The sequence below is a fragment of the Aquarana catesbeiana genome, linkage group LG08, assembly GCF_042186555.1.
Source record: "Aquarana catesbeiana isolate 2022-GZ linkage group LG08, ASM4218655v1, whole genome shotgun sequence".
In the NCBI taxonomy this organism is placed as follows: domain Eukaryota; kingdom Metazoa; phylum Chordata; class Amphibia; order Anura; family Ranidae; genus Aquarana; species Aquarana catesbeiana.
Genome location: NC_133331.1, coordinates 149,907,174 through 150,168,217, shown reverse-complemented (window position 1 = coordinate 150,168,217; position 261,044 = coordinate 149,907,174). Strand labels below are relative to the sequence as shown.

Here is a 261,044-nt window from a genome sequence, read left to right as displayed (position 1 = left end):
CCCCACCCCCCTCCCTGCCAGCCCCCCCCCCCCCAAAACAGTGAGTGGCATTCTTTCCAAAAACCACTCAGCAAGACGCCAAGCATTGGAGGTAACGTGTGCAAGAGGCTTACTGCACATATTCTTGCTGACCCATAACAACTAGGGTCGTCCGGATGATAAATGAGATGGGGGTACAAAACTTAGTGTAGGTATTTGAGTATTTCTGAGGCATTCATGGGCTTCTGGCTTAAAATGATGTTCCCCATAGAATGCCAAGTACAAACTGTGGAACATATACTTGCTTTATCCCTCTCGAATCGTGTCAAGCCAGGAGGATGCCTCTTCTGGGGACATGAAGAATCTCACCCGTTCTCCATCTTGGACCCGGAGTCTGGCGGGGAACAGCATGCTGTATTTCAGATTTTTGGCGCGAAGAACGCACTTGATCAAACGATTTCCATTGACGCTGTGTCTCAATGGAATAGTCCGGAAATATTAGTAATTTAGCATTTTCATACTTCAGGTCTCCTATTCCTCTGGCCTCTTTCAGGACAAGATCTTGGTCTCGAAAGTTCAGCAATTTGAAAATAAAAGTGCGTGGGGGGGGGGCCCCTGGCGGACCCCTGACTGTGGGGATCATGTGGGCCCGCTCCACCACAAAATGGGGAGAAAAGGAGGCACGGGGTAGGAGAGACCTCACAACTGCTCCGGGTGGTGTCATTGCCCTCTGCTCCCTCAGGCAGCCCTATGACCCCCAGATTATTGCGCCTGCTGCAATTCTCAGCGTCATCAGCACGCGTCTCGAGGTGTTTAACTCTGACTTTTAATGAGTGAAGATCAGCCGTGTGCTCTCTCTGTACATCCTCAGCTGCAGACACACGCTGTTCCACCACTGTCACCCTGCCCCTGAAAGCATCAATGTCTCTCCTAATAAGGCCCAGCTCTATATATAAACTGTCCATTTTCTCAGTCAAAGCCGTTTTACAGCCATTAATTGCCTTCAGGAGTGCTATGTGCTCTGGAGGGGCTTGTGGAGCTTCAGCCTCGTGACTCACCTCCTTCTGCTGGGATGCCATGATGTGAGGGATAGCTGAGGCCTTCCCTCCAGCATGGTGTGCAGTCCTGGCTGGTTTGTGGGACTGTCGGCACACTGCTCCCCCCCCCCCCCGTTTGTAGCCCGGCATGGGCAGAGGGGTTCAGGGGTGAAGGCTGAGGTGGTTTGTGCGGCGAATGGATGTCCGGCACCGCAGGAATGGCAGATAAATGTTCCGGATGGCGGAGCGGAGCTAAAACACGTCCGCTCCCGTCGCCATCTTGGACACGCCCCCCCCATGGTTACCAATTGAGCCTGGAGCTAAATAGCTACCTGCAGGCCTTAGACAAGCAATCAGTTGTAGTTCTTGCATAGGTTTGCACCAAAAAACCTCAATTAAAGGATCTAGTAAACGATTTATGGTAAATCGCCTTTAGATCTGCCACTGAGTGGACTGTAGCCCAAACCAATAAAGAGGTTTTTCTTTCCTCCTGCACTATAATATAACCACAGTGTAAAGGTGGAGTGGGAGGTTGGAGCTTATGAAAAGCTACACATAGCAAGCAACCCCCAAAAGGAGTATCTGTCACAAGTGAACCCCTACTGTGCTACACAGAAACTTGGTCCCTGCCCATCGTTGAAAGTTAGGTCAGCTTTTAAGCATCCTGGAGCAACTTCAGATTCCTAGCAGCTGGGCTAATAGGGCCGGATAACCTAGTGCACCTGCTGACCAGGGGAGCTTACTCCTGAATCCTTCAACCATTGCACAATTAATTACTTGTTCAGTGGTATACATGCTCTTTGTATTTACCAGGTCACCCCTTCGCTATATTTACCCTTACTAATGTAATACAACCGGGCATGTAGGGAGAGGCTGGCAACCTACTGTTGCGATAAGCACAGTGTCTCTGCTGTAAGAGGGAGCTGTGGCTGGTGGTTTTAGCAGTAACTTCTGGGCTATTTGTATCCAGACCCCAGGTCCTGCACCAGTCAGTATACACACGAGGAAGGCGGAGAAATGCCTTACCTAACTCTTCCCATCTGAGGTGGTTTCGGCACTCTTGTTCCTCTGCCCACTTGTCCACCATACAGCGTTTATGATGTAAGAGGGAGCTGCGCTGGTGTTTTTAGCAGAAGCTTCTGGGCTATTTGAATCCAGACCCCAGGGGAGATTATCTTAAATGCCCAGAAACCATCTGGCTGGAATTAGGGATTTTGCAGCTAAATTACCAAGGCAAAGGAAAGTACTCACCGTTGTCGTCTTCCCCCTTTTGCCACAGCCACAGGGCTTGCTTTTCCATCTTTATGGTCCACACACAAGGAGGGTACCCGCCAAAGTACGCCCCCCCCCCCCAACTGCTGTCCCCATAGGGAGTTGCAAGGTTAGGCTGTGTCCTGCAGTGTACCAGTCAGTATATACACATGGGGGGGGCAATGCCTTATGTTCCTCATTCCCATCTGAGGTGGTTTAGGCAGACATCCACCGTAGTGAACTGGTGCCTCCTCGCCTACCGAAAGGAGGATGTGGACGCCTGCTCCTGCTGACTCTCAGCTTTCCCTACTGGGTAAGAACGCTGCCATTTTCCCAAAGTCTGAAAATGACTCAGGTGCTTGTCCACCCTCCCCAGCAGCCCATGCGAGCTACCAGGGGCCCAGGAGTCAGGGGATACGATCCTCCTGGAAAGAACCGACAGCCAGCACCCCCGTCTGAACGGACGCCCGGACAGGTAAGTGGGGAGACAGGATAAAGGCCCCTGAAGTTCTGGGTACACCACTGTACCCAGGGGCCTTCAGCTCTCAGAGGGGCTCTTCCAGTTTCTGCTGCCCCCCAAGGAAAGGATAGGGGAACCCCCCAGGAAGGATAAAATATCCGGCTGGACCCAGAGGCTTCCCAGGCATTTGGTCCGGCTCCCAGGGGGAGACCACCAGCCCCAGGCTTTCGGGTCATTTGGAAAAAACAAACAGTTTTTCTGTGTAGGGAGAAACACAATCAAAAACTGAGGATCAAGGGGAAGGATGGGGACTTAAAACAGTTGTTGATTGATTGTGTTTCCTGTGGGGAGGAGCCTCTCATCTCTCAGGTGTGCCATCCTGGTGTGCCGTCCTGGAAGATGACTAGAGAAAAAGAGGATTTTAACAGACCTTCCAACTTCTTATCTGTTGGATCTTTAAGCATATGCACATTGTCCACTGGACAAGTTAAACTTTTATTCACATTGGAAATCGCAGCATCAACTGCTGGAACTTTCCATCTTTTTGCAAATTTTTCCTCCAAAGGATAGAGAATTGAGAATCTCTTCGGAGGGGATAAATGCTTATCCGGATGATCCCATTCGGTATAAATAAGCTTTTCTAGTAATGCCTGAATGGGAAACGCATGCAAAAGCTGTAAAGGTTTCAGGGAACCCAGGGAGGAGACCAGACCTTCAGCTAACTCTGTTAGGGGTAGCATGAAAGCAGAGCGAACCATTTCAGTAAGGTTCTGTACTTCAGCTTGTGAAGCTGAAACATCAGGTATTGTTTCCTCTGTAGAGGAATAAATGGCTTGTCTTTCCTCTAGATTGTCTGAGGGTAATACCTCATCTTCTTCCCACAATTCCCTTGGACCCTCCACTGTTTGTAAAGAGTTTAAGGTGGGGGAGGGGGACCTAGGATGCTTCCTATCCACCTGATGGAGGATGCGATTAAAGCCGCTAATCTTCCTTCTAGGCCCTGCAGGGCTGAGGAAAATGCATCTTCAGTCACGTATACAGGGGCTGAAGTGTGTGAAGCAGTTGCACCACCGCTAGCTTCCAATGACTCACCCTGGCTTGCCATGTCTGGTATCTCCGGAGAGGATGACAGTATGGCGGCATGACTGGGTTTCCCAGCACCTGGGGGTGGCACCTTAGATACATTTACAGTAGCTCTGGAAGTCATAGTGCAAAGCACAAAAGCAGAAGTAACGAAATATATAAATATCTTTTTTGCTTTGACACCATTTTTCAAGAAAACAATGTCACCATAGGATCAGTTTTAAAATGCTGATAACAATAGTATACAGTAAATGGACATGACCTGACACACACTATATGAAACACATGGAGGCCTCCATCCCTGATTTAGTGGATAAAAAGGAGGAATTTGGTGGGACTTTAAATGAGGGTACGCCATGTTGAGAGAAAGTGACAACATAAAAATGAAAGTACAGTACATGATTTATTTATTACAATCTAGAATACATATCAGATATTTTGTATCAAATAGATAGGTAGTCGCCAGACTTACACTAAATATGCTGCTCATAGCATGCAATACAAATGAAAAGTAGACATGGCAAATATACATGGTATAATAAATCGATTGAAAGACAAATGTAATAAAAACAAGTAACTGTTGGCATCTAGTGGCACTCTACGCATTTCCTGGTGTTACAGCCATTCATCAGGAGTGTTATGAAGTAATATACAAGGAAGGAAAAGACAGGAATTAATGCCAGTACCCTTAGAATAAGGGGGGCAGGGGAATTATGTCCCAACAAGGTGGAGATAGATTGGGATACTTACTAACAACCTCAAGGCCAAGTCCGATATCAGCCAAGGAAGACGGGGACACGAGGCATGATGTCTCCCCCGGGGTTGAAACGGGGGAACCCTCCAAGGATGGAGAACAGCACCCGGAGCCCAGCATAGTGATCACAGCATGATCCAATAGCATGATCCAAGAGACCACCATGTGTTTCATATAGTGTGTGTCAGGTCACGTTCATTTACTGTATACCAAATATTTGGGCGGAAGACACCCGTTTACAGTGACCTGCCACACCTTATACTTCATCAACTTCTGTTTATCGCCCTATTACTGGGCCATACCAGTGTTCAGCTATTTTTTATTAGATTTTTTATTAGACTCATTCCCTATTTCTATAAGATTCTGATGTTATCTTTTCCCTATGTATTATCTTCAACCCATTATCCTCTCCAGACCATTTCCCAACCCCTTGTCTGGTTCAGCCTTGTTTTGGGGGGGGTTTGGGTGTTTTCTCTGTCTCCTGGGTTGCGATGTGCAGCAGCCCATTCCCCCCCCACCCCCTAGGTGGGGTTTGGCCTCCTGCTCATCGGCGTCATGCTTCGACGCCACAACCAGCAGTGTCATTGACATTGATTTAACGTCTTTTTATTCCATCCTTAGCCACACACGAGAGGGGTGGAGACCCACTGCTGATAGCTCCTCCACATGCAGCTGGGAATCCCCTCCCCACCTCTCTTGTGCGGACTGGCCAATCAGGCATGATGCTAACGGGGCCCCTCCCTGGGAGTGAGAGTATATTAGTAGCTTTGGAGCAGCTGGTGGTTCATTTGCTTGATTCAATCACAAGGAAGCACATCCTGATCCTACACACAGGTTATTCTCTTTACTGGGAGATCAGCCATCCCCTTTTGGTATGTTTTTTTGTTATGTTTTTCTCCCCTTACTTGGTTATATTTCACATACACTACCTCATGTAGTCCCTTTGGGGGAACACAGACATTTTTGCCCCATTACTTTGACACCTTTACACATTTAACCACTTGCCGAGCGCCGCATGTACAAATACGTATGTAAGGAAGATAGGGGGCGCTAGATACCATATTATTCAAGTGCTCTAAATAAATAAATCTCCTGCATTACCAAAAAAATGGAAATGTAAGAAAGCTAGGGGGCGCTAGATACCATACTATTCAAGTGCTTTAAATAAATAAATATCCTGCATTACCAAAAAAATGAAAAACATAATAATGACAAATCATAATTAGATTACACATTGAAGTGCCAACAATAGTGAAAAAAATATATAGTGATTGATTGTCCACATAAAAAAGTGATTTGAAGTGGTTGAAGTGATATCTTTCAATAATCTCCCAATCTTGTTGCTGTAAACAAAAGGTTTTCCATCACCAAAGGAAAATAAGAAAAGGAAAACACCTCGAAGTAGTAGATATCTGCTTACCAGATACCAATGACTCCTTTAGTTAAAAAGAGAGTCACTAGCGCTTGTGCAGGGTTGTGCCTGCTCACATGGATGGCCGGACTGTGGTTGGTATTATAGGCATGGATCGTTCCCGTCAAGCTCATTCAAGATAGGATAAGGATACATAGGAAACAAAAACAGTCTCCATAGCGTAAAACCATTTATTAAAAAAGTAAACAAATTAAAAAGCCAAATGGCCGCTTACATTGGTGGGTGCCTACCCGGCACTGGGGCTGCTTGCATGTCAGGGTGACTTCGCAGTCAGAAAAAGCCATGAAAGGCTTTTTCTGACTGCGAAGTCACCCTGACATGCAAGCAGCCCCAGTGCCGGGTAGGCACCCACCAATGTAAGCGGCCATTTGGCTTTTTAATTTGTTTACTTTTTTAATAAATGGTTTTACGCTATGGAGACTGTTTTTGTTTCCTATGTATCCTTATCCTATCTTGAATGAGCTTGACGGGAACGATCCATGCCTATAATACCAACCACAGTCCGGCCATCCATGTGAGCAGGCACAACCCTGCACAAGCGCTAGTGACTCTCTTTTTAACTAAAGGAGTCATTGGTATCTGGTAAGCAGATATCTACTACTTCGAGGTGTTTTCCTTTTCTTATTTTCCTTTGGTGATGGAAAACCTTTTGTTTACAGCAACAAGATTGGGAGATTATTGAAAGATATCACTTCAACCACTTCAAATCACTTTTTTATGTGGACAATCAATCACTATATATTTTTTTCACTATTGTTGGCACTTCAATGTGTAATCTAATTATGATTTGTCATTATTATGTTTTTCATTTTTTTGGTAATGCAGGATATTTATTTATTTAAAGCACTTGAATAGTATGGTATCTAGCGCCCCCTAGCTTTCTTACATTTCCATTTTTTTGGTAATGCAGGAGATTTATTTATTTAGAGCACTTGAATAATATGGTATCTAGCGCCCCCTATCTTCCTTACATTCCTTTTTTTGATTATCTATTTTTTTGATTATTCAAAAATTGGGGAGCAGCTTACACTGATTGTTTATATATTTCCACAAATTTTCTTTATTGTTGGGAATGTTTTCTTACTAGATGTATCACCAGTATATGTAATTCATATATATTATCTGCTATCGACACCACTGGCGCAAAGGTTTTTACTATTTTCTACAAATACGTATGTACATATAGAGGCGACCGCGTCTATCCCCCCATCTGTGCATAGAGATGAGTGAGGGGATAGCGCCCACTCGTCTCCATGACACTGCAGGGCGGAAGCGACGTCAAAACGTCACTTCCGCCCATACTTCTTAAAGGCACATTTTTTTTCAATGTCATTTTTTTAAATGACTTTTTTTTATTGCATTTTAGCGTAAATATGACATCTGGGGTCTTCTTTTTTACCCCAGATCTCATATTTAAGAGGTCCTGTCATGATTTTTTCTATTACAAGGGATGTTTACATTCCTTGTAATAGGAATAAAAGTGACACGATTTTTTATTTTTTTTTTAAACAGTGTAAAAATAAATAAAGTCATGTAAAATAAATAATAAAAATAAAAAAAAAAGTTTTAAAACGCCCCGTCCCGACGAGCTTGCGCGCAGAAGCAAACGCATACGTGAGTAGCGCCCGCATATGAAAACGGTGGTCAAACCACACATGTGAGGCATCGCCGCGATCGTTAGAGCGAGAGCAATAATTCTAGCCCTAGACCTCCTCTGTAATGCAAAACATGCAACCTGTAGAATTTTTTAAACGTCGCCTATGGAGTTTTGAGGGTAAAAGTTTGACGCTATTCCACGAGCGGGTGCAATTTTGAAGCATGACATGTTGGGTATCAGTTTACTTGGCGTAACATTATCTTTCACAATATAAAAAAAATTGCGCTAACTTTACTGTTTTTTTATTCAAAAAAGTGAATTTTTTCCAAAAAAAAGTGCGCTTGTAAGACCGCTGCGCAAATACGGTGTGAAAAAAAGTATTGCAATGACCGCCATTTTATTCTCTAGGGTGTTAGAAAAAAAAACAATATATAATGTTTGTAATTTTCTATGGGAAAAAAAAAACTGTTTTAAACATGTAAACACCTAAATTCCAAAACGAGGCTGGTCCTTAAGTGGTTAACTAATCCCTTTTTTGACACATTTTTCTAGGAACACCAGTGCCGGGACAAGGTCCTCTAGAGCCCAGGACGAACATGCCAAATTTCAACCCCCCCCCAAGATACATGATTATGTGTGAGCAAAAATCCCCCCCCCCCCCAAAAAAAAATTTTAATTGAGCATGCTCCCCCTAAGCATAAAACCCTCCTTCCTCCCAGCACAAATCCACGCCCTTGCTGAAATCTCCTCTCCAGGCACAAATCTTTCCCCCAACCCCCCCAGCTCTCTCTCTCCACATACCCTGTTTCCCCGAAAATAAGACCTAGCGTGATTGTCAGTGATGGCTGCAAAATAAGCCCTACCCCCCCCAAATAAGCGCTCTCCTGTTTCCCCAAAAATAAGCCCTACCCTGAAAATAAGACCTACAAGGACTTTAACTAGGGCTTATTTGGGGGGTAGGGCTTATATTGCAGCCATCACCGACAATTACGCTAGGTCTTATTTTCGGGGAAACAGGGTATGCCCTCAGCACAAATCCCCCCCCCCCCCCCAAAAAAAAAACTTCTCCCTTTTAGCACAAATCCTCCACCCCTCAAATTTCCCCCCTGAGCACAAAATCTCTCCCCCTCATTCCAATTCTCCTCCCCTTGGCACAAATACCCCCAATCATCCCTACTAGCATAAATCCCTCCCCCATAAAAAAAAATTCCGATCTTGGCAAAAATCCCCCCTCCCTACCATATTACATTTTCTAGCACAAACCCCTCCAAATCCCCCCTCCTAGCACAAATCCTCTTCACTCATCCCCCCTTCCAACACAAATCCCCCCCCCCCAAATCGCCGCTCCTAGCATACCTACCTAAATTTCCCCTCCTAGAACAATTCTCACCCTCTACCATCCTCCCCCAAATTCTCCCTTCCAACACAAATTTCCTCCCCCAATCTGTTCGTAGTGCCCCCCTACCCCACATGATACCACAGTGCCCAGGGCAGCCACCCCTCCTGCCCACCCCTTGTCCTGGCCCTGAGGAACACATGCACTTTTGGTGTACACATAGCCTATTGGATCATGCTGTGACCACTATGCTGGGCTCCGGGTGCTATTCTCTGTCCTTGGAGGGTTCCCTCGTTTCAACCCCGGGGGAGACATCATGCCTCGTGCCCCCGTCTTCCTTGGCTGATATCGGACTTGGCTTTGAGGTTCTTAGTAAGTATCCCAATCTATCTCCATCTTGTTGGGACATAATTCCCCTGCCCCTTTATTCTAAGGGTACTGGCATTAATCCCTGTCATTTCTTTCCTAGTATATTACTTCATAACACTCCTGATGAATGGCTGTAAAGCCAGGAAACACGTAGAGTGCCACTAGATACCCAAAGTTACTTGTTTTTATTACATTTGTCTTTCAATCGATTTATTATACCATGTACATTTGCCATGTCTACTTTTCATTTGTATTGCATGCTATGAGCAGCATATTTAGTGTAAGTCTGGTGACTACCTATTTGATAAAAAATATCTGATATCTATTCTAGATTGTAATAAATAAATCATGCACTGTACTTTCATTTTTACGTTGTCACTTTCCCTCAACATGGCGTACCCTCATTTAAAGTCCCACCAAATTCCTGCTTTTTATCCACTGATAACAATAGTGTTTCCTGTACTGGAAATGCCTGCTTTACACCCCTCACGTGCCCAGCGCTGCTGTGTCTCCCTAGTGTGATGTGGCCGAAGGCTGTAACAGACTCCTTTTTCAGTTTAGCTTTGCATACCGAGAGCGTTTTGTGTTACAAGCATCATGTGAAAACCTGATTGGCGTCCTCAGCGTCTTCCGCCCTTAGCGCCCTTGTGCTTCCAGACTGTTAAGCTGTGTGGACGTTTTTACGTCCTACACATGGTGCCGCCTGACTGTAGGAACACGCCCCTTAGCAAACCCGCCCCCTCCTACTCAGCATAACATAGTCTGTGCGCGCGCTGTTTCTTATCTAAAACACAGACACGAGAGGAGGAGGCGGTGTTGCCGACGAGCCAGAAATGCCGCTGTACCTTTTCCTCACTGTCTGTAACAGGCTGGGAAATCTTAAATAAAAGACCAGCAAAGCTAAGTATATGAGAGCAAGTATTTATATATAAAAAACTGGAAATGGCCACCGCACCTCCCGGTAGGGGGAGGGGAATTTTATCAGCAGATATATAGCCTTTATAATAGTAGCTATCTATATATACACATAATATGTTTTATATGAAGCAGAACTCAATAGTGTAGTGGCTTGTGGAAAAAATCCCATGCCTGTCAGGAAATCTCCTAAGGCTGCATAGCTGCCAGAGTACTTTAACCTGTGCAATGCTGCTTCTGTAACTGCTGTATCCCCTAGATTCCTCTAGAGGAGGCCGTTTGTTCACTGAGAACCCCCCTCTGGCTGCTGGGACCACACATGGGCTGTTTATAGCTAGACACAGAGCTGCTGAAGCATCGCATTAAGGTATGTGCAACTTACTCCTTCTAGAGGAGACATTTTGAAGGCAGTTTTTAAATGTATGGAAGGAAAGCATAGGCACCTTTTTTCAGTTCCTAGCCTCTTCCCTAACCTTTTCCTCGCTTCAGGATACTGCTGATTTACAGACAGATCCAAATTTCACCCATCACGGCGGGCAGCGTAGTTAAACCTTCAAAGACCGAGTCCCTTTTAATAAGGGTTTCTCTCCTTTGGACCTGTATAGCACCCCTCAGGAACAGCTTTAGGTAATGTAGCAAGACCAAAAAGAGTCCTGGTTGCTAGGATCCAGCTCTCAGAGAGAAGTGTTACAGGCAAAACCTTGTTCTTGAATCGAGGTCCAGGTACTATCCTATGGCCTCAGTGGCGAGGATGGATCTGGTTGTGTAGGTTTTTAAATCCAGCATGGATCCCTCCCTGGAGCTCCTCAGAGCACATCTTCACTCGTGACCAACACCTTTAGACACTGGCGAAAAAACTGAGGTACTCCTGGAAGGAGGAGGGGTTATATAGGGGAGTCAACTTCCTGTATTGGTTATACCAGTGTCAACACCTGAAGGTAGGCCCATAACCCACTAAGTAAATACTTGAGGCTCTGTATCCTATGATGTACGATAAAGAAAGTTTTGTTTTTTTACCAAAATTTTCAGGCTTTATTCCTTTGTTTAGCAAAAAATAAAAGTCCCAGTGGTGACTAAATACCACCAAAAGAAAGCTCTATTTGTGTGGAAAAAATGATAAAAATTTCATATGGGTACAATGTTGTATGACCGCAAAACTGTCATTCGAAGTGTGACAGCGCTGAAAATTGGCCTGGGCAGGAAGGGGGGGAAAGTGTTGAAGTGGTTAAAGTAACGCAGTGCCGTATTATAAAAAATGGCCTGGCCAAAAAGGGGGGGGGGGGATAAATCTTCTGGAGGTCAAGTGACTAAGCTCTGGTTGATATTGAATGGTACTTTGAATTTGTTGTTCTTCAATTAAAATGACACAATTTCAATGTGGCAGGTCAGTGCAATTTAAGGTGCTAGTTGGTTGACATCTTGGCCACTTCATGCACAGAGGTCTATACAAGTCGCACCTGAAATCGCCAAAAATTGCAGGAACCTTTTTTTCAAATCGGTGTGGCACTGTAAAGTCAGAGTCGCACCGATTTGAACAGTTCCATTGCCACAATAGTCATGCGATTTGGACCAGTCAAATTGCATATCAAGTCACATAGGTGTGAACGGGGGCTAAACCACAAGTTCTCAGAACCTCTTCTCCCCACTATGCACCTCCATAGACAGATAAAACAGTTGCACAGATTACTAATATTCAGGGCCGTCTTTAAGGCAGGGCAAAAGGGGCAGCTGCCCTGGGCCCCATCATTGTTGTGGGGCCAAAAGCAGCTGCCTCATACTTGACAACTATCCCAGTTTAAATTCCCTTGTCCCTTGAAGTTTTTGTCCTGTGCTGTGTCCTGATATCTAAGTGTGAAGTTCTGTTACTTATGCTGCCCTGCTCTGCCCTATTTCTGTGTACAGATGACTCATCTGAAGACCCTGTGTTTACATGTAAATAACCTGCATGGATATGTAAATAGTGGTTGCAATTATATGTGAACAGCCGCGGTTCGGCAGCACTGATATGTAAATAAAGGTGGCATTCATTGGTATATCATGTCCCCCTGAGGTCATATCCACCATCACCTCTGCTGAATGCTGCCAACTGGGGAGGTAAAGGGTCAAGCTTGAAAGTCCTGCTTACACCTGTGGTCATTAAGCCTAACATCAGCCTGTTCTGCAAACGTGAGCAAACTGGAGGTGGAACCCTTTTTCAAAATAACATGGTGCCACAACACTGTGAATTTTGGTGCATGTGAATACAAACATCTCAGCAGATGCGTGAGGGTGTCATTAACAATTAATGGCATAGCTGTGTATCTGCTAAAGAGCAGCACGTTTCTGTGGTGTCAGGAAAGCGATTTTGCATGCGTTCCCAACACACACAAATGTAAACGCAGTCTAAATGTCTCAGTTACATTGGTGGTCAGTGTAAATCTTCTGATTATATTAGGGCTTGGTGCACAATCCTTTCATTCACACTAGTGGTCAGTGTGAAGGTCCCCCTTACATTGGTGGTGAGTGTAAATCCCTCTTTACATTGGTGGTTACTGTGAATGCTCCTATTACATTAATGGTCAGTGTAAATCCACATTACATTGGTGGCCAGTGTAGAAACTCCTCTTTATATTAGTAAACAAATCCAAACTTGCATTTGTGATCAGTATCGAATCCTCCCTTACATTGGTGGTCCATGTAGAAGCCCCCTTTAAATTGGTGGTTAGTGTAAATCCCCCCTTACATTGGTGGCCAGTGTAGAAATCCCCCTTTATTGGTTGTTTATGTAAAATCCCCCATTACAGTATAAATCCTTCATTACATCGGTGATCAGTGTACATTTCCCTTTTCATTGTTGGTAAGTACAGAACTGCCCTTACACTGGTGGTCAATGTAAATCCCCCTTTATGTTGGTGGTTAGTGTAAATCCCCCCTAACATTGGTGATCGGTGTAGAAGTGACACCTTACATTGGTGATCAGTACAAATCTCCTCAACAATAGTTGTCAGTGTAAATTCCTCCTTACACGGAGGTCATTGTATATTCCCCCTTAAAACACTGGTTGGTGTAAATGCTTCTATTACATTGGTGTCAGTGTAGAAATCCCTCTTTATAATGGTGGGTGGTGTAAAATCTCCCATTACATGGTGGTCAGTGTAAATCCCCCCTCACATTAGTGGTCATGGTAAATTCCCCATCACATTAGTGGTCAGTGTAGAATCCACCACTATATCAGTGCTGTATTTTGGCCTAGGCCAACAAGGCCTAGGGTGGCACTTTGCGGGGAGCCCCCTCCACACAAAAAAAGCACCCGCGTCCTCCTGCACACAAAGGCCACCATCAGGGGATTACGTCTAAATCCAGCGGCATTGCTATGGGGGGGGGGGCGGGGTAGGGGAACGCACCCAGGTGACACCAGGAAGCAGCTATAGTGAGTGCAGTCAGCCCCCGCCCCCCCATCGGCAAATCGGTGATCAGCTCAGCAGCGGCGCTGTGACAGGGAGAAAGCTGCACAGTGTCTGTGCATCTCCCCCGCTGGCCCCCCTCTTTTCTCCTATCAGCTGAACAAGAGAAGAGAGAGAGCAACTCTAATCGGGTTCTCCTAAGCGCCGCCCGGCTTCCTGACCGCTCTGATTCCCTTCCTATTGGCCACAGCAGAGGGCCAACCAGAACACACTGAGGGAGTAAGCATCATGGGAAACGTAGTCCCGGAAGCTTGGCGGTGTTTCTGAAGCCCCAGTGTATCCACAGACAGCAGGCAGGCTACAGTACCGCAGCATGCATGCACTCTGGGGGGGGGCCCTGGAACCCGGCAAAATGCAGAGAGCTACAGAAGAGAAAGAGGACTGTGCAGGGGGAGGCCAGAGAGGGAGCCATGTTGTACCCGCACCACCAGAGAGGGAGCCACGTTGTAACCGCACCACCAGAAAAAAGCCACGTTGTACCTGCACCACCAGAGAGGGAGAAAGACTGAGCCACTGCCAGGGTACAGACATGCTACACTACTGACTAGTCACCCCGGGCAACCCAAAGTGAGCAAACGTCCAGCCAGAGGGATCACTGTTGCGGTTTCGCTGGGTCTGGTAAGAGGGCCTGTTGGCCATTATCCATTACTGTTCCTAGGGACTGAGCCATTAGGAAGTGCCTAACCTGCTATCCTTTAGGCCTTATTGACCGCCACAATGTGCCCCTCTGTCCTTCTCCCCCGGCGTCCCTCTGTCCTTCTCCCCCGGCGTCCCTCTGTCCTTCTCCCACGCCGTCCCTCTGTCCTTCTCCCACGCCGTCCCTCTGTCCTTCTCCCACGCCGTCCCTCTGTCCTTCTCCCACGCCGTCCCTCTGTCCTTCTCCCACGCCGTCCCTCTGTCCTTCTCCCACGCCGTCCCTCTGTCCTTCTCCCACGCCGTCCCTCTGTCCTTCTCCCACGCCGTCCCTCTGTCCTTCTCCCACGCCGTCCCTCTGTCCTTCTCCCACGCCGTCCCTCTGTCCTTCTCCCACGCCGTCCCTCTGTCCTTCTCCCACGCCGTCCCTCTGTCCTTCTCCCACGCCGTCCCTCTGTCTTCTCCCCTCCCCCCCACCATTGCCACTGATCCCAGGAGTCCAAGGAGTTTTCTGTCTATTGATGGGCCTCCACACCTCCCCAGTCCATGGTGTGCAGGCAGTGAGGAGATGATGTGCTGTAACCTTTAGCAACCAATCAGTGAGCAGTAATAATGTGCAGTAACCTCTAACAACCAATTAGTGAGTGGTATAAACAGAGGCGTATCTAGTGAAAATGGCGCCTATGGCAAGCACTGAAACTGCACCCCTGCGTGATGAGGACAGAGGGATGAAGTGCAGAGAGAGACGCTGGGGACAGACAGAGGGACGCAGTGCGACGAGGACAGAGAGGGACACTGGGGAGAGACAGAGAGGGACGCAGTGTGATGAGGACAGAGGGACGCGGTGCGACAAGAACAGAGAGGGACGCTGGGGACAGAGGGACGCAGTGCGATGAGGACAGAGGGATGCCAGGGACAGGGAGGGACACTGGGGACAGACAGAGAGGGACACAGTGTGATGAGGACAGGGAGGGACGTAGTGCGACAAGAACAGAGAGGGACCCTGTGGACAGACAGAGGGACGCAGTGCGATGAGGACAGAGAGGATGCAGTGCGGACAGGGGACGCAGGGGGATGACAACGTGTGGGGGTGGGGACACTGGGGGGGGGACCAGGAGACTATCATGGGGCCTCCTGCGGTTCTGTTGGGGCCCAGGCCCCCCTACATCTGTACTGGCTGCCCCCCCTCCCCGGATGGTGGCAGCCCTGGTGTCGCTAGACTCCTGTAAAAAAATAAAAAGTACACAGCCCCCCCTGATGCCTGTAATAAGACCTCATACGGCACGCCGCTTCCTGACGGCCTCTCCTCTCTTCTGGTCCATCCGGTGATGTAATGTACAGTACAAGCACCTGGGGTGGATGGAAGGGAAGGAGGGGCCGGCGGGGAGCAGCGCGCCGTGAGAGGTCTTATTAAAGCCGCTGCCCGTGCTAAACTGTATGTGTTGCAGTCTTGCAGAGCCTGTTATGGGGCCCCCCTAATGGCCCCAGGCCCTCGGGCAGTGCCCGATGGGTCAGTCCGCCCCTGCTCATTAAGATATTCACATTCAGTGAAAGTTCATGTACTGCAAAGTTTGCAGTACATGAACTTTCACTTAATGTGGACAGTTTAATGAGCTTGTTGCACAAATCACTTTATTTATGATATCTATTTATTTAATCCATATTGAGCACTATATTTAATTGGCTGCTTCTGCTTGGGTCTGGCACACACGCACATGATGATGACTTTAAGTCGTCATCATCATGTGTGATTGTGCGTGTGTGCCAGACCCAAGCAGAAGCAGCCAATCAAATATAGTGCTCAATATTGATACATTAAATTTGCATAGCCATTAATATCATAAATAAAGTGTAATAAAGTGATTTGTGCAACAGGTACTATTTTTAAGTAGAAGTAGTACCTGCTGTTGCACAAATCACTTTATTTATGATATCAATGACTATGCATATTTATTTAATCAATATTCAGCACTATATTTGATTGGCTGCTTGCAGTGGGATGGAATCCAGGCACACAAGCACATGATGATGATCAAGATCAGTACCTGCTAGGCTGCAGTGCTAATCCTTGCTGCTGCCTGGGGGTTCCCCTTCATGCATTCTTTCTCTCTAGTCTCTCGTGACTCGTCTCTCCTCCTCCTCACGTGACGTCACAGACAACGCTCCAGAGAGAAGATGATGCCGACCACACAGAGGAGGGTAGGCGGAGCATTAGGCTCCGCCTTTACTAGTTACCCTACCCTCTACGTCAGTGGTCATCAACTCCTGTCCTCAGGGCCCACTAACACGCCAGGTTTGCAAGATAACTGAAATACATCACAGGTGATATCATTTGCTGCTCAGTGATTGCAGTATTATAGTCTGCATCTCACCAAGGTAATACATAGAACCTGGCCTGTTAGTGGGCCCTGAGGACAGGGTTGATGACCACTGCTCTACGTTGGCCTGGTCTGGCCAGTCATCGCCCGTCCATGGGAGCGTGCCTGTAGATCCCCTCCCCAGGCCAAGTAACCATTAGCAAGTGCCATGCTGGAGGCCCGGGGGGCTATATTGGTGCAGGAGGCGGCCGCGAGAGACAACCGCGGGAGGACGGGTGGGTTTTTTTTTATGCATGGCACATGCCACGGCTGCCATACCTTAGATACGCCACTGGGTATAAATGTCCAGTAACCTCTAGCAACCAATCAGTGAGCAGTTTTGATGTCCAGTAACCTCTAGCAACCAATCAGTGAGCAGTTTTGATGTACAGTAACTTCTAGCAACCAATTAACAAGCAGAAGTCATGTGCTGTAACCTCTAGAAAATAATCAGTGAGCCATAATGTGTGCTGTGTCCTCTAGCAGCCAGTCAGCGAGCGGTAATGATACACGGTAACCTCTGGCAACCAATCGCAATCACTGCCTGATCTGATTCAGTAAACTTCTATCTTTGTATGTCTCAGAGCATGTGGAGAACGAAATTGCATTGGGGGGGGGGGGGGGGCAATAAGATGTTTGCCCAGGTCCGATCAATATTAAAGACCGCCCTGCTAATATTAGCCAAAGCAATGTGGAAACACACCCTGTCTGTGTATAGAATACTGCTTGTCATGACATACACGAGGCTGGAGAACAGCTGGCTACATGTGGGCTCACTGAGCTGGGCACAGATCCCGGTATTCGCTCCTAATTACAGACATTAGAGCCGCGCTCCCCACACCGCACACATCGCCACTCTCTGTCCCTCCACGTGGCGCTTCCAATGTCCTCGGTGTTCTAATAGTGGGCGGGGCCAACACGCCGGGGAATGCCCCATGACGTCTCGTCTCATTCATTCATTGCGCAGCCTGACTCGAGTCCACTACAAAAAGCGAGCGTTCATTGGCTGGAAACGCGTTGGGCGTGTTCTATCAACAATCCTCTTTTGACAGCTGCGGGAGGAAGTCTCCGCCCAGGGTCGCGTTCAGCCAATCAGGCGCGACCCCAGGAAGGTGTGTGTGTGAATATTGGGAGCCCTGCGGCTCCCGGCCTGTTCTCAGTATCTCTGCCTTCCAGTGAGAATACACTGCTTCCTACCAACAGCATGGCATACAGCATCGAGCAGAGGGCCAATGCCAACAGCCTGGAGTACCGACTGTTCTTCAGTGAGTGGGCAGGGGAAGGTTCAGGGTGGTCCGGTCTATGGGGGGGCTGCAATGAATAGGCACAATGGCCTAAAACATCAGAATAATGACACAGCTCAGGCTCTCCAGATAAGGCAGGATACCATTTGATGAGGTTAGATTAAATGGGGGGAATTTACTAAAAGTGCAGCAGCTGTTCATGGCAGCCAATCAGCTTTTAGCTTTCATTTTCAACACTTACCTGAACAAGCTGAAGCTAGAAGCTGATTGGTTGCACTAGATTGTGTCTGCTGCAGTTTTGGTGTTTTCTCAATATTGATGGATATTATCTAAGTGTCTCCTGATGTGTAATATTCTGTTCTTTGTACCCTTCTAAAGTCATTGTCACTAGAAAAATGGAGAGAACTGTCGTTGTGGCCTGCTTCTGAAAATGCTGGTGGCCTGGCTGTCATCTGAATTTCTGGCTTCAGTTCTTTGACTCAGAACACATATACTGATCATGAAAGGTAGAATAAAATCCAAAGTTCTTGTTTTGGACCAATGGCTTGGAGTGTATCTAAACCAAAAATGTCATATGGCTGCATTAGTTGTCCTATTCATGCTTTCTTCCCTTTATTTTCACCTGGTAATATGATTGAGTATCACACTTCCTGTCACTGTGGGGTTGATTAAGCCCTGGTTCACATTGATGCTACATTGAAATCGCGCTACTTCAAAGTAGCAAGGTCAACGTGATTTCAGGTGCGACTTGATAGACATCTGTGTGGCTTCATGCCCAGATGTCTATTGAAGTCGCACCTGAAATCAGCAAAAGCAGTACAGAAACTATTTTTGCAAATTGGTGTGGAGCTGCAAAATCGGTGTCGCACTGATCGGAACAGTGTCATAATCATTGCCTCCAATAGGCTGTGACTTGTCATGCGATTTGATCTCTCAAATCGCATGACAAATTGCTCCAATGTGAACCCAGGCTTACTAAGACTGGAGCATGCAGAATCAGGTGCAGTTGTGTATGGTAGCCAATCAGCTTCTGACTTCAGCTTGTTCAAATAAGCTTTGACAAAAAAAAACAAAACCTGCAAGCTGATTGGTTTCTATGCACAGCCGCACTAGATTTTACACTCTCCAGTTTGGGAAAATCAGCCCCTTTGTGACTACGCCCTCTTCTGGAGTCAGCCATGGTTGTCGCATAGATTGGCCTTTAGTCACGTCTGCCATTTCACCTCTGTTATATTGTTGTTGGGGTGCTAATGGCTTACAAAAGGAAGATTTCACTTCTTGTGGGATGAAAAAAAAGCACAAACAATGTTAAGGACACAACATTTTTGGTAAGATCTACAAGTATTTTCTGTTTGCTGAAAATGTTCTTAGTCTGAAAAAAGAAAACGAATGCAGCCACCACTTCTAAGAACCAGTAAGCTCCAGTAGATTACCTTTTGGGGTTTAGAGACCCTTTACATTAAGCTGAACTGAAGGCAGAAAAAAGAGCCACGTATTAACTACTTGACCTCCGGAAGATTTACCCCCCCCCCCTTAATGACCAGGCCATCTTTTGCGATATGGCACTGTGTTACTCTAACTGATAATTGCGTGGAAATGTGACACTGTACTCAAACAAATTGTATGTCTTTGATGTATTTGATCACCTCTGCATTTTTTTTTCTTTTTTTTTTTTTTTTTTCTTTTTTTCTTTTTTGCACTATAAACAAACCCGATTTAAAAAAAAAAAATAAATAACTTTCTGCTATAAAACCTACCTGATTAAAAAATCAAATATCTTGATAAATTTAGACCAATATGTAATCTGCTACTTTATTTTATTTTTTTTTAGTAACGGTGGCGATCAGCAACTAGTAATAGCGGGACTGTGATATTATGATGGACATGTGGACACTAACTGACACTTTGTGGGAACCAGTGACACTAATGCAGTAATCAGTGTTAAAAATATGCACTGTCACTGTACTATTGACACTGGCTGGGAAGGGGTTAAACATCTAGAGCAATCAAAGGGTTAAATGTGTGCCTAGCCAGTGTTTTGGTGTACTGTGTGAGGTGCTTTTTACTAGGGGAAGTAATGGATTTTATTCCGTGCCTTACGGGAAAGATAAGCCATTACTTCCCCGCTGACAGGACAGGTCTCTGCCTTGTTTACATAGGCAGGGCTCTGTCCTGTGTAAATTCATGACGATCGCCGAGTGGCGGCGGTATTCCTTTGGCCAGCACCCGGTGATGGACATCTGTTGTGTTTAGTCCCAGCATGGCCGGGCTGCCGGTGGCGTGTGAGCCCCCTACTCAGAAATGTCAGATCATGTACTAGGGATGTGATCTGGCAAAGCTGAGCCACCTCGCCGCCATATATCTGTTATACGGTCAGCAAGCAGTTAATGCAGCTTTATAATAGTTGGAGCTAAACTGCGGGCAAACTAAAAACCCTCTTTTGCTCCAGGTTGCTCCCACACTGCAAGGGGTAACTGCTCATTTCTATCTAGGCCAGGGGTTTCCAAACTTTCTAAACAAAGGGCCAGTATATCCACTTGCTTTTTAGATCTTTTTCTGACACTTGTTTACAAATTAAAATCGGTATTATATGCTAGAAAATTACTTAGGACCCCCAAGCATTACATTTTTTTTCTTAAATTTTTTCTTTAAGCAGAGATCTTAGAGAATAAAACGGTAGTTGTTGCAATTTTTTTTTAATGTCACACGGTTTTTCAAATGCAATTTTTTTGGGGAAAAAAATACACTTTTTAATGAATTAAAAAAAATATATACCCCAACTTTTTTGTATAATATTTAAGATGAGGTTACACCGAGTAAATAGATACCAAACATGTCATGCTTTAAAATTGCACATGCTCATGGAGTGCTGCCAAACTACAGTACTTAACAATCTCCATAGGTGACACAAATTTCTACAGGTTACCAGTTTAGAGGTAGAGCAGGTCTAGTGCTAGAATTGTTAGACGTTTGTGGCGATACCGTAATCTCTAGAGCTACACGATTCTGGCTAAAATGAGAAGCACATTTTTTTTTTTTTTCTTAGATCACGATTCTCGCGGCGTAACATCATCTTTCACATTAAAACAAAAACAATTGGGCTGACTTTACTGTTTTGTGTTTTTTTTTTTTTTTTATTCATTGAAGTGTATTTTTTCCCTAAAAATTGCGTTTGAAAGACCGCTGGGCAAATACAGTGTGACATATAATATTGCAGCAATTGCCATTTTATTCCCTAGGGCAGGGATATGCAATTAGCGGACCTCCAGCTGTTGCAGAACTACAAGTCCCATGAGGCATAGCAAGACTGACAGCCACAAGCATGACACGACTTGTAGTTTTGCAACAGCTGGAGGTCCGCTAATTGCATATCGCTGCCCTAATATATATATATATATATATATATATATTATTGTTTTGGGGTTCCAAGTAATTTTCTAGCAAAAAATATTGAATTTAACAAGTGTCAGAAAAGGATTTGGACTTTAAGTGGTAAAACTTGGCAAACTGGCTGGATGTTTTTTCTTTTGACAGCTGAGTGAGCAGATAAGTCTCTCCACTTGTTATATGAAAGAATCGACAAACTCTGCAGTAGAGATTGTCACGGGGGTTGAATCGAGATCACGATTTTTTTAACGATTAATTGTGCCATTCTAGTAACCTCACGTATGTGGTGCGAACACCGTTTACATATGTTGGCATGACCTATGTATGCGTTCACCACTGCATGCGAGGACGGGGGCACTTTAAAAAAAAAAAAAAAAATTAAATACTTTTTTTTTTTTTCCCCTTTTTTGTAAACCTCCCTTGCAATAACTATACAGCATAACAGGTCTTCTTAATGGAGAGATCTGGGATCTAAAAGACCCCAAATCACTTTTCTGCCCTTAAGGCCCCTTTCACACTACCATGACTTCAAAGTCGCTCAATTTTGCAGTGATGTTACGATTTTGACGCAATTTTCCCATGGTTTCAGGGAATGCCTGTGTAAACTTGAGGTCTATGGACCTCAGCTCGCATGAAAGTCAGACCAAAGTAGTGCAGGGACTACTTTGAAGTCGCACAGATATGAATGGTTATCATTGGAAATCATGGGGAATGACTTGTCATGCGACTTTGCAGTCCCAAATCGCACAAATGTGAAAGGGGCCTAAAGCGGAGTTCCAGTCACTTATGTATTAATAAAGAAATGTAGCTGCTGACTTTTGATACACACTCACCTGTCCCATGATCCAGCGGTGTACTCACCCCAGCAGTTTTCTCCCTCTCTTCCTTCGGCGGCACCGGCATCTTCACTATGGGCACCTGGCTGTAACAGCTTGCGGCTTCACAGCCGGGTGCCTACTGTGAATGCGTGAGCGGCACTGCACTCTGTTACTGGGATCTTTCGTGTCCCAGAAGACTTCGGGGGTGGTGGAGATAACTTCCGTTCTAGTCTCCTTAGGCGATCGGAAGTGGCAGCGGGTACCTGTCAAAACCCCCTCCTCCAAAAAAGCTCAGTTTCACAAACAGGAGCTAGGGAGGAGGCCTTAAAGCGGAAGTTCCACTTTTGAGTGGAACTCCACTTTAAAAGCAAAAAGATCAAGATTTTTTTATTTATTTATCTTTTACTTAAAAAACAAAAACAAAAAGACGGCCTTGTTTACATGTAGCCAGAACCAGAAGTGATGTCAAAACGTTGCTCGGGTCCTCCTAGGGCATAGAGATGAGCAGAGGCTATCTTTCCTTCGCTCATCTCTATGCTTAGCCAGCTTGGGATGGGTTCCTGGAGCTACCAATTGGCTAGGTAAGGCCGGAAAATAGTGTGGGGGCGCGGGGGCGACCCGATCTACTGGAAAGTGGCAGGAGGTGGTTCTCCTCCTGTTGATGCCAGTGGAATTCTATTCCATTGTTGGTGTCAGCGGGCAGAAGAGTGTCTTGTATCAGTGGGATGAATAGTACCCCAAGGGCCCGATAAAGGGTCACATCTGGCCCCCAGGCCACAGTTTGGAGACTGCTGGTCTAGGAGATCATGAAAAGCAGTTTTATCTACCCGATCTTCTGTGAGCTGTTCAATGCAGACTTTTCTTTCTGCACCTTGATGGTGTATGGTCCTCTGACATTAAAGTGCTTTCCCTTCCTACACAGAAGTTATCCTTTGTAGTGCTGGCAGTCCCCACTGCATGGAAGGGCTTTTAGTTTTTCCAGAGATGGGCTTTAATACACAACTGGATGTAATTTGTAAATGCAAGCCGTGTAAGCATTTGAATTTGACCTGGTATCAGCCATTTGCAGTTCCTGTACAGCAGAGCTGAGACTGGAGGAGGGTGAAGCAACACAATCTACCAGGTAGTGGTACTGCAGTGCTCTTGTTCTATCTGCATTCTGATGGTAGAAGAGAGCAGAGTGACAGAGAAAGTACCTCATCCTTCTGTTTCTTCTTTTACAGTCCAATCACCGCATAGGGGAGGTACAAAAGACCTATAGATTTGACTTCACTACAGTGGAAAAAAATCGGGTCCCCTGTCCTGTCAGACAAGGCTGCACTGTGTGACAGAGCTGTGTAACTTTCAGGACAGGAATACAAATTTCTTTGGCAAGTGAAAGATTTCCCATTTGTGTATTTCGTCTATATGTACTGTATAGCTGTTTGTTTGGAGTTCAGCTTTAGGCTGGGTTCACACTTGTGCAATGTTAAACATGCGATGCCTGTGTGATGCGAATTCACACCAAAATGGTGCAGGACCTTTTTTTTGGTCTGCTCTGGAATCAGATCACATGGGTGTTCACACCTACACTATGCAATCTGATTCCTGCACTATTTGGCAGTTTGCACTGCGATTTTAAAACTGAACTGGGGGTATCATTAACTTTGCATTGACACTCCCAGCAGTTTGCAGATGTCAGTGTGAACCGCCATCAGGTGACATGCGATGCAGGAACCTGCGCTGGTTCCAGAATTGCATATATACAAACCGACACTTGGGCTTCGTTTCACACTTGTGCAATTTTGACGCGACTTGAAGCAATGCCTGTGTAATCTTGAGGTCTATGGACCTCAAGCTGCATCAAAGTCCAACCAAAGTAGTGCAGGGACTACTTTGAAGTCGCACCGATTTGAATGGTACTCATTGAAAATTATGGGGTACAACTTGTCATGTGACTTTGCAGTTGCAGGACACGTTAAACAAGTGTGAAAGGGGCCTTGGGCTATATTCACAGGGATTTTGTGAAAGGCCGAAAAGAATTGGTACATTCTTGGCAGCAGTTGTATATACTGTTGCAAATACCTGCCGCTGTCAGATTTGTACTTTGTATCAATAGCAGCTGCTGTTCACCTGTATCTGCTCATTGGAGAAGTTCCAAGTGAATACAGCCCCCAAATGCAGCCAGTGTGTGTCCAGAGATCAGACTTCTGCAGAGTTTTAACAATATGGACCTAAAGTCCCGGTTCACACCAGTGCGCTGTGCAGATCACATGTGATGTCTGTGGGATGTGATTTCAGCCATACAGATAGTATGGCTGAATTTTCATCGCATTACGACCAAACTCACACAGGACACTCCTTCTTTTTTTTTTTTTTTTTTTTGGTCTGCACCAGAATTGGATCGCATGGGTGTTCACTCCCATGTGATTCGATTCATGTCCAAACTGACAGTTCGCACTGCGAGATGCAAACTGATTTGTGGGCATCATTAACTTTCTATTGACACTCCCAGCAGTTTTGCATATGGCAGTGTGAACTGCCTTGCGAGTCAGGTGCAATGCGGGAACCCGCAGTGGATTCGCAGGGTTCCCGCATCGCACTAGTGTGAACCAAGCATGACTGTCTCTTTAGCAAATTATAAAGTGCAAACAGACAAATATGTAATTTGAACAATCTGCAAAATCAGCAGTGAGTGGAATTGAAATAATCCTGTAAGACAATTCCAAACAATAAATTATGGGTCAAAAAAGCAGGAGAAAGTTGTCCATATGTGAAAAGTGCTCGATGTGCAGCCAAAGTGCTGAAGTGCTCAAAGGTGCTTCTTTAAAAAAGAAGGCCTCTTACCACACGGTGTGGATCCCAGATTACAGGGATCAGACAAGCATATTGTCCATCCAGCAATGGGCCACACCCATATCAGATTAGGATCCTGACAAAGGGAGAACGAGCAAACAACAAGGAGATGGGACTTTAGATTAAGCACATGCTTGCAAAACAGTAAATTGGTGGATTAATAAAATGTTTTAATAAATCCTACACAATGAATAACATACAATTCACTAATGTCAATATTCAAAATGATCGGAAATGGTAATAACACTGGTAACATATAAGATTACTAGATAAATACAGGTCCATCAATAACATATACAAGTACACATATATTGCAAGGTAGTGCCTGCATGATCTCTGGCCTCAATGTTCCTGTCGTGGAGGGTAAATCAGCATTAGCATCCTGGAAGTTTTACTGCATATACAATCGATATGCATAGAATCAGCTTATGCTCTTCCTTGGATTGCTCATCACGCAATCGCATATAAAGCAAACAGGGAGAAGCTCATAGCGCAATACAGCATAGAAAGTCTATTTAACCACTTCCCATCCAGGCCAATTCTGGCACTTCGCTCCTACATTTAAAAATCATCGCTTTTTTTTTTTTTTTTTCTTTCTAGAAAATTACTCAGAACCCCCAAACATTATATATGTTCTTTTTAGCAGCAACCCTAGGGAATGAAATGGCGGTCGTTGCAACTTATGTCACACGGTATTTGCGCAGCAATTTTTTTTTTCAAACATGTTGTTTTTTTTTGGAAAAACAAAGTTTCGTGAATTTAAAAAAAAAAAAAAAAACAGTAAAGTTAGCCCAATTTTTTTTGTATAGTATGAAAGCTGATGCGACGCAGAGTAAATAAATACTTTTTTTTTTTTTTTTACAAGTTACCAGTTTAGAGTTACACAGGAGGTTTTGGGCTAAAATAGTTGCACTAATGAATGCGGCAATACTTCACATGTGTGATTTGAATGTCGTTTACATATGAGAGCGACTTGCGTATGCATTCCCTTCTGTGCACGAGCACGCGGTGACGGGGTGGCGCTTTTAATTTTTAATTTTTTTTTTTAATTACACTTTCTCTTTTCAAAAAAAAAAACATTTTGATCATCTTTATTCCTATTACAAGGAATGTAATGGGAATAGGGCGTGACAGGTCCTGGTTTATGGAGAGATCTGGGGTCCATAAGACCCCAGATCTCTCCTTCAGGCTGGAAAGGCCAAGATAAAAATTAAACTGTCTCTGCCTTTCCAGCCGCGTCCCCGGCATTGTTTACTGGGGACCATGTGGTGACCAGAAATCTCTAAGCTCAACTTCCGGTGGCGACTGATTCGTACTCCGGCTCGCCGATCACACGGTCGAGGCGGTAGAAGCGCCGGAGGGGGGATGTCCCCTCCCGCTGCCTGTAAGAACAATTAGGCGGTTGAACTGATGTTATAATTGTTCCTACGGTGCAGGGAATCGCCTGCCAAAAAAGATGATATCTGAATGATGCCTGTAGCTGCAGGCATCATTCAGATATCCCCACTCAGTCCATGATGTCATATGACGTACCTTGGGCGGGAAGTGGTTAAACTGTTCTATCCACTTACATTGAAGTAATGAATGACAGGCTTCACATTAAAAACATGCCGGCAGCGGTGTCTCACAATTCGTCAGCACGCTATGACGTCACCCACACTCTCCTACCACACTCTCCTGGCGTCATCTGGGATCCACACCGTGTGGTAAGAGGCCATTTTTTTTTTTTTTTTAAGGAGCACCTTTTGAGCACTTCAGCACTTTGAGATTCTTCTACACATCGAGCACTTTTCACATATGGACTAATTTTTGCTGTTTGTTTTTTTTTTTTTTTTGTTTTTTTACCTATCATTTATTCTTTGGAATTGTCTTACAGGATTATTTCAATTCCAGTCACTGCTGATTTTGCACACCGTTTAAAGAGAAGTTCCGCCTGGGTAAAAAAAAAAAAAAGTCAGAAGCTCAAAGTACTGTAGCTGCTGACTTTTTTTTTTTTTAATATTGGGACACTTGCCTGTCCTGGGACAGGTAATTTGCTCTAGAGAGCATTCAAGGTCCATATTGTTTGCACTTTATTTGTATTTTGTTTTTTCAAAATGTATACATAGACGACTACGCAAATTTATAATTTAAAGGAACAGCACACTTTTTTTTTTTTTTTTTTTTATTTGCCCATTGTAGGTAGTATATAGTTTGTGGCAACTCCATTGAGTCTATTCAATTAGATCTTGATTTTGCGTGTACAAAGTGCAAGAACTTCTTTATATTATTTCTGCAGAGTTTTGGCTGCAGTTTGTATGCAGCCATAGCACATGGTGTTGCTGTACATAGGCATTGATTAGCCACCTCCTGAATGCAGAAACTATACCTAATACATGACTGTAGATTTAGGGCTCGCCCAACAGCGAGGCTGATTGCACGGCTGCTGGATGACATGGTGTCGATTTCCCCCCCCCCCCTCTTTTTTTTTTTTTTTTCCCAACTTAACTAATTGAACAGTACTTGCTGGCAAATTAAAGGTTTTGGATATTTTTTATATTCTTTTCCATCTTTTATAAAGTTCCATTACCTTGTTATGCAGGTCTTTTGACCGTTCTATTGCTTTCCATGGCTCGGTATCTAGCCCATTCAGTGTCAAACATTCTGGGATATGTAAACTTATAATAAGGGCCATTTGGGTGATTTTTGTTATGATTTAAAAAGGAGCCAGAGAACTATGTGATTAATAAATGGCTTCATATGATCACTATCCCTAAAATAGAGCTTTTGCTCTGCTTGTCTGCCACCTCTCTCCCCCCCCCCCCCCCCCCTCTGCTGTCACATTCGGCACCTTTTTTTGAGGGGGAGGAGCGGGTACCTGGTTTTGACAGGCACCTGCTCCCACTTCCGAACCACTTTGGTAGTCATCATTCCCCCCCCCCGCCCTAGGCGCAGCGCGATTCGCAGATGCACAGTAGGATATGGCTGTGAATCCGCAAGGCTTCACTGCTGGCTTCCCTTAGCCAAGATGGAGGTGCCAGCAATCGGCTCAAACTCCTCCCAAATAAGAGTTTTTTGGCATGATCAGTCATATTTTCAATATTCATGCCAAAATGTCGCGCTTTCTGCCAGGTTTTTCAAACTTCTGAACATAACCTGTATCCATTACCTTACTGAACAATATCCTTTTGACAGTACCTTTTCTTCTTAGAAGGAAGGCACTATATTCATTCAGGCATCATCCAGGGTCAGTATCTACATCTTACACTGAGATGCTGGCTCAGAGATGATACATGTACATCTTGGTACCTTTGCAAGTGTTTACAGTGTTCTGTGTGTGTTTTTGTTTTTTTTTTTTTGTTTTTTTTATTATACTGTTCTGTATTAAGACTTGTAAAATTACTAAAAGGACACATAATCACACACATAGGTTGGACTTGATGGACTTGTGTCTTTTTTCAACCTCACCTACTATGTAACTATGACAACTTTTAAAGCGGACTGTGCGTTACAGACCAGGCCTGCTTCTTAACTGTGCCCTGCTCCCCCTCCCATGCCAAAATGCTGCAATGAAAAATGGCTAATAAATATACTCGCATTTCCCCCAGCTTCCATACAGCAAGGTCTAACTTCTTTATTCTTCTGATGAGATCTTGGGGAATGCTGAGTAGCCCAAGCTAATGTTCAAACATGGTGCAGAAGCATGTTCTCTCTGGATTTGGGCTACTGGGCATTCCTTGGAATCTCGCTGGAAGGAGCATAACATCACCCTATCCTAGGTGGCACAGAGGTTGGGGGGGGGGGGAGAAATGAGGTAAGTACATTTAATATTTTTTTTTCCTACAGATTTTTTTTTTGCTTAAACTTCAGAGTGCTACCAACTGTTGTCTCCTTATCCAATGATCGTGCCCAGTTTGTTGCGGCAAGAAGCTGCAGATTCTAGCTACTGGAATAACTGGGTTATGCGATGAGCCCATTTAAACTGTTGCTGATTGTGTGTAGCTGCACACAGAGAAATTCATTGTGGTTTGAGACAGATGTTTGAGCCTGGACCTAGTCGGCTGTGTCCAGAGTTTGACATTGTCCCAAACCACAGCTAATCGCACTCGAGTGCGGCTACATGCGATCAGCCGCTGTCGGCCTGCTATTCGTTTCAGTGTGCTGAGTGGCTGCTGCTGATGGCATAACCCGGTCATTCCAGTAGTAAGAATCCGACAGCTGCAACAAACCAGCCCTGTGAATGGGGATCTTACTGCCAACATGGACAGTCCCACTGGTTGTGAAATGGCAGTTGACCGAGGTTATCAATGAATACAGGAAAAAAAACAGGCCCCAGTAATAAAACCAAATGCTACAGAGGCACAGAAGAGAAGTGTTGATTAGAAAAAAAATAATAGCAGAACATCTATCTCAACAGCAACATGGGCCAGGTGCGTGTGCATGCACATGTCCTTTTTAAAGGCACGTCAAGAAGCACCACCTAGCGTGGAGTACATGTGACCGTCGGGGTAAACCGGCTTTGGGCATTCGATCGTAGTCAGTGTGAAAGGTAGGGTCACAGTGCAATAGAGCAATGAGTGAACATCAAGTTATGCTACAAATTGGGGGAAACTATGACAGAGACGCATGAAATGTTGGTGCAAGTGTATTGGATGGAAGCTGTGAGCAGAAAATGTGTTTACAACTGGTTCAAGCGGTTTTGTGATGGGCAGAAAACGACTGAGGATGAGCCACGCTCGGATCAACAAAAGGAACCCCAGACACGATCGAGTAAGTGCAACAAATGCTTGCACGAGATCGGCGACTGACTCAATGATTGATGGCGAAAGAATTGGGCATTGGCAAGCACAAGGTGCGCACCATCGTCCGCAAAGATTTGGGTAAGCCGGGATCTGTTCTTGGTATGTTCCACACAAGCTGAGCGATGAAGAGATGGAAACCTCTGGAGATTTCATTATTGGTGTACCTGTTCTCGATCATCAACTGTACTCTCCTGATCTGGCGCCTGTGGACTTTTCTGTTTCCTGGCTGGAAGAGCGTCATGAAAGGCGCATGTTTTGCGGACATGGTGGCAATCCAACGATGTGTGACTGCGGTTCTGCAATGGATTCTTAGAGACCTTTTTGACAGTTTCCAGAAGCCTTCTGAAGGTTGGCGATCATTTTGAAGGCCAATAAAGGTAATTTGTATCTTCTGTTTTGTCTTCTGATACCATTCAGCAATCTTTTAGACACACCTCGTATAACACAGGTTCAATTTATTATGATGACTCACGATGACTTGTCAAAGAAAAAAAAAAATGTAAAGCAGTATGTGATTTTACTCATGTTATTTCCTGGAACAGAGATATTTTACCTATGTAGGTGTGACACGCAGGACAGTAAGGGACAATAAAACCTGAAGTACTGTAGGCTAAAAACAAATGGTGCTCTCTACTTTGTATAGGATACCAATAAGGCATGCAGTCATCAGATTTAACCCTTTTTGCAGGAAAAAAAATCTATTTTCTGTGTGTTTGTGTACAGATTCTGCTCAGGCAGTGTTTCCTTGTGACTGTTCTGTGTCCTTCTTCCTTTTTTTTTTTTTTTTTTTTTTTTTTTTTTAGTTGACCTTTTTCTGCACAGTTTCCACAATATTCATTTTGTGAATTGGTGCCTTGAACTGCGCTGGATGTTCAAGATGAGGCCATACTAGGCAATTCATAAGGGCAAACTCTTGAGCCTTCTCTATCAGGTTGTTCCATTCTTCTTTTAATACAAAGAAAAAAAAGAGATTGTTTTGCTAGCTGTACACATGTCAGACTGTCCTTGGGTTCCTTTTATGAAGTTTATGACCCACAAGAATCTTCAGTATTTCACTTGGTTTTACAGTTGCCTCATTAGTGAAAAGTTGCGGGAAGAGGTGGCAAACTTTTTTTTTTTTTTTTTTTTTTTTTTTTCTTCTAAACACAGTAGGCAATTTGTGAAAAGCCAATTTTACCTCCTTGTGACTGAAGAACTTTTTTTTTTTTTTTTTTTTTTTTTTTTTTTTCACAAGTGATTATGATTGTATTTTTTAAAACTGCCCTGCTTATCATATTGCTTTCTGGGCATTTTAGTGCAGCCTACAGTCTAGGAGTCTATGAAAAATGCAGGCAACATAAAAATCTAAATAAACAAAAATACAATGGTTATCATTGTTTAGCAATACAGCTTAAAGGAGTTGTAAAGGCAGGAGGGGTGTGTGTGTCTTTTTTTTTTTTTTTTAATATGCATTAAGATAAAAAAAGCCTTCTGTGTGCAGCAGCCCCCCTAATACTTACCTGTCCAGCGATGTCCACGAGTGTCCGATATCCTTCCTGATTAGCTGAGACACAGCAGCGGTGCTATTGGCTCCCGCTGCTGTCAATCCACATCAGCTAGCCAATCGGGGCAGAGAGGGGTCAGGATCTGTGTCTGAATGGATACATGGAGCTGTGGCTCATGTTGAGTACCCTCATTGCAAGCTGCTTGCTGTGGGGGCACTGAACAGGAGGGAGGGGCCAGGACCACAGAAGAGGGACCCGAGAAGAGGAGGATCTGGTTGCTCTGTGCAGATCCACTGCACAGATCAAGTATAACATGCTTGTTATTTTTATATACCACTAGCTGCCTGCCCACTGTCATATGACTGCGGGATCGCCCTCCCGAGCCACTAGGGGACGCGCGCGCCTGCTGCGTTACTGGGGACCCGATGCGTGTGCCCAGCAACCGAGCAGGACCGTGGATCTGTGTGTGTAAACACATAGATCCACGTCCTGTCAGAGGAGACCGATGGTGTGCCCCTTGTACATAGGGACACCGATCGGTCACCTCCCCCAGTCAGTCCCCTCCCCCCACAGTTAAAATCACCTCCCTAGGACACACATTAACCCCTCAATCACCTCCTAGTGTTAACCCCTTCCCTGCCAGTCACATTTATACAGTAATCAATGCTTTTTCATAGCACGGATCGCTGTATAAATGTGAATGGTCCCAAAAATGTGTCAAGTGTTCGATATGTCTGCCGCAATATCGCAGTCACGATAAAAATCGCAGATTGCCACCATGACTAGTAAAAAAAAAATAAAAATGCTATAAATCTATCCCCTATTTTGTAAACGCTATAACTTTTGCGCAAACCAATTTAATATACGCTTATTGTGACTTTTTTTTTTTTTTCAAAAATATGTAGAAGAATACATATCGGCCTAAACTGAGGGAAAAATTTGTTTAAAAAAAAAAATGGATATTTATTATAGTAAAAAATTGTGTTTTTTCAACCTTGACCCTCCTTTTTTTTGTTGTTAGCGCAATAAATAAAAACTGCAAATGTGATCAAAGACCACCAAAAGAAAGCTCTATTTGTGTGGAAAAAAATGTAAAAATTTCATTAGGGTGCAGTGTAGCATGACCACGCAATTTTCATTCAAAGTGCGACAGCGCTGAAAGCTGAAAAATGGCCAGGGCGGGAAGGGGGTGAAAGTGCCCTGTATTGAAGTGGTTAAATAAGGACATGTGCATTCCAGTGTTTTTTTTTTTTTCTGGCACTGCAAGCAGTGGTGTGAACTATGCCATTAAAATGGATATAACCTACTTTCCATGCGTTTTTGATGCAGAAAAACGCACTGGACTGCATGTGGTGTGAACTGGCCCTGATATTTAATAAAATGTATTCATAGCCCAGGTTATGAGAATAATTCTTCTAGGATAGGTTCTAAAGCCTGTTGGGAGACAAATCGTAGATGCATTTCCAATATGTGTAGGGGAAACAAAACATTAAATCACCTAGGGGCAATGTTATAAAGTTGTGAATGCGACTTTCAACAAACATTTACTGGTGGTGAATCAATCCTGTCATTTAGGGCCAGTTCACACCATAGAAGCGCAGTCCAGATGTGTTCCAGATGCTTGTCTGCATGTGCATTTTTGATGCAGTCCAGTGAATTTTTTTTTTTTTTTCTCTGGAACTGCAAGCGCTGGTATGAACTATGCCATATAACCTACTTTCCATGCGATTTTGATGCAGAAAAAAACGCACTGGCCTGCATGTGGTGTGAACTGGCCCTTAAAGCACACACCAGCAAATTTACCTGCAGTGAATGGTTTATAGCCCACGTTCACATTGGGCCGACTTTAGCATGTGTTTTGACATGTCTCTGCTTTTTTAAATCTTCCCCGAAGGCTCGGTTCACACTGCCGCCAGTTGGGATCCAATTTGAGACCTCACGTCACGTGACGTGAAACTCCATGTTGGTCAATGAGAGCTGTCTTAATTAGCATTACTGAAGTCGCTCCGACTTTAGAAAAAGGTTCCTGTATTACTTCAAGGTGACTTCTATCCGACTATCCCATAGACTTTAATGGAAGTTGCCTCCAAGTTCGGATCCTTATCTATATTGATGTGATTTGGATCTGACATTACAGGAAGATTACAGAGGCATTCCCTGAATGTTGCACTCGAGTTGCAACGTAAGTCGTGCGACTTTCAGGTCACAGTAGTGTGAACCGAGACTTAAAGGGTAAGTTCACCTTTACAGAAAAAGCTGTAAGGTGAACTTACACTGGAGCCCCTCCCCAGTTCCCCTGTTCACATTAGGTGTTGGGCAATTCTATTGCGTCCTGTATGAACAGGCCCTTAAAGTGGAGCTAAACTCTCCAGTATACTCGCCACCACTTTCCCTTCCAGCGATGCAGTGATTAAATCCTATGCCAGCCACTGTCATCTTTTCCCCGAGTGACGTTTTTTTGGCCTCTTGATTGGATGGCCTCATCCCGCACAGGTCTACGGAGGTCGGTCCTTCTCATTGTACATTCAGTAGATAACTGAACAGGCAGGTACGTTTTTGTATTTTTTGCAGAAGGGACACAGCATACCTCCTCTGCAATAAAACACTAGGTGCTCACAGTTTACAACACTTTTTTTTTTTTTTTTTTTTTTAGTTTTTTTTGGTTTAGTTTTAATTCGTTAATAATTCCTATTTTGTTTATACTGATTCCAGTAATTACATTTTAGCAGTAAAAGCAGTTTGTACTTAATTGGCAGTATACCGATATTAGTCTTTATTTCTGGATGACCTTTACCATTGTTACCATGGCTAAGGATACTTTCACACTGGGACGCCTGGCTGTTAGTGCTAAAGTGCCGCTCGTTTTAACTGCGCTTTTTGGCCACTAGCGGGGCCTTTTTTACCAAAATAAATGGTAAGTCCAGTTTTGCTCCACTGTCAAAACTCTTTTCAGGCTCTCTGAAAGCACTGCCCATTCATCGCAATGAGCAGGGTGTTTAGGGACTGCTAAATACAGCGCTCCCAACCCACCCCAAAGATGCTGATTGCAGGACTTTTCGTAATGTCCCGCAAGTGCACCGCCCAGGTGTGAAAAGTCATATTGCAATGAATGGGAGGCGGTTTTCAGACGCATAGCAGGGGCTATTGCTAGCGCTAAAACGCCTGAAAACTGCCTCAATGTCAAAGTAGTCTAAGTTTTGCCTGAGAAGCGTCAATTGGAGAAATAGCCTCTGAAAAGCACCTGAAAACTGCCTCCCATTCATTGCAATGTGTGCTTTCACACACGGGCGGTGTGCTTGCGGGACGTTGGAAAAAGTCCTGCAAGCAGCATCTTTGGGGCGGTTTGGGAGCGTTCCCAAATCGCCCCTGCCCATTGAAATGGAAAGCGCCACAAATTTTTTTTTTTTTTTTAAGATCACATAACCTTTAAAAAAAATAAATAAAAAACTAAAGCGCAGCTAAAGCACCGCAAAAACGACTGGGGCTTTAGTGACGCTTCAGTATAAAAGGGGTCTAATGGCCTGTACACACGATCCGACTATCGTACGACTTTTTTCGCTTAATAGTCAAAAGTAGAAATTGAATAGGTTACTAAAGTCACAAACTCTTGGACCACCGAAAAAATAATCGGAAGTGATGTTGTGTTGTAAACACCCCTAGTGGCCATAGGGCAAAGCGATGTTACATAATGTCGCTTTGCCGTTCCATTCCGCCACAGTACAACTGCGGCGCCTGGTCGGCAAGTGGTTAATTGAGCAAGCTGAAGTTAGAAGTTGATTGGTTACTCTGCACAGCTGCACCAGATTCTGGGGTTGATTTACTAAAACTGGAGAGTACAAAATCTGGTGCAGCTGTGCATAGAAACCAATCAGTTTCCAGGTTTTGTAGTCAAAGCTTAATTGAACAAGCTGAAGTTAGAAGCTGATTGGTTCCTTTGCACAGCTGCACCAGATTTTGTACTCTCCAGTTTTAGTAAATCTCCCCCTCTGTTTTTAGATCTCCGCCATTGCAAATAAGTATATTAACTATTATATAATTTTACTGATCAAAATATTTATACTATAGCACAGACCATTTGTTTTGGATGACGCTTTAGTTATTTAGTATTTCATGATACTAAAAAAACTTGGCTATGGGAAATCTTTGTTACAAGTATTCCCCTAGCTGTACCTCCCTGTGTAATAAAGCATAGGTGAGGCTGATGCAATATTCTGGAGCGTGAGGAGGCTCTGCACTGCCAAAACTAAGTTCATTACCTTAAACTCAGATCGGGTTAACTGAGAGAGGTGAACCTAGCTCTAACACACAAACAAAATGCTCATAGAACGTGTCATTTTATTCTTGAAGTAGCGCTGCCCTTATGCCGCGTACACACGACCGTCAAGAACGCGGTGACGTACAACACTACGACGAGCCGAGAAAATGACGTTCAGTGCTTCCGAGCATGCGTCGAATTGTTTCCGAGCATGCGTAGGGATTTTGCGCGTTGGAATTGCCACAGACGATCGCATTTTCGGATAGGAACTTTTCCCCGACCGAAAAATTGAGAGCATGCTCTCAATCTTTTGCTGGCTGGAATTCCGCCAGCAAAAGACTGATGGAGCATACACACGGTCGCATTTTCCGACGAAAAAATCTCATCGGTCTTTTGCAGCCCGAAATTCCGACCGTGTGTACGCGGTATTAGACTAGGATTTAGGTAGGCGGTATCCTTCCTACTACAAGGATATAACAGTCTGTTATATCATTGGTATAGCTCATTTCCCTTTTAGGGTATAAGGTTTCCTGCACTAGCTTATATCTGCCAATTAGAGTTCAGTTTACTAAAGGCATATCAGTGAAAATGATGGGTTGCTAATTTTGAATGCTTTGTGAAATAAGCCTTCTAGAATTTCACTGTTGATTACCTCAACACATAAGCTTGCAATCAGAGCGGTATGGGCCAGTATCCCTATGGAAAAAACACAGGGGGGGGGGAGGCACCTCTGGTGTAGTATAAAAAGCCATTTTTTATTTTAAAAACAACGTGCAAACAACTCACATTTCAGTAGTGTAAAAGCAAGCATCTGAGAAGCCAGAGGAATAATCCATCATGGGGCAGTTCATCCGGTGGGTCACAGAGGTGCTGGCAGGTCTGCATGTAGCTCCTGGTATACCGCTAATGCCGGCCGCGGTAGTGGTGTACATCCAGATGAGGCTTGGAACGCAGATGGAGGGCAAGCGCACAGCTGTGATGTCACAGGGCCGCGACGCGTTTCCTGAGCGTACGGGCTACGGTATTCTGGTAGCCGCGCTCCTTCGTCAAGCTATAGACAGATAGTGTAACTGGCTTATATGGACAAGGAGGGAGGGGAGGGGAGAGAGGAGGGGGGAAGAAGGGCCAGAGTAAGCATATTGAGGAACAAATGCGGTTTCTTATAAAACAGTGGACAATTGATCAGAGCCAAGCTGTTATTTTTACGGGATTATTTTTTTAAAATATTATAAATAAAGGAAACTGTTGTTTAAAGGTGTATATGTGTGTGTGTATGTATAGATGGAAAACAAAAATGAAAAATAATAATTAAAAATGAACAATTATTAGTTATTAAAATAAACAACTATTGGGTTAGAACAATTGTTTAGAGGCACTCTCAAAATTGCAGTGCAATATGGCAATATACTGGAAAATAAGTTTATAATATCGTGGCGATCTCAATGCTCTCGTTTATACCCCCAGGCGAAAGTACATCTAAGGTGTAAATCCAATAGGTCTCGCAGGCGCAAAGTTTCTTAAATCTTTCCGCAGCCTCCCCCCCTTGTGTTTTTTTTTCTATAGATTCTGGAGCTTGGTTTCAGTTCCTTGGAAGGCAGTCCTGCTTGTGGACTATATACCTATACCTTTCCTTACAGACTTGTCACATGGACCCCTAGTGGACCATTTATGCTGATTCCCTTCCTCCTATATATTGTACATATGTTTTAAAATTGTATGCTGGTCATTGTGATGTTGCTAGATATTCTCCAGTCTTTTGCGCCTTTCCTTGTACACAGTATCCCTATGGGGTTGTCTTTCATATCAGGTCACCTGTGCAGAATAAATGGGGCAGTTCAGAGTATTAAAGGTTCACAAGCATTGGTTCCCCTTGCACTGCAAAAGGTAAATACTCTGTCTAGTGGGCCATGAAAAGCAGTTTTACTTACTTAATCCTCCTCCCTTTATGCAGCAGCAGCAGACTGTTTCTTGGTGTCCGATGTACGCTGCATGGTACTTGATGACATCAGAGGAAATGCCTGGGTAATCTTCCTTTTTAATGTGGGATCCAAATCACATCAATTAAGATGAGGATCCAACTTGGAGGCGACTTCCTGGTGGCTTGATTACTACTTTGATATGACTTGGTGCGACTTTGAAGGGAGGGGCTACACCGCAGAGAATGCCTGGAATGTCGGATCCAAGTCACGTACGAGAATCCGACTTGGAGATGACTTCCATTAAAGTCTATGGGCACAAGTCGGATAGAAGTCACCTTGAGTTTATACAGGAACCTTTTCTAAAGTCTGAGCGACTTCAGTAGTGCTAATTAAGACAGCTCTCATTGACTAACATGGGATTTCACATGTTGCATGCCTTGGTCTCACACGTCAGATCCCAAGTCACGGCAGTGTGAACCGAGCCCTAAAGACCATGCATCCCACTGTTGGTAAGTGCCTAATGTGTCAGAAGACCTTAGACCGCAGGGGAGAAAAGGCTGCAGGGACTGATGCAGAGGACCTTGCAGGTGTGGAGGATTGGTAAGTAAAACTGCTTTTCATGTTTCACCTTGACATTAATGAGCAGTTAAAGCTTGCAAGACCACTGATTATGGAAAAAAAAAAAACTAAGCTGAAAATGTGGGGACCCATAGCAACATTTAAAATTCATATTTTTTTAACTATGTCCCAGTAAAGGAAATTGGGTTGCTATAATTAAAGGATAAGTTCACCTTTTGTAACTTGTAATCGGGGTGTAACCTGTAACACGTTACTGTTGTGACAGCAGGTTGGGAATCCCCTCCCTGCACCTGCTGTCTCAATAAATAACAAAAAAAAAAAGTAGCTGTGCGGGGCTTAACCAACCCGGTTGTGTCATTCATTCAGAGTTCTGTGAATGGGATCACTACAAGTACCTAAAGCCTTTGTGGCTGATGGCTTGTAGTTCTCATAGAACTACCAGGGCACTGTTGAGCGCTCTAGGTAGTTCATTGATGCTTCCTGTCACTGTGTAACTGCATGCTCTTACGAGGTACAGGAAGACAGCTTACACTCAGTCTGCAAAAGCCTGAGATTGCACCCGCAATCTGCTGATCACCGGTGCAATGCTTTGCAGGCTCCTAGTAAAATAAATACACTTTTTTCATACATCATGGGACACAGAGCCTTAAGTAATTACTTAATGGGTTATGGGCCACCTTCAGGTGTTGACACTGGTCTACCCAATCAAGGAAGTTCACTCCCTGTATAACCCCTCCTCCTTCCAGGAGCACATAGTTTTTTTTTTGCCAGTGTCTAAGGTGTTGGTGGCGAGTGAAGATGTGCTCTGAGGAGCTCCAGGAGGGATCCATGCTGGATTTAAAAAACCTCCACCCTCATCCATCCATGCCACTGAGGCCACAGGATGGTACCCGGGCCTTGCATAGAAGAATGAGGTTTCACCTGTAACGCTTCTCTTTGGGGGCTGGACCCTAGGAACCAGGACTTTTTGGTCATGCTACATCACCTAAAGATTTCCTAAGGGGTGCCGTACAGGTCCAAAGGAGTGGAACCCCTATAAAAAGGGACCCGGTCTTTGAGCGTTTACTAAACGCTGCCCGCCGTGATGGGTGAAGTTTGGATCTGTCTGTTTCAGCAGTATCCTGCAGTGAGGAAAAGGTAAGGGAAGAAGCTTAGGAACTCCACTTATGCCTCCCTTTTTTCCATATATAAACCTTGTAAATGCCTTTAAAATCTCCTAGAGGGAGTAAAAATACCTTGTGCTTCTCAGCAGCTATGTGTCCAGCTACAAACAGCAGTGTGTGCCCCAGTAGCAGGTGGGGGTTTGTAATTGAACTAAATGTCCCCTCCCTCAATTGGGGAAACTAAGGGGCTGGGGGTACAGTGTTTTAGTGGATAGCACTTTCGCCTAGCAGTAAGAAGGGTCGCTGGTTCGAATCCCAACCATGACACTACCTGCCTGGAGTTTCCTCCCACTCTCCAAAGACATGCTGGTAGGTTAATTGGATCCTGTCTAAATTGTCCCTAGTATGTATGAATGAGTTAGGAACCTTAGATTGTAAGCTCCTTGAGGGTAGGGACTGATGTGAATGTACAATGTATATGTAAAGGGCTGCGTAAATTGACGGCACTATATAAGTAACTGAAATAAATAAAATAAATGAGTATTACATCCTACATTGGGTAGTGTTGCATGTCTGAATAAATGCAAGGAAGCCAGCTTCACATTAAATTGGCAAAATGGCAGCGCTAAACTATATAAGCCTTAACTGCTAAATAAAATGATTCCCCCCGCCCCCCTCAGAGGAGTGCAGGGCAGCTTATTATACATCTTGTGGTTAGGGGGTTTAGCAGCCAACCAGAGCGTTGATGAGAATTTTAAAGGTCTTAAAACCTTTTTCTATGTTTTACCTGCCTTTAAAGTTGCGCCCATGCAAAAGCAAACCTGACAGGAACGCCAGATGGCGGCTGCAGCCTCCTCTCCTTCGGGTCTGCTGTGCGAGGAGGGCAGGTCACTGAAGGGGCGTGGCTAAGGCAGGCGGTGCTGTGTGCAGGACTCGGTGTCCTCGTGGAACACATGACACGCGTACTGGGGAATAATCAGGCTTACACCTGAAGCCTCTTCAATAAAGCCGGTGCTCTTAGGACAAACAGTCTCTATCAGAGCAGCTGAAGAGTAGAGGCTGTCACACAGGACACAAGAGCACTGAGTCAAGTAAGCGGTGTATCAGGCATTTCCAGTACAGGAAAATACAATTGTTCAGCATCAAAAGCTGATCTGTATGGCATCAGTTAAAGATCCAACAGATAAAAAGTTGGAATTTCTGTTAAAAACTTTTTTCCTTGGCAGTTGCCGTTTCTCAGCCTGCAGTCGCTGCAATAGGCGTCTATCAGTCGCTAAAGGACCAGTTCAAAGAGGCCCTTAAGGAGGTCCCTGCACAACAGGCCTGTGAGTTAGCCGAACTACCAAAGGCGCTATGTTTTGCCATAGACTCCATGAAAGACTCTATTCACCAAGCGTCCCGCCTTGCGCTTGTGCTAATACACACGCGTAGGACCCTGTGGTTTAAGATTGGTCAGCTGAAGCACCTTGCAAAAAGCTTCTGACTAGTTTCCCTTTTCATGGGGAGCGACTATTTGGGGAGAATTTGGCAAATGCATCCAAATGATGTCAGGAAAGGTAATCTTTTGCCCAAAAGAAGGTATAAACGTCCCTTTTATTTAAACTGACTCCTTCCCCTGCGCCAGGGGCATCTGCCTCTAGGCAGTAGTAACGGCATCCACCGTCAGACTCTAGAGGAAAGCCTCAGGGTCAGGCCCAGGCACCAAAAACATTTCGGCCCCTGTATAAATAATTGAAATGTATGTATGTTTTTCCTCCGCCCTGCACGGCCTAGAAGGAAAATTTAGCGACTTAATCGCATCCGCTATCCAAAAGGATAGGAAGCGTATTAGATCCCCTCCCCCACCTTGGACCCCTTATCAAGGGAACAGTGGGTAGAGGATGAAGGGTTACCTTCAGGTGATCAGGAAGAAAGGCAAACCGATTACCCCTTTGCGGAGGAAACCACTGGAGTTGAACCTTTTTCAGCCTTGCAATCTGAGAGATTGCTGGTACAAATCTCTTACAGAGATGGTTTATGCCTCTTTCAAGCTACCTCTAGTAGAGTCAGCTGATAGTTATGTTTCTTTCTAGGTTCCTTAAAACCTTCACAGCCTTTTCATGCATTTCTTGTACATATACAGATCCACGCAGAAATTCAACAGATCCATTCTAGATCTAAAAGAATCTAAATCGGTTCCTGAAGATCCGCTCCTTTCTATGGAGTCGATCGGGTCACTAGTGTCTATCCTATAAGGAGGAGAACTTCTGGCATCTATTGGCATCAGGGATGCATATCTGCATGTCCATATGTTTCCCACTCACCAAAGGTTTCTGCGGTTCGATGTAGAACAGCATTTCAATTTTTAGTCTTGCCCTTCGGGCCAGCTATAGCACCCTGAGTGTTCACAAAAGTGCTAGCCCTTCCTCTAGCCAGGTTAAGGGCACAGGGCATAAACAGTCTTGCCATACCTAAACTATCTATCGCTAACAGACCAATCGGTGTTCGGAGTAAAGTATTGCAACCAGTTACCTGGAAAAGTCTGGATTGCATTCTCAACCTAGAGAAACCTTTAAAAACAGCTAAAAAAGCTGGAGTATTTGGGTCTAATCATAGATACAGCCCAGAAAAAGGGTGTTCTTGCCCCAGGCAAAAAACAACTCCATAAGAGTGTTGGTGCGGAGGGTCAGGTCAAAGGAGATCCCTCCATTTGCCTTTACATGAGGTTGTTAGGAAAAATGGTGGCTTCATCAGAAGCAGTTACCTATGCCCAGATCCATTCGAGACTGTTGTAAAACAGTATTCTATCTGCTTAGAACAAAATGATCCAAGCTTGGGACTTGCCAATGCGGCTGTCCCCAAGGGTGTCCCAAAGCTTCAATTGGTAGTTACTAAAGAATCTGCTAAAAGAAAAATCCTTCAGACCAGTTATCTTGAAAGTGGTAAGGACAGATGCCAGCCTTTCAGGCTGGGGAGCAGAACTAAAGAAGACAACTGTCCAAGGACAGTGTTCAAGAACCGAAAGGGCCTTGCCCATCAACATCCTAGAGATTTGGGCAGTGCATCTGGCTCTGAAAGCCTGGAATTCCAGGTTAAGGATTTATCCTGTCAGGATCCAATCCGACAATGTCACAGCTGTGGCCTATATCAATCACCAAGGGGGCACCAAGAGTGTCTCAGCGCAAAGATAGGTGAACCATATTCTAACTTGGGCAGAAAGGCATGGAATATGTCCTATCGCCAGTCTTCATACTGGGAAGAATTGTCAGACGGACTACTTGTGCCTCCAGCAGATTATTCCTAGGGGAATGGTCTCTTCACCCTGACATATTTTCGGGCTGTTTGTCAAAGATGGGGGGACTCCGGACATAGATCTTCTAGCCTACAGTTCAACATAGTTAGTCAACTTTGTGTCCAGAACAAAGGATCCATTCACATGCAGAACAGATGCGTTGGTGATACCGTGGGATCAGTTCTCACTGATCTATGCATTTCCCCCTATTCAATTGCTGCCTTGACTTCTTTGCAGGATCAAGCTGGAAAGAAAACTGGTAATTCTGGCAGCACCAACATGGCCCCGAAGGTCATGGTATGCAGAAATTGTAAAGATGGCAGTGGAGGATCCATGGTCCCTTCCACTAAGACAAGACCTGCTCACACAGGGGCCGATATTCCATCCTACTTTACGAACGTTAAATTTAACGGCCTGGCTATTGAAACCCACATTCTGAAGAAACGTGGGCTTTCCGGGTCAGTTATCTCTACTTTGATTAATGCAAGGAAACCAGCTTCCAGAACTATATATTATAGAGTCTGGAAGGTTTATGTCTCCTGGCGTTAATCCAAGGGTTGGCACCCTCGGAGATATATCATAGGCAGAATTCTTGCCTTTCTACAATTGGGCATAGAGATTAAGTTGGCCTTGAGTACTATTAACCACTTCCCTACCGCGCATAGTGATATGACGGCGGCAGGAACCCTTTTCCCCTCCGGGCCGCCTTCATATGACGTCTTTTACTTTCAGAGCCTCTAGAGGGCGCGCCCGACACGTCACTAGGCACCTGATGCGAGTGCCCAGTGGCCGCGATGTCCGGATCTGTGTGTGCAAACACACAGATCCACGTCCTGTCAGAGGAGAGGAGACCGATGGTGTGTTCCCAGTACAGAGAAACACCGATCGATCTCCTCCCCTTGTGAGTCCCCTCCCCCTACAGTTGGAATCACTCCCTAGGATACACATTTAACCCCTTCCTCGCCCCCTAGTGTTAACCCCTTCCCTGACAGTCACATTTACACAGTAATCAGTGCATTTTTAGAGCTCTGATTGTTGTGTCCGAAGTGTCCGCCGCAATATCGCAGTCATGATAAAAACCGCAGATCGCCGCCATTACTAGTAAAAAAATATATATATATATATATATATATATAACAAATGGCATAAATTTATCCCCTATTTTTTTGTAGACGCTATATCTTTTGTGCAAACCAATCAATATACGCTTATTGCGACTTCTTTTTTTTTTTTTTTCTCAAAAAATAAAAACCGCAGAGGTGCTTAAATACCACCAAAAGAAAGCTCTATTTGTGGGGGGGGGGGGGGGGAGAGAATTATCAAAATGTCATATGGATACAGTGTTGCATGACCGTGCAATTGTCATTCAAAGTGTAACCGCTGAAAGCTGAAAATTTGGTCTGGGCAGGAAGGGGGTGAAAATGCCTTGTATTGAAGTAGTTAAGGGCCAAGTCTCAGCCATATCGATTTTATTTCAGACCGCTTGCTATGCATTCTTAGTCTGGGGTTTTATGCAAGGGGTGATGCGGATTAATCCACCAGTTAAATCATCTTTAAGCCCTTGGAACTTGAACTTGGTTTTATCAGTGTTACAAAAACAGCCATTTGAACCGGTACAGCATATTCCCTTAGTCCTTCTGACAAGGAAGTTGGTATTTTTGGTTGCTATATCCTCAGCAAGGAGGGTTTTGGAATTGGCTGCTCTTTCTTGTAAAGAGCCATATTTGATTATTCATGAGGATAGAGTGGTGGTACACCCTCGTCCAGGTTTTTTTTGCCAAAAGTAGTTTCAGGTTTTCACCTGAACCAAGATATGGTCCTGCCATTGTTTGTTTTTTTCCAAAACCATGTTCCAGGGAAGAGAAGTCACTACATTGTCTTGATGTGGTAAGAGATTTGTAAGACTGATGTCTCATTTATTCTCCCAAAGGGTCCTAAGAAAGGACAGAAAATAGGATTTTTATTATAGCTTACCTGTAAAATACTTTTCTTGGAGTAAATCATGGGACACAGAGGTCCCTCCCCTCTTTTTGGGATTTAAGTACCGTATATTGCTTTGCTACAAAAACTGATGTACTCCTGGGAGGAGGGGTTATATAGGGAGTGAACTTCCTTGATTGGGTATACCAGTGTCCATCACCTGAAGGTGGCCTATAACCCATTAAGTAATTACTTAAGGCTCTGTGTCCCATGATGTACTCCAAGAAAAGGATTTTTACAGGCAAGCTGTAATAAAAATCCTAAAATTATATATATATATATATATATATTCCACTTCTAGAAAACTATAACATAGAATATTGTGATTAGAGCAAGGTTCAGTGAGATCTGTTGTTTTAATCATTTGATAGGCTTTTCATCTATAAATAACCTTTAGCATCTTGACCTTTCACAAAAGATGCTGTGCTGTGTAATCCCAAAGCCGGCAAAGATTTTCTTCAATGTAGTTGCATAAGAGCAGATGGCAGAGTCACCGGCCAGACATAGTTTACTGCCGCCTTGCATTTTTCATCAGTTTTCTTTTTTATACTCCTGTCCCTGTAAAGCTGCCATTACTTCAGCTAATTATGGTCTGACAGTGCAGCCTTATCATTTGGGAGCTTTGTAAGAAAGCTGGCCATCTGTATGATCTGTTTTCTACACATTACCATATGCCGTGCATGAATGGAATACGTTCGCATTATTTCACTGCATGACCGTTCCACGGATGTTTTAGAAAACATTTCTTCAGTTGCTTGAAAATAAGGTTTCTATTTGTACCGCATAGAGTAGAAAGATTAAATGGCACTTTGCCTGACCATTGTATCCCAGAAATGAGGAGATGAAACTGTCCTAGCAAGAGTTTTTGTCCTTATTGCCAATTTGTGTGTCTGGAACCTTCAGATCTGCCAATTTTTATATTTCTGAGCTGATCTATCAGAATGACGCTGTTGGCATTCATTCACTTCTGGACACAGAGGGCATCCAGCTAAAGCACAGTGTCCTCGTACCCTTTGTCCTGTTAGCTTCACTCTTATGATAGGAAACTATAGCGTGACTTTGGGGGATTATTTTAGTTTCTAGAAAGTTATTTTCTTCAAGACCTTCATATTTTAAAATGTACTTTCAGCCCAAACTGTTTTCTTCATTTTTGGATTGAGTGGGGAAAACTCAAGCAATCCATACATGGGTCAAATTCAGAAAATTTTTTTTTTTTTTTTTTTTTTTTTTTTTTTTTTCTTTCTAAAATCAAAAATTTTGTGATCCAATGGTACCACCATTGCTTTTGAAATTTGACCAACCAAGCCTTCAATTTCACCCCATATTGCTACAGAAAATGTTCATGGCTGGGAATCTTTTTTTTCTTTCCAGGTCACTGTTCATGCACATTTCTTTTTTGATTTATATTTCTCGCATAATTCTCCCACCATTGATTGGAAATTCATTGGTTATTTCCAAAAATTTCCAATATGCTGATCAAAAAATTGGCTGTTGCTGCAGCCTACTAAGGCCCCTTTCACACAGGCTGTCCGATCAGGTCCTCTGTTTTTCAGGCGGACCTGATCGGACCCTCCATTCACCTCCTATGAAGCGGCGAATGTCAGCGGTGACAACCGCTGCTATCCGATTTTGATCTTCTCGGCTAAAACCAGACGGATGGTGGTCCTATTTTCCATCTGTCTGGTGGATCGGATGAAAACAGACAAGCGGTTCATTGTCATCTGATCTCCCTATAGAGGAGAGCAGGACTGTGTCCATCTGCTCGGTAAGCGGAGACGGATTTGTCACCCCCCCCCCCCCCCCCCCTGCTGAGCAAGCTGATCCCACAGAACAGAGGCGCACCTGTGAAAGGGGCCTAATGGTGTGAAATTCGAAAGAGAATTCTTAGTTACGTTTTTCGTAAGAAAATTCTTTGGGAAATTGACCCATATATGGCCTCTTTAAAAAAAAAAAAAAAAAAACCTCATCAGTAGTGATCCACTGAAACGTTTGTGTTTTCAGCGTCGTGCCGAAAGCAAAAAAGATGCAGATAATGGCTGCTGAGAACTCCTGCGATTTTTACCTCCCCTTTTTTTTTTTTTTTTTTTTTTTTTTTTTTACTGTGCTTATAGTGTGGTGTGTACTTTATTTTTTTCTTTCATGGGTCATGTGACTCTCAAAATGCATAAAAAAACACAACACTGGTGCGTTTTTGATACATTCTTGCTGCGTTTTCAATGTATTTCAAAGGGGAGATGCTGACCAAATATGCACCAAAAAGTCAGCAAGCAGGATTTTTACACCGCTTCAAGAGGTGCTGATAATGGCCAACAAATTCGTATTCTTTTAAATTCATGATATTAATTAAAAAGTATAATATAATTATTTTTCTATAAATATGTGTGTGTGTGTGTGTGTGTGTGTGTGTGTATATATATATATATATATATATATATATATATATATATATATATATATATATATATATATATATATATATATATATATATATATATATATATATATATATATATATATATAAAATTTAATATGTACTGTATGTGTGTTAAAAAAAAAAAAAATTCTCGTTCAGTTTTTAGGCCAAGTGCATCCTGAATTTTCGGTTTTGGCACTGGAATTTTCATTTCGGTGCACCACTAATCAGGTTTTTTTTTTTAGTGTTGTCCACCAGGGGCTCCAAAATATTTCCCTCACTTCCTGCCACGCTGACAATGTTTTGTTAGCGGTAACAAACAATACAGGGATTCTACTCCTTCACTCAATCCAAAGATAAAAATTGGGCTGGCATACACTTTTTTTTTAAATTGGACCTTTTTACCTAAACATGTTATATTTTACTAACAACTGCCTCTCGCAGTTAGCGAGCAGATCTGCAAGAGACCTACATGGCACCAGTCATCTGCTGATCGCTGGTGCAATGCTTTACAAGCTCCAAAAAAAGTGCTTTTTTTTTTTTTTTACATGCAAAAAAAGTGAATTTATTTCTTTCTAAAAAGTGAACTTCTCCTTTAATGGGGAGATTTCCCTTCACGTCCTGTCCCATGGCAAAAACAGAAAGTGAGAGAAAATCCCTGCAAATTAAGGGAATCTCTTGCGAATCCCCAAGTCCACAGAACTAGTGTCCCCATTGGAAGATTTCCCCTCCTATTACTTCTCTGGGGACAACCCAAATTTTGGGCTTTTATTTTACTTTCAATGATCATGGTAAACATGACAGAGAGGGTGAATCTCCCTAATGGGACACAGACCTCCATAAAAACTGACCTGGGTTCTAATCCCTCTCCACCAAAACTAAGAAAAAAAAAAAAAAAATTGTTTGCCTTTTACTTACACTTTAAAAAAAATATGCGCTGAAAATCCCCAAAACCTAAAGTGCAAAGCCTAGAAGGATAGCTTCACCACTTTATACACCCGTGTATAGGTGAGGGATCCTCACCCGCACCCGCTTTCACAATTTAAAAATATTGAGGCTCTGCCCACACAGCTGCATCATTCATTCACACATCTCTGTAAATGAATGAGCTACAAGTACCATCTTCCAGTGAAGCAGACAGCTTGTAGTTCTCAATGAACTGTGAGGGCACTGATAAGCACTCTTGTAGTTCGATTTTTCCTGAACATCTGTAACTGTCTGCCCCTATGGGAGGTATGGGCAGACAGTTGACTGAGAGTCTGCAGGAGCTTGGCACGATCCACTGATCAAGGGTGCAATGCTTTATAGGCTGCAGTGTAAAAAAAATAATAAAATGCACTTTTCTTTTACCTGTCAAATCATGTGCATTTTGGTGTGTGGTTTTGTTGTTTTGTTTATGAACTTTTATTCTTTTTGAAGTGAAAAGAAAATCCATACAAATCTCCCTAAGGCCCCTTTCACAGTTGTACGACTTGTCCCGCGACTTGGGACTGCAAAATCGCATTACAAGTCGTTCCCCATAATTTCCAATGACAACCATTCATATTAGTATGTCTTCAAAGTAGTCCCTGCACTACTTTGGTCCACCTTTGATGCGAGTTACACAGGTATTCCCTGCAAAATCGCGTGTCTTTAAAGTCGCGGTAGTGTGAAAGGGGTCTAAGGAGAACAATCCAATTCAAAGTGCAGATCCTGTGGAAGAATAGTAATGGGTTGTTCAAATGAGTTCATAACATTTCCCAAAAAAACATAGTGCATAGATATTGGGTAGGAGAAAAGTCCTTATAAAATTCTCATACAACAATTCAATTCCAAGTGCAGATCCAGAGCAGCAGTAGCTGTAAGAAGCTCGGATTGGCTCATAAAGTGTCCATGCGTTTCAAATGGACAGGGACTCGCTTGTCCAAAATTACCTCTAAGGCTCCATTCACACTTGTACGACTCCAAAGTTGTGCCAACTTTGGAGTGCAACTTGGATACGACTTTGGCTTTGACCAGTGATGATGGACAACTTTTGCGTTGTATAACATTCAGGTTCGACTTTCATGCAACTTTTGAGGGTTAACATTGAAGTCTATGGCCCTCAAGTAGCATGAAAGTCGGACCAACCTAGTGCATGAACTACTTTGAAGTTGCTGCAACTTTAAGTCGCACATACAGTATCTTACAAAAGTGAGTACACCCCTCATATTTTTGTAAATATGTTATTCTATCTTTTCACGTGACAACACTGAAGAAATGACCTTTTGCTACAATTTAAAGTAGTGAGTCTACAGCTTGTATAACAGTGTAAATTTGCTGTCCCCTCAAAATAATTAAACACACAGCCATTAATGTCTAAACCTCTGGCAACAAAAGTGAGTACACCCCTAAGTCAAAATGTCCAGATTGGGCCCAAAGTGCCAATATTTTGTGTGGCCACCATTATTTTCCAGCAAAGCCTTAACCCTCTTTGGCATGGAGTTCACCAGAGCTTCACAGGTTGCCACTGGAGTCCTTTTCCACTCCTCCATGACGACATCATGGAGCTGGTGGTTGTTGGAGACCTTGAGCTCCTCCACCTTCCCTTTTGAGGATGCTCAATAGGGTTTAGGTCTGGAGACATGCTTGGCCATCATCTTTACCCTCAGTTTCTTTAGCAAGGCAGTGGTCATCTTGGAGGTGTGTTTGGAGTCATTCTCATATTGGAATACTGCCATGCGGCCCAGTCTCCGAAGGGAGGGGCTCATGCTCTGCTTCAGTGTGTCACAGTACATGCTGGCATTCATGGTTTGCTCAATGAACTGTAGCTCCCCAGTGCCAACAGAACTCATGCAGCCCCAGACCATGACACTCCCACCAACAGGCTTGACTGTAGGCAAGACACACACTTGTATATGTACTCCTCACCTGGTTGCTGCGACACATGCTTGACACCATCTGAACCAAATAAGTTTATCTTTATCTTAGTCTCATCAGACCACAGGACATGGTTCCAGTAATCCATGTCTTTAGTCTGCTTGTCTTCAGCAAACTGTTTGCGGGCATTTTTGTGCATCATCTTTGGCAGAGGCTTCCTTCTGGGACGACAGCCATGCAGACCAATTTGATGCAGTGTGCGGCGTATGGTCTGAGCACTGACAGGCTGTCTATTTATGGCTTGAATTGCAGTTTTTTTTGTTTTTGTTTTTTTTGCATGTACACACACACACACACACACACACACACACACACACACACACACACACACACACACACACACGTGAGTACACTCCTCACATTTTTGTAAATATTTTATTATCTTTTTCATGTGACAACACTGAAGAAATGACACTTTGCTACAATGTAAAGTAGTGAGTGTACAGCTTGTATAACAGTGTAAATTTGCTGTCCTCTCAAAATAACTCAACACACAGCCATTAATGTCTAAACCGCTGGCAAAAGTGAGTACACCCCTAAGTGAAAATGTCAAAAAATTGGGCCCAAAGTGTCAATATTTTGTGTGGCCACCATTATTTTCCAGCAGTGCCTTAACCCTCTTGGGCATGGAGTTCACCAGAGCTTCACAGATTGCCACTGGAGGCCTCTTCCACGATGACATCATGCAGCTGGTGGATGTTAGAGACCTTGTGCTCCTCCACCTTCCGTTTGAGGATGCCCCACAGATGCTCAATAGGGTTTTGGTCTGGAGACATGTTTGGCCAGTCCATCACCTTTACCCTCAGCTTCTTTAGCAAGGCAGTGGTCATCTTGGAGGTGTGTTTGGGGTCGTTATGTTGAAATACTGCCCTGCGGCCCAGTATCCAAAGGGAGGGGATCATGCTCGGCTCCAGTATGTCACAGTACATGTTGGCATTCATGGTTCCCTCAATGAACTGTAGCTCCGCATGCCGGCAGCACTAATGCAGCCCCAGACCATGACGCTCCCACCACCATGCTTGACTGTAGGCAAGACACACTTTGTTGTTGTACTTCTCACCTGGTTGCCGCCACACGCTTGACACCATCTGTACCAAATAAGTTTCTCTTGGTCTCATCAGACCACAGGACATGGTTTCAGTAATCCATATCCTTAGTCTGCTTGTCTTCAGCAAGCTGTTTGCGGGCTTTCTTGTGCATCATGTTTAGAAGACGCTTCCTTCTGGGACGACAGCCATGCAGACCAATTTGATGCAGTGCACAGCATATGGTCTGAGCACTGACAGGCTGACCCCCCCCACCCCTTCAGCCTCTGCAGGAGTGCTGCCAGCACTCCTATGTCTATTTCCCAAAGACAACCTCTGGATATGAGACTGAGCATGTGCACTCAACCTCTTTGGTCAACCATGGCAAGGCCTGTTCTGAGTGGAACCTGTCCTGTTAAACCACTGTATGGTCTTGGCCACCGTGCTACAGCTCAGTTTCAGGGTCTTGGCAATCTTCCTTTAGGCCATCTTTCTGTACAGCAACAATTCTTTTTTTCAGATCCTCAGAGTTCTTTGTCATGAGGTGCCATGTTGAACTTCCAGTGACCAGTATGAGAGAGAGCGATGACACCAAATTTAACACACCTGCTCCCCATTCACACCTGAGTCCTTGTAACACTAACGAGTCACATGACACCGGGGAGGGAAAATGGCTAATTGGGCCCAATTTGGACATTTTCACTTAGGGGTGTACTCACTTTTGTTGCCAGTGGTTTAGACATTAATGGCTGTGCGTGTAAATTTGCTGTCCCCTCAAAATAACTCAGTTATACAACCTGTACACTCACTACTTTACATTGTAGCAAAGTCCCATTTCTTCAGTGTTGTCACAATTAAAGATCTATAATAAAATATTTACAAAATTGTGAGGGGTGTAGTCACTTTTGTGAGATACTGTACATGTGTTTTTTGGAAGCGTATTTCAAGCATTTTACGTATGTATTTAAGCTTTTGAGTGTTTTTTATTTTGCCATTGAAAAGCAAAAGTGGGGAGACCAGTTTTCACAGGCTAAAAAATGTGTGCATTTTCAGGTCTGTAGGGCTAAAAACGCCCCATTCTGCCTCAGAAGTGGCTCATGAAGCTTTTGGAGCATCACAACGAGCTACAGAAACCTGAGCACTTATATGTGAACAGCCACTATTGAAACACATGTTCACCTGTTTTGTTGGCCAGGAACATTGATGGGTGTACGATGGCAAATTCACTTTTGCTGTATACCCAAGGCTTACCACCGAGGGATCAACTGATAGTAGACAGTGGTTGTACTCAAGTTTATTGGTTGATCAGCTTGGTTCATTCAGCCTGCCCATTAACGGTTTGAATCTCGGCCGATTCCTGCTAAACTGGCTGGGATTCGAACTGTGTATGGCCTGCCTAAGAAATCGGATAAACCTTTATTTTACGACTGTGCTTTAACAAGGCTGCCATTGTTAGAGGTGCCCTGCTCTTCTTCTTCTCCCCCCCCCCCCCCCTTTTTTTTTTTTTTTTTTTTTTTTTTTTTTCTTTTACATGAAATACAAGTTAAATGTATAAGACTTGTAGAAACCCCAACACCAGGGACCAAAAAATACCTGTTGGCCTCAGCTATTCTTTATTGTATAGACTGCTTTCCATCTTCTGCAAGGAATTGTCTCTGAATATTTAACAAAACTATTGGAACTGTGGCCTTTATTTTTACCAGGAAGCTTGCAGAGCTTGATATACTAAAAAACGCTAGTTACCTGACATATTTACTGACCCCTTTCACCACCCCCCTCCTGAAACATCCCCCTGTGCACCTGCAGCAGCCTGTGGGAGAGGAAGGAAGCCAACAGCGCTGTGGGTGGGGAGAGGGGGGGGGAGGCGGCAGGGGATGAGGGTCGCCTACAGGGAGGGTAATCGGTGCTGCTTTGGGCAATTCCAGGAACCGATCCCCTGTATGACTGTGTATCTCTGCAGTAGCTGAAAGCTGGTGGGAGGGGAGGAGGAACTGGCTTTAGAGAGAGCCATACAGGGGATCGGTTCCTGTAATTATCCCCCCTGCTGCACCGATCCCTACCCACATCAAATTTACCCCTGATGCCCAGTCCCCCCCTGCTGACTCGAGCCCTATACAGGAGGACCGGTGGTACTCCCTTAGCAGTATCCCTGAGCATTGATACTAATTATTTTAATATCAAACATCTTAGCACTGTTTGTTGCTCTGGTAACCTTTTTGCTTATCATCCACTAGGAAATTCTTTTTGCTCGTTATTATTTTTCCTTTGCTGTAACTTATGCCCAGGAGATTCAGCCTTTTGTTTCCCTTGCTTTCCAATTTCTAAAGGGCATTGCTAATACCAGGATGCGGACAGGCTCATTATCTTCCAAACCCCTAGACCTCTCAAGAATGCCTTTTAGTTAAAATTCAGCCTGCATTCTTAGTGTAAGTACAAAATACACAATACTTGGTATAGGCTCCATTTTATTTTTTTGAGTTTTATTATTTAGTAACAAACCTAACATTTGTTATGTCTTTGTGTTAACCGCAGTCTTTTCACAATTCTCATGTAATTAACTTTTTTTTTTCAGAGTGCATGGGCTATCAATCTGCATAACAACTGTTATACCTTTCAGCTTTATTTCTCCTTGTTCCTCTTGATTTTAAAAATGTAAACCAAAGGAAAAGATTTTAGTACATTGCAACTTATAAGTCTTTAGATATTAATAATATTATTATACAGGATTTATAGAGTGCCTACAGTTTGCGCAGCGCTTTACAACATGAGGGCAGACAGTACACTTACAATACAAATCAATACAGGAGGAATCAGAGGGCCCTGCTCGTTGGAGCTTACAATCTAGAGGAAGTATAATTAGTTTAAATTTAAAGGCTAGGTACATTTTCTGCAAGAATAATATATGTTGATCCTGTTGGAAATCTGAGAAATTCAAAGAGCGTTGTTAGAATTCTGCCATGTTTCCGCACAACAAATGTGGGGCAAGTACAGCATGCAGGGGTGTACTGAGGCTGGGTGTGTATACGTGCTCTCCATCCTCAGTTCAGCTGAGCTCCCTCTGCACAGACAGCGCCATGGTCGAGAAGTTTTGTAGCTTGGTGGGTGGCATCTGCTGGGGATTCAGAGACACTAGTTGTCCATCAGGTCCACAACCCTTGTAATTGACAGCAGGCAGTGGGCAGATCCATAGCAGTCTTTTGATGGCTACAGAATCACTTGCAGTTAATCACAAGAACCGGAGTCTCTTGGCTTCCGCCATCAGGCTTTGTCCACTGTTGGTGTCACTGGTTGCTTAGAGCCTGTCAATTGTGAAGCCAACAGCGTCCTTGTTAACCAGTGACAGGTGGGGTGAGGAGGGGTTATTGGTGGCAAACCTGCCAATCCACTACACAGCAGTAGATCGAGACAGGCACCCTGCCTGTCGCTATACACCAAGTTAGATTTGGTCCTGGTTACCTCCCAGCTCTTATCTACAAGAAGGTGGTAATTTTTATTTCATTATTTAGTGTAACCATAGCACAACTTTGTAAAAGATCAGAAAAGTATTGAGTGCTTTATTGAACTCCTTGATGTGTACTGATTGTACTACTGTTTGTAATCCAAATCACATCAGCAGCCTGGGGTGATGGTGCTGCTTTCCCATAGATCAGGCATGTCCAAAGTCTGGCCCATGGTCCAATTGCGGCCCGCGTTCTGGTTTAATGTGGCCCCCCTGGTAATTTGGATATACATATCTATCTTTATTGTACATCATGGGACACAGAGCCTTAAGTAATTATGTAATGGGTTATGGGCCACCTTCAGGTGTTGACACTGGTCTACCCAATCAAGGAAGTTCACTCCCTGTATAACCCCTCCTCCTTGCAGGAGCACATCAGTTTTTTTTCGCCAGTGTCTAAGGTGTTGGTCACAAGTGAAGATGTGCTCTGAGGAGCTCCAGGAGGGATCCATGCTGGATTTAAAAAGCCTCCACAATCGGATCCATCCACGCCACTGCGGCCACAGGATGGTAGCTGGGCCTCGTGTAGAAGAACGAGGTTTTGCCTGTAATGCTCTTCTTTGAGAGCTGAACCCTAGGAACCAGGACTCTTATTGGTCTTGCTACATTACCTAAAGTTGTCCTGAGGGGTGCTATACAGGTCCAAAGGAGAGGAACCCGGTCTTTGATGGTTTAACTACGCTGCCGCCGTGATGGGTGAAATTTGGATCTGTCTGTTTACAGCAGTATCCTGCAGTGAGGAAAAAATAGGAGAAAAGCTTAGGAACTGAAAAGTCCACCTATGACTTTTCTTTTAACATATATGTTGTAATGCCTTAAGACTCCTCTAGAGGGAGTAAGAATGTGTGTACTCTGTTGACTCTGTGCTACAAACAAGTGTGTGTTCTTGCAGCTGGATATTGGGGAAACTGAGTGGCTGGGGGTACAGGTAATATGTACATTCATTTATAACCGTATTATACCTGCTTATAAAAAGGTGTGATAAACACTAAAAAGCTAAACTGCTGAGTACCCATACCCTCCCACCGCCGGCCCGACACCCCCCCCGGGGTGGTGTTTTAGCTAAAAACATTTACTTGCAATAAAGTGTAAAGCGAAGGGGTGATCAGGAGACGCACTGCATGTCGACTGCAGCCTCCTCGCCTCCTTCTGGCTGTGCCGTACAAATCTTAGAGATGATTCGTGCCTCCCTTTCAAGCTACCTCTAGTACAGTCAGCTGATTCTGTTCTGTTTTTCTTTGGTTCCTTAAAATCTTCACTGCCTTTTTCATGCGTTTCCTGTACATGTACAGATCCATTCTAGATCTAAACGAATCTAAATCAGTTCTGAAGATCCGCTCCTTTCTAGGGAGTCGATCAGGTCAGTAGTTTCTATCCTACAAGGAGGAAAACTTCTGGCGCCTATCGGCATCAGGGATGCATATCTGCATGTCTATATATTTCCCCTAACCAAAGGTTTTTGCGGTTCGAAGCAGCAGCATTTCAGTTTATAGCCTTGCCCTTCGGGCCAGCTACAGCACCCCGAGTGTTCACAAAAGTGCTAGCCCCACCTCTAGCCAGGTCTAGGGCACAGGGCTTAAACAGTCTTGGCATACCTAGACAATCTATTGCTAATAGACCAGTCAGTGTTCAGAGTAAGGTGTACGCATTACAACCAGTTACCTGGAAAAGTCTGGGTTGCATTCTCAACCTAGTGAAGTCTCCCTTAAAACCGCTGAAAAAGCTGGAGTATTTGGGTCTGATCATAGATACAGCCCAGAAAAAGGGGTGTTCTTGCCCAGGCAAAAGACAACTCCATAAGAGAGTTGGTGCGGATGGTCAGGTCAAAAGGAGATCCCTCCATTCACCTTTGCATGAGGTTGTTAGAAAGGATGGTGGCTTCATTCGAAGCAGTTCGCTATGCCCAGTTCCATTCAAGACTGCTGTAAAACAGTATTCTATCTGCTAACAAGATGATCTAAGCTTTTGGACTTGCCAGTACAGCTGTCCCCAAGGGTGTCCCAAAGTCTCAATTGGTGGTTAAAAACCAGAATCTGCTGAAAGGAAAATCCTTCAGGCCTATTATCTGGAAAGTGGTAACGACAGATGCCAGCCTTTCAGGCTGGGGAGCAGTACTAAAGTAGACAACTGTCCAAGGACAGTGGTCAAGGACCGAAAGAGCCTTGCCCATCAACCTCCTAGAGATTCGGGCAGTGCGTCTGGCTCTAAAGACCTGGACTTCCAGGTTAAGGGTTTGTCCTGTCAGGATCCAATCCGTCGATGCCATGGCTGTGGCCTATATCAATCACCAAGGGGGCACCAAGAGTCTCTCAGCACAGAGAGAGGTAAACCATATTCTAACTTGGGCAGAAAGAAATATTCTGTGCTTATCGACAGTCTTCATTCCAGGAATAGAAGATTGGCATGCAGACTACTTAAGTCGCCAGCAGATTATTCCCAGGGGAATGGTTTCTTCACCCCGACATGTTTGGGAATGCAGAACAGATGCGTTGGTGATACCGTGGGATCAGTTCTCTCTGATCTTTGCATTTCCCCCTATTCATTTGCTGCCTCGACTTCTTTTCAGGTTCAAGCTGGAAAGAAAACTGGTAATTCTGGCAGCACCCGCATGGCCCGGAAGGTCATGGTATGCAGAAATCTTCAAGATGGTAGTGGAGGATCTATGGTCCCTTCCATTAAGGCCAGACCTACTCTCACAGGGGCCGATATTCCATCCTACTTTACGAACGCTAAATTTACTGGCCTGACTATTGAAACCCACATTCTAAGGAAACGTGGGCTTTCCGAGTCAGTTATCTCTACTTTGATCAATGCAAGGAAACCAGCTTCCAGAACTATATATTTAGTCTGGAGGGCTTATGTTTCCTGGGGTGAATCCAAGGGTTGACACCCACGGAGATCTATCATAGGCAAAATTCTTACCTTTCTACGAATAGGCGTAGAGATGAAATTGGTCCTGAGTACTATTAAGGGCCAAGTCTCAGCCTTATCGATCTTATTTCAAAGACCGCTTACTAGGGGTGCTGAAATTAATCGTTGCATCGATGCATCGCGATTCGGGTGTCCCTGATGCGGCATCGATGCATAAAACCCCGAAAATCGATGTTTGGTGACGTCATTAGTAGCCCCGCCCCTCCCGGGAAAGCGCTCGAGAAAATTTTTAAACCGTCTTTATTTTAATAAATATATTACAAAGGATGGTGTGCCCCCGCTGTATGTGCTTTTTTAAAAAACAATGTCACTTCATACCGAACTTCGCCGGTATACGATCATGTGACGCCCGCCCCGCCCCTCTCCGCTCTTTTCTTCGCTCTCCGCTTCCGTCTCCTGAGTCCTGACGTCAGCGGGGATTTCTCAGTCCCGCCCGCCTCTCTTCTGATAAGATAACTATAGTCAGCGGGCGGGACTGAGAATTCCCCGCTGACGTCAGGACTCAGGAGACACGAGAGCGGAGAGGGAAGAGGAGAGCGGAGAGGGGCGGGACGGCCGGGAGTCACATGATCGTATACCGGCAAAATTTGGTATGAAGTGACATCGTTTTTTAAAAGCACATACAGCGGGGGCACACCATCCTTTGTAATATATTTATTAAAAGAAAGTAATTGGGGGGGGGGGGGGGGGGTCAGTGATGGCTGCGTTTGGCGGGCACAGGTGGCTGCGTTTGGCGGGCACAGGTGGCTGCGTTTGGCGGGCACAGGTGGCTGCGTTTGGCGGGCACAGGTGGCTGCGTTTTGGCACAGGTGGCTGAGTTTGGCGGGCACAAGTGGCTGCGTTTTGGCACAGGTGGCTGCGTTTTGGCACAGGTGGCTGCGTTTTGGCACAGGTGGCTGCGTTTTGGCACAGGTGGCTGCGTTTTGGCACAGGTGGCTGCGTTTTGGCACAGGTGGCTGCGTTTTGGCACAGGTGGCTGCGTTTGGTGGGCACAGGTGGCTGCGTTTGGTGGGCACAGGTGGCTGCGTTTGGTGGGCACAGGTGGCTGCGTTTGGTGGGCACAGGTGGCTGCGTTTGGTGGGCACAGGTGGCTGAGTTTGGCTGGTACAAGTGGCTGAGTTTGGGCACAAGTGGCTGCATTTTGGCACAGGTGGCTGCGTTTGACGGGCACAGGTGGCTGCGTTTGACGGGCACAGGTGGCTGCGTTTGACGGGCACAGGTGGCTGCGTTTGACGGGCACAGGTGGCTGCGTTTGACGGGGGAGGTTCAGTATTTTTCAGTTTGTTTGCGCCCCCCAAAAAAATTTTGAGCACCAGCCGCCACTGGTCAGCACAGAGACAGTACAGGGAACTTCACAGGGCTGTTTGTCATCTGTGGATTCTATCCCTTTTGACCTCCCAGCAGCAGTGTGTGTGAATCTCTGTACCCTGTAGTGCACCGGATTACTGCACTTTTTAGGGAGTGAGGTTATTTTTAATTCAAAGCGGAGTTCCAGTCAATTTTTTGTTTATTAGAAGTCAGCAGCTACAAAAAAAGTGCATGTTCTGACTTTTAATAAAAAGACACTCACCTGTCCCACAATCCAGCGACGTGGCCACCCAAACCCTCCCTTCTCTCCCCCGCCTGTCCACAGCGCTGGCAATACTACTGTGGGCATCCGGCTGTGACAGCTTGCAGCTTCACAGCCGGGTGCGCATGTCTCACTGCGCTGTCCTGCATAGCCGGGCAATCTTTTGGGAACTGTGATGTGTCCCAGAAGATTGCAGGGTGGAAGGGCCACCTAGGCGGCCCAAGCGGAAGTGGGAGCTCGTCGGTAATCGTGATGCATCGCGGAATTGAATCGAATCGTTGACCAGATAATCGTAATCGAATCGTGAGACCAGTGAAGATGCGCAGCCCTACCGCTTACTACGCATTCTTTAGTCCGGGTTATTTATGCAAGGGGTGATGCGGATTAATCCGCCAGTTAAATCGCCTTAAACCCTTGGGACTTGAATTTTTGTTTTGTCAGTGTTACAAAAACAGCCATTTGAACCGATACAGCATATTTCCTTAGTCCGTCTGACAAGGAAGCTGGTATTTTTTGGTTGCTATATCCTCAGCAAGGAGGGTTTCAGAATTGGCTGCTCTTTCTTGAAAAGAGCCATATTTGATTATTCGTGAGAATAGAGTGGTGTTACGCCCTCGTCTAGGCTTTTTGCCAAAAGTATTTTCAGGTTTTCACCTGAACCAAGATATTGTCCTGCCATCATTTTTTTTTTTTTTTTTTTTTTTTTTTTTTTCAAAACCATGTTCCAGGGAAGAAAATTCACTACATTGTCTTGATGTGGTGAGAGCAGTGAAAATCTATTTAAAGGCAACTGCTCAGATTCTTAAGACTGATGTCTTATTTATTCTGCCAGAGGGTCCTAAGAGGACAGGCAGCGTTGAAATACACTGTTGCTAAGTAGATTTGGCAAGTTATAATCCAAACTTGTGATTTAAGGGGTAAGATTCCCCCTTTTCAAGTTAAGGCGCATTCTACCAGAGCGATTTAGTGCTTCTTGGGCAGTGTGTCACCAGGCCTCCATGGCTCAGATCTGTAAGGCCGCAACTTGGTCTTCAGTGCATACATTCACAAAAAATTTTTTTATCAGGTGAATGTAAGGAGGTATGAGTATATTGCCTTTGGGCACAGTGTACTGCAGGCAGCAGTATAAGTCCTCAAGTCTGGGAGTACTCTGCGGGTTGTCTCTCCCTCCCCTCAGGTAGCATTGCTATGGGACGTCCCATTAAGTAATTAAGGCTCTGTGTCCCATGATGTACGATAAAGAAAATAGGATTTTTATTACAGCTTACCTGTAAAATCCTTTTCTTGGGAGTACATCATGGGACACAGAAGTCCCGTCCCTCTTTTATGGGGTTTAAGTATATTGCTGTGCTACAAAAACTGATGTGCTCCTGGAAGGAGGAGGGGTTATATAGGCAGTGAACTTCCTTGATTGGGTATAAAAGTGTCAACACCTGAAGGTGGCCTATAACCCATTAAGTAATTACTTAAGGCTCTGTGTCCCATGATGTACTCCTCCCAAGAAAAGGATTTTACAGATGACCTGTAATAAAAAAAAAAACGTAACAATGAAAAGAAAATCGGACGTTGTGGTCACAGCAGACAAAAAAATTTTGGATCCTGCACATCCAGTTTTTTTGGCTGCTGAAAATTCGTAATCGGCTGTCAAAAGCGGCATACTAACGATCAGAAAATCAGCAGATCGTTCATCGGACGAAATTTAACTTCAGATTTTCTGACCATGTGTATGGGCCTTTAGACCGAATTTTAATAGTTCAAAAAACGTCAGGCAAAATGGTTGGCCCTCACACATGTTCACTTCATCAAATCTAGCCCTCTTTGAAAAAAGTTTGGACACCCCTGCCACGGTGAGTGAGCACCGAAAGTGTTTATTGGCAAAATAACTAGGTCGTAAAAGGAGAGAAATTTTAGTCCCCACATTCAATGACTGTCAAGCAATATGTTACTTTTTTTTTTTTTTTTTAATTTGGGCTTTAGATGTGCTTATAGTACAGTTTCTTCTCTTTGCAATTGACAAATCATTGCTAACATACCTGTCAGAGTCCGCTTTTCATCAGGATTCAGATTTCTTATGAATTGCTGCTGGAGCCCATAGAGACTGACATTTTCTGTCTTTGATTAGAAAGCCCTAGATCATGCTGTTATTGGCAGGTGTTACTAGGCTGAGCATAATCTGAACTCAGTGGTGGCTCTTGGACTCTAGAGAGAGCACGCTTATTTGTAGTAGCTGCATATATTATGGATTTTCTGTAAATGTTAAAGGGATTGCAAAACTTTGCTTTGGTTATTTTATTAAAAAAAGTCGTACCTGCTCTGTGCAATAGTTTTTGCATAGAGCAGCTCTGGTCCTCCTCTTGAGTCCCCCAGAGTTTAGCAAGTGGCCTGGGTCCATCTGGAGGGACGCCGACTATGCTGTGAAAGCATAGTGGCTGACAGACAAGATCGGCCGTGGCAGCCTACATTGACAAGCCAAGCAAATGCACGCCTGGAGGGTTGCCAGGGGCTGCCGTGTTTGCAGTAGAGAATACACTTCATTAGGCTACGTTTCTAATCGCATTTAGGACCAGTGCGAATTGTAGCGGCAGTTCCTCCTGCTCTCAGTGGGTAGATTCCTCCTGTGGCTCAGCAGGTAGGTGCAGCTGTTGGCCCCGTTCACTATAAGTACTGTTTTCTGGCAGCCGCACCTATTCACGGCTCTTGACACAACAAGCAATCACCGCAGGTAACTGTTGGCTGTGCAGAGTCGCAAATAGGTGCAGCCGCCGGCAACCTGTCGTCATTATAGTGAACGGGCCCCAGCGGCCTCCCCTACCTGCATAGCCACAGGAGGAACTGCTCACCAGCTCTCCTTATTTATGTATTTTATATGTGGCCCAAGACCATTCCTCTTCTTCCAAAGTAGCCCAGGAAGGTCAGAAGGTTGGACACACTTGACCTAGATAGAGTGGGGAAGATGAGAACCTCAGGGACAGTGATGGACAATCCATTAGTGCAGACTGTGCAGCTGTACAAGGGCCCATTTACAGTAGATGTGGACATAATGGGGGCTGGGACACCTCCCATTGTCATGTACCCCTGGACATCACTCACTTCTATCTAGCTGTTAATTGATGCACTGTGAATTGGGAAGGGGGGGTGGTGTTCAAGGGTCTTTTTTGTGACTTTTCTACCCACAACTAGTCTGGAAAGTTTTTCCTTGCTTTACCTGTTTGTTGTTTGGACAAGAAAATGGGCTGGGGTTTTGGGTTTCCTTGTCTTCATTGTGGAGATTTCCCATAAATGTCTGTCCTGGTGACACAACAGGAAGTGAGGGGAAATCTCCCCAGTGGAGATGCTGATAGCAAAACAAATCTAGAACAGGTTCTAGTCCTTCTTTGGTATATGCTGAAATTGATATACATTCTTCAAATACTAACTTTTTTTTTTTTTTTTTTTTTTTTTTTTTTTTTCTTTTGTAGAAGACTGCAAGGGAAAGTATATCTCTCCGTTCCATGATATTCCTCTGTACGCCGATGAAGCCAAAGTAAGCATGTTCATGATGTTTTTCAGCACTTCTCTTGGCACATTTACATGGTGATAAGGATTTATTCTGTATGTGTGAGTTGGTTGTAGTAGCTCAAATTATTTACTAATTGGACAAGATTCCTTTTAATCTATTTAGTCAACTGTAATAAACAAAGAAGCCTTTGTAGATTTTTCTGTTGCTTCAAATGGCTCATTAGCAAGACATGTTCCTGTGCATATACGTATGTTATAATTGCTCTTAATTTTTTTCTGATGGATAAATATGAAATAGGTTTAAGAAATCAAAACAATATCATGCAGAACATTTTTAAAGGGAAACTATTTTTTTTTTAGAAAGTACTGTACACATTTTGAGATACTCCTTCTTCCTTTTTTTTTTTTTTTTTTTTTTTTTTTTTTTATATGATTTTTCCTTTTTAATGATTGTTGTGCTATGTCTGCGGGTTCTTGCACCAATGAACTTTTGTACACGTAGTATAATTGACATTTTTGCTGAACAGTTCCTGAGATAAGCGATTCCAAGATAACAAACTGCAAAGCTCAGCACGTGCTGTTGTGTCAATAAAAGAAAATACTTTTATATTTATATAAAAAATGTTCTGTAATATTATATAAACCATATACTGTTACATGTACATATATTAATAAAAATATACTGGTGAAAAATATGTCCATTCAGCGATTAGTGCCTCACCATAAGATTGTATTCTTCCAATGACAAATAGATTATATCCAGAATAGATACATAACTGGAAATAAATCTGACCCTCCCAATCATATTGCTGGTAGGACTGGATTTCTGCTTGGCCGCCACATACTATTGCCTAGGGTATTAGGGCTGCCAGGACTGGCACACAAGCACTTGTACATTTATGTTGCTGTCTACTAATACAATTCCTGTGTGTATTCCATCTGGGTCCTCATTGTTTCTGACCCAAGTTTCCTTCTTCGTGGCTGTATTACGTGTACTTTCCTGATTTAGTACGAAGTCCTCGGTGTACTGACAGTCAGCATCTGGTCTTGTTAGCAATCTACCAAGGCTATCCAGTTGACTGGAGTAGGAGGATGGTGGCACAAGAGAGTTGGTAGGAATATACATCTTTGATTGCTTGCAGTGACAATGTTCATAATAAAACTGCAGTGTGTTTGTTTGTTTTTTTGTTTGTTTTGTTTTTTTAGAAGTAGTGGCATTACAAGATGGGTAATTGGCCAAATCAGACTGAGAGTAATTGTAACTTGCAATTTATTAAACCGATACAACGTTAGAAGTACTAATGCAAAACAGAGTCAAAATGGCAAAGCGGATGCATATACTGCTGAATACCATAAAACAGATTTTGAAAGCTGCACATGGACTCTTTGCACCAATGCCTCTGTGTCTCAATCAGGGTAACCTGGTTGCATAGCATAATCTTTATAAGACCATAAAAGCAAAGTGTCTATTTGAAAATCACCAATTCAGTAAAACGGCACAGAAAACCGCTACTTGTGATTATCCTCATAGACCACGTCCCTCACAGTGAAGTCCATGGTATCTCTGGTAGCACAGGTAAACCGCAGGATGGATCCCAGGACAAAGTGCCATCCAACTGGAAATGTAGTACTTTAGTAGAAATTCTCAAGGTGCTCTACATTGTAGTTGCATCTTCCAAAGATAATGCTTGCCATTAGGCTCATGCCCGGCTGGCCACACGCTGCTTCTGACAGTTGAAGGCCTCTCACCTGGCAGCAGATCACTTGCCCAGCTACCTCTGCCCCATTCAGTGTGGCTTCTCTGAACTGCTGAGGGAAGAAAGAAGAGAACCTTTATCTTATTATCTGGGGGTGTCCAGAAACCCAGGGATTGCTAAAGTGTTAAAGGAGTCCGTGTCTGCATCTTTACATGACGAGTAAACGGGCACTCCCCTCTACATTACTGTGGACAGTACAGACTAATGTTGTGTTTTGAAAAGAGGGTAACTACGCTGATCCAAACATTTACTGGTGTAATGTTACCACTAATACGGTGTATAAACCCTATAAAACAACCTCACGGTGTATGTGCCCTGTAAACCAACCTTACTGTAAAGTGCCAAATATTAAAAGAAAAGTGCAAGCCATCACTACTTGGGACATAAATATAATATTCCCAAAATCCACTGTAAAGTGCAACGTGACAATAAGGTGCCAAATGTCAAAAAATGCAAACTATTACAACTTAAAACATAGGTATATAATGTTCCCAAAGTCCATTTCCATTTGTCATATATATTCTCCAATTTTCATGCGTGCTTTATACTGGAACTTTTCACCAATTCATGTGCCACCACCACCTTCGTTCCAGACTCAGTGCTGGTCTCTAGGCACTACAAAGTGTGAGTTTACATTTTATACATTGAGAATACTTTCTTTGTGAATACTTTAAAAAAAAAAAAAGTATTCTCAATGTATAAAATGTAAACTCACACTTTGTATTGCCTAGAGACCGGCACTGAGTCTGGACCGAAGGTGGTGGTGGCACATGAATTGGTGAAAAGTTCCAGTATAAAGCATGAAAATTGGAGAATATATATGACAAATGGAAATGGACTTTGGGAACATTATATACCTACGTTTTAAGTTGTAATAGTTTGCATTTTTTTTATAGTTTGCACCTTATTGTCACGTTGCACTTTACAGTAAGGTTTGTTTACAGGGCATATACACCATGAGGTTGTTTTATAGGGTTTATACACCGTATTAGTGGTAACATTACACCAGTAAATGTTTGGATCAGCGCCTTTTTTCAAACACAACTTTTCCTAAACCTATGGTATAGAACAATTTAACCGCAGCAGATCAAATTTATAAAAAATTGTATTAATATATATCTTTTTTTTTTTTTTTTTTTTTTTTTTTTTTTCCCCCTTTGTGCTGGTGACACAAAAACTTAAGTACCAACTAATGGCCTAATACAAGGTTTCTGAATTGGGGTTCCACAGAACCCTAGGGTTCCTTGAGAGGTATCAATCAGGTCTGCCAACGTTGCAAGAAATTTATACCTGCTCAAGAGTGGCTTCACGTTTCTCCCTGTAGCTGCTGCTTTGTGGTTGGTCATCAGGGCTGACCACCTGCCAGTGAATGGCTTGCCCTGAACATCAGTGCAAAACTATTTGTTACCCTGCGCACCAATGCAAATATACAAAGTTTGCACTAAACACCAATGCAGAGTGAGTTTTGCATTGAGCAAAAGTTGGTGTTACAACCAAACAAATTCGGTGATCTTTCTGGCTCTGTCATTGGGGTTGATTTACTAAAGACAAATATACTGTGCACTGCAAGTGCAGTTGCTCTAGATTTTAGTAAAGGAGGGGAAGCTCTGATCCAATCATCATCCAACCATGTGCAAGCAAAAATGCTGTGGGTGTGTTGTGTTTTTTGTTTTTTTTTTCCTTGCATGTGGTTGGGTATTCTTTTCAAAGTGAAGTGGAGCTCTAGAGCAGGGGTATCAAACTGGTGGCTCTCAAACTGTTGCGAAACTACAAGTCCCATGAGGCATTGCAAGGCTGACAGTTACAAGCCTCCCTCAGGCAGAGGCATGATGGGACTTGTAGTTCCACAACAGCTGGAGGGCCACCAGTATAAGACCCCTGCTCTAGAGCAACTGCGCTTGCAGTGCACAGTATATTTGCCTTTAGTAAATCAACCCCACTGAGTTAGGTATACACTTTAATTAGTGTTATACCTACGTATTTAATACTATATCTATACCTCGCTAAGTGCAGTAATGCACCATTAGTTGTACATGAGAAAAATGGTTTCAGGGGTTCCCTGAGATCTTAAAATATGAGTAATATATGGTTTATATATTAATGTGGCAGCACATAAATACGTGTTTTGTATGACTAAAATTATTTTACTGTACATTCATTGAATCTGATTAGAGAAATGTGTGAATCTTGTTTCAAAACATTTTAATAGCCACTTAAAAACAACTATGCAGCATGCTTTCTAGAATTTTACTGAGTAAAAGTTTTTTTTTTTTTTTTTTTTTCTGCATGTTGTGTAAGGCCCCTTTCACACTGGGGCGGTGGGGGCGTCGGCGGTAAAACAGCGCTATTTTTAGCGCTGTTTTACCATCGTTTTTGCGGTGGTATTCGGCCGCTAGCGCTGGCAGGCGAAAAAGGGTTAAAACCGCTCGCATAGCGCGGCTATAGCCGCGGTATAGCCGCGCTGCCCCAATTGATTTCAATGGGCAGGAGTGGTGAATACACCGCTCCAAAGATGCGGCTTGCATTTTTTTTTTTTTTTTTTTTTTTTTTTTTTCTTCTCCTGCCAGCGCACCGCTTTAGTGTGAAAGCCCTCGGGCTTTCACGAACAAACCGCAGCGGCTGTTTTGGGTCGGTTTGCAGGCGGTATTTTTAGCGCAATAACACCTGCAAACCGCCCCAGTGTGAAAGGGGTCTTAGGGTAATATGGTGTTGTATTTTACAAGCTATACACAGGATTATAGCATTATACCGATCACTTAGTTCTCTGCAGAAAATACTACAAAAGGTGCAGTAGGTTACTTTTTCAACATTTGAAATAAATTAAAATAATTTAGAATAATTTTTTTTTTTTATTATAAATAAATAAAAAAAAATAAATAATGGTTGGAAAACCATAACAAATTCTGGTATCATTGAAATGAATCAAATTTATTAAGTGTGTGAAAAAGAGAAAAAAAAAATCATGTCATCAAATCATTTCAATGATACCAAAATTTTGTTATGGTTTTCTAACCATGATTTTTTTTATTAAACTGTTGAAAAAGTAACCTACTGCACCTTTTGTAGTATTTTTTTCTGCAGATAACTAAGTGATTGGTATAATGCACTAATCCTGTGTATAGCTTGTAAATACAATAACACCATATTACCCTTACACAACATGCTTTCTGGCTTATCTGGAAAATGGATTTAAAATTATGCTTTGCGCTAAATCTCTATATCTCTATCTACTTTTTACAATGGCTTAGGAGGAGGAGGTAATTCCCCCTCCTCCCCAGAGGCCATTATATCCTCATCCTGTTTTGACTGGAGTTGAGTTTTGCATAATGATGGGTGCATGCCAGTGCCATATTGGGTGAAATCAACAACGGGCAGACATCCAACTAGCTGGGATTTCTTCTTGATCCATGGTCATATGCAAGCCCACCTTTCTGTAATAGGCCAAAGCTCATCATCTGTATTGGGGGTCTGGTTGAACTAGAGAAAGAAAAGTGTGAACTTGGTTTGAAGGTGTGAAACGGGTAACAAATGCCTGTGCATTCACATCAGCAGGTTATACAGTTTAGACCCAGTTATATAGCTGGTGTCCCATTCATGGGCTCTTTGACAAAGTGGTTGAGAGCTGTCGCTGAACAGCACAGCCCCAAAGTTTTTCTTTTTCTTACAGCTGTCTGATTTACATGATCATGAGCTTTCTGTTAACTTGAGCACAAAAAGGTAAGCCTGTTTGTGAAGTGTTTAAGCCTATTCCACACCAAGAGATTATCAGACGAATGTTTGTCTTTTTTTTTTTTTTTTTTTTTTTTTGCATGCTAGTCTCCATATCAAAAACAAAGCGATTTACTAAAGTAAAAAAATTCTCATACGACAGAATTAAAGTTTGGAAGTGATGTATTGTATTTTCAGACCAAAACTGTACTGATCAATTTAAAATCCATATGATCTGGTATCGTACGAGAAGAAGAAAAGTTTTCGTGTTTGCCCCTTCAGATAACTTCAGACAAAAGCTGTGTACTTATGATCAGATTGTCGTACGATCGTTTGAAAAATTTTTTTTTTTTTTTTGTACAATCTTCTGACCCTGTGTACAGGGTTTTACTTTGCACTTCATGTTGTTGACCTGTACCCTAACCAAGGGGCTACAGCATTAAATGGCTGTGTATGCACAGAGCTAAGTGAACAGTCAGTACTACAAATTGTGCAAAAAAAGACTGGATTCTCACCTTTCTGATTGCTGTATTGGACATATGCATATCAAATGTATACTGACTGAAATTGTAACCAATGTTCTCCCAGATTTTTTTTTTTTTATTATTATTTATTTAATTATTATTATTATTATTATTATTTTATGGCCAATAAAAGATAGGTGTGGATAATGCCTGAGAGTTGTTTATAAAAACTCATTAGACACTCTGCAAAATAGCAAAAAAAAACAAAAACCTATATGGTGTGTTGCTGAGAACCTGGGAACATACTGGTCAGGCTTTTTAACTTGAGACCATCAAAACCTGAAGATTCTGGCAGACACTAGAATTTATTGATCTGGCCAACCAGCAGTACAAACAGAAGGATACTCGGGTAAATGTGCCCCCTAAATATGAATAAAATGCATGTTGTTCATGCTTGGCTGGAGCATACACATTTTACGTCTATCTCTGTCTGATTTTTTTTTTTATCACTGAAATAGACCTGATGTTACTGAAAGTTTATCCACCTTTACAAAGCTATTCCACAGCTTCTTTCACTTTTGATGTTTGGCAGAATTTAAAACGAATACAAAAAAGTTTTTATTTTTTTAATGGTATAGATGAGCATTAGAAATATTTAAAATGTGTTTTCATCTCCATTTGGAAGACTTTCCCTCTAATATTATCCTAGTGACATCAGGAGCAAATCGTTAACTGTGGTCCCCCTGCTCATGACCTGATGAATAACCATTGCAGTTGTCCATGCACAGCTGCTTTAACAAAGTGCGATTTCAGTTTCTGCTGGAGTCAACTGTTTTCTTGTGGCACCAGGACAAGAAATGAGGGGGGAATAGGGTCACCCAGATGGAAAGCCCAATAGCAACAAAAACCCTGACAGAGGCTGAACCCATATTATCCTCATAACTTTAAAAGGATAGTTCACCTTTACAAAAAAAATGCCTATGCAGGTAAGGGATGTTTGTTGATTTAAAGCAAATTGTGCAGTCCTGACTAAAGATGAATTAATACCCTTGCTATAGGTGTAGGCCATTTACATATCTTCTGAAGCCTGACTGGAATACTCTCAGGACATTGCTAAGTACTCCCAGGATGTTTCTAAGTGAGGCCTAGTCATCACTGCTCACCATCACAGGAGTGAGCTCTTTCTCTGATTCAAACCCACTCTCATACTTTCTCGCTCCTGATGCAGTAGCTCTGAGCTCAGCATTTGAGAGCTCACTCCTGTGATGGTTGAGGTGAGCTGTGATGACTAGGCCTTACTTAGCAATGTCCTGGGAGTATTCAATTCAGGGTTCATAATGTATGTAACTGGCCTACACCTATAGCAAGGGTATTATTCAACTTTAGTCAGCTGCACAGTTGTTATCTGCACAGGCAGTTTTGTGGTAAAGGTGAACTATCCCTTTAAGCTGTTGCGCTGTAATGTTTTTTTTTTTTTTTTTAAAGCTTTTCTATAATTTTATTTTATACTATCTTTTATAGACTCCGGCAAGCAGCATTTAAACAAAACATGTTTACCAAAAAGCATGAGCTACAGCAGCTAAGTTATCCATATTTTAAAATCATTTTGGCTGGGTAAAGCTAAACTCTAAGGCCCCTTTCACACTGGGGCGGTTTGCAGGCGCTATTGTGCTAAAAATAGCGCCAGCAAACCGACCCGAAAGTGCCGCTGCTTTGTCTCCAGTGTGAAAGCCCCGAGGACTTTCACACTGGAGCGGTACACTGGCAGGATGGGAAAAAAAGTCCTGCCAGCAGCATCTTTGGAGCGGGGAAGGAGCGCAGTATACACCGCTCCTGCCCATTGAAATCAATGGGACATCGCGGTTATACCGCTGGCAAAGCGCCTCTGCAGAGGTGCTTTGCCGTGGTTTTTAACCCTTTCCTAACAATAGCAGCGATTTGCCCCTGCCCCAGTGTGAAAGGGGCCCTAAGCAAACATAAAAAATTATAATTTAAGTGAATACGCAGCTGACTTACCTGGCAAATTGCATCTCATAGATGTGCCTGAATTTGTCTTTATCTAGCACTGCCAGCATGCCTTTTAGGCCCCTTTTTAACACCATAGGGTTGTAGAGTGTTGTGCTCTAAATGGGCTGTAAATGCAACACTACGTAGGAAAAACCAAGACTTGAAGCAAATTTTTAACACAAAGCACTGCAACACAGGTCTGTTGGCCCTAAAGTATTTTGACATTGGGATAACATTTGGCATGTTAATAGAGTGCATTGCAAAATAAAACTGGCCTCGGGGCCGGTTCACACCAGAAAAATCACTACAGATGCTTTTCCAAAATGTCTTTCAGGACAGCACCCGAGAGATCATGGCTCCTCCTCCCACAGGAAACACCTCCTCAATTAAGTCTTTAATTGGAGTCCTCCACGTTGCATCGTCAGTTTTTTGTGTTTCCTCCAGCTGGAGGAACACCCCTGGTGTGAGCCATGATCTCTCAGGGCTTTCCTGGGGGACACAGGTTCTCACATGTTAGGTCTTTTTTTCCTAGGAGAGTGATCCTCCCACTTGCCTCCCAGATGGACAGTCCCCTGGGCTCCCTCTTCCGTGCTCGGGAAGAGCCTGTACGCCTGGGGGTGCTGCTTCCATTTTTTGCCAGACAGGCGGTTGTCCTCCGTTCCCTGCTGGCTGCATTTGCGGACAAGCGGTGGCCGCCACCATGTTTCTGGTGGCAGAGGAGCGCCTTGGCCACGCCCTGTATGGGAAGAAGCAGCACTTCCAGGTTGGCGCGTGCGTCATTTCCGGCCGCAAAGCGCAGAGGGAGAGGGCAGGGTAACCTGGTGCCTTAATTCCGGTTCCAGGTCAGCGCAGCGACGTTTTCGAATCTGGACCCGTTCACCACGCGTCTGCAAACAGCTATGGATAGCGATGCAGTGGATAAGGGGGCAATCCGAGGTGCCAGCAAGGATAAGGTAAGGGACTGTGTCCTCTATTACCCTGGGCCGTTTTCTCCTGTGGGGGGTTACTCACCCTTTCCCACCCCCCATCTCCCTGGGAATGTATGTTGCAGTGGCTAGTGTTAGCATATCTGCACAGTAACAGGGAATTTTTTTTTGGTGGTGGTCGCTTGCTGGGCACATGGAAGTAAGATGTTATCTTCCCTAGTGCACCTGGGTGTCTTATCTGTGCTGGGTAGCAGCCTTTAAGCGTGGTTCCTTGTCTCTTTTCTGTTTGTCCAGGCCAAAGGTTCTGCACAACCAGTCAAGAAAAGGTGCCCTGTCTGCAAAGAGAAATTAAGCGATGTTTGGACCAAAACGCTTTGTGCAGATTGCATTGCAAATCTAGTCAGGGAGGAGTCCATGTGTGACGATTTGCTTACAACCATAAAGGATGAGCTCTGGGCCACCTTTCAAGCTTTTAGGTCAAACCTAAGAGAGGAACCTGGTCCCTCAAGGGATCCTTCGGTTCCGCTGCCATCTTCAGAACCCCAAGGCGACTCTCAAATAATTTTACGGGCTCTGATATCGCAGGACACTTCCCAAGGGTCCGTTTCCCTCGCTCCAGACGAAACAGATTCTGAGGAGGAGGAAAATGAAACAGATGCTGCTTCTAAGTACAAAATGTCACTAGAAGAGGTTGGAGGACTCCTGAAAGTAATCCATGCCACTTTGGGGATAGAGGAGGAAAAGAAGGAACTCTCCCTGCATGACCGCATGTATGCTGGTTTAGGAGACTCAAAAGGCCATTCTTTTCCAGTCCATTCAGTTATCACTGATATGATTAAAAAAGAGTGGCTGGAACCTGAGAAAAAGCCATTCTATTCCCGGGCTCACAAGAAAAGATTTCCATTTGAGGAAAATCCTGATTCTATATGGAACAAGGTTCCAAAATTGAACTCTGCCTTTTCTCATGTCTCTAAGTCTACGGACCTCGCCTTTGAGGATATGGGAACTCTGAAGGAGCCCATAGATAAAAGGATGGACCTGCTTCTTAAAAGAACCTGGCAATCTGTGATGAAAACCGACAATGGCAACAACCTGTGTTGCAAGGAATTTAGAACACTGGGTTAACCAGCTGAAGGCCCATGTTACAGCGGATTCCTCAAAACAGGAGATTCTAGACTCCTTTACAACTCTGTCTGCAGCAATATCATATATTGCGGATGCATCTGCGGAATCTATCCGCATGTCAGCCAGGTCAGCAGCTTTAACTAATTCTGCCAGGAGGGCCTTATGGCTGAAGACTTGGCCAGGGGATGCTGCATCTAAAAATAGACTGTGTGGTATTCCATTTGCAGGTGATCTGTTATTTGGTTTGGAGCTAGAGTCCATTCTTGCCCGTACGGCAGATAAGAAGTCGTCGTTTCCGGTCAAGAAGAAACAAGTGCAAACCCGTAAGCGTTTTTTTTCGGCCCCAAAAAGGGCAGCAGGAAGGAAAAACGCAGGGCAAGAAGAAGCCATGGTCTTCTCACAGGCCCAAAGGTAGGAGTGGAGTGCTCTTCAATCCTCCTGCGACCTCCGGAAAATCGCAATGACTCCCTCAAGGTCGGGGGAAGACTCCAAGAGTTTCTTCCTCAGTGGAGAGCCATCACTTCAAACCAGTTTATTGTAAATATGCTCTCCCAGGGGTATGTGATAGAGTTCACAGAAGAACCTCCAAAAAGATTCTTTATGACAAACGTCCCAAGGGATCCGATCAAGGCTTTCGCCATGAAGTCCCTAATTCAGGAACTGAAAACCCAGAAAGTCATTGTTCTGGTCCCGACAGGGGAGTTCTTCCAGGGTTTCTACTCGCATGTATTCCTCGTTCAGAAACCTTCAGGAAAGTTCCGCCTCATCCTGAATCTCAAAATGCTGAACAAATCAGAGTACAGAAGGTTTCGGATGGATTCCATTTTTTCAGTAAGAAACCTCCTGTATCAAGGGTGCTACATGGCATCAATAGATTTACAAGATGCCTACCTCCACATTCCTATTGCCGCCAGGTCACAGAAATATCTGATTTTAGCACTGAAAGAAGGGAAGAAGGTGATACATCTGCAATTCAGAGCACTCCCGTTTGGTCTGTCATCCACAAATGTGTTCACGAAAATAATGGCCGAAGCATTGGCGCCTCTGTGTCTAGTAGGAATCTCAGTTATTCCTTATCTGGACGATCTGCTGTTTTTTGCACAAACCAGAGAAGGTCTTCAAGAAAACTTGCTCAGAGCCCGTGTTCACCTAGAGTCCACTGGGTGGATCTTAAACCTTCAAAAATCAAATCTAATTCCCTCACAGCTAGTGTTATTCCTGGGTTTCCGTATCAAAAAGTTGGTACAAGTGGTGTCACTGCTACAGTCCAATCAGATTCTGTCCATCAGGAAGGTCATGTCAGCACTAGGAACTCTGACCTCCTCCATACTGTCCGTCCAGTGGGCAAAGCTCCATTTCAGACCTCTGCAAAGTTTCCTGTTTAAAAACCTGGAATCACCAGCAGGATTCACTAGATACACTAGTGAAGACCCCTACATCAGTGAAAAGGAGTCTTTGGTGGTGGAAGAACCAGACAAGATATTCAGAGGGTCTGTTATGGTCCTTCCCAACCCAGGTAAGGTTAACAACCGATGCCAGTTCCTGGGTTCCTGGGGTTGGGGGGCTCATATGAACGGTCCCAGGGCTCGTGGTCCACAAAGGATGCACTGAGTTCCTCAAATTTGAGGGAACTAAAAGCTATAGAGATAGTCTTACTGACCTTTGCAAAAGAAGTCCAGGGACAGCATACTCAGATCCTGTCAGACAACGCCACGGTGGTGGCCTATATAAACAGACAGGGGGGAACCAGAAGCAGAGTTCTGCAAAACCTGGCAAGAAGCATTCTAAGTTGGGCAGAGCTCCATACTCTATCCTTGTCCGCGGTCCACTTAAAGGGGACCCTAAACAGGGTAGCGGGCTTCCTCAGCAGGAACCAGGTATTCAAAGCGGGGTGGCAATTGAATCCAGAGGTCTTCCATGAACAAGTGGGGGCGACCAAGAGTGGATTTCTTTGCGACCCAGGAAAACTCCCAAGTGTTTTGTTTCTTCTCCCTGAACAGAAACGAGGCATCACTGGGAGTGGATGCTCTGGCGCACAATTGAAAATTTCAAATCTTACGCATCCCCCCCCCCCCCATTTCAGCTTATCCCTCGGGTCATAGCAAAAATCAGGAAGGAGGATACAACAGTGATCCTCATCACTCCCTTCTGGCCCAAAAGGCCTTGGTTTTCAACCCTTCAGATGCAACTAAAACTTTATTGGCACCTTCTGTTATGGAAAGACCTTCTGTTACAAGGTCCTCTGCTTCACCAGGAAGTAGCAAAGCTAAAACTCACGGCCTGGCTACTGAGGAACAGCTCTTGAAGAGAAAAGGTTTCTCGGATAGATTGGTGGCTACCCTCCTATCCAGCAGAAAGAAGGTTACAAGAGCAATATATTTCAAAGTTTGGAAAGTCCAAAACTCCTGGTGCACAACATCTGACAGATCACCAAAACAAATTTTCCTCTGTTCTTGAATTTCTGCAAGAAGAAGCGGACAAGGGCCTAGCGGTCAGCACCCTCAAGGTTCAAGTTGCTGCGCTGGGGGTATTTCTGGAAAAATCCATTTCATCAGGACCCTTAGTAATTAGATTCTTCAAAGCTCTCACCCGGTCTAGACCAGTGGTGATCAAAAGCTGTCCAGCATGGGACTTATCAGTTCTACAGGCCCTGACCAGGGAACTTTTTGAACCCATTAATTTAGCCTCCCTGAAATTGGTTACTTTGAAAACCAATTTTTTAATGGCTGTTACAACAACTCGAAGAGTCAGTGAGCTGCAAGCCTTATCAATCAGGGAGCCATTCTTTTCCATTTTTTTTCAGACCGAATTGTTCTGAAGACGGATCCTAATTTTTTACCGAAGGTCGCTTCGGTCCAGAATTGAACTCAGGAGATAATACTGCCTACCTTTTTGTTCTAATCCATCGGGTAACAAGGAAGAAGAATTCCATACCCTGGATGTTAAAAGAGCAGTCTTGAGTTACTTGGAAAACACTACACTTACACACTTACAGGTCAAGAGAGTCCAGTGAATGTCCGGGCTCATTCTACAAGAGCTTCGGCGGTGAGTTGGGCAGAAAAAGCTGGCGCCACCCCCGAACAAATCTGTAAGGCAGCTACTTGGACAAGTCTGACAACCTTTTCCTGTCATTATAGGTTAGACCTCATGACGGCTGGGGACCAGGCTTTTGGAAGAAAAGTCTTACAGGCTGTTGTCCCACCCTAAATGGAATAAGTCTCGATTATCCTCTCGGGTGCTGTCCTGAAAGACGTTTTGGAAAAATGCAAGTTAGACTTACCGGTAACTTGTTCCAATTTTTCTGCATGCACGTTTTTTTATTAGTTTTCACTGCGATCCAGTCTGTTTTTTGGCCCTATTTTCTTTTTTCCAAGGTTTGCTGGATTATTTTTATTTTTTTTTCATGTGATACGTTCTGGTATGGTTTTTTTGATGCATTTAGATGCTTTCCAGTACAGTTCTGTGCAGAAAAAAAACAAAAATGCTGCACGTTCTACTTCCTTTTTTTTTTTTTTTTTTTTTTTTTCTGCACTGAAACACACTTACTGATTGCACTGGTGTAAGAGATGCAATTGGTACCTACAATATCTACTGTCCATGTGTGTAAGGGCCAGTTCGCACTGGACTGCAAACTGGCCCATAAACGTATTGTCCTACTTAACCCAAAAGCTACTTTCATTTAGGTGGCAATCCTTAACAGTCAGAGGCATATACAGTATGAGGTTGGGCTCCTCTGGAAGTTCTCTCTGCTGAAATTTCCTCCTTTTTTCATCATGCAAAAAAGTTTAACTTGGCTAAATGATAGTTACAAATGTAGTTGGTATCCTGGATATTTTTTTGTTTCTTCTGTTTGATGAAGTTAATTTTGAATAGCCTGGACATGTCCCTTACATGGCCCATTTTCTGCATATTTGTTTAAAAAAGATCTGATTTTGTCTGTAAATGAAGAACAGTTCTGTATTTTCTTTTTGATAATTGGCTTGTTTGAAAGAAGATATCTTGGAATATTGAGCTTGTTTGAGAAATATGAAAATCTTGGCATCACACCTGTGACACCGGTACACCTCCATTAAAACACTTAAGCCACATACATGGCTGATTCAACTTGAGCTAGAAATAAAAATTACTGTTGACAGCAGAAAGGGCATAAATCAAATCGTGCACCAGCCATGGGTTGTTTTCTGATAAGGAACAGAGACTTTGATATGTCAACTTGACGTATCAAAGACTTAAAGTCAAAGGATAGAAAAGATCCTCTGTGTGTAGGATAAAGCCTTTCCAATTCAGTACACCGCCACTGAATTTTCTTTATAATAGTTTTCTGTAAATTGGGCAGTTTAATACACTTTAAAGAATTAAGAAATGCTCATTTTTTGATGACTTGGCGTTTAGACGTACAAAGTACTTTTAGAAGTGATTGAATACAAAGTGATAATCATCTAATTTACAGAGAAGATGTTAAAATTTTCAGTGTCAAAATTTGCATTTAAAAAAACTTTTTAATTTCTCTAATTTTATAGCAGTGGAGGGAGGGGAATGGTGAGACACTACTGATGCTCTTGGAAAAACAGTATTTACATATTAGAAGGATTGCTTAGTGATATGGAGAGCACGTCTCAGCTATCCACTTACATTTCTGTCATGTTAAATCATGTTAAATCGGTAAGAAAAACCTTTTTATAAAAGACTTTTTTTTTTTTTTTTTTTTTTTTTTTTTTTGCTCTGCATGTAGAAGAAAAGGTAAATGGGAGTTGGTGGCCTATTTTTCAAGATCACTAAATTTCATTGCTAACATAAGACCTTTTTAAAACTGATTGGTGTTGCTGTGTCTGCCTACATATGTCTCCTGGAGTATGTGCATGGTAGTGCATACAGTTTCCTTTTATTACCTGGACTCCAGGCAGACAGCTAAAATACACATATGTGAACAAGCTTATTTATCATCATCCCTTTTTTTTTTTTTTTTTTTTTTTGATTTATATTCAGCTTCCAGAATGTACAGTCAGAAGGGGAACACCATTTTCTGTTAGAATTAAGGAATACAGTGGTGATCCGCATTGTGCTAATTGGGCAATGAAGGAGCAGCAATACCTTAATAAGCCATCAGCTATGCTTCTTCTCCTGTGAGCATGTTGCCTGTCAGCACATGTGCATGCAACCCGATTGGCTCCAAATCTTGCTCCTCCATCTTCCAGTTCTGGTGTCCCATAAGGTTTTGGATTGGTTCAGGACCTTGTATATTGAGTCAACAAAGCAGCTAATCCAGGTGTTCAAATATTTGTGTGAGAATGCACTATACTCGCAACCTTTTTGATGTCTTGCCGTAGCCAAATTTTGGTGGACATGCACAGGGTTCTCCAGCTGAAGTGCTGGTATGCCTCTAAGAAGGTGCTTTCACAGCTCCCCTTTTATCTCCCCTTTTATCTCGCCTTTTATCAGGGCAGACTGAGACTATTCTGGAAGAGATGACCAACTGGAAGTAAAGGTACTCACTTCCCCCATTCTCAGAAGGGCAGAAATGCTCTTTTTTTTTTTTTTTTTTTTTTTTTTTTTTTTTTTTTTTCCTTTTCTTCTACAAACAGGTTTTCCTTTTGTACCCAAGGGTTCTTCTCCTTGCATTCTTCAGCTGGGTTTAACCAGTTCCCACCCAGCTAACAATCTGCCATCATCAGACCGTCGTATCACGTCCAGTCAGGAAGCGCTGGCCGTGGGGCCATGCAGCAGTGCAATCTGTCATCGGGCGTGTCCGATTGGCGTGCTGTCTCGCTGCCATTACCATGTGACCGCCGTGATGAATCACAGCAGGTCACATGACTGTTATACCCATGGATGGCTTCCTTTCATGCCGTACCTTGTGTTGCTAGCTGTGATTGGTCAATTTGATCACATGGTGCAGACAGGGCCAATCACAGCCCATCTGTAGCGTGATTAGCTTTGACCAATCGCAACAAAACACACTGATTCAGTTTCATTCAATAAAATGCTTGCTTATAGCAATGTAATACACTGCTAACGTGTTTAAAAAAAATAAATACAATAAAAAAAAAATTATCACTTCCTCAGCGTAGTACAATGTTGCTATGGTAACATTATATTGCTCTGGTCACAGTGCATTAAATGTTTTCATATTGTTACCAGTCAGTGTCCCTGATCACTGCCACATGATGATATGACATTAAATGATGCCGTACTGCACTGGTGAAAAAAAAAAAATATATATATATCTATATAGATATAGATATATGATATAGATATATGATATAGATATATGATATAGATATAGATATATATATATATATATATATATATATATATATATATATATATATATATATATATATATATATATATATATATATCTCTTTGTTATATTGCAGCCATTTGCTAAAATCATTTTAAGTTCATTTGTTTTCCTCATTAATGTACACACAGCACCCTATATTGACAGGAAAGCATAGAAATCTTGACATTTTTGCAGATTTATTAGAAAAGAAAAACTGAAATATCACATGGTCCTAAGTATTCAGACCCTTTGCTTTGACACTCATATATTTAACTCGGGTGCTGTCCATTTCTTCTGATCATCCTTGAGATGGTTCTACATCTTCATTTGAGTCCAGCTGTGTTTGATTATACTGATTGGACTTGATTAGGAAAGCCACACACCTGTCTATATAAGACCCTACAGCTCACAGTGAATGTCAGAGCAAATGAGAATCATGAGGTCAAAGGAACTGCCTGAAGAGCTCAGAGACAGAATTGTGGCAAGGCACAAATCTGGCCAAGGTTACAAAAAAATTTCTGCTGCACTTAAGGTTCCTAAGAGCACAGTGGCCTCCATAATCCTTAAATGGAAGACATTTGGGATGACCAGAACCCTTTCTAGAGCTGTCCATCTGGCCAAACTGAGCTATTGGTAGAGAAGAGCCTTGGTGAGAGAGGTAAAGAAGAACCCAAAGATCACTGTGGCTGAGCTCCAGAGATGCAGTCGGGAGATGGGAGAAAGTGGCAGAGTGGCCCGACGGAAGCCTCTCCTCAGTGCAAGACACATGAAAGCCCGCATGGAGTTTGCTAAACACCTGAAGGACTCCAAGATGGTGAGAAATAAGATTTTTTGGTCTGATGAGACCAAGATAGAACTTTTTGGCCTTAATTCTAAGCAGTATGTGTGGAGAAAACCAGGCACTGTTAATCACCTGTCCAATACAGTCCCAACAGTGAAGCATGGTCGTGGCAGCATCATGCTGTGGGGGTGTTTTTCAGCTGTAGGGACAGGATGACTGGTTGCAATCAAGGGAAAGATGAATGCGGCCAAGTACAGGGATATTCTGGATGAAAACCTTCTCCAGAGTGCTCAGGACCTCAGACTGGGCTGAAGGTTTACCTTCCAACAAGACAATGACCCTAAGCACACAGCTAAAATAACGAAGGAGTGGCTTCACAACAACTCCGTGACTGTTCTTGAATGGCCCAGCTAGAGCCCTGACTTAAACCCAATTGAGCATCTCTGGAGAGACCTAAAAATTGCTGTCCACCAACGTTTACCATCCAACCAGACAGAACTGGAGAGGATCTGCAAGGAGGAATGGCAGAGGATCCTCAAATCCAGGTGTGAAAAACTTGTTGCATCTTTCCCAAAAAGACTCATGACTGTATTAGATCAAAAGGGTGCTTCTACTAAATACTGAGCAAAGGGTCTGAATACTTCAGACCATGTGATATTTCAATTCTTCTTTAATAAATCTGCAAAAATGTCAACAATTCTGTGTTTTTCTGTCAATATGGGGTGCTGTGTGCCTCTACCTGCAATACTGACCTTGGCTTGAACTTATGATTACGCCTCTGCCTCCTGATTCTGTACCCTGCTGCCCGTCTCTTGCCAACCTCTGCCTGTTTCTGACTACGGTTTTGCCTTCTGACTTGGTACCCCGCTGCCAGCCTGTTGCCGACTCCTGCCTATTCCAGATTCTGCAGTTGATCCTGATCTGGCTCCCGCTGAACAAGTTTGGTGATCAGTTTCCATAACTCCACAGCAGAGGTTCCTGTATCTCCAAGTTCCAGCCACCTGCCTGCAGGCACCTGCACCCTTTCGTTGGCCTCAGACTCCCTGTACTCACCACCAGGGGTGCTTGGACCGGAACCGTGCAAGAGGCCACCCTCATCATTTCGGGCTCCGCTGTAAGGTACGTGACAAGCACCCTTTTGATCTAATACAGCCATGAGTCTTTTTGGAAAAGATGCAACAAGTTTTTCACACCTGGATTTGGGGATCCTCTGCCATTCCTCCTTGCAGATCCTCTCCAGTTCTGTCAAGTTGGCTGGTAAACATTGGTGGACAGCCATTTTTAGGTCTCCAGAGATGCTCAATTGGGTTTAAGTCAGGGCTCTGGCTGGGCCATTCAAGAACAGTCACGGAGTTGTTGTGAAGCCACTCCTTCCTTAATTTAGCTGTGTGCTTAGGGTCATTATCTTGTTGGTAGGTAAACCTTCGGCTCAGTCTGAGGTCCTGAGCACTCTGGAAAAGTTTTTCGTCCAGGATATCCCTGTACTTGGCCGCACTCATCTTTCCCTCGATTGCAACCAGTCATCCTGTCCCTGCAGCTGAAAAACACAGCCACAGCATGATGCTGCCACCACCATGCTTCACTGTTGAGACTGTATTGGACAGGTGATGAGCAGTACCTGGTTTTCTCCACCAATACCGCTTAGAATTAAGGCCAAAAAGTTCTATCTTGGTCTCATCAGACCAGAGAATCTTATTTCACACCATCTTGGAGTCCTTCACTTGTTTTTTTAGCAAACGCCATGCGGGCATTAATGTGTCTTGCACTGAGGAGAGGCTTCTGCCGGGCCACTCTGCCATAAAGCCCCGACTGGTGGAGTGCTGCAGTGATGGTTGACTTTCTACAACTTTCTCCCGACTGCATCTCTGGAGCTCAGCCACAGTGATCTTTGGGTTCTTCTTTACCTCTCTCACCAAGGCTCTTCTCCCTCGATGGCTCAGTTTGGCCGGACGGCCAGCTCTAGAAAGGGTTCTGGTCATCCCAAACGTCTTCCATTTAAGGATTATGGAGGCCACTGTGCTCTTAGGAACCTTAAGTGCAGCAGAAATTTTTTTGTAACCTTGGCCAGATCTGTGCCTTGCCGCAATTCTGTCTCTGAGCTCTTCAGGCAGTTCCTTTTGACCTCATGATTCTCATTTGCTCTGACATGCACTGTGAGCCGTAAGGTCTTATATAGACAGGTGTGTGGCTTTCCTAATCAAGTCCAATCAGTATCAAACACAGCTGGACTCAAATGAAGGTGTAAAACCATCTCAAGGATGATCAGAAGAAATGGACAGCACCTGAGTTAAATATGAATGTCACAGCAAAGGGTCTGAGGCCGGGTTCACACTGGTGCGACACGACAGCCGTCCTACTTTGGATCCGACTTTGCCCTGCAACTAGAAGCCGACATGCGTCCAAGTTTCAATGAACGGGGATCCGACTTGGATCCCCACCAATGCCAGGCACTGTGTTTGGTATGAATCTTGAAGGGGAACTCCACGCCAAATTTTAAATAAAAAACCGGCATGGGTTGGTGTGGATTTCAAGGGGAACCCCGTATGCTGGAAAAAACGGGGGGGCCCCCCTCAATTACATACCAGACCCTTATCCGAGCACGCAGCCCGGTCAGTCAGGCAAGGGGGTGGGGACGAGCAAGCGCCCCCCTCCTGAACTGTACCAGGCCGCATGCCCTCAACATGGGGGGGTGGGTGCTTTGGGGCAGGGGGGCGCCCTGCGGCCCCTCCCACCCCAAAGCACCTTGTCCCCATGTTGATGAGGACAAGGGCCTCTTCCTGACATCCCTGGCCGTTGGTTGTCGGGGTCTGTGGGCGGGGGGCTTATCGGAATCCGGGAGCTCCCTTTTAATAGGGTGGGGGGCCGGGATCTGGGGGCCCCCTTATGTGAATGAGTATGGGGTGCATCGTACCCAATCACCTAGGGAAAAAAGCGTCAAACACAGTACACAGGTTTTTAAAGTAATTTATTAGGCAGCTCTGGGGGTCTTCTTCCGACTTCGGGGTCTTCTTCCGACTTCGGGGTCTTCTTCCGACTTCGGGGTCTTCTTCCGACTTCGGGGTCTTCTTCCGACTTCTCCCGGTGTTCGGCCTCTTCTCACGGTGTCCGGTTCTTCTGCCTAAATCCTGCTGCTCCTTTGTTAGCGGTGGCCCGGTCTTCTGCGTCCCTCTTCTCTTCTTCCGATGTTGACACGACGCTCTCTCCCGCTGTATTGCTGTGTGGACGGTGCATAATGACTTATATAGGCATGGGGCGGGGTCACTGGGTGATGTCATCCGATGACCCCACCCCCTTATGACGTCACAGTCCCGTCAGTCTCAAGATCATCTGAGCACAAGTCGCATGCCAAAGTCAGTTCATGTGAGACGGCGATCCGACTTTGATCCGACTTCAATGATAGTCAATGGGCTGAAGTAGGATCAAAGTCGGACCAAAGTAGTACAGGGAGCATTTTCAAAGTTGGACCGACTTGTGTCGGACCAGTTAGGATGGCTTCCATAAGGAATGAGCTCCCAATGTCAGAGCGTTTGTCGCACTAGTGTGAACCCAGCCTGAATACTTGGGACCATGTGATATTTCAGTTTTTCTTTTTTAATAAATCTGCTAAAAATGTCAATTCTGTGTTTTTTTTTTTTTTTTTTTTTTTTTTTTTTTTCTTCTGTCAATATGGGGTGCTGTGTGTACATTAAGTTAAGTTAATTTTTTTTTTCCTCAAATGATTTTAGCAAATGGCTGCAATATAACAGAGTGAAAAATTTAAGGGGGTCTGAATACTTTCCGTCCCCACTGTATTTATGTATGTTTTTTTTTTTATATATTTTTTTTTTTTTTTTTTTATTTAAAAAAAAAAAAAAAATGACAAATTACAACTTCAAAAAAACTCACCATACCTCTTGCTAAATAGCTTGGACTGTCTACTTTCTAAAAAGGGGTAATTTGGGGGATATTTCTACTGTCCTGGCATTTTGGGGCCTCAAGAAATGAGACAGGCGGTCAGTACATTAGGACTGATCAATTTTCAGATATATACCTTAGTTTGCTGGCTTTCCTACAGACTAAGGCCCCTTTCACACGGACAGATAGAATGGTGCTTTTAGCTGCGGATTTTCTACCGCAGCTAAAAGTACACAATGCTTTCCTATGGCCCTAGTCACACACTGCGTTTAGCTGCGAATTAGATACATGCGGTTCTGTGCAGATAGAAAAAATAGAATTTGACTGCGTCCAGGAGCGATTTATCGCAGCGATCCGCACATAACCGCAGGTAATTGCAGTGCACTGTGTCAGCTGCGGATAACAGCGCCGAGCTGCTCATCGGGCAAGGAAAAATGATTTTTCCTTTCTCAATGAGCGACAAGCACAGGGAGAGGGAGAACTCCACGCCAAATTTTAAATAAAAAAAAATGGCGTGGGTTTCCCCCCCAGGGGCATACCAGGCCCTTCGGTCTGGTATGGATTTTAAGAGGAGCCCCTACGCCGAAAAAACGGCGTGGGGTCTCCCCCAAAATCCATACCAGACCCTTATCCGAGCACGCAGCCCGGTCGGTCAGGAAAGGGGGTGGGGACAAGCGAGCGCCCCCTCCTGAGTTGTACCAGGCCGCATGCCCTCAACATGGGGGTGGGTGCTTTGGGGGAGGGGGGCGCCCTGCGCCCCCCCCACCCCAAAGCACCTTGTCCCCATGTTGATGAGGACAAGGGCCTCTTCCCGACAACCCTGGCCGTTGGTTGTCGGGGTCTGCGGACAGAGGGCTTATCGGAATCTGGGAGCCCCCTTTAATAAGGGGGCCCACAGATCCCGGCCCCCCACCCTATGTGAATGAGTATGGGGTACATGGTACCCCTACCCATTCACCTAGGGAAAAAGTGTCAATAAAAAAACACGACACAGATTTTTAAAGTAATTTATTAGACCGCTCCGGGGGTCTTCTTCCGACTTAGGGAGTCTCTCCGGTTCTTCTCCGGGTCTTCTGCCGGGCTCCTCCGCTATCTTCTGCTCTTTTGCCGCTCTTTTGCTAGCGGAGGAGCCCGGTCTGCTGCCTTCTGCCTTCTTCCCTCTTCTTTTCTTCTGATGTTGACACAGCGCTCTCTCCGGCTGGAATGCACTCTGGGCGCTCCGCTCTGACTTATATAGGCGGTGGCCCCGCCCCCTTATGCCGTCAGTCCCTGGGCATGCTGGGACTGTGATGTTTTAGGGGGCGTGGTCATCGGGTAATGACTACACCCCCTAAAACGTCAGTTCCAGCATGCCCAGGGACTGTGACGGCATAAGGGGGCGGGGTCACCGCCTATATAAGTCAGAGCGGAGTGCCCAGAGTGCATTCCAGCCTCAGAGCATCGTGTCAACATCAGAAGAAAAGAAGAGGGAAGAAGGCAGCAGACCGGGCTCCTCCGCTAGCAAAAGAGCGGCAAAAGAGCAGAAGATAGCGGAGGAGCCCGGCAGAAGACCCGAGGACCCCCGAAGCCGGAAGAGGACCCCCGGAGCTATCTAATAAATTACTTTAAAAATCTGTGTAGTGTTTTTTTTTTTTTTTTTGACACTTTTTCCCTAGGTGAATGGGTAGGGGTACCATGTACCCCATACTCATTCACATAGGGTGGGGGGCCGGGATCTGGGGCCCCCTTATTAAAGGGGCTCCCGGATTCCGATAAGCCCTCCGCCCGCAGACCCCAACAACCAACGGCCAGGGTTGACGGGAAGAGGCCCTTGTCATCAACATGGGGACAAGGTGCTTTGGGGTGGGGGGGCCGCAGGGCTTCTCCCTCCCCCAAAGCACCCACCCCCATGTTGAGGGCATGCGGCCTGGTACGGCTCAGGAGGGGGGGGCGCTCGCTTGTCCCCACCCCCTTTCCTGACCGACCGGGCTGCGTGCTCGGATAAGGGTCTTGTATGGATTTTGGGGGGGACCCCACGTCGTTTTTTCGGCGTAGGGGCTGCGTAGGGGCTCCTCTTAAAATCCATACCAGACCGAAGGGCCTGGTATGCCCCTGGGGGGGAACCCACGCCATTTTTTTATTTAAAATTTGGCGTGGAGTTCCCCCTCAAGAATCAGTGCGAGTCGGCACCCTGTCGGGTTGCCATGGAAATGGCAAACCGCAGCCAAACGCGACCGCAGCTAATCGCACTCTGCAAATGCAGCTGATCGCAGTGCCTGGAGTCTTGCACTCCACAGGAAAAAAAACATGCTTTTAACTGCGGTAGAATAGCTGTCCGTGTGAAAGGCGCCTTAAGCTTCATGTACAAGGGACATTGTTCACTCTCCTGAATGATTTAACTTGACAGCTAGAAACCGGCGTCTAAAAATGGTCGTTTAGCCGCGTTTACGTCTAGAAGCGTTTGAACAAAAAAAAAAGTTTTTTTTTTTTTTTGTTTTTTTTTTTTTTTTTTTTTTTAAATGGCCAAAAATGAAAAACGCCTGTAAACGAAACGAGTTACCGCGTTTAGAGCTTGAAATGACTTTGGTTTCCAAAAAACGCCTCTAAACACAACTACCTAGAAATGACTATAAACGAACCTGTATACATGTACTGATAAGATAACATAGAGGAGAGTTCAGGAGCAGTTGAAAAAATGCCCAACTGCTCCTAAACGTCCATTTACCAGCAGCAGTGTACATGAGACGTGCCCGTAGATGTGGTGTATCTGGATTTTGCAAAAGCATTTGACATGGTTCCCCATAAATATTTACTGTACAAAATAAGGTCTGTTGGCATGGACCATAGGGTGAGTACACGGATTGAAAACTGGCTACAAGGGCGAGTTCAGAGGGTGGTGATAAATGGGGAATACTCAGAAATGTCAACGGTGGGTAGTGGGGTCCCCCAGGGTTCTGTGCTGGGACCAATCCTATTTAATTTGTTCATAAACGACCTGGAGGATGGGATAAACAGTTCAATCTCTGTATTTGCAGACGATACTAAACTAAGCAGGGCAAAAAACCTTGCACGCAGGATGTGGAAACCTTGCAAAAAGATCTGAACAAATTAATGGGGTGGGCAACCACATGGCAAATGAGGTTCAATGTAGAAAAATGTAAAATTAATGCATTTGGGTGGCAAATATATGAATGCAATCTTTACACTGGGGGGGAGAACCTCTGGGGGAATCTTGGATGGAAAAGGACCTGGGGGTCCTAGTAGATGATAGGCTCAGCAATGGCATGCAATGCCAAGCTGCTGCTAACAAAGCAAACAATATTGGCATGCATTAAAAAGGGGATCAACTCCAGAGATAAAACGATAATTCTCCCACTCTACAAGACTCTGGTCCGGCCGCACCTGGAGTATGCTGTCCAGTTCTGGGCACCAGTCCTCAGGAAGGATGTACTGGAAATTGAGCGAGTACAAAGAAGGGCAACAAAGCTAATAAAGGGTCTGGAGGATCTTAGTTATGAGGAAAGGTTGCAAGCACTGAACTTATTCTCTCTGGAGAAGAGACGCTTGAGGGGATATTATTTCAATATACAAATGCCATAGTGGTGACCCTGAAATAGAAATAAAACTTTTTTGCAGAAGAGAGTTTAACAAGACTCGTGGCCACTCTACGTAGAGGGTTCTTTACTGTAAGAGCGGCAAGGATGTGGAATTCCCTTCCACAGGCGGTGGTTTCATTGGGGGGCATCGATGGCTTCAAGAAACTATTAGATAAGCACCTGAATGACCACAACATACAGGGATATACAATGTAATACTGACACATAATCACACATAGGTTGGACTTGATGAACTTGTGTCTTTTTTCAACCTCACCTACTATGTAACTATGAGGCCTAAACATACACTGATTTGGGTAAACCAAAGAGATGTAGCAGAATACATTTTGGGCTAAAATGCTGATGAAAAATGTTTTTCTAGGGGGAAGTGCTTAAAGGGCAAAGTAATGTAGAGGAAGTGATTTGCTTTAAGGCGTGTTTAGGTTGTGGTGTTATAGCAGGCATTTTTGTGATTTCTCTGCAGGAGGAATTTGTATAATTTTTTTGATATGGTATTTAATCATCACTGGGTTTTTTTATTTTTTGCTAAATAATTGAAAAAAGACTGAAAATTTTAGGAACATTTTTTTCATGGTTATAAAAATTTTGCAAACTGGTAATTTTTCTCCTGCACTGATAGGTGACATTGAGTAGGCACTGGTGGGCACAGACAGCACTGGCTGGGACTACACTGATAATCAGTGCTGATATTAGTGTAGCTGTCCTATTTACAGAAGTTGGTTATCGGCTCGCTCCTCACGCTGTCGGGGTGCAGAAAGGAATGCAGATAACCAGCTTGTGTTTACATCATGATCAGCTGTGATTGACATGTGGTAACATGCCACTGTGATTGACCTTTTACCCCATATGTGATCAGCTGTGACTCTGACACAGCGATCACAGTGTACAAGGGAGGACATCATATGGCGCCCTCCCAGAACTGTCCAGCCGCGCTGTAGCCGTCATTCGGCTATAGTGCGGTCAGCAAGTGGTTTTAGAGCATTTCTCTATTCTTCATAATAAACACACGTGTGAATGAGGCCTTAGGACAACAGTACTGTGACTAAATGGCCAGATAATACCCTTTTTACTATGGAAGAAGTGTAAAATTACTTCTTGCTGTATGCAGTAATGATGATTGTGGAAAACAATTAACTTCCCACATATTAATATTGCTGGTATAAAAATGCATATGCTTTAAATCCCAGGAGCCAAGTATGTAATCCTTTAAATTACACATTATAAATGTAAGTATATGTTCCCTGGCCTAATGAAAGCACTTGCCCATTGCCAGACAGAACTACTTGCTTTTCTACATTATCCACACCTGCAATATTAAATCTTACAGAGCTTCCTCCATGTTTGTGCGATGATATTCTTATTCTACTCTACCTTGTTAACAGGCTTGTTTCTCAATTAATAGTACACAAGATGCTGTGCTCAGTTATTAGTTCTTGGTTTCATTACAGGAAATTAAAGGGGAATTGCAGTCTGCTCACCATAATTTGTGATAAAAACATCTTTGCCATTCTGAAGCTTCCCTCCAACCACTTTGCATATTTTATATATACTGTGATTCTGTACTTGCCAAAAATGCTGCAGAAATCTCCCTCCACTAAGTGTGGCTGCATCCATTTTAACTGTGGGCAGCTGAAGCTGCTGCCTGTTCACTTCCTGGATTTACCCAGAGGCACATCTCCAGCTCTGCAGCTCTCATTGGCCCTCTTAGGACGAGAGAGAGAGAGAGAGAGAGAGAGCGTGCTGTGTATGATGTAAGCCTAGTCTAATGACAAGAAACAGGAAGTGGACTGTATAAGATATTTACTTTCAGAAAAAAAAAAAATTACTATCCAAAGTTAAAACAACAAGGGCAGAAGATTTAATAGATGGAAAGATTAAAAAATAACTGAAGGTCTGCTTCAATCTGTTTGGAAATGATTTGTGGAAAACTTTATTTTTTTTTCTCTAGTCATCTTCCAGGACGGCATAACCTGAGAGATGACTGGTCCACCTGACAGGAAACACAATCAACATACAAGGTTAAAAGGCCCCTCCCTTCCCCCTGCACCTCAGTTCTTGATTGTGTTTCCCGGCAGCGAAACGTTTGTTGTGTTTTTTCTCAGACCTGAAGCTGGTAGCGGATGGTCCCCCCCCCCCCCCCCGAGGGCTGGACGCCAAAGCCGGGGAGGGTGGCGGGTCCAGCCATGGCCCTGTCCTTCTCAGGGGGTCCCCCCAATGGCCGGGGGAGAGATTCTTCCCCGGCAAGGAGCCTCCCGGGTACAGAGGGGTATCCCGGAACTCCTGTGAGCACATACCTCATGCTTTTTCCTTACACCCAGTCAGGTACGGAGGTGATGAAGTAGCTGGAGCTCAGGCTGGTGTCTAGGCCGCAGAGGGGGTAGAGGACGCCAGCCAGGTCGGTACCTTGGTGCCTTGTAAGGCTGGTGGAGGTCCTGGACTTCATAGGGAATGCTGAAGCTCCTGTGTATGGAGCAGGCATCCCAGGGTGGAGTAAGATGGCGGCGTTTCCGGTTCCGGGCGCTGTAACTTCTGACTTCCGGTCTATGCCAAAATGGCAGATTCGGACACTAGAGGCCAAAATCCTCCCTCAGACAGCGGCTCTCCAACAAAATGGCGCCGATCATCGGTGTATAGGAGATAGACACTCAGCGCTCCAGGGAAAAGCAGGAGGCCTCACGATACTCCTCTCTTGGGGTCGGAAAACCTCGCAAAGCAACAGAGAAGGGGGATCCCAGGGAGTGGACGCTCTGTCTCAGGACTGGGACTTCCGTCTAGCCTACGCCTTTCCCCCACTGGTCTTAATACCACGGGTCTTACAAAAATTGGCCCGCTCAGATTGTGGACTGATCCTTGTAGCCCCATGGTGGCCAAAAAGGACCTGGTCAATTTCTCCTCCGCTCCGTCTTTCAATCAGACGAGATCTTCTCCTACAGGGGCCAGTCCTCCACCCCGACCCGGGATTCCTCAAACTGATGGCATGGTTCTTGAGGAGGAGATCCTTAGGGGCAAGGGGTGCTCTGATAGGGTAATTGAGACCCTCTTGGGCAGCAGGAAGCTGGTCACCAGGAGGATCTACTCCAAGGTGTGGAATTGCTTCTTCAGTGGTGCCGTGATAAGGTGGTGTCTTACCCTTCAGTACCAGTGGTACTGGAATTTTTGCAAGCAGGGGTGGATCAGGGGATTTCCCCGAACACCTTGAGAGTACAGATAGCAGCGTTTATGTGTATTTTTGGATCAGAGGCTCGCACTAGAACCTCTGATTAAGAGATTTCTTCTGGCAAGGGAGAGGGTAACCCCTGTCAGGGTGACTGTATTTCATCCATGGAATTTATCTCTGGTTTTCGATGCGCTGATGAAAGCGCCCTTCGAACCAGCGCAAGAGATTTCAGTTAAGTTTTTGACTCTTAAGTTAGCGTTTCTGTTGGCCATAACCACGGCCAGAAGGGTGAGCGACCTACAGGTCCTGTCAGTTAAGGAGCCTTTTCTGTTGATTCTGGAGGATAGAGTGGTTCTTAGACAGGACCCACTATATCTTCCCAAGGTCGCATCTAAGTTTAATAGATCTCAGGAGATCACTTTACCTTCCTTCTGTGATAATCCAAAAAATGAGGAGAGGAAGTTTAATTTTATTAGATGTCAGATAATGTTTATTGACATATCTAGATAGAGTAAAGGACTACAGAAAGTCGAATCATCTTTTAGTTTTGTTTAGCGGCCCTAGAAAGGGAGGGCAGGCATCTAGATCTACTGTGGCTAGGTGGATTAGGCAGACAATAACATTGGCCTATGAGCAGACCGGTTCCCCAGTACCAGGGAACCTTAAGGCCCACTCAACAAGATCCTTGGTGGCCTCTTGGGCAGAGAGAGCTGGGGCCTCGATAGAACAGGTCTGCCGCACAGCCACTTGGGCGAATAGGATACCTTTTTGAAACACTATAGAGTGGAACTGCTGTCGCCCCAGGATCTGACATTTGGAAGAAAGGTGCTACAAGCGGTGGTCCCACCCTGAGGTAGGCCTTGAACTCCTTGTCCATCCTCTCAGGTTATGCCGTCCTGGAAGATGACTAGAGAAAATTGACAGTTACTTACCGATAACTGTTTTTCTAGGATATCTTCCAGGACGGCAGGCCTACTTCCCACCCATGTTTTAATATAAGTATTACGGGAAGAGTTTCTCTCTGTCACCCGGATAACCTATTACTTTGGGAGAACTGAGGTGCAGGGGGAAGGGAGGGGCCTTTTAACCTTGTATGTTGATTGTTTCCTGTCAGGTGGACCAATCATCGCTCAGGTTATGCCGTCCTGGAAGATATCCTAGAAAAACAGTTATCGGTAAGTAACTGTCAATTTTTTCCTTCTTGCCAAAGCTGCTATTAGTAGAATACAGTGAAGAGTTTGGCAGAGTCCAGGAATCCCTCTTGCATTAGTATTTGCAGACCTGGGCAACTCCGGACAAATGGCAGGCATTCTGACTTGCTAATATCGCTACAAAAGTCCTCAATAATAAAGCCTTCTTGCATCACGTTCCCTTCATCTAGATAGGCCTGTAGAGTCTTTATGGTGGTTACTTATGTGATGTGTTCCACCTCTAAGGACCCCGGACTTCTGCTTTACCATTCTTTTAGTTGTGAATTACATATTTTATAATGTGGAAGATTTAATTGTATGACATGTATTATTTTGCAAAACTCTCATCCAACACTCCTATTGGCTCTACCTGCAATTATTAGATGCAACCTATAACAAGCTGTGAATTCTGCCCAAAAACTTTGTTATATAGAGTACTGTGCAAAGGTTTTGGGCAGGTGTGAAGAAATGCTGTAAAGGGTAAAACTTATTTTTTGTGGGGGGAAAAAAAAGAAAATGGCAAAAAAGTGACACCAGTCAAATATAGTTAAATGTTATTAAAAATTGTCTTTCCTTTTTCAATCTGCAGCTCTCATTTTCTGTAAAATGCAATATGACTACCTGGAGGCCTTCTGTACACAGAATGTGAACAGAACTCCCCCCAGATATGTCATTTCCTGCTTGTGTGATTTGGCCTACTGATTTTCCCAGAAGTCTGCACTAAGATACAGATCTGATTTTTGGCATCCCCTGCAATGAAAAGTTAGGCTGGCCATACATTATACAATTTTCTTGTTCAGTTTTCCTTTAGCTTTACCAAAACCATATAATAGGAGGTCAAACCTAAACGCTTTCAATTTGTATGCAGTCAGGTAGGCCGTTGCACTACATAATTGAAGGTAAATCTAAAGGAAATCACATAAGAAAATTGTATAATGTATGGTCAGCTTTAAAATGTCACAGGTCATACACAATGGCAAGACTGGGCACAGCAACAAGACACAAGGTATTTATACTTCATCACAAAGGTCTCTCCCAGGCAAAGATTTCAAAGCTGACTGGGGTTTCAAGCTGTGCTGTTCAAGCTCTTTTGAAGAAGCACAAAAACAGGCAACATTAAGGACCATAGATGCAGTGATCGGCAAAGGAAATTTAATGCAGCAGATGAAAGATGTATCATGCTTGCTTCCCTTTTGAGATTTGAAGATGCCCAGCAGTGCTATCAGCACTGGTAGAAACCCATGGGAGCCAGGTACACCCATCTATGGTCTGGAGAAGTCTGGCCAGAAGTGGTCTTCACAGAGGAATTGTGGCCAAAAAGCCATACCTCCCACATGGAAACAAGGCTAAGCGACTCAACTATGCATGAAAGACAGCAGGTGCTCTAGACTGATGAGTAAATATTTGACTGTAGCAGAAAGCAGTTGGTTTGCCAAAGGGCTGGAGAGTGGTACAATGAGAGTCTCCAGGCAACAGTGAAGCATGGTGGAGGTGCCTTTCGAGTGTTCTTCATTTCTACAAATAGAGTTGGAGATTTGGTCAGGATCAATGGTGTCCTCAATGCTAAGAAATACTGGCAGATAGTTATTCATCACGCCATACCATCAGGGAGAAGCGTGATTGGCCCCAAATGTATTCTGCAGCAGGACAACGACTTAAAACATACAGCCAATGTCTTTAAAGCGGAGGTCCACCCTTAAAAAAAAAAAAACATAAACGGGCTCTTTTAAAATTTTTTTTTTTTTTTTTTTTTAAACAAATTTTTTTACTTACCCGACACGCCTGTTGCTAGGCAGTCTGCCTTATCTGCCACTTCCTTCTCTGCGGAGCTGTTCCTTCTCTTCATCCCTCACGTGGTGTTCTGGGAAATTGGGCGCGCTGTCTTCTGGGACCTGTATGTGTCCCAGAAGACAGCCGCCCATTCACAAAGCGCCGCGCGACTCGTGCATACGCAGTAGGAAATGGACAGTGAAGCCACAAGGCTCCAATGCCTGTTTCCCGTTAGATAGAATGGCAGTGCCGGCACCCGATCCGATGGACGGATCGGTCTCTGGGGGGCCGACCTTGCGGGCTCTTTGGACAGGTAAGTGCCCTTATTAAGTCAGCAGCCACAGTGTTTGTAGCTGCTGACTTTTAAAAAAAAAAAAAAAAAAAAGAAAAATTTTTTCAGCTGGAACACCGCTTTAAGAACTATCTTCAATATAAAGAGCAAGTGATGGTTTGGCCTCCACAGACCCTTCACTTACATGAAGAGGCAGAAAGATTTCAGGCAGTCCACATCCACAGAGGATCTGTGGTTAGCTCTCCAAGATGTTTGGAACAACCTACCTACTGAGTTCCTTTAAAAAAAATAAATAAAATGTGTGCAAGTGTACTTAAAAGAATTGATGCTGTTTTGAAGGCAAAAGGCAGTCACACCAAATATTGAATTGATTTGGATCTCTCTTCTGTCCATTTGCTTTCCATTTTGTTAATTGATAAAAATTAACACTTATATTTATGAAAGCATTCTAATTCCCCCCCCCCCCCCCCCCACACCTGCCTAAAACTTTTGCATAGTAACGAATACGGTATGTTGCTCAAATGATCTCTGCCACCCCACTCAGCGTAGGGGTCATCACCTCCTACACTGATACCTCCTAATCTAATCACTGAGACTGAATACTGGTGTATTGTTCCATAAACATTTGCAATGCTTTGCCTTAAAGTGGAGGGCCACCCTAAAATAAAAAATTGCATCAAAAATCTTTAAAAAAAAAAAAAAAAAATTTGAAAGAAAATTTTTTTTTTTTTTTTTTTAACTTACCTGAAACCCTTGTTGCTAGGCAGTCTTCCTAATCTGCCTCTTCCTATTCCGCGGCGCTTCCACCTGTTCGGCGAGCGGCCCCGTTGCCTTCTGTGAACTGTGTGTGTCCCAGACAACCACGGGGGCATTCACAAGGCGACTCGCGCATGCACAGTAGGAAACAGGCAGTGAAGCTGCAAGGCTCCACTGCATGTTTCCCTTCGTTAAGATGGCGTCGCCGGCAGCCGATCCAATGGACAAATAGGCCTCGGGGGGCCGTCATTGCAGGCTCGCTGGGCAGGTAAGTGTTCTTATTAAAAGTCAGCAGCTACAGTGTTTGTAGCTGCTGACTTTAAAATAAATATTGCGTCCGGAACCCCCCTTAATATATGGTTTGAGTTCAGTAACACTTACCGTCTCCAGTTCTTAAATCCAGCATGGGGATGCATTCCATCCTGTTTCACCCATTATGCCAGCTCTCCCTGTATTATTTGACTATTAAAGTTTTCCTGTGCTCCATGAATAATACATAGGTTTATGCTGCTTGAAACAGTGGAACACATTATTAAATTAAAGAAGTTGTGGAGTCTGCTAATAAAAACTATGAACTCAAGGGCAGAGAAGGTAAAATATTTTTATAGTGCTAAAAGCTTCCATAATTTAAAAAATGTTTTGTTAGTTTAAAATGTCATATTTACTTGTATACTAATCAGATCAGTGCGTAAGAGGGCAACCTGGCCAAAGAGGTTTGTGATTAAAATTAGCTAATTTAAACTAGCAGACTAACAAAAATGATTTGAAGTAATCTTTCTGAAAAATACTTGATGCATCTCCCAGGGTTTGTTTGCTTTTATTTCTGGCAGTTATATGTAGCAGTGAGTGATACAAATGGAATTATGTGCTGCTTGTGGAGGGGGCATTTAACACACCTGTTGATTTGCCTTGCATTGGTACAGGCTTCCTTTTAAATGATTTGAATAAGTGTAATTGAGTTCTGACAGCAGAAAACCAGCTTTGATTGGAAATCTATACTCACCGGCCACTTTGAGGTAAACTTTGCTAGTACCTAGGGGTTGGACCCCCTATTGCCTTCAGAACTGCCTTAATTCTTTGTGGCAAAGATTAAACAAGGTGTTGGAAACATTCCTCAGATTTTGGTCCGTATTGACATAACATCACACAGCTGCTGCAGATTTGTCGGCTGCACATCCATGATGCAAATCTCCCACTTCACCACATCCCAAAGGTGCTCTATTGGATTGAGATCTGGTGACTGTGGAGGCCATTGGAGTACAGTGAACTCATTGTCATGTTCAAGAAACCAGTGTTGAGATGATTTGAGCTTTGTGATATGGTGCATTATCCTGCTGGAAGGAGCCATCAGAAGATGGGTACATTTGTAGTCATAAAGTAATGGACATGGTCAGCAACAATACTCAAGTAGGCCGTGGTGTTTAAACAATGCTCGATTGGTACTAAGGGGCCCAAAGTGTGCCAAGAAAATATCCCTCACACCATTACACTACCACTACCAGCCTGAACCGTTTATACAAGGCAGGATGGATCCATGCTTTCATATTTACACCAAATTCTGACCCTACCATCTGAATGTTGCAGGTAAAATAGAGACTTGTCAGACCGTCACGTTTTTCCAATCTTCTAGTGTCCAATTTTAGCACCTGTTCTTGGCTGACAGGAGTGGCACCCGGTCTGGTCTTTTGCTGCTGTAGCCCACCTGCTTCAAGGTTCGATGTGCATTCAGAGATGGTATTCTGCATACCTTGGTTGTAACGAGTGGGTATTTTGAGTAAAGCCTCGTACACACGATCAGATTTTTGGACGACCGTTCGTCCATTTTTTGTGGCATGCTAGTCATATTGAAAGTGAAGAGCTTACTCCCCATATGAAAATTCTCATACGACAGAATTCAACTTCAGAAGTGACGTAATGTGTTTGAATAGTTTTTGTATGTATTCTTTCGTTTCTGAGCATGCATAGTCTTGTTCTTGCCATTTTTTTTTCGTATGAAATCCATATTAATTAACCACTTCAGCCCCGGAAGATTTTCCCCCTTAATGACCAGGCCATTTTTTGAGAATTTTGCATCGCTTTAACTGACAATTGCGCGGTCATGCTACGATGTACCCAAACAAAATTGACGTCCTATTTTTTTTTCCCCTCACAAATAGAGCTTTCATTTGCTGGTATTTGATCACCTCTGCAGATTTAATTTTTTGTGCTATAAACAAAGAGCGACAATTTTTTGAAAAAAACTTTTTTTTTTTTTTTTTACCTTTTTGCTATAATCAATATCCCCAAAAATCTAAAAAAAAAAACACATTTCTTCAGTTTAGGCCAATATGTACTCTTCTACATATTTTTGGTAAAAACGCAATAAGCATATATTGGATTGCACAAAAGTTTATAGTGTCTACAAAATAGGGAATAGATTTTATGTCACTAGTAATGGCGGCGATCTGTGATATATATATTTATTTATTTTATTTTTTTATGGCGGGAAGGGGTTAAATGTGTTCCCTCGTGTGTTTCTAACTGTATGGGGATGGGACTGACTGGAGAAGGAGACGGATCGCTGTTCCTAATTACCAGGAACAGACTATCTCTTACTCCTCTTGTCAGAATAGGGATTTGTGTGTTTTACATATCCAGATCCTCGTTCTGGCTCTCGTGCCCGCTGGCCACGCTCATCGGGTCCCCCGCCATACAGCGGGTGCCTGCTATGGCTCTTAAAGGAGCCGACGTACAGTTATGGCGATTCGCGGGAACAAGCCGACCCTGCTGCCGTATGATGGCGGCTGGTCGGCAAGTTGTTAACGATAATCGGACGTTGAGTTCACGTACGACAAATTTTATAGTCTGCACATCCAGCTTTTGTCTGCTGAAAAACCGGAATCGGCTGTCCAAAGCACCATACTAACTATCCGAAAATCAGCAGATCGGATGAAATTTTACTTCAGATTTTTCGTATCGTGTACGGGCCTTTACTGTTGCCTCTATCCTCTCGAACTAGTCTGCTCATTCTTCTCTGACATCAACAAAGCATTTTCTTCCACACAACTGCCGCTCACTGGATATTTTTTCTTTTTTTTTTTTTTTTGGACCATTCTCTGTAAACCCTAGAGATGGTTGTGTATGAAAATCCCAGTAGATCAGCAGTTTTTTTAAATACTCAGACCAGCCCATCTTGCACCAACAACCATGCCACGTTCAAAGTCACTTAAATCCCCATTCTTCCCTATTCTGATGCTCGATTTTTGAAGTTCAGCAAGTCTTCTTAATGTCCTAGATGCCTAAATGCATTGCGTTGCTGCCATGTGGCTGGCTGATTAGCAATTTGTGTTACCGAGCAATTGAACAGGTGTACCTAATAAAGTGGCCGGTGATGATTGCGCGCAAAAGTGTCCATATGCCCATTTATATATTGTGCAGAACAAAAACGCAAGAATACGTTTTCGTGCGCAAAAATTGCGCAAACGCATATGCACACAAATGCATACAAAAAAGTCGGAAAACAGATGCTCAAACAGGAGTATCATGTGCAAGAGGCCTTAGAGAGCTCTCTAAAGTAGACTGAATGATTTAAAGAGTAATTGACATTCAATAATATAATATATAGATATCGATCTTACTTGTACTAATAAGATGAATTAAATTGGTTCTCGTGTGTGGTGGGGTTTTTTTTTTTTTTGTAAATATTGCTGAGGATATACATTGTGCCAAGACAGATTGGTCTTTGTTCCTTTTTTGTATCATGTGAACTTTTATCAAGTAGCTAATGGGTGAATCTGTAGATGGGCTTAAGCTATAAGAGTGGTGTATGTTGGATAGACAGCTCCATTATCTGAAGAAACCTTTTTGGAGTGAATACTTAAACATATTACATTTATTAAAAGTAATGACAAATACAGATAAAGATAAAGAAATTATGACCAGAATACTTGACTAAAGATGCTGTTTTGCCACGGAGTCCTCCCATAAAGGCGTGACCAGGTAATCATACCAGACGCTTGCATGATGCAGCTCTGAATGAGACAAAAACCTAACAGTTCTAGCTAGGGTATATAGATCTTGTGTCAAGTCTGGTCAAGCTCGCCCTCAGAGCAAAATGACTCGAGGAAAATGGCAAATTCATGAAGAGGGGGCTGGCTTGTACATATAGGCAGTTCATATTCCTATAAGATGAGTTATCAAAGGTAACCAGGATATTAGAGGCTTTCTTGTATATTTGTGAGACCAAAATTAAGGTATTGGTGTCACCCTTTTAAGAAGTTTTATATGCAAGTATAAGGCTGGGTTCACACTGCTGCGGTGCGGGAACGCAGCGAATTTACTGCCGGTTCCCGCATCGCACCAACTCGCACGGCAGTTCACACTGCCATATGCGAACTGCTGGGGAGTGTCATACAATGTTAATGACACCCCCAGTTCAGCCCGCATATCGCAATGCGAACTGACAATTCAGACATTTTCGGATCGCATAGGTGTGAACACCCATGCGATCCGATTTTGGGCCGAACAAAAAAAGGGTCCTGTGCGAGTTTGGACCGAATGCGGTGCGATATCAGCCATACTATCTGTATGGCTGATATCGCACAGCACAGACATCGCATGTGATGTGAACAGCAGTGCGCTGCGAATCACATGCGATGTCTGCCACCGCAGCAGTGTGAACCCAGCCTCAATACAATTTTATACTTCCAGGTAACGTTTGTTGATTTTGGTTCCACCTGAAGTTTGTTACTGATGTAGGGTTTACTCCAGTGCCCAAAGAAGAGCATGAGAGTGGTGGAGCACATTGAGTCCATTAGACATTCTTACTGTGGCCATAAAGGTTAGTGGCATACGCCTTGGGTTTTTTGTATCTGGTTGTCTACAAGAATGTGTTGTATCTACAAAGTTGTTTAAAAATGAAAAAAGGCTTTTGTGTAATGACACCATAGAGTGTAATGAGTGTGCCACACACATTAGAAGTTTGTTCTAATTGGACCAGGCAATATCTGTGACTTGTGGGTAATGCAATATGCGTCGGACAGCATTCTCTAAAGCCTAGGTGCACACATATGCAGGTGTGGAACTGTGTGTAAATTTCATGCTTTCCCACATCTGCTGCAAAAACATTCTGCTGTTAGCAGACATGCGGGGGTGCCATTTAATACTTAATGGAACCTGCACACGTTGAAAATCACAGCTCCTTTTAACGTACTGTGAAACTTATAGCACTATGCAGTTTCCCTACAGCTGCAAGTTTAGAAAGTGTGGGGACCTTTTTCCTGTGTTTTCCTGCAGTTACAGCACCCCATGCAAATGAATGGGCTGCTTTGCCTGTGCAAAAGTGGCTGCAGAGAAACCTCCATAGTGTGAACCTAGCCTTATGCAGCTGATCTCCATGTCACTGTAATTGTGACTTTTGAAACACAAAGTATACTTTTTTTGGTGATTAGGTTCTAGTGGTTTGTCCTGGGTAAGGGAGCATAGTGTGAATTGACATTTTGACTCAGATGGGCAGACCCAGTCTTGCCAAAACTGACATTTTTATATTTGTAGGTACCCTTATGCCGCGTACACACGGTCGGACTTTCCGGCATACTTGGTCCGGCGGACCAGAGTGTGCCGGACAATCCGCCCGTGTGTGGGCGGCGGCGGACTTTTCCGGCGGACTTCTTCCCAAAAGCCCGCCGGACCTAGATTTTAAACATGTTTGAAATCTTTCCGTCGGACTCAGTTTCGGGCGGAAGGTCCGCTCGTGTGTGTGCTGGTCCGACGGAAAGCCCGCTCGTGTGTAGGCTGGTCCGACAGACCAAATACGACACGAGGGGATGGTATTGCATCTCGCGCTCGCTGCAATAGGAAAAACAAATCTTCCTATTGCGGCGAGCGCGGGGCATACCAGGCCCTTAGGTCTGGTATGGATTATAAAGGGGAACCCCGCTACGCCGAAAAAACGGCGTGGGGTCCCCCTAAAATCCATACCAGACCCCGATCCGAGCACGCAGCCTGGCCGGTCAGGAAAGGGGGTGGGGACGAGCGAGCGCCCCCCCCCCCTGAACCGTACCAGGCCGCATGCCCTCAACATGGGGGGTGGGTGCTTTGGGGGAGGGGGGCGCCCTGCGCCCCCCCCCCCAAAGCACCTTGTCCCCATGTTGATGAGGACAAGGGCCTCTTCCCGACAACCCTGGCCGTTGGTTGTCGGGGTCTGCGGGCGGGGGCTTATCGGAATCTGGGAGCCCCCTTTAATAAGGGGGCCCCCAGATCCCGGCCCCCCACCCTATGTAAATGAGTATGGGGTACATGGTACCCCTACCCATTTACCTAGGAAAAAAGTGTAAGTAATAAAACACACTACACAGGTTTTTAAAATATTTTATTAAACAGCTCCGGGGGGGGGGGATCTTCCTCCGGCTTCGGGGGTCTTCTTCCGGCTTCGGGGGTCCCTCCGCTTCATCTTCTCCCGGCGTCCGGTTGGTTCTTCTCCGCTCTCCGGCCTCTTCTCCCGGTGTCGCAGGTCTTCGGCCGGCCCCTCCGCTCTCTTCATGTAGCTCTATTGCGAGCGGAGGTCCGGACTTCTGGGCTTCTGGGCTTCTGGGCTTCTTGGCTTCTTGGCTTCTCTTCTCTTCCCCCAGATGTTGACACGACGCTCTCTCCGGCTGGACTGGTCTCTGAGGGCTGCGTTGTGACTTATATAGGCGGAGACCCCGCCCCCATATGATGTCACAGTCCCTGGGCATGCTGGGACTGTGACGTTTTAGGGGGCGTGGTCGACCACGCCCCCTAAAACGTCACAGTCCCAGCATGCCCAGGGACTGTGACATCATATGGGGGCGGGGTCTCCGCCTATATAAGTCACAACGCAGCCCTCAGAGACCAGTCCAGCCGGAGAGAGCGTCGTGTCAACATCTGGGGGAAGAGAAGAGAAGCCAAGAAGCCCAGAAGCCCAGAAGTCCGGACCTCCGCTCGCAATAGAGCTACATGAAGAGAGCGGAGGGGCCGGCCGAAGACCTGCGACACCGGGAGAAGAGGCCGGAGAGCGGAGAAGAACCAACCGGACGCCGGGAGAAGATGAAGCGGAGGGACCCCCGAAGCCGGAAGAAGACCCCCGAAGCCGGAGGAAGATCCCCCCCCGGAGCTGTTTAATAAAATATTTTAAAAACCTGTGTAGTGTGTTTTATTACTTACACTTTTTTCCTAGGTAAATGGGTAGGGGTACCATGTACCCCATACTCATTTACATAGGGTGGGGGGCCGGGATCTGGGGGCCCCCTTATTAAAGGGGGCTCCCAGATTCCGATAAGCCCCCGCCCGCAGACCCCGACAACCAACGGCCAGGGTTGTCGGGAAGAGGCCCTTGTCCTCATCAACATGGGGACAAGGTGCTTTGGGGGGGGGGGCGCAGGGCGCCCCCCTCCCCCAAAGCACCCACCCCCCATGTTGAGGGCATGCGGCCTGGTACGGTTCAGGAGGGGGGGGGGCGCTCGCTCGTCCCCACCCCCTTTCCTGACCGGCCAGGCTGCGTGCTCGGATCGGGGTCTGGTATGGATTTTAGGGGGACCCCACGCCGTTTTTTCGGCGTAGCGGGGTTCCCCTTTATAATCCATACCAGACCTAAGGGCCTGGTATGCCCCGCGACGGGGCTAGCAAGGTGTCAATCTCGCCGATAAAAGCGGCAAGATTGACATCCTTTTCTAGTCCCGTCGCACCTGAGTCACGTTCAAAATGAACGGACTTGTCCGTGTGTGGGCAAGTCCGTTCATTCTGAAAGTCCGCCGGAACTCCGGCGAAAGTCCGTCGGAAAGACGGGCGGACTTAGCCCGCCGGAAAGTCCCGGCGTGTGTGGGCAAGTCCGTCCGTTTTAAAGTCCGGCGCACCTGGCGGACAAAGTCCGTCGGAAAGTGTGCCGGACCAAGTAGGATAGAAAGTCCGCTCGTGTGTACGCGGCATAAGTGAGTCAATATAAGGTAACCCATTTTCTTTCATTATTCTGGCTGCTTTAAGACAGTAGTAGTTCCAAGTTGATGCCTTTGTATTAGTTTATAAAGAATGCTATAATAATCTTTTTAAATTAGACTAGACTGTATAGGATTCATATGTGACTTGGTTTCCCAGTGGTCCTGCTTATTTGCCAATAGTGAATTTTCCATCAGATTTCAACAAAATGTCTGACTCCCTGTTGCATAAATGTTGAAGACGGTGTCTGTGTGCACCATTTTGTTGAAGTCTTCTGGAGCCTGACAAGCTAATTCTGTCTTGCACCAGTCTTTCCAAATGCTGACCCAACTGACACAGGTTTGGAGGGGCATTTCACTGGTACTATTTTCATTGTTTTGGGCTACATAAGTTTAATTTAACATGTTGAAAAAAATTAAACAAATCTGAAATATATAAAGTGTTTTTTTTTTTTTTTTTTTTTTTTAAGATTTTCTATGTATAAGCATTAGATTATTTGTATTTCTTTCTTTTTTTAACCCATGACCAATGAGGCCTGTAATCAGATCTATTGGTTGTGATTCAGGCAGTGGTTTTGTCTCTGGTGCTTTTTAATGCTGGAGACAGGTTAAAAATTGATAGTGGAATTTTGTGATCTTTAAAGGTCAGATAATGCACTTGGCGGCCTTAGATAAGCACAGTACACATCAAAGGCCCCCGGTCCTCCAACATAACCTATTAGGGGTACAATGTTAAATATGTAATGTGCATCTGCAGTGGAGTCTATGAAATTGTTTCAATTCCCTGTTCTATAAAAACTTGAGCATGTTCCATATTTAGCATTGTAGCATTTTTCTGATTTGAAACCTGCTTTGAAAAGTCAGTTTGCTGCCAAGAGTAAATCGATAACACTAAACATCAAAGCAAAGAGATTAGATTTGTGCCCAGTCTGTGGTCCACTAAAGAGTTGTTGATTTGAAACCGGTGAAAGACTGTATAGCTTCTCGACCTGCATAAGCATAGCATTGAGAAAAAAAATCCATATTCCTTCTAAATCCTCAACAGCTAGGTATGTAGGAAAAAGCTGTATGGGTTTGAGGGGGTGGAGATTATAATAAACTAAAATTTCAAGGGACTTGGTGTCTGCTCTTGTGGTGGAGTGGGTAGTGAACAAACAGCTTAATATTATGGATGGTAAAGAGACTAAATGGGGGGAAAAAAAATACTTCAAAAGAAATAAGGTGTAACATCTTGGAGGTTGTTGTGAGAGAAAGGCCGCTCCAATAAGCCTCTGTAATCCCTTAGATGACTCCTGTCCTTCCGCACAATGCTGGGTGCTGGCTGTGCTCAAGTCTGCCAGAAGACAAATGTCCTGGACTGCCGCACTCCATGCAAAAACATCTTTATTGGAAAATTGCATTTAAAATCCAAAATGACAAACAAAACAAAAGGTGGACACAGCGGGCATAAAATACTAACGCGTTTCACATTCGGTGATGCTTACTCATAGCTAGGTTTGATCAAACAAACAAAAGTGCATATAAAGGAAGAAGAGGAAGGGAGGGACAGGGTGTAACTCCCCATGCTCATTAACAGACAATTAAATGAACACACATGCTGCATGATTAAAATTGAATTCGTAACCATGAGACCCACCTAAACATTGGAGACAAATCAACAAATACAAACAGTGTATATATTTTCATACAACTGTCCCAAATATTGATGTAAACATTGGTAAAATATATAAAAGACAACAGCCATGTAATGGATTCATGGTAAGAATACATTGGAAATGTTAATAAGAAAAAATAGACATAGGATGGAATGCCAACTATATAAGAAAATAAGGCGAGTGTCTGAAAAAAGACAAAGTGCATCAGAATACATATACAGATGAAAGTCAAAATTAAACAGTGGCCATTCCTATCTGTCATTTTAATTATCAAAGTACATCGTTACTAATGACTGACTATAAAAAAATAGCAAAAGAAAAACTTATTCTTTACTCGTTTCAAAAACCAAAAAATACACAAAAATAAAAGAAGTGAATAGTAAAGTCCATAACTGATGTACAAAAAGCCGGTCCCATAGCTCTAAGACTGGGTGAATGTTCAAAATAGAAAAATTAAGGTTAAAATAACTTAGATGAAATGTCCCTACCCCATTGATGGGAGTCAATACTCTGTTCCATTGTATTTGTCTCCTATCTATGCAGACTAGCAACGCTGCAAAAAGAGAAGGGTCTCTGAACAATGCATAAAGCAAAAATTGAGTTGGATTAAACACTAAGAAATAAGAGATGTAAATCGCACTAAACATAACAAAACAGTGGAAGCAAGTATTGAATAAAAAACCCAGGCAATGTTGGTGAGAATTAGAACCTGTCAATAATGAAACTAGTTGGAAAAATTCCAGTCTCCGTGAGCTACATTGTTTGTTTATTTAAGTAACAGAAAAAAACATAACTAAATCATCAATATATGTAGCCCGTACTGTTGAAACACTCTGAAGTGATGACAATGTAGCCATTGCTGTTGCAGGCAATGATTACATTAAACACCACAGGATGAGCAATGATAAAGAAAAACGAAAAAAGAAAAACTATGGCAGAAAAACTGAGACACCAGAGTCTCACTACTGACGCTACAAAAGATATAAAGTACATCGGTGTGTCCTATACCAATGTGGAATAAGACCATGAAATTACCTAAACGACATTGGTTGGACTGGACACCGAGGAGTGAAAAAATGTTAATGGGAAAAGATCGTAATAATATTCTCACTTCTGGTGCTGCAGGAAGACATAAAATACATTGATGTATATAATTTTGGAAACGTTTTTGGCTAATTAACAAGGATGTGCCTATAACAAAAAATGTACCAAACTCAGGTGACTGTAACTTAGCCTGCTGTAAACAATATAAGCAGTGCTAGAAATAACGTTGAAGATAACCAGACCCCTGAGATTTAACAGAAAAAATATATGAAACTCCCCGTTGTGAAAACCTATGTGACTAACATAATTAGGAGCAATATACTTTTGAACTAGGCTCAACAGAGTGAAAGAGAGCAAGGAATGGCTAACTGACCTGTAGTCTTATGATGCTGCAGAAAGTGCACTAGTGTGCCCCACACCGAGCATGAAAAGAAATGATCGCTCAAACGGTGTGAACCATACTGAGCACAAAAAAGTGAGCCATAACTGAAAAAAGGGGGGTTATAATCATAATAATTTACCCTGCTGGTGTTACATAAAAAGCCGCGCTCATATGCCTCTGTAACTGTGCACTGGCCTGCTGCGGACAGTATAGACTATAGTGGACTAACCAGGTAAACCAAAACAGGACAATATTGTAATTGAAATTGTTTTACCAGTACTAGAAATAAGTAATGGTTAAGTAACTACTATTAAATAGGGAATAATAAAGACTAAATTAATATAGCATTGCACTATGGTAAAAATCAGGAAGGGAGCTGGAACAAACAAGACATTATCAAACTAAATGATAAGCCTATTGTTGGTAAAAATGGCAAACGTCCCATTCAAAATTAAGTCCTGAAGGGCATCTTGTGTTTTAAAAAGAAGATCCACCGGACTTCTCTCTTGCACAAAAGGTTAAATTTATCCCCACCCCTGGGAGGTTTTACAACTTTGTCAACAACTTGAATCACTAAACTGGAGGTGTCTTTGTGGTGAACGCTATTCCAGTGTCTAGCGACATTTGTAGCATGGTCCTTTTGTATGTCATAAAGATGGTCATAGAGGCGATCTTTTAGTCTCTGTATTGTTCTGCCTACATACTGAATTGAACAGGTGGTGCATGTAATGACATATACAACATATCGTATGTTGCAATTGATAAAATCACGAATCTTATGAGATTTACTGGTGGACATAGAAATAACTACATCACCTTCCTTAATGAATGGACAATACGAGCAGCCTTTGCCACCACACTTAAAAGTGCCCTGAAAGGATAACCAATTTCTGTTTATTCTACTTGAGAAAAAACTAGGTGACAGGATACTGGCTAAAGGAGCTTTTTTGGAAACTACACAAACCCCCTTATTCAAAATCTTGGAATAAATGGGATCATGGGTTAAAATGGGAAGATGTTTAGTGACAATTTTTCTAATTTTATGAAATTCCAAGCTAAAGGGTGTTGAAAAAGTGGGGATAGAGACAGTATTCCTGGATCTTCGGGTTGTAGAAGGTTTATCAGTAAGTAAATTTATGCGGGGTGTCCTTCGGGCTATAGATAGCCCCCTTTCTATGATGGACTTAGAATAACCCCTTTCTTGAAACCTGGCAGACATAGCCACAGATTCTTGGTCAAAATCTTCCTGTTTACTACATATTCCTTCAAGTCTCAAACTGTCCTACCGGTATACTATTTATGGTGTGCTTTGGATGGTTAGAATCAGCCCGTAAGAGGGTGTTGCCTGCACTTTGTTTCCTATATAAATTAGAAACAATACAATTATCTTCACCAGTAAGCAGAACATCTAAGAATTCTATTGATTTTGTTTCTAGTTTCCCTCTGAATTGTAAATTTAGCAAATTGTCATTCATGTAGTCTAGCCATTGTTCCAAGTCCACACATGGATCTGAGACTATAAACAGCAGGTCATCAATGTATCAACAATAATAAACTGTGTCCCTGCGGCGGGGACTATCAGTCCCAAAAAATGAGGAGCCTTTCCCACTATCCCATATAAAGGTTGGCTAGGGACGGGGAAAACTTGGCTCCCATGGAGGCTCCACAATTTGAGGTAATAGTCCCCGTCAAACATAAAAAAATTGCGGAGCGGAGTAAGTAGATACTGTAGAGACATGATAATGAATTCCTGCATAACTGGAGAGAAGCAACCAGACCTGTTGAGAAAAAAAGACACCGCTTGCAAACCCAAATCATGGGGAATGGATGAATAAAGGCTACTGACATCACAAGTAATCCATCTGAAATGATCTTTCCAGGTCATGTTTTGGAGTTTAAATAATAATGGTTTAGTATCCCGGAGGTAACCTGGTAATTCTACAATTAAAGGTTGTAGCTGCTCATCGACCCATTGTCCCAGACGCTCGTTTAAAGAGCCTATGACCGCGACAATGGGTCTGCCTATTAAGGGGGTTAAACCCTTATGTAATTTAGGAAGATGATGAAATATAGGCATGACTGGAAAAGATGGAATCAGAGCTTCTTTGTCATTGGATGAAAAAATGCCCACAGCAACCGCCCGGTCCAGGAGGGTGGACAGTTTATTCTTGAAAGGTGTAGTTGGGTCACCCTTGAACTTGAGGAAAGCGGTGTTCGTTTTTGTAAAGGTCAGCATCTAACACCACCACTACTCCTCCCTTGTCAGCATTTTTAATCACCATCGATTAATTGTTATGCAGTTTATCTAAGGACCGTTTTTCCTCCATGGAAAGATTATTGCTGTTATGTGATGTGAAATGTTTCCAGCTAATTTGGACAGATCTCTTTCCACCAATTTTTGATAAAGGTCCATGTCCCTGCCTCTTGAATTTATAGGATAGAAATCTGATTTTGTCTTAATGGATACTGGGTTGTGATCTGTAGTAGTGTCAATGATGTTACAATTTGATTCAGCAGCAAGATCTGAAAGGTCTATTAGTGCACAAACTTCAGTAAAGTGTGTGGGGGAGGACATTTGACTCACCATTTGACGAGAAATCGGCCGGGGAATTAATAGGAGTGTCCTTATCTTCAGTCTAATATTGTTTCCTTAAGGTTAAAGAGCATGCCAGACGGTTGACATCCAAAATCGTACCAAAAAGGTCAAAATGATTAGAAGGACAAAAATTCAAGCCTCTGTAAAAGAGTGAAATATCCATGCTAGATAGGGAGCATGCTGAAAGGTTAACAACATTTTTAAGATCTTTTACTATTTCCTGCCTCTTAGCTGGTAACGGCTGTCGTTGACTTCTTTTGTGTCGTTTGCCTCCTCTGCGTGTTTTCCTTTCTTCTTTCTTATTTTCTTGTTGCGGCCTCGGCCGACTTGGTTTAAAGGGATGGTATTGGTGTGTGAGAGGTCCGTAGCTGAGTTGTTGTCTAATGAGGAATCCGTGCCCATGGCTGCTAGAGTGTCTTGCGCTTGATCACTTTCAGCATCTGAGAAACTAACCCTTTTCTTGGATGAGGCTCTCCGAGGACGATAACTTCGAAGAGATGGTTTCCTCCAAGTATAGAAATGAGTGTCATAATCAAGTTGGTCTCTTATGCGCTTATCTTTCTTTGTAGAGATTACACTCCTTTCTAATTTTGTCTAGTTTCTTGTTTAATTGACCATCTAATTCGGCATATCCTGGTTTCGATTGGTGGTCAGCAAGTTCCTTTTGAATGGTGATCATCTCGTTTTGTACTCGATCAAGTTCTTTTTGTTTCACACTGATGATGATTCTCATAAGTTTAAAGGAGCACGCTGAGAGTGTATTAGTCCATTCCAATTTGGTCTCTTCATCATTTATTTCAAAGGTAGGGAGCTTTTTAATAGGCAAGCCTCGAGGAATTTACTCCAGTGCTAGATATTCGGTGAGAGCGTTATCCCAGAACGCTTTAATTTCTTTAGCCATTAGGCTTTCTAGTTTGTGAAAAGAGCGCCTGAGAAGCAAATCGCTGGTGTCCGGTGTATGGGATAGACATTTCTGGCTGGATTGAAGGGGATTGTCTGAAGGGGCTGTGAGGGTTCGACTGAACACTGTCTCCACCTCAATGTTAGTCCGTTAGGTATTGGATTAATAGATGCTGAGTGCATAGGATGATCAATGGTGTGCGAAGCACTTAAGGAGTGTGAAGAATCCGGTGTGGGAAATACGGATAGCTGAGGTGGCCAAAGAAATAAGCAAAGTCCAGGAATAGAAGATGCGAGAGAGGCCGCTCCAATGAGCCTCTGTAATCCCGTAGATGACTTCTGTCCTTCCGCACAATGCTGGGTGCTGGCTGTGCAAGTCTGTGAGAAGAAAAATGTCCTGGACTGCCGCACTCCATGCAAAAACATCTTTATTGGAAAATTGCGTTTAAAATCCAAAATGACAAACAAAACAAAAGGTGGACACAGCGGGCATAAAATAGCTAAAACGTGTTTCACATTCAGTGCTGCTTACTCATAGCTAGGTTTGATCAAACAAACGAAAGTGCATATAAAGGAAGAAGAGGAAGGGAGGGACAGGGTGTAACTCCCCATGCTCATTAACAGACAATTAAATGAACACACATGCTGCATGATTAAAATTGAATTCGTAACCATGAGACCCACCTAAACATTGGAGACAAATCAACAAATACAAAAAGTGTATATATTTTCATACTCTTCTTCCTTTATATGCACTTTCGTTTGATCAAACCTAGCTATGAGTAAGCGTCTCTGAATGTGAAATGCGTTTTAGCTATTTTATGCCCGCCTTTACACATGAACTCTAATGGCATCTCAATCCTTAGTCCGTAGGGTTTAATATTGAGTTGGGTTGTTATGGTGGGTTGTTTTATCAGGGTTTGGGCTTGGCCCCTTAGTTCCAGTGAAAGGAACTTTTATAAAATGTTTAGCATACCAAGACATTTTGGACAGTTTCATGCTCCCAACATTGTGGGAACAGTTTGGGGTTGGCCCTTCCTGTTCCAACATGACTGCACACCAGTGCACAAAGCAAGGTCAATGGAGACAAGGATGAGCGAGTTTGGGATGGAGGAACTTGACAGTCCTGATCTCAACCCAATAGAACACCTTTGGGATGAATTAGAGCGGAGACTGTGAGCCAGGCCTTCTCCCCAACAGCAGTGACTGACCTCACAAATGTTCTTCTGGAAGAATGGTCAAACATTCCCATAGACACTCCTATTTTTATTTGCAATACACTGTTTCCGGGTGTTTCCTAATGCTTGATATAGCTATGGATCTAACACAGGAATTTAGCATATCATATATGGTTTATTAAATGCACTACAGGTAACACAGCCTCTGGCCTCATTACTAGATGCTGTAAGACCACATCAGTTTCTGTGCGACACCTGAGTGTTTGTTATATACCTGCAGCATAAATCCAGCCGCACATATTCATCTGTTGAAGTGACATCCTTAATATAAGGGGAAAACTTCTCTTTATATGTACTATATTCCATAAACCACGTTCATTGAGTCGCTTAACTTTAGGCTGTCCCTGTTTAAAAAAAAAAATTTAAAAATTAAAGGTAGCGCCGTCATACCCACTCTTTATTATCAATAACTATTTACCCCAATTCAATACTTTGTAGAGCCACCTTTTGTGGCTATTACAGCTCCAAGTCGGTTTGGATAAGTCTCTATGAGCTTGCCACATCTTACTACTGGGATTTTTGCCCATTCCTCCTTGCAAAACTGTTCCAGCTCCTTCAAGTTGGATGGTTTGCACTTGTGAACAGCAATCTTTAAGTCTGACCACAGATTTTCTATTGGCTTGAGCTCTGGCCTCACTAGGCCATTCCAATACATTTACAGGTTTCCCCTAAACCACTCAAGTGTTGCTTTAGTAGTGTGTTTGGGGTCATTGTCCTGCTGGAAGGTGAACCTCTGTCCTAGCCTCAAATCACACACAGAGTGAGGGTTTTGCTCAAGAATATCCCTGCATTTAGCACCATCCATATTTCCCTCAATTCTGATCAGTTTCCCAGTCCCAACTGCTGAAAAACATCCCCACAACATGATGCTGCCACCACCATGTTTCACTGTGGGGATGGTGTTCTTTGGGTGATGTGATGTGTTGGGTTTGCGCCAGACATAGCGTTTTCTTTGATGGCCAAAAAGTTCAATTTTAGTCTCATCAGACCAGTGCACCTTCCTCCATACATTTTGGGAGTCTCCAAAATGTGCCATTTTGGTTTTTTTTGCTAAAAGTAATGGCTTTCTTCTGGCCACTCTGCCATAAAGCCCAACTATGGCGTATGGCTTATTGTCGTCCTATGTGCAGATACTCCAGTCTGTGCTGTGGAACTCTGCAGCTCCTCCAGGGTTACCTTGGGTCTCTGTGCTGCCTCTCTGATTTAATGCCCTTCTTGCCCGGTCCGTGAGTTTTTGGTGTGCGACTGTCTCTCTTGGCAGGTTTGCTTTTGTGCCATGTTCTTTCCATTTGGTTATGCTGGATTGATGGACCTAACCCTGACTTGTACTTCTCAACAACATTGTCCCTTACTTGTTTTGGAGAGTTCCTTGGTCTTCATGGCAGTATTTGGTTAATGGTGCCTCTTGCGTAGGTGTTGCAGCCTCTGGGTCCTTTCAAAAAGGTGTGTGTGTGTGTGTGTGTGTGTGTATGTAATGACAGATCATGTGACACTAATGCCCTGTACACACGATAAGATTTTCCGACAACAATACTGTAGGATGTTGGCTCAAACTTGTCTGGCATACACACGGTCACACGAATGTTGTCGGAAATTCCGAAAATCAAGAACGCAGTGACGTATAATGCGTACGACGAGCCGAGAAAAATTAAGTTCAATAGCCAGTGGGGCTCTTCTGCTTGATTCCGAGCATGCGTGGACTTTGGTGCATCGGAATTGTGTACACACGCTCAGAATTTCTGACAAGTTTTGTTGTCGGAAAATTTGAGAACCTGCTTTCAAGCATTTGTTGGAGACTTTCCGACAACAAGCTCAGATCCAACATTTGTTGGCGGGAAATCCTATTGTGTGTACAGGGCATTAGATTGCACACAGGTGGACATCATTTCACTAATTATGTGACTTCTGAAGGTAATTGGTTTCACCAGAGCTTTTTATGGGCTGCATAACAAAGTGGGTGAATACATAAGTACATGCCAATTATCCCTTTTTTTATTTGTGAAAAATAGTTTTATGTATATATTTTTTTTTCTAATGTTACTTCACCAACTTAGACTATTGTGTTCTGATCCATCACATATAATATTCAGATTAAAAAAACATTGAACCAAAGGCTGTAATGTAACAAAATAGGTAAAAAGCCAAGGGGGGTGAATATTTTTGCAAGGCACTGTGTGTGTGTGTGTGTAAAGTGAGTTCACCCCTCACATTTTTGTAAATATTTTATTATATCTTTTCATGTGACAACACTGAAGAAATTACTTTGCTACAATGTAAAGTAGTAAGTGTAAATTTGCTGTCCCCTCAAAATAACTCAGCACACAGCCATTGATGTCTAAACCGCTGGCAACAAAAGTGAGTACACCGCTAAGTGAAAATGTCCAAATCGGGCCCAAAGTGTCACTATTTTGTGTGGCCACCATTATTTTCCAGCTCTGCCTTAACCCTCTTTGGGCATGGAGTTCACCAGAGCTTTGCAGGTTGCCACTGGAGTCCTCCTCCATGACGACATCACGGAGCTGGTGGATGTTGGAGACCTTGTGCTCCTCCACCTTCCATTTGAGGATGCCCTAAAGATGCTCAATAGGGTTTAGGTCTGGAGACATGCTTGGCCAGTCCATCACCTTTACTCTCAGCTTCTTTAGTAAGGCAGTGGTTGTCTTTGAGGTGTGTTTGGGGTCGTTATGTCGGAATACTGCCCTGCGGCCCAGTATCCGAAGGGAGGGGGAAATCATGCTCTGCTTCAGTATGTCACAGTACACGTTGGAATTCCCTCAATGAACTGTAGCTCCCCAGTGCCAGCAGCACTCATGTAGCCCCAGACCATGACACTCCCATCACCGTGCTTGACTGTAGGCAAGACACACTTGTCTTTGTACTCCCCACCTGGTTGCCGCCACACTCATTTGACACCATCTGAACCAAATAAGTTTATCTTTGTCTCATCAGCCCATAGGACAGTGTTTCAGTAATCCATGTCCTTAGTCTGCTTGTCTTCAGCAAACCGCTTTCTTGTGCATCATCTTTAGAGGAGGCTTCCTTCTGGGACGACGGCCATGCAGTCTAATTTGATGCAGTGTGCGGTGTATGGTCTGAGCACTGACAGGCTGATCCCCCACCCCTTCAACCTCTGCAGCAATGCAGGCAGCACTCATACGTCTATTTCCCAAAGACAACCTCTTGATATGAAGCTGAGCATGTGCACACAAGTTCTTTGATCGACAATGGTGAGGCCTGTTCTGAGTGGAACAGGTATGTACCCCATGGCCATCCACATGTGCCCAATCTGTGCCCTCAAATGGGCACTGATTGGCACCATTATGTTTCAGTTATGCCATCGGTGCCACCCATGAGTGCCCATCGGTGCCACCCATGAGTGCCCATCGGTGCCACCCATGAGTGCCCATCGGTGCCACCCATGAGTGCCCATCGGTGCCACCCATGAGTGCCCATCGGTGCCACCCATGAGTGCCCATCGGTGCCACCCATGAGTGCCCATCAGTGCCGCCGTATCAGTGCCTGTCATTGAAGAAGAAAACGTACTTATTTACAAAACATTTTAACAGAAACAAAGAAAAACTTGTTGTTGTTTTTTTTCAAAATTTTCGGTCTTTTTTTTATTTGTTGCACAAAAAATAAAAACCGCAGAGGTGATCAAATACCACCAAAAGAAAGCTCTATTTGTGGGAACAAAATGATAAAAAATTTGTTTGGGTACAGTGTAGCATGACCGCGCAATTGTCATTCAAATTGTGACAGCGCTGAAAGCTGAAAATTGGCCTGGGCGGGAAGGTGTCTAAGTGCCTGGTATTGAAGTTGTTAATATTCCTTGTGATTCTAAAATGCAAGGTAAGCTGTGATGGAAAATGCATCACATCAGTGGCATAAGGTGGGTGGGACCATAGGGATGGTTGCCCTGGGCACAAACTTCTTAGGGGCTCAAAATATCACAAAAAATAAAAAATAAATAAGCTTGGTGGACTCAACACAGATGAGTTCCAGTGCTGCAGATGATTACTTTCGGGCACAGAACATGAGGGCTGCTGTACACAAGGGCTGTATTCTAGTTCTGCTGCTCTGCAGTAAATTTGTTTTATAAATAAGTGATGCTGGTACATATATTTAATAAAGGATTCTCTGTGCTGCAACTTGTACAGCCAGTGTTCCTGAAAAGTTCTGTTCTGCCCATTGCACTGACAGTGACCTTGCTGCTGTCCATTTGGAGCCATTTGTGGCATCTATTGTGCTGCAGAATGCTTTATGAAAGGTTTAATGCACTGCATCATGGAAGGGCTGGTGGCTGTTTGGTCATATAATATATAGCTAGATGAATAGTTGAGTTTTAGTGCCACTTCTCAGGATCAAAAGCATTTTTTTTTTTTTTTTTTCCAGCAGCTGTGTGGTCCTACGGAAGGGGGCACAATACTTGCCCTTGCCTTGGTTGCCACTGCAACACACTCTTGTCTGCATCCTTTTGTCCAACTCAGGCTATCTACTGAACACTAAATTAAACTATATGTGTCCATGAAAGCCTTGCTCCTTATTTGCATCCCAGGGTACCCCAGGTTTGCTCTGAGGTGCTCTAGACAAAAAAAACTTAGGATGTTAGCAAGTTGTTTGGAGTTGTTTTGCTTTTATATGCTGGAGATGTCTGCTGTACTATCTTAAGTACTGATCAGGGGTTTCCAAGTAACTGACATGCAATCCTGTAGTGTTCAGTGGAGATATTTAAATACATTGCAGTAATCATCCTGACATCTTGTTTCATTTTCGCAGATAAAAATGTGATGAATCGTGACAGGTTGCTATGAGCAAAAGTTCCACATTGGCTCTTGATGTGGTTCATTGCCTTTTTTTAATCCAAAAGAATATTACTGGTTGGTAAGAAAGCGATTGAAAAATAGGATGTAATTGGTGGGATAAGGTGACTTAAAATAATTGGTAATGATGTCGGGTAAATCGTCAGTTCGTGTCCAGAGCTGATCCTACTAAGAGCATCTCAGATGCCTGCTTTACTTTAGGCTCCCAGAAAATCAAACTTCCCACAAAAGTCAGTGAGCCCACAAGCCCTTTGGGTGAAAAAAAAGCTTCCATTTACTCAATTTATTCTCAAAGTTTTTTGTTTGCTCAATTCGTTTCCATAGAGCAGGGGTCTCCAAACTTTCTAAACAAAGGGCCAGTTTACTGTCCTTCAGACTTTAGGCGGGCCAGACTGTGGGTAGTGGGAGAAGAAAAGGTCCAGATGTCGGTGGGAAGAAACCATGCCCCTTCTTTGGTGTCAGTGGGAGGAATAGTACCTCATTGTTGGTGTCAGTGGGAGGAATTGTGCCCCACCATTGGTGTCATTGTGAGGAATTTGGTGTCATTGTGAGGAATTGTGCCCCATTGTTGTCATTGTGAGGAGTTGTGCCCCATCATTGGTGTCATTGGGCCTGATTGTTGGTGTCATTGGGAGGAATTGTGCTCCTCCAATTGTGTCAGTGGAGGTAGTTGTGCCCCACTGTTGGCAACAGTGGATGAAATGGCCAGATAAAAGCAAGCAAAGGGTTGCATCCAGCCCCTGGGCCACAGTTTGGAGACCGCTGCCATAGAGGATAGGAATGTGTACTGATGGAAAGGTACAGGCTGTGTGATGGGACCTGTTTTAGGTGTATGATTAAGATCTCTAATACATAAGCCTTTTTGCATTCATTGTCAAAACATTAAAATACTTCATACGAATTTAGCAGTATTGCCAAAATTTAGAGGTAAAATCTTTTATATTGGTAGCTAAGTCAGGCTTGTGTTACTTTATTCACATTGATTACTTTGACATACCAGATGAAATTTTTTTTTTTTTTTAGAAAGATGAAAAGGGTTTCTGGAGCCAATAATAGCCATGGTATTTTAGATTACTGTTGAATCATGAACTTTCTATATAATTAGCACTGCGTACAATCTCTGAAAATTAGCTTGACAGAAGCTTAATTGTGAAGCAATTTTAAAACCCCTTGGGATGATGGCAGAAGATTGTTCAGCTTACTCAAGTGTGTCTGTCTGATTTAATGTTGCCGTAGCTTCACATTCTGCTCTTCCAGTATTGGTCTTGTCCTGTAATACATAAGCATCACAATGACCCAGCTCTGCAGTGCAACCTTGCATGCCAGAAATATCCATACAGCCAGGAGGGAAGATAAGAATGACTAAGATATGCAAATGTTTCATGATGGCTGACTGTAAACATTCAAGATGAGTAGGTCAGTATTATTGCAGATTTAGAGGAATACCTTTTTAAATTAAATGATTGGTAGAAACCACCAAATTTAAATTACCCGTAGTGTCAATATATGATGCCACAAAAAATGACAGTTCTGAATTTTGTCAGACGGGTTTCATTGATGACCAGGGTAAGTTATCAGGCCAAGGCACTCTTTGATCCAGAGTTTTGCCCAGAAATCAAGTATAATTGGCCTACAAACTAGATTTTTTTTTCTAGTCAAAAATATCCATAAGTCAGTATGGGCTTTATATTTTGAAATGTCAGATTTAAGAACTTTATTGCTGACCTTCAGATAAAAACGCCTTCAGATGAAGAAATTTGACACGTGACATAGATTTCAAAGGTAATGCACATAAAATGCATCTACAATACAAAATTTGCGTACAGTACACAATTTGGGTATAACATACTGCACCTAAAGCCTGCAGGCATGAAGAGAATCTATAGTTCACAACATCTTGTGATTACTACCCTTAGGCAGGACTTTTTTTTTAAAGGTTCAATAATAATTTCACTTTAAACCTGCCCCATAAAAAGATAGTTTTGGGTTTGGCAGTCAGAATCTGATGGCTGTTGGACTGTAAATATGAATTTTTACCACTCACAATAAAATACACCTTTCCATTGGCAAATAACTGATGCGTGTATGATGGCACTCCAGGTATAGAAGTGAGAATTTGTTCTGATGGATATACCTTAAGATGCCTTTTCTTTAAAAGAAGCATATCCATAAGGAAAATAAATGATGGGTGGACCCTGTTCTGGTCCTAGGCTGCTACCTCTCTGGTAGGGAAAAAACAAATACTCACCAGACAGTAAATTTTAGATGTGAACATTGGAGTGCCTGGTACAAAAGTTCATCTCCCTTGAAGGACATTTTGAAACATTTAATGGCTAAGATCATTACATACAGCCAACATGTTTTGGAGGAAAAAAAGCCCCATCTTTTTTTCAGGGCTTGGGCAGTCAATGTTAATAGATTAATGACAGAATGCACTAGGGGATCTGTGTTGAGGCTTGATGAAGACTAGCATCTCCCAAAGGCTGGCTGCCTTAAAGGAGTTGTATACGCAGGGTTTTTTATCTTGATGCATCCTATACATTAAGGTAAAAAAAAAAAAACTTTTTGTGTGTAGCAGCCACCCCAGCACCCCCCTAATTACTTACCTGAGCCCCAACTCTCTCCAGCGATGTCCACGAATGTCTAAGCTGTCCGGGACACTCCTCCCAATTGGCTGAGACACAGCAGCGGCACCATTGGCTTCCGCGGCAGTCAGTCAGAGAGGGGTTGGGGCTCCGTGTCTGAATGGACAGCTGTGACTCCGCTCGGGTGCCCCCAAAAGAAACTGCTGACTGTAGGGGCACTCAATAGGAGGGAGGGACCCAAGAAGAGGAGGATCCGGGCTGCTCTGTGCAAAACCAACTGCACAAAGGAGGAAAGTATAACCTATCTGATTTTTGTTTTTTTAAAACGAGACTTTACAATCACTTTAAGTGCCATTAGGAGATAGTCTTCATCAAGCCTTAACACAGATCCCTTAATGCATTCTGTTATGATTCTGTTAACATTGACTGCTCAAACCCCAAAGAAGTATTTGATGATCTTAACCATTATATATTTCAAAAAAGTCCTTTAACCGCTTCCCGACCGCCTCACGTAGATATACTGTGGCAGGAGGGCACGTACAGGCAGATTAGCATACCTGTACGTTGCACTTTAAGAGGCAGCACGCGCGCCCGCTGGGAGCTCCGTGATCCTGATGCCCGCGGGGATACCCGTGATCGTCTCATGGTGAGAAAGAATGGAGAGATGCTAATGTAAACAATAGGGCTGCAACTAACAATTATTTTCATAATCGATTAGTTGGCCAATTATTGTCGATTAATTGGTTAATAACCTTAAAGAGTGTGGTGTATAATTTAGTGAATATGTAAAGTTTTAAAAAAAGGCAATTTATTCTTAAATCTCTATATGCAGTGGTAAATATAAATAACCAACTATATGCTTAGGGAGCAAAATATCGAATTCACTCTGAGAAAAACAGACAGAAGAAATATACTATTAGAGGAGATATATACTGTATATACTATTGGAGGAGAGATATACTGGTATATACTATTAGAGGGTGAATCTGGTAAATATCAGACTCGGAGATCAAATTTTTTTATTAAAAAAACAAAACAAACAATGTCTTCCTTCAAAAAAAGTCATTTTAAGAACATTTGTTCGATTTTCTAATCGTTAGTGGGGTCAAAACGACGTTTGTTTTCAACCACAGTGATGGGAAAATTTAGAAATAGAAAACTTCTCGGTCCAAGGAATTTTCAGACAGTGTATGTGGTTTTCGTTCAGAAATTACATTCATTTTAAAAACAGAATGTTAAAAACAAGTGAAAATTTCAAACAACATTCTTTCATTCAGCGAATGTACAAAGATTTTTCGTCTGAATATTCTTGTCTGGAAAATTGATCCGTGTGGCCAGCATAAGGCTTGGTAGACACCTATGCAGTTTGCTTTTATGTTTAGTAACATTAAACATTTTAACCCCATTTAGTGAATGGGGTTAAAAAAACGAAAATTATCCCTTTATAGTACAAAAAAAAGCAGATAATCACTACTGTAAGGGGTTCATTTTTTTTTACTGTAGACCTGTGAAAGTAATATTTACAGTAGCGATTTGCTCTTTGTACTATAAAGGGCTCGTTTTTAGTTTTTTTTTTTTTAACCAATTTATGTTACTGGCCGATTAATCGATTATGAAAATAGTAATCGATTAATTTCATAATCGATTAGTAGTTTCAGCCCTAGTAAACAAGCATCTCCCCGTTGTGCCTAGTGACACTGTCACTGATCAGCTCTCCCTGTAATCGGGAGCACTTATCAGTGACGTGTGTCCCCCACAGTTAGAATCACTCCCTAAGACACACTTAACCCCTACAGTGCCACCTAGTGGTTAACCCCTTCACTGCCAGTGACATTATTACAGTAATCAATGCAATTTTTTTAGCATTGATCGCTGTATTAATGCCAATGGTCCCAAAGATGTGTCAAAATTGTCCGATGTGTCCGCCATAATGTCGCAGTCACAAAAACTGCTGATCACCACTATTACTTTTTTGGAGGGATATATATTATAGCAAAAAATGTATTTTTTTTTTTTCAAAATTGTCACAATTTTTTTGTTTATAGCGCAAAAAATAAAACCGCAGAGGTGATTAAATACCACCAAAAGAAAGCTCTATTTGTGGGAAAAAAAGGACGTCAATTTTGTTTGGGAGCCACGTCGCACGACCGCGTAATTGTCAGTTAAAGCGACACAGTGCCGAATCGCAAAAAGTGCTCTGGTCAGGAGGAAGGTAAATTCTTCCAGGGCTGAAGTGGTTAAGTGAGTTTTTTTTTTTTTTTTTTTTTTTTTTTTTTTTTTTTTTTGTACCAGGTGCTCCTCAGTGCACACACATGAATTGGTAAATCACATTATCCTCATGGACATCCCTTTTTTATATGTTTTACTCAATTGTAGTAGGCAAATGTAACATAAAAAGGTGTAGACAATTGGTTCAATACCCGTACTGTGTGTTGTGTTTTTTTTTTTTTCCCCCCACTTGTAGTAGTTTACTACTACATTCAACATTTTTCAAGGCTACGGAATCTCAAACCCACAAACTATGGGGTTTACTAAAGTTAAACAGATTGTGCACATTGCAAGTACAGTTGCCCCAGGGCTTCGTAAATGAGCAAAAGATAAAACTGTACCGCAGTGCTTGCCCTCCAGGATTAGACATGGGGAAGGGGGATTATGTCTATAACGGGCAGGATTTTTTTGTTGTCCATAGCAACCAGATTACAGCTCTTATTTTCTAACCCGACAGTGTGACAGTCAGAGGAAGGCTGGTTGCCTTTTACAATTAGCAGCTCAATTAGTTGGTGTATTATTTCACATTTTTATATATTTATAAAATATTATACCAAACAAATTTCTGCAGTTTTAGATTATTGATCTCCTGCAAATATTTTTTTGCATATATATATATATATATATATATATATATATATATATATATATATATATATATATATATATATATATATATATATATATATATATATATAATTTTTTTTTTTTTTTCACGCCCACGCTTCCTTTTGGGATTATGTCTTAGGGGTGTTCTAAATCTATCAGCAGCATGCTATCAGTATTTCAAGCCTTTCCTGTGTCTTGCACCTTGAAGTGGAAATAACCTCTCCTTTATATAAATATTTCAGGTCCATCTTATTGTCATAATCCCAGTTGGACTGTTGGCATGGAATAGAATATAATTGACTTGCTTTATTTTTTTTTTCTTCCAGCAGTGTTCAGATTCAAATCCCTATTTTCAAGGTCTTGCTGTGTTTTCTGCCTGCTGCTGATGGGATTTTAAAGAAGTGTTCAATTGCAATTGCCCATCATCACAATGAGCTTTAAACGCATTAGGATAAGCTTGTTTGCCGCTATATCTAAACTCAAAGATTTCTCAGTCTAAAATAAAGATTCAGTTTTGTTGAGATAAAAAAGCAAAATCCATGCCATTTAGGACTGTTAGGACTGTTCTCTGCCTTGGAAGGATTTTTAGCAGACTTTACTGCACATTCTTAGGTTGACCACAGATGTGGTCATGTTTCAGAAGATTATTATTTGTACCTTTTCAAGAACCATTAACAAATATTCTTAATTTAAATTACAATAAGTCTATCCACAAAAATACAGTTCTGTTCAATCTTGTGACCTGGGTGATTTTAGAGTAGTTTAGTCATTCTTTCCAGTAGAGGTCGACCGATATGGGTTTTTCTCTGGCCGATGCCAAAGCCGATCTTTAGAAATCGCGGTGGCCGATGGCCGATATATGATGCCGATTTTTTTAGGGCCGATATATTGGGCCGATTTTTTTTTTTTTTTTTTTCCCTTCATCTCATAAAATCTAACAGTTAGACCCCTTTCACACTGGGGCGTTTTTCAGGCGCTTTTGGGCTAAAAATAGCGTCTGTAAAACGGCTCCCCTGCAGTCTATGTGAAAGCTCGAGTGCTTTCACACTGAGGCGATGCGCTGGCAGGATGTTAAAAAAAAGTCCTGCAAGCGGCATCTTTGGAGCGGTGTATACCTTTCCTCCACCACTCCTGCCCATTGAAATGAATGTGCACCGCTGCCGAAGCGCCTGCAAAGCGTTTCGGCAGCAGCGCTACAGCAGCGCTACAGGGGCGCATTTAACCCCTTCTTCGGCCGCTAGCTGGGTTATAAGCGCCCCGCTAGCAGCCAAATAGCGCCGCTAAAATAACGGTAAAGCGCAATTAACAGCATTTTACCGTCAACGCATGCCCGCTCCAGTGTGAGAGCAGCCTTAAGTAATAAGTGATACAGAAATTTTTTTATATTTAAACATTTATTAAACAAAACAAACCTCCAATCAGTTCACTTGTATGTATAATTTAGATTTAAAAAAAAAACTATATCTTAAATATTAAATACACAAAAACAGGTAATCAAAACTTTTGGACGAAAAAAAATGGGCTAATTTTACTGTGTTTTTTAAATTTCATTAGTGTATTTTTTTTTTTTTTTAAATTGTGTTTGAAAGACCGCTGCGCAAATACCGTGTGACATAAAATATTGCAACAACCGCTATTTTATTCCCTAGGGTCTTTGCTAAAAAAATATATATATATAATGTTTAGGGGTTCTAAGTGATTTTATAGCAGAAAATACAGGATTTTTACTTGTAAGCAACAAGTGTCAGAAAAGATTTAGTCTTTAAATGGTTAAACTGAAAACTTCTCCACTGAGTTCAGTCTATTGATAAAAGAACCTGAAAGAGATACAAATGTATCTTCTTATCAGACTTGGCAGGCTGCCCAGAGGAGGAGAGAAGAAAACTTCAGACAACTTGCAATTGACTTCAATTACAGAAGTCATTTGCAAGTCCCGCTGAATCGGCTTTTTTTATCAGCACAATCGGCCGATGCCAATTAAGGAAAAAAAGCCAAATATCGGCCGATATATCGGTCGACCTCTATTTTCCAGTCCTTTGCAATTTGAACAATGGCAGAGGTATTTTAGAGTAAACAAAGCAATGCAAATGCTCTTTATAGAGCCTGCTCTACTTCTCTTACATGATACAATCACATAAAGTAAAAGGAGGAAGGCTCTGCAATTCACATCAGGGCTGGACTGCAGCTCCATGGCTGAATGGACACAGAGCTATGACTCAGCTCTGGTGCTCCCATAACAAGCTGCTTGCTGTGGGGGCACTGAACAGGAGGGAGGGGCCAGGAGCACAGAAGAGGGACCCAAGAAGAGGAGGATCCAGGCTTCTCTGTGCAAATCCACTGCACAGAGCAAGTAAATATTACATGTTTGTTAGTTTTTAGAAAAACAAAAAAGGCTTTACAACCACTTTAACAATGGGGCATAATTCCTGCCACTGACATCAACAGTGGGCCACTATTCCTCCCACTAACACCAACTATGAAGCACTATTCTCTCACTGACACCAGGGATGGGGCACCAAGCCTCTCACGGACACCAATGGTGGGGCATTGTTAGCGAGGCCAGGACATTTTCTACTTCTACTGGCCGCAGCCTGGCCCCTCTAAAGTCTGAAGGATAATAAACTTACTTGCCCTTTGTTTAGGAAGTTTGGAGACCCCGAGATAAACCCTTGTTTTATTCAGGCAGAAGGTGTGCAAACAAAAAACTTTTCATCACTAGTATATGCCGTCAGAGTTCTTGCCAAGCAAACTGATGCATACTAAAGCTGCTTCAGTGATTTTGGGTATAGCTACAGTATGGTGGGGTGTACAGTGATACTGAGAGAGAGAACACACTGCTGGATCCTGCTAGTACTGGCTTGGGCACGATTACATGCGAGTGGGAATTTTTATACGTTCTGGATATATGAAACTTAAAAAAATGGGTTGCACTATGATTCTGCTTTTTGTGGTTTACAACATCTGAGGATCCGTGGAGGGAGATACTAGGATACTGGTCTCACCACTATCCATAGTTTAGACTCCTAAGAAGCCTTATTAGACCCACTTCACCCTGGGTCTAGGGATCTGGTGAGTCATAACTAGATAGGGGGTGGTGGTGTGGACACAAGGAGGAGCATTGAGTGGAGACAAACTGTCTCATTTGCATGGAGTGTGTAATCACTTTAAAAGGAAGTTGTACACATGGACTTTGGCACGATTGATGGACTTCTTTTAGTTTATGCACTTCAATCACTCATCAGTCTCACTGTTGATTTATATTGATTGTTGTATATTTTTATAGAGGTGGTATATAACTTTTTTTAAGGTTTCACCCATATAATGCCACGTTAAGGAGATGCACTAGCACCTAGCGCTCACCTTTTTTTTGTTTTTGTTTTTATTGTTCATTTGCACTTTGTACATTGCGCAGGGAAGTGGGAGGAGCAGCAAGGGTTGCCACTACAGTGCATCCGGAAAGTATTCACAGCGCTTCACTTTTTCCACATTTTGCTACGTTACAGCTTCATTCCAAAATTGATTAAATTTAATTATTTTCTTTTTTAAATTCTACAAACATGACAATGTGAAAGAAGTTTGTTTGAAATATTTGCAAACCTATTAAAAATTAAAAAAAACTGAAAAAATCACATGTACATAATTATTCATAGCCTTTTGCTCAATATTTTGTTGAAGCACCAACTTGTTTTTAACATTCTGTTTTTAAAACTAATGTAATTTCTGAACGAAAACCGCATACACTGTCTGAAAATTCCTTTGACCAAGAAGTTTTCTTCTATTTCCAAATTTTCCCGTCGCTGTGGTTGAAAATGAACGTCAATTTGATCCCACTAATGATTAGAAAATCGAACGAACGTTCTTAGAATTAGGAAGACATTCTTGTTTTTTTATTTAAAAAGAAAAAATTGATCTGAGTCTGATATTTACCAGATTCACCCTATATTTACCACTACATATAGATGTATTTAGGAATAAATTGCTTTTTTTAAAAACTTTACATACAGTATTAACTAAATTATACACCACACTTCTTTTTAAGGTTATTAACCGATTTAATGTAAACAATCAGCCAACTAATTGATTATAAAAATAATCGTTTGTTGCAACCCTAGTTCCAAACTTCTTCCATTTACGGATGATGGAGGCCACTGTGCTCATTTGGACCTTCAATGCTGCAGAAATTTTTCTGCACCCTTCCCCAGGTCTGTGCCTCGATACAATCCTGTCTCGGAGGTCTCCAGATAATTCCTTGGACTTCTTGGCTTGGTTTGTGCTCTGGCACGCACTATGCAGCCTTTCCAACTCATGTCCAATCAACTGAATTTACCACAGTTGGACTCCAATCAAGTTGTAGAAACATCTCAAGGATGATCAGTGGAAACTGGATGCACCTGAGCTCAATTTTTGAGTGTCGTGGCCAAGGCTGTGAATACTTATGTACAGGGTTTTTTTTTTTTTTGTTTTTTTTTTGTTTTTTATTTAATATGCAAAGATTTGAAACAAACTTCTTTCACATTGTCATTATGGGATGTTTGTAGAATTTTGAGGAAAATTTATGAATTGAATCTATTTTTGAATAAGGCTGTAACATAACAAAATGTGGAAAAAGTGAAGCAATGTGAATACTTTCCGGATGCACTGTATAGGGATCAACATTTATAGGGGAGTCTGTGGCGCAATATACACATTTTGTCACTTTTATAGCTACAGTATTTGTGTTGTGAACAGAGCTGAACTACACAATGAAATTACATTTTCTTTACAGCAAGTACAGGATTGTTAAAAGAAAAAAAAAAAACGCTGTCAGCTGACTCTAGGACTTTACCTGCTGGCTCTACACTGTAGGCAAAATTTCACATTTAACTGCTTATAAAGCACAAATGGTAATCTAGTCCTGAATATAATGTATTAAAAAAAAAAATCGCATACATTGTACATTCCCTGTGAAGAAACTGGATTGTTCTCGGTGTTTACTTTTTGACATTCTGAGAAATGCATTTCTAAAGAACGTGTGCGCTGTGTGGCGGCTTCTGCAAATTGTTTTGATAGAACAAGATTGCTATGACCGCTTTGTTCAGGCTATTTAATTTGAAAGTTGTAGAGGGAGAACAAAACATGCCATATACCTTGTTTTTTTGTTTGTTTTTTGTTTGATATATCAGTAATCTTTTATTTTTTGGGTGGATTACAGCCTACACTTTTAATGGATACCAGAAGTGAACATTTACACAATGTTGCCCCTTCCTGTCACTGGCATAATGTAGTGGGTGGACAGACCACTACATCTAGAAGGAACAGGAATCGAGGTTGTGATATACTCTTGGCATAAAGAGAATGGCTCAGGACTACAATATGGAAGTTGTCATTACTCTAGATCTTTCCTAAAGCTCTACTCCAGCCAAAACTTTTGATATTGTTTTAGATACAGCAGGGAGAACGTACAGCCTTCACCAGATATTATTAGTGCTTGTGGTTCAAGCACCTCACTTTATCAGGACAAGAAGTGATGGGAAATCTCTAGAGTGAGGGAGGTTTCAACTTTATTGCTGTCTGTCCCACTTGCGTTTCAGCCAAAAACGCACTACATGACCATCATGCAGGGGTTACAGGCATAGGAAATGAGAAAAAAGGTTAGAGACAGAAATAACCTGATAGAAATGTTAATGCATTCCTAACCAAAGCATTTATCCCCAGCACGCCATGGATCTTCTGAATAGCGTCCAAAAATGTATTCAAGCAATCGCGTCACAGCAGTAAATTGCTGTGATGCTGGAAATTTCCCACTTTATTCAAAACTAAAATGTGACCGGAGTTGGGCTATAAGTACTTAGAAAGTTTTTGCATACCTCCTTCATGATAGAGAAACTGTGATGTATCGTGTGTGTGTGTATGTATATGTGTATATATATATATATATATATATATATATATATATATATATATATATATATATATATATATATATATATATATATATATATATATATATATATATTATTTTTTTTTTTTTAGCATTTAGTACGGATCCTCCTGGGGAACCAGTATGCCTACGAAACATGCTTTCCCCAAAACAATGCAGAGTTTTAATAAAACTGAAGCAAAAAAAGTAAAGCTGTTGTACAAAGCCATCTCCTTCCTCCCATATTTTTTTTTTTTTTTTTTTTTCCTAGTGCTATAGTTTTGTTTTTTTGTAGTTATTCTTCCCCCGCACCCCTGTGTACTGCTTTACTACATGGTTTCTGTAGTGGCAGCAGTGTATTTCCCCACTTATCTCTCCTATTTCAGCTGGTCAGTCTTTTTTGCCATCTGTGTCTCATTAGATTTGCCATCACTTCCTGTCCTGTAGATTCAACAAGGAGTGAGATATCGTTCCAATGTAAAGGAAATACCTCTTAGACAGTTGTCAGAACTAAGGTCCCCATTGGAAGATTTTCCTTCTGTTCCTGTTCTGGCAAATTTAAAATTTTGGATTTACCCCTCCATTCCTGGGGACATTGGTGATCAGGACATTTAGAAGGAGTGAAGTTCTAAACTCCTTTCACTCTCTACGTAAATCCAAAGGTTTTTCATTCTAGCTATAACTGTAGCAATTGATTGATCAACAGATGTAAAAAGAAAATAGATACCAATTGTGAAGTAAGCTACACAAGTAGCATGCAGTTGTCTGCAATTTGCTATTCCTAGTGAATATTCACTTCCGGTTTTATTAGCAGGGTTGGCCTCCTAAAAATCACCACTGTAGCTTCAGCCTAATTGGGTGACTGCTTGGAAGTGGTTAAATCTTTCAGAAGGAAAAGCTCAAAATTGCTTTTATGAAAATTGGCAACTCCTAAGGAAATACACGCATAGGCTTAGTTTATTATTTATCTGGATATGCCAATCATTTTTGACATGAAGTTTTCACAGAAGGCAACCTGCTTGTGCATTTATTTTTAATCCTATGCTTGAATGAAACTGCTTCGGTTTGTGACATGTTTACTTTATTACTTGCTACCATCCATGCCAAACACCTGAAACTGCCCCCCTTCCTTTTTTCTTTAGTAGTTCTTAATGTTGATGAAATTATTGCTGCGTCAGACCCAGGTCTTTACTTGGCTGCCATTGAATTGCTTTAAGCTAGACATTTTTCAGTCTTTTTTTTTTTTTTTTTTTTTTTTTTTTTTTTGCATTGCCTGTGGTTAAAGAGGTGACAAAGACTAAATAAAAAAAAAAAAAAAAAAGTAATCCAAACAAAAAAAAGTTATTCAGCAGAATTAGAAAATTGTACGTTTTTGGCAATATTCAGTCTCTATATTTATATGTATATAGGCAATAATGAATCAATTAAATTGGATAATTATATAAATACACAATTATAAATATATAAAGTGTCTCTTCAGTATTGCAGCAGCGCTGTGCACCCCAATTGAACAGGGTCTCTTTCTTAATCTAATTCAGAAAGTTCAAACAGGGATCTGATAGCCAGAGTCCCACCAATAAATAATCAAGATGTATTCTGTGAGGGTAGTAATCCTTTCACCAAGCGATACACCATGTGCTGGGGTCCCTAATGAAAAAACACTCACCAGAAATCAGATCAATAAAAGCCTTGATTAATAGTAGTAAATCTGCATCAATATCCAAAGCGACCACCAGATGTCAGTATTATTCCCAGTAGTTCCAATAGGATATGTAGAAGAAACAAAAATGCTCACATAGCGTGATACTGCTAAACATCTTTATTTAAACCATCCAAACATCCCCTTAAAACCATGCATACCAAAATTTAATAAACATTGAGCAAAGATAACAAAGTGCACTGTGCCTGATTGCGTCCTCCAGTCGTGAAAACCTGTCAGGAGCGCTCCCTGTGTGTAGCCACAGTCACACGCTTCCTGGTTCCTCGGTTGGTGGAGCACATGTGTCACTTCCTGTGTGACACGTCCCTAACGTTTCGTCACTTCCTGGACTTCTTCTGAGGGCGTGACACACTAGAAAGGAGGCCGGTATTTATATAAGTGGCAGGCGGAACAACCAATCAGCAGAAGCAAACGCCCAGATGACTCACACATCCCCGCCCCTAATGCTAAATACTGTCAGCAATGCATGAAATAACATCATCCGGACATTCTGCTCCCACAGGTCGTATTAAGCATGACAATACCGGTTCTAGTGGAAGATGACCTAATGCATAAAAAACAAGTACCTTGAATACCTGCAATCAATCAGTGTATGCGGCGCGGACATTGATCCGCAGTGCTATCATTGAGCAAGCACACTTTCGGTATTCATTAAAACTGATTAAAATATTCACTCTCAAAATATAAAAGTTTTCAGTAAAAAATGGTCTTGCTCTTTTTCTGTTTTTTTTTTTTCTACTTCCAGTCTTCTGACATAAATTTATAGCTTGTGAAAAAGGCAGCTGTCTGAATAGATCAACAGTATACATAACTGTACCGCTGTAAAAGGTATTATTATGACAAAGCAAGATTTCATATAAATCAATAGGTAATGGGAGCATGGAGGCTAAGTGGGGCAGTAACATGGGGAATGATTGCACATTCCAGCATGGTTTATAGTGCGCCTGCATTCAAATACCTGAAATTTACTGCAGAGTAAATCATTAACTCAGTCAGTTATTGCCTGCATTTGGCAGCTTGTCAATCTTGTGGTGTAATATACACAAATACTCATTTTGGCTTTTTTGTAAAGCACTGTTAAAAACATGTTTTTATGTATTTTTTTTTTCCAAGTTTGTTTTCAAGCTTATTTTATTGTGGTGTTTTCTCCAAATAATGCCTTTCTATAACCATTTATTTTTATTTTGCAGCACATATTCAACATGGTGGTAGAGGTGCCACGATGGACAAATGCAAAGTTGGAGGTTAGTTTCATTGACATTTAAAGGGGAAAATATCCATTTTAGTTTGGCCATACACTTGTTGATCTTATAGACTTGTAGATAACACTGGGGTTGATTGATCAAAAATAAATAGGCTATTTCGCTTTGTAAGCAAATTTTCTCTTAGTTTAGCAAATGTAATAAAAATTCACTTTGCAAAGAATACTTAATCCCATGCAAGGTAAAATCGAAACAAAACTGTAGTTTTTCATTCACATGATTGGATGATGGAAGTAAGCACAGCTTAACCTCATTACCTAGGCTAAGGGAAAATTCCCTTACAAATTGAACAGCATATTTCCCTATAGCATTGATGGCGAACCTTGGCACCCCAGATGTTTTGGAACTACATTTCCCATAATGCTCATGCACTCTGCAGTGTAGTTGAGCACCATGGGAAATGTAGTTCCAAAACATCTGGGGTGCCAAGGTTCGCCATCACTGCCCTATAGTAACTCAATTACACTGCCTATTTATTACAGGATGTGGGAGACCAGATCAGTCATATATGCAGCTGTATATGGATGGTTAAATCTGTAAGATTGGGATATTTGGTGTTCATACCAGTCTTGAAGGAGTTGTAAAGTCTTGAGGTTTTTTACCTTAATGCATTCTATGCATTAAGGTGAAAAACCTTTTGTAGTGTAGCAGCCCCCCCAGAACCCTCTTTTTACTTACCTGAACCTGATCTTTCACATGACGTTTCTCCAGCCGCTGTCTCGGGTCCCCATTGGATAGATTGATAGCAGCAGCATCCATTGGCTCCCACTGCTGTCAATCAAATCTAGTGACTGGGGGGGCAGGGCCGACTCCTGCTGTCTGTGTCAATAGACACAGCAGCAGGATCGGGAGCGCACCCGCACGAGTGCCCCCATGGAATGCAGCTCTCTGTGGGGGAAATCCATGCCAAGGAGGAGCCAGGAGCGCTGCCGGGGGACCCCAGAAAAGGAGGATCGGGACCACTCTGTGCAAAACCTTTGCACAGAGCAGGAAGTACGACGTGTGTGTTTGTTTGTTTTTTTTTGTTTTTTTTTTTTAAAAACCTGAACCTTTACAATCACTTTTAAGCCCTTACTCAACGGGCTTTGGCTTTTGCATTGCCATACAAGTTAGAAAGGGGTCAACTGTACCTTTTCAGTGAATTTTGAATGATATCGCAAGCATCTGATACTGATCTGAAAATTGACACAAGCCCAAAGTCCATCATCCTAGATCCTTATAGTGTATATTTGGTCAGAGAACGATAGAAACTGCAACTGGATGTAGACCTAGTCCTTCAACCAGGTCTTCCATATAATTTTTTTAATTATTTATATAAAAAAAATCTAAAAATATATACATTTGTGCAGATCTCTCTATACTATGAGACATGAACAAGGGACACCTATAAGTAAAAGTATGTAGGCATAGGATACACCTCCTGCCTCACCCCCCCTTAAAGGAGAATCATACAAAAAAATTGGTTAAACCCACAAATGCTCTTCATCCCTTTTTTTTTTTTTTTTTTTTTTTTTTTTTTTTTTTCTCTACTATTCCTTTTATATTAGCTTTTGGAATTTACAAATGCAGCAATTTAGAAATTGGATGAAAGGTTTAGCACTGGGTAACACTTTGATAGATAAATAGTGCACTTTATGTATAAATATATAGATCAGACAAAATTGATGGACAGAGGGACTTATCTTAAGGGACTGTCCCTCATTCGGAACAGTCCCTCGAGATCAGGGACAGTTGGGAGCTATGAATATATAAAGGATTTGGTCCATGATCTAGCTAAGTAGCCATAGATTAGGTAAAAAATGCCCAGTACACTAAGGGAAAAATAACTTCAACTCTGTGTGGCTTTATAATTATCCAGGTACAAGGTTGCCATGGTCATGTATTTACAAAGTACACCCTTCATGGATGGCGACTATCAAACAATTCATAATATGAGCCTACAAATAAACATCACCCTCAGTCTACAAAGCGAACTGGAGCAAAAGTGAACAATTCTGATTCGCTTCCTGTGTGTATTTTTTATATAGAAATGTACTACATTGATTGACGATTACTAGCATTAGGTTAAATGACATGAGCATTAGAAGAACTTTCATATGATGTGCTTTGCATTTAGAAGTCCTTTGAATGTCTGTCTGAATAATGAATTAAAGTATTTTGTTTATCTGAACGCAATGGATGACTCCATCACAAATGCGTATTGTAAGCTCTTCTTTTATTTTTTTACTTTGTTCTGATAGCATTTCCAGTATTACAACAAATGAACTTTAAATGTTCTATTTGTCTACATTTGAATTTAAATCATATCCAATTCATCACATTTTCTCTTGTTTGCTTGATTGCCAGTTGCTAGCATTTAGCTAGAGATTTTTTATTTTTTAATTGCTTCAGCCTTCAGTGGAAACCTTCCTTTTAAATGCTAAAAACGTACGTTCCAGGGTACAGTGCATACAGCCAATAATGAACTATTACACTTATTTCACGAAAGAGATTGTTAATTATATTTTCCCTTTTTTATATTTTAAGAGATTTAAATGCAGTGCTAATTAAAATATGTATGATTGGAATAAAGTTGACCTGAACTCCGAAAGCAAAGATTTGCAATCTTATATACAATATCTAGAAGTGTTAATTGTACCCAAGCAGTACCATAAAACATTTTTGTTGTTGATGTTTTTCTGAAAACTAGCAGTGCACTTTCTTACACGTGACTTATGCCTATCAACTTCTCTGCCTACTGCTTTGTAGCTGTAAATCTGGAGCTGTGCTTTGTAATTTTTCCCTGCTGCTTGATTATTACCACCTCCACACAGAGAAGACATTGTGGAACATAGCATGGTAAATCAGTAATGTGGAAAAGACTAGTTGAAGGCATACCATAGGTTATACTGTGGACTAGCCATTTATCTTTTGCCTTTTTGGGCAGAACTTCTACAGTTCAGATCCACTTTAAAATGAACCAGATAGGTATTCAAGTACTTCTATATTTGTGACTAGGCAGCCTTCAAATCTATAATGTAAACATAACAGGGTTGGTCCTCCAGGAGAAAGAGGGGGAGTTGAGCTACTGAGAGAGAAAAAAATGAATTGCTCCACAGTGCCTGTAGTAATACAAATTGGTAAAGGTGTGTTTTTTTTTTTTTTTTTTTTTCTTCTTTAAGACCACTGCTTGTTATAGCCTGGCCATAGATTCACGTTAATATAATTACAAATATATTTATGTAGCATAGTGTAGATGCATGAATAGACCTTTAGGTTATGCAAAGTTATGAATAAATGGACCATCCATGTATATTCAGGAATAGCAGACTAAACAGGAAACGTACCAAAAACATTTGAATTTTGTATAGGTTAAATCATGAGTTCTAATGCAAAATCTTCTCAAACCCACATTGTTTTGTGACATTTATAAGAAGGTGTACAGAGAGATGAACGCTGATGCCTGGCTGAATGGCCACATGGATGTCTAGCGATAGCTTCATATGGCCCTTGAGCCTCTCCTTAAGCACCTAAGTGGTAAATGATAACTAGGGCATGGGTCAGGGTGATGAAGAATAGTCTTTCTATATTGTAAATAAAGTTTTTACTGAACTAGCAAACCTTGGCTGCGTTGTGTGCATTACAATAGATTTGCTATTATTTTTAAAATAGTCGTTAGTCTAGATTTCTTTTACAGGTCTCTGCTCTGTCTTCATAGTTCCTTTCTTTCATCTCTATTTCTCTAGTTGGTTTACAAACTTTGTTGTTTTTTTGGGGGGGTTTTTTTTGTTTGTTTGTTTTTCCTGTTTAAAGTTTAAATCCACCAGAGCCGATTCCTAAACAAACATGTTTTCAATGTATTGGCTACCCCACAATTTGCATATAAATACATTTTTTTTCTTTTCTCCCTTGCTACTTCTTATGGCCAAGGAGAAGCTCAGTGCAAGCTACACGTTGGGATTAGAGCTGTCATATTGGAGGAAGGGGAGTAAATAGCATGGTCTCCCAAGCTGGGGAATGTTTCTTTTTTCCCGGGATCCAAAGAGCAGTAGTGGCCTGGCCCAGCCTAACCTGATGGTCTATTACTGGGCGGCTATTCTAGTTACTGTTAGATGGTGGTTTATGCAGTCTAGAGCCAACACTGCAGTTTGCTTGGAAGCAGCCATACTGGGCTCCCTTATGGAACTTTGTAACCTAGTTTATAGACATCCCAGAGCTTATGCCTCCTTACCCAGTCCCACTTTAGAGACACTATGAGTTTGAGTGGTTGCTGGGAAGAGATTCATACAACCCAACCAATGGTCCCCGTTTCATCCAATATGGGGTAATCCGTCCCTGCTCCATTTTAAAATGCTATCAGACCCTCAGATATGGGCACGATTCGGGATTAAAACACTTAGTGATATTATGCCCACAGAGGTACTACTACTACCTTTGAGACCCTTCCTCTAAATTTAGACTGTTTCTTTTGCTACCTTCAATTGCGCCATGCAGTGAGAACGAAATTCCTTACTGCTCCTAGTCAAAAGATGGACTCCATAGAGGATCTTCTGGCACAGGACTCCCTTACCCAAGCTCCTGTCTTCACTTTATTTGGCTCTTCTTAGTGTGGAGTCACCTAAAATGGATAAGTTGTGGGAGCAGTGGAGGGCAAATATACCAACCTTGAACAGGAAGCCTTGGGAGGAGTGCTTTGAGGACAGTTCCAGGCTAGTGATTTTCATCCCGTGATTGATTCAAACCAAGTTTCTACACAGAAATTATTACATGCACCAGAGACTGCACAAAATATATCCACAACGTTCCTTAGATTGCCTCTAATGCCATTCTACCATTGGAACCTATTTCCATATATTCTGGTTCTGCCCTGGGGTGCCCAGTTCTGGATAGAGGTTTTTTGATTGTATTAATACCATATACAGTTGACCCTGCTGCTGTCAGTTAGCCTTATTAGGCATTTGGAACGATGAGCAGAGGCCTCGTACCAAAATTCTGCTTTCTTCTTTTTTACTGTATTATGTCAAAAAAGAAATACTTGGTCAATGATCTTAAACCAAATCCCCCCCCCCCCCCCCCCCCTTCGGTGGCCTCATGGGAATCCTCAATTGATGCTGTTACCCATGTACAAATTGACATACATTAGCAGGGGGTGCCCTAAGAAATATGATAAGGTTTGGCAGCCATGGACAGCACATTGATGCTCCTCTGTGCAGATTCCTGGCTGCTCTATCCTTATGTAGGAATTGACTCCCTGTAGTATGCCTTTTACTCCTTCCTTTTTTGCCTTTTACTTCCTCCTTTTTTTTTTTTCTGTTTTGCTACTTACTGATTTGTGACCTATTTTTCATCTATAGTAAGTGGATATTGTTCATTGGTTACTACCTCACCACATTGTCTTGCTTTGACATGTATTCTGTGATTAATGCATCACGCCATTTTTTTTTTTTTTTTTTTATTAAAGACCCATTCTGGTTGTAAAAAAAAAAAAAAACGGTAGTGGATGTGATAGGTTGGTTAGTATGCCCTGCTGGTAATTCCATAGATGAGATGCCTACTAATATTCCCACTTCAGCCTATTTACTATGGCCATTACGAAACCCCCGTCATTGTGTCACACTCCTTTGATGTGGGAGAAGAGACAAAGATGACTTGCTCAGCCAATAGTGAAATATTAATTTTGATAGATTTGGCCTGTTATACGCCATGCCTCATGATATATATGGAGGGATGGCAGTTTTATAAACTTCTTATACATTCACAATGTTTTCTGCCTAATTACTCACTAAACAGAGCTTTTCTACAAAGCGTGGCTATGGATGTACGGTGAAAAGAGTGATTGTTTTTCAAAGAGCCTGAGGATACCAGACCTGGAAAAAAATCATTCAAATTCTCTCTGTATGACTGGTTTTCTTTTAATAAAGACATAAAGACCTTTTACCTTGTTTGCAATTGAATCCTTTTTTTTTTATTTTTTTTTTTTTTTTTTTCTGTTAACATTTGAATCTTGTGAGATTACTGTTGGGGCTTCTTTGTGAAGGTGTGCTACTCACAAATATACATTAAGCTGCCTTTTTATATTTTTGCAGATTGCCACAAAAGATCCTTTAAATCCTATAAAACAAGATGTGAAGAAAGGCAAGCTGCGTTATGTGGCCAATGTTTTCCCACACAAGGGTTATATTTGGAACTATGGAGCGATCCCACAGGTAATAACATACATCAGCTGCCACCGGTTCTATAAGAACCTCTCATTTAACAGTAAGACTCTTTGATTCTGTATACAAGCATTACATTTAACAAGATAAACATTTTGTGTGGATATTTATTTTATTTTCTTGTACAGGACTAAATGTTTTATTTCAGAATTTTGGAAACTGTCCAAGGGATTCTGTTAAACCTTCTACTTATGTCAAAAGGTTCCCGAAAGCAGCCTTGTAATAAAACTAGCTATTTTTAGAATTCCATTGCTGTGGTTTTCTTCCTGACAGATTTTTATTCCATTTCTATTATTGGTTTACTTTCCTACAATAGCCTATGTTCCTCAGTGTGTACAGTGGAGTTTTTGGCTTTCCACACTGTAATTCTCTCATATGACACAGAAGGCACTTTTGATGCAATGCCAAAATACACATGCTAGTGGTAGGAAAACTCCATTCTGAAACCTCTTGCGTACCTAGAAATATCCATTGTAGGCAAATATTTTTGTCTAGTGAGCCCCTTGTCCTTGGGTCTTATGACTATCTTGGAACACACTTCGTGAAACATCAGTTCCTATATAGGTTAAGCTCTTGGCAAGATACTCCCTCTGTGTGTTTGTATGCACTGTGGGGGTGCTTGTCTACCCTCCCACATTTTAGGTAAACTTGTGTATGTTTTTTGGTACCAACCTACCTTGTATTGTACTGCACTGTAAGTTGTGCATAGCTATTTCTATTGAAACTGGATTGATGCTAAACCATTGTAGACTTGTTTTATATTGAAACAGAAAATATTCCTAGTAAATTTTCTCTTTTGAGTCAATACACAAATTATTTGAGACCTGGTAAACACAATCATTAGGCCCTTTTTAGGAATTAATACAATATCAGTCTGTGTCGGTTCTACACGAGACGCGTTGTTGGTTTGTTTTTGTTTTTTTTTGTTTTTTTTTTAGTTTCAGATAGTGTAGATGGATTAGAACATCCGTTGGTTATTATTGCTGTCTGTACCTCTGTTAAGGAGATTCCCCCTCTCTGTTTGACCTGTTTACCATTATCCTTGAAATTGAAAGTAAAAGAAAATCCTAAATTTTGGGTTGTCCCCAGAAAGGTAATACAGGGGAAATCTTCCAATGGGGACACTAGTTATGGTGACCTGGGTCCCCAAGGAATTCCCTTAAACTGTAGAGATTTCCTCTCACTTTGTTGGCTATGGGACAGGAAGTGGAGGTAAATCTCCACAATGGGACACAGATGGCAAAATAAAAAAAAATCTGACAGAGGTTATTACCCTCCCTTGCTCTATCCAAAATGAAAAACAAGTTTTGCCTATAGTTCTACTTTATGCCAGACACGGACAGAGACAGAAAGGGTTATCCTTTACTTTTCTGAAAACAAATTAAAGGCTTTTAAATAGACCTAAAGTCAAAACTGTTTTTCTTGCTGATGATAGAGCGGTGAAAGACTAGAATTTTTGCCATGGTTTATTTTTGTCTTATGTGTGTGTATGTTGACTTGATTTAAAAATAAAAAAATAAATCAAGAACATATTTAAAAAATAGGACTATACTAACATCTAATACTCGCACCTTGGTTCTCCCTCAGTGTATAAAATTGGAATAAGACTGACAGTCTCTTCTCGCCCCAGGATTGGGATACAATGTTTGAGAATCTTAGGAAATGTATGAAATCCCTTTATGATTAGGGAAACAATGATTAGGGTTATAACTAGTTAGTATTGTACTCCCACTAGGATACATGCCTTGCTACTTGCTTCAGAGACTGCGATAGCCCAGGCACTATGAGCCGTGTTTTCTGATCATGTGAGGTTTCCCCTATTTGGCAAAAAATTATGTCAATGTCCTCCTATTATTGCAGACCAACCTGTGCAACTGATGGTAGCCAACTGCATTTTATTTGCCTCCATTTCTAATGTCTTATGTAGAAAAACTGTTTTGTACCATTTTGTATTGCCACTTTACGGTCTATTGCACTTGAATGGAAATCAAATAACCTCTCAAATTTTAAACTGTATTGACTCCATGTTAATGTAGCATATTTTTCATTCTGTACATGAGTCTCTTCCTCGTTTCTCTCATAAATGGGATAGTTGGGAATAAGAATACTCTTCCTTTTTAAATCTTTGATTCTAATATTCCCAATCTTTTTGAAAGTTCTTTGATACCTCCCTTTGGCCTTATTTATATAGTCTTTCTTTTGCTTTTGCTTGATCATAAAGCCTTTTATAGTTGTATAAAATTGTTATATTATATTATAGTTATAGTCATTGTCTGGCACCTCATCAGATTTGATTGTTTGACTACTATTTCATGGAATGCTTTTTTTGTATTGTCATCCCATTGTTATCTTTGCTGGTATTGTGTTTTTTCTAATAACTTTGTTAATCATGTAAGCTTTATTTAAAAAAGTTTCCTTTTACAAAATCATACATCCATCACATCTCGTAAACATTACATATTTATATTCATATTGCACTACTTCCTATATCTATATATTACATTTACTCCATATAATATCCTTTTATTAATTGTCATTCATTATCTTTATTATCATTTATCCTTATATTACAGCTTCCTGCAAGGGGTCAAAGAGAGGTTACTTATCAATACTATATTTTACACACTTTGCCTGTTATTCTCATCACTCTCTTCTTCTTGATTGCTTTTTTCCCTATTTAACCAGAGTTCCCATATCTTCATAAATGTCTTTAACGTTTCCCTTTTTTAATGTATACAGATCTTTTTTCCTAATTGTGTTTACATACCTCTTTTCTCCATTCTACAGTGCCTTGAAAAAGTATTCATACCTCTTAAAATGCTCCACATTTTGTCGTATTACAACCAAAAACAGAAATGGATTTTATGTGATGGACTAACACAAAAGTGGTACATAATTGTGAAGAGGAAGGAAATTATAAATTTTTTTTTTTTATTTTTTTTACAAATTATCTGGAAAGTGTGGCGTGCATTTGTATTCAGCCCCCCGGAGTCTCAATACTTTGTAGAACCACCTTTCGCTGCAATTACAGCTGCAAAGTCATTTTGGGGATATGTCTACCAGCTTTGCACATCTATAGAGTGACATTTTTGCCCATTCTTCCTTGTAAGATATCTCAAGCTCTGTCAGATTGGATGAAGAGAGTATGTGAACAGCAATTTTCAAGTCTTGCCACAGATTCTCAATTGAATTTAGGTCTGGACTTTGACTGGGCCATTCTAACACATGAATATGCTTTGATCTAAACCATTCCTTGTAGCTCTGGCTGTATGTTTAGGGTCATTTTCCTGCTGGAAGGTGAACCTCCGTCCCAGTCTGAAGTCTTTTGCAGACTCTAACAGGTCTTCTTTTAAGATTGCCCAGTATTTGGGTTCATCCATCTTCCCATCAACTCTGACCAGCTTCCCCGTCCATGCTGAAGAAAAGCATCCCCACAACATGATGCTGCCATCACCATGTTTCATGCTGGGGAGGGTGTGTTCAGGGTGATGTGCAGTGTTAGTTTTCCTGCCACACATAAACTTTTTTTTTTTTTGGCCTAAAAGCAAAACTCCATTTTTGGTCTCATCCGACCAGAGCACCTTCTTCCACATGTTTGCTGTGTCCCTCACATTGCTTCTCACAAACTGCAAGCAGGACTTCTTATGGCTTTCTTTCAACAATGGCTTTCTTCTCGCCACTCTTCCATAAAGGCCAGATTTGTGGAGTGCATGAATAATAGTTGTCCTGTGGACAGATTCTCCCACCTGAATTTTGGATCTCTGCAGCTTCTCCAGAGTTACCATGGGTCTCTTGTCTGCTTCTCTGATTTAATGTTCTCCTTGCCCAGCCTGTCAGTTTAGGTGAAAGGCCATGTTTTGGTAGGTTTGCAGTTGTGCCATACTCTTTCCATTTTCAGATGATGAATTAAACAGTGCTCTGTGAGATGTTAAAAGCTTGGGATATTTTTTTTATATGTACTGGAAAGCGGTGTTCAAGTGCCGCGCAACAAGGCACTGAAATAACCCCCCACTGCGCCTATGGACAAACTAGAAAAAATAATAATAAATGGTGAATATTGAAGCTACCGACTAGTGAAAAAATTAAAAAAAATTAAGTAAACAATCTCCAATAGAAGTAGTGGCGCTAAATAGCAGATTGAGTAAATCAGTGTAAAATGAATAGGGAGATAGTTCACCTTCTCACTAATGACGATAAATAAAATGGTAATACAATAAAGCCTCCCCTTTGCACGTGGGATCTAAGTAATCACATAGTGATATGAAAATAAATAATTAAACACATGAATAGTGACAATAGTTCATAAAAATGAGTAATATGATGAAAAGAATTGAAATGGTTGAAACAAAGTCCATGCAAAATGTTCAGTGCTAATAAAGTGAATGAAATAACTTTTCATGCAAAAAATCGTCTTTCACCACACCCTCCGTGATTGTGATCCACTCTTATGGAGCCGCAGTCACCGGAAAGATTTGCCTTGCATTCTCATGCTCGGCCAATAAACAGAAATATAGCCACCCAGGGGCTAACCAAAGTGAATGAGACCGTATTGCAGCAGATGATGTCCTTCAATGTCATTATTCGTTCATGCCTTGTTTTTAATATAAAAGTGTGAGTACAATGATTTAGGATTTGGGAGCGCTTTTTAATGTTTATACGTTATCACACTATGGGAAGTATTATTTTTTTCATGTGGATATGATTGATGAGCACTGCTGCTGATTGAAGGACATTATCTGCTGCAATACGGTCTCATTCGCTTTGGTTAGCCCCTGGCTGGCTATATTTCTGTTTATTGGCCGAGCATGAGAATGCAATGCAAATCTTTCCGGTGACTGCAGCTTCATAAGAGTGGATCACAGTCACGGAGGGTGTGGTGGAAGACGATTTTTTGCTTAAAAAGTTATTTTTTCACTTTATTAGCACTGAACATTTTGCATGGACTTTGTTTCAACCATTTCAATTCTTTTCATCATATTACTCATTTTTATGAACTATTGTCACTATTCATGTGTTTATTTTCATATCACTATGTGATTACTTGGATCCCCACGTGCAAAGGGGAGGGTTTATTGTATTACCATTTTATTTATCGTCATTAGTGAGAAGGTTAACACTCTCCCTATTCATTTTACACTGATTTACTCAATCTGCTATTCAGCGCCACTGCTTCTATTGGAGATTGTTTACTTAAGATATTTTTTTTTTTTTATAACCTAACCTGCTTTAAACTTATCCACAACTTTATCCCTGACCTGTCTGGTGTGTTCCTTGGCATTCAGGATGACGTTTGTTCACTACGGTTCTCTAACAAACCTCCTGAGGGCTTCACAGAACAGCTGTATTTATACTGAGATTAAATTACACACAGTTGGACTCTATTAACTAATTAGGTGACTTCTGAAGACAATTGGTTCCACTAGATTTTAATTAGGGGTATCAAAGTAAAGGGGGCTGAATACAAATGCACGCCACACTTTACAGATATTTATTTGTAAAAAAAATTTGAAAACCCTTTAACATTTTTCCTTTAACTTCACAATTATGTGCCACTTTGTGTTGGTTTAACACTTATAAAATACACTTACGTTTTTGGTTATAACATGACAAAATGTGGAAAATTTTGAGGGGTATGAATACTTTTTCAAGGCACTGTATATGGGTTGGTGGATTCGTTGCTAGCCTTAGCTAGCTAGCCTTAGCTGCTAGTTTTCTCACTATTCTACTATTCTACTAATTCTACTAATTTCCATGCCAAGAACACCTGATTATTGCCGTCTGCCTGCTATTTACAATACCCTCTTCCCTTTTACACCCCAAAATGTATATTGTTGCCTTATGAGTTTATGGGAAATATCCAAATATAATGCATGGGTAACAATATAATGAGATTTAAAACGGAGTTCCAGTCAGCAATTTTTTTTTACATTATTCAACTCTATTCAATACCTAGAACAACCGTTTGGGAAAAAAAATTTTCTCCCTTCGTCTTTCAGGACAGCACCTGGAGAGAGCGCAGCTCCACCCACTTTCCCAGGAAACACTGCAGTCAGTTTCTTTAAAGACCGGACACTTCCACCATGGCCTCAGTTGTAGTGTTTCCTCCGCCATGGTGGAAGCGCTGCAGGGAACCAGGGGTGTGCTGCGCTTTCTCCAGGTGGTGAAAGTTAGGGCATACCGGATCGTTTTTTCTTCTTTTCCAAGACAGCCCAGCATCCTCCCTGACGTGTGGGGGATTCTCCGGTGCCTCCTCCTCTTCATGCTCGGCGAGAGCCAGGCTGCGAGGGTTCCGCTCCTACAGACCGGTGGCAGGGCTGTGGAGTAGAGCGGCGTCTATTCCACGGGCCGCACGCCTTCCGGGTTCGGATGGCAAGCGCGTCATTTCCGACCGGGGGCGGGGCCTCGAGCGGCGCGACGCGGCTTCCGGTTCCGGCCGCTGGAACGCAGGAGGGGGGGGGCGGTCTCCATGGCTGATTTCATTTCCGGCCCTCACAGCGGTGAGCGGCCCGGGAAAATCAAATAAAAGAGCACAAACGCCGCTGTGTGTCCTGTCAATGATGGAGGACGATCAGACGGCGGTGGCAGGAGCAGGAGCCACAACAATCAGCCAGGCTCAGGTAAGCAGGGATACTGGTCTCTGTCTTTACTCTATGGGCATTTATAATGTTTATATATTATCCCTTCCCTAAAAAAAAAAAAAAAAAAAAGTGGGGAGCCTGCAGATCACTTGGTCCTGAGTACTAAAGGAGGGATAAGTGATTAATTATGTTTTAAGGTGGATCTGTGGGGTGATTCACCGGCTGTGGAACAGATCATAGGTGTTAAAGGGTTAACTTCCTTGGTGGTGTTTTTTTCTGTGTTCCTTATACAGCATGTAAGCTGTTGTTTGTGAAATATGGTTCAGCTATTGTCTTTTTTCCCTTGGGATATTGCAGAAGGCTAAAGAAAAGACCAAGCATGTCTCCCCTATTGTTAAAAGGAAGTGTCCCTCTTGTAAGGGGTTACTGAGGGATTCCTGGCCCAAAGTATTATGCAAATCTTGCATTACGGACATAGTTAAGGAGGAGACAGCTCCTGCTAGTCCTGCAGCTCAACAAAGCGAATTGCTAAGCTCTTTCAGGAAGGAACTGGCAGACACCTTTGAGTCCTTCAGGTCCTACCTAGATAGGCGTCCAACGGCGCATAGCAGTGTGGTGCCACATTCTCAATCCTCTGTTTCAGCATCCAGAGGGGGCAGCGACTCAGAGGAGGAGGAAAGTAACATTTTACTAAATTCGGAGGAGGAAGCAGAAGAAGTAAATGAAGCTTCTTCTCCTTCTTCTAGGTACAAGTTATCCCTTGAGGAGGTAGATGATCTACTAAGAACAATTCATACTACCCTTAACATCACAGAGGATAAGGCTCAGCTATCCCTACACGATAAGATGTTCCAAGGCCTCGGGGAGGAAAAACACAGGGTTTTTCCTGTACATAAATTCCTATCAGAGACCATTAAGAGGGAGTGGAAGGATCCAGAGAGAGCCCCCTTCTTTTCTAAATCCCTCAAGCGAAGGTTTCCGTTTGATGAGGATAGCTCGCATATTTGGAATAAAAAGCCAAGACTAGACGCAGCCTTTTCCCAGGTATCTAGGAATACTGACCTGGCCTTTGAGGACATGGGTATCCTTAAAGATACCATGGACAAAAAGGCAGACTCCCTATTAAGGAAGGCATGGGATTCTTCTTTAGCAAATTTGAAGCCTGCCATGGCCTCAACTGTGGTAGCCAGAAATCTGGAACACTGGCTGGAGCAGCTGAAAATCCACATTGAGGCAGGGACGCCTCGTAAGGATCTGCTAGATACGCTACCGGTGTTATCAAAGGCGGTAGGGTATATAGCAGATGCCTCAGCGGAGTCAATCAGGATGTCAGCCAGATCCACAGCTCTGATAAACTCAGCTCGCAGGGCGTTATGGGTCAAGACATGGACAGGGGATACTGCTTCAAAGACAAAATTATGCGGTTTACCCTTTGAAGGTGATCTAGTGTTTGGCCCTGGGCTGGAAGCTATTCTTGACAGAACAGCTGACAAAAAGAAGGCTTTCCCTATAAAGAAGAAGGTACTTCCGCAAGGCAACAAAAATTTTCGTGCTTTTCGAAAGACCCCAGATACCAAAGAGGCAGGCTACAAAAGGCCTTGGAAGTCTCAAAGAGGGAGGGGTAAGTCAGGAGTACTTTTTCGCCCCCCAACCACAAGCCCAAAAACCCAGTGACGGTCACCCAACTGTGGGAGCAAGGTTACAGACCTTCTTTTTACAGTGGAAGACTATAACAAGCAGCCAGTTTATCCTCAAGACCATCTTGGAGGGTTACAGGCTGGAATTTTCTCAACCTCCTCCTGTGCGTTTTTACATAACCCAGGCTCCCCGAGACTCAAAAGTCACTAGCAATGACAGCTATCCTGAAGGACTTGATGCTACAAAAGGTGATAGTGAACGTACCCCCTGGGGAATTAGAACAGGGGTGCTATTCACACATATTTCTTGTGAAGAAACCGTCGGGAAAATTCAGGCTCATCCTGAACCTGAAGATTCTAAACAAGACTATCAGGTACAAGAAGTTCAGGATGGACACAATATTCTCAGTGAAGAATCTCCTGACCCCGGGATGTTTTATGGCTTCCATAGACCTGAGAGATGCATACTTGCATGTACCAGTAGCGTCAACATCTCAGAAACACCTAAGGTTTGCGATAAAACTGGGGGAATCTACCCTTCATCTCCAGTTCAGAGCTCTCCCTTTCGGGCTGTCATCTTCTCCGAGGATTTTTACAAAAGTCCTGGCGGAGGCCTTGGCCCCACTCAGAGTAGAGGGGGTATCAGTCCTGCCCTATCTGGACGATCTACTAATTTTTGCCAAAACAAGGGACCTGTTAGTGAGAGATCTGGAAAAGACAATGAGACACCTGGTAGGTCTAGGATGGATAATCAACGAGGAGAAATCAAACTTGATTCCATCTCAGACCATACTATTCTTGGGTTACACGATAGATTCCATCCAGGAGAAAATTTTTCTCCCCGAAGGGAAGAGGGAGAAGCTTCAGGAGGCAGTGAAGAAGACGCAGACAAATATGCCAATCTCCATAAGAGCAGCTATGTCGGTCTTAGGGCTACTCACTGCGACTATTCCAGCGGTGCAGTGGGCACGTCTACATGGAAGGGAGCTCCAGCAGACAATCTTAACGAGTTGGTCCTATGGAGAGTCCCTAGAAAAATTAATAAGGATACCTGCGCGGGTTCAGAGGAAGCTTTGGTGGTGGAGAAATCACTCAAACCTGAACAGGGGTCTGCTCTGGAGTTTTCCTTTGCAGAAAAGATTAACAACAGACGCAAGTTCCTGGGGTTGGGGCGCCCACCTGGACGAGCAGATGGCTCAGGGGAGTTGGACAGACTGGGAAGCCAGAAAGTCCTCCAATTGGAGAGAGCTGAGGGCTATTCTCTTGGGTCTATGGGCCTTCGAAAGAACAGTCCGGGGCCATCATGTTCAGGTCCTATCGGACAATGCCACAGCGGTGGCCTATATATCAAGGCAGGGAGGAACAAGGAGCAGGGCTCTGCTATCCTTGGCACTCCAGATTCTAGCCTGGGCAGAAGACAGGCTAAACTCCATAACAGCGATACATCTGAAGGGAGATTTAAACCTTATGGCAGACTTTCTGAGCAGAGAAAGAGTACTGGAAGCAGAATGGAGTCTGAATGTAGAGACTTTCCAACAACTAACAGAAAGATGGGGAATGCCCCAAATAGATCTTTTCGCATCCCAAAAGAATGCAAAAGTAGAGGCCTTCTTCTCACTGAACAGGCAGGATCAGGCAGAGGGATTGGATGCATTAGCGCAGCCATGGAAATTCCAGTTGTGCTACGCCTTTCCCCCCTTTCAGATGATCCCCTTGGTCTTAAGAAAGCTACAGAAAGAGAACACGACTATGATTCTGGTGGCTCCTTTCTGGCCCAAACGGGCTTGGTTCGCAACAATACAGGGGATGGCGGTGGAACCTTATTGGGAGCTTCCGCTTCGGAAGGACCTCCTAACGCAGGGCCCCCTTCATCACCCAAATACCCAGCATCTCAGGTTGACAGGTTGGTTACTGAGGAGCAGATGTTAAAAAATAAGGGCCTTTCAGATAAACTGGTCTCTACCCTGCTGAACAGTCGCAAGGAGGTTACCAGGGCCATCTACTTCAAAACGTGGAAACGATTTAATAGCTGGTGTGCGATTAGGATACTTTCGCCACAGGAAATCGCTCCAGTGCTAGAGTTTCTCCATGAGGGAATGGAGATGGGGTTGGCAGCTAGCACCCTAAAAGTGCAGGTAGCTGCATTATCGGTTTTTCTTGAGAGGCAGTTATCAAGGGAGCCGCTTATTATTAGGTTTTTCAAGGCATTGGCCAGAGCTAGGCCAATACCTTTTAAGTTTTTTCCTAGATGGGACCTGTCTGTGGTTCTGCGGGGTCTAATCAAAGGGCCTTTTGAACCTCCAGAGGAAGCGTCAATCAGGCTATGGTCGTTAAAAATAGTCCTGTTAGTAGCAGTAACTTCAGCTAGGAGAGTAAGCGAGTTACAAGCTCTTTCCATAAGAGAACCCTTTTGTTATATTTTTCCAGACCGGGTAGTGCTAAAAACTGACCCGGGTTTCTTGCCAAAGGTGGCATCAGCATTTCATAGGGAACAAGAGATAATTCTCCCTACCTTTTGTCCTAACCCGTCCAGTGCTAAGGAGAGGTCTTTCCATTCCCTGGACGTGAGAAGGTGTTTATTACATTATATAGAGATAACGAAAGATTTTAGAAGATCAGATTCGCTCTTTGTTCTCTTCTCTGGTCCACGGAAGGGGTATAGAGCATCCAAAAGCACCATAGGTAGATGGCTCAGAATGGCCATCAGCGAAGCTTATAAAGCTTCAGGAGCAGAGCCCCCTAAGGGGGTAGTAGCCCATTCAACAAGGGCAGTAGCAACGTCCTGGGCAGAGAGGGCAGGGGCTTCCCCGGGTCGGATCTGTAAAGCGGCCACGTGGACAAGTTTCTCCACCTTCACCCGCCACTACAGGTTGGACTTGCTATCAGCAGCGGAACAGTCGTTTGGCAGGAAGGTCCTGCAGGCGGTGGTCCCACCCTAGAGTAAGTACTCTTTTATCATCTCCAGGTGCTGTCCTGAAAGACGAAGGGAGAAAACCCTAGTTAGACTTACCGGTAACGGTATTTCTACGAGTCTTTCAGGACAGCGCCGATGACCCGCCCTAAGTTTTGAGGTTGTAAGATGTGTTATTGCTGTGTTCTGCTTATCTAATTTCAGCATGGCTGGAGGTACTCTATGAACAACTGAGGCCATGGTGGAAGTGTCCGGTCTTTAAAGAAACTGACTGCAGTGTTTCCTGGGAAAGTGGGTGGAGCTGCGCTCTCTCCAGGTGCTGTCCTGAAAGACTCGTAGAAATACCGTTACCGGTAAGTCTAACTAGGGTTTTTTTTTTTTACTCGCCTCTTCAGGTCTGTTGCTAGGGGGTCCCTCGTAATCTGCCTCTTCTTCTCCAAGGCGCCTGATGTCGTTTTCCTCGGCACCCGTTCTCGCTAGTGCTCCTTGGAGTTGTCTGTCATAATTTCCTAGGAGTCACTGGGCGAGCGCCAAGGGCTGTAATCGCATTACGTTGTCATAACAATGGGGCGGGACCTTCCTCCGTCGCCGACCGTTGTTATGGCAACGTTCCAAACAGCGCTACAGGCGCCGTTTAATTGCGCGAGATCGAGAGGTGCATGCTGTTTACCCAGTATGCACCTCTCCATGCATACTCCAGGAAGAGAACGCCATCCAGATCATCTTTATCAAATTGCATCTACCTGCTAATGACAAAGGTAATCAATGCCACATCCTTCCCTTTAAAGTTGTCTATCAGCACAGCTAAGTTATTGTTAATATACTGATTGGGGCTTATAATTCTATATACTCCTAGGTACTTGATCTTATTAACTATCTCCATCTGTGGAACCCCGGTAGGCAGAGGAGTCTCCATAGGGTCCACTGGTAGAAGCATTGATTTGTCCCAATTTATGTTTAAACCTGAGAGCCGCACAAAGTCTGTAATCCCATCCATCGCTGCACTTAATGAGGTTTGAGTGTCACCTAAAAATAAAAGTATATCATCTGTGTATAACGCTATTTTCTCTTCTCCTGATATTCTTTTAAACCCTTGGATGTTTGACGATGATCTAATGGCAATGGCCAATGGTTCCATCGCCAGGGCGAAGAGCAGGGGTGATGAAGGGCACCCCTGTCTCATTCCCTGGGTTAACGGAAATATTTCTGAACACATTATTTTTACTTTCGCCTTTTGGGTTCCCCATATAACAACTTCTCTCACTTAACCGGTTCCTGACCGGCGCACGCCGATGTACGTGGGCAAATGGGCGTACCCATACGTCCCTTTGTATTTGCCGCCATGCCATTGCGTGCGCGCCGGCCGGGAGCTCCGTGAATCGGGACGCGGGTCCTGCGGACTCTATCGCCGCGGGGATACCCGCGATCGCCTAACGGAGAGGACGAACGGGGAGATGCTAAGGTAAACGAGCATCTCCCCGTTCTGCCTAGTAACAGTGTCACTGATCTCTGCTCCCTGTGATTGGGAGCAGAGATCAGTGACGTGTCACATGTAGCCACGCCCCCCCACAGTTAGTAACACATCCCTAGGACACACTTACTGTAACCCCTCCCTAGCCCCCTAGTGGTTAACCTCTTCACTGCCAGCGTCATTTACACAGGAATCAGTGCATTTGTATAGCACTGATTGCTGTATAAATGACAATGGTCCCAAAAATTTGTCAAAAATGTCCGATGTGTCCCCCATAATGTCGCAGTCACAATAAAAATCGCTGATCGCCGCCATTACTAGTAAAAAAAAAAAAATTAATAAAAATGCCATAAAACTATCCCCTATTTTGTAAACGCTATAACTTTTATAACTTATAGCGCAAACCAATCAATAAACGCTTTTTTTTTTTTTTTTTTTTTTTTTCCTTTTTACCAAAAATATGTAGAAGAATACGTATCGGCCTTAACTGACTGACGTCAATTTTGTTTGGGAGCCACGTCACACAACCGCGCAATTGTCAGTTAAAGCAACGCAGTGCCGAATGGCAAAAAACTCACTGGTCAGGAAGGGGGTAAATTCTTCCGGGGCTGAAGTTTTTAACAAACCCTGGACCAAACTGAAAAGCCACCAGAACCTGCCACAGATATTGCCAATCCAGGCTGTCAAAGACCTTAATTGCATATAATGATAGTATGGCTCTTGATCCTGTAATTGTCCAGAATTTTCAAATTTAGAAATTCCAGTCTTATATTTGCTAGTTACCCTACTAGGTATAAACCCAGATTGATCGGGATGTATACAATTTTTGTATTCTTATTAACCTCTAACAAGCAGGGCCCTCTGATCCCTCCTGTATTGAATTGTATTGTAATTGTACTGTCTTCCCCAATGTTGTAAAGCGCTGCGCAAACTGTTGGCACTATATAAATCCTGTATTATAATAATAATAATAATCATAACCTAGAGGCCGATATCCCCGCTAGGATCTTGACATCTGCACCCATCAGGGATATTGGCCTGTAGGGGGAAGGGTTAAGTGGATCCTTCCTATCCATTGGCAAGACTGATGGTAGGTTCCATTGTTGATACTGGTAACCTGCCCTCCTCCATTGCTCCATTGAATTCCTTCAGTAGCTTGGGCATTAATACCTCTCTATATTTTTTATATATCTCTGCCAGCAAACCGTCTGGTCCAGCAGACTTCTGGTTCGCCAACACTGCTACTGCCTGCTGAAGTTCTTCCAATCCTATAGGGGCATCCAGCATCTCCCTGTCCTTAAAAAGGTGTGGAGTCTCCAAGTCCCGAAAGAAACACTACACCTCACCCTCTACGCCATGATACTGGGTGCTATAGAATGTTTCATGGTATTCTTTTAAATTCATCTATAATTACTGGTGTATATGCAGTAACCCTTCCATCTTCTGTCCTAATTGCCGATGGACGTTTTTGCCTTTTACCAGTAGGGCTAATAAGTGCCCTACACTCTTAACTTCTTCAAAAAAATTCTGTCTCTGAAATAGCCACTTATTTTCTGCCTTTATCAGAAGTATTTGTATTTCTGTTGCTCCTTTACCCAATTAGCTAGGGTTTCCGTGGATGATTCCTCTATATACGGTCTTTCTGCCTTGCTAGCCTTCTGCATAGCAGTCATTTCCTGTGTTCTTGTTTGCTTTTTTTATTTTTGCCACTCGCTGTATCAGTATACCCCTTTAAAAAGGCTTTAAGGGAATTCCCATGCCACCCCCATAGGTGCCATGCCAATGTTCATAACCACATATTCTTTTATAGATGACACTATTCCCTCAGGGTCCCCCATCAGTTCCAATCAAAAAGGGATAATTTTCCACTTCCCTTTATAATGATCCTCTCCTTGACATATTGATATCACCACTGGGGAGTGATCTGAAAGACCCCCTAGGCATATATTTAATATTCTTGATATCACATGGCATGTCCTCACTACCTAGGGCTAAATCAATCCTGGAAAGCGTGTAATGAGTTTTTGAGAAACACGAATATTGTTGTTCCAGTAGATTCCTGAATCTCCATATATCTTTCAGCCCTACTTCGTTTAATAACTGGGAGAGCATTCTGTCAGTCCCTTGAGCCTGTATCCTACCTAACTGGTAAATGTCCATCCTCCCTACCAACACTGCATTGAAGTCTCCCACCACTAATATTGGGACATTGAGTTTATCAAACATAAATGTTATCAATTTATATAATACTTCAGGATTAAATGGAGGCGGGATGTATAGGTTACCCAAAACACATCTCGTCTTTTCAAAAGTATAGTAAAGGAAAATATACCGACCCCCCCCATCATCTATGGCAGCCCGGCTGCAGGAGAACGCAACTCTAGCACCAATCAGGATACTCACACCCCTTGAATATGAAGTGTGCACTGAATGGTACTGGGTTTGAAAATTTCAGTTTTTACATACCAAGTTGTATCCTTTACCAAATGTGTCTCCTGCAGACAGAGTACCGCTGTGTTTATACATTCCTATAGTGGGAAAAAAAATAAAACGCTTTTTCTTCGTCAGGTCTCCCAATCCCCGGACATTCCAGGAGCATATATTTCGCTTGCATAGTCCAAAATCAAAAATTGAAAGCATATTCTAAAACATTCTATTAATGCTTATATCCTATGTAATTAAACAATGAATCTCCTTTTAACTTTTTTTTTACCTAAATTTGTTGTCCTTCATTTAACTACATATATCATGGGTGCTCAACCTGTGACCCTCAGCTGTTGCACAGCTACAAATCCCATGATGCATTGCAAGGCTGACAATTACCAGCATGACTCCCAAAGGCATGATGGGACTTGTAGTTCCGCAACAATTGGAGGGCCACATGTTGAGCACCCATGACATATATAGTGTAGTGTGTGTATGTATTTATACGAGATTTATATAGTGGCAACAGTTTACGCAGCGCTTTACAATGTATAAGGGGGACAACACAATTACAGTACAGTTCAATACAAAAGGTACAGCAGTGCCCTGCTCGTAGAGCTTACATTCTAAAGGGAGGGGGTGGTGGTACAAAAGGTAATAGCTGCAAAGAATGATTTCATGGGGGTGGCTCAGGGACAGTTATGTGGGTGTGGGATAGGCTTCCCTGAATAAATGAGTTTTCAGGGATCTCCTAAAGGTGGACGGGGTAGGGGCTGATCGGACATACTGGGGCAGGGAATTCCAGAGGATGGGAGAGGCTCTGGAGAAGTCCTGAAGGCGAGCATGGGAGGAGGTAACAAGGGAGCTAGAGAGCAGGAGGTCCTGGGAGGAGTTGAGAGGCGATTTGGGCGATATCTGCAGATGAGGTTGGTGATGTAGATGGGAGCGATGTTGTGGATGGCCTTGTATGTTATGGTTAGCATTTTGAATTTTACACGGTGGGGTAGGGGAAGCCAGTGAAGGGATTGGCAGAGAGGAGCAGCAGGCACGGATCGATTAGTGAGGTATATTAGTCTAGCAGCAGCATTCATAATAGACTGAAGGGGGGATAGCCTGCTTAAGGGTAGGCCATTAAGGAGAGAGTTGCAGTAGTCGAGGCGGGAAATAATCAAGGAGTGAATAAGTTGCTTTGTGGTGTCATTAGTCAGGAAGGGCAGGATTTAGTATTTATGTGTGTGTGTGTGTATATGTATAATATATGTATGTACAGTATCTCGCAAAAGTGAGTACACCCCTACAGCTTGTTTAACAGTGTAAATTTGCTGTCATAACTCAACACACAGCCATTAATGTCTAAACTGTTGTCAACAAAAGTGAATACACCCCTAAGCGAAAATATCCAAATTGGCCCCAAGTGTAAAATATTTTGTGTGGCCACCATTTATTTTTGCAGCACTGCCTTAACCCTCTTGGGCATGGAGTTCACCAGAGCTTCACAGGTTGCCACTGGAGTCCTCTTCCACTCCTCCATGACGACATCACGGATCGGGTGGATGTTGGAGAACTTGTGCTCCTCCACCTTCCATTTGAGGATGCCCCACAGATGCTCAGTAGGGTTTAGGTCTGGAGACATGCTTGGCCAGTCCATCACCTTTACCCTCAGCTTTCGTTAGCAAGGCAGTGGTCGTCTTGGAGGTGTGTTTGGGGTCGTTATGTTGGAATATGTTGGTCTCCTAATGGGAGGGGATCATGCTCTGCTTCAATATGTCACCGTACATGTTGACATTCATGGTTCCTTCAATGAACTGTAGCTCCCCAGTGACGGCAGCACTCATGCAGCCCCAGATTATGACCGTCCCACCACCATGCATGACTGTAGGCAAGACACACTTGTCTTTGTAATCCTCACCTGGTTTCCACCACACATGCTTGACACCATCTGAACCAAATAAGTTTATCTTGGTCTGATCAGACCACAGGACATGGTTCCAGTAATCCATGTCTTTAGTCTGCTTGTCTTCAGCAAACTGTTTGCATGCTTTCCTGTGCATCATCTTTGGAAGAGGCTTCCTTCTGGGACGACAGCCATGCAGACCAATTTGATGCAGCGTGTGGTGTATGGTCTGATCACTGACAGGCTGACCCCCACCCCTTCAACCTCTGCAGCAATTATATGTATTTCCCAAAGACAACCTGTGGATATGACGCTGAGCACGTGCACTCAACGTCTTTGGTTGACCATGGCGGGGCCTGTTCTGAGTGGAACCTGTCCTGTTAAACCGCTGTATGGTCTTGGCCACCGTGCTGCAGCTCAGTTTTGGGGACTTGGCAATCTTCTTAGAGCCAAGGCCATCGTTATGTAGAGCAACAATTCTTTTTTTCAGATCCTCAGAGTTCTTTGCCATGAGATGCCATGTTGAACTTCCAGTGACCAGTATGAGACAGTGAGAGCGATAACACCAAATGTAACACACCTAAGACCTTGTAACACCGAGTCACATGACACCGGGGAGGGAAAATGGCTAATTGGGCTCAATTTAGACATTTTCACTTGGGGGTGCACTCACTTTTGTTGCCAGCGGTTTAGACATTAATGGCTATGTGATTTATTTTTTAAATTTTTTTTGAGGGGACAGCAAATTTACACTATTATACAAGCTGTACACTCACTACTTTACATTGTAGCAAAGTGTCATTTCTTTAGTGTTGTCACATGAAATTATATAATAAAATATTTACAAAAATATGAGGGGTGTACTCACTCTTGTGAGATACTGTGCATATATACTGTATACCAGTGACATGTTTATACACAAATGCTCTTTTCCATTGTAGTGCACTTTTGAATCTAAACCACCAAACACTCAGACAAACCTAAAATAAACCCTTTCTCTTCCTCATTTAGCCATCACTTGGCCTCAAAAAACAGAAAAACTAAAAAAAAAAAATTAAAGAGCAACAAAAAGATAGTAATAATGAAAAAAATGACCATCTTCCCTTCCATAGAGAAGAAGGGGGGAAAAAAAAAGCTCCCTTCCCTTTCCTCTCCTCTCCCCCCTTCCCTTTGCTCTCCCTCCTTCCCTTTGTAGCTTCCCACCCCCGCTCCTTTCTAATCTTAATGGGAGAAAAAAACATTATTTTAATTCTAATCCACTACTTGACTAAAACACCTCCCATTAGATTTCATATTCAATTAGTCCGTAACTTCCCTTCATTTTTTTCCAGCCACGCCAATGTTTCATTTGATGTACTAAAAAAGAAGTACTTCCCCAAAGACTGCTATGCACAGCCTCGCTGGGTACAACATGGCGTATGTTATTTTCAATTGTTGTCTCTTTTTGATCTCCACAAACCTGGCCCTCTTCTGAACTTCTGGGGAGAAATCTGGATATATTAAGACTCTGGTTCCATTATACATTATATCCCGCTTTTCTCTTGCCTTTTGCAATATATTGGGGGAGATTTACAAGAACTGGAGTACTTAGAATCTGGTGCAGTTGTGCATGGTAGCCAATCGGCTTCTAACTTTAGCGTGTTAATTTAAGCTTTAGCAATAAAACCTGGAAGCTGATTGGTTTCTATGCAGAACTGAACCATATTTTGCACTCTCCAGTTTTAGTAAATCAACCCCCACGCCTTTATCCCTGCAAAAAAAAGCAATTTAATCAGAAAAGGCCTAGGCTGACCCCTTGGTACTGGCATCCGATAGGGGATTCTATTTGCTCTCTCTATAGCAAAAAATGGTGAAAGACTATTCCAAAAGTTTCTATAGGTCATCTCTTCATGAATCCTGTAGAGTTAGAGCCCTCACACCACTCAGGGAGGCCCACAATCCTCACATTGTTCCTATGTGGTCTGTTCTCCATATCTTCCATCTTGGAAGCATATATGTGAAGTTTTTCACTGATTACTTTAATTTTGTTGTTTTAGTGGATTTATATCATCCTCCATCAGACTGATCCTCCCTTCCAGGGCTATAGTTCTTTCCCATGTTTTTTGTGTGTCATGTCTTAACCACTTCGCTACCCGCCCATAGTCAAATGACGACCTGAGGTGGGATCTCTCATCCAGGGTGGCCATCATATGACGTCCTGGGCTTCCCGGCCGTCTAGGGGGCGCGTGCGGCATTGCTCGGGACCCGGTGCTTGTGCCCGGCGGCCGCGATTGCCTGTTAACTGAACAGGACCGTGGATCTGTGTGTGTAAACACACAGATCCACATCCTGTCAGGTGAGAGGAGACCGATCTGTGTTCCCAGTACAGAGGAAGACCGATCTGTCTCCTCCCCTTGTGAGCCCCCACCCCCTACAGTTAGAATCGCTCCCCTAGGAAACACATTTAACCCCTCGTGTCCCCCTAGTGGTTAACCCCTTCCCTGCCTGTCACATTTATACAGTAATCAATGCAATTTTATAGTATTGATCGCTGTATAAATGTGAATGGTCCCAAAAATGTGTCAAGTGTCTCCGATGTGTCCGCCATAATGTCGCAGTCATGAAAAAAATCGCAGATTGCCGCTATTTCTAGTAAAAAAAATTAATATATTTTTTCTAAAAATGCCATAAATCTATCCCGTATTTTGTAAATGCTCTAACTTTTGTGCAAACCAATCAATATACGCTTATTGCGATTTTTTTTTTTTTTTTTTTTTTTTTTTTTTTTTTAAATTGGGATATTTATTATAGCAAAAAGTAAAAAATACTGTGTTTTTTTTTTTTTCTCTAAATTGTCGCTCTTCTTTTGTTTATAGCGCAAAAAATAAAAACCGCAGAGGTGGTCAAATACCACCAAAAGAAAGCTCTATTTGTGGGGAAAAAGACATCAATTTTGTTTGGGTAAAATGGCGCACGACCGCGCAATTGTCGTTTAAAGTGCGACAGCGCTGAAAACTAAAAATTGGTCTGGGAAGGAAGGGGGTGAAAATGCCCTGTATTGAAGCGGTTAAACAATTTCTTCTTATACCCTTTGATTGGTCAGACATCTCAAGCATAGTAGATTTACAGGAGTTCACTGCATATATTTCTTTCAGAGAAGGCTCCTCCTCCATTAAAGCACTAGCTTCAGAGAGTAGCTTTGATGATGATTCTCCTGTTTTCATCTGCTCCAACCGTCGCCCCCTGGCTTTTCCTTGCTGCTGGCACTCCTGTCTGGGTTTTTGTGTAATTGGTCTGGTCTGTCCCCTTCACTAGTGTATGTGCAAATCACTCTAACTTTGCTGCTGCTTGGTTCCCCTTTTCTTTTGCGGAGCACTGCATTTGTGCCCTTTCCTGTTGTACTGCATCTTCTCCCTTCTTTCTTATCATGATTAAATCAAATTGCACAACTTATTGGTTTGTATTTCAATTAGTGTACAACGTTAAAGGGGCCTCAGATATTCATCTCTCAAAAGATCTATTTATCCATCCACCAATCAACCTTTTAAATATCCCTTTATTTGTTACCACCGTCACTCTTTGCAGCTTAATTCAGTTAGTCAGTCTTATAAGCAATGTGTCGGAGCCCTTTGACACTGGGGCGCGGGCTTCGTTAACGGTAAAACATCACTCGTTTTAGCAGCGTTTTACCGGTGCTGTTATGCGGGCGGGAGCGCGATGCTTTTAACCCCAAAGAAGGGGTTAAAAGCACCACTGCCAAAGCTCTTTGCAGGCACTTCAGCAGCACTGCCCATTGATTTAAATGGCAGTGATAGTTTATACACCTCTCCCGCACTGCCCCCAAAGACGCTGCTTGCAGGGCTTTTTTTTTTTTTTTTTTTTTTTTTTTTTTCTGTCCTGGAAGTGCACCGCTCCTGTGTGATAGCACTCAGGCTTTCACACTGGGGAGACAGGGGAGGCATCCATTATAGGGTTCCTAAGCACAGTAGTGTATTTGCACACTCCACCGAGTCCTTAATGCAGCACAGCTTCTCTCCGATTTGTCTCCCTCCTCTGCAGCTGCCTTTCCATGCTGCTACCGCAGCCAAGCACAGCGGCGTTCCAGGTCGATACACAGGGACAGCCACCCCTGTCCTCTCAGGCGGGCTACTGAAATCGAGGCCACGTATGGACCGCTGCACATGTCCTATTGGAGAGATCAACACAGCGGGAGCTGCGGCGTGCTCTCACCACACCACACTCTCTCCAGCCCCGATCAGCGGTCCTCGCTACACAGGATATCCGGAGCGGGCGCAGATGGAGCATATTTTTCATTTTGTACATGATTCTCTTCCTCGCTTCTATGATAAATGCGATATTTGGGAATAAAAATACTCTTACTTTTTAAATCTTTGGTTCTTTGATTCCCAATCCTTTTTGAACATTCTTTTTGATATTTCCCTCTGGCCTTATTTATATAGGCTTTTTTTTGCCTTGATTATAAAGCCTTTGTAGTTGTCATTGTCTAGCACCTCATCAGATTTGGTTGTTTGACTATTTTATGGAATGCTTTTTTGTATTGTTATCTTTGCTGGTATTGTATTTTCTGATGACCTTACTAAAATGTTTGTAAACAGAGAAAAAAAAAAATAGGACTATACATGTATCCCCTGGCTTTTGCAGTTTAGTAAGACTTTACTGCAAGACATCCACAGGTCAGTAGTTATGTCTTTACTGTCCGCATACATCTGTTTAGGAATTGACTGAATAAGAAGTAAAGCCAGAGAAGGACAGCTTAGGAACTTGCAGCTTACGGAACAAATTGAAAACGGTGACAGCGATTTATCTTTCTTGACAGGTTCACTTCTTCCAATAAATGCAATCATTTCCATGCATCTCTAGAGGAGAAAAACAAAAATCCTTTACGTTTTTAAAAATGCCTGAATAAGAGTTTATAAAGCCAAACAAAATGCTATAAACATGGAATTATTTTCACCTTTCTAAGGCATAAGGGCAATAAGATTTTTAAACTGCATATTATGGATAAGTTTCTTTGTGCCATGGACACACCTGTTCTATGTCCTTTTAAGCTGACTCAACTCCCCATTAATGTTTCTCAACTGTAGATGAATCACATTATATGTTGAGATATATTCGTATCTAAAGATATTAAAAGTTGTCTTTTGGGTCTTCTTAGTAACTTTTTTTTTTTTTTTTTTTTTCCACTTCATTTCAAGAAAAGGTTCCTTAGCATACGTAATCAGTTAGTGTTACTAAACCCAGGACCCTGCATTCATTGTATCTGGTCTCCCACAGTACACAGAACATAGAAATGCAATACTTTTAGTAAATATAAACCGCTAATTACCTTTTCTCATCAGCAGTATATAGCAGTCTTATGACTTCTATTATTGTCTGGCCAAGCACTGGTTAAAGCTTGTAGGAGTTTTCATTCTCCTCTGACTGTCCCATGAGGCTGCATGACCCCTGACCCTTTGGACATTGCTGATTTGCCCTGTGCTGATCACATATACCCTTCCCAAAAAAAAAACCTCTAGCAATACACACCAAACTGACCATGTGCAGAATGCCTCCGAGGCTCTGTACTATCAGCAGTAGGATTAGGGACAGTGCAAGAAAGGGAGGACCATAGAAGACAGTATTAAACAGCCTTTTTACACAATGCAGAGGAATAACCCTTAGTTTCCACAGTGAGTATAACAAGCATGCGTTACTTAATATACATACTGATTTTACGGTTGTGGGTTTAGTAGCACTTTAATCATATTTCTCTGCAAAATGAGATTCTTTTTCAGTTTCAATAATGTTGAGCAACTGTCAATGGTAAAGATTGGTATCCGGCTACTGTAGTTTAGATGATTTACCATTACATTTTTGGAACATTCTTGAATAGTAACTCCACTTTTGTTGAGGAAAAAAAACATTCCCCTCTGGGTGATCTATGTACATTGCAAGGCTTATAACAACCTTTGTTTCAGATTCCTACTTTTTTGTTATTCTGAAATAATCCCTGTATGTTCTTCCGAGCCTCAGTGCTGAGTGGGTCTAATGGAAGTGGTTTCATAATTATCAGGTGTGCACCCGCAGGGCTCTAATGAGGAAATCTGCTGGGCCTGCATCCCTTTAGACATGTTCCTACTGGGAGTGTCTCACCAAAAATGAAACTTTTGTTGCAGGGGATGCCTGATATCTTGGGCAGACTTCTGGGAAAATTGGCAAGCCAATCACACAAGTAGGAAAATTATGTTTTTCGCGGTGGTCAGTACACACTCTGTGTACAGAACAACTCCAGGTAGCCATATTGCAATGCATTCTCAGAAAATTACAGTGGCTGCAGATTGAAAAGGAAAGGTCATTTTTTAATGACATTCAATTACAATATGACTTGTGTCGCAATTGTACACGCTATATTATTTTTTCTTGTTTTGGTTTGGTTTTTTTTCCCTCACGAAAGTGGAGTAGCCCTTTAATATATTGGTCAATGTGTTAATCACTAAAGTGATTTTCAGGAAAATGCTGATGCATCTTTTGGCTGGTGTAACCGGTTCTAAACCCGATAAAGTGACAACAAACAGTTCTGAAGGACAAATCTAATAGCAAAGATATGCTGGGAAAATATTTTGTCAGCAAAGTGAAAGAGAATCTGCTATCTGTGTAACAAAATATCTGTTATTTTAAAGAAGAGCAAAGAAGAGGGTGGTGACTGACTGTCACCAGCTCTCTGCTCACAGAGCACTGAGAACCAAGCGATCGAATCTCGGTGTTAGAGCCAGCGGAGGACAGATACTGCATCCACCTAGGTAAGTATGATTCTGCAAAAAAAAAAAAAAAAACCCTCTTCTCTTTTTTATAGTTGAAACGAAACAACTGGTCTTTAAACAAAAGATCTCCATCTATCCATAATACAAAAGGGGAGTGCACTGAACTATATAATATTCAATTGATGCATGTTACAAAGGGTGATACCCAAGTACCTGTGAGTGTCCTTTTACATAAGAGAAACTTTGCATTCACCACACATGTGCTACACATCAAAGACTAATACTTTTAGTGATTTGGCCAAATCTTTTGTTCCAGCAATATGGGGTTCCCTCTGAACTCTAATATTACCAAGCTTTACATCAAATATTTGCCCCTTATTAGACAGTTGCAACTGTGCTGGTAGTGCCCAACAACACAAGCACAGTGGTCAAGAGGAGGATTATATACATACACTGTCAAAAATGCACATCAGACTGTGGATACTTCTATCACTTATAAACCAGCCATCAAGAAAAACCTCCCACGCACTCCAGCAATGAATGGTGTTTTTCTCCATGTAGTCAATGGAAGCTTTAAGAAGAGGGAACTACATACACTGGGGGTGATTTATAAAAGGCGAATCTCGCTCTTCCTAAAAAAAAGCATTTAACCTTTTTGCTTTTAAAGGGGAACTCCGCACTCCATTCTCCAATGCTCTTGTCTCCCCCCTCTAACCCCTTGGATTTCCATGGGCTAACTTTTGCCTTTTAAAGGGGAACTCCACACTCCACTCCGTTCTCAAAAGGCTGTGAGCTGCCTTCACCAATCCAAATCAATCATTCTTTTTCAGAGCATACAACAGGGCCAGCTAGGAAAGGGGCAAGAAGAGTGATCACCCAACTCCCTCCTGAACCATACAAGTCCACATCCACTCAACAGAGCTGGCTGCCTTTGTGGCATGTTGGGCTCAGCCCAACACCAACCACAAAGCACCTTGTACCCACTAGTTTAAAGGGGCTTTCCACATTCTGTAACCCCCCCCTGTCTGCAGCCCCCCCACAACCCTAGCCTAGGGTTGAGTGGAAGAGGCCCTTGTGCCCCTGAATATATACAAGGTGGTTGACTTTTGGGGTACCTGAGCCCCTCCTGCCCCCAAGCATCCGGCCCGCCTTTCATGGGCTGTCTTGCTGTGTGTTAGGCTAGGAGTTTGTTAGTGTTTGGGAGGTGCACAGTATTTTTTTTAATTTGGGGTGGTACTTTTCACATGGGGGGTTCTCATTTTAAGCCTTAACGGACCCAAACGGCCTTGTATGTTTTGGGGGGGCAGGCTATTTTTTGGGGAGGGTTAAAATCTTGCAGCTGCAATGTAGATTTGTAAGTTTTCTCTAAAGCCTTACATCTTTTGAAGCAGCATTTTGGATACATGCTACAGATGCACCACTTTACAGGCAGAGTAATCCCCCCCCCCAAATTGGTGACATTGATATATGTCCCTCAGGGTGGGACCTGGGCCCTCATACCCATTTTAAGGCCAATAATAACTAGAATATAAGCCAGCCAAGTGGGGACTAGCAAAATTAACAAGTCAGTTCCCATAGACTGCAATGGTATTTGTTGTATAGCTTTTGCCCATGTTAGGCTCTTTGTTTGCCCCCCCTGGACCGGGGGGTGATTGTCCCATCTGTAATTTTGTAGCATGCTGGATGATGTGCTTAATTTTGGATTGGGAGGTGGCTTATTTTGTGCTAGCACCATTTGGCTTGTTCTGGGCATGCTCAGACTTTTTTTTTTTTTTTTTTTTTTTTGTGTGTGAACAGCACTTGGATTTTTCTGGGCATGCTCAGTGTTTTTTTGGGTTAGTAATTTAAGGACATCCTTAACAGGCGTACCCACTTTGAAGTTTTGTCTACATTGAACTTGAACTTGCATTTTGTGTGTGTTCATGGACTGTGCATGTGTTTTCAATTGCCTCATTAGCACACAAACCTATGTTATATAAAGCTTGCAGATGGCATTCTTTACATTGCCCTGAAAAGAGGTGTGTATGTATGTGTGTCAAGAGTACATTTGGGTGTCCTTATAGTTTGTAACACATGTATTTTCTCTTTGTATTTTGTTTCTTTGCAAAACAGATGTGTTTTAGAGCAAGTATTTTTTAATTTTGTTTGTTTTTATTTTTTTATTTTTTTTGGGGGGGGGGGGGTTATTTTTCTGTGAAATATTTTTGATGTTGTCAGTGTTTGTAGGTTGTTAGTTTCACTTTGATTTAATTGTCTGTGCTGTATTATTTTGCAAAATCTTCCTCCAAGATGTTGTGACTAATGTTTAAATTCTTAAGAGACTGTCTGTTTGTGGGCGCAGTCCTTTTATTGCCCATTCATATCCTCTGCAAAACGGTCAGACCTCAAAACCATATTCTGTTATTGTGTCAAATTGACATACATGTGTTTTTTGCTTTCCTTGCTCTTTTCCAAATCCTGTTTTGTTGACCAATAACATTTGTAGCAATTTTTTTTTTTTTTTATGTGTTTTGTTAATATTTTGTTTTGCAGATGCATGCTCAATCCAAGTAAATGCATTTTACACTCCCTCCCCCCTAAACAATTTTAATTTAACAGTTTTCCCAGCTGCAGCTTAACTAGGCTGGTTGGCATTGCAAAACAAAAAAAGTGCGATTTGTCTGAAAGCTACTTTCCTGGTGCCTTAATGGTAGCATATGCATGGATTGTGAGTATGCTGCCATGGATAGGCATCAGGAAAGGAGAATCACGGAGAGGTAAGTATTCCGTTTTTCCATTTTAGCACAGTGGTTCTCAGCCTCAGTCCTCAATTACCCCCGACATGACATGTTTTGGGAACTTATCTTGGCTAAAATAACTGTCCAAAATACCAAACCATTGACTGTGTTTTAAAGCACCTGTGCAAGATGAAGGAAAACCTGCAAACATGGCCTGTTGGGGGTACAGGGTTGAGAAGCACTGATTTAGAGCACTGAGCTAAAATCAAGCTGAAGACAATCCTATTCTAATTGTGGGCATTTGAAGGAAACCAATTAAGTGTTAGAACCCCTGCTTGTCGTTTTTTATTTTTGTTTGTTTGTTTTTTTGGTTTTTTTTTTGTGTCCCTTTTCTGAAAATTGGCTTCACTTCCTGTCACATAGCCAAACAGGAAGTGAGGGTAGAACCCTACCAATGTCTTTCCTTGGGGACACAAAGGTAAATCCAACTAGCGTCCCCATTAGGCAAATTGCACTCTAGCACTTTGTTGTGTACACCCCACATTATTAGGTATTTTGGGGTTTATTAAAGGAAAATCCACTCTGCAATACAAGTGTACTCGCTGTAAATCTGCTGGGAAGCACTGGTGATTTTATCATCCAATCATGTAGAAGCAAAGATGCTGTTTTTTTTTTATTTTCCTTGCATGTCTCCCTCGGATCTCCAGCAACTGCACTTCCAAGTGCACTTGTAGTGCAAAGTGGATTTGCTGTTCGTAAATAAACCCCAAAGTCCAAAATACCTAATAATTTGGGGTGTACAGAGCAAAATGCTAGAGTGCAATTTACCTAAAGGGGAAACTATTTAGAATGACCTGTGTGTCCCCAAGGAAAGACATTGGTAGGGTTTTACCCTTCCTGTTTTGGCTATGTGACAGGAAGTGAATACATTTGAAGGAGAAACTGGCAAAATTTGGGAGTTGTCTTCACCCTATCAGGGGTGTAGATATCCTCAAAAACTGACAAGACTTCTAATCCATCTGCACTCTATCCCCAAGCAAAAATAAGAGAGGATTTCATTTAGCTTAACTTTGCAAAGACACATTCCCAAGTTCAACTGTGATGCATGTCAATTGACCATTTAGACCTTGTTTAACCACTTAAGCCCCAAACCATTTGGCTGGCCAAAGACCAGAGCACTTTTTGTGATTCAGCACTGCGTCACTTCGACAATTGCGCAGACATGCAACGTGGCTCCCAAACAAATTTGACATCCTTTTTTTTTTTTTTTTTCCCACAAATAGAGCTTTCTTTTGGTGGTATTTGATCACCTTTGCTGTTTTTATTTTTTGTGCTATAAACAAAAAAAAAGACCATTTTGAAAAAACGCATTATTTTTTACTTTTTGCTATAATAAATATCCCCCAAAAAAAATATAAATTTTTTTTTTTCCTCCAGTTTAGGCTGATATGTATTCTTCTATATATTTTTGGTAAAAAAAACGCAATAAGCGTTTGGTTTGCGCAAAAGTTATAACGCTTACAAAATAGAGGATAGTTTTATGGCATTTTTATTAATATTTTATCGTGACTGCGACATGGCAGACAAATCGGACACTTTTGGCGGGATTTTGGGACCATTCACATTTATACAGCGATCAGTGCAATTAAAAATGCATTGATTACTGTGTAAATGTGACTGGCAGTGAAGGGGTTAACCACTAGGTGGCTCTGTAGGGGTTAAGTGTGTCCTAGGGAGTGATTCTAACAGTGGTGGGGAGGGGCTGTGTGTGACACTACACTGATCACCGTTTCCAATTACAGGGAGCGGTGATCAGTGACAGTGTCACTAGGCAGAATGGGGAAATGCTTGTTTACATTAGCATTTCCCCATTCTTCCTCTCCGGGAGACAATCACGGGTACCCCCGCGGACATAGAGTCCGCGGGACCCGCAATCACGCTCATGAAGCTCCCGACGGGTGCGCCTGCAAGCTACCTCTTGAAGGGCAACGTACAGCTACGTGATTCTGCCTGTACATGCCCTTCTGCCGATGTATATCAGCGTGAGGCAGTCGGGAAGCGGTTAATAGAAAACACCAGTTGCCTTTCAAGATAAACATTTGTTGTGAAGGACCCTTTTTTTTGTCTGCACCAGTATTGGATCGTGTGGGTGTTAACACCCATGAGATCTGATTCCTGTTTGAATTGACAGTTCGCACTTCGATATGTGAACCGATCTGGGGGTGTCATTAACTTTGTATTGACACTCCCAGCGGTTCGCATAAAGCAGTATGAACTGCCTGTGAGTCAGGTCAGGGAACCCGCAGTGGATTTGCAGAGTTCCCACATCGCACCAATGTGAACTGAGCCTAATGAAGGTTTGTGTCTCAGATAACCTATTTTTAGACGTTGGATTATATTGGCTAAGCTATATATAGACAGTTTAATCTCTTACAACAGAGGAATTTACCTACTTGCTGGCAGTCTCCTCATTAGGTGTAATCTACAGATGGGATTTCTAGTTGCTTAATTGTGCTACTAAAATCAGGGAGCCAATGGTTTCCTGTGAAGTAAGCTGCAAAAATAGTCTTGTAGCAACTAATCACACCTAACAAAGGCGTTGTGCCATTTATTGCTACTAGCTTACTCTATGGGAAGCTATCTGTTCCATCTGTTTAGCAGTAGCATGGCTGTGCCACTAAAAATCTCTTGTGTAACTGTAGCTTAATCAAGCAACCATCAGCAAGTTTTTCAAAATTGCCCAAGTAGCTACAAATACAGCAGTTCATACACAGACCATTGCACGGGTGCTTAGAATTGATCGTATTGATAGAATAGTACATCCAAAGACATGTTCTTCCCTACATTCTATACAAATGGTTCTCGGCCTCTTTTCACTTGCATAGCCTTTGGTAGCCAATTTCCAAAAAATTGTACGTCTCTTTTCCTCCTCCCAATCGGGGTAGGCGTGAGGCTAATAGCGGGGGCTGAAGGACACAAACATCTGTACTGGTCAGTACGGGAGCACAGCAGTATTTCTGAGCCCAATTCCCTCTCCTAGAGTGTGTAACCTGCAGCCTGTCCTCCCTTCCCGCTCTCCTCCATGCATGTGTCTGTCTCCTCCTCTTCCTCCCATGCACTCTTACTTATTCATTTGTTTGTGTTTCCTTCTTTTATGTTTACAGTCTCCCTCTTTACTCTTCTCAATTTCATCTCCTCCATCTGTCAAGATCCAGTATCATTGGTTGGTAGGCTGCAGGTAATCCAGGTGGCACAACGTCATGCATCTCCAGGTGGCCTGGCCACGCGTTGTCTTTCGTTTCTAGGACGCAGGCAGGGTTTTTTTATTTCAAATTATTTGGCGTGTGTGTATTAAACTTAAAGCGGACCTGCAATCATTTTTTTCAACTTTCTATCTATTAAATCCTCTGCCCTTGTTGTTTTAACTTTGGATAGTAAAACATTTCTTTTTTTCTGCCAGTAAATACCTTTTACAACCCACTTCCTCTTTCTTGTCTGGTCATTTAGCCTAGGCTTATGGCATCATGCACAGCTCTCTCACTCTGGTGAGAGTTTTCCAGAAAGGGTGGGGGGTGAGTCATAAAAGGGTCAATGAGAGCTGCAAAGCTGGAGGTGTGTCTCTGTGTAAATCCAGGAAGTGAACAGGCAGCAGCTTCAGCTGCCCACAGTTAAAATGGATGCAGCCAAACTTGGTGGAGGGAGATTTCTGCAGCATATTTGGCAAGTACAGAATCACAGTATATATAAAATAATATGCAAAGTGGTTGGAGGAAAGCTGCAGAATGGCAAAGATGTTTTTATTACAAATGTGACTGCAGTTCCTCTTTAAGGTAAAAAAAAACAACTTCTGGCATTAGTCACTTTAAAGCAGTATTACATCTAAAACCAAAATGTAATATATTGCAGCTTAGCCAGCATTAGATGTGGTGTCTGCTTTTTTAATAATGTTAGATGGACTAGCACATTTACATATAGATGTATATAAGTAAATTGAAGCCAAATTCCAGCTAGCTCTTTAAGGCAGTTGTAGAAAACCTGGCAATCCTATATAGTAAAACCATGCATGTATTTCAATCCTATGAAATAAAAAATTGCAATCCAATACTATATAACCGATGATGATCCTATGCGATTAAAAATTGCAATCATATGCGATACTGCTGCAGTTCTATGCAGTTAACACCATACACATATTATGATCCCATATAGTAAGAACTTGCTATCTTAAGCTGTAATACCAGTAAATATTCCTGTGCGATTATCAATTGTGATCATAATAATCATATACAATAATTCCAGTGGCAATCATATCATAAGTGCCTATATACAGCTATAAATATAAAGTGCATCCACATTTGATAACTACTAAAAAACACACATGTAACGTGCTTAAAGTGCTCTTGTGCAAAATTAATGATGCATTTGATGTGCCATTTAAACGCAACATAAAGTCCACTCCTTTATTAATTCTTTCTTCTGCTTCTCATAAAAGTAATCAACGAAAAGTGCTATGTCCACTCTTGTGCTCCCCCTTGGTATATGCTCACACCTTAGAGCGTGTGACCTCGCACCTAAGCTTGGTCAAACCATGCTTTTAAACCACCTCTGGGTTTGTAGTCGCATACAGATCCTTGGCTGGTTGCTTGCACATGCATCCATATAGAAAACAGAGGAAGCTCAAATAGTATAATACCATTCTAAAATGTGTTAAAATTTATTAACAATCTTCCCTATACATAGGGTACTCACATATTGTAGGTGCTAAAGTGCGCCATCCTGCATGAGCCAGAGAAAATAGTAAAAATTGCTGTCTGATGTGTCCTCTCCTTAGCTGAGACCTCCAGATCGTCTCATACGCCGTCCTGTCCCCTCCTCAACTCGTGTCGATACCGGGAAATGACATATCTTCCTCAGGGGGAATTCCCCCATTTCCCGGTATCGACCCGTTACATGTGTGTTTTTTAGTAGTTATCAAATGTGGATGCACTTTATATTTATAGTTGTATATAGGCACTTTGATTTGTCACTGGAATTATTGTATATGATTATTATGATCACAAATGGTCGCAATTGATAATCGCACAGGAATATTTACTGGTATTACAGCTTAAGATTGCAAGTTCTTACTATATGGGATCATAATATGTGTATGGTGTTGACTGCATAGAACTGCAGCAGTATCGCATATGATTGCAATCTTTAATCACATAGGTTCATCATTGGTTATATAGTATTAAATTGCAATTTTTTATTTCATAGGGTTGAAATACATGCATGGTTTTACTATATAGGATTGCCACATTTCATAGTACCAGAGTTCGGAATTTAAGTGACAGCCCTATAATTGCATTTAGATAGCGTAGCATTTATTGATTTATAGATTAGGCTGGCACGGACATACGGGTCGTGATCAATGCTAGCAGCTGTCTTTTTTTAATTAGTTTAATTGGATCTTTTCATGGTAGCTCGCAAGAATTTACTTGTTTAAGTTGTAGAAAACCTGTTTTTCCTTTTGGGATAAAGTTTTAACATAAAAGCTGATCATTATAAGCACCCCTGTCAGTGGTAAGTGGATTGTCTCAACCCTGTAACTACTACATCTACAGGACAGCTTGTTCTCTTAAAAGACTTGCTGGTAGGATCACCAGGTAAAAATAAAGGAAAGAAAGCATAAAAAAAGAAAACCAATGCAGCCAGCAGATCTAACAATTGGTAAACTGCAATATAATTTTTGCTTTTGCGTTCAATACCACTTTAAAAACTTTATTCAATATAATTGACCTAAATCATCATCCTACTAGCTTGCAGAACACCTGAGGACATAAGCAGATATGTCTCAACTGAGCACAAATGTCAAGTGAAATGTGGTTCCAGATAGAGCCAGAAGTGTTAATTGGCTGTAGGAACAAAAAATCCAGTTGTGTTGAAAGGGAAAAAAAAGATATCTTTTCCAAGTCCGTTATATGCATGACAAACATTTTATCAAACTTCATTATAGATCCTCACTTGCTGCTTTTCTAAAGATAATGAGGCAACTCTAGTAACCTCCTCAGACTCAGTGAGAATTCCTACCCTTTATAATCCTTATTCATTCTTGGTTTGTACTAAGAGAACCTTTCTATCCCCAACAACTCCTGCAGATGTATAACCAGATCATCACAAAAGATGAAAGGTCTACTGTAGGGATGAGCCCGATGTTTGAGTCGAACGTAAGTTCGCTGAATAGTGAACAATTTGGGGTGTTCGCTGCAAATTCAAAAAGCCGGGGTAACGCCCTTTAAAAGTCTAAGGGAGAAATAAAGTGCTAATTTTAAAGGCTTATATGCATCGTATTGTCATAAAGTGTTTGGGGACCCGGGTCCTGCCCCAGGGGACATGTATCAATGCAAAAAAAGTTTTAAAAATGGTCGTTTTTTCAGGAGCAGTGATTTTAATAATGCTTAAAGTGAAACAATAAAAGTGAAATATTCCTTTAAATTTCGTACCTGGAGGGTATCTATAGTATGCCTGTAAAGACCACACTTTTAAACCACCTCTGGGTTTGTTGTTGGCATACAGATCCTTGGCTGGTTGCTTGCACATGCATCCATATAGAAAACAGAGGAAGAAAAATTGTATAATACCGTTTTAAAATGTATTAAAATGTATTACCAATATTCCCTATACACAGGATACTCACATATTATAGGTGCTAAAGTGCACCATCCTGCACGAGCCAGAGAAAATGGTAAAAATTGCTGTCTGTGTCCTCATCAGAACAATTTGGGGTGTTCGCGGCAAATTCAAAAGCCGCGGAACACCCTTTAAAACTCTATGGGAGAAATCAAAAGTGCTAATTTTAAAGGCTTATATGCATGGTATTGTCATTAAAAGTGTTTGGGGACCTGGGTCTTGCCCCAGGCGACATGTATCAATGCAAAAAAAAGTTTTAAAAACATCAATTTTTTCAGAAGCAGTGATTTTAATAATGTTTAAAGTGAAGCAATAAAAGTGAAATATTCCTTTAAATTTCCTACCTGAGGGGTGTCTATAGTATGCCTGTAAAGTGGCACACTTTTCCCGTGTTTAGAACAGTCCCTGTACAAAATAACATTTCTAAAGGGGGAAAAAAGTCATCTAAAACTACTTGCAGCTATAATTAATTGTCGGGTCTTGGCAATACAGATAAAACTCATTGAAAAAAAACTGCAGTCCATTACCAGGCCCTTTGTGTCTGGTATAAATATTAAGGGGAACCCCGAACCAAAATTTAAAAAAAAAATTGCGTGGGGGTCCCCCTAAATTCCATACCAGGCCCTTCAGGTCTTTTTTTTTTTTTTAAATGGCGTGGGGGTCCCCCCAAAAATGCATACCAGACCCTTATCCGAGCATGCAACCTGGCAGGTCGCAGGAAAAGAGGGGGGGACAAGCGAGCACCCCCCCTGAACCGTACCAGGCCACATGCCCTCAACATGGAGAAGGGTGCTTTGGGGTAGCCCCCCAAAGCACCTTGTCCCATGTTGTTGGAGACATGGGGCCTCATCCCCACAGTCCTTGCCTGGTGATTGTGGGGGTCTGCGGGCAGGGGCTTATCGGAATCTGGAAGCCCCCTTTAACAAGGGGACCCCCAGATCCCCCCCCCCATGTGAAATGGTAAGGGTACATTGTACCCTTACCATTTTACAAAGTGTCAAAATGTTAAAAAAAAAAAAAACACACCTTGGGACAAGTCCTTTTTATTAAATCATTTTTAAAAAATGTCCTACGAAGTCAGGGGGGGGCGGTATTTGGGGGTCCCCTTGTTAAAGGGGTCTTCCAGATTCCGATAAGCCCCCGCCCGCAGACCCCCACAACCACTGGGCAAGGGTTGTGGGGATGAGGCCCTTGTCCCCATCAACATGGGGACAAGGTGCTTTGGGGGCTACCCAAACCACCTTCCCCATGTTGAGGGCATGTGGCCTGGTACGGTTCAGGAGGGGGGGGGTGCTCTCTCGTCCCCCCTCTTTTCCTGCGGCCTGCCAGGTTGCGAGCTCGGATAAGGGTCTGGTATGGATTTTTGGGGAGACCCCCACGCCATTTTTTTTTTTTTTTTTTTAATTTTGGCGGAGTTTATGGATTTTAAGGGGGACCCCTACGTCATTTAAAAAAAAAAATTGGTGCAGGGTTCCCATTAATATCCATACCAGACTTGAAGGGCCTGGTATGGAATTTGGGGGGACCCCCACACGATTTTTGTTTTTTTTTCTTTAATTTTTATTTATTCTTTATTTTTATTTATTATTTATATATGGCCATACATGGCGTAGGGTACAGCATTGCACAGACTAGGCACACTTTCACAGGGTCTCCCAAGATGCCATCGCATTTTGAGAGACCCGAACCTGGAACCGGTTACAGTTATAACCGGTTCCAGGTTCGGGTCTCTCAAAATGCGATGGCATCTTGGGAGACCCTGTGAAAGTGTGCCTAGTCTGTGCAATGCTGTACCCTACGCCATGTATGGCCATATATAAATAATAAAAAAAAATAGTTGTCGTTTTATTGTTCTCTCTATTCTCTCTCTATTGTTCTGCTCTTTTTGTATTCTATTCTGCAATGTTTTATTGTTATTATGTTTTATCATGTTTGCTTTTCAGGTATGCAATTTTTTATACTTTACCGTTTACTGTGTTTTATTGTTAACCTTTTTTTTGTCTTCAGGTAAGCCATTCACGACTTTGAGTGGTTATACCAGAATGATGCCTGCAGGTTTAGGTATCATCTTGGTATCATTCTTTTCAGCCAGCGGTCGGCTTTCATGTAAAAGCAATCCTAGCGGCTAATTAGCCTCTAGACTGCTTTTACAAGCAGTGGGAGGGAATGCCCCCCCCCCCCCACCGTCTTCTGTGTTTTTCTCTGGCTTTCCTGTCTCAACAGGGAACCTGAGAATGCAGCCGGAATGCAGAAACCGGAAGCTACGAACATTTCATGACTTAGATTTTGCCGGATGTAAACAGCGCCATTGGGAAATTGGGAAAGCATGTTATCACACCGATCTTGGTGTGGTCAGATGCTTTGAGGGCAGAGAAGAGATCTAGGGTCTAATAGACCCCAATTTTTTCAAAAAAGAGTACCTGTCACTACCTATTGCTATCATAGGGGATATTTACATTCCCTGAGATAACAATAAAAATGATTAAAAAAAAAATGAAAGGAACAGTTTAAAAATAAGATAAAAAAGCAAAAAAATAAAGAAGAAAAAAAAAAGTACCCCTGTCCCCCCCCTGCTCTCGCGCAAAGGCAAACGCAAGCGTCGGTCTGGCGTCAAATGTAAACAGCAATTGCACCATGCATGTGAGGTGTCACCGCGAACGTCAGATCAAGGGCAGTAATTTTAGCAGTAGACCTCCTCTGTAAATCTAAAGTGGTAACCTGTAAAGGCTTTTAAAAATGTATCTAGTTTGTCGCCACTGCACGTTTGTGCGCAATTTTAAAGCATGTCATGTTTGGTATCCATGTACTCAGGCCTAAGATCATCTTTTTTATTTCATCAAACATTTGGGCAATATAGTGTGTTTTAGTGCATTCAAATTTAAAAAAGTGTGTTTTTTTTTTTTTCCCCCAAAAAATGCGTTTGAAAAATCGCTGCGCAAATACTGTGTGAAAAAAAAAAAAAAAATGAAACACCCACCATTTTAATCTGTAGGGCATTTGCTTTAAAAAAAATATATAATGTTTGAGGGTTCAAAGTAATTTTCTTGCAAAAAAAAATAATCTTTTCATGTAAACAAAAAGTGTCAGAAAGGGATTTGTCTTCAAGTGGTTAGAAGAGTGGGTGATGTGTGACATAAGCTTCTAAATGTTGTGCATAAAATGCCAGGACAGTTAAAACCCCCCCCAAATGACCCCATTTTGGAAAGTAGACACCCCAAGCTATTTGCTGAGAGTTAAGGTTTTCCGATAACGATACTAGTATCGGTATCGGCACCGATACCGAGCATTTGCCCAAGTACTTGTACTCGGGCAAATGCTCCCGATGCTTCCCCCGATACCTAGAGGACAGCTGTGATCGGCGCGTGGGGGAATTACAAGATTCTCCCCCAGCGGCTTTCACCAGCTTTAGTGACATACAGCGGTGTTCGGTCACCGCTGACTGTCACTGCATCCTCCTCCGTGCCCCCTCCGTTCCTCTGTGCCTCTCCGCTGTCCCCTGCATTCCTCTCTCCTTATCTGTCCCCCTCCGTTCTCCCCCTCCATTCCTCTCTCCTTATCTGTCCCCTATCTGTCCCCTCCGTTCTCCCCCTCAGTTCCTCCGTCCCCCTCCTCCTTCCTTTGTGTATGGATAGAGTCAGCTGACTCTGTCCATTCACATAACTGAAACATTGTAATCTCCTGTGATTACGATGTGTCAGTTTATGAATGGAGAGGAGCCGCTGTCTTCTCTCCATTCATTCTCAGTGCAGCTGACGCTGCAGAGAAAGGGACTGGGGAATCTCTATCCTCTGTCTCTTTCTCTGTCTCAAGGGGGAGATATCAGAGGTCTGTTAAGACCCCTGATATCTCACCAAAGCCCCCCAAAAGGGCTGATTAAAAAAAAACAAAAAACAAAGAATAAAAAAATATTATTGTAAAAAATAAAAATTGTAAAAAAAAAAAAAAAACACACACACACACATACAACGTTCATCCCCCCCCCCCCCCCCAAAAAATAGCAAAAAAAAAACTGTCACGTGACATTAAAAAAACAGAATCGGTATCGGCGAGTACTTGAAAAAAAGTATCGGTACTTATACTCGTTCCTAAAAAAGTGGTATCGGGACAACCCTACTGAGAGTCATGTCGAGTCCATGGAATATTTTATATTGTGACACAAGTTGCGGGAAAGAGACACATATATTTTTTTTTTTTTTGCACAAAGTTGTCACTAAATGATATATTGCTCAAACATGCCATGGGAATATGTGAAATTACACCCCAAAATACATTCTGTTGCTTCTGAGTACGGGGATACCACATGTGTGAGACTTTTTGGGAGCCTAGCCGCGTACGGGACCCCGAAAACCAAGCACTGCCTTCAGGCTTTCTAAAGGCGTAAATTTTTGATTTCACTCTTCACTGCCTGTCAGTTTCGGAGGCCATGGAATGCTCAGGTGGCACACAACCCCCCCAAATTACCCCATTTTGGAAAGTAGACACCCCAAGCTATTTGATGAGAGGTATAGTGAGTATTTTGCAGACCTCACTTTTTGTCACAAAGTTTTGAAAATTGAAAAAAGAAAAAAAAATATTTTTTTCTTGTCTGTCTTCATTTTCAAAAACAAATGAGAGCTACAAAATACTCACCATGCTTCTCAGCAAATAGCTTGGGGTGTCTACTTTCCAAAATAGGGGCCATTTGGGGGGGGGGGGGGGTTGTGCCACCTGGGCATTCCATGGCCTTCGAAACTGTGATAGGCAGCGAAGAGTGAAATCAAAAATTTACACCCTTAGAAATCCTGAAGGCGGTGATTGGTTTTCGGGGCCCTGTACGCAGCTAGGCTCCCAAAAAGTCCCACACATGTGGTATCCCGTACTCAGGAGAAGCAGCTAAATGTATTTTGGGGTGCAATTCCACATATGCCCATGGCCTGTGTGAGCAATATATCATTTAGTGACAACTTTTTGTAAATTTTTTTTTTTTTTTGTCATTATTCAATCACTTGGGACAAAAAAAATAAGTATTCAATGGGCTCAACATGCCTCACAGCAATTTCCTTTGGGTGTCTACTTTCCAAAATGGGGTCATTTGGGGGGGTTTTGTACTGCCCTGCCATTTTAGCACCTCAAGAAATGACATAGGCAGTCATAAACTAAAAGCTGTGTAAATTCCAGAAAATGTACCCTAGTTTGTAGACGCTATAACTTTTGCGCAAACCAATAAATATACGCTTATTGACATTTTTTTTTTTACCAAAGACATGTGGCCGAATACATTTTGGCCTAAATGTATGACTAAAATTTAGTTTATTGGATTTTTTTAATAACGAAAAGTAGAAAATATCATTTTTTTTTTTTCAAAATATTCGGTCTTTTTCCGTTTATAGCGCAAAAAATTAAAATGGCAGAGGTGATCAAATACCATCAAAAGAAAGCTCTATTTGTGGGAAGAAAAGGACGCAAATTTCGTTTGGGTACAGCATTGCATGACCGCGCAATTAGCAGTTAAAGCGACGCAGTGCCAAATTGGAAAAAGTCCTCTGGTACTTATGCAGCATAATTTTTCGGGGCTAAAGTGGTTAAGATAGTATACAGTTCAGAAATGTGACCTTTAGTTTTATCATATTTGTGACATGGTCGTCAGATCACGATTGCGAGATAAGGTGTTTAGGTAGTGTTTCCGTTGAATATACCGATATTGTTCAGAATTTTGCATCTGGTATTTATCTGCTAGGGTCTGTCTGTTTGTTTAACATGCCCTTGTGATCACAAATGTCTGTGCAGGAGACCTTTATTGGTCCACCAATTGAAGTTGTGAGGGGTGAGACCTGGGGTGAAATCTTTGTTTCGCAACAAAGGGGCCAATGGACCGGATTTCTATGTTTTTACTAGGTCACTATGTTAAATTTTATATTCAGATTTTGTAGGTGCTCCATTTGACTACATCATAAAATGCAATTGGCATCTTTTGCTGAAGCACTGCAGTGAAGACGGTTAAAGTGATACTCAACATGTTATACTTGCCTGCTCTGTGCAGTGGTTGTGCACAGAGCAGCCCAGATCCTCCTCTTCTTGTGTTCCTGACCTCTCCCTCCTGCCGAGTGCCCCTGCAGCAAGCAGCTTGCTATGCAATCGAGCAAAGTCGCTGCTCTGTGTGTCCAGTTAGACACAGAACCGTGGCTCAACTCACCCCCATCTCTTTTCATTGGCTCGCTGACTAACAGCAGCGGGAGCCAATGGCACCCCGCTGCCAGCCAATGAAAAGGGAGAGTCCCGGCATAGAATGCATTAAGATAAAAAACCTTCTGGCTTTATGGATAAATCACCTAGAAAGAACAGTTAAATGTGATTAGTGAACGTCTGCTGAGAGTGCAAACTTGAGAAATGCACCAAGATAAAAGCAGCAGTAAATCGCCTTGGTGCACTGGGAGCACTGTGTGATTCTGTATTAAACAGATGTTGCTGCCCATTTTCTTTTTACATTAAGCTTTATACACATATAGCATATGCACAAAGCATATTCTCTATTCTTTAATATTACAAAAAAAACTTGATCCCATGTATAACACTTTAACCACTTGCTGACCAGCCGCGGCCATTCTACTGCGGCAAGGTGGCACGATCCTGCAAATCGCCGTAGCTGTATGTTGGTTCGGGATCTCGCTTTTGTGGGCAAGTGCACACATTAGCCTGCGGGGGGGGAGCCAATCAGTGGGTCCAGCAGACTCTATGTTCGCCGGCCACCCGCGATCGTTTCCCGCAGTGACAGAACGGGGATCTGCCTCCGTTCTGATGGGAGATCACACAGATCCTGTCTTTCTGCTAAGCAGGAAGGTGAATCTGTGTGTTTTCCCAGTCTCACAGTCCCCCATACAGTTAGAAAACACCTGCAGGGAACACATTTAACCCCTTGATCGCCCCTAGTGTTAACCCCTTCCCTGCCTGTGTCATTAGTACAATAACAGTGCATATTTTTAGCACTGATTAATGTCACTGGTTCCCAAAAAGGGGTCAAAAATATCAGTTATGTGTCCGATCTGTCCGCCGCAATGTGGCAGTCCCGCTTAAAATCACTGTTCGCTGCCATTACTAGTATAAAAAAAAATACAAAAATTTAAAATTCCATAAATCTATCCCCTAATTTGCAGACCCTTATTGCGTTATTTTTGGTAAAAAAAAAAAAAAATGTAGCGGAATACATATTTGCCCAAACTGATGAATACATTTTTTTTTTTATTTGGAAATGTTTTATAGCAGAAAGTTTTTATTTTTTTTCAAAATTGTCATTTTTTTGTTTATAATGCAAAAAATAAAAACCCCAGAGATGATCAAATACCACCAAAAGAAATCTCTATTTGTGGGGAAAAAAAGGACCTCAATTTTTGTTTAGGTACAGCATCGCACGACCGCACAATTGTCAGTTAAAGTGACGCAGTGCCGTATCGCAAAAAAATGGCCTGGTCATTAAGGGGGTAAATCCCTCCGGGGCTGAAGTGGTTAAACATCTCACACATTATAGTTCAAATTGTTATCATAAATATTAACCGATCCATGTGAAGAATGTTTTGGCCACCGGTACAGGTCATTTTACCTCCTGAGTTACTTCTAATCCGATATACAAGATCAGGATCAAAGGTCAATTCAGTTATGATTAAATGTGAAGACCGCTGCCCACTGTATAATTTGCACAATCCATTGGCATTTGCCACTTTAGAATGCCCTCTCTATAATGTAGGGCAGGCAGATAATTTAGTATCACAGGGTAATTGTATTTCTATACAAATAATTGCTAACTTTCCTTTGCAAGACTTCTGTGCGTAAATGCAAAGGTACAAAAGATCGATGGTTCAAAAGAAACTGGCTATTAATAGAAAACAACAAGCTGCATTGTGACGTGAATGGTTTTATGGCTCCCTTAAAGATGCAATTTAGATCATTTTGTATTTTTAGTAAAGCAGGTTGTAGTGGATGGGGGATAATTCTTAGGCTCATTTTAGGTACGTGTATTTTTCCCAGTATCTTCAGAATTAGAGACCAGAAGATGGAACATTTTTATTGTGGATTTTTTTCTCAGGTATGGGTGAAATGGAAGTTGTGTCTGTAGGAGATATGCCCAGAGGATGTACACGGGGCTTTTGAATCTGGAATAAATGCTGCTGCAATCTGCTGTCTCAACACATTTCCAAAGGAAGTGTTCTTCGCAGTTCAATATTGAGGAGCTAAGAGGTCTATAAATAAGCCTTTACAGTCTTTAGGTGACAGTTGTCATCTTTTTAATGCATAATGAATAACCTTTCTCTCATGACTCCTGTCAAACCTACCGGTTTACCTCTTCTAATTATAAGCACAACTGACAGTTCATGTAAAGTGAAATCCATAAACGCTCAAAGCACAGCTACAAAACTGGCTCCAGTTATTTGGCCTACTTGACTTGTTCTGTCCAATTCATATACGATCATCTCTAGTCCTGATATGATGCTCCAGTCGGTGCAGGTCAGAGTCTTTTATACAGCGGAAGAACTTTGGAACACTTGGGTTACATCAATACTTTTCCTGCTGTATGTAATATTACATTCTATGACTAAATTGTTCAAAACTGCAACAAACTATGTGGCATTTATAGAACACATTTGGATCAGGCGCTATGGGCCCTTTTATATCTGATTGCTGTAATGCATGTCTTTTTTAAAGTGCATAGATTCTTGTGTGATCTTATGGCCCTACTCACACTGTTTCGCATGCGTTTCTGTGCACATTAACACACATTATTATGTGGGGAAAACGCAGTGGGGTTGATTTACTAAAACTGGAGTGCAAAATGCACTCCATAGAGACCAATCAGCTTCCAGATTCGTTTGTCAAAGCTTACTTAAACAAGCTGAAGTTAGAAGCTGATTGGCTACCTTGCACAGCTACACCAGATTTTGCGCTCCCCAGTTTTAGTAAATCAGCCCCAATGTGTATATTGCAATGAGCTGACATTATTCAACAGCTCCCCTCCATGCATACACTGGGTATACACTATTCAAATGAATGGACACAACACATATTGATGCATGATATAATTGTATGTTAATGCTCTGCATCAGTGAAAACTAAGCCTTAAAGTTTTAAAGTCACACGGTTTTACTGGTGTCCCCTCTGGATTATGCAGTTAGTAACTATAGTGTGTGTGTGTGTGTGTGTGTGTGTGTGTGTGTGTGTGTGTGTGTTTTTTTTTTTTAAATGAAAAAGCTAAATATCTTTTCTCAGACCGCAGCTGTGCGTTCTCGTGATCCCCCTCTGAACTTCTTCCTCAATCTATGCATAGGGGCTGAGATTCTCCTGTGGGCAGTGTGGGAAAAAGTATTTAGCCTTTCCATGTTAAAGAAACACACACACACTATATAGTTACTAACTGCATAATCCAGAGGGGATTATGGGCAACTAGTTTTTCTGCATATTGCAGCTGAGTAGCGGCAGGAGGGGCAGGAAGGAGAGCCGCTATCACGCTGACGGGCAGAGAGGAAGGGGAGAAGGGAGAGATTCACAGCAGAGAGGAACATAAACTGACCACGATATCATGGCTCCAGCAGCCATGACTACCCTGGTCAGCACAAAAAGGGGGACACAGGAACAGGCAGGATCAACCAGGTGTATTACAACATGGAAAGGGACAAATTGCATAGCACAAGCATTGTGCTATAGATCATGCCTTAGAGGAACAGGATTTTTTTTTTTTTTTTTTGTGATTATGAACAGCAATATGTCTCCTCCTTCAGTCAATCCCATCCCCCCCACAGTTAGAAACACACATGAGGGGAACACATTTAACCCCTTGATTGCCCCCCCTTAGTGTTAACCCCTTCCCTGTCAGTGATGTTTACATCACATGTTTAAATGTGTCAAGTTTGCGATCTGTCCGCCGCAGTGTCACAGTCCCACTAAAAATCGCAGCTCGCTGCCATTATTGGTAATAAATAAATAATAAAAATGCCATAAATCTATCCCCTATTTTATATACCCTTATTGCATTTTTTTTGTGTTTTTTTTTTTTTTACCAAAAATATGTAGAAGAATACATATTGGCCTAAACTGATGAAGAATTTTTTTTGGGATATTTATTATAGCAAAAAGTAAAAAATATTTATTTTTCAAAATTGTTCCTCCCCCTTTTATTTATTTATTTTTTTTTTTTTTGTGCTCTAAAAAAATAAATAAATGCAGAGGTGATCAAATACCACCAAAAGAAAGCTCCATTTGTGGGGAAAAAAGGACACGAATTTTGTTTGGGTACAACATCGCACGACCGCACAATTGTCAAAGCGACACAGTGCCGTATCTCAAAAAAATGGCCTGGTCATTAAGGGGGCAAATCCTTCCGGTCCTTAAGTGGTTAATGCTTACATTCTGCTAAGTGAAACCTTGAAAATAGAGATTTCCCTTTGTGTTAATGTGCAAAATATGCACACAAATTACCAATGCATCAGTTTTTGCGCATTTGCTATTCTTAACAGGCCTGCTTATAACCCAAATTTTTTTTTTTTTTTTTTTTTTTTTTTTTAAATGTGTACTAAGCTGCAGTACATTGATGTAAGCTAGCCACATAGCAATGAATGGGACTTCTACTTGAAATGCTTTTCTTTGCTGTAAAACCTTCACTGCAGGAAAATGTAAAAATGATTGCAATAAAAAGCACAACAATGATTTGTATGTAAGCATCCCAGTGTAAAGTACTGTTTTATTCACTCAAAAATAATGTTTTTCTTTCAGTTCATTTTTATACTCCTTTAGAATCTGTATATGGTCTGTGGAACACTTTGTTTTGTGAAAAGCCATATTAATTATCTGCCTCTTTGTGTTCTTTCCATTACAGCAGCTTTCATAAATACCAAGCACTGTTTATAAAATATTCTAACCCCTCTAATTAATTTCAGCATTGAACATTGAACACTGAATGAATCGCGTAACACCGGTATACTTATTGTTGTGTTCTGGGATTACTGAACAAGTAGTATAGTAAAATAAACAGAAGTATATATTTAATTGGTACTACAAAATAATTTTTAATCTTGTGAAGAAACATGACTTGCAAATAAAACTCGGCCAGTACAATCTCTTGGATGAATAATCAGTTAGACTGATGCTGCAAATAAATTTGTGCACATTAGAAAATTTTGCCTTTTTTCTTCATTATTTACAACAAACCTGAAATCTTCAAACAGGTCTTTGTGCTGAAAGATATGTTAGCCGATATGATTTTTCAAACTGTAGTAAAAAAAAAATCTCTAGCCAACTTAGGACTGTTCTCAGTTGGCCCCAGTACAGGCAGTTAGAAAGAGATTATAAGTAACAGCGTAATGATAATGCCAAACCACTGATTGTAGAGTCCCAAATGATCTTTTAATTTTACAAACAGGATTACAGGAGAGAAAACAGCCAATGCAGTTTAAGGATTAAGACCATCCCCTTCATCAGGGCTACAATAAAGAAATGTGAAACAGGCAGATATCTCAAAATTGCCTAATATCTCAGTTGGTGGGTAGTGTTACACTATAGAATAACATTTTAGCCCCCAGGAAATGTTAATGTTTTGAATAGATTATGTATCGCCCCTAAGAAGTGTGCCAGGCTAACATTTCAATCTCTGGGTTTGATTTTTGGTGTATGGTATGGTGAAAAATAAGTTGGGTACCACTCACTTTAGACTTTTTACCTTTTAATAGCTGAACGCAACTCTATTAGTGAGGGTTTAAGAGGCCAGGATGCAAAAAAGTATTGCAAAGTAGGATAGGTATTCTGATGGTGATAGTAGTAGGCCCATTTTAAGAATAGCCTCTTGTTAAATGCTGACCCTATAAGAGCAGCCAGATAGACCTGTGACCCTGTGGATCTCCCTAATATGGCTCTTGATTGCTTTGATGGGGATAAATCCTTCCTGCAGTGTCAAGGCAGTAGCTTCTACCCAGCTTTTCTGACAATCTTCAGCAAGAAGATCCTTTTCCAGCCCACCTACCTCCAGATATCCACTCCAGCAAGTAGCTTAGGTCCTTGGCCCGCTGGCAAGTGCCCCATGCTGAGGCAAGGCCCAAGTAGAGTGACACTCTGTGCACTCATCCTCTCCAGGCAGCCCAGGAGGTAGAGATCACCCTGGAAAGACAACCCAAATATTTGTCTTCTTCCTATACAATGGCTCAGAATTAAATAAAATCAGGGATGAGTTGGGTTAGATATATAGTAATTGTTCTTCCCATGCTGGAACCTCATTCAGAAGACCAGGCAGAAGCAATCACCCCTCTGAGCCTAGGGAAGACCTGCAGAGTCCAGAATAAGTTAAATGGATGCTTAGGCTGGATACAACCTAGTAGCAAGCACACAAAATTTAATTGGGGACACATGCATAAGGCAGAGTCCCTACAGATAAAAGGATGAATATTGATCTTGGTATTCTAAATACATATAGTGCTATAATATATTTGAGCGATAATAAAATAACTGTGATCAAATCCAATATAGGTTAACCAAATTCTTTTAATGGCATTAATAATCAGATTGATTGCTAAATGTGCCTTAAATTAATAGGACAAAAAAAAAAAACATGGTCAACGTCAAGTCTAATATAATCTAAAATTCATGTTGTCAGGTGAAATGCCAAATACTGATCGAAAAAGATAAGTAAACAGTTTTCTATATAGTATATGGCAGTGATGGCGAACCTTGGCACTCCAGATGTTTTGGAACTACATTTCCCATGATGCTCGTGCACTCTGCAGTGTAGTTGAGCATCATGGGAAATGTAGTTCCAAGACATCTGGGGTGCCAAGGTTCGCCATCACTGGTATATGGTATAATGGTACCTACATGAGAGTGGAAATCTTTCTCTGAATTCAGCGCAGCACTGTAAATACATTTTATAAATGCTGTAGCAACTAAGACAGCTAGGGTAGTAAACATTTTACATACTGATATCCTTTTACCTGACATCATAAAAATATTTGATCAATCTTTAAATGAAAACTCTTTATGGCCAATCCCTGCTTTCTTATGCAGTTCATCAATATATATTTTTTTTTTCTTTAACTATTTTGGACTCCATTATTTGCAGGTAATGGAAAATACAAGACTATTTGAAATAGTCCTTTTTACCAACACTAACCAACACTTTTTTATTCTTATTTTTAGACCTGGGAAAATCCATCACATGTTGATGAAAATACAGGTTTTGGAGGAGATAATGACCCCATCGATATTTGTGACATTGGGAGCAAGGTATGGATTTCTAGAAATGTCAGATACAGTGCTGTATATAGAATTCTTGATAACATGACTCCCAAAATAAACATTTGTGTCTGCTGAGATTTTCTTTTCCACAGGGTTTTTTTTTTCTGTTCTCTCTTTCTGACTTTTGTGTTAAATCAGTTCGTGCTGCTAGTCGTATAATTTTAGCGTAGTTTGTAAATGTCCAGATGGAAGTTAAGCACCCCCACCCCCCATGGATGAATCGCAGGACACACTGCTGAAACCCCCTACAAGTGGATCTCGGGACATACTGCTGACTCCCACCACGAGTGGATCTTGGGACACACCGCTGACACACCCCACGAGTGGATCTTGGGACACACCGCTGGCACCACCCCACGAGTGGATCTCGGGGACACACCGCTGGCACCGCCCCACGAGTGGATCTCGGGGACACACCGCTGGCACCGCCCCACGAGTGGATCTCGGGGACACACCGCTGGCACCGCCCCACGAGTAAATCTCGGGGACACACCGCTGGCACCGCCCCACGAGTGGATCTCGGGGACACACCGCTGGCACCACCCCACGAGTGGATCTCGGGGACACACCGCTGGCACCACCCCACGAGTAAATCTCGGGGACACACCGCTGGCACCACCCCACGAGTGGATCTCGGGGACACACCGCTGGCACCACCCCACGAGTGGATCTCGGGGACACACCGCTGGCACCACCCCACGAGTAAATCTCGGGGACACACCGCTGGCACCGCCCCACGAGTGGATCTCGGGGACACACCGCTGGCACCACCCCACGAGTGGATCTCGGGGACACACCGCTGGCACCACCCCACGAGTGGATCTCGGGGACACACCGCTGGCACCACCCCACGAGTGGATCTCGGGGACACACCGCTGGCACCACCCCACGAGTGGATCTCGGGGACACACCGCTGGCACCACCCCACGAGTGGATCTCGGGGACACACCGCTGGCACCACCCCACGAGTGGATCTCGGGGACACACCGCTGACACAAACCCGCACCACCCCACGAGTAGCGGATTGCGGGACACACTGCTGACACCCCCCCCCCCCGCGAGTAGCGGATTGCGGGACACACTGCTGACACAAAACCCACCCCACCCCCACCCCGCGTGAGTAGCGGATTGCAGGACACACTGCTGACACAAACCCACCCCCCACCCCCACGTGAGTAGCGGATTGCGGGACACACTGCTGACACAAACCCACCCCCCACCCCACGTGAGTAGCGGATTGTGGGACACACTGCTGACACAAACCCACCCCCCCACCCCACGTGAGTAGCGGATTGCGGGACACACTGCTGACACAAACCCACCCCCCCACCCCACGTGAGTAGCGGATTGCGGGACACACTGCTGACACAAACCCAAACCCACCTACCACCCCAAACCCCCCCTTGCGCGAGTAGCGGATTGCAGGACACACCACTAACACAACTCCCCCCGCGGATGGATCGGCGCTTACCTTGTCCTCTTCTCCAGCGTCTCCTCTTGCTTCCTCTGTCCCCCTTCCGCCAAAGCGCTGAGCATCCAATAGAGACGCCTGGTGCTTTGGCCAATCAGGAAACGGGTCTCACTGACCTGCCTCCAGATTGGTGGGGAGGCAATGCAGTGTGAAAATTGGCAAATGTTCATTCGCTATGGTCACACAATTTGGTGGGATCAGGGTGCACTCTGTGCCCCGAGCCCACCCTTTTTTTGAAACCTATTAGAGCCTCTGGCTCTAATCAGGTGCTTCAAAAAAATACACACCCCCCCCCCCACACCACCATAGGAATCCATGCATCCTGAAAGGGGCCTGGGCGCATGGATAGGGAGGCGGCAGCAGGGATGGGTGGGCGGCGACCGTGCGCCCACAATGCACAGGCCGCCACTGAAGTTAAGCATTTTACTACTTACATTGCCCAAGACTATGTGAGCAGTTTGAATATCTAGATATTGTTTCTAAGATAACAGAACTGAAGTGAATGTATAAAATACATTAATTTGAAATGCCCCAGATTAATGTTAAACTGGCCATAGATCTCCGGTGCACAACCTGTGGTTTAGGGGCCGCATGTGGCTCTTTGGCACCTCTGTACCCTTGCAGACTGTTTTTTTATATTGCCCTGTAATAGTAGTGATTTCTTAAGCATGTCCCCACTCCAACAGCTTTGTATAACATATTTCTTAAGTCTCTGGCCATCTGGTAGCAAGCCTGTTATCTGACCATCTTCTGTTGCGTGTCCAAAGTCTCCATTTTCTGTAGCATTACATTAGCTGAATATTGTTCTGCTGCTCTTTGGTGATATATCACAAAAACAGCCACTATTGCCATAATGGTTAAATTTTGCTCCAAGAGCGTTGGAAACATCTGGCCATTTCCTGTAACATTAGATTACTGATTACTTAAGTGAACTGATGCATGGGCATTTAATTCACTTCTCTCATCTTTTAATCAGCCTCATAATAACACTAAACTGCCCAATATGTGCCCAAGCCTTAAAGTAGTTGTAACGGCAGAAGGTTTTTTCATCTTAATGCATTCTATGCATGAAGATAAACTTTCTGTGTAGCAGCCTCCCCAGCACCCCCCCCCCCCCCCCCAATTACTTACCTGAGCTCCATCTCTCTCCAGCAATGTCCAGGAGTGTCTAAGCCATTCAGGACACTCCTGATTGGCTCAGAAACAGCAGCGGTGCCATTGGCTCCCGCGGCTGTCAGTCAGGCAATCAGGGGAGAGATGGGGCAAGGCCAGGTCCGGGCTTCATGTCTGAATAGATACACGGAGCTCTGACTTGGCTCAGGTGACCCCATAGAGAGCTGCTGGCTGAGGGGCCCGATAGGAGGGAGTGGACAGGTGCAGCGAAGAGGGACCTGAGAAGGAGGATCCAGGCTGCTCTGTGCAAAACCAACTGCATAGAGGAGGTAAGTATAACATGTTTGTTATTTATTTATTTTTTTTAAAACAAGACTTTACAATCACTTCAATCCAGCCATAGGTCTAAATCTCGGCCGGTTCAGTAGGGGCCGACCGATTTGAACCCTGTATGGGCAGGTTGATTGTACCTAAGTTGCTCGATCGATTCTTCATGTGGCCTTTAGCCACTAGCAATAATCAATGTGTTCTCCTGACACGGACGGCTCCCCTTGGTTGCAGGAAATAAAATCATATCATCTATGGCCAGGTTTAGATTGAGGGCAGTATCAGATAATTTATGTTGGAGTATATGTGACTGGTGTTGATCATTTATTACTCTTCGTGCTGGGTTTGATAAATACCCTTGCATAAACCTAGATTTAGAACTTCTGGTTGCAATGAAGCTTCATTTTATACAATTTCTATTTGAAAGGTATGTGAAAGAGGAGAGGTTATCAAGGTTAAAGTCCTTGGCACCTTGGCATTGATTGATGAAGGAGAAACGGACTGGAAAATTATTGCCATTAATATTGAAGACCCCGAAGCGTCTCATTTCAATGGTAAGTGGCACAGGTAAAATAGTCTTTTTTATGGCTGAACTTTTTGTTCCAATTTACCTTCCGGCTGGGTTCACACATGTGCAGTGCGAATTGCAGCTCCGGTTTACCTGCGAAGATAAAAATGATTCATTCAGTGGTTCCTCTTCGTTGTAGCTGCGGATCAGCTAACCAGGCAGACGGGGGGAGGTGTAGGAGGTGGGGGGAGAGAATTTGTGTTCAGAACGGAACATATCTGCAAAACAGATGCGTTCCCATTGAAGATTATGTGCCTGCAATTCACACTGCACTGCCTAGAAAACGCACACGTTTTTGTGCAATGCAGAGTGCGGATGCAACACGCATATGTGAACCAGACCCATTGAAAAGAACATATTTTCAAATGTTCTGCGAATTGGATGCTGTTCAAGCTGCATCCAATTCGCATGTGTGTGAACCCAGCCTAAAGGTAATGGCGTATTGACAATTGGTACAATTCTCACTGTTTTCATTGCACCTAATCTAGGGAGATGACAGGACTGACAGGCTGAGATGGCCATCCCATTTTTTTTTTTTTTTTTAATCTGGCCACTGAGCCAGACAGCTTGTTTTGTAGGGTGCCAATGTATCCTTGACCAAATTTTGTCCCTTCAGCTGGACTTCCCTGGAACTGCTCCACTGCGCAATCCAATGAGTTGTCCAAACCTCTTCAACTGGTTTATCTAGAAATTAGCCAAGAAAATGTGACTTAGTTTTAATTGTGGAAGGAATCAAAACTACAGTAGTGATACTTGGAACCTACGCAGCCAAACTTCCAGGATTTTGAAATACTAACCGTTGTAACAAGGTCTGCTCAGCCAACTAATTTACATTTGCCATTTTTCTAAAGCGGGGTAAAGAACTGACTCGACACTTAAGTTTATGATTAAATTGTTTTTCATATTTCTGATGGTAAATTATTTAAAACTGAGCTCCAGGGAAACCTCTGAATGCAAAGCTAAAATATGTAAAAGGAAGCGGTTTTATCAGCCATAGGATTTGTGTTTCCGTCCATTAATTTCTGAGATTTACACAGTTCCATCACACAGCACGAAAAGAGAGATGACACCCCTTTTTCTGTTAGAAGCAATACAGTGGTGTCCTCTTTTCAATTCCAGTCTTCTGCGTGGATGGTAAAATAGCAGCAGGAGAATGAGACCATCTCTGTTTACTCTGCTCTCTCCTTCTATCAGCATGTTCCGTGTAAACACATTTGCATGCAGCACACCTGACTGACTCCCAATCCTGCCTTTGCCTTTTAAGTGTTGCTGTGTAGAAGTTTGCAAGATGCTGATAACACAAGTCAAATTCAGGTAGTTTCTCTGGTTGCAATAAAAAAATAATTGATTTAATAATACTTATCTGCATTCATTTGTCTTTTTATAATCGCCCAGAGTAGAGTTTATCTTTAACTGCTTGGCACTGACCACCGTCTGGCCCTTAAGAGTTCTAAAGTCCGGGAAGCGGGCATTCAGGTCATGTGACCGCTGTGATTGCATGTTGCAGTGGTCACATGGATTGGAAAGCTCCCGATCCCCACTGACTACCATGCTGGTAGCATGCAGGGAGCGCACTCTCAGCATGGTAAGTTGTTTACACATGGCCACTCGGCATTAAGGCCCACCCACCTAGAGACCATATATATGTGTGCTGTCGGCACCAAGAGGTTAATTATCCCTTGTACAGCTGTGAGAAAAACATCCCAGTGAACATTTTTCTCAAGACAATAAGAACATTAAAGTCATAAGGGATGAAGGTTTTTTGACTTAATACATTCTCTGCCTTAAGGTAGGAAACGTTTTGTGATCAGCCCCCCTAAATACTTACCTGACTCTGATTTTCAATCCAGTGCTGTGCCCGAGAGGACACACACAGCCTGGCTCGGGAGCAAGCTCGCTGGAATGACTCCGTAGCGAGTGGGAAGAGGAGCCAGGGGTGTCGGTGGCAGACCCCAGAAGAGGTTTGGGGCTGCTTTGTGCAAAACCATTGCACAGAGCAGGTAAGTATGACGCGTAAATTTTATTATTTTTTTTAAATCCCTTTTAAAGTTCTGTTTTACAGAAAGGAAGACACTTACTGTTAACTTCCTATCCCCAGAGTCCCTAAATAAAAGCCTGTAGAACCAATACATTCACATGAATCAAATGTAATGGCTGTACCTATTAGAATTATGTTGCTATAATAACTAGGCTTTATTCTGTTCCTTTAGACATTGAAGATGTCAGAAGACTGAAACCCAATTATCTGGAATCCACTGTCGACTGGTTTAGACGGTACAAAGTTCCTGATGGAAAACCAGAGAACCAGTTTGCCTTTGATGCAGAATTTAAAAATAAGGTAAGCCGTGTGCCTGCCACATAACAGCGAACAGATAAAAGTGTTTGTTGGAATGTGTAAGTAATAGGTACAAATCACAAGCAATTCCATTGAAATAACATTCTGAAATGACTGCCAAGCCAATGATGAGACCAGTGTCCTCTGTTTAAAGGGGTTTTAAAACCTTGTGTTTTTTCATAGGATGCATTAAGGTGAAAAAACTTCTGACAGTGACCGAGGCCCCCCTGAGTCCTTTGATCCCTCGGCGGAGACGTGCTGTACCTCTCTGCCCGGGGTTCTTGGCTCTTGATTGGATAGATTGATAGCAGCGCAGCCATTGGCTCCCGCTGCTGTCAATCAAATCCAGTGACGCAGGGGCGAGTCCAGCATTCTGCGTCTATGGATGCAAATGCTGGACTCGGGAGCGTCCCCGCAAGGTAACCCCCCTGGAGAGTGCTTCTCCTAGGGGGCTCTACGATGCGGGGAGCAGCCCCCGGGGGACCCCAGAAGGGGATGTTTGGAGCCACTCTTCGCAAAACTAACTGCACAGTGGAGGTAAGTATGACATGTTTGTTGTTTAAAAAAAAAAAAAAAAACGAGCCTTTACAATCACTTTAAGTAGCATTTGATTTATAATGGCCTTAGTGAATTGTCAGTGCTGTAAAAGTGTATATTGAACATAATTGTAATGTAACGATGGCTTCTCTCCATTCTCTGGAAAGTAATTACAGCTTAAAGATAGGAGTAAAGTAATGCACTGGGCTGTTTAAATGTGTTCAATGGCACCTTCTGATAAATGCTTTTTTTTTTTTTTTTTTAATGCAGGATTTTGCAATAGATGTGATAAAATGTACCCATGCTCACTGGAAGGCACTGGTAACCAAAAAGTCAGATGGAGGGGAAATCAACTGGTGAGTAGTGATAATACAATTATGACATGTGCACTTGTCATAATCAAAGAATACCTAGAATAGAGTGACTGCAATCAGGGTCCGTTTGAAAATCTTTTTTTTCCCAGGCATGTATTTTAAATTTCCTTCTTCTGCAATAAATTCAAAATCAAACATCTGCCCTTTTTAGGCTTTTAATGCATTGATATTAAAACACGAGGCACCTCTGTCTTTAAAACAGCAGAAATATTGAATGTGAGATTTTATTTTCAAGCCTTTATTTTAAACTAATGGAAGTAAGTGCACTTTGGTGTAATGTAATATCTCACTGCATAGAAAAGGATTGTGATGTGTGTCACATATGCTTCAGTATTCATACTACTTTTCTGAATAACTTGCTGTACAGTACGAAATCGCTTTACTCTTTTAAAGGGCTAGTAAAATAAAGCGGGTATAAATCAATAATATGGAAAGATCCTCCAGTTCTAAGCAAACATTCCTTAAGTCCAGAGTGTCAGTTGTCTGGTCAAAAAGATGTTCATGCTCCAAGCATACCAAAGAAAAATACACAGCCACGCACAGATGGTGTCACCAATAGCTTGGTTTATTGCATAAAGGCGCTGCAACAAATATCCGCCCCAAAACCACCCATCCTAACACGTTTCTTCGTTAAAGCTTAATCATAGATGTAGATTAGGCCCAAATGTGTGAAACGCATTAGAGTGGGCGGTCTTGAGGAGAAGGTGTGCTGCAGCAGCTTTACACAATAAACCCAGCTATTGGTGATGTCATTGGTATGTGGCTGTGTGTGTTCTCAAGTGTAGTGCAAGTTCTCTTTTTATCTTTAGAGCTCTTAAATATTCAAATGAAAATTCCCTGAAACTGCTTAAAAAAAATTCGGTCTGCACTTTTTTTCATGCACAGAGGTTGGAGCCCCTGAGACAAACGGATTAACATATTCTAATCACAGACCATAGAGGAATTGTTATTTAGAGTGCTGCAATGACTGGGGTTGTATACAACTCCTGGCAAAGATATGGAATCGCCACTATTGGAAAATGTTCATTTAGTTGTGTAGAAAAAAAATAATCACAGACATGCCTCAAGACTATTTTCATTCACCATTCCAACCTTCTGGCTTTAAGAAACACTAAGAAAAAAAGAAAACTGTAGTAAATTGCAACTGTTTTTGCAGATCAAGCAGAGGAAAAAAATAAGGAATCACTCAAATTTGAGGAAAATGTATTATGGAATTAGCATGTACTTTGCAGTTCTAAAACAAACATTTGCTAATTAGTTCGCAGTTAAAGCGTACTTACACACCTTGATGAGCTGCTGCACCAACCTGATGGACATAAATCATGGCTCCAACACGAGAGATGGCAGTTGAAACAAAGGAGATGGTTATAAAGTTTCAAGAAAGTAAATTAAATCCTCACAGAATGTTGCAAAAGACGTTGGTACAGATTTTAGACACAACCGCCTGGGAACAACCAAGTACAAATCAAATGGGAAGGTTGTTAAAGGGAAGTGAACTGGTAGGCCAAGGAAGACATCAAAGCATCAAGATAGAAAACTTAAAGCAATATGCCTTGAAAACCGGAAATGCAAAACAAATGGTCAGAAACTGGAGTCGGGCCCCTTTCACACTTGTGCGACTTGTCCTGCGACTTGGGACTGCAAAAAAGAAGCATTGACAAGTCGTACCCCATCGTTTCCAATGAGTACCATACATATCCATGGACTGCAGATGAAAGTGATATTCAGCGATGAATCACCAATCTGCATTGGGCTGGGTGATGATGCTGAAATGTTTGTTTGGTACTGTTCCACTGAAATGTATGAAGACGGCTGCCTGAAGAAAACTTCCACAATCATTGATGATATGGGGTTGCATGTCAGGTAAAGGCACAGGGGAGATGAGTCATTAAATCTTGAATAAATGCACAAGTTTATATTGAGATTTTTGACACTTTTCTCATTCCATCAATTGAAAGATGTTTGGTGATGATGACATCCATTTTTCAGGATGATAATGCATCTCACCAAAGGGCAAAAGCAGTGAAAATTTTCCTTCAAGTAAGACCTATGTCTGCGGGGATACCCTCGATCGTCTCACGGAGAGGAAGAACGGGGAGATGCTAATGTAAACAAGCATCTCCCTGTTCTGCCTAGTGACACTTGCACTCATCACAGCTCCCTGTAATGGGGAGCGGTGATCAGTGATGTGTCACACACAGCCCCTCCCCCCCACAGTTATCACTCCCTAGGACACACTTAACCCCTGCAGCGCCCCCTCCTGGTTAACCCCTTCACTGCCAGTCACATTTACACAGTAATCGGTGCATTTTTAATCACACTGATCGCTGTATAAATGTGAATGGTCCCAAAATAGCGCCAAATGTGTCCACCATAATGTTGCAGTCACGATAAAAATCACTGATCGCCGCCATTACTAGTAAAAAACAAATTATTAATAAAAATGCCATAAAACTATCCCCCATTTTGTAGACGCTATAACTTTTGCGCAAACCAATCAATAAACGCTTATTGCGATTTTACTGAAAATATGTAGAAGAATACGTATCGGCCTAAACTGAGGGGGGGGAATTTTTATATTTTTTGGGGGGGGGGGGGGGGGATGGGGGGTATTATAGCAAAAAGTAAAAAATAATGCTTTTTTTTTTCAAAATTGTCGCATTTTTTTGTTTATAGCAAAAAAAATAAAAACCGCAGGGGTGATCAAATGCCACCAAATAAAAGCTCTATTTGTGGGAAAAAAGGACGTCAATTTTGTTTGGGGAGCCACATCACACGACCGCGCAATTGCCAGTTAAAGCGACGCAGTGCAGAATCGCAAAAAGTGCTCTGGTCTTTGGCCAGCCAAATGCTCCGGGGCTGAAGTGGTTAATAGCCCTGAAAAAAAGTCATTACCTCACCAAAAACGGTTGTAAACATTAGGGTGGAACAAAAACAATACTTCTCACTCATTTATCAATATACAAAATCTGGACTTTGAAACCACATTCTCTGTTGTGCAGTTTTACTGCCGGTTTAACTAACTGTTATTTCCGTTGATTCTGCCAGGTACAGAGAGGGAGGAAGCCTGTCTGCATTGGGTGGCTTTGTATGCTTGCACCACTTTGTACAAGTAGTGGCGCATACCTGTGTACAGCCAACTACACCCATCCATGTTTATGGGTAGCTGTACACAGCGCCAGAGGCACCAAAACATGGGTCCATTTGCTCTGTAAGGAGGAATGTGTCTGTGTACATGAGCCCTATTTACTGTAGTTTCTGGTATTTGCCATTGTGTTTAAACATTTTGATTCTAACAAAAGTTTGATGCAAACACCGTACAGTACCACAGAAAATATAATCTATTTTCCTAAATGGGATTTGTCAGAATACAAATATTGCATTGAGTTATCATTTCCCCAACTGCTGAAGGAAAGGTAAGCACAGTGCCAGGACAAGGTCATCCAGTGTCCAAGGCAAAAATACCTAAATGCACGTCAATGTATTTTTAAGACAAAAAGATATTTGAAAACAAAATAGGCTTGCTTAAGTCCAAACCAAATTCGCCCATGAGCTTGAGGCCAGGCCACCTCAATTAAGTGATGAGCGGCTGGGGTAACGAGGGAGTAGTCATTTGAGGGGAAGTGTTTGATGTTTATCAAGTAAATATGGATGTCATACAGAACATCCAATGTACAGTTTTTGCTGGAACCTGGGGATTAATAGGATAGGGTCACAGCACCACCACCTTTTTGGCCACAGCACCTTCCTAATCATCCGCAGCACCACCATCAGTCAGGCATAGCGTTTTTTGCCCGCTATCTATCCCAGCACCCCCATCAATCACCCTATGTCACTGCTGCCTCCTATAACAAATCTCTTCTCCCACCTTTCAGTACCGGAACAAGGTCATCCAGTGCCTAGGGCAAAGTTTGCAAACTGCGCCCCCCACCCCCCGTGGAGAGATTGGGGCCAATGTATGTAATGTGGAGTTTAAAATTGATGCACAAATATGGGTCTAACAGCGGCAAAGACAAAAATGTCCCTGCGTCAGTGGTATCACTAAAAAAAAAAAAAAAAAAAATGGCCTTCCATTCGTGGTGCAATGAAAGGAAAAAAATGCTGCAGTGTCACTATCAGTTTGAGGGGCACTGATTGACAACTATTTTAGTGAGTTTGGGAAGCTGGGCTCTGAAGGTGCATGGAACTAAAAGACCGTAATGGGGCTCGGAGGTTGGGTTCACACTGGTTTGATGCCAGGCATCGCATGTAATTTGCACTGCATTGCTGTGCACATCACATGCGATGTCTGTGCGATGTGAATTCAGCTATACAGTTTGTATGACTGAAATTGCATTGTATTTGCACCAAAATAGTGCAGGACCCTTTTTTTGGTCCACACTTGAATTGGATCACATGGGTGCTCACAACTATGCGATCCGATTCTTGCACCATTGGACAGTTCGCACTGCGTACCAATCTGGGGGTGTTAGTAACTTAACATTGACACCCCCAGTGGTTCGCAGATGTCAGTGTGAATCAGTCTGAGATGCGGAAACCGGCACTGAATTTTTAGGGTTTCCCGCATCACACCAGTGTGAACCGGGACTGAGGGAGGAAGGGGCCTGAAAGGGCTTGATACCATGTGTGTCTATCATTGCTGGTGTTTGACAGGTGGTGAGGGGGTAATATTACTGCGTAATCAGTTTGCATGAACAGGTTTGTGAATTAGATGTGGTGCAGATTTGCAGCAAATTTGCACCGCTACTAGTGTGAACTGGCCCCTGGGTGATAACATTTGAATTATAAATAGAAAAAAAAAGTGGATTCAGGGATAAGGAAAGAATGAAAACATGAAGGTGGTGGGGTAATGAGGGCCTGTTCAGCATGTCTGCATTTTATCGCCTCTGGGCTGCATTGCACTGGAAATGGGGCACAAATAAACAGTTGTATTCTATATATGCCATTACAGTGACTGGCTTTTCCAGTGTGAAAATAAGCCAGTTACTGCAGTAGAGTGAATGAGCCCCTGCAGTGTTAATAAAGAGCAGAGAAAATGGCTGCCGAGAATGTGCAAGATGAATGATGGTCACAGGATAGTTCCAGAATAGAAAAAACTAAAAAGTAAGCTGTAATGGAAAGGGTGCCTGTAGCATGTCCAGCGCTGAGATCTGAGATCAGAAGGCTGCAGTGAGGTTTGCTGTGGGGAGAGCAGGGATCAGAAGAAAAACAGAAGGGATAAGGTGAATGAGGAGATGGGCAGGAAGATAGGTGTAAGGAGAGTCTAATTGCAGGATTGTACTGGAAGAAATGAGCAGACAGAGGGAGGGGGGATGATGGGGGTGAAATGATTGTAACTTATCTTATACAAACACAGGGAAGGAGAGCAAGACCATGCAGTTAACCCATAGTTAAAACGGCTAGAACAGAGCAGGAGGAAAATAACAGCCACTTCTGTCTGCCAGGCAGGAGAATCATCTGATGCTCCCCAGTGCCCCCTTTTCACACAAATTAATACTGCGTTCAGGGCAAGTGCCCTCTCTGCTCAACCCTTGTACTGGCACTTTTATTCACAGCAGCTCCCTCCACTAATTAGTTACAGCTGCCCCTGCTTTGAGTCACAATGCTGCCTACGGTTGTCTGAGATTTTTCTAGTGCCCCCTCCCATCAGTTACAATATCCAGTGTACCCCTTCAGTCATCACACTGTGCACCTTTTGTACTTGGATACTCCACCAGTCCACTTAAAGCAAGCTGCACCACTCCCCTACGATAGTAGCTTACTCTATACATGATGGTAGGAGGGTGGAGGTATTGGGACACTGCTGTAGAACTATTGACTAAAGGAGTCCTTCACCCCTGGCTAAAATAGTGTGTGTTTAGCCAGTCTGTGTGCCTCTATCAGAGGGATCCTGGAATCAAGTACTGGGTACCGTTGTACATAATTCACGTGCAGCTGATACATCAGGAGTTTTGTATTTCAGAAAAATGACAATGTCGCACAGCTTGGCCATGCAATGACCCCAACACATGAAAACACTGTCCCTGGGGCAGCTGCCCCTTCTGCCCACCCCTTGTCCTGGCCCAGGATAAGCACTGGCTTACAGCAATCACCTTCAAGAGCAAATGGGCAATAGCAGCCCCCATATTCCAATCCTGGCAGACTTCTTTTAATTGCAAGCTACAATTAGTTTAAATAAAAGTTTGCTTTTCCCAATATCACGATGACCACATGGCAACCTGGTTTGTTACTCGTTCCTCACAGAAGTCGCATTTATTCATTTCTCTGCCTCCAAGTTCATTTTTTTTTTTTTTTTTTTTTTTATGAATGGGAGAATGCCATGCTGTAATTTAAAGCCAGGATCGCCACCTACTGTCACAACTGGAAATCAGGAATTTACTTTCCCTGGCATTCGGTTTTAACCACTTCAGCCCCGGAAGAACTGGCTGCTTGATGACCCAGGCCATTTTTTGCGATACTGCACTGCGTCACTTTAAATGACAATTGCGTGGCCGTGCAGCACTGTACCCAAACAAAATTGATAATTTCTGCGTTTTTGTTTTTTTTGCGCTATAAACAAAAAAAGAGCGACCTTGTTGTGTGTGTGTGTGTGTGTGTGTGTGTGTGTGTGTGTATATACACACACACGCATCCCTGTTCTGCCTCTCTTGCCCGCAATCGCTCGTGGCCGGCGGTCAACGCGACCGCTGGTCACGAGCATGCCTGCTATCCTGCTTAAAGGGACCGACTTACAGCTAAGACTGTTCGCGGGGTCGTGCTGACCTACTGCAGTAAATGAGTGGCTGGTCAGCAAGTGGTTTAAGAACAACTTATGGTTCTCCATGAATTTTTTTTAAAAGGTATTAGAAGGAAGATCACAGGTTGGTTGGGTATTGTATATCTTTTAAAAAGTTTGTAAAAATATACTCAAAGGCAAACCTTTATTTAGATTTCGGAAGAGTTGTTATAACCACTGTCAGGATTTTACTGCTGTTCTTGTTAAGGCGATTTGCTTTTTTCTATAATTGTTCTGTTAACAAACGTCACCGTTAATGAAAGGAGGAATCCAAGATTTTGATTTGCCTCCAGAACAGGACAAAAGGGGAAATCTTCCAAAGGGGACACCTGTTGTCAAGGAGGGGATTTCCCTCTAATCGGAAAGATATCCTCCTACTTCCTGTTGAGTCTACAAGTCAAGAAGTGAAGGGAAATCTTCCTAATGAGGCAGAGATAGCAGGGAGGTTAAAACCGCTCTCGCTATTTTTTCTGTCTCTACTCCACCTAAAATGGGGGGGAGGGGGGTTTAGGCTTCAGATGTTCTTTAATTTAGAACTCCTACAGGGACTGGGTGAAAGAAAAATTAAAGATAATTTCTGTGCGTGTTTGCACTCTCAGGCAGATGGGATTTTTTTTTTTTCTATATCCGATCAGTAATAACGAATGCATCTGAGCCTTGCACAATAAGCTGGCTGCCTTGAAGTTATGCATAAGCAAAAATGTAAAGTCATTCTAAAAATGATCTAACAGAAATAATGCTATAAAAACCTGTTCGCCCATCTGAATTTTTTCTTAACGCTGTAAACCGGATTTATAGTTATTAAAGAATAAAATTCTCCTCTGTTTCAATTACAGAAGTAAAACTGCAATTACTTTCCAATATTTTTTTTTTCCTTCTGGTAAAGCTCTTACAATTTATACAGTGACTGCTGAACATCATAATATAATTCCTAAGATTTTAGGATAAGGAAATTTTTATAAATTTATATAAGCACAGTACTATTTTCATATTATCTAGGAGGCAATGAGAAACGTTACCTTTACTAAGATGTCTAAGAGCTACTAGGGCAATCGTCAACTCTCATATTAAGAGAATGTTTCATTATATATGAGTTGCTGCTTGGGAATGTCACCTTATTTAGGACCTCCGTAAAGCTATTTAGCCAGCAGTATTTGAGCAAAAATTAGTGCCACATCCAGTATTAAAGGAAAAGCGAAGGGGATCCCCTTGTGGTGGACTTTTAAGGCACAATATATTTAAGAAAAATGTATAGTTTTTAAAGTTTCAAAAATATTTGGAAAAATATAGAAAACAGATAAAAGACCAGGAATGCTTTAACATATCTAGAACTTATTCACCGTCATTACATACAAAATACAATCTATACTTCTTGCAGCTGATGCGTTTCAGAGTACAGAGTTGTCTACTTTTTCAGGGGTATATATTAACAAGAAGAAATTGTGTTCTAAAATAGAGTAATAGATAAATGAATACATAACATTTGCATTAATGTCTAAAGATGTACACATAATTAGAAAAAATTCTCAAAATTTACATACATTATGACGGTATGATTGTATGAAATACCTTCCAGTGACTGTTTCTTTAAAAACATGTGAGAGCACAGTGTATTTTCAAATTCTCAACTAAGAAATCCTTAGTAGCATGTTTGTAAACAGGTGTCCATGTCAGACCCAAAAGGGGGGCATGTGGCTCACTGTTGTGAAGACCCCCCCCCCAAAAAAAAAACAAATGAAGGACAGAGTAGAGCCACATAGAAACAAGGAGGCAACTCTGTACTCTGAAACGCGTCGGGTGCAAGAAGTATAGATTGTATTTTGTATTTAATGACGGTGAATAAGTTCTAGTTATGTTAAAGCATTCCTTGTCTTTTATCTGTTTTCTATAATTTTCTAAATAAATATTTTGAAACTTTAAAAATTATACATTTTCCTCAAATATATTGTGCCTTAAAAGTCCACCACAAGGGGATCCCCTTCTCTTTTTCTATTTAGAACCTTCATTTCCTTTTGAGCTAATAAATTAATCTAATTTACAGCAAATTATATTGCATTACATTATTCTTCATCCTAGCCATTTTTACTTCACGGACTGGAATAAAGGCAGAATGAAGATTGATCACTATTGTGCCTCTTTTTATTTGGATACCAGACTTTCTGCGGGTAAATGACAGGGTCTCTCCCCGTCTATTCACAGAATGTCTTGTATTCTATGAACAGAATACATGGCAAATACTGGAAATAAGGATATCGGTGCAGCCACAAATCATAAAAAAAATACAAAATTGTGAATGGTAAGTTGCAAGCTAAAAGCTTGTTGGTGATTCCACTACACCCTCAAAATTAAACATAAATGGTGTAGCACAGTTTTACATAGGCATGCTATATCCTTTTATTAAGACACCAAATGTCCATAAAAAAAATAAAGTCCTTGAAGATTATATATTTCCAACCAGCATGTGAAAATGGTGCAAAACGCCTTCCAAACTTCATGCATCCAGCTTGTGATGTAAATTAAAGGCTTGCCTCCATTTTTTCACCTCTAGGAGTAAAATAAGGTCAAAATGCGCTGTCACCCTTGGGGCAATCTTTGAAGTTAAATGTACTTGTTATCTTCACCGCATACACCATTCAGGAATATACACTCACCGGCCACTTTATTAGGTACACCTTTTCAATTGCTTAGTAACACAAATTGCTAATCAGCCAATCACATGGCAGCAGCTCAAGGGATATAGGCATCGTGGTGAAGACGACTTGTTGAAGTTCAAACCAAGCATCAGAATGGCAAATAAAGAGGTTTTAAGTGACTTTGAACGTGGCATGGTTGTTGGTGCCAGAGTATTTCAAAAACTACTAGGATTTTCATGCAAAACCATCTCTAGGGTTTACAAGGAATGGTCCAAAAGAAAGAAAATATCCAGTGAGTGGCAGTTGTGTGAATGAAAATACCTTGTTGATGTCAGGGAAAAATGGGCAGCCTGGTTCGAGATGATAGAAAGGCAACTGTAACTAAAATAACCACTTGTTACAACCAAGGTATGCAGAATACCATCTCTGAATGCACAACACATCAAACCTTGAAGCAGATGGGCTACAGCAAGCGAAGACCACACCAGGTGCCACTTCTGTCAGCTAAGAACAGGAGACTGAGGCTACAATTTGCATTACAATTGGACAATAGAAGATTGTAAAAACGTTACCTGGGCTGATGAGTCTCAATTTCAGCTGCGACATTCAGATGTAGTCAGAATTTGGCATAAACAACATGAAAGCATGGATCCATTCTGCCTTGTATAAATGGCTCAGGCTGGTGGTGGTGGTGTAATGGTGTGGGGGATATTTTCTTGGCACTGTTTGGGCCCCTTAGTACCAATTGAGCATTGTTTAAATGCCATAGCCTACCTGAGTATTGTTGCTGACCATGTCCATCCCTTTGACTACAGTGTACCCATCTTCTGAAGGCTACTTCCAGCAGGATAACGCACCATATCACAAAGATCAAATCATCTCAAACTGGTTTCTTGAACATGACAATGAGGTCACTGTACTCCAATGGCCTCCACAGTCACCGGATCTCAATCCAATAGAGCACCTTTGGAATGTGGTGGAACAGGAAATTTGCAGCAACTGCGTGATGCCATCATGTCAATATGGACCAAAATCTAAGGAATGTTCCCAACACCTTGAATCTATGCCACAAAGAATTAAGGCAGTTCTGAAGGCAAAAGGGCGTCCAACCTGGTACTAGCAAGGTGTACCTAAATAAAGTGGTCGCTGAGTGTATATGACATCTGAAAACCAAGAAAATGACCAATAGTGCTCTTTAGCTATAGAATTTATTAATATAAGAATTAAAAATGCTCACTAATTCTAGCACTCAAAGTGCTATGAAAATCGCATAAAAACATCTAGTTCCACTTTAACCACTTGCCGCACGCTGATATACGTCGGCACAATGGCAGCGGTGGGCAAATTGGCGTACCTGTACATCCCATTTAATTGCCAGGGCTAGTGGGTGTGCGCCACCGCATACAGCTTGACCGTGCCCACGGGACCCGTGGACTCCATGTCCGCCAGTGTCCCGGCGATCGTATCATGGAGCCTCAGAATGGGGAGATGCCTATGAAAACAAGACATTTCCCCGTTCTGCCTTGTGACATGACAGATCAATGCTCCCTGTCATCAGGAGCAGTGATCGCTGTCATGTGAGTGGAAGCCCACCCCCACAGTTAGAATCACTCCCTAGGACACACTTAACCCCTTCATCAACCCTAGTGGTTAACCCCCTTCCCTGCCAGTGTCATTTACACAGTGATCAGTGCATTTTTATAGTACAGATCACTGTATAAATGACAATGGTCCCAAAATAGTGTCAAAAGTGTCCGATGTGTCTGCAGTAAAAATCGCAGATTGCTGCCATTACTAATAAAAAAAGGATATTTATTATAGCAAAAAGTAAAAAATATTGCTTTTTTTTTTTTTTCAAAATTGTTGCTCTTTGTTTATAGTGCAAAAAATAAAAATCGCAGAGGTGATCAAATACCACCAAAAGAAAGCTCTATTTGTGGGGGAAAAAGGACGTCAATTTTGTTTTGGTACAACGTTGCACGACTGCACAATTGTCAGTTAAAGCGACGCAATGCCGAATCGCAAAAAGTGCTCTGGTCAGGAAGAGGGTAAAATCTTCCGGGGCTGAAGCGGTTAATCTCACCAGTCCATTCTCACACAAAATGGGCGTGGGATGATGTCACTGACGTGGCTCCACCCTCCTATATGTGTTGTGTCCCTTCCAAAGGATTTCCTCAGTAGCTTTTTGTGAATGGATGGGGGGAGGAAGGGGTTTCCACACGACAAGATCTCCGGACTGTATGAGAGTTGAACTCAGTCACAGTGCCGGAAGAAGAGTGCTGTGTGTGTTATCCTAGATGATTGAATATAGAATATTTACAATTAAACGGCATCCATCTGAGCATAGGATGGCTGCTGTTCCCATTTTTTTTTTCTGTAACTTCCACTTAAGTGCATACCAAGTACAGCTATGCTGATGTGTTTCCAACTAACAGCAAAGTGAATGTCAACCTTAACACCTTTACAAATCTGCTTGAATACATTCGTGACACATCACAATATACATATAATCTTTGAAAATACCTGATCAGAAAAGCCGATGATGACATTATCAACAGCGCCACTGCAATCTGAGAGCTTATAAATACTAAGTATTGCAATTGTTTATGTTAACTGCATGTACATTAAATAACAATCTAATGTTGGGTCCACTTTGATGCTTATTGTAAGGCAGTATTGGTGGCCATTTAAGCAAAACTTACTACTAGGATGTAATCCATCATGCATCTGTGTTCAAAATAAAATACAGAATTTAAGTTTTTTTTTTTTTTTTTTAGCACCAATACCACCATAGAAGAAAGTCCTTTTACCTGCAAACAAAAAGAAGCAGAAACCATTGTGAATGCTGTAAGTGTTTAGCGAGATCAGAACAAATTTAAAAACGTGATTAACTTTTGGCCTCTAGGTTGATGAAATCGCTCAACAATGGATAGGGTCTAGAATTACTTTTTTTTTTTTTTTTTCTTTGAAGTGTAAAGAAATAGAATTCTACTCTCGAAGTATGAGGAGACACATGTATACATAATAATTACCTCTCACCTCCTTTGTGCCAGTATTTGATGTGCATTTTCAGTTTACTTTGCGCATGTTCTGTCTTTGCCACACCTTACCATGTGGCTTGTGTGCAGCTTGACATGCAGCTAAACCCTTTTATTCTCCAAGAATCCAGGCTGCCAGGGGAGGGTGCATGTGATCAGCACAGGGCCAATCGGCACTGTCCAGACAGAGGGTCAGGGGTCATGCAGTCTCAAAGGACAGTCAGAGGAGAATGAAAACTCCTCCTACAAGGCTTTAACCAGGGCTCGGCCGGACACTGATAGAAGTCACAAGACTGCTTAATACTGCTAAAGAGAAAAGGTGTTTAGCAGTTTATATTTACTAACATAATTGAAAATTTGTAGTGCAGTGGGGCAGCTGGATTTTATTGTTATCAAAGGACATTGACAATTTAAATGTGTTAAAAACAAAGAATTGTATTGCATATACAGATTAAAACTATCTATAAAGCTACTAAGACTGTGTGAAAAATAATACAATACATGAAATGGAGGTAAAATCCCTTGTAAACGGATCCTACATCCCCACCGGAGGAGCCACCTCTATATGAGAAGTCGCTTTTAGAGTGGTGTAGGTATGGGCCATCAAACTCTCAACATGTTTCGCGGTTTGCCCGCTTCTTCAGGAGATTACAGAAGGGATAAACACTAGACCATAAATAAAAATACATTTATGAAATAAATATACACAAATATAGCACAAGACATAGCAGATATATATTATGATGCAGTTCCTTTTAAAACCAGTCCCATAAACATAATTTGCATTTGGTTTGTTGGTATGCTCCATCTTTGAATCTCAAAGTTAAATTCTATGAACTCCACTTAGATGGAACTACATATGTAAGGGAGAAAATTGCTGGCTTTGGGGAGGGGAGCTCCCAGGAGTTCAGCACTCCGGAAGTGTCTGTTTACAAGCAAGATTTGTGGAACCATTTCTCAGGAATGGAGCAGCTTTCTTTGATGTGGGCAAAAGAGGAGATGACTATATACTTTTTTTAGCTTTGGCTTGTTTAAAGGGATAAGTTCACCTTTTCACAACATGTTACACCCATATTCAGGGTGCAGTCTTACTCTTTGACAGGTAGCGGGGGATCTTCTCCCCCACTAGCTGTCAAAATTTGTTAAAAATGTGGCCATGCAGGGCTTATTCACAGTGCTCTGTGAATGGAAAACGACAAATCCCGACAGCCTTAGCAGCCGTTGGCTTGTAGTTCTCAATGAACTATAACGGCACATTGTGGTAGTTCATTGATTCTTCCTGTCGGCAAGTATCGGATTGCCAGTACGAGGTACAATAAAAGCAGATACACTGACAGGTCTGGAAGAGTCCTACATGGCATCAGTGATCTGATCGCTGGTGCAATGCTTTAAAGGCCCCAACAAAAAATAATAAATGCACTTTTTTTTTTTTTTTTTTACATGCAAAAAAATGTGCACTTTATTTTTTTGTCAAAAACTTCTTTTAATGTAGCAGTAAGGTCATTTAAATATGACTAAGCACTACTGCAATGTTCTGTTGGAGCAATAAAAATAGTTAAATTTTATAGAAAAGTGTGCTTGCTGCCCTGTTTAATATGACATTCATGTCCTTATGTGGAAACTGCAATACAATAGCATGCTGATTTTTAATTCTAATTCTTATGTAGTAAATTATAGAGCACAATCTTTGTGATGGAATAGCCGATTATGTAAAAGCAGATTCCCGCCCTCCATAAAATGTTATTGCCGAAAACTAGTACATAGTATGACAAAACAGTATCCATCTGTATAGAACTGTGCAATCTACTCTCTTCTGTACTTTATTCATGGTTTTGAAGAAAAAAAAAATCCATCTATCTGTTCATACAAATTGTCTAAAGAATATGAAATCAGTAGTTTTTTCCAAATAGATACAGGAAGCCAATTGCACTCCTAATATAAAATAAGATGTAAATGTCTTCTGAGTGACTCCTACCTTTTTTTTACTTTCCGCCAATGTCCTAGCTGATAGCTTTTCCCCATTAGCGAAGCTGGCTGCATTGATGACAGCACAGAGTAATCATGCTCTTCTCTTGCAAGCAATTATTTTTGCTTGTAAGGCATGCAAAACCATAGCTCTGTCAGCTAATGAGCGAAAAATATTCTTCAAGTCTACATATCTCGCTGATAGTATCACAGCAACAATTTTGCTTTCCCACCTTGGCTCTAATGAAGTATGTGGGGGTTTTTTTTTTGGGGGGGGGGGGGGGGTAAAAAGAAGAAAAAGGTAACTGATTACCTTGTTTTTTTTTTGTCTGTTTTCTTTCATTTTTTTCTTTTTTTCCACTTCAGCGAACTTTTCCGAGAGACATTATTTCAACTTTATAGTTCAATTTTGTCCTATCTCGTATTCACATCATTGTGGCTTATTTAGAGTATCTTTATTAAGTATTTAATTATTAATTTATTCTAGTTGATAAAAAAAAAGAAAAAATAAAGGGAAGGAATGAGGTATACAGAATCTAGATCTACTCTTACTACCCTATCTATTTCCTATCTCCCCTTTCCACCCCCCACCCCCCCCCATCTATCTGGTTTGCTTTTACCTCAGGTCCCCTAGATTCCTATATTATGGCCCTTCTTCTTCTTTCACCTTGTTTAGGTATGTGTCCGAGGTTTTAACTTGTTTCCAAACCTTCCAGGTACTAATATGTTTATTATATCGTTCACCCTCTTTACTACTGTAAGATGGATTTATTGAGTAATAGTCTATTTGTTCATACCACTCTCTTATGTCTGGTTTTTCACTTTTTAACCATTTTTTTGGGATCAAACCCTTTTCAGCATTTAGGAGATTAGGAACTATTGTTTTCATATACTGTTTCTTTGGTCCCGTATGGTCATGAAACAAACGGGTCCAAATATTTTGTTCTATTTTCTCATCTGTTATCTCCTTTATATTTACCACTTGCCAGTAGTCCTTTATTGTTGGACACTCCCACCATATATGCGTCATCGTTGCTATTTGATTACAATTTCTCCAGCACAGAGGTGATTTTTCTTGTTCGTATCTGTGAGTTCTCATTGGCGTCAGTTACCACCTTGCTAGGAATTTATAATTCATTTCTATGGTATTCATATCTCATACCTGGTTATATCCCATTCCAATCATTTTTTCGATTTTTTTTTTTTTTTTTTTTGATCATCTATCTTTTAAGTCCAGTTCTTTTTCCCATTGTTCAATGAAATCAGGTCTTTCCTGGCCTTCTAGATCTGTCAATATTTTGTAAACTTTTGATATACCATTTTTCAGTGGCGTTCGGGTATAACAGAGTTTTTCCAGTGGACTTAAATTCCCTACTTTAAGTGGATGTGGTAATGTGTTTACAAAGTGTCTTAGTTGATTGAAATTCCATTCATTTATCTTCCACCCGTTGAGTTCTTCTAAGGCCCCTTTCACACTGGGGCGGGGGCGTTGTCGGTGGTAAAGCGCCGCTATTGTAAGCGGCACTTTACCGTCGGTATTCGGCCGCTAGCGGGGCGGTTTTACCCCCCTGCTAGTGGCCGAGAAAGGGTTAAAACCACCACAAAGCGCCATTTCAGTGGGCAGGAGCGTTATACACTCCGCTCCTTCACCGCTCCGAAGATGCTGCTAGCGGGACTTTTTTTCCCGTCCTGCTAGCGCACCGCTCCAGTGTGAAAGCCCTCGGGGCTTTCACACTGGAATTAAAGCAGCGTCACTTTCGCAATAGCGCCTGCAAACCGCCCCAGTGTGAAAGGGCCCTAATTCTACTCGTGATCTTGTCCTGCCTTTTGTGATGATATCTTTCAGTTGTGGATTTCTATTTTCATATCCAGCGAATATCTCCTTCCCTGGGGTGAAAAAATCTGTTCCCATGAGAGCGATTAGCGGCGAATTATGTACCCATTTGTTTTTTACATGTACTGTGTCCCAAATTTTAAAAATATTTTTAGTTATTTCGTGGGTTTCCACATCCATCTCCCTAAACTTTTGTGGTATCCAAATATTTTTGTGCAGTGCAGTCCTACTTATCGTGTTTTCTATTTCCACCCATTTTTTTTCTCTATTTCCATTTGTCCACTCAATCATTCGTGACAAAACTATTGCTTTGTAATATCTATATATATTTGGAGTTGCTAATCCTCCGTGTTCCCTATTCCTTGTGATTTGCGTAAATGTAATTCTCGGCTTTTTATTTCGCCAGATATATTTTATCAGTATTGGTTTTTATTATCTTGAAAAAACTCTGTGGAATCCCTATTGGCAACATCTGAAATTTGTATATTTTTGGTAGTATAATTTTAAACATATTTATTCTTTCAATCCAGGATGTTGGTTGTGTACTTATTTTTTTTTTTTTTTTTTATGTCTTCCTTGATCTCATTAATTAATGGAATGTAATTTGCCGGGTAGATTTCTTCTACTGTTGATGTTAATTTGATTCCCAGGTATTTTAGTTCTTCTTTTACCCATGTAAATGGGAATTCTTTTTGAAGGGACTGGACTTCCTTTTTTCCTATTCCAATATTTAATATTTCTGTTTTTACCAGATTTGTTTTGAAATTTGAAAGTTTCCCCATATTCTTTTATTTCCTTGATTTAGGTTTGGTAGAGTTACTCTTGGGTTGGTTACATACATCAAGATGTCGTCCGCATATGCCGCGATTTAGTGCTCTTTTTCTCCAACTCTAACTCCTCTCACATCTTGGTTGTTTTGGAGTGCCACCAAGAATGGTTCCATTGCCAGTACACATAGTAATGGGGAGAGTGGGCATCCTTGCCGTGTTCCGTTTTGCATCTTAATCACAGCCGATAGCCTCCCATTGACCTTCACTCTTGCTGTTGGGCCGTTATATAAGTTTTCTATCCACTTCATAATTTTTGGTCCCAATCCCAGATGCCGCAATGTGTCCAACATGAATCCCCAGTCTACCCTGTCAAATGCTTTTTCTGCATCTATTGACAGGAGTAGAGCTGGGGAGTCGCCCAGTTTCCCCCTACGTAACATCAATATTGTTTTTAGACTATTGTCCCTTCCCTCTCTACCCGGGACAAATCCAGTTTGGTCAGGGTTTATCCATAATGGCATTAATTTTTTTAATCGGGTGGCTAAAATCTTTGCGTAGAGCTTTGTATCAGCATTTAGGAGCGCGATCGACCTATAACTCGAACAATGAATTCTATGATTGTAATATATGCTAACAGTGATTCTCGTCTTACTCCTTCTTCTCCAATGCTATTCATATATTCATACATCCTGGGAATCAATTGTTCTTGAAATTTTATATAGTATTGAGTTGTGAACCCATCTGGTCCTGGGCTTTTTCCTGCTGGGGTTTCTTTTAGAGCCAATTTGATCTCTTCTTGCGTTATTTTTTTTTTCCAGTTCTTTTAATTGGTATTTTTGGTAGTTTTGCTTTCTTTAGATAGTCTTGTATCTTCTTTTTTTTACTTCTTCTGATTGTGTTCCTTGTTGTTGGTTTTTTTTTTTTTTTTTTTTTATCGCGTATAGTGAACTAAAATATTTTTGAAAGGCTGTTGCGATATCCATTGTCTTATTTACTAACTCTCCTTTCTCGTTTTTTAATCTTTTCAATATAATTTAGCGACTTCTTTTTTCTTATAATTTTTGCAAGATATTTTCCTGGTTTGTTACCCCATTTAAATTTCTCTTGTAGTACTCTATTAAATTCCCTTCTCTTTTCTTGTTCCAGTTCATATATTTCCTTTATAGTTCTCATCATGCTTTCTCTTCTTTCCCTCTTTTTCCCTGCTCCAATAGATATTAATTTACCCCTAATGACAGCCTTATGCGCCTCCCAGATGGTTGCTTTTGATAATTCTGGGGTGTCGTTCTCATGGAAATATTTTTGGATTTCTTCTGTTATGATTTTTTCTGTTTCCCTATCTTCAATTATATCTTCGTTTAGTCTCCATGTTCCTCTCCCAAAAGATTCTCCTTGTAAGTTGATTTTCGCCGTTATTGGGGAGTGATCTGAAGCTGTTATTATTCCTATTTTTGTTTCTGTTATTTCTTCCAAGTTTCGATGTTCTATCATAATGTAATCCAATCTGGAATATGTTCCATGTACTGTTGAATAGAAGGTATAGTCCTTTGTACTTGGATGGTGTATTCGCCATGGATCTACAAGTTGATATTCGTAGTTTTGTTTTTTTTTTTTTTTTTTTTTTTTTTTTTTTTTTTTGCTTCCTTAGTAATCTTTTTTCTCTATCTATTGTATTGGAGGTACTATCCAGTCTTTGGTCCATGGAGGAATTAAAGTCTCCTGACAATATTAATTTGCCTTGTTTAAATTCCATTAGATCTTTTAATATTTCCAGGAAATATTTTTTAGGGTTTGTATTGGGGCAGTATACATTGTTAATTGTTCTATTGACTTCCCTGATTTCCGTCCTCCGTCATTCTGTTTAGCATCATCCCACAGCGTTTGGGTGCTTTGTAGCTATCAGAAAGAGGCAGCTAGTGCTAGAAAAATGAATATTTGCGTGTACTCCATACATAGACATGCACAGCTGACCAATAGGGAGGAACACAACTTTTCTTGTCCAAGGGTTTCATAATATCATAATAGAGTTTCTGTTATTTTAAAACTCTCATAAGTTTTTAACCCTTTTAACGTTATTTACCCAATTTATTTTAGACCCCTCCATGTGGACCTGCAAAGTCTCTACCAGAAGATGGTATGTGTACCCATTTTTACATTTTTTTTTTTTTTTTTTTCTGATGCAGTTTGGCAGGAGCTTTCTGATTCTAGTTAATATATGGCTAACAAAAACAAACTACAGTATATACAACCCCAATTTCAAAAAAGTTGGGGCACGGTGTAAAATCTACATAAAAATAGAATGCAATGATTTGCAAATCTCATAAACCCATATTTTACTTACAATAGAAAATATATCGAATGTTTAAACTGCGAAAATGTACTATTTCATCAAATCCTATAAACTTTTTCTGTAGACAAGTTTTCACTTAGTTGTCCATTTTTTCCTTTCTTATCCTGTGTATTTCTTGTTTTCCCTGTAAAGCTACCTTTTTTAACTGCTTGCCGCCCAGCCGTTCAGCTCTCGTTCTGGGACACCGTCATATGTCCAATCACAGCCAGTCACATGTAAACAAAGAAGTGCCAGTAATGGGCTCTCCTCACCTAATACTGACAGTGTGTGGTGAGGAGAGCCAATCTGCGACATTTAGGAATGTAATCAGGGCACAGTTTGTTTGGGTACAGTGTAGCACGACCGTGCAATTGTCATTCAAAGTGCGACTGCGCTGAAAGCTGAAAAATGGCTTGGGCAGGAAGGGGCGTGTAAGTGCCCGGTAGGCAAGTGGTTAAAGATGCTATATTAAAAAATGATGATTATTATTAAAAAAAGGTAATTTTGAAATGGATAGCAGCAACTTTTTTGGAGTTGGGGTTATATGCAATTTATATGTAAATTCCTCTAATGTAGGGGCTCAAAGTTTCTATGTAGCCTGTAATCCACTGCACTAATATGTAATATGATGGCACTAGATACATACAAGAAATACGTGCTTTAAATAGCTGGGCCCACACATTAAATGGGAAAGGTGTACTGGGAAATTATACAGATTGCATTACATTAAAATAGCAGTATAGGCTAACTAATGAATCAATATACACTTTATTGTGTTTTTTTTTTTTTTTTTTTTTTTTTTTTTTTTTTTTTTTAACAATAATATGTAGCAGAATACAAATTGGCCTAAATTGATAGATGCATTTTTTTTTTATTTTTTTTTTTAATGTTTAATAGCCAAAAGTTAATTTTTTTTCTTTTTTGTCACTTTTTTTTGTTTTATTGCGTAAAAAATAGGGCTGTTACTGATTCAAATTTTTGTGTTCGATTTTAATCAATTTTTTTTTTTTTTTAATCGATTAATTATAACGCACATACAGATCCAACTACTTTTAGCTGATTTAGCACCGTTGTTATGGCAACAACTGAAGCCGGACATAGCGGGCATGGCTAGGTTGTCACACGTCATAAACTCAGCCTCGCCGTGCCCATAATCACAGCCTCACCGTGCCCATAATGCTGCCTCACTGTAGTCAATGCCTGTGCCTGGATTATATAGATAGAGATAAAGAGATATATATTTATTTATATTATTTGTGTGTATGATCCTGTGCACAGCCGCTGCCCTGTAGCAGTAAAACTGGGTAGTCGGCAAGTGGTTAAAATAACAATTTTGTGGGGAAATAAATGTTTTATTTAGTTTTTAAAAATTGTGACAAATTACAACTTCAAAAAAACTTGCCATGCTTCTTGCTATATACCTTAGACTGCCTACTTTCCAAAAAGGGGTAATTTAAGGGGCATTTGGACTGTCCTGGCATTTTGGGGCCTCAAGGAATGAGATTGGCTGTCAGTACATCAGGATTGATCAATTTTCAAACATATATAATATAGATTGTAGGCTCTAATTTTTACACACACTAAATAATATAAACTGATTTTGAGTTTTTTACCAAAGAAATGTAGCAGAATATATTTGGGCCTAAATTTATTAAGAAAGATCATTTATTTGCAAAATTTAATAACCGACACTAAGAAAATCCATGTTTTTTGGGGTTTTTTTTCAATAATTCTGGTATTTTGTCCTATATAGTACAAAAAAACAATGAGTAAATACCACCTTAAGAAAGCTCTATCGGTTTCAACAAAAAATCTAAAAATTTCATTTGGGCACAGTGTTTCATGACTAATTGTTCAAACTGTAAAAGTGCTGAAATCTGAAAAATCTCCTGGGCAGGAAAACACATGCTCAGAGATTCAAAGACGTTTCCAGCTAAGCAATAGCTGTTTTCAGCCAATTTAGCATTATGCTGTAAAAACATATTGTTCTTTTTGTTAATAGAAATGTATACAAATTTTATTTAATTTTTCTAGCCTTCTAGTCTAGCTTATTAAATCACTTTGAGCATAATGACTTGAATATAAAACCACTAATAACTACATTTTAAATAAATGTCTTGGGTTCTCACTGTTCTGTTATGAGAATATCACACAGCATGCACCTTTTTGTAATGCAAATATTCCTAAAGATTTACTCTATACATTATTTTAAATATGAACCGGTTATTATGGGGATGAAGCAATTTAATTTAAATATGCTAGTCTGTGAAAGGTTCCAGTACTACTTGTACAAGATAATCAGTTATTTTTCTGTCTATATAGATGATTAACATTTTATTCTTTTTTTTTCCCTCCCTACCCCCACGCCTGATTTTCTTTTCTTTCAATGCCGTATGAAGTGGACAAGTGGTACTATTATCAGAAGAATTAATTAACAGTAGATGACCTCACGCTATTATTGTACACCTTTCTGCAGACATTATCATGTGCAACATAAAGAAGATTTTTATAGAAAAGATATGACAATACATACAGCAAACGTTCTAATCCGTTTAGGTACATCAAGGTTCTGTATTTTATAGTCTGCTATGACTGATGCTGTCCTGCAACAACAGTTTGTTAATGTCAATGATAGAGACATTTTCTTCTCCATTGTGCATCAACAATATGAGCTTTTTGTTCAGACTGCTATTTTCTAACCTCAAACTGAACAGGCATGCTGTAATCTGCTAAATAAATATTCCAACCTTCTGTGTAGATTCCCTGTACAATAGAAGCAAATAAAGCTACTTTTGTCCACACATACGAGTTTGTCCTGTATAAGGTCTAAAATAGCGTTTGAAGAGAACCATTACTATAATAAATATAAATTGTATGTAAATAAAATTAAGTAATACCTGTATTCATTTTGTGTATTTGTTTTTTGCCCAATACCTTTCCAATAGATTTTTCATTTATTTTTTTCTCAATCGCTCATTGAGTAACATGGCTCTGCAGTAAAAACTTGTGGGTTATACTGCCACCTGCAGGTTTTTATTGCAATCCCATAGAGAAGGATGTTACAGTAACTATAAAAAAATCAATTTTTTCTCCATTGTCCTTTGAGGGCACAACACTGCAATAATGTCCTGGTGTACATATAACCCGCATGTCTTCATTGGAGCAAAAAGATTGTATGGTAACTACAAAAAAAAAATCATATTTTTTTTTCTCTTTAAGTAAAACTTGAAAACAAGAGCTTGGGATCTTTTATACCACACATACAGGTATAGAATTTTCACATGCACACTAACGTGACATCAATGTGGGGCAAACAAAAAATGAGAACGGGAGACAAGATACATCATAAGTAATAGGGCAAGAAGAGCAAAGCAGATAACGCGCACACACATACTGTATGTAAACGGACTGGGTGACAAAGTTTAAGGTAATGAAACAGGAAAAAAAAATCAAAATTGTGTTCATATAACTATATGCCATATATACACTATATATTGTATATTGCCTGCCTTTACACGCACATGAACTTTAAAGAGGACGTAAACCCTGATGGGTTTTACTTCCTCTTTGTTTCCCTGCAAAGGTAAAGCATAATGGGCTACAATGCATCGCCAGAAGAGCATTTGTGAGGTGATGTTGGACTAGAAGACCTGACTCAGTCTCCGCTGTAATTCAACTTATCCGTGTCTTTTATGGACCTTGCTTTGTGCACTAGTCTAAAATCATTTGGTGGAGAGGGGATTATGGTGTGGGGTTGTTTTTCAGGGGTTGGGCTTAGCCCTTTTGTTCCAGTGAAGGGAACTCCTAAGGCATCAGCATACCAGGACATTTAGGAATTTGATGCTCCCAACTTTGTAGGAAAAAGTCCTGTTCCAACATGAGTGCACAAAGCAAGGTCCATAAAGACATGGATGAGCGAGTTTGGGGTAGAGGAACTTGACTGGCCTGCACAGAGTCCTGACCTCAACCTAATAGAACACCTTTGAGATGAATTAGAGCGGAGACTGCAAGCCAGGCCTTTTTGCCCACATCAGTGCCTGACCTTACAAATGCGCTTCTGGAATGGTCAAATATTCTCATAGACACACTCCTAAACCTTGTGGACAGCCTTCCCAGAAGAGTTGAATTTGTTATAGCTGCAAAGGGTGGGCTAACTCAATATAGAACCCTATGGACTAAGACTGGGATGCCATTAAAGTTCTTGTGCGTGTAAAGGCAGGTGTCACAATACTAGTGCACATGTAACGTGTGTTATTCATATACAGTGTCTCACAATAGTGAGTACACCTGCCCCATTTTTGTAAATTTTTATTATATCTTTGAAGGACAACACTGAAGGAATTACACTTTGCTACAATGTAAAGTAGTGAGTATACAGATTGTATAACAATGTAAATTTGCTGTCCCCTCAAAGTAACTCAACACACAATCATTAATGTCTAAACCTCTGGCAACAAAAGTGAGTGCACCCCTAAGTGAAAATGTCCAAATTGGGCCCAAAGTGTCAATATTTTGTGTGGCCACCATTATTTTCCAGCACTGCCTTAACCCTCTTGAGCATGGAATTCACCAGAGCTTCACAGATGTTGCCACTGGAGTCCTCTTCCACTCCTCCATGATGACATCATGGAGCTAGTGGATGTTGGAGACCTTGCGCTCCTCCACCTTCCATTTGAGGATGCCCCACAGATGCTCAATAGGGTTTAGGTCTGGAGAGTGGAGACATGCTTGGCCAGTCCATCACCTTTACCCTCAACTTCTTTAGCATGGCAGCGATCATCTTGTAGGTGTTTGGGGTCGTTATCATGTTGGAATACTGCCCTGCAGCCCAGTATCCAAAGAGAGGGGATCATGCTCTGCTTCAGTATGTCACAGTACATGTTGACATTCATGGTTTTCTCAATGAATTGTAGCTCCCCAGTGCTGGCAGCACTTATGCAGCCCCAGACCATGACACTCCAACCACCATGCTTGATTGTAGGCAAGACACACTTGTCTTTGTACTCCTCACCTGGTTGCCGCCCCCCACGCTTGACACCATCTGAACCAAAAAAGTTTATCTTGGTCTGGTCTCAGACCACAGGACGTGGTTCCAGTAAGTCTGCTTGTCTTCAGCAAACTGTTTTCGGGCTTTCTTATGCATCATCTTTAGAAGAGGCTTGCTTCTAGGACGATAGCCATGCAGACCAATTTGATGGCAGTGTGTGGAGTATGGTCTGAGCACTGACAGGCTGACCCCCCACCCCTTCAACCTCTGCAGCAATGCTGGCAGTACTCATACGTCTATTTCCCAAAGACAACCTCTGGATATGACGCTGAGCACGTGCACTCAACTTCTTTGGTCGACCATGGCGAGGCCTGTTCTGAGTGGACCTTGTCCTGTTAAACCGCTGTATGGTCTTGGCCACCGTGCTGCAGCTCAGTTTAAGGGTCTTGGCAATCTTCTTATAGCCTAGGCCAGTGATGGCGAACCTTGCCACCCCAGATGTTTTACATTTCCCATGATGCTCATGCACGCTGCAGTGTAGTTGAGCATCATGGGAAATGTAGTTCCAAAACATTTGGTGTGCCAAGGTTCGCCATCACTGGCCTAGGCCATCTTTATGTAGAGCAACAATTCTTTTTTTTCAGATCCTCTGAGTTCTTTGCCATGAGGTGCCATGTTGAGAGAGTGAGAGCGATGACACCAAATTTTAACACGTCTGCTCCCCATTCACACCTGAGATCTTGTAACGCTAACGAGTCACATGACACCGGGGAGGGAAAATGGCTAATTGGGCCCAATTTGGACATTTTCACTTAGGGGTGTACTCACTTTTGTTGCCAGCGGTTTAAACATTAATGGCTGTGTGTTGAGGTATTTTGAGAGGACAACAAGCTGTACACTCACTACTTTACATTGTAGCAAAGTGTCATTTCTTCAGTGTTGTCACACGAAAAGATAGTATAAAATATTTTTAAAAATGTGAGGAGTCTACTCATTTTTGTAAAATACTGTATGTATTTATTTTTTTTATGTCAACCATATTTACTAAAATGATTGACAAAAAGTACCAGGGCTTTAAAACACATTTTTCCTTAGGGTTGCTTATAAGGTTTACCTTGTAACATTGCTCACCTTTCCATAGCACGCTGGTTTTTGTGTGCGGTATTGTGTCCTGCATCATTGTTGCTTCTGCTGCACAGCTTAGTGCATACAAATGGGGTTAACATTTTAAATGGCATGTAAAACGTAAAAAAATTATGAATTCCATTGTTGCATCCGTTGACTACCTGTAGACCTGTCATAACCGATTCCAAAAGAGAAGTCCAAACCAACAGACAGGACGATTGGAAGACAATGTTCGGATTTCAAACTAAACCGCACACGGTAGCAAAGCTGAAATGCAGACTTTTAATATTAAAGCACAAGGGTAGATATATCAATGTCTGAGTAGGAACTGACAAACTAATCTAGACACAGCCGGGGCTAAAGGGAAGAACGAGGCATGGGCAGGTGTGAGCGGGGAGAACAGACCAGAAAGACAAGAGATAGACAGACATAACCGTGAAAAGTTAGGAATAAGTTTTCCTGAAAAGATTCAACAAGGAGGTGAAAAAGCCGAAATGCTGAAAAAAGCAAGATGGGAGCAGATCTTCACAAACAGAATGTTCCATAAATGTCTAAATCTCTAATAATTTGATTTGTATACTAGAAAATACCAACTGCATATACAGTATTTTTGTATATTAGTAGTTTTGTCCAAGCATTCTTCTCTACATTGCTAGTGAGCACCTACGTCCAACATGTTTATTTCCTTTTTCAAACAGAACCGTGTATGGAAACACCTTTCAGCCAAAACACCTACCTCTGGCAGTAGTTTGCCTAGATCTGTAGTGGGTTATGGGTACTCGGATGTAAAATTCAGCAGCCAGACTATCCAAATTTGTCTAAATACAAGAGACCTGTGTGTGTGTGTGTGTGTGTGTGTGTGTATATATAGCCATGGTGTGGCAGCTAATAACAATCAATCAGCCAAATCACCCCACTGCCAGACTTCATACATCACTTCCAGAGACAATGAACAGTGTTTTGCAAGCTTTGTTTTTAGTGGAAGGTACAATTTTGATAAGGATTAGGAATATGGGATGCCCATAGGATAAGTTATTGCCATCATATTTAAGGATTTAGTACATTCTGAATAAAGTTAGAGCCAGAAGATTGAATTGGATATGAATCTCCTCCTGCATCCCCATGCAGACTGTTGCTCTTCCTGCGGCTCAACCTCCACAGACTATAACATCTTATGACGCGTACACACGATCGGACATTCGTAGATTTTTTTTTTTCTGACGGATGTTGGCTCAAACTTGTCTTGTATACACACGGTCGCACAATTGTTGGAAATTCCGATTCTGTGTAGACAATTCCGACGCACAAAATCCCACGCGGTGCCGTACAACGAGCCGAGAAAAATGAAGTTCTAAAATAGCCAGTGCGGCTCTTCTGCTTGATTCCGAGCATGTGTGGGATTTTGTGCGTCAAAATTGTCTACACAGAATCGGAATGTCTGACAACGGATTTTGTTGTTGGAAAATTTGAGATCCAGCTCTCAAATTTTTGTTGTCGGAAATTCCAACAACAAATGTCCGATGGAGCCTACACACGGTTATTATTTCCGACAACAAGCTCACATCGAACATTTGTTGTCGGAAATTCCGACCGTGTGTATGCGGCATAAGAGTTCTCTTACCATCCGATGATGTGGTGGCAGAGACATCACTAATGACTGTGTAAAAGCAATGTTCTTAGATCTTTCACCTTTTGCCCATAACTTATTTCCTCTTGCATAAACTTGAAGTTACTGTATTGAAATCTGACACGTCCTCTTCTATTGAATAGTAGGGGCCCACTCTGAATAAGCCTCCCTACTGTGGCTCTGGTTGCTCGCTGCCACGAGGCCTGAAGAACCTCTCCCCGGAGGCCCAGTGGGTTAAAGGCACATTTTCTAGGAAATATGGACTACTGTTCCCAGCCAGCCCAACTTGCAAATCATGTGCCCGCAAGCAGCGACTTGACACAGATCCCCACCGTCTCTTTTCTGCTTCAGGACTCCCCATCATCCACCATGTGTATTGATGAAGACTCCACTAGTGACTGTGTACTAGCAGAGTTCCCTCACAGACTCCTTGGCACCTCCAGCCCCACTATGGTAGCACTCACCGACCTTCCAACAGCCCTGAGTCCTTTATGAGGAATTTTGACTGGACCATGCGTACTGACAGTTTCACCTTCCCCTTTGCTCCAGGAGTTCCCTGCCATCCGACCTTGTGGTGGCAGAGACATTGCCAATGACCGGGTAGAGGCAAGGTTCCCTTCACAGCACTCCCCGGGCCTTCTCCTGCGATCGGCGCACCCCCCCCCCAGATGGGGATGGTCTCCTATGACTGTCTAATATGCCATTCCTCAGTTCACCCAGCCGACTCTGACCCCCCAGTGGAAAATTACCTCAGCTATGAGGCCCGCCCCCTGCCAATACCGATTGGGGGTTGGTCAGGGCTCACACACAAGCTGCCTGCCACTCCAGTTCAAAGCCCAGCCCCTTTCCTAGAACATTCTTCTCAGAAACAGGGGAGGCGCCTCAGAACTAATGTGCAGGTGGTCACACCCACTTCTACCCTGACCACTCCCAGCCCCCAAATCAAAACAGACAGGCCTAGCGCGCAGCATAAGCCTACCTAAATTTACCTGCGCTGGATAACCTAGTAAAATAAACCTTACTAGCACCTACCTATTGGTAGAGGGTGCTACACATATATATGTGTGTATGTGTGTGTGTATATATATATATATATATATATATGTGTGTGTGTATATATATATATATATATATATATATGTGTGTGTGTATATATATATATATATATATATATATATATATATGTGTGTGTGTATATATATATATATATATATATATATATATATATGTGTGTGTATATATATATATATATATATATATATATATATATGTGTGTGTATATATATATATATATATATATATATATATATATATAAAAATTTGAATCTTGGTGTTTTTTGTCTATTTCTTCCAGATCTGTGCAGTAATCCCAGGGTGAAACTTTGTGTCTGTGCAAGAGTTTCCTTTAGGCTCGTTTCACATCTATGGGCTTTTGTGGCCCATATTTCCACAGGCACGGCAGCCTTTTCATTAAAATGGGTTGTCGTGCCTGTGTTTCCCGCAGAAAAAAAGGTGCATGCACCTTTTTTAAAAAACCGGCGCAGGAAAATAACATTGGTGCTTTTGCACCATGCAATTTTTTTTTTTCCTGCCTTTCCCACACGCAGAAACCTGCTGCGTTTCTAGATGCGTACGGGCACCATTCTGAATGAATGGCAGCCCTGCACATTTTCAAACAGCAGCACATTTGGACTGCAGGTGGTTACGGGTGCAGAAATCGCTGTGATGTGAACCAAGCCTTAATATGAAAATTACTCACTGCTGTTTTCTCCTTGTGCAAGGTTACGGGTCTTGAATTCAACAGTCCTGTAGTTTTTCTGCCGGCAGCCTGTAGTGGGTGGAGCCTGCTGGGTCCCTCCTACAGCTCTGCTCTCTGCACAGACCACGTACAGCACTGCTGCTTTTACAAAGTAACATATTGGGTTTGTACAGGAATTTGGTGCACACAAAGTGGATTTATACAAGTTGTCTATAAGGACTGGTTCACAGTTCATTGGAGCCACAAGTGCAGGAAGAACAGTGGTTTTCTGTGTGCGCCATTTGAACTTCCTCACAGCTGTCAGCACATCTGCAGTTCTCTACATTTTTTTTTTTTTTCATGGCAGCTCAACTTGTGACATTCCATTAAAGAGAGGGTCTCTTGGGGGGGCGTGGCCGGATATGAACGAGGCAGCACGCTTTTCTCAGAAGCTCCGTTCATCCTGACATAATCCGTGATAAAGGAGCACTTTATCCGCAAATAATCCGTCACAATCTTGCAGGGGAAGGTGTCTGGAACTCAGAAATGCATTCCTCGGCTTCCAAAAAGAACCAGAAGGCTGCAAAAGACCCGCGCCAAACACGTTCCTTGAAGGAAGGGGACAGAGACTCCGCCCCCGCCATCTTGCCTGCACGGAGATCAGCAAAGCGCGCCAAGCAGTCAACTGTGACAATGGCGACAGAGAGGGCTGCTGTGGAGCTGGGACCAGACGCTGAACTGGCAAAGGACACACTGGGGGCTGTGGACACAGAGGCTATTATTGGACCGATCCTAGAAGCCATAAATACCAGTAAGTCAGAACTAACGGGCAGGATTGACCATCTATCTTCAGAATGCACGCTGATCAGGCATGACTTAAATAAGATCAGGGGGCGGCTCTCCACGGTGGAATCCAGGGTCTCTGATGTGGAGGATGCTTCTCACTCTCAGGGGGTTAATCTGGCTGAGCTAAAGGACATGGTGCTTTCCCTTCAGCGCAGAGCAATAGACGCTGAAGACAGACAGAGGAGGAATAACATCAGGGTGGTGGGCCTGCCTGAGGGTGCTGAAGGTGACAAGCCAGTCGTGTTTGCTGAGGCCTTTTTCAAGCAAATACTGTCGCTGGAGGATTTACCCCCCACATACGTTGTGGAAAGAGCACATAGAGTACCTGCCTGGAGCTTTTCCTAGGCCCCTGCTGGTTCTGTTTCTGAATTATAGGGAACGTGACATGATCCTGGCCGAATCCAGAAAACGCAAGGAGCTCAAGTATGAAAATGCCAGAGTAATGTTTTTTCCGGACTTCTCAGCAGCTACGCAACAGCAACGCAGATCTTTTAATGATGTCCGCAAGCGATTAAGAGACAAGGAAATCCAATACAGCATGCTGTATCCGAGCAAGCTCTGGATCCAATTCAAGGGCAGTGTGAAATTCTTTGAAGACCCCAGAGAAGCAAGTGATTGGCTGGATAAGGAACTTTCCTGAACTGTCATAGTAAAATGGCCAAATACTCCTGGATTCTACAGTTGCACCTGTTGTGTTTTGTTCTGGGCTCCTGTTTATGGTTTCCCAACACTAGAGCATCCATGGAGCAGGGTACAAAGTCCTTTGGGTCTATGTTCAGATGTATGTAATGGTGAACCCCGCAGCCTTTTTTTGTGTCTTTGAGATCTGCATCTAACTAGGTAAGCTGAAGTAGTGAATGATGGTAAGGGACCAGGGGAGCCTCCTCAGGTCCCAGTCAGTAATGACTATGGATGTTTCTCATAATTTACCTGACTAGTCTATCATGCTGACTAGGTGAGACCACCGGTTTGAGTATGTTCTGTATCCGCAATTGTCGGAAACACATATGATGGTGGTATAAGTCTAACTGTTCACAGAGGTTTTTCCCCTTCCTAACCGGATATAGATTCATTTTTAATCAATCACTATCTCGGTTGCTCCATTTGTTCATGAACTGGAGTGAAAGAGTCAAGCAGATTTGACACAGTGCTGCAGAACTGTTTGCAACGACCAGACCTTACAGGAAGTTTTTTGCGTTTTTTGGGAAGAAGCTGCATACCGGTACTGTTTTTGTGTTTAGGTTTTTTTTTTTTTTTTTTCTGTTATAATGGCAGGGGGGATGTTTTTTTCGTCACAGCTCAGATATTTGTACCCACTGTTTGGAGTAAGAGTTCTGCATGGTTACTAATGATAGTCAGTACCGTTGGGAGGGAACGGGTAGGTCCCCTGGCGTTCCATAATACTGGTCCTACGGACCTTTGCATGTCATGGCTGATAAAGTAAACATAGTGTCCTGGAACGTCAGGGGACTCAATAACAAATTCAAACGGGCCTCGATTTTCCACTATTTAAAGCATTATAAGCCACACTTAACTATATTGCAGGAAACCCACCTAGAGGGAAGCAGAGTCATGGCACTGTGCAAACAGTGGATCCAAAAAGCTGTACATTCTACATATTCTACATTTGCGAGGGGAGTCTCCATTCTTATCAGTAGGTCGGTCCCATGTACTATCCACCAAGTGATTACGGACCCTGGGGGCAGGTTTGCTGCAGTGATACTTGATATCTTCAACAGTCGTATATTGATAATTAATGTGTATATGCCTCCTCCCTTCCAGGTTCAAATTTTGTATGATATGTGGACTAGGCTGGCTCAATACATTCATTTACCCCTGGTAGTGTTGGGGGATTTTAACACTGTACTATACGCGGCGTTGGATTCCTCCAACCCGGCCAGGGCAAGCTCTGCGGACTTGAGGGGCTGGGCCTCAGTGGCTGGAGTGGTGGAACTATGGAGGTGGAAACATCCATTGGATAGATGCTTCTCTCATGTTTCAACAGCCCATGGTTCTGCGGCAAGAATAGACTTAGCATTTGGCAACAACCTGATAATGCCGTCAGTGGAGAGCATTGACTATCTGGCTGGGGGACTGTTGGATCACAATCCTCTGTCCTTTACTCTGACCTTCCGGTTGGGGGGGTGGGAGAGGAGGCTGGCGTTTATTCCCTAGTTGGTTGCAGCACAAACAAGTTGCTGCCCAGCTGGAGGAGGCTATCCAGCAGTATTGGACTGCTAACATTGACACGGCAGATCCCCCAGTGGTTTGGGATGCATTCAAGGCAGTTGCCAGGGGGGAATGTGTATCGGCCATTAAGACTGCTAGAGTTAATGAGAATGAGGAAAATTTACAACAGGAGGAGAGAGAATGTGCTAAGGCATATGCGGAATCCCCAGAGGAGAGCTCTTATAGTTCCCTTCTGGAAGTCAGAAGGCGATTGTCACTATGGGTAAAAAGTCATACTAAGGCAGAAGAGTCTCAGAAAATGCACAAGGTTTTTGCTGAATGGGATAAAAATGGGAAGCTCCTGGCTATGTTGGTGGCGGATCACCCCCCGATGGCGCATATTCCAGTTATTAAGGACAAAGGAGGGGCGTTGGTAAGTGATCCGACACTTATTATGCAGGAGTTTGTTGATTTTTTCTCCTCACTATATTCTTCTATTCCCCCAATGATGTGGCGGAGTTGGATAATATACTTCAGAAACTGCCTATACCCCGATTGTCGGAAGAAGACTGTGCCCTATTAGAGACCAAGATCACGGTTAAGGAGATCGAGGCTGCAATGTTTGCTTTCCACCTAATAAAGCCCCGGGGCCTGATGGCTTCCCTGCAGATTTTTATAAGGCTAATGCTGAAGTACTGGCAGTTAGATTTAATTGGTTACTAGAACACTGTCTAGAATGCTCCTCTCTACCGGATTCAATGATGGAAGCATATATGATTCTTTTGCCTAAACCTGGGAAGGACTTGACTGACTGTGCATCTTACCGCCCAATTGCCCTCCTGAATACAGACCTTAAAATTCTAACCAAAATATTAGCAACCAGACTTGCCCAAGTTATACAAACAGTAGTTAACATAGACCAAACTGGGTTCATGCCAGGCAAGTCGACCGACACCAACCTTAGGAGACTGTTCACGCACCTACAACTCCCCCCTAACAACTCTGAATCTAGAATTGTGGTTTCCATAGATATAGCAAAGGCCTTTGATTCAGTAGACTGGCAATTCATGTGTATAAGGTATTGGAGGTTTTGGGATTCGGTCCATACTTTAGGAAGTGGATCTCCATGTTATACAAGAATGCCAAGGTGGCTATACATATGGGTAAGGCAGTGTCTCCTTTCTTTACAATTAGTAGAGGAACCAGACAGGGCTCTCCATTATCCCCTTTGCTTTTTGCCCTGGTCATGGAACCCTTGGCTATCACCTTGCGTGCCTCTAAAAAGATTCAGGATATTAGAGTGGGCACAATCCATGAAACAGTAGCATTATATGCTGACGACATTCTCCTGTTTCTTGAAGACCCTAGGAACTCACTGAAGGTAGTACTGGACATACTAGATGAGTTTGCCAGGTTCTCTGGGTTACAGGTGAACTGGAGTAAATCTTCAATCCTCCTGTTAGATGCTAAGGCAAAAAATGGGGTGGATCCAGAGTTACCTTTACAATGGGTATCGTCAATGAAATACTTGGGGGTAAAGGTTACAGCTAATATAAATGACTTCATGTCCCTGAATGTGCTCCCTTTGGTGACTTTCCTTAAACAAAAAATTCAGGCGTGGACTAGACTTCCATTGTCCCTGATAGGCAGGATCAGTCTGCTTAAAATAAAGGTCCTCCCGGTAATTTTATATTTTTTGAGACACACACCAGTGTGGATTCCAAAATCGTATTTCAAACAACTAGACAGATTGATGGGATCATTTTTATGGGCCCCCAAGCCTCCTAGAGTCGGGCTCAAGGTACTTCAGGAACCGGAGGACAGGGGGGGACTCGTGCTCCCAGACTGGCACAAGTACTATCTGGCAGGACAAATGGTTTTTGCTCACAGATGGTTAATGAAGGATGAGGGTGACGCTGCCACGGTGTTGGAGGCAGCTCACTTCGAAAGCTTATGCATGGCACTATTTAGGAGTCTTAAATCTGAATTACCGTTAACAACTACTATGAAGGCCACGATTAAAGCGTGGGAACTGGTGGTGCACCTTGCATCCCCCAGCTTTCAGGGCTTTTCGCCCACGACCCCACTGTGAATGAACCCCACGTTACAACACTTCTACAACATACCGGATCCCATGATGTGGACGGTAAAGGGAGTCAAAACATTAAGAGACATAACCTCCTTTGGCGACCTTCTGACTTTTCCTCAGTTAAAGACGAGACATGACTTGGAGAATACATACTTTTTCCGTTACCTACAAATTAGGCATGCATTCCAGTCACAATTCAGGGACCGCAAAGTGGAATCTATTCCATCAACTCTTGAATCCATATTATCAGAAGAGGTTCTAGAAAAGCCCCTTTCTAAATCATATAAAGAGTTTTTTAAAAATACACCCAAAGCGGTAGCTAAAGTCAGAAGTAGTTGGGAAGCTGAAGTTCCTGAGTTGCAGGGTGAGGATTGGGATGAGATGTGGATTCAGCCATTTCGCCATCTGGTATCAGCCAGAGACAGGCTGATCCAATTCAAATTCCTTCATAGGAGCTATTTCACTCCAGCCAGGTTGGCTAAGATTTTTGGGACAGTTTCAGCGGAATGCTGGAGGTGTGCCTTTTCCCCGGCAGACGCCAGCCACATTTTCTGGCACTGTCCACACATAAAAAGATATTGGGAGGAGGTCCTTTCATGTGTTTTGGACCTTCTCACAGTCTCCATTCCGCTAAATATCAGGGTTTGTCTGTTGGGTTTGGTGGAGGAGGTGGTTCAGACTAGGGCTTTGAGAACATTGCTTACTATATTGCTGTTTTACGCCAAAAAAGCAATATTACTTAAATGGAAAGATCCAAAGGCTCCAGAAGTTGCTTTCTGGAAGATGCTGGTGAACAACATGATGCCCTTTTATAAATCTACATACCAAGTTAAGAGGGTGTAGAAAGAAATTTGAAAAAGTTTGGCAGGCATGGTATGGTTCTGATAATACGGTGGGATAACCAGATAAGTCTAATGATTAAGCCTTAAAATGAAGTGTCATTAGGATTTAACACGGGAATTCTCCAGATAGGTATGGGTAATGGTGGTGAGTACTGTTAACGGAGGATTGTAGGCTCATAATGTAATATAGATCTATAATATCTCAGCGGTGTGTAGATTAGTCATGAGATTGGTGAAGGAGAACTCAAATCTCATTATTGTTCAAAACTGGGCTGTGACGTTAAGGGAGGGAGGGGGGTTACTTTAAGAAATAGTTAGAGGACTATGTTAGTGTAGTCTTTTTTTGGGGGGCCTGCAAGGCCAAGATTGTAGGGTTTAAGCCAACTTGGCTGCCCTAAGGTTGTTATTTTTATGTATGTTTTTAAAATCTGAATAAAAAGAATTTAAAAAAAAAAAGAGAGGGTCTCTTCTGTCAGAAAAACCCTGTCTGTCAGCAAAATTTACAAAAATGTGTTTATTACCACTTTAAATGAGTGTTTTTGTGCAGGAATCCAGCCTTAAGGAACTGAATATGTGCAATCACAAATGGACTCCTGGATTTCCAAGCCTGATCTGTGCTAATGTAAGCAGATATGAAAGATACATTTGTAATGCAGATTTTTTAATTATTATTTTTTAGAGCAGATTGGCACGATTCACATTTTTCTGCAATTCATAATAAAGCACAGGCACTTATACATTTCAATGCCTTTCGTTTCATTTGGTCCACACAAAGTAGATTCATTTCATTCATTGCTATAAAGGAATATATTCAGGAGCTGAATAACTTGTGCTTTTATTAACAGCATTAACAACAAAAGACTGAGAAGGTGTCTGGTTCCAGCTTTCCAGACTCCCAGAATGCCTAGCCTCATCTGTATAAATCTAGGCTGACATTTTGATCTAGATAGTGTGTGTGTGTATATATGTATATATGTATATATATTTTCAGTGCTTCGTGATTTTTTTTTTTTTATGAACCGAACCGCAATGCACAAATACAGTCAGTAAAATCATGCCTGAATTATAGGTCACAGATGTTATACACTGTTTTGACATGAAAGTGTACTTTTTTTTTCATGTACTGAGGTCCATTAGCAACCCCTTCAAAAAGAATTGTGGAGGATAGTTATAACCTCTGCTAGGAATGTATTGATTTAAACCTGTAGAGAGACCCACCTTCAATGTTTGCAGTGATTATTATTGTCACCAGGACGCTATCTGGAGGAAATCTAAAAGGTTACCGTTGACACCAGAGCAAAAATAAAGACGATATCCTTCAAAGCAGACAGCAAATGTGGGATTTCTCCTAACACTGAAGATTTTCTATTCTATTCACTTACTGCTGTGTCCCTGGGATAGCATGCAAAGGAATAGTTTCCTGATCGGGTCACAGAGAGTAATAAAAAAAAAATCCTAACCTTTCTTTACTCCATCCAAAGTGATGGCTTTGAGTAGAGTTGGATTTCAAATGCATCTTTAGATGGTGTCTTTGTGCTAACTTCTTGTAATCCACTGCACTACTGTAATCTAACTGGGCTTTACAGTATTGCTCTGCACTTGAATTTAACAAATTAAATGTGTTGGTTGAAGGAGGGAGCAGAGATACGACCTTAGCAGTGAGCTGATCTTCCTTCACGATCCAATCACAACTTTGGCTAAGCTGTATGCAGTGGTAAAAGTTACAGCAGAACTCCGGGGAAAAAACATTTCCCCATGCAGTGGAGCTGTGCCCGCAATACATGGGTTAACTGCTCGTATTTGTCTAGGGTAGAGGATTGCCAAAATATACTCACCTAATCTGACGATCGTTCCAGCGCAAGACCGATGCCTGCTGCACCTGCCCCCCAGCAATCTAGTGGGCTTGCGGTGGACTGTTCTTGACATCATCATGCCTATAGACTGGCTCTGAACATGAGTACGGCAGGAACAGTCCACCACTGGATGTGGGGGAATGCCATTTTCCAAAGAAGGTGAGCATAAGCTCTGTGTTCATGCCTAGACAAAATGAGCAGTTAACCCATTGTCACAATCAGGGGTCAGCAGATGACGCGGGCTCAACTGAGGTGCAGAGTGTAAGTACTAACCTGTGTTTATTAGAGCTCCTGATGGTGGAGATGAGTTTTGATGCATGTTAATACCAGGTCACGGCCCTTAGAATCGTTTCACCAGGAGGTGAGCAAGCCAGGGTCCAGTAGTGGATATAGCAGGAAAGCATGAAACGGAAGCGTAGTCAGTAAACAAGCCAAGAGTCAGTAACCAGAAATGGTTGCAGGCTGGGATCAGGCAGAAGCGTAGTCAAGGAATGAGCCAAAGGTCAGTAACAAATGGTAGCAAAAATATGGACAACAGCAGGGAAGACCATGGTGAGATATTGGCTGGAGAGAGCACAATAATATGGCAAACAGGAAGTGCAGAGGCATGGCTTAAATCAGGAAGTTCATGAGAGGAGCAAAGAGTTCAAGGTTCAGCAGAAGTTAAGGCACAAGGCAGGGTTGACCAATGCATCAGACAGGGTGCTGTCCAGCATCTCAGATAGCTCAGTGAGAAGAGTAATTGCCATACACAGCAGGGGGTCCCAGGTTCAAGTCCAGTCTGTGATGCCCATGCAGTGCGGGCACAGCCCCTTTCCATGGGGAATTTTTTTCCCCGGAATTCTGCTTTGATGGTCAGGACTAGCGATAGGTGAATTTACCTGGGTTTGATTCACTAAGAGGTAAGTCTTGTTGAAGTCTATGTGCCGGTGGAGGAAATTACCAGTGCAAAAAAATAATTAAATATACCATACAGTGGGGAGAGGATACATTTTCATGTAGCTTCAATGACAACACTGGAAATACACAAATTCTTTAACCACTTCAATACCCAGCTATAGATATACGATGTCCACAGATGGGATCTCCCATCCTGGGTGGACGTCATATGACGGCCTGGGCTTCCCGGCCGCCTAGGGGGCGCGTACGCGCGCCCCCGGCGTGTTGCTCGGGACCCGGTGCGTGTGCCCGGCGGCCACGATGTCCGTCGGGCACCCGTGATTGCCCGTTAACCGGGCCGGACCGTGGATTTGTGTGTGTAAACACACAGATTCACGTCCTGTCAGTTGTGAGGAGAGTGATCTGTGCTCCTAGTACAGCGGAACACTGATCGGTCTCCTCCCCTTGTACATCCCCGCCCCCTACAGTTAGAATCACTCCCTTAGGAAACATAGTTAACCCCTTGTGTCCCCCTAGTGGTTAACCCCTTCACTGCCTGTCACATTTACACAGTAATCAATGCAATTTTATAGCATTGATCGCTGTATAAATGTGAATGGTCCCAAAAATGTGTCAAAAGTGTCCGATGTGTCCGCCATAATGTCGCAGTCACGAAAAAAAATCACGATCGCCGCTATTACTAAGTAAAAAAATAAATAAATATTTTTTTTTTTTAAATGCCATAAATCTATCCCGTATTTTGTAGACGCTATAACTTTTGCACAAACCAATCAATATACGCTTATTGCGATTTTTTTTTTTACCAAAAATATGTAGAAGAATACGTATCGGCCGAAACTGAGGAAAAAATTTAGTTTTTTCTCAAAAAATTGGGATATTTATTATAGCAAAAAGTAAAAAATATTGTGTTTTTTTCAAAATTGGCGCTCTTCTTTTGTTTATAGCGCAAAAAATAAAAACCGCAGAGGTGATCAAATACCACCAAAAGAAAGCTCTATTTGTGGGGAAAAAAGGACGTCAATTTTTTTTGGGTACAACGTCGCACGACCGCGCAATTGTCGTTTAAAGCGCGACAGCGCTGAAAACTAAAAATTGGCCTGGGAAGGAAGGGGGTGAAAATGCCCTGTACTGAACCGGTTAAACATGCTTGGGGATGCCTTAAAGCTGTATGTGATGTTACAAAACAGTGCCAGTTTCACTGGCAGCGGAAAAGCATATCTGGTTGATAACTGATTTTTTTTTTTCAAAATTAGTTTGGCAGTACTCAATCTGAATAATTTTGCTTTTATTTAAAAAAATAAAATAAACGGTTTTAGGGAGCTATAACAGCACTTATATCTGCATATAGAAAATGGTCAGTAGTTGGCTGAGGCTGTCCATGTTCTTGCAGATGCAAACGTTCTTGTTGCTAACTAAGAATTAGGAGACTGCAGATGATACAGTGTAACGTTGTCCAGCAGCAGGTCATTTCTTTTTTTGATTCTTTATTTCACAGTTCAAGAAAGATCCGATGTATTGGTTCCACTCACAGGTTGGGCATACTTGCATAAGGCACAGTGAAACAAGTATATAACAGTTTTCCTGCTTCTTAATACACTGAATGAAAGTCCCAAAGTGCCCTGGACACTTATACCCCCTTCAGAATTTTACTTCTTCATCTTTTAATATCACAGGTTGGGACTCATGGAGCAAAAGTTTGTATATCCAAAGGCAGTGGTAATGAGTGGTGGGTGGGTTGGAGTGCAATGTCAGGGACGGAACACCTACTTCTTATGTCCCTTTTTGGTAAGGCTAGGACATTTTTAATGAGAGAGAATCGACTGAAATGTACTAAAGTAAAAGAGTAATAGCATGTGTTTTTACAAGAATTAATGCGTTTGTTAACCTAGAAAAAAAAAATATTGATCCTGTTCCCTTAAAGCATGTTTTACAGCACAGTGCTTGTGCTGTGTAATTTGGCCCCTTCTATCGCCTAAAAAACCTGACTGATCCTGCCTGGCTATGTCCTCTACTTTGTAAACTGACCACAGTGTATCATGGCTGCTGAGCCCCGACACCATGGTCAGTTTACATGCCTCCATCATCTGCAGCTCTCCTGTCCTCTCTCCTCCCTCCCTGCCTGTCTGCTCCTGTGTCAGTGCCTGTCACCCCCCTTCCAGCTGCTGAAATTTAATTTAATGTTTTATCCCATCCTGTCTGTTGAATAATCCTATGTGCCCTTGTGTCTGTGTTTTATTAAAATAAGCCGTTCTTTACCATATCTCAGAGCGCCAAGTGCCGCTCATGTGATCAGCCTAACGTCAGCGTGGAATCCTCTGCCCTGCCCACTGCAGCTATCAGACGGGAAGAGGAGAGAGATGACGGGTCACGTGAGTGCGATCGGTGCTCTGAGATATGGTAAAGAAGGGTTATTTTTTTTAAACACAGACACAGGGGCACATAGGATTATTCAACAGACAGGATGGGATAAAGTGGCTTAACAACCACTTTAAGATACTGGAGAGGATAGAGAAATGTAAATTGGCCAACAGCAGGACAATTTTAATGAGCAAGTCTAGGACCAAATTTTACAGCGACAATGAGCACAAGCCAGGTTTTAATACAAGAATTAAGATACTGCAGAGGACACAATAATGTAAAATTGACCAGATATAGGACAGTTTTAACAAAGGATAATAGGCAGGGGCGAATTAATGCACAGGCTGGTCTAGGCTGCAGCCTAGGGCCCCACGTGTTCAAGGGCCCCCGATTGGCCATGATATTTTTATTAATTTATATATATTTATGTATATGTAGAATAAAAACCATGCCTGCGTGTTATATGAATACGCCGTTTTTTTACCAACAGGGGGTGGGGATCGGGCGGTTCGCCCCGGGTGCCACCCATTGGGGGGGGGGGTCAGGCCAGCTGTACCACCTCTCCTGGCCCTGGGACAGCGCTGCCAGCATACTTTAAAGTTGAGAAAACATTACTGCCAGCCCTTTCTCATTCACAGCTCCAGGTGTGTCACTCTCAATGTAAATGGAGGTCTCTTAATACCTCAATTAAAGCCGCTCTGTCAGGCAGTTCTCCTCCTCCCGCTCCACCTCCTTCCCGAGTGTAGCCTTTGATTGCAGGAGGAGAGCGGTCATGTGACCATCAATGAAACAGCAGAGGAGAGCAGTCACATGACCGGGTCACGAAGAACGGCGTTAATTGAGGTATTTAGAAGCTTTGATTTACAATGAGTGACACAGGAGGAGCGGTGTATGAGAAAGGGCTGGCAGTGATGTTTTCTCAACTTTAGAGTATTCTTTCCCAGGAGACTGGGGGTCTCCTGGGAGTGCAGGGGGGCTTTATAATGAAAGAGGCCTGTGTGATATGCAGGCAAAGGGGTCTGTGCACTATGCAGATGTCTGTGTACTGTGCAGGGAAAGGGGGTTGTGTTATGTGCAGGGGGTCTGTGTACTGTGCAGAGGGTTGTGTACTGTGCAGGGAAAGGGGTCTGTGTACTGTGCAGGGGGGCTGTGTACTGTGCGGGAGGGCTGTGTACTGTGCAGGGGGGCTGTGTACTGTGCAGGGGGCTATGTGAAGTTTTTTTTCCTGAAACTTCCCTCTTAATGTTAGGGTTAGTGTTATATGCACTCTGAAAATGAAACAAAGGCGCCACTCTAAGTGCAGTAAAAAACATGGAGTTTAATAAAACTGTAAAAAGGTACTCACAAAGATACATAGTGAACAAGCATGTTGGCAAAAGCTGTCGGATATCCTGGGAGTGAGTCTAGTCCGTTTCCTGGATTGCGGTGCGCCGATGGATGCTGGCACTTCCTGCCATTGGAACGTATGATTGTTCTGCTGTTGATTATTGCTTGCTTTTATGTGCTGCTGCTGCTGTTTATGGTATTTGTATGGGTTTTATTTTATTGGAATATTACACAGCGTTTCGATTGGTCTCTGTCAGGATGTTGTGATTTTGCCTCAGTTAAACAGGAACTGCTGCAGACATTTTTGGCCTAAGGCTCAGTTCACACTAGGGGCTGCACGACTTGCAGGTCACCTCACCGAGGCGACCTGCACACGACAGGGGCGGCGACTTGCAAAACGACTTCTATATAGAAGTCTATGCAAGTCGCCTCAAGTCGCCCCCAAAGTAGTATAGGAACCTTTTTCTAAGTCGGAGCGATGCAAGTAGAACGGTTCCATTGTACAGAACGGGACGCTACTTGTCAGGCGACTAGGTCGCCTGACAAGTCGTCCTAGTGTGAACCGAGCCTAACTGTTGGTTTAGAAAGGTAAAATCTGTTACCAGCTTGCAGGTGTATTTTGAATGCTTTTTTGCTGTGGCATTGCTGTTTATAGTAGGCCACCTTAATCCTCCACTGATAATAGGGCTAAATGGTGTATGCCTAATTTTTATTTTAGCCATGGGGATGGGGAGCAGTGCAGTGAATGTGAGTGCTACAATGGTAGGTAGTTTATGTTATTGTATTTGTTTTTTTACTTTTAATTGATGCAGACTGCCTCAAACAAAATCCAGCTCCAAGAACAGGATGGTCAATAACAAGTGATTTCTAAACGTTTCAGGTATAATCATTCTAGCAAATCCTATAGTGATTTCTGAGGTAATAATGTCCTGCACCACAAAAAAAAAAAAAAAAAAAGTCAACAAATAACCATTACCTAGACATCACTCTATATCTCTGGGGGGCCCTTCAGCCAGTTGGCTGCCTGCTGTCAAAGGGAGCAATGACTGAGCAAGTTAGAAAACCTGCCACAATAGCAATTGTTCTCCTACTGATAAGAAGATGTCTCTTTTTGCTTCCTACTATGCCCCTCTGCTCTCCAAAGGAATTACTTGAAAGCTTAGCTGAGTGTAGCTTTCATAGTTAAGAGAGCTCTGCAGTGGTCTTGTGAGGGTTACCATAAGATTGCTCAGATTATGCCTGCATAACTGACTACTGTTGGATGTCGACAGGTAGTCGTCTTAGCCTCTTCCTTTCTTTTTTTTTTATCTGATTAATTGCACTGAATATAAATATAAACTGATATAGCAGTAACTCTTTCTCCATTTATTTTCGCTGCTGAATAGTTTTTGCTTGAGGCCTGTAAAACCATCTTGAAATGAAAACGTTCTAACGTTATGAGACAAATTGGTGACAGTATAGATGATTTCCTGAGCATCTGTTTGTAAGATGGATACACTGAAGAGAAGACAATAGAAAAACTGATGTAAGAATTTGTGACATATGTGTAAAGTATTCTCTGCATGATCCCCACAGTTTAAATGTTATGACTAATCTCCTACTTTGTACACTCAAAAACATAAAAAGGGCCATATCAACAAAAAATAAAAACGCCCACAAAAGAAATGACTGCTTTTTAAGGCATGCATTGCAGAAAAAAAAGGTTAACCTATCCTTTCCTTACAGCAGCTTCCAATACACTGACCTGTAGTGAGGGAGGTGGTCTAACCAAAAGCCCGTTTGTCCCTTCTAAGCCTGCTGGCCATAGTTCAAAGGCCATGTAGGGCATTATGGTTTTAAAAAAATGCATCCTCCAACCTAGAGAATGTGCCCCAAAGCCACGGTAGCAGTGCCCCCGAACCTCAGCTATAGTCAGGACATTGTATGATGTCTGGAAGGTGTATCTGAATTAGAGGATTAGAAGAGGTCCACGCAATACACATGATCTGAGTGATGACTGAATGATGCTATTTCCAGACCAAAGATACCCCACAAAAATAGCCAGATCTTGTAATAGCTTCAAATATTTGTCATTTTTCATTAGCTGTCTTAAAAAAGAAAAAAAAGGAGGGAGATGGGCGGAGCCTAGCGGAGCAGACATGCATTGTTAGAGCTCCGCACCGCTGAGGAGAGAAGAGAAGGACAAAGCGGAGCCTGCAGGCTCAAAAGGTATCCATTTGAACCTTTTTGCCCCAGGGAACAAACTGTGAAAGTTTGGGCAGGAAATATGGTACTGGGAGGAAACTGTGGCAGAAACAAAAATCACCTCACAAAGAGCTCACAGGCACTCACTGCAACTAAAGCAGCTCCAGTCACCTCACAAGATACAGCATCAGGGCGCTCTCACAGACAGAAAATGTCACAGCAAGACTCTCCATTTGAGTCAGATATAGAACAAATCCTCTCACAAACTTCTCCACAAGCCTCCCCAGCATCCCCAGTAATATTATTACAATTTGAAAAGATGCTTCATAAGGCTTTAAAACAAACCTCAGACCAAATAACAAAAAGCCTAACCAAAGAAATAAGAGAGCTGGGAAACCGCACCGCAGCCCTAGAAATAAAAATGGATGAAATTGAAATTACAACCCAAGAAAATATAACAGAATTGGAACATTTAAAAAAAGAGAATTTAATACTTCAAACTAAGCTCGAAGATTACGAAAATAGAGCCAGACGTTCAAACTTGCGCATAAGGGGAATACCTGAAACTGTGACAGACCTGCAATCTACTATTACTGCTCTATTACAAGAACTAAAGCCAGATATCCCTATTGAACGTTTAGAACTGGACAGAGTACACAGAGCCCTCACAGCCAAAAAGAAAGATGGACCCCCACGTGATATAATCACAAAATTTCATTATTACAGAACGAAAGAACAAATACTAATTGCTGCAAGAGAAAAAAAAGGAACTTAATTTTCAAGGACACAATTATCAAATTTTTGCTGACCTATCCCAACTTACTATTACTAAAAGACGATCCATGAAACCCCAACTAATGGAACTGCAACGCCACAACATTATGTATCAATGGGGCTTCCCCTTTTCAGTCAGATTTAACTACCAAGGTACAATTTACAGAAGCAGATCAGCAGATGAACTACAACAAACCCTTTTAAAATTAAATCTGACAGACCCCACAAGCAGCAACTCTCCCACACGCAGAAGAATGGCATCATCTTCACCTTCAGGCAGCACTCAGAAAATTTCAGAACAAAATGGGAATCATCATTCTCACAAAAGAGGCCGTTATGCCACATCATCCATGGACCAAGAAGATTCAATGGACTGACATCTTAATTCTTGATATCGCTTCATTTATTATACTAAGAGATGGTTCTCTATAAAAAACCTGTATTTATAACTGAATGTAACTGCATTCTGATAGTCACACACTGTGTGGGATCATGTTACATTCCAGTTATATTTCTTATTACTTCTGATTCATATAGCCTTAGAATATATAAGTGAAATAAGGAAATTCTTGTTCAGTTATATATTATCGGGTAATAACAATAGATTTATTACTTTTAAGACAAATATGTTCAATAATCCCAAAGTAATGGAAGCTTTTTCTTTTTTTTCTTAAAACAAATATATTATTACCTAACTAGTTCCTAGAATTATGTTTTTGTTTATTCTAATCTGAAGCAATATAACCTCAATTTTATGAGTTAACATATCTAAACAGTTACATATGAATAAAATATGTAATTGTTTACTCTAAAAGGGTTAAAATCCCAAAATAATTCACACTATCTTCATCAATACCAAAGTTATTAACAGTACCTTTCTAACTGAATTATGTAGCCTAGAGCAAGACTAACCATATACAACCACCCTGGAATAAATAATTTCAACAAAAACTATATTCTGCACTCCAATTAATGAAACATCATTTTGATGTCTTTTGACATAGCACTTCTTTCCTGTAAGCGGAAGTATCCGTGTACCCCCATTAGCCCTCCTCATTCTCCCAACCATATTATGTGGGAGTGTGACGAAGGCACTTATTCCCCTGAGAGAGATATTTATTCTCTTTCACGGGTGATTACTTGCAAAAAATAATTTATACAATGTATCATCTAATCTCATATGTTTTTTGTTTACTCTTTACTCCAGAATCCACTGGTTTCTTTTCTATCTATTCATCTCTTCAGTCCACGCAAGTTGATCTGCGCAGTCAGCTCTGCATAACAAAAAGTAAGTGAAAACTATTTGATCTGTTGCCATGGCACCACTGAATATACTTTCCCTGAATGTTCAGGGAATAAATGTCCCTCAAAAAAGGACCAAAGCCTTCCGTACTTTCCATAATAAGAAGGCTCACATAGTATGCCTCCAAGAAACACACTTCACCAAAGATTCTACTCCAAAATATATTTCTCCTTTTTATCAACAAATTTACACGGCTTCTGCCTGTACCAAGCAAAGGGGAACTCTAATTGCATTTAACCGATCCACACCATTCACCTTATCATCAGAAATTAAAGACCCAGAAGGTAGATACCTGATACTCATGGGTTATATAATGGATACAGCAATCACGGTGATTTCCTACTACGCTCCTAACAAACAACCTACACCATTCCTCTCACATATATTACAAGTGATTAATACACACAAAATAGGAACAGTGATAATGTGTGGGGATTCGAACCAGGTCCTCCTCCCATTTCTAGATAAATCACCTTTTACACCATCCAAAATAACCTCTAGATTACCTTTTTCTCAACTTCTTTCCAAATACAATCTGGTAGATTCGTGGAGAGAAAGTAACCCAATGAAAAAGAAATTCACTTATTTCTCGCACCCTCATCAAACCTTCACCAGAATAGATCATATTTTTCTAACAATAGGAATGATACCAGAAATTATTGCATCAGATATAATTCCGATTCCGTGGTCTGACCATAATGCAGTATACACTACTATAGCCTCAGCCATACCAAAAGCGCATGACCCAACGTGGTACTTACCGGACATAATGCTCAAACACCCACTACATCAGATGGCCATTGAACAAGCTTTAAAGGAATACATATCAATTAATAATACAACAGACATCTCCCCAATAACACTGTGGGAAGCTCATAAGCCTGTCTTGCGTGGTACAATACAAAGACAAATGGCACTATTTAAACGGGAACGCAAAAATCTAGCAAAAAAACTAGAACTCAATTTTAATGCAGCCTACATATCATTTCAAGATAATCCATCTCAGAGTACAAAATCTCATCTGGAAAAATCTAGATTGGAATACGATCTATTTCTCACTGAGTCAGTTGATAAATCCCTCAAACGCTCCAAACACAATTTCTACATGAATACAAACAAACCAGGTACATATTTGGCTCGGGCATTAAATTCAACTAACAAATCTTTCAAACCAATAAGTTTGAAATTATCAAAAAATGTTTACACTTGTAATCCAGTTAAAATAGTCCATAAATTTCACTCACATCTCGCAACTTTATACAAGACAAACAATGAATTTAATCCTACAGAGGCTGAATCCTTCTTCTCAAAAATAACCTTACCTGAGTTATCTCAGAATCAAAAAAGCAGTTTGGATGAGCCTATAACTATAGATGAAGTTGCTAACGCCATAAAAGACCTAAAACTTAACAAAAGACCAGGCCCAGACGGCTACTCGGCTTTATACTATAAAACATTCTCAGAAATACTCTCTCCCATTCTCACTGAAACTTTTAACAAACTTCTAGATGGACATTCTTTTCGGCAAGAAACACTAATGGCAATTGTTTGTATGATCCCAAAACCCCTTTCTGATGATACTTCCTGTGTGAATTATCGGCCTATCTCTCTGTTAAACCTCGATATTAAATTATTAGCAAAAATAATAGCAAAACGCCTCAATAGCATTATAGGAAAATTAATACATAGAGATCAAGTAGGCTTCATGCCAAATAGACAGGCAGGCGATAAAATACGCAGGGCAGTGTTATTGGCACATATTGCTAAAAAACGGAAAATCCCTTTATGTTTTCTATCTCTCGATATTAAGAGGGCATTTGACACAGTATCCTGGCAATATATGCAATATTCATTACAAAAATGGGGTTTTGGACCCCACTTTTTAACATGGATCAAAGCATTATATAATAAACCCAAAGCCTATATAAAATATGCTGGATACAAATCTGAAGCCTTTAATATCGAAAGAGGTACCCGACAGGGTTGCCCATTATCTCCCTTATTATTTGCCCTTATACTCGAACCCATGGCCCAATACATCAGAACAAACCAAACTATAACTGGCATTGAAGTAGGAGGTATTACACACATATTATGTATATTTGCAGACGATATATTACTTTTTCTATCATCACCACAGGTCTCTGGTCCTAACTTAATACCAGCTCTTGATGGATTTGCAGCCCTATCCGGCCTTATGATTAATCCTAAGAAATGCCTAGTGCTTAATATTTCACTCACAAACATGGAATTGATCCCGGCTAGGGCTGCACTCCCATTCACATGGGCAGAAAAATCAATCCCATATCTTGGAATTCATTTAACAGCATCTCATTCTGACTTATTCTCAACCAATTATCCTCCTGTATTAAGACAGATCACAAATCTAATAAAACAATGGTCGCAACTTCCTTTATCCTGGATAGGGAAGATTAATGCAATCAAAATGACTATTCTACCCAAATTGCTTTATCTATTCAGAGTCCTCCCGATTCCAATTCCTTCCTATTTTTTGAGAATAGTACAAAAAAGAGCAACTTCGTTTATATGGGGCTCTTCTAAACCACGTATACCTATACACACACTACATCTTCCCAAAAATAAAGGAGGCCTGGGATACCCTAATTTTACTAACTACTACAGAGCAGCACATTTGGCCAGTCTGTCCAAATACCATGCAAAACAGGAAATCCCATTATGGATATTTATAGAGGCTTCAGAAAATGACCCTCTATTAATATCAAATTTATTATGGCTTGATCCTAAAGACCGCTTTAAAATTCATAATCCCATCACTAAACACTTCTTATCTCTCTGGGATAAACTAAAAACCAAATATCAATTACAATCTCCACACAATCCTCTCCTTTCTTTTATCAGAAATCCGGCCTTTTATCCGGCATGGATCTACCCAAATTCTTTTAAAGCTTGGACAACATCAGGCATTCAGACACTAAATGACTTCATAGCATCTAAATCATTCCTTTCATTCCCATCGCTTAGAGAAAAATATGATCTACCAAACTCTGAGATATTTAGATATCTCCAAATCAAAAATTTCTATACACCATTCCTAAAGGGGGATACACCATTATCCCAATTATCCATTTTTGAATCAATCTGTACAAAAGATCCATTTGCTAAAGGTACAATTTCATCACTTTATAATCAATTATATGGAGTAGCAAATCTTAGTAGACCCTCTTACGTTCAGAGGTGGGAGGAGGACCTGGGACGAACTTTAGAAGACACGGACTGGTCTAACATATGGCTTACATCTAAGTCATCTTCACCCAACATCTTAGCACTGGAGACAAATTATAAAGTCCTAACTCGCTGGTACCTTGTACCCAATAGAGTGGCAAAATATTCACCTAATACCTCAGCTCTTTGTTTTCGAGGATGCCCAGAAATAGGCACATATTTACACATATGGTGGACGTGCCCAGTAATCCAAACCTTCTGGAAGGAAGTCTTCGTGATTGCATCTAAAATATTTAAAAAAATAATACAACCAGATCCATATTTAACTTTACTTAATCTAAAACCGGAATGGTTAACACTCTCTCAATTCAAACTTATGATCCAACTAATAACGGCTGCAAAATAAACAGTGGCCAAGGCATGGAAATCTCCTACATTGGTACTAGCAGAAACAATTCACAGAATGAATAATACAATGTCCCATGCTAAGATGGTAGCCATCGATCAAAATCAAATTCCAAAATTTGAAAAACTTTGGCATCCTTGGATAAAACAACAGTTCCTGTTAAACTTCAATGACTCTGTCCTGTTGCCATGGTAACAGATTAAATGACTTACAGAGACACCCATTCTAAGGCTTCAAAGAGAACTAAAAAGAATAATAAACTGACGAGCGGGACAACCTTGTGGACCATACCTCTACCTTTCAACCCTTTTTCTTCTTTCTCTTTCCTTTTCTCCACCTTACGATTAAAGCTCATTATCAGAATTTATTTGACCTATATACACTCTACTTGTAAACAATATGTATAGTAGGTATAAATCATTTAAATACCTACAAAAGTAACTAAGGAAATGATATATATCTTTAATTTAGGTTTACGTGAACCCAATGTTTAATATTTGAAATTTCATGATATTTACCTATATAAACCCTACTGTAAAACAATGAGCTTACTTTATAGATCCTTGTAAACTTACTTTATGTATCTTTATAACATTGTATACTCAATAAACTTCTTTTGACAAGAAAAAAAAAATACAATTGTTTGTTTTGGTCCTGTACATTGTCAAGGTTTAGATACACTATATTTTCAAAAGTATTGGGACGCCTGCCTTTACACGAACATGAACTTTAATGGCATCCCAGTCTTAAGCCTCGTACACACGGTAGGATTGTTTGCCAACTGAGCGTCTGATTTTTGTCAAAAGGGCGTTTGCCAGGATGCATACTAATCGTACACAATTGTCGTGCAACAAACACAAACGTAGTGACATACTACGAGGAATTTCAGCTCTTGACCGACACCACCCTTTGGGCCCCTTCTGCTAATTTCGTGTTTGGTGAGCATTGATTCCAAGCATGCGTGTTTGTACTGTCGACTTTTGTGTGACGGATTTGTGTACTGACCATACGAAAATCAAACCGTTGTCTGCCAAAAATGTACTAGCCTGCCATCCAACATTTGTTGGCCGAAAGTTGGACAACAATTGTCAAAAGGAGCATACTAACGGTAAGATTTTAGGACAACAGTCTGTCAACAGACAATCCCCTGCCAACAATTGTACCGCGTGTACGAGGCTTTAAGCTGGCCATACACAATACAATTTTCTTATTCAATTTTCTTTAGATTTACCTTCAACTATATAGTGCAAGGGCCTGCCTGATTGCATACAAATTGAAAGTGTTTAGGTCTGACCTTATATTATATGGTTTTGGTAAATCTAAAGGAAAGTTGTACAAGAAAATTGTATAATGTATGGCCAGCCTTAGTCCGTAGGGTTCAGTATTGAGTTGACCCACCCTTTGCAGCTCTAACAGCTTCAACTCTTCTGGGAAGGCTGTCCACAAGGTTTAGGAGTGTGTCTATGGGAATGTTTGACCATTCTTCCAGAAGCACATTTGTGAGGTCAGGCACTGATGTTGGATGAGAAGGTCTGGCTCACAGTCTCTGCTCTAATTCATCCCAAAGGTGTTCTATCGGGTTGAGGTCAGGACTCTCTGCAGGACAGTCAAGTACCTCCACCCCAAACTCGCTCATCCATGTCTTTATGGATCTTGCTTTTGTGCACTGGTGCGCAGTCATGTTGGAACAGGAAGGCGCCATCCCCAAACTGTTCCTGCAATGTTGGGAGAATGAAATTGTCCAAAATGTCTTGATATGCTGACGCCTTAAGAGTTCCCTTCACTGGAACTAAAGGGCCAAGCCCAACCCCTGAAAAACAACCCCACACCATAATCCCCCTCCACCAAATGATTTGGACCAGTGCACAAAACAAGGTCCATAAAGACATGGATGAGCGAGTTTAGTCCTGGTAGAAGACCTTTGAGTTGAATTAGTCTCCACCAAATGATTGGGATAAATTAGAGCAGAGACTACGAGCCAGGCCTTCTCGTCCAATGTAAGTGTATGACCTCACAAATGCGCTTCTGGAAGAATGATCAAACATTCCCATAGACACACTCCTAAACATTGTGGACAGCCTCCCAGAAGAGTTGAAGCTGTTAGAGCTGCAAAGGGTGGGCCACTCAAAATTGAACCCTACAGACTAATGCCCCGTACACACGGTCGGATTTTCCGACGGAAAATGTGCAATCGGAGCGTGTTGTCGGACATTCTGACCGTGTGTGGACTCCATCGGACATTTTCCATCGGATTTTCCGACACACAAAGTTTGAGAGCAGGCTATAAAATTTTCCGACAACAAAATCCAATCGCGTCAATTCCGACCGTGTGTGGCCAGTTCCGACGCACAAAGTGCCACGCATGCTCAGAAGAAATTCCGTGACGGAACAGCTCGGTCTGGTAAAATTAGCGTTCACAATGGATACAGCACTTTCATCATGCTGCAATGTAAAAAATGGTTTAATACAGTGCACTCTCTTCTTCTTTATAATGTGAGAAGAATGAAGTAGTTTTGCTGCTCATATTCACACAGACTTCTCACAAACTTCTTTCTTTATTATATATCGTGATTCCCTCAATATATTTTGATTTGTCACATCTGAAAACATTTCTTTTTTGTTGTTTTATTTATTTTTTATTTTTTTCAAGGCTGTTTTATTTTTTTTTTGGGGGGGGGGTTGTATTTTTTTCAAGGCTGATCTTTGTTTTATTTTATTTTTAGTTTTACTCCATAATATTTTTGTGTGTGTTTTGTGTGTCAAGTTACCACAACACCATTGATATCTTGTATTATTTAATCTCAAGAAGGTTGCTTGGTGTTGTTGTCCCTTGTTAATTTCACTTTGTATTTTTGAAATGTACCTGAATCCTCACAAACGGTTCTTTTTTAAGGAAAACACACATAGGCGAGTATAATTGAAACAAAAAATCCTTTATTAAGGGCTCAGAACCAAACAAAGAGGGAGGCAACGCTGGATAAACATCATAAATTGGCGAAGCCTAGGACCCACAGGGCAGACATCAAATCTTTTCCTGCAAAATTGGTGGCCTGAAGAGTCCATATCTAAGGGAGTGCAGTCTGGTCCAGATGTCCCAGAGATCATGAAAGCAGCAGATGACATCTGTGTCCCCAGGCTGTGGTACTATAAGAGGCTGCATCTTTTGCCAGACCAGACTGGACCCAGGGTCATCACTCTCTGGTCTTCTTTCCACGCTTCCTTCCCGGCCGTGGCTGTGGTGTTGGAGATGTGGCAGGAGGAGGAGTAGGACCTGGAGGAGGAGGAGTAGTAGGACGAGGAGGAGGAGGAGGAGGAGGAGTAGTAGGACCTGGAGGAGGAGGAGGACTATGTGTGAGGTTACAAATGTGGGTAGCACATGTTATTTGGCCCCTCAACCCCTTATTGAGAGCTTCCAAAATTAAGGACTCACACAGGAGTCGTTGGCCCTCCTCCATCTGCAGCATTTTGCAGGCAGTTATGCCAGCAAAGTCCTCCTCCATACTCTGGGGGCTTCTCAGGGCCTCTGTAGCCTCCAAAAGAGGCCTATGGCAGCCTCCTCCAGGTTACTGCTCTTCCTGCCACTTTGTCTTTGAAGGTGTAGGGGAGGGACCTGGATATTAGGCAGCCTGCTTGGCCCGGCCACCTCGGCACATGGCGGAGTCAGAGCAGGTGTCTGATATTTACACCAACGAGGAGGAGGAGGAAAGCCCGGAGCCTGAAACGTCCCGATCCAGAAGGAGACGATTTAAAGCATCAAATATGTCCTTTGGGGAGATGTTGGAGATGGTCGACATAATGAAGAGGGCTGACTATGATGGAAAGTATGGATCTTACCCCAACCCCAATATCCGAAAGGCCAAGATCATGGCGAAAGTGGTCAAAAGTCTGCACCGGAATTTTGGGGTACGACGATCGAAAGATCAGCTCAGGAAGCGGTGGTCGGTCCTCAAATTAAGAGAGCACGAGCAGTACAGAGAGATCCGGAGAGTGCTGCAAAAAAGTAAGCAGTTGTGCTGTGTTCCTAGTCTTTTTGTGTTTATTACGTTCGTGCTGCTCCATGTGCTTTTCTTAACTGTTATCCAGTTTAAAATGTCAACTTTCATGTTCATGGGCACATTATTCGTTCATATCAAACAATTTTCTTTCGGCCTATAAAACACCATTGTTTTGGCCATATGCATTTGCCTTCATTTTTTAGGGCCTACTTGTCTGAAAATAATTTGGTTGTGTAGATGGGTTTGTTACTAGAATGAAATGCCAACTAGATTCTATGTAAGGAGAGGACACTCAGCAGCTTTTTAGACATCTGGATGCTGGAGCACTACTGTGGGACACAAGAACACCCTTTTTATTAGGGGGCCCACACAGGTGCTCCAGTGTATACTATAGGGGTGTCTCCATCTGTGAAGCTTGTACAAATCAGGTAAAGTATTGAAGCTTGACAAAGGACACTAAAAATTCTACATCTTGGAACTCTGCCAAAACAGACAATTGTACCCCACTTCCAAGCAATGTTTCATATTTATAGTTCTTCCCTGAAATATCTGTGTGCTAAGTATACCATTTTTTTTTTTTACATAGTGGAGAAAAGACTCGAAGGACACCCCTCATCCGAGGAGACCAGAGACCCCCCACCTCTGGAAGAAGGGGATATCCACCCAAGACAAACAGAGCAGGTGGAGGAAGACGTAGTGGAAATTGGCACCACAACAGGTGAGTGTCTGCGACCACAGGCTCAGGTAAGAGATGGATGCCGGCATATTTATAATACATGTTTTTTTTTTGTTTCTCTCTTTTTAGGTGATCGTGATGTTGTGGATCCAGATCCTTTCACCTCGGAAAGTGCACAGATCCTGATTGGGGAGATCATGGGGTGTAATAGGGACTTGGAAAACATCAAGAAAAACATCAATGATGTTCTTCAAAAAAAATAAGAACATCATTGATGTTTTGGGGAGAGTTTAAAACCCCTCCAAATCCCTTTGTTTTATGGTGTGCTACAATTTTTTAACATTTTTTTTGTCAAATTGAAGAAAAGCCAAATTTTGAAGATGCACACAGTGTGTCAACATGTGCTACCTGCCATCACGGGAGATCAATGGACGCGTTTTGGGGGTGCAACCCCTTCCTCAATAATAAAGTAGCTGAGAGGAAGAGGTTGCTCCCCAAAACACGTCCCTTGATACCCCATGATGGCAGCTAGCACATGTTGAAATTCGGCTATTTGTGTGCATCTTCAAAATTTGGCTTTTCCGGGGGTGACTTCACCCCATCTGAACGCAATATCAAACACAGTTTGTAAATACTCATGTCTGATATTGCCTTCAAGTTCTACCAAATGTGAACTTTGTAAGTTCAAGATTTGTGTCTTTCTTGTTGGTTTTAAACATGCCTGTTTTATCTTAAATGGACATTTCTACTTTTTCTAATGTGACCCCAAAAATTGTTATACAACAAACATGTTGGTTTGTTTTAAAAACCTTTTCTAAATGTACATGTGATTGTGCAGGTATTAAAAAGATTGTTAATCAAGAATGTGTGGATTATTGTCTCAACGCTACAACACTTTTGGGGTGCTCTAATTGCTGCTTTCTGTGACAATGGGTGTTATTTCCTAAGGGCAAATCCACTTTGCACTACAAGTGCAGTTTCAGTGCAGTTTCACGTGCACTTGTAGTGCAAAGTGTCTTTGCCTTTAGTAAATAATACCCAACAGTGCTTTGTAAGGTTACAAAATCACGCCATTTTCAGGACTCACCACATTTCTGTCAGGGTCAGCTAAAACAAACACAAGCAGTAAATGTCAAAGATTTGCTTATTTTGTTTTTTTTTATTTGAAAAAGGTTTTACACATTGTCTGGCATATTGATAGCCCCCCTACCCGCAAAGAATTCAAGGTATCTTAGCCGAACATCACGGGCACTCAGGGGGGGGCAAGCCAGGACGGCCACTTTCAAGCGCCGTCAGGGTTGGTTCATTTTGAATTCCGGCCTCAGGCCCAACTGAGCCAGCATAGTTGGCAGAATGCTGCCGTAAAAAGTTGTGTAGAACACAGCACGCCAGGATAATGTGATTCAGTTTGTACTCCGCCATATGTATGGGTGTAAGAAATAGGCGGAACCGGCTGGCCATGATTCCAAATGTGTTCTCCACCACTCTTCTGGCTCTGGCCAGCCAGTAATTAAAAACCCTCTGGTCCAGGGTGAGGGTCCTCATCGGGAATGGCCGCATAAGATGGTCCCCCAGTGCAAAAGCTTCATCCGCAATGAAGACGAATGGGAGTCCTTCCACATTGTCTTCTGGAGGTGGCAAGTCCAAGCTGCCGTTCTGGAGACGCCTGTAGAACTCCGTCTGGGCAATGACTCCACCATCGGACATCTGGCCATTCTTCCCCACGTCCACATACAGAAATTCATAAGTAGCCGACACCACCGCCAACATCACAATACTATTGAACCCCTTATAATTATAATAGTATGACCCCGAGTTGGGTGGTGGGATGATGTGGACGTGTTTCCCATCAATTGCCCCTGCGCAGTTAGGAAAGTCCCACCGCTGGGCAAAGTGGAAGGCCACAGTCTGCCATTCCTGTGGCGTGGAAGGAAACTGTGGAGTAAAAGCAAAAAAAAAAATTAGTCTTTTTGCACATAAACATGGAAAGCAGATTAGACACAAACATTCTTGGCCAACATCAAGATAACATTTATTTATGGGAATTTTTAAAGACCAAAGTATAAGGTACACCTATCATATTCCCCCCCCCCCCATGGGCCATTTCTAACATTATAGGGGGGAGCTCTTGGACAGGTAACCCTCTCCACTTCATTGAGAGATGAATGCCTAAATAATGTGTATTACTTGGAACAGCCCATCCTTAGTTACACTATTGACAGCCCACTGGACAGGTAAGAAGTGTCATAATACAAAGATATAAATACACACTGTACACATTTTAGCACATTTGGACATTCTGCTATTACCTATCAAGATAATACTAGGATACCAAAACTTTAAACAGTACCATTTGAAAGTATATAGGCAGGCCCTTGCACTACATGCTTTGGGGAATTCATCCATACATCTGACCACAAAAGAGGTAGGTATAGTGTGTATGGGTTTGGCAAAGTCAGCAGATAGATGATTGAGGATAGATAGAGAATTGGTATCAGCTGACTTAGCAGTTGGGGGGGGGGGGTTCGAAATGATTTGGGGACCCCCCCAAAAAAGCCTCTGGCACTCTGCCTGAATTTAAAGCACAAATCACATTTCAAAACATTTTAGGGGTGTTTGGGGTAAAGCACTACTATGGAGCTGATAAAATACATGAGGTGAATATAGGGCCAGGAGAGCATGCTGGGGAGGTAAGTGAAGGCAAATATGTATGAAGGAGCAAAAAAATAATTACAAAAATATCAAGCATGCATGAGGACAAAGGGGACATTCACAGCATATTACAATCATGGTAATTAGGGAATGAGGAAAGAAATACAATATATTAGCAAACATTAAATACAATAAAATATGATATTAAAAGATAAAAATCTTACCTTCATATACTCCTTCTGCAGGACCTGGATGATGGCAGAACAGGTCTCTGGGATAATGATCCCCAGAGCCTGGGGGGAGATGCCTGTCGAGAACTGGAGGTCCTGCAGGCTTCTCCCCGTCACCATGTACCGCAGGGTGGCAACGAGCCTCTGCTTCGGAGTTATGGCTTGCCTCATGCAGGTATCCTGCCTGCTGATATAGGGGGTCAGCAAAGCCAACAAACGGTGAAATACGGGGTCCGTCATCCGGAGAAAGTTCCTGAAATCATCAGGATTATTCTCACGGATCTCACGGAGCAAAAGGCATGTGACAGAACTGGTCACGCTGAAGCAACCAATTCTTGGTCCATGAACTCCTCCCCACCCTGTTCATGGACTGGACTTGTTTCAAGGTCAGGACCCCAACACCAAGCCCCCGCACAGCACGAACTCTACGAGGAGTACATATAAGCAACATGGCTAGAAAATGGTCGGCTGCTCAGAACGAAGTAACAGAACGCACTGAAGAACAACAAGGCCTGTGAAGAGCGACCTGAAAAACAGTAACGAACGAACAAGGACAGAATGACAAGAGTCACGCGTCACTTGCTGCACGCACTGAAGAGCAGATACAAGCCCACAAGCACAAACTGAACAGCAGAAAACGATCTGAAAACCACGAGTCTGAAAAAGCGCGAATCGTCTCTCACCAAACTTTTACTAACACGAGATTAGCAAAAGGAGCCCAAAGGGTGCCGCGCTTGGTTCTGAACTGGCCTTTTCTAGTCTCGTCATACATGGTGTACTTCACCGCGTTCTTGTCGATCGGAAATTCCGACAACTTTGTGCGACCGCGTGTACGCACAACAAGTTTGAGCCAACATCCGTCTGAAAAAATCCATGGATTTTGTTGTCGGAATGTCCAATCAATGTCCGATCGTGTGTACAGGGCATAAGACTGTACATACGATGTGTGTGTAAAGGCAGGCATCCCAATACTTTTGATAATATAGTATATATTTACCACTACATATGCACAAACCTTGACAAGTAGACCTGAAATATTAGATGCCCTAGTGACTTATGTGGACTGTATTTGGAATAGAAAATTTCTGAAAAGAACAACTTTTTTGTCAGGAAAGACAATACATACACACATATATGTCACTGTTTATTGAGCTTGTTGCCTAATTGTTAGACAATACATAAAGTATAGCAAGCAACTTTCTTTTATCTTAGAACGAATGCGTCTTCACATCTATTGTTACAATACTAACAAGGTTACCTTCCAGTGTTTTTACTACAACAAAACTTAACCACAGGGACACCAAGTCTGCACAAAGCCTGAAGATGCTGCTGACCTCTTAATGAAGCTTCTAAAAAATATATTAAACATTAAAAAGTCATTAGCACATTCCCAGTGGAGCAGCCTGCTCTAAGTCGGCCTGACCTTTGCAGAATTGAAAAAGAGCATTCATGCCTGGAGAGATATTCTTGGACAGAATTACATTGCTTGTCCATAAGAAAAGCAATAAGATGCTACATCAGTCACCTCTGCAAAATGTATACTAGTGGTGTCCAAAACTCCTTTAATTTGTCACTCACAGCTCCCTTGGGCAGGAGTAAGGATTCAATCACACCTATGTGTCTAAAAAAAAAAAAAAAAAAAAAACATGCAGATATACTATGCTAACATTATTATTATTATACAGGATTTATATAGCGCTAACAGTTTACGCAGCGCTTTACAATTTAAAAGGGAGACAATACAGTTATAATACAATAGGATAAAGAGGGCCCTGATCAGAAGAGCTTACAATCTAATAGGGTGGGGCAGGTGGTACAAAAGATTGTAACTGTGGGGCATGAGCTGATGGAAGTGGTAAAAGATTAGTTGGAGACGTGATAGGCTTCCCTGAAGAGATGAGTTTTCAGGGATCGCCTGAAGGTAGCAAGAGTAGGGGATAGCCGGACAGGTTGAGGTAGCGAGTTCCAGAAGTTGGGAGAGGCTCTGTAGAAATCCTGGAGACTAGCATGGGAGGAGGAGACGAGGGAGCTTGAGAGTAGGAGGTCTTGAGAAGAGCGGAGAGGATGGTTTGGGTGATATTTGGAGACAAGATTGGTGATGTAGCTCGGGGCAGAGTTGTGAATGGCTTTGTAGGTTGTGGTTAGTATTTTGAATTTAAATTCGCTGGGCGATTGGGAGCCAGTGTAGGGATTGGAAGAGAGGGTTGGCAGACACTGAGCAATTGGTAAGGTGGATAAGTCTGGCAGCAGCATTCATGATAGACTAAAGAGGGGATAGCCTATGGAGACAGGCCAATGAGAAGGGAGTTGCAATAGTCAAGGCGAGAGATAACTAGGGAGTGAATGAGGAGCTTGGTGGTTAAAAAGGGGCAAATTTTAGAGATTTTACAGTGGTGAATTCTACAAACTTTTGACAACAATTGGATTTGGGGCTGAAAGGACGAGTCAGAGTCTAGGATTACACTTAGTACCCTGCGTGAGGGGGGGGGCTGATGGTTGCATTGTTGATTTTGGGGGGCAAGGGCGGGGGGGAATATTAATAGCTTGGTTATAGAGAGATTTTGTTTAAGAAAGTGGTGCGACATCCATGCTGATACGTAAGTTAGTAGGTTAGTAATGCGAGAGGAGACTGAAGGAGAGAGGTGAGGAGTAGACATCGGGTGTCATCGGTGTATAAGTGGTATTGGAAGCTGTGGGCCATTATCAAGTGACCAAGGGAGGAGGTGTAGATAGAGAAGAGAAGGGGTCCAAGAACAGAGCCTTAAGGGACCCCCACAGAAAGGGGCAATGGAGAGGAGGAGACAGAGTTGTAGGTAACACTGAAGGAGTGCTGTGATAGGTAGGCAGAGAACCAGGCTAAAGCAGAATCTTGGAGGCCAAAGGGAATGGAGTTTATTGAGAAGGAGCGGGTGGTCAACAGTATCAAAGACCGCAGAGAGGCCAAATAGTAGGAGTATGGAGTAGTGGCTGTTGGTTTTAGCAGGTAGTAAATCGTTAGTTAGTTTTAGTAAGGCAGTTTCCGTGGAGTGCCTCGAGCGAAAGCCAGACTGTAAGGGGTCAAGAAATGTATTTTCACTGAGGTAGGAGCTAAGAGAGTTGTAGACTAAGCGTTCTAGACGTTTAGAGGTAATGGGGGAGCAATGAGATGGGTCTTAAGTTGTTCGGGTTGGTGGGGTCCAGTGCGGGCTTTTTAAGTATGGGAGTGATCTGCGCATGTTTTAGAGGGGAGGAGAAGGTGCCACTAGAGAAGAGAGATTGAAGATGTGAGTGAGTGAGGGAGCATAGGATATAAGAAGAGGGTAACTGTAGTAGTTGTGAGGGAACAGGATCCAAGGGACAATTGGTTAGGTGGGCATCTGAGAAAAGTTTTGTAGCCTCTTCAGTAGTTGCCAGTTCAAAAGAGGAGAGTGTTGAATGTGCTGTTAGGCAAGATATGTTGGGTGGGGAAGATGTACGCACAGTGGAGGTGTCCTCACGAATTGCATCAATCTTGTCTTTGAAGTGATTGGCAATCTCTTGGGCAGTGAGTGAGCTAGTGGATAGAGGGGGTGGCGGACGAAGCAGAGAGTTAAAAGGTTTGAGAAGAGCCAATGGGGACTGGATGACGAGGTATTAATAAGAGAGACAAAGTAGGCTTGTTTGGCAGCATGGAGGCAGGAATTGTATTTTAGAAGGGCAAATTTATATAGGGTGAAGTCCTGCAGGCATTTGGTTTTACGCCACAGTTGTTCAAGAGGACGACAATGTCTCTTGAGATTTCTAGTGTTGTCAGTTTGCCAGGGTTGTAACGGTCGGGCCGGATTCTGCATGTGGTTAGAGGAGCAATTGCATCTAGTGATGATGAGATTGAACTGTTGTAGACAGTTTGTGTTCAGGTGTGTTTTCTTTTCAATCACAGCATATGCAGCGGGTGCTAAGCCTTGCAAGTCTTAAAATCCAAGAACCCATTCCTTACACTACAATTAAAAAATTCTTAACTGTTACAAAGCACTGGTGAGTCTAGGAGCCATCCTGGACTAATATAGCAACAGCAAAGATGGAAAAGATGATACTAGTGGCTCCCATGTGCTACAGTGCCATACGCATTGCATACATAACAAAACATGTGGATGTGAGCGCTATATTCAATATGGTCAAACAGCAGTGATAGGTCTACTTGTGAACAGTAGATGGGGTGATTAGGTGCTGTATAACTTACAATATGAAATGACAATCTGAAATGGTAAATATAAACGGTGTTTTAAACAACAGCAACTGTAGGATGTTGCAGTCCAATATAAACTGAATTAAAATCCAATAAAAGCAATTGTAGAAGGCAGCCCTGTTGTTAAAGAAGAAGCAATCCTCTGGGAACTGTAGGAGTAGAAGAACAACAATGGCGCCACTCTAAGTGCAGTATTAAAACAAATTTAATGACTCATTAAATTTGTTTTAATACTGCACTTAGAGTGGCGCCATTGTTGTTCTTCTACTCCGCATTGCATACATTGCTATGAAAGGTGCTAAACCATTTCAGGTATAATCATTCTAGCACTTCCTTTAGTAATTTCTGAGTTGATAATGCCCCACCTCAGTGGCCATACCACAAAAAAAAAATATCAAGAAATGACCATTACCTAATATGGCCATATTTTTCAGCATCAGACAACAATCCCGCATTTCTGGGGGTCCCATCAGCCAGTTGACTGCCTGCTGTCAAGGGGAGCAATTGGCTGGGCAGGTTAGAAAACCTGTCACGATCGCAATTATTTTTCCTGCTGACAATAAGGACAACTCCTCACACTTCTCATGATGCCCCTCCACTCTCCAAAGGAATTATTTGAAAGCTTGGCTGAGCGTAGGTTTTGTGTTTCAAAGTGCTCTACAGTGGTCTTTTGAGGGTTAACACAAAGCTGGTCAGATTACGCCTGTATAATTAACTACCGGTGGATGTCTACAGGGAGTCTAAATCCTCGTACACACGATCGGATTTTCCGCAGACAAAACCTCAGACTTTTGTCCAAAGGTCGTTGCCCAGGAATTTGTCTTGCATACAAACAGCAAGGAATTGTCTGCCAACAAACACAAACGTAGTGACGTAATAGATGCACTACGAGCCAATAAAGAGGAAGTTAAATTGTCATGCACCACCCTTTGGGCTCCTTCTGCTGATTTTGTGTTAGTAGAAGTTTGGCGAGTGTTGATTCGTGCTTTTCATTTCGCGTTTTTCAGTTCATTTCTGAACAGCCGTTCGTCAACTAGCCATGTTACGGAATCGGAGGAGATAACGTGTTATTTATTATTGGCCTTGGAGTTATTGCTTTGACCCAAGTCCAGTCCAGGAACAGGAGGAGGAGGATTTCTTGGACCAAAAATTGGTTGCTTTATTAATTGTGACCAATTATGTCATATGCCTGCTGTGGGAGCTTCAGGAGAATAATCAGGATGATTTTCGTGTGACGGACCCCTGCTTTCACCAACTCTTGGCATTGTTGACCCCCTATATTAAGAAGCAGGACAAGAAGCATAAGGCTTTTTTTTTATTTTTTGGTTGAATAATGATTTGATTTGGTATATTTTCTATATTTTTGGATGCATAGAATGCACTTTTTGGTTAATTTCTATTGGCAGATAGCATATCTAATTTTATTTTTTTAATTTTTTTAATGTACAATAAAATAATTGTGTAGAATAATACTTGGCTATGTGTTTTACTTCAAATGACAGTTTGGGAGTAGGCAGTTACATTTAAAAAAAATACAATGTAAAATTGACAAGGGACACCAACATAGTTGTATCTGTGATATAAAAAACTACGGGATAATGGTGTTGTGATAACTTGACCAAAAAAGAAAAAAAACATAATATTATTCTTGATATCACTAGAAAAAAAAGCCTTTTTAAATATGTTTGGCAGAACTCCGTCAGTATCACCAGCAAAGCAGCTTCATTATTATCCCATTAAAGAAGAAGAGAATGTGCTCTGCATTTCGAGATTTCATAATTTGCCGCGTCACGAATGTGAATTCTCCATTATGAACGCTAGTTTTACAAGACCGACCGTTTCTGGCCCGTCCTTGCTTCAGAGCATGCGCGTTTGTACTTTTTGTACACACGCTCGGAAAATCCGACAACAGACCGCTGTCCGCGGAAAATTTATAAACCTGCCATCCAACATTTATCCACAGAAAGTTGGCCAACAATTGTCTGATGAAGCGTACAAACGGTTGGATTTTCCACCAACGGCCTGACATCACACAATTCCCGTCGGAAAATCCGATCGTGTGTACAAGGCTTTAGCCTTTTTTTTTATCTGATTAATTCAAATTGAATATAAATACAGCATGGTATAGCAGTAACCTGTTTTTGCCATTTACTTTCCCTTCAATAGCATTTATTAGGTTTTTACATGAAAATAGTTTTACACAGGGCATTTTTTTCCCTCAGAAAATAGGTGCAGGAACTCAACCATGCCGCCACACACACACACACACACACACACACACACACACACACACCTGCCAAATGGCATCAAATAGTAGCACTTCCCTCTGCATACAACCCCCTCCCTCCACTGTCCTCATCTTCTCCCCCCTCCATAAAAAGCTCCACCATCTGTCATATGTTTTACCTTTGTTGCAATATTAAGCTGAAACACCTATCTGGCTGTAGGACCTCCCAGCATACTATACTATACTACAGTCACTTGCAAGGGAGATCATGCAGTAGGAGCATCAACAACTGGTCACCAGGGAAAAATTGAGACCACAGAGGGTGCAGCCTACCACGCACCCTCTCCTGCCCATGACTGCACTGAACCCTGGGCACCTGTTCTGTATCTCCCTGGTCCCTGTCCGGTACTCAGTGGGATCTGCGCAGGAGATCTGACCTGTGGGAGCTACTGGGAGATAAGCTATCACTTGTAAATATAGAAGCTGGACTTCAGTGTTACCAAGTGATAATGGTGAGCAGTGAGCAGACGACCTGAGCCAGAGGTGGTGGAACTGAGTTCCCCCTAGTTCCTGCTGAAAAAAAGCCCTGGTTTTACAAAACCCTTAGCTCCAGGAGACTAATTGGAATTATCTCTGGATGATGGACCCCTGGTTTCACCAAGCAACAAACACTTGCCATATTAAGAAGCACTACACATGCATGTGCCTTTTATTTTATTTTTTGGTTAAATAATGATTTGATTTGGTATATTTTATATATTTTTGGATGCATAGAATGCACTTTTTTTTAAGTTCTATTGGCAGATAGCATATCTAATTTTATTTGTTTTCTTTTTTAATGCACAATAAATACAACGTAAAATTAACAAGGGACACCAACATAGTTGTATCTTTGATCTTAAAAACTATGGGATAATGGTGTTGTGGTAACTTGCACCAAAAAAAAAAAAAAAAAACAAGCATAATAATATAATTCTTGATATCACTAGAAAAAAAAAAGCCTTTGAAAATTTGTTTGCAATAACTCCATTAGTATCACCAGCAAAGCAGACTCATTATTATCCCATTAAAGAAGAAGAGAATGTGCGCTGCATTTCGAGATTTAATAATTTGCCACATCACAAATGTTAAAGGGATACTAAAGGTTCATCATACTTACCTCCACTGTGCAGTTCGTTTTGCACAGAGTAGCCCCGATCGTCCTGTTCTGGGGTCCCTCAGCGCCTGTCTCGGCTCCTCCCCGCAATAGCTAACCCCCCTCTGGGAAGATCTATCCTGAGGGGGTTAGCTTGCGGGCGCGCTCCATGCCATACATGCTGCTTCCATAGACACGGAGTGTATGACTCGGTCCCGCCTCCCGGCGGGCTGCGTCATTGGATGTGATTCACAGCAGCGCGAACCAATGGCTGCGCTGCTATCAATCTATCCAATCAACGGCCAGACTCCGTGGAGAAGAGGACACCGGGGGACACGCACAGTGTGTGAACGGACTCAGGTAAGTAAACGGGGGGCCGTCATTGCCAGGTGTTTTTTCACCTTAATGCATAGAATGCATTAAGGTGAAAAAACACAAACCTTTACCACCCCTTTAATTCTCCATTACAAACGCTAGTTTACAAGACCGACCACTTCTGGCTCGTCCTTGTTTCCGAGCATGCGTGTTTGTACTTCAGACTTTTGGACTTGTGTACACATGCTCGGAAAATCCGACAACAGACATTTGTCCGCAGAAAAATTTTAAAGTCTGCCATCCAACAATTGTCTGATGGAGCGTACAAACGGTTGAATTTTCATTCAACAATGACAATTCTTCAGGGGTTAAAGTGACTTTACTGAGGTTAAAGATACCGCTATTCACTAAGTCCTTCTTTTTAAAATGTTGTGCAGTAGGTGATGGTAGGGTTGAATACATAAGATACCGACGCGTTTCGTCCTCAAAGACTTCTCCTGGGGTATTGTCTTTGAGGACGAAACGCATCGGGATCTTATGTATTCACCCCTACCATCACCTACTGCGCAACATTTTAAAATTTGGTATTTTTTTATACTACTTTGAGCCGAGTTTTTACCGCCCAATTTTTGTATTGATTGCAAAAGTACCCCCTTTTTTTAATAAACGTTGTTACGTTTGAGAAAGATTTACACTATGTGGAAGTTTTTTTTCCTTTTCTGCCCATCTATATGGTAACGGTTGCTGATGAAACCTCTTTCACCGTCTGAGGATTGAGACCAACCCGGGATTCCAGCTGAGTCTTGCCGAGGATATACCATTAGATGACATCTGTCGAGCTCTATTGGGCTAGAGACGTGCCATTCGGCGATACCAGGGGAGATCCTATCCTGGACCACCTTACGGGTCTACAGCCCCACACCGCCTGACGATACAAGCTCGTTTGACTCACCGCCAAGGGCCTGTGAGTCCACCTTGTCTGGTAAGGGCATTGTACACCTATTTCTTTGGGCTAATATCACCATATTAAGGGAAGAATTGACCTATGTGCAAGGATACGTCCAACAGTTCCTGTCTTGCTATACCTAAAAGGACTGTCTGCACCTAGAGTGATATGAAACGATCCAGAATCATCCCATCATATGGTGGTGGACTCTAAAACATCCTTACATTTATTACCCTGATGGACTTTTAATTTTATATTTTGGTCTATTTGTAGGGTTGCAGGTTATTTAATACACATCACTGTATTACTCTCAATTTTTCTATATATTTAGTTTTTTTGAACTTTCAGGTAAAAGTTGAGTTATTTTATCCAACGTTGATATATTGGATATCACCCCACTTTTTTCACTCATTTTTGATTAATAGACCGAATTATATCATTGCACATGTAATTTTACTATTGCTGATTTTTGTTTATAAGATATTTTGGGTGGGGAGGATATTATCCCTCCATACACTCCTAGGATCATCACTAGTATATTTGGTATACACCTTGGGGACTACTACCTCCTATACTCACTTTACTAAACCTTTCTTTGCACATACCCCAGGACTGTGCACTTCTACTCATTATTTTTGTTATTAATACTTCCTAGATGATATCACTTTTAGCGCCACACTTTATTATTTTCTTACACATTTACACGGGTCAGGTTGTTGTGTTGGCTGCTTCACTTTGTAGGAGTTGGCGCAAAATTTTTTATATATAATTTTACATACTAAGATATGTTATATTATTTATGAACTTTTATAGTATTTATGAATATATATGCACTGCACATTGTTTTGATTTAAACTGCATAATGGAGTTACAATCATACAAAAAGATCCTAAATACCTTGTCTGATTTTTAAAGTACAGAGGAAAAAAGAGCAAAACTTTTACAGAAAAACAGAACCTTAAACAATGCAGGAACTCACCTGCATGCACAGAACCTCAAACAGGTATAACCCTACTTGGAAACTACAGTTTATACATATTCAGTCCCCCATGTAAATTATAATAAATTAACGTAAGAGTATGTTTACTAGTTTTATCAACGGTTTCATTTAGGAGGTGCTCTTAGTGGTATTCACTATGGTTATTGAATTTATCAGGGAATGCACTTGCACCCAAAATCATCTGATCCTTGGGGCAGTTCCACTGGGTATGCAGTACAGTTCCCACCTGACCACATCTTTGGAAACAAGAGGAAGAGGAACCAGGATATATTTTAGAGAGATGTTTAAACCCATTTATTTTGACTACTGAACAGTTTTTGCGCCTGTAAAACATTCATCTCCATAATGAAAATGTTGGAAGGGTATATGACAAATGGGTGACAGCGCAGTTGATATCCTGAGCTTCTGTTTGAAAGATGGATGCACTGAAAATAAAACACTGGGAAAATGAATGTGAGACTTTGTGACATGTGTGAAGTATTCTCTGCACATTTACCAGTTTCTATTATATTCAGACTATTCTCCCAATGCATATTCTTTGGGCATTTACCACTAATGTTCTTAGTATTTATTAGGGCCGAAACAACTAATTGATTAATCGACAACTAATCGATTATGAAAATAGTTGTCAACTATTTTCGTAATCGATTAATCGGCCAGCCGATTAGTTGGCCTGTATACAGAATTCATTATTTGTTTACATATCAGAGAATACAGTGCAGCACACATACAGCTCAGTGCACCATCCTTACATGTCAGAAGACACAGGGCAGCACACATACAGCACAATTCACCATCCATACATTTTATTATATTATACAATATTTATATAGCGCCAACAGTTTACGTAGCGCTTTACAACTTGAGGGTAGACAGTACAAATACAATACAATTTGATACAGTAGGAATCAGAGGGCCCTGCTCACTTAGAGCTTACAATCTAAGAGGGAAGGTTAAGAGATACAAGAGGTAATAGCTGTGGGTGATGTGCTGATTGAGAAGATAAATGTACAGTTGTTAGGTGGGGGCCAGATAGGCTTCTCTGAAGAGATGAGTTTTCAGGGATCGTCTGAAAGTGGATAAGGTAGGAGAAAATCGGACGGATTGGGGAAGAGCATTCCAGAGGATGGGGGAGGCTCTGGAGAAGTCCTGAAGGCGAGCATGGGATGAGGTGACAAGGGAGTTTGAGAGCAGGAGGTCTTGGGAGGAGCGAAGAGAACGATTAGGTTGGTATTTTGTGACTAGGTTAGAGATGTAGCTAGGGGCCAGGTTGTGGATGGCTTTGTAAGTTATAGTTAGTATCTTGAATTTAATTCGGTGACTGAGTGGCAGCCAATGGAGGGATTGGCAGAGGGGTGTAGCAGACGCTGAGCGGTTTGTGTGGTGGATGAGCCTGGCCGCAGCGTTCATGATGGACTGAAGTGGGGATAGCCTATTTAGAGGTAAACCAATGAGGAGGGAGTTGCAGTAGTCAAGGCGGGAGATGACCAGGGAGTGGATTAGAAGCTTTGTGGTGTCATTGGTTAGGAAGGGGCGTATCTTGGAGATGTTGCGAAGACAGAGGCGGCAAGCTTTGGATAGTGATAGAATGTGGGGTCGAAAGGTTAGTTCAGAGTCCAGGATTACACCTAGGACCTTGGCGTGGGGAGATGGGTTGATAGTTGAGCCGTTGATCTTGACAGGGAGATCAGGGGAAGTGGCACCTGAGGGAGGAAATATCATGAGCTCGGTTTTGGATAGGTTGAGTTTGAGAAAGTGATGTGACATCCAGGCTGATATGTCTGCTAATAAGTTGGTAATGCGTGAGGAGACAGATGGAGAGAGCTGGGGGGTGGAGAGATAGATTTGGGTGTCATCAGCGTAGAGATGATATTTAAAGCCGTGGGAGGCAATCAATTGACCCAGGGAGACCCATACATGTCAATAAGTGCCTAAGAACTTGTGAATGTGTGAGGAGCAGTGCCTTATGTGACATGTAGTCCTGGGCAGGAAGTGAGTGGTTCTAAAGGCAGAAGTTTTTTTACCTTGATATAGGGGCACTCAATACTATACTTTGCAGCTTGCTATTAGGGCACCCTGAAGGCAGGAGGAGCCAGAAGCATTGTGGTGGGACCCCAGAGGAGGAAAATCAGGGCTGCTCTGTGAAAAACTATTACAGAGCAGGTAAGTATAACATGTTTCTTGTTTAAAAAAAAAAAAAAAACACTTTAAAGATTGTGTGCAGGGAAGATCAGCATCTGAACCCAGAGAAGCTGGAGGCTGATAGTCTGGAGGGAATATAAGGCATTACAATTACATTTAACCACTTCAGCCCCGGAAGGATTTACCCCCTTCCTGACCAGAGCACTTTTTACAATTTGGCACTGCGTCGTTTTAACTGCTAATTGCGCGGTCATGCAATGCTGTACCCAAACGAAATTTGCGTTCTTTTCTTCCCACAAATAGAGCTTTCTTTTGATGGTATTTGATCACCTCTGCCGTTTTTATTTTTTTGCGCTATAAACGGAAAAAGACCGAAAATTTTGAAAAAAATTATATTTTATACTTTTTATTATTAAAAAAATTAAATAAACTCAATTTTAGTCATACATTTAGGCCAAAATGTATTCGGCCACATGTCTTTGGTAAAAAAAAATGTCAATAAGCGTATATTTATTGGTTTGCGCAAAAGTTATAGCGTCTACAAGCTAGGGTACATTTTCTGGAATTTACACAGCTTTTAGTTTATGACTGCCTATGTCATTTCTTGAGGTGCTAAAATGGCAGGGCAGTATAAACCCCCCCCCCCAAATGACCCCATTTTGGAAAGTAGACACCCCAAGGAAATTGCTGAGAGGCATGTTGAGCCCATTGAATATTAATTTTTTTTGTCCCAAGTGATTGAATAATGACAAAAAAAATTACAAAAAGTTGTCACTAAATGATATATTGCTCACACAGGCCATGGGCATATGTGGAATTGCACCCCAAAATACATTCAGCTGCTTCTCCTGAGTACGGGGATACCACATGTGTGGGACTTTTTGGGAGCCTAGCCGCATACGGGGCCACGAAAGGCATATTGAGTCCATGGAATATTTTATATTTTGACACAAGTTGCGGGAAAGTGACAATTTTTTTTTTTTTTGCACAAAGTTGTCATTAAATGATATATTGCTCACACAGGCCATGGGCATATGTGGAATTGCACCCCAAAATACATTTAGCTGCTTCTCCTGAGTATGGGGATACCACATGTGTGGGACTTTTTGGGAGCCTAACCGTGTACGGGGCCCCAAAAACCAATCACCGCCTTCAGGATTTCTAAGGGTGTAAATTTTTGATTTCACTCCTCACTACCTATCACAGTTTCGGAGGCCATGGAATGCCCAGGTGGCACAACCCCCCCCCCCCAAATTACCCCATTTTGGAAAGTAGACACCCCAAGCTATTTGCTGAGAGGCATGGTGAGTATTTTGCAGATCTCATTTGTTTTTGAAAATGAAGAAAGACAAGAAAAAACTTTTTTTTTTTCTTTTTTCAATTTTCAAAACTTTGTGACAAAAAGTGAGGTCTGCAAAATACTCACTATACCTCTCAGCAAATAGCTTGGGGTGTCTACTTTCCAAAATAGGGTAATTTGGGGGGGTTTTGTGCCACCTGGGCATTCCATGGCCTCCAAAACTGTGATAGACAGTGAAGAGTGAAATAAAAAATTTACACCCTTAGAAAGCCTGAAAGCGGTGCTTGGTTTTCAGGGTCCCGTACGCGGCTAGGCTCCCAAAAAGTCTCACACATGTGGTATCCCCATACTCAGGAGAAGCAACAGAATGTATTTTGGGGTGTAATTTCACATATTCCCATGGCATGTTTGAGCAATATATCATTTAGTGACAGCTTTGTGCACAAAAAAAAAAATGTGTCTTTTTCCCGCAACTTGTGTCACAATATAAAATATTCCATGGACTCGACATGCCTCTCAGCAAATAGCTTGGGGTGTCTACTTTCCAAAATGGGGTCATTTTGGGGGGTTTTGAACTGTCCTGGCATTTTATGCACAACATTTAGAAGCTTATGTCACACATCACCCACTCTTCTAACCACTTGAAGACAAAGCCCTTTCTGACACTTTTTGTTTACATGAAAAAATTATTTTTTTTGCAAGAAAATTACTTTGAACCCTCAAACATTATATATTTTTTAAAGCAAATGCCCTACAGATTAAAATGGTGGGTGTTTCATTTTTTTTTTCACACAGTATTTGCGCAGCAATTTTTCAAACGCATTTTTTGGGAAAAAACACACTTTTTAAAATTTTAATGCACTAAAAACACACTATATTGCCCAAATGTTTGATGAAATAAAAAAGATGATCTTAGGCCGAGTACATGGATACCAAACATGACATGCTTTAAAATTGCGCACAAACGTGCAGTGGCAACAAAATAAATACATTTTTAAAAGCCTTTACAGGTTACCACTTTAGATTTACAGAGGAGGTCTACTGCTAAAATTACTGCCCTCGAACTGACCTTCGCGGTGATACCTCACATGCATGGTGCAATTGCTGTTTACATTTTTTTTTTTTTTTGCTTTTTTATCTTATTTTTAAACTGTTCCTTTCATTTTTTTTTAATCATTTTTATTGTTATCTCAGGGAATGTAAATATCCCCTATGATAGCAATAGGTAGTGACAGGTACTCTTGCAGGCATCATTCTGGTATAACCACTCAAAGTCGTGAATGGCGTACCTGAAGACAAAAAAATGATTAGCAATAAAACACAGTAAACGGCAAAGTATAAAAAATTGCATACCTGAAAAGCAAACGTGATCAAACATAATAACAATAAAACATTGCAGAATAGAATACAGTAAAAAAGAGCAGAACAATAGAGAGAGAATAGAGAGAGAGAGAACAATGAAACGACAACTATTATTTTTTATTTTATATATTTTTTTTTTTTTACACTTTTTTTTGTAACTAACTTTTATAACTGTAACCGGTTCCAGGTTCGGGTCTCTCAAAATGCGATGGCATCTTGGGAGACCCTGTGAAAGTGCGCCTAGTCTGTGCAATGCTGTACCCTACGCTAACTAGTGTATGGTAGCGTTCAAAACATTCACCAATGCAAAGACCAGGATTGTCAGGACAGGAGGGACAATAATAGCGGGTGTCACACCTATATCCGCGCTTGCTGCAGACACAACATCTTTTTTGGGGGGGTTCGTTGGGTAGGGGTACTCGGGAGGACATAAAGAAAATGCCTCTCATGCAGCCACCTACATTTGGTTGGGGATGTGAATGGGGGAAGTACGGGTGCTGCAGAAGTGGTGGGTTCCCAATTAGGATTGGCGAATGCAGCAGGAAGGGCATTATGGGCACGACGGCCTGTGTTTGTCTTCTTGGTGGCAGCGGGACACTACTCGTGATTGCCACCTCACCAGCTTGTACTGCGCTTATGGGACTCGCCACGTCACCAAGTGTTACTGCAGTGCTGGTTTGACTACGACCGGGGTGTACTAGGCTGCTGGTGCTTGCCAGTTCACCAAAATGCTACCAAAAAAGCTGTTAGCGATCGCAGGGATCAGGCCTGACTCTGCGAACGCTGCAGTTATGTGTTTAGTGTTTTGTAAGTGACAGTGATCGATCGATACTGCACTTGGGTGGGCTGGGCTGGGCCGGGCGGAGGGGCAAAACACAGGTGCTAGCAGGTATCTGGGCTGATCCCGCTAACGCTGCGTTTTTGGGAACCCTAAGCTGCTGGGGATGCTAGTATAGATCTGATCAGATCAGATATTGATCCGTTCAGATACTATACCACTAAGGGAGGTGTACGGTGCGTACGTGGGTGTTAGCGGTACTGGCGCTAACCTGACGCTGCTTGGGGCTAGTGTTTGCCAGTTCACCAAAACGCTACCAAAAAAACTGTTAGCGATCGCAGGGATCAGGCCTGACTCTGCGAACGCTGCAGTTATGCGTTTAGTGTTTTGTAAGTGACAGTGATCGATCGATACTGCACTTGAGTGGGCTGGGCCGGGCGGAGGAGCAAAACGCAGGTGCTAGCAGGTATCTGGGCTGATCCCGCTAACACTGCGTTTTTGGGAACCCTAAACTGCTGGGGACGCTAGTATAGATCTGATCGGATCAGATATTGATCCGTTCAGATACTATACCACTAAGGGAGGTGTACGGTGCGTGCGTGGGTGTTAGTGGTACTGGCGCTAACCTGACGCTGCCTGGGGCGACGCATATCACCGCCGGGCGATCAGGGGGCTAAACCTTTATTCGGTAATAAACGGTGGGTGCCCTGACACTATAAAAAATAAATGAACTAACCAGCGTCACCCGTAACGGTTATACGGTGATCAGTGGTGAAAGGGTTAACTAGGGGGCAATCAAGGGGTTAAAACATTAGATAGTATATGGAGGTCCCTGACGCTATAAAACACTGACGGCGAACCTAAATATTTACCTCCCTAACTAGCGTCACCAGTGACACTAATACAGCGATCAGAAAAATGATCGCTTAGTGACACTGGCGATGGGGGGGGATCAAGGGGTTAAAACTTTATTAGGGAGGGTTAGGGGGGTATCCTAGACCTAAAGGGGGCTAACCCTAACTGCCCTACCACATTAACTGTCACCAACTGACAC

The 261,044-nt window shown here is 42.3% G+C and overlaps 1 protein-coding gene across 2 annotated transcripts; it reads left to right on the top strand.

Moving 5' to 3' along the window:
* Window positions 1-17,721: 17,721 nt before the first annotated feature.
* PPA1 (inorganic pyrophosphatase 1) lies at window positions 17,722-210,199 on the top strand. 2 transcript variants are annotated; one of them, XM_073596567.1, is made up of 11 exons: window positions 17,722-17,911; window positions 62,097-62,161; window positions 128,677-128,730; window positions 134,814-134,933; window positions 181,130-181,216; window positions 184,567-184,693; window positions 186,918-187,045; window positions 187,850-187,935; window positions 200,139-200,208; window positions 207,063-207,102; window positions 209,697-210,199. In XM_073596567.1, the coding sequence occupies exons 1-11, from the start codon at window positions 17,851-17,853 to the stop codon at window positions 209,726-209,728; spliced, it is 870 nt and encodes a 289-aa protein (XP_073452668.1). In that variant the 5' UTR covers window positions 17,722-17,850; the 3' UTR covers window positions 209,729-210,199. The 2 variants fall into 2 exon arrangements, with proteins under 2 accessions (XP_073452668.1, XP_073452669.1); XM_073596568.1 differs by lacking the exon at window positions 200,139-200,208 and having other exon boundaries at window positions 17,725-17,911.
* Window positions 210,200-261,044: the final 50,845 nt, after the last annotated feature.

Bases quoted from the DNA above. Each gene is read 5' to 3' on its own strand.
- PPA1 (XM_073596567.1), top strand. From the start codon at position 17,851: ATGGCATACAGCATCGAGCAGAGGGCCAATGCCAACAGCCTGGAGTAC. The intron at 17,912-62,096 runs GTGAGTGGGCAG...TTTCTTTTGTAG, and splicing joins GGAGTACCGACTGTTCTTCA to AAGACTGCAAGGGAAAGTAT. The intron at 207,103-209,696 runs GTATGTGTACCC...TGCCGTATGAAG, and splicing joins AAAGTCTCTACCAGAAGATG to TGGACAAGTGGTACTATTAT.